This window comes from Dinoponera quadriceps, unplaced genomic scaffold (genome assembly GCF_001313825.1).
Source record: "Dinoponera quadriceps isolate SergipeBrazil2010 unplaced genomic scaffold, ASM131382v1 scaffold397, whole genome shotgun sequence".
In the NCBI taxonomy this organism is placed as follows: domain Eukaryota; kingdom Metazoa; phylum Arthropoda; class Insecta; order Hymenoptera; family Formicidae; genus Dinoponera; species Dinoponera quadriceps.
This window is the reverse complement of record NW_014554705.1, coordinates 914,795-1,203,152: the sequence shown is the minus strand read 5'-3', so window position 1 is coordinate 1,203,152 and position 288,358 is coordinate 914,795. Positions and strand designations below refer to the sequence as shown.

At 40.8% G+C, this 288,358-nt stretch overlaps 13 protein-coding genes across 26 annotated transcripts; 11 read left to right on the top strand and 2 right to left on the bottom strand.

The window, feature by feature from the left end:
• Positions 1-225: 225 nt before the first annotated feature.
• Positions 226-8,712, top strand: LOC106740898. The gene is made up of 3 exons (XM_014612363.1): positions 226-307; positions 3,130-3,212; positions 4,609-8,712. Exons 1-3 carry the CDS (start codon positions 226-228, stop codon positions 8,710-8,712), a joined length of 4,269 nt encoding a protein of 1,422 aa, XP_014467849.1.
• A 2,190-nt stretch (positions 8,713-10,902) lies between these two features.
• On the top strand, positions 10,903-14,170 carry LOC106740897. Its single transcript, XM_014612362.1, has 4 exons — positions 10,903-10,908; positions 11,296-12,616; positions 12,890-13,357; positions 13,548-14,170. The coding sequence occupies exons 1-4, from the start codon at positions 10,903-10,905 to the stop codon at positions 14,168-14,170; spliced, it is 2,418 nt and encodes an 805-aa protein (XP_014467848.1).
• Positions 14,171-15,249: 1,079 nt separating this feature from the next.
• Positions 15,250-16,858, top strand: LOC106740937 (nuclease SbcCD subunit C-like). The gene is made up of 5 exons (XM_014612422.1): positions 15,250-15,267; positions 15,611-15,853; positions 15,968-16,164; positions 16,293-16,530; positions 16,766-16,858. The coding sequence occupies exons 1-5, from the start codon at positions 15,250-15,252 to the stop codon at positions 16,856-16,858; spliced, it is 789 nt and encodes a 262-aa protein (XP_014467908.1).
• Positions 16,859-21,636: 4,778 nt separating this feature from the next.
• Positions 21,637-23,879, top strand: LOC106740896 (zinc finger protein 512B-like). Its single transcript, XM_014612361.1, has 4 exons — positions 21,637-21,654; positions 22,449-22,522; positions 22,628-22,848; positions 23,560-23,879. Exons 1-4 carry the CDS (start codon positions 21,637-21,639, stop codon positions 23,877-23,879), a joined length of 633 nt encoding a protein of 210 aa, XP_014467847.1.
• Positions 23,880-26,881: 3,002 nt separating this feature from the next.
• On the top strand, positions 26,882-28,745 carry LOC106740912 (pupal cuticle protein 20-like). Its single transcript, XM_014612377.1, has 3 exons — positions 26,882-26,893; positions 27,419-27,890; positions 28,444-28,745. Exons 1-3 carry the CDS (start codon positions 26,882-26,884, stop codon positions 28,743-28,745), a joined length of 786 nt encoding a protein of 261 aa, XP_014467863.1.
• Positions 28,746-31,076: 2,331 nt separating this feature from the next.
• LOC106740913 lies at positions 31,077-32,541 on the top strand. Its single transcript, XM_014612378.1, has 5 exons — positions 31,077-31,117; positions 31,325-31,460; positions 31,656-31,775; positions 32,160-32,269; positions 32,350-32,541. Exons 1-5 carry the CDS (start codon positions 31,106-31,108, stop codon positions 32,539-32,541), a joined length of 570 nt encoding a protein of 189 aa, XP_014467864.1. The 5' UTR covers positions 31,077-31,105.
• Positions 32,542-37,303: 4,762 nt separating this feature from the next.
• LOC106740916 (proline-rich protein 4-like) lies at positions 37,304-38,528 on the top strand. The gene is made up of 4 exons (XM_014612380.1): positions 37,304-37,315; positions 37,700-37,823; positions 38,048-38,217; positions 38,388-38,528. The coding sequence occupies exons 1-4, from the start codon at positions 37,304-37,306 to the stop codon at positions 38,526-38,528; spliced, it is 447 nt and encodes a 148-aa protein (XP_014467866.1).
• A 3,089-nt stretch (positions 38,529-41,617) lies between these two features.
• Positions 41,618-42,977, top strand: LOC106740915 (MAGE-like protein 2). Its single transcript, XM_014612379.1, has 3 exons — positions 41,618-41,700; positions 42,278-42,559; positions 42,724-42,977. The coding sequence occupies exons 1-3, from the start codon at positions 41,689-41,691 to the stop codon at positions 42,865-42,867; spliced, it is 438 nt and encodes a 145-aa protein (XP_014467865.1). The 5' UTR covers positions 41,618-41,688; the 3' UTR covers positions 42,868-42,977.
• Positions 42,978-43,760: 783 nt separating this feature from the next.
• Positions 43,761-45,087, top strand: LOC106740895 (early nodulin-75-like). The gene is made up of 2 exons (XM_014612359.1): positions 43,761-43,775; positions 44,395-45,087. Exons 1-2 carry the CDS (start codon positions 43,761-43,763, stop codon positions 45,085-45,087), a joined length of 708 nt encoding a protein of 235 aa, XP_014467845.1.
• Positions 45,088-46,595: 1,508 nt separating this feature from the next.
• On the top strand, positions 46,596-48,089 carry LOC106740894. Its single transcript, XM_014612358.1, has 3 exons — positions 46,596-46,607; positions 46,991-47,315; positions 47,723-48,089. Exons 1-3 carry the CDS (start codon positions 46,596-46,598, stop codon positions 47,833-47,835), a joined length of 450 nt encoding a protein of 149 aa, XP_014467844.1. The 3' UTR covers positions 47,836-48,089.
• A 148-nt stretch (positions 48,090-48,237) lies between these two features.
• Positions 48,238-67,261, bottom strand: LOC106740960 (1-phosphatidylinositol 4,5-bisphosphate phosphodiesterase-like). Of its 7 annotated transcripts, none has more exons than XM_014612472.1 (21): positions 67,005-67,261; positions 65,771-65,977; positions 58,124-58,178; positions 56,883-57,113; positions 56,710-56,769; positions 56,456-56,593; positions 55,471-55,550; positions 54,715-54,850; positions 54,534-54,634; positions 54,281-54,447; positions 53,791-54,001; positions 53,149-53,407; positions 52,676-52,876; positions 52,358-52,565; positions 52,090-52,247; positions 51,806-52,012; positions 51,186-51,558; positions 50,739-50,891; positions 50,492-50,669; positions 49,843-50,293; positions 48,238-49,097 (listed from the first exon to the last, which is right to left on the bottom strand). In XM_014612472.1, the coding sequence occupies exons 4-21, from the start codon at positions 57,051-57,053 to the stop codon at positions 49,035-49,037; spliced, it is 3,315 nt and encodes a 1,104-aa protein (XP_014467958.1). In that variant the 5' UTR covers positions 57,054-57,113; positions 58,124-58,178; positions 65,771-65,977; positions 67,005-67,261; the 3' UTR covers positions 48,238-49,034. The 7 variants fall into 7 exon arrangements, with proteins under 7 accessions (XP_014467958.1, XP_014467959.1, XP_014467960.1 ...); XM_014612473.1 differs by having other exon boundaries at positions 65,771-65,948; XM_014612474.1 differs by having other exon boundaries at positions 65,771-65,920.
• Positions 64,468-89,700, top strand: LOC106740961. 2 transcript variants are annotated; one of them, XM_014612480.1, is made up of 10 exons: positions 64,468-64,943; positions 65,041-65,753; positions 78,413-78,508; positions 81,881-82,595; positions 82,879-83,126; positions 83,486-83,655; positions 84,055-84,578; positions 85,063-85,290; positions 85,963-86,111; positions 89,361-89,700. In XM_014612480.1, the coding sequence occupies exons 2-10, from the start codon at positions 65,670-65,672 to the stop codon at positions 89,382-89,384; spliced, it is 2,238 nt and encodes a 745-aa protein (XP_014467966.1). In that variant the 5' UTR covers positions 64,468-64,943; positions 65,041-65,669; the 3' UTR covers positions 89,385-89,700. The 2 variants fall into 2 exon arrangements, with proteins under 2 accessions (XP_014467966.1, XP_014467967.1); XM_014612481.1 differs by lacking the exon at positions 78,413-78,508 and having other exon boundaries at positions 64,468-65,753.
• Positions 89,701-91,185: 1,485 nt separating this feature from the next.
• Positions 91,186-275,159, bottom strand: LOC106740953 (dopamine D2-like receptor). 7 transcript variants are annotated; one of them, XR_001374144.1, is made up of 8 exons: positions 274,291-275,159; positions 111,803-111,912; positions 109,806-110,058; positions 107,367-107,467; positions 103,025-103,219; positions 99,214-99,683; positions 98,013-98,342; positions 91,186-95,744 (listed from the first exon to the last, which is right to left on the bottom strand). XR_001374144.1 is itself a non-coding variant. In XM_014612451.1 (7 exons), the coding sequence occupies exons 1-7, from the start codon at positions 275,005-275,007 to the stop codon at positions 98,134-98,136; spliced, it is 2,055 nt and encodes a 684-aa protein (XP_014467937.1). In that variant the 5' UTR covers positions 275,008-275,159; the 3' UTR covers positions 96,489-98,133. The 7 variants fall into 7 exon arrangements, 6 of the variants coding, with proteins under 6 accessions (XP_014467937.1, XP_014467938.1, XP_014467939.1 ...); XM_014612451.1 differs by lacking the exon at positions 91,186-95,744 and having other exon boundaries at positions 96,489-98,342; XM_014612452.1 differs by lacking the exon at positions 91,186-95,744 and having other exon boundaries at positions 96,489-98,342; positions 99,214-99,671.
• Positions 275,160-288,358: the final 13,199 nt, after the last annotated feature.

Genomic DNA, 288,358 nt, shown 5'->3' with positions numbered 1-288,358 from the left:
GAAAGAAGAGAATTGCTGGTTGAAAAATTAATAATCACGTTGTCAGTAGACGTTAATATTGTGATTGCAATGAAAACAGACGCGAATTCTATAAGACGTGGGAGATTTTTTGTTTTAATTTTTTTCTTTTTTTTTTTTAAGAAACTGATACTACATGCGTTAATTTAGAAAAATACATACGCATGAATAACCGATAACACGATGGAACATGAAAGTTGAGTCGGAATGACTGATCTATGTAACAATACGACATTGGCTACCAACACTGATGTTACCGATGATACTTGGAATATGGACGCTTTTAAGAGTATCTTTTCTTTTGTGCACTATTATCGAATATGCGAGCCCTATTAAGTATTAGATAATTATCATCTACATTCTATTTGGCACATCACTTTTTTTCAGTCTCGCTATGAGACACATCGTGCCATGAAACAAGTTAAGAAAATGAAAGGTGACGATCGATAATTAGCGATGCGAAATAGTATTTAATGTGGGATTGTGCAATGTATTATAATAATTTACAATATGTACCTGCGCTACTGATTTGCTGAAAACTCGCGGATAAGCCGTTCAGATTAATAACACCCGTCGTTTTTGGGAAAGCAGTAGTAACCGAAGTAGATTTGTTGCTCGGTGAACGTACCTATTAAAAATTAGCCAAATTTCCACACTTCAGAAAGGTACCTTATAAATCCTAGCGCTTAAGAGAGTTAAGGTAATCGTAAATTGTATACTGCATATTATAAGCAAATAAAAAACGCCAATGAGAAAGAGTTTTATATATAAATTAGATTGCCGTGTTATTTGTGCCTGAAATTTGTAATGAAACTTACATTTATTTTTAGGAAGACATGATTCTTCTTTTTTCATTTATTACAAAATTTTGCACTTCATATCTTGCATACGTTTTCGAGAAATCGCCTCACCAAATTTTAATCTGTAAAATATAGTAATTATATCGTAAGAACAAGTCTCATTCTTTTAGGTGTATATGACTATATTCTACTAAATGAAGTTAGCTGCAAGTATTGGGCGGTACAGAAAGCTGTAGTAGCGGTTACACATGCAGGCAGAAACTCGGCATAATTGCATAAATTTTCGTGAAATATCAACCTGCACAGAGCTGCTAATATATAATTTTCTCTCTTGATTTCTTTTCCCGGTCTCTCATGGTTCGACAGTGTTACGTCGTTTTCTTAAAAAAAGATACGTTTTCCAACATCACCCTTCAAATTAACCAAAGAAGCCGAGATTAATAGAAACGCAGGACGTTACACCGGCGACGTACGCATCATCGATATTAGGAAAAGTTGGTAAACGTACTTTCTGTTAAAGCGCGCTTTTCCCAATAATAATATGATATATATCTACACACAAGCGAAGTAAAAGTTTCCGTCTTAGTAGAAATTATTATCGATCCGCGGGTTGCACATCAGCGACCATCGAGCGCAATTTACTCGATGCTGGGAACGCTCTCTTGCGGGCGCCGGTGCGTATGTGTGCGTGTATGCGCGCATCAGAATATAATGTACGAATTAATAAAAAAGACGCAAGAGCGGTGCGCGTGTCCGCGCGTGTCTGGAGATATATATCGATGTGACCGGTGCCGTTGAACCGGGCAATTAGCGTTAATTGCTCGGCGATAGCGTGAAGAGAGAGAGATAGAAAAGGAGAAAGAAAAAGAAATGTGAGGGAATGGTTTAGCCTGCTATAGTCATATCGCGCGGTGTTAATGCCATGTTTTCACAACGAGAAGTTCCGATGATATCTGCGTTGCATCTGCAGCGGCACGGCAATTAGACTCGAGGCATTAAACTGAACGCTCGGGCACGAGCGCGCGGCGAGCGACTACACGCAGGGAAAAGACTCGCGCGTTCTCGCTGCACACGGACGTGCACCTTCGTTTCCACGCTACGGCGCGGACTACAGATCGGGAGGAGTAGGCACACCGGGCATAATGCGTGTGTTCTAGAGCGCATAAAGCCCCGGCGGAAAAAGTACTGGCCGAATTCGTGGCATTCCGGTCGGAGGAGACACTCGAGAGAGCCCGGAGGCTGCACCGGCGAACCACCGGAAGCGTAATTCACGATCGATGCGGTCGTAACGCGAATGGGACGGCACGTCGTACTCCGGGCGCGCGTCTCCCCGGGTGCGTTTAGTTTTGCCGCTTGGGAAATGCCAGGCGATGCGTCTCGCGAGATTGAAATTGCCCCCCCGGTTTTACGATACGCGCGCGTCCCCGTCGCGCATTCGCACGAACGCGAAATAAGCGGTTTAATAAGGGGAAACGAACGTTTTACGGGAGCCGAACTGTGGCGAGATGTAGTATCTCTGTTTCCGTACATGGTGGCTCCGACCGCTTGCTCGAGTTCCATAGTAATGACGAGCGGGACGCACATCCCGCGATACGGCCGGACAATATTTTTCCAGGCGCGTTCGCGTGTCACGAATGAAAGTATCCAGGCGGCTGTGTGGTCTATAGGATAATATTTAGAACGATATTTTTCACTTGGGCACCAGACTGTATAAAGAAAATCGCGTATCTACTATGTGGCTCAGTCCTCGCGTGGAAGCTCGCCACGCAGGGTCCTTCGGTTTACTCGAGGCGAGGATACGAGGAGCGGATGATCGCAACCAATGTGTACGTGGACTGTAGTGTGACGTACCCGGTCTTTCTGATTGTGTTTGATTTCCGAACGAAGAGTCAACGCATTTTCGGCGAAAATGATTTATTCTTATGTAAGTACCCGGGATCGGTGCGAGATGTATTGTGATAGTGTGAAGTTTTCTGTGTGGTGTGGCCAAATCGTTTTGTCGTTTCACTCCTGCGCGGAGAGATGGAAAGGAAGGGATATGTAAATTAAAACAAATTCATGTTGATTCATTAACACAAGATGCAACGAATGCAATTTAACGTTGTGAGAATTTTAATTAATAATAACGTATTTCATGTGGCACGGTGCCAAATAATTTTACATACGCACATATATCATATGATATAAAAGTAAAAGAAACAAAACACATTGATATTTCCTCGATCGCTTAATTATATATGTAAAATAACTTTCTATATTTGCGTTATTTTTATTAATATTATTTTTATTAATTTTATTTGTGTCAATACAGGAATTTTATTGATTCATAGATATTGCCAGCAGTTCAATGCCGCGGTTAATGATTTCAATAATAGAATTAACCAGAAGTTACTTGTAAGTTTGTAACTAATAGATTGATTTTAAAAATTATACTTATTTAAGTTTAAAATACGCGAAAATTTTATTCAAGTCGACATCGCAATATTATTTTAAATAAAATTAATTTAGAATAATCCACCTGAAAAGATCCACCTGAAACAATAATTTTAATAAAATTATCTTCAATCAAAATTTATTATTTATATTTTAATAAAAATATTTCGTTAAAAATCATTTTTCCTATACGGAAAAAGAAATCTGATTGCATTAACCAGAAGTGCACAACCAAATTTTGGTTAAAAGAAACAGAATTTCTGGTTTTCACGACCCAAAATGTGGTTCTTATAATCAGAAACTTTGTTCTCTTCAACCAAAACGCAACTAAATCTTTGTTCTATATAACATTGCACGGAAATTATATTATTATAATTATCGATATTCCTAATTGGAGAAATTAGTTTCTTAACTATGAGATAATAAAATATATGCAAAATCATGTTGGAATCGCTACATTACAAATTACGGAAAAATTGCTGTGTATCCTGGTGCATTGGATCTTCCGGTACCATTAAACGCTTTCGAAGTCTGATCGATAAAACTGCTCCCAACTAGGTAAAGCGTATACTTTAACGGTCTTCATTCCAATCGACAACTTCGACCGACTTTTTTAACGGTAGACACGAAGAATTACATAGTTCAAATTGGCTGTGTTTTCTCTCCAATTACTTTTCACCGACACTCTCTAAACGGTCGAAGCTTTGTGTTATGTGCTTGTATTCCCGCGCATTACGAAGAAACTGTCATTCATAATACAATTATATACAATTATATTTTATGTTTTGCAAATAACTTTTGTTCCTTAAAATGGTCAAATTAACGATACGCTTGTATAAAGACCCATTACTGTCAAACGGACTCGAATGCTCATGAATCAGTGAGAAAGTCTACGAAGATTTGCTTCCGTGCACATCCAGTCCTTATTTCCACCTCACACGCTCGCATTTTACTTTTCTAGTCTGCTTTTCTTTTCTAGGTCATCTCCTTGACGAAACAGCAATTATCACCACTTACTATCATGCATCGCCTATCCAAACTTTGCAATGTATATGTTGCTTTCTTCTCTTAATACTTACGATATTCGAGAGATGTTTCTAAAAATCTCGCATGTTTACGGTAATTTTTGTGTCGTACGTTTATTAATGCTGAGTACATAATAGCTACATATTAATATTAGTTAAACAACATTGCACGTATCATTTTCACAATTTCTTAAAAAATAAATATATATATAATTTCTATATTAAAGTGTAAATTCTACATAAAGAGGAAGATTTCTCGTCTTTTACATTTACATTTTATTCTATACATTTATTCCGCGATTATTGTAATTCACTTTCTCCAATCTTTGTAGGTGATATTGCTATTTCTTAGCTGGCCACAAACGAGATGCGCGGAGGACGTCGACGCGAAAGGGGAAGAGATCTTCGATCAGCTCGCGATCGCGTCGGAAAACGTGATGTATACTCTGAGACATTCGAATGCGACTTCGAAGAATCTCAGAGCGCACCTGCCAAGCGTCCCGTCGTTTATAGACGCGACGGTGCGCTATGAAAATTCCAACGGTTTCATACCCATCGCACCGCCTACGACTGACACTCCGTCGTACGACGAAGACAGCAACACGACGAACGCCGTAAGTGCTCGAGAGAGCTCCAGCACGGATCGGAAAAAATTCGAAGACGACTTAGCGTACTCCTCGGAAGCGAGGATCTTCCTGAATCTCCCTGGACCGCTGACGAATCGCAGGTCTTTCGATTTGCAGGAGAGTCCGAGTGAGTTTGAGCTGCTGAAGGTCAACAACGACACCCCCGCAGTAGCCAATTACCGGGAATTCTATGAGAACCTGCGCGGCACCGTGAACGGAGAAACCGACGGCGAGCCGGACGCCGGGGGTGCTTCGGCGCACGTAAACGGAGAAAGGGGGAAGAGAGTCGAGAGCTACATGCGCAATTATAGTCGACAGTCGCACCAGGCGAAAAATCAAGATCCGTACGTTCGGTACTACTCGTACAGCGACGGGCAAGATGCGAAGAAACTTACTTACGAACCGGAGAAAGTCCCCGGCAATCATCGCCAGCAGGATGCCGCGAACTACGACGGTCACGGGCAGAGCGCTGTCAGACAGAATGTCGCAACGGTCTCGTCCTCATCAAGGACGAATTACGGGGTGAACGGACTCACGCACAGCGGCACCCAAGACGGAACTTATGACAATGTGGCGGAGTCGTCCCGGGCGCGTAACAAATTCTCCAGGCCGGTCGTGGTCGCCGAGCCGAGCGACTACAAGGTGGAGGCAAAGTTCAGCGGCGAAGCGGAGAACGATTTTAAAACTTCGCGGAACTTGGAGTCCTCCAGCTCGGAGACGTCGAGTCACTACGACGCTTACAACGACAACAGACAGCGTAGTTACCATCGCACGGAGGACTCGAGGAATTTCTCGGACGAGAGCTCGGATTACCCCGATTACCTCGAGCGGCCCAGAAGACTGCAAAATACTCGAAGACGACCGGATTCCACGAGAAAGCTGCCGAAGGAACACCGAGGCACGCTGGCCAACAGCGAGGAACAGCACGGCTACGACGCCTTTAAACTGAGATCCCAGCGGTACCGGGCGAAAGTGAATCCATGGGGCAATGACGCCGGCATGAATCATCAAGATGAGAGCGTGGAAGACGTCAGACACGATACCAGATACGACGCCAGAGTCAGCGGCACAGAGGCCAAGATCACCAAGGTGCATCACTTGTCCAGGCCGAAGAACAGCAACACGTGGAGTCAGCTATCGCCGAATCTCGAGATCTCTCATTCCAACGGCATTGAGCTCGATCAGATGGAGAAGCCGAAGTACGTCCTTCCCGTGAAGGTGAATTTCCTGCCTGTGGCGAACTTCGACCATGCGACCGCGCTGGGCAACAGTCAAGGCTTCGACGTCTCGAACGCCCTCCTGCAGAGCATGGTGACCGCCTCGCCGATCGGCGCGTACACCACGAGCGCTCCTCTCCTGAGCACAGCGTCCTCCATCCTCGGTCAGAACCTGGCAATGTCCACGTCGGTGCCCGACATCATCGTCGGGCAGAACTCTTTGCAGAATCCCGTGCACGCTGTCGTGCTTTCGCAGACGAACGGGCAGAACAAAATCGCGGACACGGCGACCTACCTGCCGAGCACCGTGGCGCCGGTGTTCGCCCTCACGCCCAGCCTCACGCCGACGTTGCAGAGCGTGCGGCTGCAGAATAACGTGACTCCTCGAACTGCCTTCGCCGTAACGCCCACTCCCACCGCGGTCGTTCAGCACCTGCCGATCAGCGGAATGCACGCCGGTGTGCAACAGCTGATAGTGCCGCAGCCGACCGTCCAGACGTTCCCGGGTTTCCTGCAGACGCCGGTCCACGCGAGCACGGAGTACCAGATCCACGTGAACCCTCACGGATTGCAGGGTCAGAGCTTGATGAGCCAGGGTAACCTGCAAAGCGTACCGACAACATCCACGCTGCTGTCCAATCAGCCGGAGCACAGAATCATATCGCCCGCTGAGGCGCACGGTAAGAAAAACGTGTACGCCACTTCCGGCGGGTCCGTGCTGGCCACCGCGAGTCTGGCCGTCGGCCAGAACGAGCAGAAGCAGCCGAGCAACGTGAATTCGTATTATCTGCACAACCACAACGCTCAGCAAGTGGCGAGGCCTCAGGAGGAGGTGTATCACGTGATGAAGGGCATCGACCTTCAGCCGAAAGCGAAGACGTTCTTCCAAGCGACTCAGGTGGTACCGACTGTACTGCAACCGAACCCAACTCTGAGCAGCCTGGCGGTGAGCACTCCGCATTACGTCAAGCTGCAAGGCACCGACGAGGCTGTACAACAGTTGCAGTTCCAAATAAACAGGGCGCAACTGTTGAAGAACGGCAGACTGCCCGGCGACAACATGGTCGGCCACTCGAACAACGCGAACAGCGTGAACGCGCATCTGCCGAACGTGGGTACTAAGAACGTCGAGATTGTAAACCCGAACATCAAGCCAAGTCCGGTCGACACGACAGTGAATGCTTTCAACGCGATGCAGTATCCGGCGGCTGTTTTGACGACGCCTATCCCGATCTTCAGCACGATCGGCCCCGTCACGCCGCAAACCGTCAATCTTCAGAATTACGTGGACTCCTTGGCGGAAACCGGCGTCAAAGCCAAGCCGTTAGGCACGGTGGACCTGAAAACGTCGCAGAATCAGGAACGGCCGGTGTTCAATCCGATCAACTTCGTCCCGAACGTCGATATCATAAAGAATCAGAACTCTCTGAACAATAAGTTACCGTCCAGCGAACCCGTCCAACAAGGCCTGAATCTGGTACCCGTAATGCCCGGCGGGAACTTTTTCAGGCCGTCGTATTCGGCGCAGAACGAACTGATATTGAAACCGAAATTGGCTTCGGACTTGCAGCAGTATGCCGAGGAGATGTTCAAGGAGTCCCTGAAGACGATGTACAACTCCCAAAAGTGGAACAACGACAGAAAGCCGGCCGGGAACAGTTCGAGTAACTCCGAGTCGAGCGACTTGGCGAAACTTACGCTCGAACTGCAGAAGCTGAAAGCCTCGCTCTCGGAATCGAAATACAAGGATCAGCTGGTAGCGCATCAAAGCGAGAATAACATACGCACGACAGACCCGCCTAAATCTTCCGGCGACAAAAAGAAATCGGACGCGCTGATGGCGACTCTGGAGCAACTGCTGAAGAACCGACCCTCCGGACCAATACATATTTACCACGGCGCCGGCAGACCGGGTAATCACAAACAAAAGCCTTCGGGAGACTCGAGTTTCGCTTTCCACGACGAATTCCACGATGACACTCACGTGCGGGAATTCCTCACGCCGCCGAGACCGAACCGTTTCCGCACGAAAGGCGTCTTCCAGGAAAAACCGATGAAGAACAAACGGCCGGCAGCTATGAGGTTCAAGAATGGACCGAGGAAATCATCAGGAAGGGGACACTCGTCGGCCAGACCGACCGGACTGGAAGCGTCCGCCAGTAACATAAACATACATCTGGACGGATCGCATTATCACAGGTTACCCTTCGACGACAACGTGGACTTTGAGACTCGGCGTCAGCCGTCCTTCGACGCGTACCCGACGATAACCACGTCGTCGCCGGAAGCCTTCAGCAATATACTGAGCGAGCTCAGAGCGTCGAGTAACAAGGATTACGACATCAATCATCCCAGGATACATAATCTTCTCGGGTTATTAATGAAAAACAAGCAACTGCCGAGCAGAGGCGCGCCGAACAATTTTCGCGACAGGGACCACTTCCGGCAGTTCTTCGACCGAGAGAGGCGTCGGCTGCAGCAACAGTTTTACGACGACACCCTGAAGGATTACATCTTGGACAAGTTCGAGGGTGCGTCACAGTCCGGTTCGATCGTCGACAGGAAAGTCTATTCGGGGAACGGCGCCGCATAAATTCGTAATCAAAAGTACAGGCGAAACGGTCGATCACGCGATGTACTCGCCGGGTCCGCGAATGACTCGCAAATCCGCTCGCGGAAGGACTAGTAGAATTAGGTAATAAGCGTTTATCCTGCCCGATAACGGACGATTTCTTCTCGTTCGCTTTTCGCGTTAATGAAAGCTGCATCGCGCCAGCATCGTTCGCGCCGCTCGTACTGAGAGAATGTGTTTAATTCTAGCAAGTAATGTTTTACGCGGAAGTTGTAAAAGCAATCGTTAATGTCGAACGCATTCGTACGGAACGCTCGACCGACGGGGGAAGGCAATTCATCGGTCATTTATAAGACGCTAGTATTGTACATATTAACTTATATGGAAATATACGTGTCGTGTTATTTGTACGGCGTTTGTCGCGCCCGCCTGTTTTCTCTTTTTCCGTCAATATTTTCTCCCTCACCCGTTCGTCCAAGGAGATAATAAACAGAATCTCAAACTAGGTAATCACTTTCCGCAACGAGAAGAAGTGGAGAAAATCCGGATGGAAAAGAGATGCGTATTAGTAAAATTTCACTCTATTTGTGGGACAATTTTGTCTGAACATTTTGTAAATCTTTATATTTCGTTTTTATCTAAACATACCGAAGATATTTTTTTATATAGTGACACACACACACATACATATACAATGATTATATTATGACAAATATATATTAAATTTTGAATAAAAATATAGATTCTATATATGTAAGTGTTATATTAAAAAAGAAAATAAAAAAATTTATATATTTTCAATAATTCTGCAAAAAGAATCTTTCTTCAGAATCATATTTTTCATAAAAATAAAATCAATATGAAATTTTCACATCCGTATTCTCAAGACATTTTAGATTGCACTAACATTCATAGCACTCCTTTCATACCTCTCCGTGACAAAATCGGATAAAGATTTCAATCTCCATCATGAAGCTAAGCTAATAAAAACATTCGACGTACTACCGTGAGGAAAGCTCCCATTTCCAAAACTGGATCTTTGTTTTGTTCCGACCTGTTTTCATTTAATTTGGCAATAAGGTAAATATATACGTATGATCTCATCTATTCATTGATATTCACGCGGAGAAATATTGCACCTTGTTTTATATGTCGGTGAAATCTTAATACAACTCTCTTCTAATAAAATGCCTGTGTTTTTGTTACAATTAATTATTTGAAAAACGGCAACCAGTTTTTATTAAAAAAAACTTAAATCGATGAGAATACGACCGCACTGTTTCCGTTTGACTGCAGTAATCATTCATCCGTGAAGGAAGAGACGTTCACCTCGTAAGGCATGTATGTAACAATCATTAACTTCTGAACTTACTCGATGAAGCGCACTCGCATTAATCCATTGGAGCATTTTTATTGCGCAACGTTCTCACTTTCTCGGAAAATAACCTGAAAATTAGATAGAAATTAGTTTAAGAGCTCCAAGCTAACTCACAAAATTATTACGGCGGGTATGGTCGCGCAAGTATTCTTGGAACAACAGCCAATAATGCCGTGAAGAAAACGATCATTCTTGTGGCAAACGATGCGTTAATTATTATCTCGAAAAGAGTACTCAATAAACTTCAGAAACATGAATAATTATGCAGCAACTTGAACGGATTTGTTTCTGTTGCGAAAAGCAAAATCCCATCTCACCCTTTTTCTTTCCAATTTATTTTATAAACATTTTGTACAGCATAATTATATATATTTTAATGACGCATACACACACCAGCCAATTAGTTTCATTTTTATTAATCAACCGTGCAGGGACCGCATTTAGTGGATATTTATTAACTTTGACAAAACAAATATCAAATTAATTATTTTTACAATGATGAGTGATAAACACAGTACGATAACACTCTTTTAATATAGATGGTGCACGTAATTAGGTCGCAGAAAATAAGAGAAATATATCAATAAATAAAAAGAAATAAATTAATAAGAAAAAGATAGATCAATGGCACGTTGTGACGGCTTCACTGATCAGGGAGAAGTGAGGTGATTTGACTCGGTTTTTCTCGATACGCTTTTTACCAAGTTTAGAAAAGACCAGCCCATTCTGCTGTCTCGCATCAGTAAACGTCGAATATAAAAGATGAGAGAATGTCGGTCGCAGTCAGTTAACGTCAAACTTTGGTGTCTGCTCGTACTGACTAGGCGAGTATCATGTTGGTACGTTTCTCCAGTTTCTCAATAACTTGAAATAATCGATACTTGATTTATCGTATAATGCGCGAACGTCTATATATATCATAATATTATAAAAATATCAACCTGTAATTTGTTCAATACGCTAAATTGTGTGATGTGATACATTCGTGATTTATAATACCGCTGACGTATGTTTGTGTTGAAAGCTGTAAAAGATATTTTAACGCGCAGCGCGTTTACACAACATGTAACGTGTTATTTACGCATTTATTAAGAACATCAATCTGAATTTGATCAAATTGTCACCTCGGTAGTGGATTGATGTCCTTGATAAATATTTATTTTTCATCTTTTTCATAAACACTTTGAAAATAATCTAATTTCTAACGCGTGTGATACATTTTCCAGGTGGTAAACATCATTCCCTTTATATTTGCGGTATGTTCCGCCACGAACATTATAATCTCGAGCGGCACCTCCACTTCACCGTCTGCTAAATTGAAACGCGGCATCGTAGACCCCGGGCCCGGTGCTCTTGACACCCAGGAGCAATTCAGAGGAACTCAAAGCACACCGAAGATCTCACCGTCTAAAGATATCAATTCGAAGTCATTGCCTTATTATGGAAAGGCCAAAGCGTCGGATATCCAGAAAATTTCCTATGCCAGCCCGAATCAGAGATCTGGTTCTCACGCGTACGGCAGTGTGCCAAAGTTTTCTTACGTTTCCTCTCCTACTCATCAGGCCGAATCGCATCAGAACAGCCCGCTCGCTTCGTATTTCAATCTATTGAATAATCCGAATACGTACAAGGCTGCAACGAGCGCAGAGAAGCCGGTGGAGGCGTCGAAATCAATCGTGTCGCAGTCGCTGCAAAAACTGCAAGAAGCATATTCGCCCAACCACAATGCGTTCCATCCGGACAAATCGATCGAAATGTCCAGTTTCTCCGACTTTGAATATCCTTCTTATTCCAGCGTCAACAAAATTATCTCTCAAGGCTTCCAGAACGGCGTTTCGTCCCCTACCATGCAAATACCGGTGTACAAAAGCAGTTATCCTCTGTCGAAAGCTACCGAATACGCGAATATTTACGCGTCGAGCTTTCCAACGATGTCAAGTGCCACTCCGCTGTTTCAATCGTCGGACGAAACGAAACAGGCTACCAAGCAGAACGACGAGGCGAGCGTGGATGTGAACGGTAAGAAGGTCTCTCTTCCGATCATTCAACTTCAGAGCGATCCCGGGCTTTCCGGTGCTTTCCCCGCCTTCGAGAGTCAGCCGTTTCTTTCAAATGCGAACTATCCGGCCGAATCGAACTTCGGATTTAATTTTGGAGGCATGCCAAAGCCCAACGTGGCACTTCAATTGACAAACGCTTCACCATTTTTGTCGCCCCTGTCGAGTTTCCAAGGTCAAATCGTGCCGATTCAGACAGCCGGCAGTACCCCGCAGTTTCCGCAGTACAAAGGAGCCAGCATACGAGTTCATCCCGTTCCAAATGTTCCCAAAGTGCAAGGTAATTACGAGTCGCTTTACGGTCAACCACAATTACACTTTGGCAAGGAACATGCTAACCAACTTGTTAATGCTCAACTAAATGTCATCCCGTCTTCCATTTCGACGGAGGATATTCTGGACGACGTAGAGATAATTAATAAGAAACATCCAGAACCTCATCCCGCACAAACTGACGACGACGACGACGATGAAGAGGAGAAAGATATGAGTTTGTATTACGATATAATCTACACATTTGCCGTTAAAAATAAATACCTCTCGAGCAGAACATTTCAATTCATATTTTGAATTTATTTGATCCGTCTATAATTTCCAAGTCATTAATAAAGAAAATAAAAAAAACAATATTTCAGGAATAAACATATATTTTTTTATATCTGTAAAAAAAAATACTGCAGGAATACAAATGAATACGTTAAATTCCAGGCTAGACGATAAAATAAATCTGAAGAATGAATGTAAATAAAAGAAATGATTTCAGGATATGAAAATTCCGAGAAGGAAATTGAAGATAATTTTGACGAGGAGGACGAACATGATTCGGAAAAGCGTTTCAAGGAACCGCCGATGACGGAGGGCGACTTTAAGCCGTCGACATCTTTCCCTTTTAAAGAATACGACGAGACATTTGGAAAGTATACAAAGGAAACCGATGAGGAGGATTCCGAGGATAAACCATATCCCGGCTACAAGAATCCTTCATCGAACGATGACGCGGAGGAGGAAGACCCGTCTTCATCGGAACGTCGCGCTGAATACGCTGAATCCCCAAAATCGCGCGGGTCGTACGAAGAGGAGGATGAAGAAGAACAAGAGACTCGCAAATATGAGAAACGCGGGGAAACCGATGAGGATCCTTACGAGGTGGAACCTAAGCAATCGAAATATTACGGGAAAGACTTCGAGCAGGAGTTTGAAGAATCGTACAGGGAAGAACTACCGAAACAGAGTACGTAGAATTTATGATACACTAATGTTAGATGCGCGCAAAATGTTTTGTTGTTTTTCACAAAGATTATTTTTGTACGTTCAAAAGACCGAAACTTTGGTACACATCTAATAAATGACGCAACTAATATGCTTATTTTATGATTAGAACGGCCATTCTCTATGTCGATATTTAATGTTTCCATTTGTAGGATATGTTCATGTGAAAGAAGTACCGGATATAGATAGTTACAACAATCCGAAACCTTCTAAACGGCAGCCGGAAAATAATGGCCGATCTCGTGTAAATCAAGAAGTACCCGAAGAATCCATGTTTCAAGAATCCCGTGTGTCTCATAAAAATCGGAAAATACCAAAGACCGGTTACAAAGACAACGCTGCTTACGGCTCAGACATTTCCGCTAAAAAGGCGAGCAAAGTGGTTTACGAAGAATTCTATGGATACAAAAACCCGAAAAGTGGAAAGTATTCTAAGCGCGCGAGAACCGAGTCTGCGGTCGAGAAATATCCGTCCGCTAAGAAATCGACCGCACACAAGGAAGATAGTTATCTTCGTGCCGCCAAGTATTACAAATTTAAAAGTCCCAAGGTAGGTGGCGGACTCGTCCCGAAGAATAAATATCCGCATTCGTATTCCTCCGCGAGCAATTGGAAATCGGGCAAAATCTCCACCGCAGAAACGGGACTTGGATCGAATGCGAGACAATTGGCAGATTCGGGCGACAGAGCTCCTTTATATAGACAGAGTTCAGTGAACGGGCAGGTGCGTTCTCTCACGAACGAAGAAATCCTTCGTGATTTGACGGGAATTTAATCGACGAAATAACCAAACGCTAGGTTACGAAATAATGTGTACTTTTAGATCGAAATTATTTAGCAACGTTTGGAGATATCGTGTGAGAAAATCTGCTCATTTCCAAATGCGGCTTAAAGAAACATCCCGTAGATATTCGTTCGTTGACGTATTGTAGTTGACGTAGTTGTAGATGACCGTTACGTTATTGTTTTTACAATGTTACTAACTATTTATAATCTTCTAGAAGATAATAACAAAGTATGTATGTTTGTTAACAACGAAAAATATACACATGTATATATGTATATTGCTTGAGAATTCAATATATTTCTTTCCGTTAATTAAATCGTTATGAATTTATTCAAGTTATGTGATATGTCATAACATTATGAACATGGATTTATTTTTTATAGTAATATAATAATTTTTCAATAAATATTAGTAATTTTTCTCGGAAATATAACCATTGTGTTTTACGAGAAATCTCAAATATATACATCATCTCATCATCCTTTATTATTTGATATTATAATTCCATTACAGTTTTATTATTACCGCATGTGGTATATAAAAAAATATATTACTGTTTTACGCGTTTAATTGTTTCCACGTACAAATATTTTTTTAGAAATGAACATTAAACGATGCAGTGTTGCAAATAATGTTTACCAAAAAATCGAAAGTCCTTAATTATTACGTACATATAAAATGTACGTGAATTAAATTTATCTGATATTTACGTTGAAGATAGTGCATCGTCGATAAGGTGCCGGAAGTATTCGCCACATACTCACTACTGAACAACTACTTCCTGAGTTCAGAGACGAGATATGATCTTTGTCCATCGGCTTCCAGGACGTAAACAGTCTCGTGTGCGGTGATTGTATAGTATACGCCCTGCAGAAAATCATCATTAGACAATGAAGACCTATAATTCTACCTTCGATACGTGGATTCTTACGTACACCTATAATAGTTTTAATTAATTCCGTGATTATCCCGGAGTCGATCGAGCATTCTCCGTCGTATCACAAGTTGTATATATATCGGGGATCCACAGTGGAAAATTCAGTATCATCAGCAACATCCCCTGCAAGATGAAGATCTTCGTAACGGTAACCGAAAGCTTCGGCAATTCTAGTTTTATATAGATAATATTTTACATCTTATTTCCATATTATTGCTTATTTTATTACCTATTTCATATTATAGTTCTAGTTTTATATAGATGATATTTTACATCTTATTTCCATATTATTGCTCATTTTATTACCTATTTTATATCATAGCGATTGAAATACTTGATTTTTAAAACTTCGTAACGCAAGCTTCGTGTGTGCGAGAAAAGGTTTCTTATTTCGGAATTTATCAAGTTATTTCGAGCAGCTTTCTGAATCTTCTGAATCTACTTCTGAATCTACTTCAATCTAAGAAATGTAATGGGAGATTTATTGTTAGATCGTGCTTTTCTCTGCCCTCGCGTCTTTGGTGGAATTGAGGAAGTCGGAGTCGAGGAAACATAAACGGGGAGTGGCATTTTTCGGGTCGCCTGGCTATGACTTCTTCGGCATTGTGCCAGCTTTCAGTCCTTCCTCGTGGGGTCCTACGAGTGTTGCGGCTTCTGCTTGGAACCCACCGAGCTCTCCTGACATAGCACTCACTCAGGTTCAAGTTCAAGCCACGCACAATGTGGCGCTTCAAGTACGCACATTTATTTACTAATATTTTATCATTTACTAATATGTTATGTTATTACGTCGTATATGTATGGCAAGAAATTCGGAAAAGGATATTCACTATTAACTTGTACCACAGGCCTTGAAGGACCCGTCATCAGGTACGCCCACTATTGCATACCCGCCCGAAGTCCTGAGGGCGATTCAACAAGCGAAAGAGGCGAATAATAATGTTGCCGTAGCTCAGCACAAAGTTGCGGAAGCGAAGCAAGCCGCGCTGATTCAACAGAAAATTGCGTTAGCGAAGGAGGCAGCGGCGAGGGAAGCTGCCGCGAGGTATGAGTAATTAATTTACTCAGTTCCCCATCATTAAGCCTCGTGTATTCCTACAAACTGTGACGTTTCGACTACGCTTGTTTTACGCGACGTCGTTACGTTTCCGTAATGATTTTCTTTCTCCGCAGGTCTCAAGAAATTTCGCAGCACGCTGAAGCCGAGGCTCGAGATAGCGCTCGTCAACTCGTAGCGCTGCAACAGAGATTAGCAACCCTGAAGGACTCGGTAGCAGCTGCTCAACGAGTGGCCGCGGCCAGGGAAGCCGCTGCGGCCGCAGCGATCCAAAGGAACGCGGCTGAAACCGCCGCCGAACTGCAAAAGCAGGACGTTGACAAGCAGATTAACCAGAGCGAGCAAGAAGCCAAGGCAAGCACCCTCGGAAATATTTTCTATAAATATTATCGTTCGCAAAGTTTCGTTATTTAATTTTTTAATCGAGTACCGTGACAAACGTACTTTATACGTGAACACGAAGCTTGCATCTTTCACAAGACAGACAAATCTATTTGTCAGAGATCAAATATTTTATACTACTGCACGCTGTATGTTACAAAATACTGCCCAATTATTTCCGATGTCATCATGTTTATTGTACAAACAGGAAAAGGACATACTAGCCGCGAAGGAGAATGCAGTGGCAGCCGCGATTCAGCAAACGAGCTTACAGAAACCTACTCATCACCCTTGGGGTTGAAAAGCATATCACTAAACGAGAGAATTTATTATATATTCTAGGTGACGGTATACAAAAGGGCATCTTATAGTCTTACGATCTTTACTTGATACTTTTGTAATTGTTATACGTAAGAATTGTTTCAGCAATAAAAGTTATACACAGTTTATTCTACGTTTTTCTGACCAATAACTCCAATAATTTACCTTTTAAGCAATGAAATATATCTAAAAAAGTGTCCTATAAATATTATAAGAGACTAATAAAAAGGTAATTTTATAATTTTTGTTATAAAATATATTTTATATAATCATTGAGTTTTATAGTTATGTTACATTAAAAAGAATTTATTTTTATAGATTTAATTCTCAAATTAATATATAGGAACAAAATCCATTTAGTTCATTATCCGCGTGTCATTAATAATTTTGTAGATAAGAACCATGTTTCGAACGCTGTCTTTACCAGTGGATGATAATTTACTTACCTCGACAATATACCAACGACCGGCAAAAAGTTGTATTAATTCATAAGAAAAACGCGGTACAGTTTTTTGCTAATATTGTGCAAGATAAAATATGTAAAATATTACATTACTGAATTGGCAAGATTATTTATAATATTCTTCTAACAAAGTTGCAAAAGAAAATTCTATTAAAATCCGCTGAAATGTCAGTAAAGAATATAATTTTTGTTGTCTATTTGCATAACTCCTTATTGGAGACAAACCTTTTATTTCCAATCCTTGATTACGTAAATATTATTAGTTTTTTAACTTTAACTTCCACTTTCATTAGAAAAATTTTACTAAAGATTTGTCACAAAGGATTTATAAACGAAGAATATTTAGTAATTTTTTATATTCTTCGTGCAGATGTACTCAGACAATTTCCTTGGCCACTTTTTTATAATTGCAATTATTGTTTCCAATTTTTACACAAACGATAAAACACACTTGAAGCATGTATCGCATACAGTGTTTGTATAAATATTTTAATAAAGCAACGATTGTAACTCGAACGAAAGAATACGTCAATTTGCACCTATGATTCTTGGACATTATTTTACAAAAGATATCAACAAAAGAAAATATTAATTATATAGTACATAACGAAACCATATCGAGTCATTAAGCCTTGCGAAGTATATCCATTATCGCTCTCCTGGTAGAAACTATATACTTAGCGCGTTCGTTAATTACCCAAGTATGCCGTTCCTTTACAGAAAACCCGAAGAACGTAGTTCTGCTAACAATACTTCATGATAAACAAGTGCAACAGTGGGGGAAATACTACGAGTCTCACGATGAAAACGTGTCCTTAACCTTTATTGGCGTAAACCATCGGCGTAAAATCTGTTATCTAATACTCGTGTCATACTCATAGAACGGTCATTATACCAAACCAATCGGCGCCGTCTTGGTTGGTTGCTGTTGCGTATTAGCACGAGACCTCTCCACAGATATATATATATATATATATATATCCACATATTTCCACATATATGTGGAAATTGCCGGGATGTGGAAACAATAATATTGCACTGTGAGTTCAGATTACAGTCTGGATCACAATCTGAACGTGTAATCAGCTAGATTTTATACTATAAACGGTCAAACGTGCGACAGCTGAGTATCACTGGTATTATCCTACAAGCAGCGCATATTGACAAAATAAATATATTCTAATGGAAAATGTATGCTAATAACATGCACACAGGCGCTAAATGAATGACAAAAGTAATGATCGAAATTTGTGATGATCAAATATTTGAAAATGTCATAAGATTGAATTACGATCAGTGAGAAATGAATTAATGCTCGATAACGTATCGAACGTTCGTTCGGTCGCTCCTCGAGAAATTTCACCATCTCCAGATCTACCTTTCAAATTTCTAGTATCCTTGCAGCGTATCGAGAGTGTTCTCCTATAGGAAGCGGACAGTGAAAGCTCCGGTATCCTTTCCGGCGAGAAGACGGGATCGACGGACAATGGAGGTAAGGTCAGTGTCCAGTTACGTGGAACGTGATGCCGGGATCAAGTGGCTACAACTTGTATGGCTCCACCGATTAGCTGGGCGTAGTCATTGGTGCTAAATCTGTGAGTATACACACACCCGGCGTACCGGAACCCTTTCACTCACCTCTTCACTTTCTTAGTCATCCGTAGTTTCCTCTGTCTCCCTCACGCATCGCCCGTCACCCTTACGGCGCCGCCACGAGTTCTATGAACCAGATGCAATTACGACAGAAGAAAGTCGTTCGATCAAAGTCACTCTTTCCGTGCCCCTTCCTTTTCCCAGGTTGCTGCGCCCTCGGCCATTTGTAAGGACAATGAGCCACTCTTTCGAGGTTCCGGCGCGACAAAAAAGAAGCGCACGGGTCAATTCCCGCCGGTGCGAATACCTCTCGGTGGTATTAATGATAGTTCGGGAAAGTAGGGAGAAGAGCACGCAAACGTGGTGAATGAACGGACGAAACACGACGGATGTCACGTAAGTATCTAGACTTTAGAATGTTTAAACTGTTTTCTACTTAGCCGGTTTTCGGACGGAGCGCTCCATTCATTAGGGAGAACAACGGGTTATGAGAGCGAATAGATCGTCTCGATTCAACGCGTCACACGATATTTACAATGTTTCCGATAACCGTGTATAAACTGTACACGTAGCATAACGGCGATCCGAATCCTTGATGCTTGCATTGTGGTCTAGATTATTTCATGCGAAGCGGCGCGCGAAAGGCGATGTGGGAATACTGGCGTTCCACGCATTCCTTGTCGTTTATTTTGGAAACCTCTGCAAGCCGCATCTCGAATTAACTCTATACAGAATATTATCTTGCGACAATATATAAATAACTGTGAAATAGAGGTGCAAGTCATGCGCAAGAAATATCACGCGAGCAGCTGTACGTTTGTTTCGTTTATTTCGAACGAGAGCCTGAACCGAATTAGAAGCGGAGAAAACGCAACCCGAACCCACGTGATCTTCGAGCCGCGTTAATGCTTAACGAAGCGCTCGTTAAACTGATCGTGATTGCGCACGATCGATCATTTATCACCCGTCGTCGCTATCGGCACGGTGGACGCGCTCGTAGGAGACGCTGTCGTTGCAGCGATCGAGAGCTCCACCTTTCACACCGCGAACCGGATGATACTTTCATTGGTTGCGCCTTTTCCCGCCGTTCTTCGTGCTCTTTTTGCTAGCTTCTCCTTCACCCAGTTTTATTTGCTTTCCTTTCTTATTGCGTGCGCGAGCCGCTCTCACTCGTCTCCAGCTTTAGCTTGCTTTTTTAATAACGTATATTAGCGCAAAGCCAGGCGATACTTTGGTGCGTGGTTATTAATACCGCCGAGTGAATGACAAGAAACCCCGCCGCCGTTTTACACGTTGCGTATCTAAAAGACGTGGAATTCCGTTCGTATTTTTTTTTTGCACGCGGATAATGACGCTAATGATTTCGCATGGGAAACGCCCGCTTGTACTTTATCGCAAAAAATTCGCGCGCAAGTCTTTTCATTTCACCGTGTGTTACGCTGTATTTACGCTGGAATGGAATAAGTAGACACGTTTAGGGAAAAGGTGGTGATTTATGTACGTGCGTCTCGGTGCATTATAAGGTGATGACCACTCGTGCGGTTCACTAAGTTCATAAGTTATCGTTTCATTTACACGTTATCATTCGCGTGGCATCCTAGTAATATTTGCACCGGACCAGTTGAGCTTTATCGCGTTTCCTGGTCGGAAAGTTGATAGCAATCCGCGGGGGTGGGCCAGAAAGGTCGTTTGCAGGGAGGTCGTAAAGGTCCTGTTGAACGCTTCGATTACTGCAGAGTGAAGCGATTTATCTCGTGGATGTTTTGCGCTTTTCGGTCGAGTAACATTTCAATGAGCTCCGTCCGGACGATTTATGATTTACCGTTGCATTTCATTGCATCGAATTTATGTAAAGTCGTGATCATCGGTTGAATCATCCGACTCTACCTCCACGCAAATTGAGCTTTCTGATGTGCAGGGTGTTGCGTCGGTATATAAAGTAGTGTGTCGGACTGCTATTGCAAGGGTACGCGTGAGAGAAGCGCGAGCCGATGCGAGTAAATTCGCGCGCTCTCACTCTCTCATGTGCCCTTTTAATCCGACATATTACTTTATATGCTGATGCAACATTTTGTATATATATGCACAATAAAAAATGTTATGTAAATAACGGTCCACTGAACTTGTTACTTTAACATGGGATTACGTTAAAAAAATACATAAATATATGTAAAATTGACACATTAATCTGATTGAAATGTTACTTTTCAACATATCCACCTTATTAAGGTGATACAAAAATGTTCAGTATGCCATTATTTATACAAAATTCTTTACCGTGTATGCTGCTAAATATTAAATGATCGTTTAGTAGCGCGAACTGTCCATGTGATCTGGTCCGAATGACCTTTGTCTCAGGCCAGACATTGTCAGGCACTCCGATTGAGAATCGCTAGTGATGCCATGTAGCATCCGTTGCAACAGTGTTTCACGGCCGAAACAAAAGCACGTTCTTATCTCAGCTGGCTAGTCTTACGGTCTCACTTTGCAGTCGAGTAGATTCTAGAAGACCCGTTTTTGATTTACTAATCAAATATAGAGATGCAGGCATGCAAGTCTGGTTTCCATGAGAGATATCCAGATGGGTAGGGGAGAGAGAGAAAGCGTCATCTATAAAAACGAACGGTCCATTGGAACGAATCCGCAGTATCCTCTTCGTAGTCCCGTACACGCTCGTATCTCATCACGACATATTCTGAAAAATGCTCCTTCTACCCTCAGTAAGTAAGAAATAAAGAGAGAAAAAACGCGACGGATAGGACCCAAGCAAGACGGGGTGCGCGTGGGAGTCGCGAAAGCGGAGATTCATGGTGCCCGATATCTGCGCGCGTGAGTTCCGCCTTTACGCCGAACAATAGCGATGGAAAGTGACTGTCGATATTTCCATACTTCCCGCGATGTGTAACACTTTGTAGATGCCGAATATCTTGCGGGGGTGAGTGATGATACGAATCCGACGCGTCGCCAGCAGTACTCTCTTCGCAGGGAAGAAAGAACACCTCGACGACAAATGTTTCCTAAGTGTTCGCACGCGAATAAAGACGTTTGTCAGGGATTTTTCTACCTCGCTCGCACATTCATCGTAAAACTAAGTATAGAAGAGTTGAGACGTTACGGAACAGTGCTGCGTGCTTTAATTGAAATTCATCAGATCTTGAGCAACTCGTCAACACCATTCAACTGTCGCGCTACTTTCATAAAGATATCGCATTGCTTTCATAAAACTGTTATACGTGGCAGTAAATAACGTTAACAAAGAATTGCGTGGGAGAACATTTTATTTCTTTAAACTTTGTTTCCTTGTTTTCCGTTTATTTTGATTGTATGGTTTTAAAAGTTATAACTGTGTCACAAAGGTAAGAAAAAGACACGCGGTATTAAGGAATAAAAACTTTTGTGCGACTTGTTTTATATCAAACGTGCGTTTGTTACTTGCTTATCCTTCTCGATACGTTATACTGGAAAATTCAGATTAATTGAAGTAAAAGGACAATCGTTAATTTAGTTATTCCAGATACTGGTTGCATGTACGTTAACGAAGACAACACTCGCTGGTTTCATAGAAGGAAGTGACTCTGGATGGCACGGGTGAGTAGACACGATGAGAAAAATTTGCTCGTTGTACTTATCACTTCCTCTCTTAGCGTATCTCATTGTCTCGCCACTAATCACCATATTTTAATAAACGTATAGCACCACTAATTACGGAGTCACGAGTTACGGTCCCAGCGACAAGGATGTAAATGTTCATCAGGATCTCTCCTCTTACGGGCCGTTTTCTTCTTACGGAAGTGACGGTGATTTTCACATCAGCCATGAATTTAATCCCGAACATACATTCGTGCATTCAGTGCCGATTAGCAAGCACGTGGAAATCACGAAGCCAGTAGCGGTGCCAGTCATAACGAATATCGGTAAGATCTCGCGAGCTGTGTTAGTAAATGTCGAAATTGCGGATGATAGCTGGTTGATTTACGTAAAGTGTATAACTCATCTGCATTAAGGATAGAACAAGGAAATGTATTCATTAGATACTTAACGTCGCATTTTGAATCGTCTGTGAAAGTGGAATTCATGAGAAACATTCTCATTTATTTGGTCGACACGCGAGCCTCGGGGAGAAGTTGCATTTCCATTCGAATGCTAAAGTTGCAAAACTTCGTGGCTATAACAAGTAAAGTTACGTACTTCATACCGCTCTTCCTATTTTCTCAAATTAAACGCATGTCGGTCCTTTCCGAAACAAGCATTTCCACAATTTTATTTCCCTATTTGTCGATAAAGATAGATAAAATATATGACTGCTAAATTGGACAATACTATATCATCATTACGAGCATGTTTGCGTTATTCAATGAAAAACATTTCGTAAAATTGTCAATTAATATTGTATCACAAGAGATACCGTAACTTTTCGTTTTGTATATATTATTCAACATGACAGAGACCGAAAAACCGTCTCATTCCATCGTATCCGTATTGACAGAAAAAAATAATTTTTATAGAATTAGAAACTCCCCGTTGTTACAAGAGCAATTATTTGAGCTACCTGAAATTCGGTTTTTCTTTCATATATTTGATGAAATTTCGAGTTTGAGCTCTTATGTCGCATGGAAATAATACAGGTGTTCCAGTGGCGCAACCCGTGGCGATTCCCGTGCCCCATCCTGTGGCCGTAGCCGTTCCTCAACCTTACCCTATTCACGTACCAGTCGCTCAGCCGATCGCCGTACCGGTCGTGAGGACCGTCGCGATTCCAGTGGAAAAGAAGGTGCCGTATCCAGTGGAGAAGATTGTACCGGTGCCCGTGGAAAAGGCAGTACCGATAACAGTGGAGAAACACATAGCCGTGCCGGTGGAGAAACCGTACCCGATCCACATACCAGTTTACAAACATGTTTTCTATCGGAAAACGAAAAATCACAACCATGGCCACCATGGTTGAGTATATCGAAGAAAGTGTTGTGAGATGACTAAATGAGATTCTAGCAGCAATAGGAATGACGACTCGTGAAGTGTCGTCCTTCGTGAAGTCAAACGTCGCCACGTGGTTTCGCGGTAAACTCGCCATGATTACTTTTATTGAGTTACAAGCGCTGCGATACACGCGACTTGTCGTTATAGGGCCGTTGACCGAGCATGATGCGAGATAATAGTACGCTCCTCTTCCTATATATAGGTTATATTTGTACTTATGTTGGTGCGTTCATCTGTTGCCAAATAATAATCTTATTTAATAAAAATGTTGTTTTCTATTTGCGTGTGATGTTGTTTACCTGTCGTTATTAACCTGTTATTAACCTATTATTATTTACTTGTTGCGCATTTCAGGAAATATCTATAATGAAATATTTTTAAAGAAAACACGAACAGTTTGTTTTATTTGCATATATATATAGCCATTGAAATTTTCTAAGTTTCTCTCTCCAATGTCACATAGCAGAATTCTCTTCCTTCCTGTTTTATACGAAAATACTTGTCCCTTTTGTCATAAAATAATAAATCATGAAAGTTATTGTTACACAATAGTATACATAATAATATTTATGCAGAAGCTACTGGAGTATATTTGCACTTCGGAAGTATATATTAAAAATATCATGCATTTTTCGCGCTTTCTTTATCAACGCGATCTTTTATAGTTTCTAGATTAAAAAACAGATGCACGATCAATGTTGATTGAAAGTCTACTTTTATTTTATGACTTGGATATTTGCAGTGATTTCTGCAAAAAAACATTATCCGTGTATAAATTGAGACTTATAATGCGATTTGCATTATGTACGTTACGTGAACATTCACTTCCTTTCATTTCCGTGATTTTCACAAACACGTTATATGAGATCATAATGTATAATTTTTATTAGTGATTAATTAAAGAGACTGTTTGAATATCTCTTTCCGGTCTTTCTTGATAATGTGTCCTTATCTGTAAATAGCGTGATTAATTGTTATACGGGACGCAATTTACTTCGGATTCTTCGGAAGTAGTCACACTTCAGTAAGCCGGCAATTTCATTTCTCTTCCGAGCTCAAACTAGTCGAGGCGTGAAAGTATTTATTATTCCGTATTCATTCCGTTTTATTGAATTCATTTTAACAAAATTACATATTTATGCGATAAGTTCTTTTAATATTTTTTGTCATAAAGTCCTTGAAAATATAATTCATTTATAACTTTTGTCATTTAAATATTTTCTCAAAATGACAATTTAATCATTACTTTGCGTAAAAATGTGTAACATGATAATCATTATGTTTCAAACAACTTTGTTAGAAAGAATATTAATTTTTCTTATTTTTTCCTCTAAAGGAAAATTAAGAATGGAAATCCCAGCGGCCTTCTAAAAGTTTCGGAGAAATTCGTAGCGCGTGGCAACTCTTGAGGGCTATCCTTTCTTGTTAATTACTATAATAATAAAAGACAGGGGCATCGTGCACTTGGATGCTTCATACACGGTTTCGTTATGCTCTCTTCACACGTGCGATTATAAAAGTTTGCATGCGTATGTATATGCGTGCGTTAAAATGAGTCTATCGCGTTTTGCGATTAAATCGCTATTTGTCACATAACGCGGTTAATAGTTTCATGGCTGAAAGTAATGAGATATGTCGACATGCAAAACGAGGGTACGTTAACATCTTCATTAATGCAAATATTCTTTACTTTGTGATAATTATCGCGATAAAAGTAATAAAAGAACACGGAAAATTAAATTTTACATAAGCCTTACATAGAAAAAATATTAGATCCATAAACAATACACTCACATGATACTAGATTCATGAAAATTAGTATTTATTTGATACATAAGTAAAAGGAATATTTAATTAATCCAAGTAAAAATATGCTAAGGAGTATTAAAGTAATTATTTATTTAAATCTAGCACTTTTTTCTGTGTAAGGAAAGAGGTTCAATGATTAACATATTTTATAATACGTTTATGTACATATTTACCAATTAACATTGGTATATTTAAACGCAAAAAAGTCTAACTACTATCATAGAATGTGCAGCCGTTGATGATAAGGAAGAAGTGGCCTATCGAAAAACAATCGGTTAAGTTGCAATGTTGATTAATTCATTAGGTTGCACTCAGAGGCTTTCGATATACTGGTGTGTATAGACGATGAATTTATTTAATAAATCGTTTATCAGCGCGACTTAAATATTGAATTTCGATCATTGACGAGTTCTAAATTGTGACATATTTGTAATGCGTACTAATTATTGTGATAGTATATTAATTATTACGAGATAAGTACCAATTACTATAATTTTTTTAATTTCAATTCGATATTTTATTTTAAGTAGGATATACAGAATTTTTCCAACATAACTATGTATTCTTGGAGCGTAGAATCTTGACTAATTTTTACAAAAAGAAAACAAATTCTACAAGGGTCAATTTTGCGTCAAGAGACAGCTTAAAATAGAAACGAATATCCTAAAACTGCTGATCACCTCTTCTCCTACCTTTTGAGTAACTTTTATCCAACTTCCATTTGGTTGAAATCGGTCGATTTAAGCCGTGAAATTAGAATAACTAAACGAAGCGTGGAGAGCGGCGTTCTTGGAACGAATGATGTGCGAATTTAACGACGTTCGGGAATAATATGTCGGAGTGACGGCGTGGTGAGCTGCGGTAAGGCGAACGTGGAAATCCGCGCATGGACACTCACTGTGTGGAACCGAATAGAAAATGTCTAATTTGCTGTCAATGTGAAGGCCGCGGGGACATGGTCAATTATTTTCACGTGCGCGGCGAGCCGACCACGGTGAAACAATTGCGCCGGGCGGGTGTAATTCGCCGCAGTGCGAAGCGAGACGAAATTACATCGTCTACAGTGAAAGGCCCCACAGTATATTAAGACGCGAAATGGCCAAAGATGTATCAGTCGCAGAACAGACTTAGCAGAGGTGTACCAGCCGAAACACGTGCGCCATGAATAAAATCGTAAGTACATCATATATTCTTCGCGGAAACAAATGAGACACTTAAAAGTACGATTCGTCTAATCAGACTTTGCTTCGCGCTTGGTATTCCTCGACCAAGACTCACAGCCTGAACTATTCCTATAATTTCAGTAATTTTTTTTGTGAAATTGCACTTGACGCTTAACTAGCAACACGTGGACGCGAGGAGAATAAGAAATCATTAATAAAGGAAAAATGACAAGACAAATATAAAGCTTTCGATATTTGTTTTATTATTACTATTACTATACGACACGAACTATCTCGGCTAATTATTTTCATATTTTTTGCAAATGAAACAATATTATTATACTTTATTATTTATTTTAAGAGAAAATTCCATTAAGAAAAGAAGGATACAAATGTCAAGATTAAATCAGGCGACGAATCTACGAAATAAATAAAACAAAAAGTTAAAAATTATAAACTGATATTTTATATTTTCCATATCTGTCATCTTCTCGTCTCTACTGTTTTTCCATATTTACTTTGTCACTGTACATAGGTGCTGTTTTCTCTGGTGTCCTTGGCCGCAGCCAAGCCGGTGATCGTGAACCAAGATTCCGGAAGTTACATGATACCAACATTTGCCGCTTTACATCCATATCCGATTGATCGATCCGATCAAGAAAGCTTGGGCACTTCCGGCGGCGGTGGTTACGGGGGTGGCTACGGCGGTGGTTACGGAGGTGGAGATTTCGGCGGCGGTCATGGGGGTGGAGACTTCGGCGGCGGTCACGGAGGAGGTTTCGACGGTGGGCACTTAGAATCCTCGGGCGGTCAATTCGACGGAGGTCATCAGGATTTCTCGTCAATCGGTGGCGGTCACGGTGGTGGATTCGACGGTGGTTACGGTGGTGATGATGGTGGTCACGGAATTTCCCTGGACGGTGGGCACAATCACGTTCACAGTGTTCCCGTCTCCGAGCACATCGAAGTGACGAAGCCTATAGCCGTGCCAGTCTACAAACACGTCGGTAACGTATCCTCTTATTGTTTTCCCGTGAATCGCGGAAGATCATATAAGAAACCAAAAGTTGCAACGCAGTAGATGTCGTGTCTCTTTATTGATAACGACTGTGGGAAACGGATTTGTTATTTCCATTTATTTGTATCGTCAAAGTAAACGGCATAGCTTCTTGAAATATGCACATAAAATATTTAGTACGAAGGCTCTATTAATGTTGGCCCATTTCCTAAGCATAATGCCGTCGGAAATTTTCAATTAGAGGCATTATGCATGAATATTCGTGCATTATAACAATTGATAATCCGATGAATCGGCAACGATATTTCAAAGCAGCAGTCATGATATATAAATATTCGAAAACATCGCGCCTAATTGGAAATTTCCGATGTCACTATGCTTAGCAAACGGGACAGAATTAATAGAGCCTTCTGTACATAGACGCTTTTTGATACAGCACTTATTATTTCTTTGAACGAATCGAAATACCTCGTATACTTCCGCTTGATTCATTGCGCGCATGTTGGAGACATCTTCTTATTGTCCGAATGAATTCTTTTCAGGTGTTCCGGTACCGAAATCAGTGCCGATTGCCGTGCCACATCCGATTGCGGTTGGCGTTCCGCAACCTTACCCCGTGCACGTACCCGTACCGAAGCACATTCCCATACAGGTCGTGAAGACGGTGGCTGTTCCGGTGGAGAAGAAGGTCCCTTATCCCGTGGAGAAGCATATACCGGTACCCGTCGAGAAGCCGGTTCCCATCACGATCGAGAAACACATCCCCGTTCCGGTTGTGAAGCCGTACCCCATTAAAATTCCCGTTTACAAAACCATTTACCATCACGCGAAGAAGGGTCATTAGGGGCATGCCCGAGGAGCGAGTCTGTGGATTCTCATGACGAGGAAGAGAGGAAAACACGATATCTTAATTTAAAAGAGACCCTTAGCAACCAGCGTTTATCCACTTAGTGAATTTCGTAGATCGAGCTTAGGTATGTTCGATAATTTGCGTATATCGGATAGATAATTTATTAGCTTGCGGTAAGCATGCATTTTCGCCGTGAAACATTTCGAAAAATGTCTCGAACTAAATTACCCGAAACTTAGAAAATTTTGAAAACTAACTGCGCACGTTTAAATATTTTATTGAGACGCCAGGATTGCTTCGGGGTCAGTCTAATTGTACGCACTACAGCCTTATTCAATGTTACGCGATAATATGTTACCACCGTGGTAGAAGTCGATGTGTGAGAACCGATCAACTCGAATCGAAATGACACTTTTGATCATTCTAATACTTGTGCGCAGTGCTTTCTCGCTGCCGATAGGGAGAAAGTTCACGAAAAACGGTTCAGGTTTGTTCTGTTGATCGAGCGCTCGTCGACTGCGATTTGTTTTATATTTTTTGTATATAATATATAATCGCATTAAGCGCGCCGGTGCGACCGACGCATTGTTGAACTACATTTTTTTAAACGTTGTTGTTTTCGTTTTTTGAATAAAATACTTACAAAACCACACGCTTCTTTCTCTTTCTTGTTCGTCTTGTCCAGTGAAAGTTCACTGACGATACACTTTTTTCCATGTTCGTAAGTACATCAGAAAGCGCCAGAGTAATTTAATAAATTAAAGTAACGAGCTTCGTGCGCGCTTAAGTGCAATTAAGGATCACGCTCATTATTTATGGTAATAACGAACGATCGGAATTAAATTCGAAATATTGTAACAGCTACGTATAATATACATGAACGTCGTAAACCTTTTTTCTTAATTAATTAGAGAACAATCGTTTAAATTCGTCCATTGTTTCCACATATTAAATATTTCTGAACGGCAGAAAATTATTATATATTCTTCTTTTGTTTTCAAATTATGTATGAATTTGTTATTCATCATGTTTCCGAAATTATTGATAAAAAGGCTAAATGTCTTTTCCTAGTTTCTTAATTATATATTCATTGCCACATATATAAATAGTACTTTGTTATTTATAAGAAACACCTTTAAAATATTAAAAATGGTCAAATTTGATATTTTAACTAATTTGTGAATTTGCTTTCGTATATAATTAATCAAGTAAGTATCGATTATAATCCACCATGCGTTCCGTTATAGGTCATAGAACTAACAGCAGCTTTCACTACGATTTTCGATAAAAGCACCGGGAATTCTCTGGAAAGTGGACGTTAGACATTGATTCACTCAAGATGGACAAGATCATCGTGATCGCATGCAGCAAATCATCCGTGACGTCGAAGAGCATTATTGCGCGACGAGATTCAAGGAATTTTACGATCCCCGCACTTCACAATAAGAAATGACCGACAAAGAAACCAGAAATAATTTATATAGTACAAATCAATACGATTTTCTAACAGACGATAAAGTCAAGAAAGTTTCCACACAGTAATAAGAAATCGATTAATGTGAAATCGGAGATTGCAATACTTATTTATTTTTATTTATTTATTTATTTATTTATTTATTTATACAGTAATCATCCCTTTAATATAAGCTAAGTTCATAATTTACTAGGAATAACCTTAAATATACATTATTAATAATAATACGTAGAAAAAAAAAAAGGAAAAAAGCTTAGTGTAAAAATTGCCTGGGAAAGAAAGAAATAATTCACATTTAACAGTTTTACTGCTGATAATATCTAATTGTAATTAAAAAGGACGAATTTGATCGCACTACGTAAGATTTTTATTCTAATTAGTGTGTTATGTCATTATGGTATACACAATATTATAAAATTTTTCCATATCTAAAAAATATACATAACAAAAGAGAAATAAGATTGCAGTCTTTATATAAAAAAATTAAGTTTTTTTCTATCCTATAATATTAACATATTAAATAAAAACACATATAACTATAAGCGAAATAATTCATATAAATCGGTAATGTTATAAGTATAAATCAAAAATTTATATAAGAATAAACAGATGAAAACGAGTTGACTGACCGTAAGTACGTCATTATTGACGGTTAGGCATTAGATGTTACGCAAGATTGGTAATGGTGACTGTGAACGATTAGTTCCACAATCGAGCCATCGATGGCATTCCGTACAGTGAAGGTGTGGGGTATCATATCAAAGAATAGTGGGGTTACTTGTTTCTCTCTGTGCAGACGGTATATAAGTTGAGGACGAAAAGAATTTGTCTCGAGTAGACCACTTATTCATGGACGATAAAGTCATATCTTAGCTAAACGATGAAAAAAATTGTACGTAAAGACCCGTTCCGATTAGGCAATAAAATGCAAATCAAACTTGCATTTAACCAAAATAATCTCAACATGATCTTTAATCGTTTGGATTTCAAGTGAATCGACCAAATGCGTTTTGTGCGATTTGTGCAACGAATATTTATTTCCCAATTCTTGAATTACGTTTCTGGCAATTTCGGTGATGTTTAATGTTTGTTGTTTAAGATTGTGCTATTTGGAGTTATCGCCTGCTCTTGCTGTTCCAATTGGAATTTCGAAAGCCATGGCGGACATGGAATTACTTTGGGAGAGATTTCTATAGACCATCATGACATGGGTGTTTTCAGTCTTGGAAAAACAGGTTTGGCTATGTATATTGAGCTATTAATTATCGTTTTATCTCGCTTTATCTCTTTCCCATTTATTTCCTACGCATGTATTCATGATAACAGTATCGCCAGATGTCAATTGTATTAATAATAACGTGTGATTGGAACTTTGTAGACTGTTACACAGGCTTGATAAATGGATGCTGATACATGGCTTTAATTTTTAGACGGTCACTCTTTAAATTTCTTGGATGATCATTCGTCATTTTTAAGTAATATTAATGGATGGCATTCGGATATCAGCAGCTCTCACGGAGGCCATGTAATTCCTGTTGTTAAGCATATCGGTAATGTAAATGGCATTCATTTTCACAACGTGTGCTAATGTTTTTATATTCGCAACTTAGTAACGTACGCTATTAAAAGTTCACTTCGACAAAAAAGAAGGTGAGATATTTATCAAAGGATCCGAAGAGTTTGAAGAAATTGAGCTCTATAGATAATAATTACCTTTCTATGAAAGAAATTGATAACGCAATCTAACATACTATCATAACATAGTATGTTACTAATTAGTATTATATTATATATTAACATTTACACTAAATAATAAGATTGAATTAACATTACTTTATCACTCATTCCTTCACCGTCACTATTTTGAAATAGTTAATTACTTGTCGTAAGATATTTTCGAACTGTTTCTTATCGTTTTTATATATGTACGATAGGAATACCGACGATCAAAAAAATTCCATTGAATGTTCCACACCCAGTGGTACAAACGGTCATACAGCCGTATCCTGTTGCTGTGGTGATACCGAAGCCTGTACCATTTGAGGTGACTGGGCGATAATTAACGCAATTTCAGTAAAATTGCTCGCCATTATCTTTAGCTGACATGGGCCGCTCTCTTTTCAGGTGGAGAAGCAAGTAATTAAGACAGTCGAGAAAAAAGTGCCGACGCCTGTCGAGAAAATAATTCCGGTTAAGATCGAGAAGTTAGTGCCTTTTCACGTGGTGAAACACGTGCCCATACCAGTCGAAAAACCGTTCCCAGTCAAGATACCGATCTACAAGACCATCGTCCACAAAGTCCACAAAGGCCATTGATAATCTGCTTAATCTTACAGAAGTATGACTGTCGTTATTGTTAATATCCTTTTTACGTTGTGTATATGTCTAATCAAAGATCGCGCACATGATGCGTAAACTTAAGTTTGTTAGTACTACAACACACGTTATTTATTGAAGAGTTCGCAGCAGCATAGACGTAGATTCTTTCCGCTTATTTTTCCATCGAAAAATTGATTATTAGGTTATTTCGATCTAAAGAAATTCTTTCGACGTTTACACGTGTGTATTCCTATATAACCACCGATGTTATATAATTATGTATCTAACTGTCCTTATATTAAAGTATATAACAGATGCCTAGATCTTGCATTACTAAATCCCAATCTTCATCGGATATAAATCGGGTAAATACGTTTGGAAATATTTCTGCAATTAAATGCTTATTTAATTATTCATTTTGCTCGATATTAAATTCCAATATCACACGCGATCAAGCTACGTTGTAAGCTACGCTTTATTGGATTTCCAGTCAAAATATGAATCGCTTCGTGAAAAGTGAAACTGACAAGCAGAAAACTGTCGTATTATAATTTAAATGATAACGCTACGGTAATTTAACTCGCTAGTTTGAAAGCTCGTAGTAAATTAAAGCGGGATGTTAACGACGGCAAACATTGCACTCGTTATTTTTACGATAGTATATCGCCGTCATGAATTCATCAGAATCACACATCAGGATATAGGGATTATAAAAACGCTAATTTTCTAAGTGGTTCGGCGCATGCTAACGAGCACTGTGGCGATTAGTCTGGTCGGAGTATAATAAGCGAAGTTTCACCGTTCAAATGACTCCCGGGATGGGTGTTGGATTTGCATGGTCAACGAACGCGTACGGTCGTCTGATTCGCGTTCCACCTAACTTGGAAATATACGAAACGGTGTAAGACGACTGTGCACGCGGAACTCGAGGCGACAGTCGTTCCTGTACAACAAGCAATATATTTTGCCAAGTCCGCGACGTTCGCTGTTACATGCGAACAGTTCTGAAGTAATTTATGATACGGTCTGAAAATACCCGCGTGGAAATCCCCTGTCTTTTCTGGTATATTAATTTACATACGTACAATAGTGTTAAAATGACACTTCTTATGCACTGTTTAATGTCTTAAGTGTTTTTTTATATATTTTTTTATCTGTGGGCACGATTTTTCCCATACTCTTGCATATTAATCTTTCTACGTATTGATAATCATAAAATCTGCATACTCCTCCGCCCACACATACTTCACTTTCTATCAATATCTTAAATAATATCGTAGATAGTATCGCAAGTAGCAGAACTTGCACGTGCTACATTGCCAAAGGTAGAAAAAACGAAGAATTTCACGCGGAAAGATCAACATCGAAAGTGAAGTGTAAATTCCATTCTCTTTCTCTTTCTCTCTCTCCCCTTGATATTGTCGAAAGTGAAAAGGATCTCATCGTGAGAATTTACATTTCAATTACCACCTCAATATCGGCGAGCGTCGAATCGAAAAAAGGTAGATGCTTTTGGTTTGCAAAAATTACGCAACAATAATATCTTCCTATATACTTGAAAAAGGGAAAAAAGAAAACAATTACGGAAAGCATTGAATGTACGGTAGCGATAAAAAGCTAGCAGCGAAAGGTAAATCTATAGATATATATATATAAGATTGTTTCTTCCTCCAATCGCGATAGTTTCGATCGTTGTAAAAGGAGGAAGAATGATCTTTCGCGACGTAATGATTCGACGTAAGAAAAGAAAAAAGAAAAAGACGTTATAACGCTTTAGTGTCTGTAAAGCAGATTTCGAAATGGCTGCGGTCGCATACTTTATTCTTTCATTTCCGAGTATTACATCCCACGTTAAGCCGTCATATCGCCCATTAAGCATCCTTAATCTTCGTACTTTAATGTCACGCGAAAAAACGGGAACTAGCTGTACAAGCGATTTCAGTTGATGCGATTTCAGTTGATTTTATTTGATTTGTACTCTAATCGTTCAATGAATACAGTTTATAGTGCGCTCATTTACATAAGCTTAACACGCAATCGTGAACAATTTCTAACGTCATCGTTTTATGTTTTCGGGCTCGAGGGGAAATAGACACTCTTCAATTACGGGAAAGCCGATCGATCGAGCAAATTTGTCGATGCGTCGAGTACAGATAATTAACGTTGAGCGGCTTGAATCAGGAAGGCGCACGTTAATACTTAATACACAATCACCATCGGTCGGCTTTTTCCTTTTGCGGCACGATCGCCGTGATTGTCGGTAGAGCAAATCGACTTTGAACTTTACTTTCGCCGTGGGCTTTTTCCCACAGCAAACTCCTTCCTTCCTTAGCTTCCTTTTTCCACATTACCGACGAATTCGTTGACTTACGCTCGTTATTTTGATGCTTCCGCTGAAGGAGAATTATGAGTTCACGGCGAGGTTCTATTATCGTGATTATTATGAGAAATCTTCTAGCACATTACCTCATCTCTCTCGGAGGAATTTTATCTTACACGAGACCGAAGAAGTTTATATATCTGAATCCAACGTACCTCGATTTCTGCTACCAGAAATTAGTAATATCAGAATATTGTCTCTCTCTTGTAAGCTTTTATAACTTACGTTTGAATTATAATATATAATGCAATTGTTGGGTCAACAAGCTATATCGTTTCGCAATTTTTATTCCCACTAATGCATGGTGCATCGCACGGTTTTCCAAAGAATATAGACTTTACCGTTTCTTTATTTTACGTAGGAGGTTTTAAGTTAAGGTGTCAATATGAAATATTAGATTTACAAAAATTCTTTAAAATTGCAATATACAATAGTAATAAATAATAAAAGGTACGTGTATTGATTGAATAGAACAGGGAGACGTCTGTCAATGTCAAGGAACACGACCGTATAAATTAACACTTTCTCTAATGCCGAGGTGGTAGGTCAGGGCTCGGTCGTAGTTGTTGCGCCATTAGTACACACCGAGAACAATTGAGATCACACCGAGACCTGGGCCTGAACTTTCCTGAATGACAGATCGTGAGTATCTGCGACGACGGCGACCGTAGGTTCGTCCAATTTTCCACAAAAGCAAATTAGCGATATCGCTCCACCATCGGCGTTAATTGAGATGGTCTCTGTTCCAGAGTAGTCCTGGAGTTTCTCCACGCATTAGAAACGGTATATTTACTTCCACGAACGACGAACTTGCCGTGCGAATAATTGACTGGCGAAGCCTGAGGAGCTCGTGGTTATTTAAAGAATTTGTTTATCGTTTAATGTCATACTCTGGATGAAATTGAACGACACAATGCGCGCGCGTGATGTTGATCGTTTTTTAAGTAATTTTATTTTTCGCGCTCTCGCTGTGTAACTCGTAAAATTTAAGCTAACTGTGTAAAATTTAAGCAAATTCTACACTTCCACATTTACTCGTGTATACACTTATAAACATTGATTTTTCTTTACTTCTTTCCGGGTAAGATTTCCTTTTTGGGGTGATCACGGGTGTATATATAGTTATTATTTTGATTATTAATGGATATTGTGCACTTTACGTTAATAATCCATTTTTAAGCTTATTTCACGCCGCCTTTCACAGTTGTCTTTCTATCTATGTGTAATATTCCATCCGGAACCCTTTCACGGAACGTTGTGTATCGTACTTTCATTCTGATGTATCGAAAAATGTATCGTCTTTTAACGTTTTCTCCCTGCTGCCGTATACTCCACGTTCACTTCCTGATGAGTCCAAAAGCCCCGGCAAAGCGGGAATTGCCTCGCCGCATGTCTATCGGGCGAGTTATGTATTCATGTAAGTGAGCGGAAGTCGAATTCGTATATCCGTTGGGCGCACCTTTCTTGTTCACCGAACCGGATCGACGTAGCGAAAAAATCCTCGACGAGTCACGGTATATTTTGTCTCGAGAAAATCAATAGTCACTTCAGGTAACGACCGAATCATCTCGCCGTTCGCTCGCAAATTTGTACCTACGGCGGTATATAATTTAATTTGCGATCACTTTACCGGAATTATATCAAAGTATCTTTGAGATAGTATATGCACGAAGGTACATTTACCTTCACTTCCGGCAAACGGAGGACTCATGCGCGTTTGCGGTTGCTCGAATGTACCTTTACAATTTTCGTTCGCCGCAGAGTATCTTGCTGTTCGCACAATGTTCGCCTTTCTCGAGTAATACAACAAAACCCGGAAAACCGATGAGATATTTGTTTAATTATATTAATCGTATTGCCTTGCGGTACGTGTTATATAAACAAAATTAGACACAAAAGTAACCGTGCAGATTTTATTGCGCTTGTTTCTTAATTCGACAATAAGAAACATAGGTATTGCACGATAGCGCAATTAAATCACAGATTGCTATTACTTGCGCTTTTCCTGTCCTTAACGTTTTATAATATGCATAATCATATATCTACTTCCGCGTAAAAATTACACCGTGTTCCGTAAATCTCAGAGGAAGAAGAGAATTTAATGTATGTGTGTGTGTGTGTGTGTGTGTGTAAAGTGGTGCGTGAGTATAATACAATTTTCCCACGACAATATATAGAGTCCTTCTCAGGATGGCGTATATTGTTGCACGATCTGAATTGTAGCACGATATATCCTGGAAAGATCCGGAACTCTATCTCAGGATATATTAGTGAAAGGTGGTGGAATCGAAGTATATAAGCCGGATCTTTAAGCTACTTGGTCACTCAACGCTCGATTCTACGTGTTTGCACTATCATTGCCTTCTGCAGAGCATCGACATGAATCAAATTGTAAGATTTAGGCGTTCATTTGCATGTCGTGCGACTTATGTGTTCACTGTGTTAAATAGTGTTACTTAATTTAATGAAAGAAAAAGTGCAAGTTTGAATAGAAAATGACGAAAATAAATTAAATTCATCGGAATTGACTAAATAACATGATGTGTGCTTAAATATTTTGAGAATTGCAATTATTTTTAGAAATTGGAAACATACATATATATTTATATTTATTATATGAAAGTTATTCGAGCAATATTGTTACATAACCTTTTCTGGTGCTTTCGTAATAATAAGAATTTCCAAATATTTTCAAGTTACGATGTTATATCGTTTGGATATCAGAAAGATAAGGATTTTTCACGCCAAAAAGTGATAAGTAATTTGAAATTGCAGATTTTGTTGTTGAGTCTCGCGTCGTTTAGCGGCGTAGTGTTCGCTGGCTACGAGGAGGACCATGGTGGTTCAACATACGAAGAGAAAACGAAGCATGTGGAGATACCGATAATCAAGAAATACGGTGAGTTAATATTCCGTGAAACTTTAATTTGAATTTATCCAGTTCGTTATAAAGTCTATTTTCACATATTTGAAAATTCTCTTGCATTTATATGCCCGAGTTTAAGAATCGTTGAAACATAAATAACTACCGGAATTCTCATACGGTATTTGCGGCAAAGTACGTTATATTACTATCTAAAAGCCTTATCTGTAGAAGATATGTAATTAATCTCTTTGTTTCAGCCATACCTATTCCGCACCCTGTGCCGGTCGAAGTGCCCAAGGAAATTAAAATACCAGTGCCTCAACCCTATAAAGTACCAATCGAAATTCCTCATCCGTATCCGGTCGAGGTGGTCAAACACGTTGAGATTCCCATCGAGAAGCCTGAGCCTGTCATTGTAGAGAAACATGTAAGTTTAATCGTAACGTCGACTTTCGATATCTTTACGCGCGGTACAACTTTCGTTTAGTACAGAAGTAGAGTAAGTTTTGCTTTTACGAGGCATAATCATAAGTAATATCAACAAATATCACACAGTTCTATTTTTAGTTTACATATTCACTTATTTGTATTTTACAGGTGCCTTATGTCGTCGAGAAGCCGTATCCCGTCTACGTAGAAAAGAAATTCCCCGTGCCGGTGGCGAAACCGTATCCCGTCCACGTCCCGATATACAAACACGTGGTTCACTACACGTCTAAGGGTAAAGGATGGCATTAAAACTTTCTAATTATTAGGTATTATCAAAATCGTCCGCGCGCCGAGGGAAATTCATCTTGGGGGACTTCTCGATTTCGGCCGGAACGATTGCATACTAACACGAATTTCTCGCGAAGGGTATCATTAGGGAATCCCCTCGTAAAAACCATTTAAACAATTATATGAACGCCTCTCTCAAAGATTTATTGTCGATCGAAATAGGGGTGTGTTTTAATAGCATGCGCTAGAGAGCTTGACTTCGAGGTTGAACCTGCCGAGTCGCCATGTAGATAATTTGTTATGCGTTTCCTTCACCGTTGTTAAGTTTTGATAGACTCCATGTGAAATGCGTACTCGTTTTTAAGTATTTGTTAATAAACGATTTCCACTGAAAGTCTCGTCTCACTCGCTGATCCAAGTCTTAAGTTAAGTTTGATGGAGCGGGTCAGGGAAGACCGCAATGATACATTAAATATAATGACATTATCGAGCGAGCCGTCAAGCATGACGCGTCGCTCTTTGCATCTGGTTACTTGTGTAAAAGGCGGAAGCTCGAGGAATCTGGCTGACGTGTCAGATCGCCCGATAACGCGAGATTCTCGCATCGATTCCGTGTGATTCCTTCCGGCGCAAAGAGACCGTACGAAAAAGCGCGCGTGTGTAACCTACTGTTTCGTTTCCTCGTCGAGGACACGATTACGATCGGCTAGAAAGAAACTGGCTACAGCCGGGGGAGCGTTGCGCGCTCTGATCTCGATTCGCCATAATGAGCACGCGCGTTCTTACACACCGACGTGTGAAACCACTTTTACTTGCGATGCACTTTCACTGTTCCGCTCGGCGATACGGATAGCACCGTGCACGATTTAAATCTCGAGATCGCGATCCTACCCCCTCCCGCTGTCGCGCAACCACACCCTCGGTGCGCCTTTCATAAATCAATATCGCTCCGCGCACATCCGCGCCGATCCGCAAAAGTCGCGGCAATGCTTTTCCCGATCGTCGATCGCGATGCCTGCGACCGATTTTTTGCACGCGGTAGAGAGAGGTGCTCTGTTCCTAGAGATTTGCGGCAAATGTCCGCTTGTTCATCGTCCGTGAAAATTACCTTGCCTCTCGGCGTTGTTTGCGGTGAGACGCAAAATGCTTCAGGAAGAAATCCACGTTGCACCGTTCTGTTATTGATTACTTCAAGTCACATATTATTACTTATGCAAGGAATTATGTTGTTAATTTATCAATATCAAGTTCTCTTCGTTGCCGTCGATGTTAATACAATAGCGGGCCCGTGAAAGGAAATTTCATTAATTGTACATGAGCGTCGGTATTTCGACGAACAGCAATCATACAACGTTTATTAACAGATTGTTGAACAAACAAACTAGACCATGACATTACCACATTTATGCCGATCGCTTATCTTTGTCTCTCGCACCGATACATGCAACTGGCCGTGATCATGAGAGAACGATGTCGGAAAAACGATTGCGTGCACCAGCGCCGGAGACTCTCTCTTGAAATCTCAGAACCGTTTTATCACCCGACTCATCAGAGGAAGAATAACAGGCTGAGTGATACATTGGTGGTACTAAATGAAAAAGTAGAATACCACTGCACCGCGCGGGTTATATTTTTCCGTTTTATTTTTCAATAACGATAACTACTCAAGTTTATCATAACAACTTTTGCTACATCTTAATTTCTTCAGCTATTAGGACTCTATCTAGATTTTCCTTTTTCTATGAAGGTTTCCGGTATATATTATAATACCATAATTTTAATGACCATAATTTTAATGAAAAGTCATTAAACGACGAACACAAACCTACGTGCATTGAACATGTGCATAGTATTTTCACTAATAACTATTCCCGATGATTAATGGTGTCATTAAATATTTCCATAAGGTTGTACATCGAAATGTAATTTAAAATATAAATATAATATATAATATTTAATTTAAAATATAAAATTACGTAAAAAAAGGAAAAATTGCAAAAACAAGTGAAATAATTAAATTAATGTAGAATTTATGAGTTTTCTATTTAAATTAAATTTATTATAATTCTATAATTNTTTCTATATTTAAAAATATTCATAACAAATTAAAAGTTTTAAGTTATGTATTCAAAGTTACGTTACATCACTTTCCACATATTGATACGTCTAATAAACTCTCATAATAGGTTATTATATGTTACATCTAACTTTTAAATCAAATTCAATGTAGTTATGTTTCATGATGCGTACTCATGATAAAATTCCTGTTCAATTTTCATGTTAGTCAGAAGCCAGATCTAATTTAATGTCCGTGAATGAAATAAATCTAATTTAATGTCTGTCAATGAAATAAATAAAGAAAGAAAAAGGAAACGTGTATAATTTTTTTGTATATTTAAGCAGGTTTTTTTATTTATTGTTCATTTATAATTTGCTAATAAGAACCTAATTTTTAATTTTAATGAAGAATTCGATATTTTTAAATATTTACGCAATATTTCTTTAGTTTGATATATTACAATTGAATTGATGTACGTTTAACATTTTATACTGCACAATCTACATTTGAATGTGACACGTGGATAGTTATTATGCTTAATTAACGTATACAATTACTTTCTGAGAAGATTTATGCTCACGAAATCTAATTTTGTTATAGTACCAGGACTAGACGATGTTGCTAATTAGGAACGATTACTTCGTCGTTACCACTGTGTTCTGCGATGTATGCCACTGTTGTAACACGTTCGTCTGCGTGCATGATAGCCAGGAGCATGACGGGAATAATTAATAAGCAGTGGATAGCTTGTTATCTACCCAGGAATCCTAGGTGCAAGTGTACCGCAATTCATCCACCCCAACATAGAGTTTTGATAATTTAGTTTGCGCATTCTAAAGTTAGTGAACGTCAGGAAGATTGGAGACTGAACCGCTCTCGGAGGCTGTCGTTATAGTCGTGCAGACTTACGTAGCCGGCACTTGTACGTGCAAGCGTGCACTTATACACCGAGACCAGTTAAAATCAATGTAATGAAGAGAAGGGAGAAAGTAGCGTCGGTATATAAAGAGTTGGCCGTGACTTTGAAAGCATCGTAGAGTCTGTAGTGCGCTCCACGGACAGGCATATCGCAATAACCGATTGTCACGGCAAGTGTACCTTCATCGCGCGAGCACCAAGATTATGAGACTATTTGTAAGTACTTTTCAAAAGAAACTTTGTGTGCTAAATCGCTCGGTGTAACTTTGTGCGTTTTTTAATCTCCGCCGTAATACGTCATTACGCGAATTAACTTTCGCAGAGATGAGAAAAAGAAAGAGAGAGAGATAATAATTATATACATTCATTTAGACAAAAGCGGGTGTTTCCTTTAATAAGATGGCAATCATACGCTTGAATTTAACCAATTAAGTTTTCATAATTATAGGTCGAATTACGTCGAATTGCGATCGTTGATCTCGTGAAAAAGAGAAAAGCAGATCTCATTTTTCTCATGAAAGGCAATGTTACAATTAAGCCGGCGTAAATAAGGCAAGGCTGCAATTAGTTATTTATTACGAAATTGCTTGCGCTTTGCGTGACACTATTCCGAATATGGTTCGCTAAGACGGCTAGACGAGCGAGTTGTCTGCGCATTGGGCCGGATAGCTGTATCGTGAAACTATTGCCAGAAGAAGAGTACCGGAGTCGCGGAGAAAGCGATTAGTATTGCTCATGCTGACGGGGCTTTCATTTTGGAACGCTCGATCTAACGACTCGCTTGTTTTTGTAGATGCTAGCCATCATGGTGGCCATGGTTTGGGCCTCCTACGAGGAGGAGCACGGCGGAAGCACGTACCATGAAACCTCGAAGCCGGTGGAGATTCCGATTTATAAAAAGTACGCGATACCGATTCCGCATCCGGTCCCAGTTCCGGTGCCTCAGGAAATCAAGGTTCCGATACCTCAGCCGTATGAGGTTCAAGTCGCAATTCCGCATCCGGTTCCCGTCGAGGTGGTCAAACACGTCGAAATCCCTGTGGAGAAGCCGGAACCGTACATCGTGGAGAAGAAGGTCCTTATTAATAACATTTATTAACGAATCATAACTGTAAGACATACTGTAATTTGAAAGAGAGCGATTCTACGCTCGAAGATAAATCGGGAAAGTATGTAAGACGTCATTTGTCCTGATACTGTTAAATATCGTTATTTTTACCACCGCCTTTACCGTCGCAGGTACCGTACGTCGTTGAGAAGCCGTATCCAGTGACAGTGGAGAAGCATTTTCCAGTGCCGATACCTAAACCATACCCAGTTCACGTGCCGGTGTACAAACATGTTTTCCATCATCAGAGCTCGGGGCACGGCTGGAAACATTGATTCAAGCCAGCCCGAACAACTCCCTGCAGTATCTTTATGCCAAAAATAGTAACGAAGCTATACGAGAGCAACGGTAGATCGTAAGCGTTATGATATCTGTACATAGTTCGTTGTTGTACATGTAATGTTGTGTTTGTGGAAATAAATCGTCCGTTTTCGTAAACGTCAATCACTCATCGTCGCTTTTCCTCCGAGCGATTAGAGCAGGGCTAATCTACGCGTCAGCGGCGTGTTAGGATGAATTAAAATACAAGACATTTAGGCGGATGTTTGCAAGGAGATTTTTAATTGCCCGGACAGACTTTTATTTCGCTCGATTACACGTCTATCAGTTGGATTTGCTGAGAATTACCAAATCAAGCCGGCGATTTACGATCTCGAGCGATTTTACGCCCTACCAGCGATTATACGCGCGCGCTTGCGACAAGCACGCGGTAAATACATCAGGCGTGTCCGACTTTTTCCGTGAATGCATCCATAACCACCGTAAATTACGGTACACCAGTGTTCCCACGGGCGACGCCTCGGGCGATCTGTCGCGTTATGGGATCCCGGTTCTGTCGCCGACCTGGCGTGTCCACCTCGTGGTAAATGACGACGAATAATGTCAACGACGCAATGCGTCGCGCCATGCCCAAGGTGCGGTCTCCTGCGCCGCTGCAGAATTTATTCAGGAAATACCGGGGCGCGAGCAATTGCATCATAGGCCTGGCGACCACTTTTTCCACCGCTTAAGGGAATCACATTCGACTTTGGCTCGGCAGAAACTTGCCCTCTCTAAGTGGAGCAAAAGTTTATAAAACCGAGGACCGCGAGCGACGCGCCTCTAGTTTCGTCCAGGACTCCCGCTCCTATCGGTCATCAAACGCGATCCCAGAAATAGGAAGGAAATCATGTTCAGGATATTGGTAAGCCGACATCGCGCAGCTGATGCCCTGCATTGAAAGGAAAAAGTGCTGCATTCATAAATATTTGTTAAAAGGATGTTGTAGTAATTACTTAAGTAATGATTTCATTTGAAATAATAAGTAAATATCACTCGAACGTAGCACACTGAAGGAAAAGTGTTATATTTATGTGATATTTACTTGATCCAAATGAAATAACGATTCCGATCCCTCTCAGCAAATATTTACTCGAATTGTAGCACTTTTTTTCAGTGTATGAATTAGGGCTGTTAATATTCTTTCCATTTTAAAACGTATCGCTAGACACGTAGAAAATATCATAACATGCTCAGCCTTAAACAGTTTCAACTAAATTTATCGATTAACTGTGATTCTTCGCTTATACCATATGTTACTGTTCAATGTTAAATAGAAGAAGATTATCGCAGAGACGCGGGTGATACGTTCCACAAGATTGCGAGAAAAGAACGACCCTTCGTTTCTCGCATGATCGCGACGTATTTACACTCCCCAACATAAATGTCCTGTTTAATCCCGCGTCATCGACAATGTAGCGAGTCCCTTTTCTGCGACATTCATCGGCCCTTCACGTAACAATCGAACCTTTACGTCTCCCCAGCTACCATGCTTGATATGGCTGTCTACGGTGCGTTCGGAGACCGGGCTGCACATGGACATGCCGAACGAATCGCTGATGGACAAAGTATCGGACACCTCGATACTGAAGCTGAAAAGAGAATCCTACCATCAACCTTGCGGACCGGTCTACCCGCATGTTCCCGCCTACGCACCGCCGCCCGTTTACGTTAAGCCCTACGTCCAGCCGACCTATTTGAAGAAGGAGCTGGGCGTCCAGCCCTTGGCTCACTTCCAATATCCCCAGCAGCCCTCTTACACCTCTGTGGTGTCGAAGCCGGTCGTCTCGTACGTAAAACCGCTGACACCTGTGGTGAATTACCAAACGGTGCATCAGTCGGCGCAGTATATCAAACCTGCGATACCAATCTACCAGAAACCCGCCATGTCCTACGCGCCGACCTATCAGAAACCGTTGTACTACGCATCCGCGTATCAAAGTTCTATGTACCACCACGACATGCCGAACATATTCGTGAAGAAATACGAAGCCCCAGTCGCACCGATAGTCTACCAGAAGCCGGTGATTCACGCGCCCATCCAGTACGCCGCGCCGAAGGTGTTGCAGCTGCCAACGCCGCACGTGTCCTATGTAAAGCCCGTGGTTCATGCGCCGCCCGCATATGCCCCGCCGTCCGTACATAATTCCGTTATAGTTAAGCCTCATTGTGTGTAAATCGATCGCACGTTAACGCGGATATCGACGCACGAAGGGCTTCCCTGAGCACGGCTCCTGAAACGCGTTAAAGGTAAATGATTGGCACACCGACGGCTTTCCATCGATCCGCATTTTGTAATCTAAAAGTTAAATGAACACTCGAAGCATCGAAAACTAAAGCATTGAAACAAGCATTGACAACAAAGAATGTAAAACTGCAAAATTGTACGTAAAATCGTGTGAAATAACGTGATGGTTTGTACTGCGACATACATCGTCCCGAGAATGCCATTTATATCAATATTAGTTATTACCGAATTAGGAAGAAGAACGTATTGTCAAATTTGATAGAAAATTGATGTGAAGCGTGTAATAAAATCGGCTCCTTTTTCAATCCATCGTTTAATTGACTCCTTATAAATCATGTTTTACAATCGATTTTGCTTAAAGTTACGATTCGCCGAAGATCCTTCAGCTTGTACATACGTAGAACATACATCGAGCATCGCCAATTTGGATTCATGTATGCGAACGAATCAGTCATGATGTTATTTTTTGTACGTTTTATAATTTCAAAATAAAGCAGGTTTAAAATGTGAGTATGTGGATATATTACGCTTTAATCATGATGATAACGAAGATTTCTCTAATTATTACGATAAAACTGTAATCATATCACTTCTCGAGTTTCATATCATATCACTCTTTTTACGGTCTGTTAGTTATTACTTACACATTATTTTTCTACTTTTACTCTAGCGAATTTTCCCATGCACTGTGGAGCGTGTAACATATGTGGTTTATGAAACTGTCTTGAAACGTTGTAATTCAAGTAAAAGCTATGACGGCACAAGGAACGATTTCTTAAAGGTAGGCTTATTATTATCGAAATAATACCATATATATGTGTGCTCTAACGTTACGTTAAGCAAAATACTTTTACATTAAATAATTACATAATTTTTTTACTCTCTTTTGTCGACTGGTTTTCCCTATGAGTTAAATATACATATAATTATAAACGATTTTTTAAATTTAATTATAAAAACTTTATACATACGCGCATATATATATATATATATATTTTTTTTTTTTTTTTAATGAAATCAGGTTACATTAAGTCCATGAGAACTGGAACTGGAATGAATTATAGATTCGACGTCAGTGAGCTTAACAACCTATTCTCGAGGATTTCGAAGAATTACAGTTTCGCCATACACATGTAATACCACTCGACCAATTGCATAACTCGACAATGAAATGGCGAAGTATCTCGCCGTTTTGAAATAGCACACACGTGCACGCTTGCGGGCGTAACCAGCTGATTTTCCCATACCCACGTACAAGCGCGCCGTATCGCGTCCACGCGAGAATCCACACCATAAAGCACGATTGTAAACATCCGTCCATGATGCATAATATTCACATGAACTTGCGTAACGTTCTGCGGCTACCGCTGTATAAAATAGGGGACCATGAGAAGAAGACCTCAGTGGGACCGACCGAGTGTTTGAAGTGGATTCATTATGAGATACTGCGTGAGTGAATGTTAGAATTTTAAAAAGTGGAACTTCAATTAATGAAACGATCCTTTAATTCAAGTCAATTGCATTCTCGAAAGGATAAAACGTTACTCAAGTCAAATGATTTTTTTTTCACATTTACGATCAATTGATTCGCGAATGAAGGGGATTCAAATATAAAATTTAAGCCGTATTTGATTTTTTCTGCCGCGAATCGCAACGAACGAACATAAAAGCAAATTAACTTGAGTAAAGAGGTTCCGCTTTACAAATGCGTTTGCACATTACTTTCATCGTTAAGACAATTAAATGGAATGAATGTAATGGAAAAAGAATAAAGCGAAGTAAAAATTATTATTTCCCACGTTAATAACGTGAAAAGTTCAATAAACAATTAGCGAAGTTTCTTCTTGACGGCTCGATATGACGAATTCCAATTTGTTACGTTCCAGTTGTATTTATTGGTAGCCGCCGTCTGCGAGGCGAAAAGAATATCGAGAGAAGTGGATTATGTACATTTTCCAAATTTCCGGACGGTTTACCACGGCCGTGGTGCTACCAGTTATCAAAACGTGCAGGTTGATAATCACGATAGTATACAAGTGCCCACGAATTATATAGATCAAGCGGAGATTCAGGATTTGGGACACACACATCACCAGGCAGTGATCGTTCCGATCGAAGAGCCTCACAATGACGTACATTTCGATGTAGCTGATTCAGGTAAATCGAAAGACAGATGTATGATAAATCGAGTCGGAATATAAAATTAATTCATTGAATGCATATAAAATATTATCATAATTTCTTTCTTCTCGCGTTATAACTACACGGAAGAAAAATATTAGCTCCCACAGCTAAAATTTAGTTTCTACAGCTAAAAACTAACTCTCATAGGTAATAATTAGTCGTCCATATGGTACAATTGAAGTTGAGTTAATTTAGCTAATTTCTTTTTGTCTCTATATCTAGTTTTTAACTCCCGTAGCTACCTTTCTTTCCGTGCGCGTTAAGAATACTTGAGGACACACAATACACACTAAGCACATAACTGCATGGCGCTAACTGAATGTTTGATAATTGTTTGAATTTTACGTGTTAACAGAAGATGATTTAATATGTTTTTTCAGAGCCTTACGAGGAATTTACCGTCGCTGATGTTGAGCTCAAATCCGACGTGCTGGAGCACTATTTCAATCACTACGACGATGAACATGACTACGATTTTCATTTGCAAAAATGATTTACAAACCATCATGCTCAGAAAAGCATTATTATTTTTCCTTCCGTTATTTCTATTAGTTAATAGGTATTAAAATCTATAATAATGAAAATCTCAGGTATTATTTAGATTTGCCGTGTATTACCAAGTAATCGATAGAAATTCAATGTAGAATATGTTTCCATGTCGTCATTAATTGCTGCGAAATTGATTATCCGTAAGCCAAAAATATAAGAAAAGAGAACTACGAAGTGATTTGCAATCTTTTTATTTCGTCTTGCTCTCTTATATTCAATATATATATATGTATATATGTATATATATATATATATATATATATATGTGTGTGTGTGTATATGTATATGTATAGGGTGATATATAATAATTTATGTAAATAACATTATTATAATGAAAACAACAACGTGGTAATCATTGTGCTAGGCTCTCGTTTAATCTTTATTTACAACCCTATGTGACCATTCGTGCGAGAGCTTCGCCCCGCCAAAGGGCGCTCCTTACGATCATGGTTGAAAATTGTACGATCTCGAGATTCTAATTCTCTAATATTCTAATCATTATCAGCAGTCACGAGAATTATCGGTTAAGTCCGACCGTGAGAGCGTCTCTCAACTCAAGGTATGTATGGTCTAGGAATCGTCACGGTAACAGCGAAAAGTTTCCTCTCGGAATTAGGCATCGACTCACAAACACAGACGACAGTTTCACACACGCACGCATATACACATTCTCCTCTTCGATAGACTTCGACAATAGTGTTAACAATCGAAAAATATTTACTTCGACGTTTATCGGGCGGTGAATGTCTCTCACCGCTTAATCAATCCCGCGATCGTTATATATACATATATATTTTATATACGAATATATACCTAATACTTGACTAGAGATCACTTTTTTAAATTTTATTGACTCCCTTAATAGTCTAGGTACTCGGACAGTATGGAGACACGAGATGTCTGTTTATATAAAAAAATACTCGGCTGAATGAATTAGAAACATTAGTGTGGTTGCTTCTGTTTGTCTCTGCTTCTCACAACGCGCGACATGCGTCGGCAGATACGAGAACGATAGCTAACGAAGCTTGATCCCAATTCCAAGTATAATTAACGATAATAGTAAATCGTCTGAAAACAGTCCTCATTGTCGTAGCACATTACTTGCTACGGAGGAGAATCGCGGAGAAACTCGGCTGACACTCGTTACACGTAGAATTCAGTCTTAGGTTCCAGTTCCATCTCCTCGTCCTTGTACATATCCATAATCTGAAACAATTGTTTGTATATATAATTAGAGCAATCATCTTGAAAAGTTATTTTATTGTTGTAACAAAGTAAATGGATGGTAACAGATGATTTCTTAAATTGATTTCTTATATCGATCAATTCTTTTTCCAACTAATTATTAAAGAGACTGACAGATAAAAATAAAAAATTACATCAGTTTAATATGATTTTAATATAACATTATCTATGCTTGATTTATTTTCAAATATATAATAAATTATAGGAAAAATAGAAGAAAAAATAATTCTTTAGAAAAAAGTTTATTAAGAAAATATATATAAATTATAATTGTTGTATAAATAAGAGAAACATAATAAATAAAATTAGTTTTATATACTTAATTAAAAAACATTAAGTTTGCTTTCACACGTAAAACAAGAAACATACCATAAATTAAATTAAATTCTTTCAATATAATTTCATATAATATCATAAATTTATTAGTTAATACATTAATTCGAGATTCTAAACTTTTATTATCGAGATAAAGCTTTGTAACGTTTCAACTTTTTAGAATCTTTTAGCGACTGACTTAATAATAACAATATAAGTGTTGTGTGCCATATATCAGTCTTGATATATAAAGGAAGTTTTTATGATTAATGTTAGATCGCAAGTTATATGTATGATTAAAACCTATGTTAATGCGATGTCTGTCTACGCAAATGCCACAAAATTACACTATCGGGAAAAATCTTAGCCTAGCGAGGGTCTGCTGCCTTACCGCGTTCATATCTTTCTGCAGCTCTTCCAACTGCTTCTCATGGATCACCTTGAGTTTCTCTTTCTCCCTATTTTGAATCATCTGAGCGACTTTACGCTCCTCCATGAACTTCTTCGTGTTGTTCTGTTGCTTTTCTCGAAGCCTGCCCTCCTTGATCCCTCGCGATTTCAGAGTCTTATCGTTCATCACCTCCCTCATGCTCTCCACCGACAATCTCGCTTGCCGTGCGTTCATGTCCTTGATCTCGCGCTCGTGCCGCGCGGTCAATTGCTTCTGCTGTGCCAACTGCGCAGTTCCACACAATTTGCACACTTGCGCCCGTCGCTCCTCCAGGTGTCCACGTACCAGATCGCGTTCTTCTCGCCGTTGTCTGTCAGCCAAACGAGACCATTGAGCGGTCTGTTCGGTAACGGCGCGACGAACGATAGAGTCCCTTGAAATCTCCGCTTTGCTGCAACAATTTTGCATTCGTCGTCAAAATTAGAGTATAGGTAGCTCTATATTTACAAGTTTGTTTTAGAAATTCTATCAAATATCAATTCTAACACACATTAGCTGTTTATTTTGATATAGACTGTTAGACAAATGTTTTTTTTTTTTACAAATGTAATAAAGAACTCGAGTTAAACGGATTGTAGAAATTACTAACTTCTTTCCTTTAATAATTTTCTCTATAGCAACGCAATGTTGCTTTTGGACCGTGAGCTTCTCCTTGTGGTGCCTCTTTCTCAACGACTCCAATTCTTTTTGTTGTTTTCGTAATACTTTTTGATAACCCTTCTCGTGTCTCAGAGTATCCAAGGTAATCGGATCGAACTTCATCTCCTCTGCAGAAACAAAATGATGTAAGTACGAATCCACCGCTCAACTGGCAATTCCCGCATCTTGCAATTTACCTCTCGGTTTAGCCGCTTCGTGATGATGAGGCGCTACAGCGTCCATATTATTCTTGCTATCGCTCTCTTCGATTCCCAAGCCGCGCATTTTATTCTGCGACATACTTTCGGTCTTCCTAAATGCTCGCGGCGCTGTCAAGGCGTCCATAAATTCTGAAAGAAATTTTAACAGCTTTGAATATAGCATTTGAATTAATGCAATTAATACGTCATTTAAGATTTTACGATAATATTGCAAATACATGTATGTATTAAGTTGAAAATAAAAAGAGTTGTAAGAATGAAGAGTTAAATTCAAGCGTGTAAAGGATGTTTTGGTAAAAAGCTTTTCTGAAATCGTACGATAATATGTATTCCGTGAGATATCCAAGCGCAATATATCTAGATATAAATCGCACTTATCTTCTTCATCGTACGATTAAAACATAACTGAGATACTGGCCGTACCTTGGAAACCGTCCGGCACGTAAATTTTAATGTCGATGTTACAAAACAGCATAGGCAGAGACATGGGAAAATTAGCTTCGGTTCGCAACGCGATGTGTCGATATCCGGCTTGCAAACCGTCCAAAGGAACGATTCTTTGCCCCAGCAGTTTGCCGTTTGACTCATCGTATACTGCGAATCTCAAAGCAGCCAAATCTGGCAGGACGACTTTCCTGAAGAGGAAAGGCTCTTCATTATAGACGGGGTTCAATCCGTTGGCAGGAACCACTCTGGTGCGAAATTCCTTACGTATCGTATCGGTTGGTAAACCGTACATTTCGACTTCCACATAAGTTCCAACTTTCTTGTCAGATAAGAACTGGCCTGCTATAACCTGTTGCAATATTGGGGTAAAAACGCATGAATAAATAAATCGTAAGTAAAGTAGACTTTTCACATAAATTCTTATTTAAATTTTCAAAAATTCGATTTATATACGACATCTAGTTTAATGGTATTGTTGAAAAACAAAATTATCTTGCATGATGTATTGAGTTTTTTTAAACGTAGATGAGAAAATGTTAAGGCATGATATCAAGTCTATCGAAACGTCTGGATTGTCGTCGAGAGGAGAAACGTACTTGAACACTGCATTGTGTGGCGATTACTCCGTCCACGGGGCTCTCAGCGAAAGGATCGAAGCTCCTGTCGGCGCGTCTCATGAAATCCGGCTTTAACAAATAGCCCGAAGAGCCGTTGTACTCGAACTTGCCTTGATTCAGTTGCATGGGTAAATCCGCGGTCTGGAAGTTCAGCGACACCATTTGGCAGCCAGCGTTCCAGAAGACCTGTTTCGCGACGATCGATTATTCAGAAACTTTCCATTCGTTACAACGCAAATTGCAGCCTCTACGAGCTTGTTTACCTGCGGCATGTAATTGGAAGAGTCAGCTCGGGTACCTTTCGGATAAATTCGGCTCATCTGCCGTTTGTTGTAATTTACGAACTCGATGGCCGACGTTTTTAAGTAGTTCAGACCAGCCGTTTCCGCGAAGGAAGACATATTGTGGTGAAGATTCTTCTCTGAAATGGCGATTCGCTTTCGTTGCATTTTCGATCGTGTGTCTCAGTTGGGTACGATGGATACGCGCGATGCTGCATTTTACTTAGAGCCGTGTGAAAATGTCGCTTACGTTCGGCAACGTCGAAGCCGGCGAATTTGACAGGTTGTGCGTAGTTGACCATGGAGGACAGCCACGGATGTACGTTGGTTGTGCTTCCAGTGTAAGGCAAAGCCGCCGCTAGCTCTATACTTTCGCCGAGACCTGGGCCGCTGCCAGACTGTTGCTGCTGAATGCCGGCCACCGCAGACGTTACCGAATCGACACCGGAATTGTCTTCCTGAGAACGAGAGGACATCGCCGTTTTACCGGAGGAGCCGCGGCCATCCAGTCTGATTGAAAGTGAAGGGGCACTACCGTCTCGAATCTGAGGACCGTAATGAAAGTTACCTTTACCGGTTGCTGTTCTACGACGGCGGCGACGGACGGCGGCGCGCTCGAGTCTTCCTTGACCTCGTCCTCGATCACGAATTGACCTTGCTTAAAGAGCTCCAATTCCTGCTTCTCGACCTCGGGCTTTAGGCGCTTGTTCTTAATGAGAATCTTGCGTTTCAGCATGCTGGGCGGCGGCAGCGGCACTCCTAGCTCCAGCTGTTTTAGTGATATCCGTGAGTGCACTTAAAACCATACGCTTGAAAGAGCCATACGATTTTGCATGATCGACTTATCGCAAGCGCAAGCGTGGGTGAACGCGGAGAAAATTATCCACGAGCACCGCGAATATTTACATCCGTTACATCGACTCGATACGTTTGGCAGGCCGAAAAGCAAGGAAACATCTAATAATTGCTCGAATGCGCGAATCGTGCTTTACAGAAACTAACATCATCGGGTGTTTTGCGATATTCGCGGCGTTAACTTACCGGATATTCCTTCAGTGGTTCCTTCAACAGTAAGTCGCCCAGTATCTCGTCACAGTACTTGGCCAATTTGTATTGCTGTTTTTTACTGCAGTGATTTTCGAAGCTAAGAATCACCGGGTATTCCGACGTGACGAAGGCCGTGTCTCTTACCGCGTATATGACGTCTTTGAATAGAATATCGGTGCACATAGCTTTGCCGTGAGTGATTATCGGCTCCTCGTCTTCCCCTTTGCCGTCCCAGCAGTCCAATTCGACGCATCTTTTAATTCGGATCGCAAGCAAAAAATAGACATATTAATCACGCTAGAAATCGTCGGTTAACAACAATAGCGCAGACGCTGTTTGCGAAAATACAAATTGCGTTAATTTCAAACTATATTGCGGTCTACTAGAAACACCGTTTTTGTCCCTCCGCGTTAGTATTAGGATATAAGAACTAATCGATAATCCGATGAGGAAGTCGACGATCGATTTGATGTCCAGATATAATATCACGCGTATTCAAATATAGACGCTGACAATCTGGCGCAATCGCCTTGGCTATCAATATTCATCAGCTATCGGCGAAATCGCCAGAACATATGCATCGGAGATCGGTTATGATCATTGTTTCAATGTCCTGCGCGCAAGAGCACACTTTACCTGCATCCGGCGAGTAGAACCTGTCTGTACATTTCGACGCTGCTCTTCCCGCCAAATTGTCGTCCGCTCAGGTACGTGTTGTGACTCGAATTGATATAGTAGTGCGCCAAGGATTGGTCCATATCCATATAAACGTCCAGTCTGTCGAGAAAAACCGGTGCGTTCTCGTCGGACATCAGGTACCTTATGAAGCCGTCTTTCGTCATTGTTCCTGAAATCGTGATCACTTCTGAAGGGAACCATCTTACATTTATATATTCGTTCCAAATTTTCTTGTCTTTCTTTTATGTTTCTGATATTTACGTAGTTTTATTATGGACGCACGAGGGCGAACTGATATACATAGAAAAGAATCTATATAGAACGTATATATATAAGAAGGAATGTATATAGAAAAGAATCCTTTCACGTATGTACACGAGGAAGGAAAAGACAAACAAGGCTAAGAAACGTTTCACCGAAGATGATTTATTTAAAATAAAGCTCTTACTTTCATTGCGAGCAACCTCGTTCTGTTCGTAATCATTGATGATCTCCATCGCCCGTTTCTCATCATAGAGGGGATAGAGAATTTCGTTCAGGGTCGGATCTCTCTGCTTCTCGTTGAGAAAAGTAATCAGTTGCTCCAGATTAATCGTGTCAGCTTTACCCTGTGTTCTGCAATGTTTAGGAGAGATACACGTGCTTGCCTTACAGCCCTTCAAAAGTTTCGTATCTCCAATACGAGGACGCAGTGTACTCACATAGATTGAAACAATTCTTCTATGTCGTTCCTTGGACATATTTTGTGATATAGCGCGTAGAAAGCGTCGAAAGTGAAGTCGTCGGGTTCTATCACGTCGTTCTGAGCATAGGAAAAGTATGTGTATTCAGTGTTTTCCTAATGGATAAAAGTGTCATCTATTTTGTCAATTGTCAAAATACCTTTCCGCTAGGTAGGCCTAAATCAGAGAGACATTGGTAAACTAGCTTTTCTGTTTTACCGGATGCGAAAGTTCTCGCGACCACTTTCACCGGAACTTTTCCATTGGGGTCCACTAACATTCTCAGTCGCATCCAGCTAAAATAGTACGAAGACACCTCTTTTATTCACCGATTCATTTTCCGAATTAATTTAAGCAATTTATTTTAACATACAAATAAGTGCGAATATACCGGCAACATATATTTTCGTCCATCTTAATCCACCGAAGCGTCATAAACTTTGTCAAGTTATTGATACAACGAAGTCTATATTAAGATCCCTTTTAAAAATAGATCCATTCAAGTTGACAGGCAAAGAATGACTTTTAATAACTTTAGTTTTACAGAGGCAAAATCTTATTTCTTTCATATTTAACTACGAATAATTAATGGTGACATTTATTACAACTAATTATCGATGGCTAGTGTAATTATCATTAACTATTAATTATTAATAATCAGTAGTTATTAATAATATCGTGGATCTTCTAAAGCACTTAGTGACACGTGTTAAAGGTTAAACTGAACAGGTCAGAAAATATCTTTTGCGTCAGACCTTAAGAAAAAGCGAAATTACATCGATATATATACACATATATCGGTCATGAAACATTAAAGGCTAATTATTCCACAGAAGTACATATTGCTAATATTTACAAACGTTAGTGCAAGCGTATATAAACACAGATGTATATATATATGCATTGGTAAACTCACTGTTTCTTCAGACACGTGAGCGGGCAAACGTTGTTCGCTTTGACGTTGTGCGTAATCGATCGAACGCCATCTAACCATACCTATGATGACATACAGAAGTGACATAATATAGTTAGTTCTTTTTGCAGGACACGCGAGAAGATGCACTAAACTATGTCACGAGAGATATATATAGTATTAAGTCAGCAATAAATATTGCCAGTCGTCGCATTGTAGCGTTGTAACTATAGTTTTCAAGTTTCAGAAAAAACCTGTTTTGCCCCATTTTTTCTGTCCCAAGGGTACAAAAATTCGTTTAGAAAAATTCATGCGTGTTCGGTTAAAATCTGTTACATTTACTTTTTTCCGTAGAAAAAGATAAAAAACCCCCCCAAAAAATTGCGAATAAAACAGACTTTTCACGAAACTTTAAAACCATAGTTGTAATTTAATTATTGATAAATAATAAGATTATTTTATAAAATCAAGAACTTGCAAATTAGAAAAATATTAAACCCTGTTAATAGTTTCAATTATTACAAAATATTATTAATATTACATAATATTACAAATTATTACCAAATAAATAATAAACGATAAGGATATTGGTAGGTAATTCTATAGTACTGGTAATAAACTAAAACACATTAAACCTATTTCCTTGCTAATGTAACAACCGATAATAAAATGTCTTTGAGAACGATAAGCGTAAGAAGCTAACGTAGCAAAACGGATATATATTAATAACGTAAACGGGGCGTTATTAGCGATAATAACCGTAAAGTTTCGTGCACAGCATAATCGCGATTACGTTCACGTGATTACGTCGGAGTCACGACAAGCGTGGCTACGCGGCATTCACTTCACTAACACCAACAATGGTGGTAATCCTAAATGTTACATCGTTATCGTATCAGACAGCCGATACTTTACTTGATCGATAAGTCTAATGACATGTGAACGGCACGTTTCCTCTATTATCGAGATTAGCGTTCGCGTGTGTTACCTTGGCTGTGGCAGAATCCGGACACACGACGTGCTGATAATTGATGTTAGTGTAATCGACACCGGAACAGATGGTGAGACTTTTTTCGTCTAACTGTTCGCCGTGCTTGCTGAACAGCTTGTCGTATAACTTCGGGTCCTGTTTGAAACACGTCCATTAATACGACGGTAAGAATGAAAAAGAGTATATGAGACTGGCTTCGATAAGTTCCAATACTATCGTCTCATTTTCGCGCAATCAAACAATTCCTTTACCTTGGGGATCCCTCCGGCCCTAATGTCGCTCACTTGACACAACTCCACAACATCGCCGTCCTGCGGAGAGGAGAAATAAGAAGAGAACAAAAACGTCCATTTTAGAATTCATGGGCACCTCGCTCCATTGTCCGAATGAACAAAAGGGCGGATGCAGCAGAAGGAAAGCTCACCTTCCCCTCGCTCTGCCAATAGATAAAGAAGCCATATTCGTCGACCTTGAACAGACAATTCAACTCGATTTCCGTGTTGTCCTTTTCCTCGGTCCAGCGATCGAACACGCAACCGCTGCGGAGCACTTCCGGCACCTCGATCTGCCAGTTGAACTCGAACTTCTTCGTCATCTCCGCGGCGTTCCGCCGACTTCCGGCAAAGTCTCAGCCCAGATACGGCGTTTCCCGGTTCTGTCAACAGGAATCGCGTTGAAAGCCTCAAAGCTCCCTTCAATGTCTTCTTTATGCTCTCTTCGATAGCATCAAATGTCTCGAAAAGGTATCTTCTGCTTCGTGTATCAAAGGCATAGAAGATCGACGTTTATGCTTCGTATATTCGTCAAGTAAATCGTAAATCGCGCGCCGATGAATTAGAATTGCTTATTCGGCCGGACTACCTTGTACGCAATGTCGTAAATGTTCAAGCTTACACATCGATGTTTATTCAACCCCTATTTATAAGTCTTACTCACACCGCGATCCTGATTAGGAAGTAAGCCGGATTTTCATAAATAACTGTCACGAACAAATGCTGAATCAATGCAAATTGGATTAAAATAAATGCTGCTTTAAGATTTGCTAAGTATGCTTATTGGAACTACCTGTTCTTCGATAAAAAAGAAAAAAAGCGGCTATGTTTAATGAATGAAACGACGGAATCTCTTCTTTACAGCGCTGCGACGTGAAATACCTCCTGATGTTAAAAATAAAAGACCTTAAAATAAAACACCTTTAGTGCAGATTAAAACGTGTAGTGTTCGTTATAGTAATTACACGGAAATTCTGAATGGCTGACGCTATATTGAATATATCGCAGCTCGAGTGCCTGGCGTTGTAAACCAAAATTTGACCATCTGGTGTGTGATGTACGTATTATTTCCGATAAGATCGTACCCGCTTATGAGTCAAGTATTCGTAAAAGAACGTTTTGTTTCAATCATCGGCTTTTCCTCTTAATAGCGGATGTCACAGATTTTGGATAATCGATAGTTCGTCACGCTACAAAGAACCTTCTAGCATCGTTGCACCGATTAACCTTTGTAGCAAACTTGCGCCAATGTAGGACGAAGCACGCGAAAAGTTGTCGAACGAAGCTAGTCATATCCAGGGAAATTTCGTTGCATCTGCACAATGTCGTAACGCTGTGGCATGACATTACAACTGGAGATATTTATCGACAATGACAGCATCGTAATACTTACAATGTTAAGAACGTCTCTTCCGGGTTGATTTGCTCATTTTAATTCGCGGCTGCGCCTGCAACGTAAAAGATTGGATTGGAAAGATTGGATTAACTTTCGAACAATTTTTAATTAAAACTTGCTGTCGCTCGTGTGTTTTCGATGACGCGAAGCTTGTTTGAAAAATGGACGCTGTCGACGATTTTATTACGGAAATATCATTACAACGAAGAGAAATCTCCCGGCGCATTTGCCGATACTTTTTAATAAAAGCTCTTGGTTGTACGTTCAAATAAATCTGCAGCCGTCGATTTTATTAACAGCAAAACGGGAGAAGCACGTGCATCTTTCTATTAAGATCATTTGTGAAATAAGTTATGATCGTGATTAAAATAACGCGAGGTCTGCATCTATGTATACGATCAATGACGTACATCCGCTACGCAAGAATTAAATATTTTAATAAATATCTATAAGTAGAATGCAATATGCCAATAACTTTATAGATGTTAGATAATCGATGAAAAATTATCGTATACGACAACTCATGTTTCGCAAATTGGTAAGTTGGATTTCGAATAAATCACAAATATTATAAACATTTTTTTTATCAGTGAGATATAAGGAAAATATAATTGTATGTAAGAAAACATAGTATTCGGACAATATATAAGTTGATAGAGATTCTTTGAAGACTATTCTATTTGAAATCTATTTCTCCCGCGTGCAAGTCTTTCTCCGAGTATGATATAGAAGTTAGAAGATATCCAGTTGTTAGTAATCGAGATAGCGCCCCTTTTCCGCATAGTTATTCCTCTCACGCCACTCCATTCTATTAACTAACGTGTTAATTATTTTTACGAGCAGATATTCCGCTTCTCTCTCAGGAATAGGTTTCGCTTCTTGATTAAATGGCTTGAACAATATATTCGTATAATCACATAACGACTTATTACGTATTACGTAATATTTAAGAAAGAGTGATGCATTAAATTCAGATAATGACTTTTTCACATTAAGTCTATTCAACTTGATGCATTTTAATTGTAACGCATATACGCTTCTCGTCATCATCGCTACTCATAACTTAAAAAGGGAAAGATAATATTATTATATAATAATCTTCTAAATATCCCTTCGTTGAGACATGTATATAAGTTAATTAAAATAGTGTAATAATCCGATTATTTCGTTGTTTATTAAAAATGTCGTGACATTATTCAAATTGAAAATGCATTAAAGTGATTGCAAAAAGCGGGGAGAAACACCGTATGACGCACCGTTCCTAAGATCTTTATTAATAAGTGACACGACATTTCGTTGTTTACGTAAAGGCCATCTAGTATGTCTTTTAACAGCCTCGATAATTTACGTAAATATCGTAACCTACGACATCTTTTAAATTAATTAAAAGTGAATCGATAAATTGTGAAGTATTGGGGAGAATGTTTTTAATACATATAAAAAGCGCAGTATATAATTTAATATACTCTCTTTTTACACGGTCATAGGTAAAAATAAGTTTTTCATATTACTTCATTTTAATAGATATCTAACATAACTGACCGGATACCCTATATTCATCCGTTGTATAACATGATACTTCGTAATTGTGCATTATTTTATCAAGAACTTTTATCACAAATGTTATTGGTATCAATATGTATATCGCCAACGGATGTGACCTGAGCTTTATCATAATTTATCTTAATTGGTACAATAGGAAATGGAAGCTGCCATATATACGTCATATTTCACACATACATATTATATACCAACACGAGAAGGCACTCACGATTAAGTACACATTTCTAAACACGGCCATAAAAATATTTGCAAAAAGCTAGACTAAAAATATTTGCAAAAAGTTAGCTCTTGTCAGCTTGCAGAAAATAACGTTGTTTACTCGACACCAAATTGCTTTCAACTAAAATTTTTCATGATGAAGAACTGACGCGATAAATAAAATATTATTTAACATATATCTGTAATGATAATATTATCATATTGACTTGTTCGATTTATCCAATGATAATATTATTAACTTGTTCTGCCACTATTTCAGTGATTATATTTTTACCGGTAGCAAAATATATATTTATATATTTTTAAGTAAGTTTGAATCTTTGCATAAAATTAATTTGAATTGCACACTTCATTATATTCACATTTCCTGTGCTGGCTATTATTATCATTGGAATGCAGTATCTACATGTATCTGGCGGTGTATCTTGAATTACACGTCAAAATAGAAGTACACGTGTATTTTTAAAAAATTTTGGCAATGTTGTTAAATCTTCTTCTGCTTCAGTAAGTTTCCATTATATTGTTTGAATTTAGAAATAAAACAGTCTTGAGTTTTAAACTATTGATAAATAGTGATCTGTGAATCTTGTCTTAATCTACGGATTTGGAGATATCTCAACCTTGGCGTTCAAGATATTTTGATTCTCTGAGAATCGAGGCTTCCGGATTTCAAATGAAGTTTATAATTGAAAATGACTTAAGTATAGAAAGATGTGGAGGAAAGCTATAAATTCTACCTCGCTGTACCTGGCAATAACGCGACACATGTAGTAACAGATCGTAAAGTTATCAGGGAGACTAAATATCACGATTGAAAAGTAAAAAACTCGGAAATAAAAAGAGGATCACATACGTTTTGGTAATAAATCACCTACTTTATTATCAAACTCGACCAAACAAAGACCAACATAAAAATTGTTTACTTAAATACACATGAAAAATTATATTCCGATACGAAAAAAAATATTCGAATTTAATCCACAACTCTGATCTACAACCTATTGAGAAAACAAATAATAGAGGAAAATATGATAGGATATGTTACGTTACTATTTCACACACGTTAGGATAGACAGATGTGCAAATATTCTGTAAGCGAATGCGCAATCTTGCTAAACCGTCCATTTGCGACATTAACCGCAACTTCCGAGAATTAACCGCATCCTCGCAGTTGCTTTTTGCTCTTGATGACGCATTTATCGTTGCCATTAGTTGCACAGGGGAAGAATTCGATTACTGTCACAGAGTAGCTTCTATAAATGATCAGCTGATCGTCGCGGTTTTGTCTCTGAAGCTTCGCATGCCGATCATTAATGATATTAGAACGTGCTTGCATTCAGCGAAATGTAATGTCCATAGAGATTCTTCAACTCCTTCTATCTCTCATAAGCGTAATGTTTACAGTTGAAATTGAATCGCGCAATTAACTACATAAACAAGAAGACACGTATCTCCAATATTACAGAGAAACTGGTCAGGAAAGTTTTAGCATAATATTCAAGCGTGTACCCAGCGTGACCGTCATTAACGAACTCTATAATCAAGCGCTGCATGTCTCGATCATTTTATTACCCTACAAAAGACGAAGGGGAATTGTTAAGTCGTCGTGTCGTGAAATTTCTTCGCGAGCTCAAGAACACGGGGATATCGTAATGCAGCCGTTATCATCGCAGAGCGCGCGTTATCGGCCACCGATATGAACAACGCAGGTACGTAAGGCATACAGAAAGCGTCTATGTAAACGTCGTGTATACACAGGTAGCATAAACAGACAGACGCTTCGAAAATATAATGTGACTCGTGCCTCTTCGGCACGATGAAGACATTTCTGGCGCCTGCCAGGCCGGGTATTCCCAAGAACCGACCGCGTTAACGGCACGTTATAACTATCGCGACTGTCCATCGTATTCCACCGGCTCGTTAACGAGGCATTGAGAGCACCGAGATGGTGAGCGAGAATGAAAACACCGTGGATAAGAAATCGGCCTGATTTTAATGGCATTCGCATCATTATAATCAGGCGTTGATAAAGGTCGCCAGCGAAATTAGTCGTCTCAAAGCTACGGTGAATTGCTGTTTAATAAAATTTACTTAATTTAATGGCAACGATCGCGAAAGCAACGACTGTAAAAGTAACAGTGAATATTCGACATAGAAATGCTAATTTGCTTATAAATCTTAGGTTTACACTTGTGGAAGTTACTAACACGTGAACGCGTATATAAACGGTTTACCAATAGATTGTGTAGTTCTTCGGGCTAGAAAATGATTTATTAGAATCGCTGTGGGGGAATTATGCCGCGTGGTCTCATCGTGTAGAACAAGAAACTTATGATTCACCGTCGCTTGCCAAACCACGGAAATATTTGTGTTTCATCTCGTGTTTCCTCCTATTTTATTATACGATTTTTCCATGCCAAGCGCGTTGCATTGTGAGTATGTTCACACAAGCGTGTATTCATATATTACCCGACACACGTTTCGTATATGTTTCTGTAAATGTTTTTAACCTTTGTACCCATAGCCTTAGGAAATTTTCAGGGATATCTGATGCTGAATTACCTATAATTATTGAATGTAATAATTTCAGATTCCAGGAGTTCAGTGCAATAACAAAGGCTGATCCGCAGTTAACGACTCGCGCATGTAAAGATGTAAATTTACATGTATATTAATATACACGTAATATAATGTGCGTATAAATTTGCTATAGAATATTAATCTTGGCTTTTAGTAGATAAATACATTTTTGTTATACGTAACACATATCGCACACGTATACGTACACATTGCTGTAATTATATATTATGTTACCATCGTGTATGACGATATTATTTCTTCTGACGCCTTCTTTTGTTTAATAATATTTATTTATGCAACGTGAATTTTTTAATATAGAAATAAAAGCTGCTCTATAATATTCGTAATTGCAACGAAAATGAGAGAATTTATTGCTATTTTCGATTGAGACGATGATAAGTTTAATATTAATTGAAGAAGCTTAACCCCTTCACTACCATTTTCTCAGCTGATCCTAAAATACCAAAAACAAGAAGTTCTCGAAAATTAATGAAAGTTTATAAAGAGGGGTTTTGATGATGTTGATAAATTTCAAGTTAAATTAAAAAAATTTTGGTCATAAATCCAAAATAGCGGCTAATGTATTAAATTTTTATCGAAATTTAATATTAGTTTGTGATAAACGTAGAAGTTTCTTTAAACTATCGAAGTATTATATTTAATTCAATTTAAAACTTTAACAAAACAAAAGATCTCGTGACAAAAATATTCGAAAATTTGGAAAAATTCTCATTAAAAGGGAAAGATCTTTATTTATTTGATATAATATCTTTTTCCATACTCACAGCTGTTATTCAAGCATAGAAAATTTCAACGCAAGAAAGAAAGCTAATCGAGCCAGGATCCACGTAATCGGTAGAAAGGCGTAAAGATATTAAGCCGCATTTGCTACGTGAGATAACTGACAGTAATTCAATTACCTAATATTATCAATAATTACACAATTTCCGGTGTTTAAGAGATTGAATTACACTGCCGCGACATTGACCGTTCAATCACTTAATACATCTAATGCCCACTTTAGAAAGAATGGAAGCAAATGAGGGTTATGACCCGACGATATGTTTATGCTACACATATACGTGTGAGCCTCGGTGTTCTAACACACATAAACATATTTTCATTGTCTTCACATTTATTTCAAATAGAATGGTCATTTCTACTTCTACACAGAAAAAAATGCTAGATTCAAGTAAATAATTATTCCGATACTTCATAGAAAAGGATCCCACATCAAATACGTGTGATTTTGGCTTTCGGTGAGATCGTTCGAAATTCTTGGATTTAATTGATATTGACCTCCTGGGCCGAAGTTTAAATGGGATCAAAGTCCGCTACAAGCTTCTATCAGAGCTACAGTTGCTGGATAACCATGAATCCTAATGACAACAGATTGTACACGTGTGCATATTTAACAAAAATGTGCAAAAATTTAATGAAACATTTAACAAAAATGTAATCAACTGTTGCGTATGAATATGTTTGTATGTGTGTGTGCGCGCGCGCGCGTGCATGCGTGCGTGTGTGTGTATATGCATGTGTCACAACACAGATAAAGACCCCACGCATACGCGCGTGCACACATACACATACACAACATATTCATATGCAACAGTTAGTATATCATTTACATACTTCTATGCGCACATGTACAATAAGTTGTCACGAGGATTCACAGCCTTCCAGAGCGAACTTCGATCCCACTTGGACTTCGGTTCAGATTAATATCTATTAAATCTCAGTAAATAAATTTTACTTGGATCAAGTAAATGTTTGACTTGGATAATTTACTTGAAGAATATTTTCCTTGGATCAAATAAATATTATTTGAACCAAGTAAAAATTTGTTAAGAGATATTGAAGTAATTATTTACTTTAATCTAGCACGTACTTTTTGTATACACTTTCTTTGTATTGTTTACAAACATTTTTGTTAGATATATAACGTAATGGAATAATGAAGTGATACTATAGCCTTTATAATTTGCACATAAAATTCATGAAGATGATAAAACGGTTCATCGTTACTAAGAGATAAGATAGTAAAATCGATGACTTCACTGGCAGGAGATAATGATATTTTAACTTTAAGGTAGCTGATAAACTAAAGCAGCACATTTTTACAATTTCTTATTGCTTCACAAACAAACAGTACCACGTGGTTACGTTATTATTAGCTGCGAATATGTTGTGACGCTCATCGATATCATCCGCACGGTGATTCCGACACAACAAATCGCCCCTGATAAAAGTTACATTATGCAATATGTTCACGGCCGTAATGCGCACAACAATACGGCGTCCGCTCGTGTGTCGTATTTGCATTCCAAGTGATTAACGGAAGAGAAATTGATTGGAAATTTGTATTATCGTGAAGATTTACGTGCACGTATCTTTTCAAAATTCAGCTAGCCGAAAGACATGGAATATTTCGAGCTAAGCCGCATAAGCTTATGTACTTATAAATATATGTATATACTTTGCAACTGGAGTACGACATGTTTAGTTATCTTTCTCACTGCGTGAATCGACAATTTTATATTTTCTTTTAGAAAAAACAACCGTTTTGTGATGCAACATTGTGCGAAATCACCGTCTAATTGGACAATCGCATTGAAGTTACCTCCGAGGAATTATTACTGCGCTTTTTGTGGTGGAAATATTCCGAGGAATACGTCGCGTTTCCACGGTAATTTTGAGAGGCAACGCTGACTCTTTTCGCGAACTCAACAAGGATACTGCGAAGAAAACAAAATACCGGGTACGATCATTTAATCATAAGCCTTGAAAGAAACTGATGAGTCCTCATGTATCAATGCTGAAACTTGCGTGCGCATACAAATCGAAGAAGCTGTTATTAATATTTATAATATTATATAAAGCTGTTATAAAAGAAATCCGGCATTCTCGGATCGATGTCTATGCCGTGTGAAAAATGGTTTATGTTAACAATGATATGTAGTTATCACCGGGAAAAAAATGTCCTTGGCTCTATCAAGTTTTTGTTTTGCTTCGCTTGTAAAATGTGTCAGTAATATCGGAGATGCAGAGGCACACACTGTAATATTCCTTAAGCGAGTCGAGTTTTATTTTGGTTGTCGCGTCAGGATTACGCGAAACGCGAGGGGCCAGGGTGACCGGCTCCGGTACTCTCGGCGAATACGGCGCAAACGGAGTGCGGATGATGGAAGACGGGATCAGGTGTCAGGGACTGATGATCGACCCGACCTGGCCACGGGAGCGAGCGAGCGAGCAAGCGAATGTCGTAAGAGAGTATGACACCTTTTCCTTCATTCTCCCTCCATCTCGCTTCGCCTCACCGAGAGCGGCGCCTCCGGGTTCCCTTGACCTCGAAAATCCCTCGGGAAGTCTGCAGTCAGGGTCGTGTCCCCCCTCCTCCTCGCACCTGTCTTATATACGCCTTATCCGCAGCTTATCTCGCGGTGATAGTAAGGCGTTGCTAATTAGCAAGTCGTCGCCTCGTAACGCCTGTCGCTTCAGCTCGCGTGTACGTGTGTCGCCGAACACGGGGACGCGTAATGTGCGTATGTTACGCGTAGTAGCACGCGTGAGCGTACGCACACGTGAACGCAGCCGTACATGTGCACGCACACGCGAACCGGTGGTTACCGGGAGAAGCGAGGGAAGTTGAAAAGGCGTAGAAAGAGAGAAAGGAAGGGGAGAAGGAAAGAGAGAGGAAGAACGCGCGCGAGCGAACGCCGCGTGATGCCTGCGAAGGTGTGCGTGTACAGTGGGTCTAGTTAATGCTCACCGAACGATCGACTTGTTCTTTTATCAAGCGTCTCTCCGCGCGCTAGATTTCGTTCCTACTATCGTAAACCACCACCACGGTGGCACGGATCGCTTTCATCTAGTTTGAGTAGTGGAAGAGAGAAAGGGGAGAGTGTTTCGTGTATAAATTACAGCTGCGGTCATCCTCGCAACGCTCCGGGTAATTAGTGCGCTAATGCAATGCTGCGCAAGGAAGAAACGATAACGCGTTCGGTACATGGCGTCCAGCTCATTCACGTTGGTACACCCTGTATGCGAAGCAGGTAGACACACGGGTGAAGCGAATTGGACGGCGCCTGCCGTCCCGATAGTCGGAGGTAGCGCTAAATACAAACGTCCTCTCGCTTCATCGATTCAAGCGGGGGGAAATTGGAGGGAAGCAAACGACGGACGTTGATATCCGTCATCACCGGGGCTGACAGTTGCGAGACGCCGCGAGTTTGAATCTTCAGCGGGAGGGCCCGCGATCGTAATTTCGCAGCGCAGGTGACATCGCTCGGTTACTCGGCGGAATCGCGAGGGAGCAGCTGTCCGGAAGTCCGACGGCAACCCGGAAGGAAGGAAGGATCGAAGGATGTCGCGCCGGTGCGCGTGTGCGTGTGACGCGTCTCGTGACCGCGCGAAGCGAGCGTCTATGACGTCGACTGTACGAGCGCGTGCGAGCGCGCTCGCACCGTCCCTCGTATGTCCGCCCGAACTCGCGCTGATGCGAAATCGGTCTTACGGCTCGATCGGTCCCCTGCCTGCCTGCGTGGAGAATTATCCGTCGGACGGCGGAGCGTCGGCCAGTGATCTCATCCTCCGCCGACGAGGCTTCGCCCACACATCAGACGAGCACACGCGCCGAACTCTCCACTCCGGGAAGGAAACGGGAAGAGCAACACCGGATACGGAGGTCTACGCGTGCGGTCTCGCGCTCCGGTGCCGGACGCCTTCCAGGAGCGGTGGAAGAAACTGACGGTGCCGCACCGTCTGTTGACAGGCAAACCAGCCGCCTGGCTCGATACCGTCTTTTTCCCCTGAGCGCATGTGCCGCCCGTTCTTCCGCCTCCACCGCGTCGGTAAGAACGGCACCTGCCGGCACCGCCGCCTCCGAGGCTGTTGCATCACGCGCGTGGAATGCACCGTCGAGAGCCGTCGTGCGGCTTCGCGCGGTTATCTAAGAATACACCTGATCCGCGCGTTTTATCACGCCGAGAGCAAACGCTGCGGTTGAACGCTTCGATATTCCGCTGGAATTTCGGCGAGCTCTGCCGCGACTGATATATAGCAGCGCTTGCGCCCAGGTAATTTCTATCGCCCGTCGAAGTTTTATAGTCGCGGATTCGAGGAGCGAGGTAGAAATGTTCTCCGCGATAATTATTATCGTGTGTCGCAATATCCGTGATAAATAGTACTATCGTTTATCAGGCTCTTTCCGAGAGAGAGAGAGAGAGGGAGGCAGATACGTGAAAGAAGAAAAGATTAATCGCTTCTCTCCAATTATCGAGGGAAAATGTGTCATTTGCGGAGATGCGAAGTTTAGAGTCGATGTGAGCCTCCGCACATCGTAAAAGTATCGTACGATTGATAACGTACTTCTCTTTAGTTCGTATTCAATCGACGAGCAAACCATTTTACCTACTTCGTAGATACCTAGTAGAAATAGGATACAGTTTCGCGATATTAAGGTAAATTGCTGAAGAAATAGAGAAATTACACAATGTCGGATGATTGTCGGTCTGACTTTCCAACTCATGTTGCTACTGTATTAATAAATATGAATTTCGTATCAAATGTTGCGCGATACGCGTAGACACGGAGATAAGTGACTACACGTGTAGTTCGGAGCGAGCACATCTCAATCGCGTTCCGATGTAGAAACATGAACCCGTGAGTCACCGGATATAAATATCTCACTTTACACAGTTACGTGCGGACAAGTCGTATGTAAATGAACATGCAATTCTGATAGTCTAAAGTCGCGCTAATGAAAATAATAGCAGCAACGTGCGATTGAAACGCAGCCAACTGCCGCGAAACGAGCGCGAAAATCGGAAATGGTTACGACATGATGTTTTCAATGAAGCTTTTCGACCAGAAAGCTATTTACTCCTTCGAGGCTCCTTTAAGACTGACCATACCGCATTCATGAATATATTTGCAACTACCTCTCATCTGTAGGCGGATGGAAGGAGAATTAGAAATTGGTGATTTGGAAATAGACTAGGTCCGCGATTACGTCACTTAGATTTTCTCTGAATTCTTTTGTCTTTTTTACTCAAGAAGAAGAAAATATGTGTTATAATTATGACAGTAAGATTATATAGTGTTATAATTATGATAGTAAGATTATATCTGAGAGAGAGAATAGATATTTCTCAAATTTTAAATAGATAAAAATAAAAATGTATAGCATTTTTTATTAATTTGAGAATCACAATTTGGGAATCACAATGTTGAATGTACTGACTGTTATATTATGTTATATTATACTGTTATATTACAACAATTATATTTGTACAAAAATGACAGGCTAATTATGTTTGTATTAGTTGGCATAATAATGAAAATTAGAGATGGAAGATATCAATTTTGGTGCTCGGAGAGCAATATTAAACATCTCTTCTTTATCTACAAAGCAGCCACGGAAACTTATCGGAATATTATGATGAAATAACATATCTGTTATCATCTGAGTTGCTGAATGGAAAACAGTAACATATCGACAGATCTATCGAGTCGGTAACAAAGCGTGTTTCAGTTTAAACGGAAAGTTTGCATTCGGTAATTTATCATCAGTCTATACAACTAAACGTTTTGTATTAACTTCAAATATTTGTTTAAAAAATCCTATCTTCTTTTACATAAAAGTTATCAAATTTACAAAATTATCGATCACGTATGATATTTTACTTATACTTGGTTGGGAGCAAAATTCAAAATATTATTATATATCTATCGAATAATATCGATTAGCTGGTCTCGTCCTATAGCTATTAAAGATGCATCGCTTCATTATCGAGTAGTAATACACAAATTAGAGTGCTGTTTTATTTTATTTTACAATATAATATGAATAGTATCATATTTCATAAAATTTCATCTTTATCTCCATGTATTTCCCTATAGATTAAACTAATGTAAATAAACGAACGTTTTGTTTTAAGATATTTTTTTCAAAAGGGTGACTTTTCTTGCGGGCAGTCCATGTTAGAATATACGGTAGAAATGATCCCGTGGGATTGTCGCCAGTCGACAAACCTGAGGTTAGCTTCTCTCTCATGATACGCAGTGAAAAGTTAATTTCATCTTCATATTTCTATATTACTTCCCTGCATAAAGACCAAAGACAGAGCGCAACTCTTTGCACGAAGCTTATTACGTCAGCAGCAACACGAAAGCACAACGATATTAATTTCTACTATAGCGCTTATTTGCATATATTAGTCAAAGTCTTTTATTGGATAGGTAGCATTTTTTTCCAAACCCGTTGCTTTTATGTTGAAAATATTCTGCTGTAATATTCTTTGTAATGATAATGGCACAATATTTCCTGAGTCACGAAATTATTTGCAAAACTTTTACATTACTTTCTCGAATCGTATTGATTTTTGAATAAGGTAATCTTCCGAACTTTAAGTGTAAGAACGCAAACATTATTTCTTATTTCGAATGAACAATTTTTGTTTTCGCCTTTTTTATTTGTAAAAAAATAAATGCGTAAAGCGTGCTTACGGAACGAGAGATGTTTCGATCGATCTGATGCAAACATTTTCGTAATTTTACGTTCATATTTAGGATTATCTAACCCTAACAAATTCAAGAGGTAGCACATGTCGTGTATAACTCGACTCGTATACTAGTCAACGCAAGTGTATCCAAGCGAACATATGCTTTGAGCCTGGCAATCGTGTTCAATATGTGTTACATCGGTAACTACGTATTTACGCACCGGTTCCACGTGAAATCAATGAAACCTATGTGTGCAATTGATTTCCTTCAATATTATTTTAACGAACTTTAAGCGAAATTAATCGGTTTGTTGTAGTCGTGCGTGATTACGCTTAGTATAATGTACCGTTTCATAGTTTATACATTGGCTTTGTAACAGAAGCATGAGCTGTAATGTCGAGCTACAGTGTATCACGGAAAATGACCAAATTTACCTTTCTCGAAATCACATCGATAACGTCGAAATATTAATCCAACCATTGCAAATATTTATCATTAATATTTAATTTCATGCGGTTTAGTAAAGAATCAGAATTGCTTCAGGCTATGTAACGTGCCTTGCCTATATTGTAAAATATGCGATTAATATATGTGACATGCGATTTTATTTATCTTCGGTGTTTATTATAGTTGTATCACGTATAACTTTCCCTATACTTATGAAACGTATGATCGCAGTCAATATTGTTATATGCGATCGCATTCATCACGGATTGACTGGTATTGTATCGTTCCGCGGCATTTATCGCTTTCATGGTATTTCTAACTGCTGTTGGAAATAATTCGTCAAATAATTGGGATAATTCGACAAATAGAAGAAGTTTCCTCCAAATATTTGTCGATCGATATGTGCAATGGTTTGATAAAGTTGCGATCGTTATTTCCGCGATTTCTCTACCATAGATACTTCGTAAAGTTATAATTATAAACTTATCCTCTATTTGATCATAATTCCGTCAAAACTTGGCGGAGATCGCGTATCATCGATTTTGTGCGATTTCCTTGTTATAGTGAAACCACTTTAAGTTTCACCGGCAGCATAATGCGATTTTGGAAATTCTGATAGCTTCCACAGATGCTTTACTCTTACATCGCAATAATGAGATTAGGGTTTACAGAATAACATTTCATGTTAATTAGGCAAAAACATCTTTGTTCCTTTATCTCTATAATTAATATTAAACGTAACTTGTCGAGCAATTCGTACAATTTAATATCAATTTTTAATAAATTTTTATTTAATATCAATTTTTTTATATGTCTATATTATTCCATTATGATGTTTAGTATGTCTAGCATTGTTTTAATATCTTGCATGCCCTAAGTATAAAATCTATTTTTTTCACCATTCCCTCTCTCTCTCTCTCCCTCTAAATACTTTCTGTGTGATTTTTCAATTTATTATACAATGGAATATCCGCATCATTATAGTAGAAGACGATTTCTGCTCAAATACAATACGGGGATTCCGTTAGGAAAGTCATGTATCGGAATGTATTAAAAGAAAAATTTCAATTTGGACGCGTAACTCGAAAATACTCTTGTAAATGAAAATACTCCTGCCGAAATATATTTGGTCTCATATTATGCCAAATGCTTGCACATTTGTGGGCGTGCTTTTTGTATTCTCGGAGACTGGGATTTCGTCTGCGATCCGCGTGCCTCACATGTTAAATCGTCCAAGATTCGAATATCATAAACATATAGTACACCGCAAACTTTCTCGTACCTCTGGGTTTATTCGCATAGAAAAGCGCATCGTGAAGGATACGGTGCATACATTTGCCAGCCGAGTTACAAGAAAAACTGAGGTATGCAGCTACAACGACTATTATTACATTCCTCGTATCTAAGCAGAAATGACGCTAGTAGCTAACGAAGTAATATTACATTGTTCCAAGGAAAATGTTCCTTTCTTGCAACATTCCTCACCATAAAATTGTATTTTCTGCCAGTTTGCACCGCGTTGCGAATAGACAGAAATAGAAATCTTCTATTTCGGAAAAGTATCCCAAGTAATTTTGGTATTTATGCAAATGTTGAAATAAACTAACCGAATTTAAGAGACGTGAAATGTAAAATTCGAAAATATAAACGTCATTGGTTATCCTCTAGGCAGTTTTCAGAATTCATAAATGAGAGAGGCGTTTAAAATTCATTATAATCGTAACTTCTGTAAAATGTGTATATATATACGCGTATATATCGAATAATATCGTTAGCTAGCCGATGGATAGATCTGAAACGATCGTAACGGTTTTGTCAATAACAATTCACGTTAACACGTGATTGAAATGTAACTGTGTCGCTCAAGGCGATATCGGAAAATAAAGGCGAGGTGACTGCGGTCAACGCCGAACGCCATGTAAATTGTTGTGAGAATCAACAATCAACAAACTAATTGATATGCAATCGTTCTACATATTAATAACTACAAAAACCCAGGGTACAGCATCTGTAAAAATCGGTAAGCGGTAAACGTGTGGAAGCGTATCCGGGAAAAAAAAGGAAACGCAATCAAAATTGCGTAAACGAAAAAACCGGGCATTCATATGCGTTTCCGTGTAAACACGCAAGTTGCGTCGCGTTTTATTGCTTCATAGAGAAATTAAAAAAAAAATACATCGCGCGCATATCCTTTGCGCAAACTGCAGCAGCGTTTCTTTATTTACACGAACTTTGTAAAACTGTCCGCCAATTTTCAAGCAAAAGTTCATTTCTTTTAGCCTTAATTTCTTTTATACACGGAACAACGAACCAATCAGCAGCAAACATTCGATGTCCAACTAAGCTGGACTAACTAACGGTTGGCCGTAAGATTTTTATACCTCCTAATCCTGATACGCGTTTACTGTTTACTGTAATTACCATTACGCACGGTGTATCGTCGGGCGCGAAAGAAACGTGGATGGAGACACGATTATAAATAGCACCCGATCTCAGGATGCTCAACGTGCTCTCCGTGAGACATATGACTCTACTTCGTGGAGTGTCATAAAGCCAGTAGCGTTATATCTACCGCGATATGGTTAATATAACGCGTGTACAAGAGTATGTGGAGTGTGCGACGGCGCCCGGTAAGGAGAAGCACGCCACTTTGGTATAAACTTCCAGCTTTGACAGCCTTTTCAACGGTGGAATTGCGACCTATCAGACAGCTGGGCAAATAACGCGTCACCTGAATTATATCTTTCACGAGGAATACAGCTGCACGTGTTTCCGTGACGTTTCCGTAAATAAATGATCAGTGTCGGTGCAAAATTTAATCAAGCTTCTCCTTTCATCAATTGTAATTCGTTAGCAAGGGGAATATTTTTTATAATAACCACGAGTACGTCATACACGGAGAATTTTTATATTCGGGACATTTGTCAACAAACACCGTCGGATCTCACATGATCAGCATTCTGTATTTTCGAGCGGCTATAACAGCCTGGCAGGATGAGATAAAACCGTCACTGTGTACCGACTCCCCGAGACAATTTGCAGTGTTGTTGTTATTGTTACTATCGAGTAGTTCGTTGAAATTGTTATGTTGCAACCAGAATGACCGGTGCTAAAGCTTTAATAGGACGTAGCGTCTCCGGGATAGCGTTTTCACTACTCTCCACTGGATACTACGCGCGTGAAACGTCTCGTAAAAGACATGAAGGAAGAGACGGTCTCGATTGAAAAGCGAAATAACGGGCTTTTTCGTCATACCGCCGTGTGCGCGCACGTTGGATTCTCATCGGGCAAGTTCAAGATCGCTCGAGATCGAACGACTTTCCAAAGCAGGACGTAACCCACGCGACTGTTCGTAAACTCGTTCATAACTCGATATGTATATGCACGAAATGCTGACGCTGCTATTTCGCCCCACCGCCGTCGCCGTCCTTGATGCTAATCTATTTTATTGAAGCGTGTTCGCAGAGACGAGCATAACATAAATCTGTATGCTCGTGCAATTTTCACATAACTCACGAACGAGAGTTATTCTTATCAAATTTTTCATCAAACTTTAGAAATGAAATTAATAATCGCGGCGTCCTGGTAGATCCGTCGAATTTCAAACATAAAATTTACGGACGACGTTTTCATTATTATCTACCGCTTATTGCGCTTAATAAGGATGTATTGCCCATCAATGTCATATAGGAGGAATAACTTTCGATCCAGACTCTGAATCTGTAAAATGTTTGATATCGCTTTGAAATGCAGTACAGATAAAATGTAGATTAATTTATAATTTTTTTCCGTTATTTTGAGTTATGGGCAACACATACTTAAACAAGTCGTAATTTTGTTAGATATATTGAATATTACGCAAATGAAATATGCACGAACTATCGTGCAAACCATAAATTATAAACTGTCGCTTAAGCTATTTTAAACGAGAAAACACAAGGTGCGCTTTTCTTGCTGAACGAAGGAGGCATCTTTTTACTCAAAATAACGTTCGGTAGGATTGTATTTATTTCTCGCTAGTCCCGCGCGAGATATTTTTCCAAAAATAATTTATTATCAAAGACCGAAAGTGACGATAGTGTAGCTCCAGCAGGCACGTTCGTCTCCTAACGTTGTTTTACTTTATATTCGCCGTGGCAAGTGTTTATAACAGCGGAACGGAGGATAAACGCCTTTGTCGCGTTGTTTGGAAAGGCGTTCTTTGTTCTTGTTGCGCTATATCGTTTTCACAGCGGACGCCATATGCGCCGCCCACGTGCATTCTGCAACATTAATTAGAAGATACGGCACAGATTGCATCCGCGGTGGAACATCGGCTTACGGCATGGACAATGACGCAGCCGCCTAGCCAATTTTGCCCGTGGCCAAAACGTTCAATTAAACGGTTCGTAAATCACTATTGTCGCCCGGCGTAGGCCCGGACCCGTGATAAAATTTGCAATTTCCACCATCCGTAATGCAAGTGGAGACTTGCGCGAGCTTATTTGGCGTGAAAGTGCCGGTAACGAGATCGGCCTCGTTTTTACTCGGTACGATGAGCGCGGAATGTCAAGTTCTGAGTATGCCAAGCATCGAACGCTGTGCACCGGGTGATAAACCGATTCATTTCTACCGCGTAGCTTATACCAAAAATCTTGAAACAGTCGTTTTTACACTCAAGATTACTCAACGTGCGTACGCAAAAACAAAAACTCTTATATTTCTTTCAGACTCGAGGATGTGAAAAATGTGCCAAGTACACGAAATATGTACAAAAATAGATATATATGTTTATATTTAGTGATATTTAATTCGCATATTTGAGATCAAGTTGAATTTATAGTCGTGTACTATAAATTTTAAGTTTATAAATACAAAAGGTGGAAATATATAGTTTTATTGAAAGAAATATTCTTGATATTTTTGATTTGCATATTTCTTCATTTTAAATTCAAACGGAATATCTAAATGTTTTGTTTCTATAATGACACACTTTATGTATAAACTAGAATTATGCTACATTGTAAACTTATTAGAGTAGAGCTCATTAGATATCTGGTACTTTCGTATAGTTACAAGGTAAGTGGAGAATTTATATAATAATATATATAATTATAAATACAAAAATTCTGTATTTTTAAATAATCGAACCGGAATTATTCTAATTGGCTGGATATAACACGTCTGGGGCAATTTATCGAATAAAAGGAGAAGTGCGGTTTTTAATTAACATGTAACTTATTAATGTGCACGATAACTAAAATCAATTGCAGTTATTTAATTTAATACGTGGCTTGTTATACAACGTCACGTAATATACATGTAAATTTCTTTGGAAATTTTCCTCGCATGAATGGCACAACTGATCAATTCCGACCGAGCGAATTAATCATCGATAATTCACTTCGACTTTCCTGTCGTCAATTGATTCCGGCGGGTTTTGACGTCGTGGAACTAAATTAAATTTTCCGCCGACGAAATATCGGAATATGATGAATTAAACAAAAACGTGCCAACGTCCGTTAAATACTCGTAATGATACAAGTTGCGATTTCTACATTAATTGCGGAGAAATTTCCGAGTGGCGTATTATAAAACTCGATTCGAAAACAAAATATGCATTATAGGTACATTTTAAATAACATTAAGCGTAAAATACTAATTTATTTGCGCGCATATTAAAACAACGTTGTGCTACATTCGTGGCAAAAATATTATATCAATTAAAATGTAACATGCACAAACATCCGTGTGATCAAATTATTCGTTGTCGATGAATTATTCTTTACGACGTGATGATTCTTCGTTAATAAATCCCGAAATACATGACCAAAGATTCGTTTCTGGAACACATTGCATATATCTTAAATATTCCAGCATATTTATCGCGCGCAAAAAGAATCTCCATAAATGACAAATCGACGATATACTTGGAAACAAATGAAAAGGTTTACCCCTTTCTGCGATCTCGCGGAATAATTCGATCGTTCCTGAGATTCGGCTATAAAGATTGGCTCTCACAATATCGCGAGGCAATGAAGAACCGCGCATCGGCCGTCAGATGCACTTTTATGAGAAATTCATTCTGCAAGTGCGGTTAGCGGCAGTTAGCATGCCGCAGCCGGCATTTTCCGGGCGTTTTCAAAAGGTTGCCCGCCACCGCCAAATGTACGCGTAACCCCTTGAAATATTCATACTCTCGCCTCGTGCCACTGCCGTAAGTTGCCGCGGAGGCCTTTTTGCGCCGCTCTTATGCACGCCTTTCTTTCCCCGTGTGCACGTAAACATCGTCGTGATAACAATAATTTACATCGCGCACACGAGGCGCGTGGAATTGCGAAGGAATCTTTCGTCCCCGGCTGAGAGGGGAGGTTTCTCCTTAAAAGAGTGATGTTCTCGACGCGATGCACCGCTCGAGGAATACGGCTGGATAGAAGATCAGCTGCTTTCGGCGAACCCACATTGCGTTGCATTATTGACGAATATCCCTCCTGAAAAGTGCGTCTCTTTACTGATATTTCCCGGAGGCGTGGATTCAGTATACACCGGAATGTTGATTCAAAGCGTGAATCATCCCACCCGTACTACCATTTCTACAATCGTATTAGGCGTCTCCTGCATAGATTCATCGACTACCATATAAAGAAACGTGATATCCGCAGTAATGGTATGTACATAAAACGTGAGTGGATATGTATAAGAGGAACTCAATTATAGGACTCGGCGATACGCAAGATGTGCATTTTAAGCAAACATATGGTTACGTGGCCGGAGATTCACAGCTTAAGCCGTGATGACCAACGCGTATGCATCCGTGCGCAGTGTTGCAGTTTAGGTTCAGGTTGAGAGATTCAGAGCGACCCGAAGCGCTGAAATTGTACATCACCCACGAATCGGTCACTAAATCTTCGTTTATTACATACGTGGCAACAAAGTTAACGTACTGTATATGCCAACGGCAAATGGCGGTTTTCGTAGTGAAATTTGTCACAGTCCACGAACGATATTTGAAAATGCAAAACGTTTGACTGAAATGCAGTTCGACTATAATAAAATGTCGAAAAACGAGTATTTCTTTATACAGAAACTTCTTCTTAACCCTGATATTCAGGTTTATTCCGCCAGAAATGAATTTACGCGCGTTCTCACAAGTTGGTGCTATTGTTGTCAATTACAAAAAAAATATATAATTTTCGTTGAATTTTTTAAATAGCAATTTAATTTTTCAATTTTTTTATTAATAAGCATTTCAAGAAATTAATTTTATTTTCTTGTACAAAACGATAGGTCGGGTCATATCGATCCGAATACAATTGTATAATAAATCTGGACAGTATAGTAGAGTTAAACTCGCACAATGACCTAAATGACCGTATCACGAATAAATACAATTTAAAGACAAATCCCGATAAGCCAATGAGATTCACCGGAGTCATTCGCGAGTAAAGATGTAAACTGAATTCACACGGATCGAAAAGATTCATGTTTCTCAAAAGTTTCCAAAAATTTGGCTGATTTATATCCCTTTCACTGCAGATCCCACATCTTGCAGATGAGAATTTGACGGTACTTTCGGTCCGTTTTTCAGGAACGCACTATAAATCAATTCGCTCATCACCGCGCCCACGTGACAATTAGCAAATATTACATGGATGATTCCCCACGTGATCCCCTTCCCGACGAATTCCCGTATCGTCCTACTAACGAACCCCTACATTTATCTGCGAATTAAGCGCCGGATAACAAATTGCTTCAAGCACCTAAGTAAATACCCGTTTCACGAAACTAAAGTTGAAGTTGAAGTTGAAAGCTTCGGGTCTATATCGGCGAGTTAGAGCGTTTCCAGCAAAGAAAAGTTCGCGGAAATCCTCTAGACGGGGATTGGAATTGTTATTCGTTCGGGTTTTGTCGGGTGTAAGTTGGCGTAGTCTCGGTAAGTTGGGAGGAGAACAGGGGAATTTTTAATATCGCGTTTCATATATTTTAATATAGGATTTCCCAAGCCTGTGTGCCCGCGACTCACTTTTTAGAATGGCAACATCCACGACTCACCTAGTTTTGACGGATATGAAAAAGCGGGAAGAAAGGGTAAGTTGATTATTTATTTACACCATTTTGTGATACGTTGATACGTTACGAGGATGCTCAACAAGTCTGTATCCGGCTTAAGTTTGCCCTTCCTTCATTATTTAGCTTTTCGAGGTGATGTATCAACAAGGCTCGAAGCACTGCAAAACGATATCATCGGTGACGTTTTGCTTCGCATATGAAAGCAATAATACTAGAAACCCACTACCTTATTTCGTCTTGCAGCCATATATTCCGCAAACGACCCAAACGAACGGCTCGGAGCCGCAGTTCCAATTCGCTTGAAAGCCTCCATGGTAAACTATCGTGTTGACTGTCAGTTCGATTGCGGGCAAAACCCACAAAACACCTGCCTAGAAAATGTACGCGCTATAGAATACATTTGTCAGTGTGATCTACGACCATTTATAATTATCTGCAAGTGCGGGAATACGGTGTGATTGATCAACGATTCGACGCAACCATGCGGTAACATTTATAGGTAATTAAATATAGTTGTTTGCACGGTACGCGCGCGTGTCATAAGGAGATTAAAAACCCGCGTCTGCAACTAGAATGGAAATGGAAACGTTTTCCCCGTTATCTATCAATATTTCATACGAACCATTTGACATTTCCAGTTGCATTGTGATTTTTCCGCCGTATGTAAATTCACCGTACGCGTATACGCGATGTTTCGTAAAATTTAATACCGGCTCTTTCATAGTATAAATATTAACTTACCTGCGATATCAATAAAGCCGTCATCTCACATTGACAGTCGTACATAACGCGATGCGCTGTTCCGAACAGCCCGAAGCCTTTCAACATGTGCGCTGATATTTCCGTACTTTGAGTAAACCAAAACCGTAATGCAGTCGGATTAATTTTCAGCTCGAAACGTTTATTGGAGTAACGACGTCTTTCATTTGACTCTTTTTGTTGTTATCTTTATATAGTTACCTTTTGACCCCGATATCGGTGATATTTATTTCTCTTCGTCTCAATTTTATACTTTGTATATTTTATATACAAAGCGGCGTTAAGTATTTAAATTTGTGCGACGCCCGGCGATAATCATTTAAATAATAAATATTTTCATCAAAAGTCGAATTATCCGCAATTCATTTACTATGGTGCGTTCAAGTTCGAAACTTCGTCGTTCAAAGGTGCTTTTACATGCATGGACGGATGAATGCGCTGAATTCACATGCGGCTTAATAAATATTTCGCGCGTTTGGCGCTGCAGAGACTCATTAGCGTGCTGCAGCTGCTCGATTCATGCTGTGTATGCGTAATTTTGTACGCGTACTATGAATCGGTTATTTTCGATCGTTCACTGTTCAGCAACTACTAATGATAAACGCGTTTCTTCCGCCGCTTTTTCCGACGCACACGAGTAACAACGCGAAAAAATTGGCATCGAGAGACGAGACCCGTGATATTTTACATGGCTATTCGCTCTTAACCCAGTCGACCTTCGATAAATGATAATGTTTTAGTAGCCCCCGAACAGCAGCCCTCATGAGCGTATGAAATACGGTTACCTTAAAGCTTCCGCGCGGCGTAAAATTTCCGTCGGTTGAGTTTTAAAGAGGCGACAATAAGGAAGTAATAAAAATTACACCGTCGGCTTAGTTTCCGGCCTTGGTACACAGGCGGATATCACACAAAACGGCGCCTTTCAAATAAAATAAATGACCCGTTAAAAAAGTTCGATAACACGATTTTGTGCTTTTAGTTCAAGCATTTCCAGCATAATGTGTCCTAAAGCGTAAAGGGGATGTTACAGAGTGAACCTTTCGATCGATATAGCCGTATAACTGAAATCTTTTCACGCTCTTCATCTTTTCATCACTCCTAAATAACCATCTTCCTTAAACTCAGTCAATTATCATCGTCGCTTTTACTTCACAATTCCGCAATTGTTTATTATTCCTAATTATTTCAGAGAACGATAGAAATTGTCTTTTACTTTTCCGATAATGCATTTTAAGTACGTAAGTGCCGCTCATTATATATGTATTTTATCGCCATTTACGTAAAATAATCTGAAAGCAATCCAAAACCTGGCCAACTTTAACCATATACAATATAAGGTCGGGATATATAAATGGCAAGTTTATCTTTTCGAAAAGAGGCACAGGAAGGAACGGGTAGAAGAACGTCTATCTCGTTTCTTTAGCTTGCCAATTATCGCCACGCCGACTTACCACGAGAGAAGCACCAATCCGCATCTATATGGCGCGAAGTAAACTTTGCACGAGCGTTGAAATGCAAATAACTTTTTCGCCGCTCGGAAGACGCACTCGGAAGACTTTTTTCTCCCGTTTCTTCCCCGTTTCGCGGACTTCGAGCCTCGCGAACTTTCGCACACTCCGCCCTTCTCGCCACCCCCGATTTGTCTCCCAGGTGAGAGCCAAAAGAGCTAGTGGAAAACGAGTTCCTTTGAAATTATATTCTTCGTGCCGTAATTCATTCATCTGTGCGTAAAGGGCAACCTCTGCAATTGGCTTCCTCCATTGCAAGCAATTTTCCTCGAAGGACGCCGGAGAAGGCTCCGTTCCTTCTTGCATCTGCATTTAAGACGCAGCGTAGCGAGCGCAGTTTCTCTTTTACTGTGCTTCCGCTTCTCTTGCGAGCGCACACAACGGAGAAGTCTCTCGTGAAGCTATTTTGAAATTTTATATTATTAAAGATACATTTGATATAATGTCAATCAAGAAGAAAGTATAGTTGAAAAACATCAATTAACATATATTTGTTTTTCGTAGTGTCTAAGTAATTGTAATATGTATATAACACACATAAATATCCCAAACGTATTAACTTTAACAATAAATAATTTGACGTGTGTATTTATAGCGTAGTTCTTTGTAAAATTCAAATTTAGAAATTGTAAATATATGTGTAAAGATAAAATAATACATTATTAAATTAAAAATATTTTTCTATCATACGTTGAGTCTTTTAATGAAGATACTTTAATACATTGTAATGATATTGTAAGAAAGTAATAATACATGCGTACTCTGTATAAGAAAAAGAGAAAGGTAACAAGTACATGTTTTACCAGTCTAGTCTGATATCAGTAATGGAAAGGAGTAAAACTGGAAGTAGGATCATCGATCCTATATAAGATCGTTGATCGGAATCATTCACACTTGCTGTAGTAGCTACGCCGAGTCATTATCGTCGTTTAGACTTGTATAAGAATCGCAATTATCATCGCAGTTATCATTGAACCTTTAATTTTAAGAACACAGCGGACATTAGTTTGCAATTACGACGATCATCCATGACGTGCCATCTGCGATTCTCGGTGAGCCTTCCGTAAAAATTCCTCTTGTAATCATGATATTTCTAAACGTCAGTGTGTTCCTCTTTCCTCAGGTTATCATCATCGTGATAACAGTGGTAATTGCCGATGCATACAGAAATAAGAGAGATGTCGTTTCTTTAAATACGGACGTCATATCATATTACAAACCTCGTCCACGAGATCTCTTTCTCGATCGATCATTTATCGACAAGATAATTGGTCAGCAAACACTGCTTGATGGCCCAGTGAGAGACCAAACCATCGGCCAACAAACCTTCCTCGATACATCTTTAAGAGAACGAAGTGCATATCCGTCCGGTGTGCCAATATTTCACAAACAACCGTTCAAGAAGAATTTATTTCACACGGTAACAGCGTTCAGAGACGAACCATTGTTCAGAGACGCACTGCTGAAGGATCACGAATTGCGCGGGGAACGAGCAGTCTTCAGAAACAGCCCCTTCGAAGGACAAAGCGCGTCGCTTGCGTCGGAAGAGATCTTCGGGGAACAAGCGTCGGTGTACAGAAGTCAAGCACCATTCAAGAAACAATTGTTAACGCTTGAAACGCCGTTGAAAAACTTATTTCACGGACAGCCACCCCCAGATGAACAAGCACCGTTTCGGAAGCAAAGGACTTACGTCGATTTCCCGACCATTTCTAACTCAATCAAGTTCTATCGAGATGATTCTTACAGTAAACCGATCGATTCGTACGGACGACAGAAAGACGCGCAAGCCACATCCTATGGACATTGCGGAGGACCCGCAATGTACACGGAGTACGGTAGGCTTATAAATGTTGTATAATTTGGGGAAAATAAAATTTTAAGTAGAACTGAGAAATAGAATTGAGAAATAGAATTGAGATGGGATGTCGATATTCTCTGTTTTAAACCTCAGGGCGTATCTCTACGTTAATTATTTCGCGCGTAAATCGATATCGCAGTTTCGACGAAAATATAAATAGTTCGTTAAAACAGCAACATTAATGCTGCTTATTGTCTGTGTATTGAGAAACTTTTAATTTGTGACAATCCGAAGATATTGACTTATACTTTGCGCCGCAGGTAATCACGCACTCGAACTGTCTTCGATACCGATGGTCCCGTTCTCTGAACATCTTTCCGCATTGAATGTCGATGTTCCCGTAACGCTGCCGTCAACGCCCGTTGCTAACCACGGATCTGCTTCTTCTTTGTTTCCTGCATCGTTCGGTATAAGTGGAGTGCATTCATCAGATGCTTCCAGGATGAAACTTGACTTGGCATCGACGTCGCAGTCGGCTATTTCACCGTTAAGCGGCAAGTACAACACGGTGAGCAGATTCCTTATCCTTGATATTTTTGCCGTCTAAAATATGGTACGGCCAAAATTTCATTTCATCCGCTGAATTTGATATTCGATAATCGAGGGCAAAATGTATTTCATGGAAATTTCAAGATATTTGTTTCGCAGCGCGTAATTACAATCGAAATAAAAACTGCTACAAATTTGTTATCTTTATCAAGTTTATCCTACGTATATTTAATTATAATTTTACAATTTAGAAATCCGATCTTGTACATGTTTGTTTTTATGGGATATAATTCTCTCTCTTTCTCTCTCTCTCTCTCTCTCTCGTACTGTCCTAGAAAAATATTTTTAAAATAAATCTAACGTTCTATGTATTTTTAGCTAGTTGACAACTCGTCAACTATGTCCAGCAACGCAGTTACAACTGTGCCGTCAATCTTTGTTAACACAAACCGATCCTCGATTATAGACCATATGTTAACGAGATTAACAACCAAACCCAGTTCATCTGTCATGGCTACACTAACTTCAATAATGCCGTTCAGCGGAAAGTACGTAATACCTGCTATTAAGCTTTATTATTTGTCGATTAGTTACGACATTATATAACTATAGGTGTAAATACGCCAAACTATTTAATTAGCAAACAAGAACGTCATTCAAATGGCGTTATATCGCAGTTCGTTATATCGTACTTCATGCAAAATTAACGTAATTAATATTATTCTGAGACCCAGCTGTTTAAGAATTTATTAATTTTTTGTATAATTAATTTCGCAATGTTCGACAAAATTTCTAGTTACATCGTGACTTCCCAGATTGAAACGCTTATAAAACACTAATTATTTGTGAATAAAGAATACGAAAAGAGGAGATTTACTAACAAATTAATTTGCAAAATAATATTTTAAGACATTTCCGCGTATCTAAATTTGATTTCTTTCATATAGCACTCTTGAACCGATTCATTTCCATGCTACTAAATATGGAGCTGTTGTGGCGCCTTCTTTCATCTCCCAAAATGAGTTGAAGAACAACGTGCATACCTATCCGCTTCCGGAGACACCAAACAGTAACTTGAAGATCGATGAGCACAACTTGAAATATCTAATGCCAGAAGTGTCGAAGAACAACATCAAGCCCGATAACCAAAACCCGATGTTGAACTACATTCTCTCCGAAGAGCAGAAGAGCATGCTGAAAGGCGACATTCCGAACTCCCTCGCAAACAACGCGTTGCCCGAAGTACTTAAACACGGCTGGTCTTTCCAGCAATTCTCGCAGCCGGAAGCATCGTCCAGCTATGCTCCGTTGTCTCCCAATGGAAAGATGAAACTCATTTTGCCGAATACATCGGCCGCATCTGCCTCGGCTGTTTCTTGGCCAATGCTGATTAAACATGATGTTCCCGTAAAGTTACCAGGAAAATCCGCAATAGCGTCCGACGGCTCGACAAATAACTATGTGCCGCTAGGTACGATATTGCTATAGCTCGTTATTATCCCGGACAATCAGTAGGCAGAATTCGAGTCGATTAAATGTTACTTTCCTCTTCCCACGTCACATCGCTCTGAGTAAAAAGTTACATGAGACGGAATAACACTTGTCTATACGTATTACCGCAAATGCTACGTTTCAATAATATTTTACGAGTTTTCCTAATTTTTTAGTTCACATATGCTTCACGCTAGAACATCCATAAGAATTATCAATAATCGCGGCGTCACAAACATGCATTTTTGTTTGTTCGTACATGAAGAGAGAATATTAACAAGATAAGATTGCAAGGTCTGAATTTTCTAATATTTGAATGCAGCGGATAAAATCGTATCATGGTTCATCAGCAATCATATAGTGTCAATGCCGAAGGGTTCAGTATTGTTCGATCAGAGGAGTGTTTCGATAATGTCAATGATGATGTCAATTCGCCGCTCAACATTTGATTATACCTTGTACAGAAGTGAATTTACCTTTGGACTTCATGACAAGCATGCCAAGCAGTCTGACTGCAAGTATACCCGATAGTATATCTGGAAGCATAACTGGTGGCATATCAACGAGCATACCTGGTGGCATGACGACGGACATGCCTGCGGGCATACCAACTTTGAACCTGGGGCAAAGTTTACATCGTGCAGAACAATTACGACAAACTCAAGAGGCAAGAAATCCTTGGCACCCCACAGGTATCTTAGCTACACTCTCAGCTGTGCGCTAAGCAAGTTTTACATCTTTAGTTCCGGCGTGATGCCGTAACACAGCCACATTTAGCGCAACGTGAATTTCGTTGAGGATAAATAATGTAATTTCGTCGAAAGCGTATTGAAGTTTCGCTGACTTGCGGAATGATTTAATTTGTCTCTCATTTTTTACCTCTGAATTCCCTTTTTCAAATCCGCATGGTGAAAATTGCTTGATGTGCGGATTGAAGGAGATATTTTACTTATAATATTTATGCGATCTATCAAGAAGCTATCACTGATTTGGATTGAGATTCAATTCTGTGTACGACTTGTGAAATGTCATAAAACCCGATTATCTACTTTCGAATAACGCGAAGAATACTAAAAAAGTGCGTTTGTATGTTTCATAATCTATCGTGTTAAATTTGCACGAGAAATTACGTTTTACTTTTACGTATGGTCTATGAAATAGTTTCGTAATTTCACGCAGATGAATAAATCTCGATTGGAATCATCTCAAATAGCATCGATATGTACTTTTACATTCAACCCTCTACGCGACCTTCGGTGCAAATCTTTCTGGCAGTCTATCTGCTGATTGCGTTTAAGGTTCTGTTTGTTTAACAATTCTTTCCCGCGCAGCTCGTAGCGTAACGCAATTAACGTACTTTGCAGGTTTGCAGCTGCAGCTAGGCGGTTTCGGCGGGATAAATTACACGTTACATGCAAGTAATCCTGCCGTAAGGCCGATGGAGCTTGGGATCGCGAAAGCGGGCTTAACTCTGCCGAAATTACCACAACCACACGTTCCCGCATTTGCAAAAGTGAGTTCTCAAGGCGTGATCGCGAGTTTCGCGGCGTCGCTACTCGCTCAAAAGCTTCCTTAATAGCATGTAATATTACTTCGGCCGCTTTTATTAGATCCATGCCTGCAAGTTGCGAACATCTTTCATTCTTTTCTGCTCTCTTATCCTCTCCATACGTCCTCAGGCAGTTTGTGCACGTTGTATTATTGTCTACTTTACCACTTATAAATAAAGCAAGGAAAATGATGAGAAATGAAAAGTTTGCACAAATCACATCTTAATTAATTGAAACCAAATAATTTCTTTTTAACCGTTTGAGTGCCACGCGTCTCTGCTGTTTCCCCGTTCAAACGTGCCAAGGAGCGCTTTTTCGCTTGTCTTATTCTCCATCCAGAAATGCCAAACGGCGCGATAGCGCTCGTCTTATTCTCCGATGATTGCGTTCAAATGTTAGATTGCAATTAAAATTCGTTCTTTTATCAGTTGTCTCATTATTTTATTTTTACCTAAAACGGAAATGGTAGCCGTAAAGTTGCGCATCGACAGAAGCCGAGCGTGTGCCGGTTATTGGCTTCGCAGCCTAGAACGCTGGTATTTTTCGAGCGAAACAGAAGAAGCGCAAAATCGCTTCTTGGCACTTAAACGGTTAATTCCAAAGTAAAATCGGAGTAATTTTTATAATTAATAGATGCCCGATAATTTATCGGAATCCATGATGTGGTAGAACAGGTAGAACAGGTGATACAGAACAGAAAAATCATGTATCATTTTGCAAATTTCGCAGTAATTAATGAGAGATTAATCAATCTGTATGAGATAATAAGCGCACGAGAAACGTTAGGTTAGACTTGTGTGAAAAAAATGGCTTATTTCTCTTAACAACGATGAGTATCAACTGATTTGCCATTTTTTTTTATACTGGGACCAGCTTACCGCTTCCTGTGCATTCATTAGTTCACGCAGGTTAATTAACTCCTCATTAAGTGCAAACATTGTAAATTTTGCAAAATAGTACATGACTTTCCTGTTCAGTTTAATCTATTCTACCTGCACACCGAGAAAATGACCGGACACCGTACGTGTACTAAAAATTACGATTTTTTAATATTTTAATTAAAACAGTTTATGAACATAATATTTATTTTATATTTAATATTGGCTACATCGCAAGATTAACAGAACTTTATAAATATAACTCTCGATATTCTGCTGTATAGTAAATTTCTAATTACTATCTACAAGCACGTCCATTCACTTCGGTAAATGCTGTCGAACGATGAAAGTTCGTTGGCAGAATCTTATGAATATGGAACACGTATTCGAGAGGTATTAATTAGTAAACCAATTTTGTTAATCATACGCGTTGGTGCCTGACAATTCTGTTAGTCCGTCCACATACGTAAATTCCGGTCATTCGGTTGAAAGGGTAGCACGAGACCAATTTATCGCACTATTACATTAGAATGATCTTCATCTCACATAAATTCTGCGTCCCCTATTGCATTGATATATAAATCAGCTGTCCAATACGAAAGCTCTTCAATCTTTTTTCCATTTCTATCCATCCGTCGATCATCGTTATCGCATTCAATCCGAATCCGAACGTAATGGAAATTTACAGTAAAATGGAAAAAAATACAAAACAACAAACTTAGCGAATATTTTATCGCAGAACATTATTGACAAATATTTCTGTCATCTACAAAGATCTTCTATCTGAAATATTATAGCACGATATGAAGCAAAAGTGAAAAAGAGAAATAGAAAATTTCATTAAAAGAAGCATGGAAATGTTACAATTTATTAAGGACTTCAATGCGAACTAAAATATTTACTGCGAAAGAGATGCACGTTTAAATAGCGTTGTATTCCTTTGTTGTTAGCGTATTTTTGCAAAAGAATGACCGCACTATACTTTTTTAATGGTGAGTACGTTGAGATGTGTGTCTCGCCAAGAAGAAAAGTTTCTCGCCTTGCGCATGAGAAAGCAAACATCTTGAGTACTTTTCGTTCGGACACAATACCGCTCGTAAATTCTTCAAAATTTTACCACGGAATACGGCAGTTGCTATTTCTGCACACCAAGTGACGCAGGTGCCGGTAGTCTCTCTGCAGGAGCGTAATGTAGAAAGGACGAGGGTAGAAATACGAAGAGAGGAATGAAGCGTCTCGACCGTACAGTCGCCTAAGTTTCTTATTTACATTAATTATAGCAGGAGAGGGTTTCTGTCTCGGCTGAGAGAGAGAGAGAGAGAGATAGGAAGAAGCACCTAGTGCGAACCGTTACTTGTTTTGCAGCGGCGGCAATTATTTTCACAGCCCTAAAGATGATTAATCGTGATAGATTAAAGATGAAACAGGACTCGACGACGTAACTTAACGACACATTCGCTAAAAGAAATTATGTCCGCGGGAATATCGATCCACGCATTCACATGTATTATTTATACACTTCTGCAGAATATTCCGAGTAACTAACTGGAGAGAATTTATTAAATTAATTACAATCTCTTGTGAAATAGGATGTGTGTGCATGAATATGTTCCAATTCATATGTTTGAAGTGCGCATGTAAATTGAATTACATTACGTTAAATATAATTTTATCAAATTTCGGAGATATCTAGTGCCTATTAAATTGAATTGGGACTTAATTGAAGTTAACTTTACCGAAAGTTATTTATCTATATTATATTCAATGTGATTTCAGATCAAATATGATATAAAAATGCAGGTTAAAATTCAGAGATGTAATTATCGTATTATTAACGTAATTAGAGCGAAAACAATTTTATTATCAGGTTAGAAAATATTCTGCTGGGTGAATTTGTCCTTAGGACAAATTAATTTGTTGTTAGAATAAAATAATGTTTTCCTAAATTTACTAATTTGTTCTTGCAATAAAATAATTTGTAGATTCAGCAAAATATATCCAGCAAATGGCAATTAGTTGTTATCTCTTTTAACAAGTCGTTTTTCTGTCCATATAGAAACTGACTTTGCTGCGACGGCATAAAATTCGCTGTGCCAGCAAATTATCTTCCTCCGTATGGAGCATATGATATTCGAACTTTCTTGTTATTGTACAAATACTCACAGTCCATCATTTTTAATATATATTGTGCAATTTTCCCTATTTGTCAAGATATTCTGATATGTCAATATTTCCCGTATAATTGAGATGATTATTCTTCTTATAGTACACATTAAGTTTATTAAGTTCATTACAATATTCAAGCGTAAAAACATTAAAATAAAATTATTTCAGATTGGAGTTGGATATCAGCTGTGAAAACTATGCGCAATCACCTTCGCAATACGTATCCACATTGCAATGTGACGCACATGCGTATATATCCGAAGTATTATGTAGTACAAATACTGCAGCTAGCTGGAGAAGAGTTACCAAAGCAGATCACGTCTCTCTGGATTTAAGAATTTATTTCTGATTAGAACACACTGATGTTTCCAAATTTATTGTCGAAGATATTCAGTAAATAAGAATTAAATTGCTTCGAACACATACAAAGCATAGAGAATTTATTTTTAATCCGTCCTTCTCGGATGAAACGCCCCCTCTTCTTTCTCTCGTTCTGCACTCGCTTTTGTCTGGCTATTTATGTGTCTATTCGCGTTCACTCCCCTCTTCCTTTTGTTCATCACAAGTACCTCGATGCTCACACGAGTAAACGGTCGGTTCTTTGCGAAATCTCGTGATACCTTTTATTCCTCGAACGTCCGTAAAAGTTGGCACCGAACGATTTTGCCGCAGATTGAATTTCGCTGGCGGCCGTAGTAGTTGCTCGCGACCATTGTCACTGCAGATTGCGTTGAATCGAACAAATGTAGTCGCACATATGTGTAGTGAACTGGAAACTGCGACACCTCTGAAAAAATCTTCCCAAACCCAACAACGGAAATGATTAAGAATTTTTCTGACTTTCACGAGAGAAATTATACTTAACCTTATGTTTCCAACATACATTTACAATTGTAAGATAAATGTAATCGAATATATCGACCGTTAAATTTTACGACATTTCCTTTATTAATTTGTAAATGATTAATTAAAAGCAACATAAAAATTGTATTATCTCATCAATGCTGTTTAATAACTTACCCATTGAGTTCTAATTAAATACAATTTCATACAAATATCAAGCAGAAATATATTGTATTATTTATATAAAATTTTTAACAAATTAAATTTAAAAATGATATGGCGAGCTCGATACAGGTATGTGCACTTCATTATTGCACCGCCTCGTCCATTCGATTCGTCGAGCTGTTACGCAAAATAATTCCGTGTCCTATATTGTTGTTACTTTACGACTTGCGATTTAGGTCAGTAGATTGCACATTTATCCGCAACTTTCATTACTTTTTGCAGTCGGCTGACTGACTGGGAGTCGTCGTAAGTTTCACACTTAATTACGGCCTGGCGAGAATAATATAGGTTTATCTCGTTTTCCTTCCTGCTAGAATCTCTCCGCGCGGTAGAGTGAATAATCTACCGTCGGCTTACGTTAGATTACTTCATTCGTGCATTTTATGGAGATAGCATGAGCGATTTAATTGCAAATTGGATCCGTTTATGCTTTCGTATTTTTCATTGTTTTAGCCGTAATTGAAACTTGCGTTCATACGAAGCCTCTTTATCATGCATTTTCAGCATAGGATCGAAGCTAATTTTAATACACATGCCATGCCAAAATTCATTAGTGATATCATTTTGCTCTATATTCAGAAATTGATAATCCTGATCTATTACAGAAACAAAATATTCGCATGTGTGAATCGAGGACCAAATCATTGTGCGATATTTTAATAATGTATTCTAGAGTTTAATTGGAAACTAAAATCTTCATACGAAAATGTCGAGGTCACAGTATTTTTCGACGTATTTCTTTCGCATTATGAATTCCCGTTAGTTTATCTGTCGCGCACACGCGTCTGCTTTCCTCTCTTTCTCCCCCTTTATCTTAAAACGCGTATAATTATAATTAAGACAAAACTAAATTTAGAGGTGTGAAGGTAAAATTATAAGACGATGTTTAATTTATACTATAATTTATTACTTTTAACAAGTGTTTCTGTGTATGTATGTTCATGTCACGTGTGAATGTATATTTCTCGCGCTCTCGTAGGTATGTATAGGTATTGCCTTCAGTACATACAGCATTATTTTCTTTTTATCTCGTTTGTCGCGGCTTAATTTCAGCAAATTAAAGATCTTTCCTCTTATATCTATGCCCTGTATAGACCATTGGTGATAATAAATAAGAAATTCATAGGAAAACAGCATCCGACCACACGCACTGAAATAACACGCGCGCACGTTACTTCGTGTAATATATACTATATATATATATTTTTCTTTTTTTTTTCAACATTACAGCATTCCAACACTTTCATCCACGAAAGACAACGTGTCAATATGATCGCTTTGGGCAAACAGGAAGTTTCCGTGATTCGGGCTCAGTTGAGAATCCTCAGAAACTCCGGTCGCATCTTCCATACATACACACGCGCGCACAAACGCAATCATGCTTCCCCAATTAGTATCCTATATTTACATAGATATACAGCGCTACGTTAACTTGCTCTCGCAAATTGTGATATCGTGTCACGCACGTATATCATATATATGTGTCGCATATGTACAGAGGGGAAAGTATCAGGTTAGAAAAATACAGCCATCTTACTCAGGATTGTAAGAAACTTTCTAACATCTTTCGAAATGTCACGCTATAACAGAAGACTAGGCTCACTTCTCTCTCACCCTTTTCCTCTCCCTCTCTCTCTCTCTCTCTCTCTCTTTCTCTCTCACATTGCTCGAAAGCATTTGTTGGCTACATTTTATACCTTCGTTCGGGATCATTAAGCCTCACGCTTGTTTATCGTTTCTCTCGACCAATTGAATCCATAATCTCACCGTGCGTTTAGCGCTAATTCCAACTGTCTGGCACTCGTCTCTATTTCATCAATTGACCCGCGACAGAGTAAGACTTGCATTTATATGACCATGTTCAGCGCTAAAGGCGTCGCTAAGTAGCGGTGAGAATACGGATCGAACGCAAGATCAGTTGCGATCGCGAGGATCCCGCGGACTGTCCACTGCGTTTCGTCGCTGACACGAAAAGCAAAGCGTGAGAACCTCGCTAATTGAGAAGCGATCGACTTCCACCGGAGATCTCTTTATCTTACGACGACGTCGAGCGGTACGTGGCGCGATCCGCGAAGCGGGACGGGGAGCGCGATCGTCGCGGGGCAGCGAGTCGCGAAAGGTCGAAAAGCGAGAGGGTCGGCGAACTTTTCGACGAAGTTACGAAAGGGCTTAAACTTCAGCCGGTTCGCACGGATTTATTGCGACCGAAGCGACTTAAGTAGACCTCACCTCCGGAGGTTTACATAAATTAAAAGATTTATCAGAATTTGAAAGCCGCAGCTTTGTGCCGGGAGACTTCGCATCCGGCGCGAAGCAAATTTCACCTCACTACAGAGCCGCGTTCTATCCCGAGAGACTTGAGACCTCGCCGTTCGTAACACGGATATTGTCTTGCACATTACCGAAGTAATGTTACCTCGTCTCGCAGGGAGGAAAGTTAAAAGTGACCAATGAAGCTAAGCATGACAAAGTAGAGTGTGAAATTGTAGAAAGATCGCTCGCGACAATTTTGTCTTCATAATGTCGCTTTGCGAAAACATTCTGCGTATTTATTTGTTCGATCGTTAATCGCAGCTTGTCGTAAATCAAATGAACAAATATATATAGGGCGTCTCGAGATTAACGCGAGCGAAAACGTAAACAAAGCCACAAAAATGATCGTTCGTGAAATATTTAGCGTTTTATTTTATATAAACCACGTTCTCTATTTTATTGCGATTACACTTATCGCGAAACGGTCGGTATTTCAGAGAATTCAAAGTGCCAATAAAAGTAACAGCTGATTTAAAAGCACACTAATCTTATAGGGCCATTCAACAATTACGTCACGCGAAATTTGAATGCTTTTACCTCTCTCTTTTCGTCACATTTTATTACCAAGTATTCGGACTACCTTCCAATATCACGTGACATATCACGTGTCATCACGTAACTTCCTCCCCCTTTCTCACAGCTTCTTAATCTTAAACATTATGTTACTAGATTTCTTTATTCTATCCTGGCCCTTATCCTCCCTCCTATCACGCAAGCTAATCGACCCCTCCCCCCCTCTCGTGACGTGACGTATCGTCGAATGACCCTTTATTTATATTTTCAGCGCTATCTGAACTCATTAATTGCTCACTTCAAATAATCATCGTATTTTACTGAGCGACCGAGGCAATTTCTCGTTTCCCATCGTTCACTGCTATCATCCTCTGGATTGATATTAAAAGCCAAGGAGATTGCGGCCGATTTTTGCGTCGTATCTCTCGCGTAGATTCGTTCAAGAATTACGGTCCTCTAAACTTCTGGTATCAACGAATGTCGGAGTGATGTATACCACGCGCGAGAGAGAGATGAAGGACGCGGCGGTCGGCCGGCCAGCTGACACGGGCATTGGAGTAGGGGAAAGTCCACGTTCCGACGGCGTTACGTAACGGCGTTACGCGATTGGAACGCGTATGTCAGCTGGCCGCTCGACCGCACGGTCATTGACCCAGCTGACGTGGGCGCAATACACAGCGCGCCAGCACTCGCTAATACCGAACGTGCCGAAACAGCGAGCAAGTCCGCATTAGCCGGGGAAATTGTCACCTGCAATCCTGAAACACCCTGTATCGCGAAAGGTGGAACGGTGAAAAACATCATTGCGAATTGCCGAAGGGGGGGGTGAGCGAGGAAGGTGAAAAAGGGAACGTCGTGGGCGCTGTTTTCGAACTGGCGATTCGTTTGACGTCAGAGCGCGAAGAATTCGGAAAAGCAATTTCCCCGTTTTTCACGAAATATATATACACGTGCCGCGCGCACAGGAAGCTGACCGATCGCGACGAGCGGCTCGGACCCGCGTTTCTCGTTTATCGCACGGCGACCCACTCGTCCCGGGCTTACGGGCGTGCGAATCGTCACCTAAATCAAGCGGATCCCCGTCGTTAACCGCGCCACGTGTAACGCGAAGCCGTACGATAGGACTGGCGGCGCCGCTCGTGAAACTCGTAGAATATTTACAAATGTACATTGGAAAGCTTAGAACTACGTCGTACAGCGCTCGAAAAAACCGATGGGATAAAAAGCTTTGATTGTTAGACGTTATTGCAACAGCACAGGACGCGCGTAAACGTATATCGAACCCAACGATCGCGATTGGTAGTGATTTGCTCGCAACGGCTCCGCCGGTCTCTGCCGGTAATCCGGACTCCGATTTGATCCTGCACCGCGTGCATTCAGCGCGAGATAACTCTAATATAATCTAATACCATCGCCGGTAATTTAATATTAGGGGAACTGTGAAACGCTACCGTCAGATTACTCACGCCACACTCGGATCTATGCTTGTTCACGTTCGGAAACCCGAGGCGATCTGCGCATTCTCGGCTTACACGGGCTTCGAGATGCTCGGCCATTACGTCGGCCAAATATTAGTCGTTGAAATGCGGACCTAACGATCAAGATTGAGATTGTTCAACTCGACGCGATCTAATTAACGATCAAACGATGTGGTAACACTCGATGCCGGTGACATCGCCGCTGCCGCTACATGTTTGCTTTCTACCGCCTCTTCGTCATATCTGGAAGGATTAAGCGATCAAGATCAGCCGAGTGCTGCGAAACGAAACTCCCGTATCTCTTCTAACACCGAGTAACACGTCACGGCTGAATCTAATGACTACAACGGGCGAACGTCCGTCTCCGGAAACGTTTCACAGTTCGATGAGAAAGTCTTGGCTGGAACACGGCCGATCGCTCCGAGAGAAAAACATAGCACAGTGTTCGGGTTAATTCGTTCGATAATATGCCAGTTAGCGTCTCGGTAGTCCGCCGTCATGCGTGAAAGCGCATCCTCGAAGGAAGTTGACGCCCGAACAGCTTATCGCGCTGCATACTCGTACTGATATGTTTGGAAATTCGGTCGTGGCGAGCTCCATGCTTGACCGCAAACAGAGGACGGTGAAGGATCGTCGAAACTTGGGACATGCTTCCAGAATGTCTCGAGAAACCGCTCTCTCGGCCGCGCAACTCTCAGCTTGCGAAGCAGAAGCTCTTCGTCGGTGCGAAACTCGATAATGAACCACGCGCTCGCGCTTACCCTCTCAGAGTTCTTCGCTCGTTTCCTACGCTCTCGATTAATTCAAGGTACCTTTTTCCTTTTACCGTCGATCCTTTGCGCGGACTTTATCCTCGCGGAATAACCCCCCAACCGTATTCCGCCTTACAAAGGGTTGATACGACGACGCAGCGTGTAATTTAGATGTAAAACCGTGAATCGTGATACTGCGAATGAAATACCCTCGCACTCGAGCGAACCGTGGAAACCGAGAGTTGTGTTTCCGATATTCGCGTACACCGTTGTCATTGTCCCAAGTCCGCCTGATTATTCATACGATTCGTAGCCTCGTACCGTCGGAATACGCGGCAAATCCTACGGTATCGGAGCACCGAAGCGGTCGGAACGAGTCCCGGTATTTCGTCGTTCGATCGAGCCCGTACCATGCTCGCGAGTCAAACCTGCAAGTGTAAGAGTGAATGTAAAATCGTCAAATAATGTATGTCAGGGTTTCTCAATCCCCGCGTCCCGTCCGTTTTATTTATTCGCATGCTCGTTGCCCGGTACAGGAATATCCGACATTGCGCAGTCGAGTAACATGGTTTTACACAGTCTGTCTAAAAAAACGGAACGTAATCTGGGACGAATGTGCCGGCATTTATGATACACTGAATTGATATAGAATTGATAGTAGAAATGGAAACGAATATTATTAGAATTAAGCGTTGCGTGTTATTGTAAACTTGTCTGCCTATTGTCCTTCTACACATAAACTACCCCTTAACAGACATGATATATATCCACTTCCACTATGGTTTTGAATCTCAATTTAAAATATGTAATTTAATTATTGTCTATTTGTAAGAGAGAAAAACTTATAATATCTAAACGTACAAATATGTTATTGTGTTAAAAATAAATATGAGGCAGAGAAAGAATTGCAATAATATTGTTCACGTGCGTTGATGTAATATTTATTTTTACGATGACAAAGATATGGTAGAAGAGGAATGCGGAATTGAGAAGCCCTGAAATACTCGTGTGTGTGAGTGTCGATTAAGTATCCCGAATTTGTCATGATACGAAAAACTTTCGAAAGGCGATTGGATGATGTGAATTCCTATTTATTCCTTTGTAAGTGTATTCACAAAAATAATGAGAGATCACAAGTTGAATTAACCGTCTTTCTCCTTAGTATTCAGGTGTTCAGAAAAATAGCTTATATTTTTGATTAATGCACGGGTCTCGCTAAACACCTCCCCTCCGCTGTAACTCAGAAGTAATTACATTTTGGTATTTGATAATAACTTATTAAATAGAGCGTTCAAGCTAGTGTTTACAAGGTACACTGTTTCCAAAAATCAATCTTCGTGTTGTCCTAAAGCTTCTACCCCGCGCTTGACATCACCCTGTATATCGTGGAAGGAACGGCGCGTAAATTCATTTATGTATGTATGTATATGTATAATCTCTCTCTTTCTCTCTCTCTCTCTCTCTCTCTCTCTCTCTCTCTCTCCCTCTTTCTGTCTCTCCATACGTGTACCGAAATATAAATACATACAGTTACACTGCGACGCGCGAGTATGTATAGCGTGTTTCTACGTATCGTCGTACAAACGGCGGTCTCAGTTGCTTTTTGCTTTGAGCGAAAAAATATTGCTATATCTTACACGCTACGTTAATACTGTCATGGCGTACTTAATTATCCACGGAGACGTATAGTGTGTACGTGTAATATATGCTCGCATAATAAATACACCTCTAACAACTTTAACCCTCCGCCATCACGAGTCTCTCGATTATAAACTACTTTTCGCGAACTTAAATTATTTCCGAGGGATGTCCGTCCTTTGCGCGATTATTATACCTTAACAGCTAGCTAGCCAGCCTCTCTAATGAAGTCCTTTGGACGCCAAAAACGCATGTCGCACGCGATTTGTACAGATTATCTAAACTCTTTGCGAATCCGCGGCAATACGACGGCACCGCGCGGCTCATCGGCTCGCGGCGTTCTGTTGCGCGAAGCTTCACTTAGCAATTATTTGAGCTACTCGTGCGGGAATTCAGTTCCATCGTCGGTGCACGTATGTCCTGGCGTGTCCTCGTAGCGCGACACGCTACGTCCGCTCGATATCATAATGCACGCATTCACGTATCGACGTAGACGCGGTGAATCGTTGCTGTGTTCGATAGCAACAATTACCGCCGGCTAATTACCTCCCTCCTATCTCATCGCGTGCCAATCTTGACCAAGTGGAGTGAAACTTTTATCCTCCGTCAGGTACGCGTGCGAGATACCAATGAAAAATGATTCTTCCCAATAACGCGCATTTTCTCAGTGCCGCGGGGACTTTTTAATAGAAAAATGAAGGAAAGAAAATCGTGTTACAAATAATAAATGATTGCTTTCGAAGCGCGTATACGCGCATAAAGAATTCATAAAACGCAAACGGAGACAGAGTTTCCTATTCGTGCGATCCGCGTTGCGTTTTTCCAGTGGCCTGCATAAATAATTCTCGCGAAACGTACGATTCAAAGGACACTCGTTGAAAATAACGTCCCCGTTCCTTTCTACGCTGCGGGAAATGTTTCCCGAGTTTCGGAGAATGGAAAATGTCGCGCGAGATGCAACTTTCCTCTTACACTTGGTAACGATTGACGCGCGACGGAACGCGAAAACCGATACGCAAACGCAGCTGTTGCGATTCCAAATACGAGGACAACAGTACCTGTTGCGAGCTTGTTGCGAGAGCCTAGAGCCTCGTTGTTACATCACAAATACGACGATTCACCGAGAGAGAGTCACGTTTGTCGGCCCGTGGCTCTTCTTTAGGAGGACGAATCGCTCGCTTACACGCTGATCAACTTGCGGAAGGCCTTGCGGAATTCGGGGTTGAACACAGTGTATATTACGGGATTCACGAAGCTGTTCATATAACCCAACCAGGAGGTAACGATGAAAGCTGTAACACCAGGCTGACAGGCCTTCGTCAGTTTCGTGCAGATCGCATCCATGATGTTGCAGGTGAAGAAGGGTACCCAGCATATCAGAAAGACCCCTGTCGGGTATTAATTACGATAATGTTTATTTATTTAATACTTCAAAAAATACGTTTCATTCCCACATGGCGATTATTTTATGCGCCTCGTTAATTTAAAACGAATCGAAACAGCTTCCGAACAAAGCGCTAGTTGGTAATGAGATTTTATCCATTTAGTAACTCGACGTATTTACTGCTGAAAATGGTGCAATTGCAATCAGTGTCTACGCTGTAAATGACGAATTAACTGTTATTGCTTTCTCCAGAGCTGCGATGTTCCAGCGCTTTGTTTAGTACGCGAAGTATATTACGTTACCGGCTTTAACGCATCGAATATACGGCGGGGACTTCCCAGCGACGCCTGCTATTAACTCCTCCTTTGATGTCTTATATGTCAAAGGACTGCTGCGAGACACAAACTGTCTGCTTAATCCCACTTCCGTACGCTGACGTTGTGTTCAGGCGAGAGGAGGCTTTCCGATTCTTAATGTCAAGATTCCCAGCCGGCGCGCCGAGGGGACGAGCGAGCGCTCATTCCCGGCCTCCATTCCGCGATGACACGTTCCCCGCGTTATCCGCCTCGGGCGAATCAATTTCACCGTCCGACCGCGAACTCGCGAAACGGCAATAAGCGCTCGCATCGAAACGTATTAGCGCCGATTTATTACCGGCAAAAAGTAGTTACGGCTGCGAGATATCGCCCGGTCCGATCAAATCGCCGTGTAACTAATCTCTCGACCTCTCGGCTTTTAAACCACTCCCCCCCCCTTACCCGTGCTTCGGACTCTCACATGCGTGATCTATTTCCGCTACCTCCGCTATTTCTCGTCCGAGCGCATCGATAACGGATGCAGAGGCGGTGCGGCTTATCAACACGCGAGTAACCCACCTAGCACAATCGCCAGAGTCTTGGTGGCCTTGCGCTCCTTCTTGGCCGAACTCTTCTCCCTCTTCTTCTTGCTGGCCTTGTTGGCCTTGTATATGGTGAACCTTGACCCGGCCGAGGCGTTCTTGCGGTCCTTCTTGCCGGCGGACGACAGCACGCTGGGCGTCCTCGCGAGCTGCAGCGGCAACAACGAGCCGGCGCTCCTCAGCCTCTTGAGCTCCTGCTTGTTCGCGCTGCCGTTGCCGTTCTTCTTCGTCTGCGACGAGACGCTGGTGGGACCCCTCGTCGGCGGCGGCGAGGACGAGGTCGACGAGGACGGCGCCGAGGTGATCCGCGGGTTCGGGCTCGGGCTGGAGTTCGTCTCGAGCGGCTCGTGGATCATCGTGCTGCTCGCCGCGCCATCGTAGCCGGAGTCCTTCCGCACGTGGGGCGTCCCGGTCAGCTGGGCCTGCGCCACCGCACTGAAACGACAACTGCGATTCGAGTGTCAGGAAGACTCGACCACTCATCACGCTTCAAGTGTATTCATATCTAGTCGCAGATTGTGGCGCGTAAAAAGTTGCCGGCCCCACCGAGCGCACTAGTCTCTCTTAGGACGTCTGTTCTTTATCGCCGAACTGCGCGCTTTCGGAACTTGAAAAGAAACAGATGTATAGGCTTCGCATAAAAAAAAGGGGGAAATAGAACTGGTACCGGCTAGTGCAGTCAGTTCAACTATAGAGAACAGACCAAGGGTTGTGCCGTAGATTTTACGATTACGTCTACGTGAAGAATTTATATATTGTCTACGTAATGTTTTTACACGGACCTCTTCCACGCAGACAATGTAAACTGTGTAAAATATAAATTACATAAGAAAGAATAAGTTGTCAGTTTAAATTCTGGTTTAAACTATAAAATAGTTTATATATTGGATTTTGTTGTTAATTATGAAGGTATGTATAATATTGAAAATTGAAAAGTGTGTGTGTATGTGTGTCACGTACAAATAACACAGAAATTTTATCATTTAGATTCATGCGGGCTTTTAAACGGGAGAAGGCAATGTTCCTTATAATTTATTGTCACAATAGACACAATATGTATAATACTTATTTTCCTTTTTTATCAGTGTGAAATCATGTTTGTCAAATCCAATATTGGTTTTTCGTTTAATTAAATTTGCGCCGTTGTGTTTAAACTAAATCATTTTATCAAGTTATGATAGATTAGGTTAAGTAAAGTTAAATATGATTCATTTTACGCATATTTAAGAGATTTCTATAGATATAAAAATGGTGATATACATGGTATTAATATACAAATGTTATAATTCAAGTTTATCTGTGAGTTTTGTCACAAGTAAAATATAGAAATAAGATTCACGAAATGTGAGAAGAAGATGAGCCATTCCCTGACGGTTCGTTGATTGCTTATTGTGAACGACACAGTATACATAGTTTATATTGTCTACACGCAGACGCAAACTTTTGCATTTTATGGGTAAACGCCCATACAACCCTGGTCTCTCAAGCTCGAGGTAAACACGATGGTAAACGAGATGCCGCGCGAAAGTATACACTAATTAATAACTGTGAAATGCCCGTCGGCGTTTGATTGGCCGGCTCTCAAAGGTAACACGAACAGCTATATGCAAATTGCTCGCGCACGCCAGTACAAAGGAACCGTCTGTTGCGATTAGCCCGCAAACTTCCGGATTACTATCGGAGCGACGAGTTTCCATCAAACAAGTATTGTGCGCGAGCTTTGCACGGGCCATGGAAATCGGAGGAAAGCTCACCGGCCAGCCGCCGGCCTACCATTGTGCCTGGGTCGCCGAGAGAAAACGAACGAACCGCGAAATCACCGGCGTTTCATCACCTGCCCCATTGTGCTCTTCCACGCTCGCGAATACTTTCGATTCGTTCGATCACCGACGCGCGCTTGAACGTTCAACTTGTTAGCCGTGCCGCGCCGTAAAGTTGGTAAAATTGGATATAAGCGGGATAAATTGCAAATCACAGAATATCTTTGAAATTAGTATCGATATAACGATGTATCGGAAAAATATATATTATTGATAAATTATCGGTATTGATCCACGATATATCAACATTTTGATATTATCAAATTATCATTGCATCCTTAATTCAAAACAGCTCGCATATAAAATTACAATCGTTTTGAATTGGCGAAGAGAAAATCGCGAACTAATTCGCTTGGTGTATTTTTGCATTCTATATTATTCATTCGAATTACGTTACGTACATTTAACCAGTTTCTATGCATTTGCAGTTTATGCATTTATGTATCGTGACTACATGCTTTATTACTGCAGATATTCTATTCGGAAAAAAGATCAAGAAAATTCGAAATAGTGATCGTCCCTAGCTAGGAATAAAATAACAATTATTCTCACGTTACAAGTAACCCGAAGACATCGCGCAATAGAACGGTGTATGGCGACGCAAACATTGCGGCACGCGAAGCGGAGGTAATATTCCTTTTAATTGGAGGCCTCCAATTGGCCAATTAAACAGTAGGCTTGAACTTTTGATTGACTCGAAACCTTCTCGATTAGCCCGGAATTCTTTGGACAGAGTAAGGAAACAATTATTGCTTGCCACCGCTACACCTGATCGTATCGTTGTGTTCGTTTACGGTTGTTTAGCACACAGTCCACCTTCTCGTACCGCCTGCCGACTGGCCGATCGAAAAATTTCGCAAATCCCATTTGCCGCACGACATCGCATAGGAATCATATAATTCCCCGGAAAGTTCACGCGGTCGTTCGATGAAATACTTTTTAGTTTGTAGGTCAAGTTGCGCAAGGGTCGCGAGTCTAATTTGACATTAATAAGCTCTTCTAAGCTTTATTTTAATTTCGCGTTTCGTGATTCTTTTAAATTGATGTCACAATCAAAGAAAATTAAAAAAATAAGCTGTGGCACGATAACAATGTAAATTAAATCATTTTCACGACGTTTAATAAAAATTGAAAGAATGGAAAACGATTATTAGTCAAGGTAAATGCGAACGGTTTTCTTTCTTTATATTTTACATGTAAATGGAATATTACACACGTCGCCTTCTGGAAAATCGCGAATTTAAACAGTTCTTTTATTTCTGGAAGCTTAACTACAGTTAAAAGATGAATCTTTTGTATTTCAGTTAAATCATGATTTTTATTATGCACTCGACATATAAACCATTTCATAGAAGTTATTTTGCGCATTCCCCGGCAAAAGGAAAGTTTACGAAAGTATTCAAAGTAAAGTTAAGCTGTTTTGATACGGTGCTTCTTTGTTAATAGTATTGAAAAGAAAAAAAATCAAAAATTTCATGCCATGTGAAACAAGAATTGTTACAAGAGAGAGTGCAATCTTTCTATTTATTAAATGAAAGATAAGAGCTCTTATTGCGCATCATTATTGAATCCAGGAACTCTTATAATAATCGGGACAAAAGAAAAGTTACGGCATTTTCATCGTCGTTCAACGCGATGCATTTGTCGACGGTAAATATTGGACATCGCTAACAAATAGGAGAGTCCTCTTTCCGGCTTTGTAATCCACTTTGGTCGCGACTCATGCTGTGCTGCCGCCGCAGAGCGGCACACATTTCAAACGAAGTATTAACCTCAAAGACAGTAACCGTGTCTCAGAGATGACGTATTCGTACGACTTTTCGCGCTGGCGCGCAACGAGTTACGTCGCGCAGCTGGTATGACAATGCGTGAGATTCGATATCGCTGAAAGGGAATTCCGACATCCAGCTTTCGCTCGCGGAAGCACTATACGCGGATACGAGTGATAAGATATGATGAAATTCTTACGCTGCTTCCTCGACGACCGTAGCTAGAAAGAATTCCGTGCTCTTGTCGTTGGAGATGACGACGACGGGATCGAGGGGCGTCTCGTCCTCGTCCTCATTGCTGCCGGAAGCGGTGTTCGTCGGTTCCTCGATCCCAGGAGCCACCAGGGCGGCCGCCCCCAACGCCGTCTCCGCGAACCTTGCCACAGAATACCCACTACGTGATCTTAGTCAAAAGCCTCTAGAAAAGCTTCTACACCTATCATGCACTTCCTTCTTTCCCGGCAGCTTCCAGCATTAATCCGCCAAGTAGCATATCTACCATGCACAAAGCGACGTCGCGCTTTTTAACAGCACCTGTAAGTTCCTGAGTGACAGAGCGTAGCGGTTTTCTCTCACGACGAGTCTCGAATAATTGATTCTTTCCTCGCTTCGCTCGCGAGATAGATAATTAGTTCGCAAGATCATAATAAATATCGTAATCTTGTTATTAAATTGGATTACGTTTTATGGGTGGGATTCATAGTGATTTATAAAAAGATTTTAGGAAACAGATCGCAAGTTATAAAACTCAAAACCGCCAGCCGTATCGATTGAGAATTTTTTGATCGACTTGCATTCAAATATGCATGTATCATTAAATTGTTTATACCATTAAATATATCGTTAGAATTTAACACGAAGGGTGGTTGCGTTATTGATAAATTTCTGTAGTCTTGATTAAAATCGAAATTTTCCTTTATCTCGATTTAATAGCGAGCCAACGGAAGCATGGTTTCGATTTTATATGCGTCATCGCTCACGGGATAATTATTAATTATGGTACCGGGGTGAACGTAATAAAAGCCCCACGTGTGCACACGTAAATAGCACGGGGGTAAGATACACGTGCCGCGCAACAGGATTCGTGCATTAGATTGTCAGCGTAAATATCAAAATTTCAGTGGTCTCTACCGAATTTCGGTCTACGTGATCAACAAAGTCGATAAATGGACAATGCGCCCAGCGTAGGTGCATGTGGAGGATTAACCCGGGATGCCAGATTATGTCGGATATATTTTACCCGGGAGAGATACCAAAACGCGCTACGAAGTTACCAAATTACGACCGCGACTGTAAACACCTAAGTCTAATTTATCGATGGCGGCTGAACGTCACACCATCGCGAATGCGATCACAGCTGGAATGAAGCTAAGAGGGCCGTTAATTCCCCTAGAGGAGCGTTATCACTGGTCGTTTGTTAAAAGCGAACAACTAAGCGAGACAACAAAAAGACAACACGTGCTGTAAACATCACAACTAAAGCTAATTGCGGATTATACGCTTTGACGTAAAATAACTATTAAATTAAATGAAGTTTCATCAAGCGTCATTTACCACAAATCGTCTCTGTCTGACTAAATTAAGTGGTCTATTTATCTTCGTGTTATTGGCAGAACTATTATTCGGTAGGAGAGACAAAAATCGATTAAATTATTATCATTATGCAACATCATCGAAATTAATTATAACTGCAGTAAAACGAGATCTTTTATTTTCTATGATGTAAGCATTACCGAGGCCTTTGAATATTTTATACTACGAGAGTACACGAGAGACGAAAAAGCTTTTATTTGGGTCAAAAATTTCGATGAGATTTAGAAATTCAAAAGAGTTGAAAAGGTAGTTGTAAACCTCATCGTCAGCTACCGCCACATCTTGCTACATTCTATATCTCGTCCTGGGGAATCAGCTTTGCTCGTTATCGTGATCAAGCATTCAATAGTCCCATGCGAAAACACGATTCGACCGGAAACGCAACTTTAACTAACGATCGTATATTAACTGACGACTATCGTCGAATACTACGGGATACTATACGAAATTTTCGATACGTACCATTCTGACAACATTGATGACACTTCGAAAGTTCGGAATGTTTTTGAGCGTGTTGATTGTAACGATTTCTCGATCACCGAATATACGCGTCACTAACGGACGACAACGTTTGACGATTGGCAGGACTTTGCCCTTTTTACCGATTGTTTTGGTATCCTAGAATATCGTATTTTTTTCCGTAGGCGAGTTATTATTTTCGGGCCGACGAACAACATACACACTGCGAGTACCGCGAAATACGTATACCGGAACGTTAGTTGTTATTTTATCTTAAAATATTTAATTGAGCTCTCATATCGACATATCGATTAAAATTTGGCTTATGAAAATTAAAGAATAAAAATTAATGCAAGTAGAATATGGGGAAAATTGAGAGATGATTTTTTCATATCGGAAAAATGGGAGTAAGTAATCATTGGTAGCATCAATGTGGGGAAGTAGAATGTACAGTGTTATATCACGATATTTTTCTTCAGTTCTTCAAGTTCAATAGAATTTGCAGGATTAATATAAAATCGAAATTTCGACTTGGGTCTGCCTTAATCTAAGATACATTCTTCCACGTTCTGTTTTACTGCGGCAGTCTTGCTCTTCGGTTGCTTTCCCAAGTACGTGCTTTCTCCGCGTTTAAGCGCTTAAATACTTAAAGATTTTCTGCACTCTTCGATGGAAGGAAAGTAAACAAAAGTTTGTTAGAAAGTTTTGTTTACCTTCGTCGCACTCTCATCACGTGGTCTCAACTACTTAACGAAGGACCTTCGTATTTTTCGAAAATCTTTTTAGTTAACTAAAGATATTGACGAGAGAGCACACATGTCTATTGAGCTATAATATTTCTTTTCCTGAAGATTTTCCTGAAAACCTTAACACTCTGTATTTCGGAAACTAAACCATTTAGGACACATGTTTATGTGAACTTATGGTTATGTGAACATTTTTATTTAAAATAAAGAAGAATCGCCCCCTTGAATATGGCTGAGTACTTAAAGATCACCCTGTATATTTGCAGAAAATTTTAAATATCCATGAAGCACACCTTTCACAATAATATTCATCTTACAAAAGCTTTGACGTCAATTACATCGCGAAGCATGAACGAGTAAAATGTAACGAGACGTATACTCGAGCAGATGCGAGCGAAAAGACCGACGATTAAGCTGCGTTGAAGTAGTTGGATATTCAAGACGAGGCTGACCTCGTCAGCAAGGCGGAAATGAAAGCACGTGCGAGAGCGTGCGAGAAAAGCGAATTATCCGGGGATGCTCGGGACTTAACCCTCGGTCACACCATCTTTCAGTTCGCTCCAGCTGGCACCAATCTCCACGAGAGATTGTCTCGTTGGAATGCAAGCCTTACGCGGTCGCGAAAATTGAAAAGAATTGTCGGGCACATCGGGCGTGCAACACGCTCCAAATGAAAGCGGCTTGTTCTCGCGCTTAACACGACTGCAAGAAGGCCGGATAATGCCGCATAAGAAAACAACACATGAATAAATTTCCCCGCGAGGCGATTTCCAGTGGAACGATTCGCCGCGGATCAATTCGTAAATCCGCCGTGGTGGTATACGCGAGAGAAAAATCTATCACACATTTATATATTAAGTAAGAAATAGTAGACATAACTTTGCGTGAGCGATTATTCATGTTAAAACTGAAACGCTGAGATTCCATGATTTAATGGATTATTCTGAGAGTAAAGTCTACTCGCGCAGTTACGTATTCAACAACCCGAGAAATAGTACCGAGAGACACGAAGAGTTAAAAATCCAAGAATTTATAGACCTGCAGGCACAAGGGTCGAGAACGCAGCGGTTCAAAGATGCATGGCAGAACATTTATACAAAAGGTTTATAAATCGTACTTCGCTCGATTTTTTACGGCATCGCTTGTATTCTGAGAAACAATGGTTGAATGAGAATACACACCCATGGGGTAAGAATGTTCGTTCAATTCGGTTTGTTTACGCAAGATATTAATGAATTGTTATCTATCAGATTTTAATCTATGTTAAACATATGTCCGCTTCTTTGCGAAAACTCACTTAGATATGTAATTAGAGCAAGCCAGAGCAAGGAAACAGACGTTGATACATGTATTTGCATGCGTTACGTGCTAAGCAGTATCGATAAAAGGTACAGCATGATTCGATCGTCAATATAGTTTTTTTCATCTACTGTGTATCCCGTAATAAACAAAAATGTTGTTTAAAAATGTCTCGTAACGTTACCAACGAGATTGCTTTTGTTCGTGCTTCGAAATTATTAATATTGCTGATGAGGCAACATTGGTTGACAAGAGTTTTCAATTAAATTTTCGAATTCTCCTGTTAAACTAAAGACGACCGGAAAATCGAATATGCGCATAAGTTAATGAAAGAACACCTTTGGAAGCAAAACTACAGATATCGATCGTATTCGCTGTAACTTTTATAGCGTAAGAAAACTGATTGCTAAATATGTAACAAGCGATCTATAGTCAAGTACTCACCTTCGCGTGTGAGCGATATTCTCGATGATGCTTCCCGGTTTTATATCGCCTAAATTCGGTTTTTTGCTGGCACGAGCCCTTTTCGCTCTATTTCGCAGAGCCTGAAACGGCCAATTGAAACATTGTGACATAAATTAGTTGAGAGGTTGTAAACGTAAGATATAAACGTATAATATAAATCTTTACGTGAAATTCCTGCGGATAACGCCTGAAATGTATTATCGAACACCTATACAGCGGAATATAACAAAATTTATCTAGATGGTTTTACGTAGGAAAATCTGTGCACCGATAAGCATTATAATATTTCGCTGTCGATTTAGCTGTATTGAAAAGAGTTTCGTTTCTCTTGTAAGTTTAGAAGAAAGTCTATGTGTTTTCCGATATTCACACTTTACGATAACGCCCTTGGAAAGTACATTTTCATGCTGTCATTTTTATAGGAAAAACGAATCTTTCATAATATATTGTTACACCCGAAAAATAAATATTACAAACTTTTTCTTTTTGCAAATTTGAGAATTTTTTAATGTCAATAACAAGATCATGAGTAAGTATAGTGAATTCCTACGTCAACTAACAAGTAATTTTTTTGCTCATGCTTTAGATGAATTTATACTTACGTTTACTTACAAGATTTCTGAAAAATATTTAGATGATTAAAACAAAATTTATTATAAATTTAGAAGTTGTAATAAAATATAAAACATTTAGTAAAATTTTGCGTTCTTCACTAAAATGCTGAAAAATCAAATTTGTTGGAGTTATTTTTATTTTTTTTTATTTTTCTCTACGTTTCATTTAAATTTTGCAAAATTTAAAAATGTTAGTCGACAATGAATTCTTAATGATGCATAGTCGGTTTTGTGAAGAGTGTGAACTCATGATACTACACAGAAACATAACATGGTAACATTATATTGAAAACAAAGGCCGTGTATCAATATTATTACGATATTTCACAGGTATTATCCGCGCTCAACTGCCACAAGTATGAAATTAACAGTCCAATTGAAATATTCCACATACTGCACACAGCGGAAATTGTCAGACTAGTCGTATTTATGATCAACCGCAATATAATTACAACCGCGGCGTCAACCGCAATGCATTTGTTCCATCTCTAAGCCCACAATTAATCCCTATAAAATGTCAACAATTTTATCAGCAATAGCATTAATTAGAATATGTAACATCTAATATCTAAAGCCCATTGAGATCATCCGTTACATCGTGTTGCTGAAAACGTCCGAATTTCAATCTCTATTCCATTTTAAAACTATACGAGTTTATTCGACTATGTTATAGTCTTATGATTTCGGCTGTAACATACTTGTTATGTTATATCAACTTTTGTATTACAACTATTTTATTCTTTCTTTCCGCGAAACCTCTTTTAATTCTAAAGAGAGAGGTAGCTTCAAAAGTAGTTTCAAAAAATTGCACCACTCGTAACAAAGACAAGAATTTATTCCAGCGGCATCGTGTCATACGAGTACACGTGACAATTAAATTACGAAGACAGCGGATTTGCCCTCACAAGGGTTGCCTTTCATGGTGCGGCCAATTTCGCGATCAGTTCACGTTTCTGAATTAATCACCGAGATAAAAGAGGCGCGAATAAATTTTTGCGCTTTTGCAACGGAGCAGGAGATAATTCCCTTTGCGTCTTGTCATCGCGCGTGCACGCGTCAATTCAACTACAAAGACAACTATCGATTTTCCTTGCGATGAATTACAAATCGCTTTTTTTTGTACAATTGCTATGCAACGTATTGTATAACTTTTTAAAATTCAGTGCAAATATAATTTTAACAATTCGGTTTAAGGTTTCATTTTATCGGGAAAAGAATCGATCCCTAGGATTGCAATATCTATCTATCACAATTACACTTAGGCGCGTAATTATTAAATCGCAACTTTTCAATGGTCGCTTTAAAATTTCTATAGTTTTGAAATTTGCACCAACGACGGAGTGCGATGACAATTTGTTTAATCTATATATTTGTTTGACGCGCAATTTCGATTAACCGTATGATCTTATATTTTCCGCTAGACGGCCTGACCTATTAATATCAGCGTTTCTCAACCTACCTGAAAGAACATTTTTTCCCCTCGTATACTATATTTTAGATGTACGTATAAAAAGGTCGCGTAATCTTGTGATAAAAACTTCGACTTAAACAAAAAGATAAATTTCCTCGAGTTTCATGACATAGAAGCCGGAGGACAAGTATGACCGCTACGTGCGATAACGCGCCGATCATGAAATGCTGACATCCTGAGCTGTGCCACATGAATACACAGTGCTGTGCGAGATTTTTAAACAACGATTTTCACACATCCCCCAGCTCTTTTTTGTGAGAAACACGGAAAAACATAGGATCATACGGATGTCGAGTTCGGGCGCGAAGAATTATGCCGTTTTCTGCCTCTCACCTTGAATATATTATAGTAGAGGAATACCATGATGATGCAGGGTATGTAGAAGCTGGAGAGGCTCGAGTAGATGATAAAATCCGTATTGTAGAACAGACATTGGTCCGGTATCCGGTTAGGGGTGTTATTCAAGCCTAGGACAATCGGGCTGCCGATCGCGGCCGATATCGCCCAGACCAACAATATCGTCAGCCAAACTCTTCTATTGTTCTTGTGCTTCGCGTACTTTATCGGCTGGGTCACCGCTATGTATCTGTAATTCAAATCCGTTTCGCATGCGTTGCAACTCCCCACGCACGCGGCGGGCATTAAATCGCCGTAAAACCGTCCGCGGGCAAATCCGGCGACGCTCCGGTCTCATCCACCCTGCCGAATCCGTGTATCTCGTGCGATTAGCAGCTATATTTAACGTTGTTGGTTCAGTTGATTATTATCTTTAACGATCTTTAACGATATATCTTTCTGAGCGAAACAGGACCATCGAATAAGTCCTAAACATAGTAGAATCTGAACGAAACTCCAAATTTCAATATTTGAACGTGATAAATAAATATAAGGATAATTTTCAATACGGATCACTTTCAAGCATATCTTGGATGCTCTGCAGTTCACGTAACCTATAATACACTATATTTATTTATTGGATCGATTTTTCGTAGATCAGCTTTAAAATTAATATCTTAGTTACACGAATATTAAACATATATTTTTGTTGTTTATGAGCAAAATTGTGGTTTATTTTATACGAGTTTTCTCTTCTTTTTGTTTTATATGGAAAAGGAAAGTCGAGGAAATAGAACATAAACGTTAAACTATTTTCAAGCCATTCTGGTCGATCGTTTCCGAAGTTCGGGAGCGATCGTGCAAAACAGTCTTAAAGTCGAAAGCTTCTTTGCTGAGTCGCCTAAAATGTTTTCAGCCAGCTTGGCATCGCTCACGACAATCTCTTATTGTGTATGGCAGATTTCTTCAAGCGGAAAATTGCTTGAATTGAATGAGTAATTTGTCTATCTACCTACTTTTACCTAACAACAACGTAATCTTGTAGAATCGAATCATTGATACAACGCATAGCGCTTATCGCATCGCTGAGCAATTGTTCAATCTTGTTTATCCATTTATCAATTTATTAACCAACCTTTTGGCGATTGTATTTGAAAGGAAAAAAACCACAATGTAGGCGTTACAGCTATTCTTATCCATAATTCAACAATACGAAACCACGTAAACGTTATCGGATGAATATCGCTCAGAACGCAATTTATATATACTTTTCCGGCTTATGTACTTTCTCGAACACAATACCAGTAACTTCTTTTATTGATTGTGATCGTTTTCTCTATGACGTAAATGATTCTCCATTTACTAAAAAAAAAACTGTAGCGGCAAATTAGAACATTCCTTCTCGTCCTTCTACGACCAGTATATAACTGATTCTTTTATCAGCGAACCGCATTCTAAGTATCTGGGAGGCACGGGAGCTTCTGTCTTATTCGAAGCACGTAAACCAGTAAAATCAGCCTATCCCACTTTTTCTGATTTTCGAACTTTTCCGATAATCATCGCGTCCCCTCTGCGACAAGAATGGCAGAAAGCCAAACGCGCACACTCAAACTCCCAACTGTCAGAATTTAACGAAGAACGTGGAAAATCGTGCTGAATTTCTATCAAGGCAGTTTATTTATTTAGACATACACAAAAAATTGAGCGAAATCTTACAATTTTAAAAAATTGATCCATGATACATTTTTATATTCCGCACGTTTCCCACAAGTGTACATTAGGTATAAAATAATATTTTTAAATCGTCCGTATATAGTTTTATAAGTAATATGTTAAATGGTTTCGACAAGCTGCATTTAATAAATTACATTTTGAAGGTGTAATGATAAAAAATATTAAATATTAAATATAAAAATATTTATTGAATATAGCAATATTCGAAACCTCGAGATTGCAATTTTCGATTTTTGTATGAACAAACAAAAAATATTTACCTGTCTATGGAAATAGCGACGAGGTTGAATATAGAGCTAGTGCTGCAGGTCACATCCATCGCGATGTAAAAGTCACAAACAAATCCAGGTAAACTCCAAGACCCGTTCACCTATAGAAACACGAATAAAATGAAATTAATTTCAAAATGGAGGTATCTTGATTAATATTCGCCCATCTCTCGCACTAATAAGAATTTGCTATCGTTAGTTACTAAATCAATCTTTGTTTAATACAAATCATTATGTTCTCAACGTAATCGTTAAACTATTTTACTAGTAAATAAGAAGAAAGTTGCTATTTATCAGAGAGTTAAAGATATTAATTCTCTCCGTAGTGAGACATTTTTCTCTTTCATTTTAAATATTATTATTCATTCAGAATATGTTTGTATTCTCTAAGTACACCATAACCATAATTTGAAAATTATTTAAAATATATAAATATGTTAATATATCAAAATTCAATTATAAAACATATAGTATATATTGAAATATATTATATATAATAAATTACTGTTTCACCGTGGCATATTAACACTAAAATGACCGACAATTAGCGTGTACCTTTCTACCGGAGCAGTTTAAATAAGATTTTTGAAAAAATACGTAATGCAAAAGAGAAAATATTTATTCATTTACACATTGCGATCAAAGTTACGTTTGATTTCAAAGAATGTACCATTAAAAATTGGAGTAACTTTTATAAGAAAACCGGTCATTTTAATCACTTCGGTAGTTTTAGTGTTAAATAATAAAGAAAGTATATTGTGTACGTTATTTAACGATATGTAATATATTATGTGTTAAATGTGTTTAATTTCAATTAACGTAAATAGGTAACGTAAATACGGTAAATTTCCATGAAACAATGTGCAATATTAATAACTAACTTAAAAGCGAGCAGCGAAGCGGATAAACTGCAACAAATCACCGGTTTAATACCGGTCGATTACACACTTTCAAAGTCAGTATCATTGTAGGAATTTTAATATGCTGCCAATAATGCCTTGTACGGCCGATTCGGTGCATTCGCGTGTTTCTCGAAAGCGCTCACGTCCTATTCATATTTCCTCGCAGATATGGAAATAATCTCGGCCAAAAATCGCGCGCGCGCGAGACAATCGTATGTCGCACGCGATTTTGCACATCACCGGACAAGCATTGTCCGCGGTCGCCGGCGAATTCAAACGGGGACGGGGTGCATTTTTCAAGCGGACATTCCGACGCATTCCGATTACATCGCCAGCCTCTACAATATGCAATATATTTTATCGTTACGGTATGCATTACGACGTTGATTATTTATTTTCGTTGTTTCCGTCGGAAATGTAACGCGCACCTCGAGCGGTAAGACGGTTCGATATTTCTGCCCGGAGTTTCTCACGTTGCTTGCAGACTTCCGGCCGGCTGTGCACACGGCAGCGAGGGCAAATCTACTTTCAAAGTGGCGTAAAGCGATAGGTGAGATGCATATTTGTGCCTGTATGCTTCGAACCTGTTGACGGATAAGGTGCCGACGCGAAGGTAACTTACGACTGAAGATACGTCGTCACGAGTCATGCTATTTTGCGCGACGGATACATTTGTTTCCTTTTCTTGTAAAATAATTCGGACAATTTTGCGCGCGGGAACTGCAAATTCCATTTGTACTCCCGAAACATTGTATCGGCTATGTCTATCTCTTTCTACATGATCCCCCTTGGTCTAGGTTTCCTTTGACAAGATCACCGTTAGATTGCGTTGGGAATTCGTATAATCCCCCCTTAGTCTTTCCTTTCCACGGTATCGCACGTACGGAAATCGACGAGTTCGTGCCAGAAGCACGTGCGGAGAAAATTATATCTTGGCAATCTCGCAGTCTTGATATTTGGCGTGCAAGAAATATCTAAAAGATGCGCGCTTCTGACATTTATTACCGTAAGGAGTTACGTCCCCTGTCTTTCTATCTTGTTAATAAACTATATTTACATTGCTCAATATATTTTTTATCGTTACTGTAAGTAATTTTTCTACGTTACCACGTTTCTGCTTACAGTAGTTCTCAATGCAACGTTCGTGAGAGGAAGTGCAAGTTTCCCAAAATGCAATTGCATTCAGAGTCACCTTTGAAACGTACAGCTATCCCGGTTTCATATTTTTAACGTGTCCGTGGAAAGAGTATATGTAAAAGATCAAGAACTCAAGTTTTAAGAGGAGAATAGAAGGATATAATTCAGACTATTTAAGTACGTGCAATCTGTATCCACGATGTCATCTCTTGTAATTCCTCCCTTTTCCTCTTTCTCTCTCCTTCTCCTCTTTCTCTCTTATCGCCGGAAAAAGGGGTAGAAAAATGGTACGGGCATGTTAAGCTTCCACGGTGTACACGAAGCGGGAAATTTTCACTTCTGTAACTCTTGGTTATATATGCGGCGCACAGGCTGTGCGCCGTGCACACACGGTAAACACATACGTGCATGTGAATACGAAATAATATTCCGCGGCGAGGCGTACACGGCGTTATACATTAGTTCAGGGTCTAATATAGGCATTCCCCCATACGCCATAACACACGCATGAATCGCAGTTATTACATAGTCTAAGCAGCTTATTAGCTTCGTTTTCATCGGTTTCCCCTTCGATAAATTTGAATAATCTACTCGCGCGCTATATATTTTACGACACCGCTAACTTCGCTTTTCCAGCATCTGATCGCAGCACCTCCACGACGTTTATCAGTTCTCACGTTAAACAAATTGATATTGATTAATAGTAAGTCGTAATTATATATTACGCAGCCTGACACATTTAACATTTAAACTTATTATACCTGTTTCACCTCGTGCGTCACAAAATATCTATACAGAAAAACACAAATTCTTTATACATGAGATGTGTGTATATGTATGTATGTGTGTGTGTGTGTGTAATTATTCGTAAATTGTAAACTATGGAAATAAAATATAGTCATTTATTTATCGGCGGGCGACACTATTAATAAAGTATGATGTTTACAGCATCGCTCTTAAATACGATCCAATATACTCTACGGTAACGAAATTAACTCAAACAATAATTTCATCATGGGCGGTGTGATGCTATTTTCTATTATATTGTTATCGACAATGTTTGCACATTATTGTTTATGTAATTAGTTTATGTAATTTACGCGTCATTGTTCCTGTTGCATTTAAATTATTAATTGCACTTAATTATCAGTTATTCGTTATTATTTCGCTCGATATAATTAATTGTACATTTAGAAGATTGAAAATAACAGGGGTGGCGGAATTATATCGACTATTGTTTAATGGTTTAATATGTACAAAATGTGCGACGACTCGGTATGCTCAACGTGCGTAATTCATCTCGAAAGCGTGTCGCAAATTATCGACAATCTGTGCCGCGCTACTTTGCGTTTAAAACTAGCGCGAACTAAATTTCCAATAACGTTCGCGGCGACGTACAACGAAGTAATTATTATCGTCCTTCGCCGTAACTTCGCTTGTTACACGCCCTATCGGAGCGTTACACCGGTTTACAGTGGCTTTCATGATAAAAGCGTATGCGCACGCGCACATTTCCATCTAAGATCGACGGGTTTCTGCGTTTTTAAGCGAACGCGGCTTCGCGTTTCATTACAATTGGAACCCATAATTGGCTTCTAACGAGTCGACGCGATAAGCGAACGGTGTTTATGAACGAATGACGCTTGTGTTTATGAGCGTGTCAGAGTTTCAATGACAAAAGGGCCGGCCGCATGCGATGCCGTGCCGCGAATTACGTGCGAGCCTAATGAAACTTGCTCATCCACATATCGCCGCGTTATGCCATTTACCATGATCAATTATTTAATTATATAAATAATTTTTAATCTCGTATGGATCGCCTTTGGCTCCATATTAATAAAGCTCCCAACCTCTTTATTTTTAGCACACATGTTCATATAAAGCATAAATCTATATTTAAATTCATAGAGCGGTACACCTAGGAATTGATAATAATTGTCTTAACCATTAGTATTATAAATTATCATTCAGGTATGTATAAACTTTACTAGGTTAATAATTATAAAGAAAAGTTCTTTCTTTTTGAATATTATATATGTCGAGGATTTTACACACACACATATATATATACTGTACTAATTTTTAGTAATAATAAATTAAATAAAAACACGACTAAACCTACTCGTAATACGAATAAATAATATTCCGATTGGAGAAAATAGACGAGATATCTCTATCACCAGGAAACTTTCTTCTCAAGACGCAATGTGTCAAGTGTATCTTTTTAACCGCAGAATGCAGCTATGTATGAGAATCGGCGATAATGGTGTCTCGGGAGATCTTTCATATTTCTCATTACCGCATTTGATCAAAACAAACTTTACTCAGCTCTGTTATATGCGTAGAATATGTCAGTCTGTATCCCTTGTGGTATCATTAACTTCTACAAATTCCAACGAGACACCCGGAAGTGTAGTTAAAAAAGTGCAAATAGACGTAGAAGCTAAAAATTCAGCTGGGGAACATCGCAGCGCGCGCCAGCAAGATTGTATCTATTTGGAACGCGCAATTTTCTTCTTAATATATATCAGTAATAATAGCAGTAGCACACACACACACACTAAACACAGAACAGCGGGATTGTTAGTTATACATGTACTTTCTGATTTCGCAGGAAGATTCTTACGTACTTTTCGTACATTGCGAATAAGTCGAGTAAAGTTCAAAGTAATTACAAGTAAAACCTAATTACAAGTAAGACCGCCAGGTAAATATACGGCACTGGACTCACATGAAAATTGCAGGTTCCAGTAAAAGGATTCTTTAGGAAACTCGAGAAATTTCGTCACACCAACGATGTGTGTCAGGTTTTGCGCAAGTCGCGATAAAAAAGATACGGAGATCTAATGCAGCTCCTTCTCGCTCCAGTGAAAACTTTTCAACCGCCTCGAATTTTGTTTCAGTGAGCTCGCGAAGTTGAAATCTCCTTCTTTTTTTTTTTTCATTACACATTTACCAAAGTATTTGCGGCTTCGTCAGCGCCAAGTTTTAGCAGTTTGTAACTTTGTCCACCGTCGACGCCGCATCTACTTCAGTATTTGAAATGCGAGAGTCTCCGTATAGCCGCTTTTGTCGACGGAGGTTGGTTGAACTTGTCAACGATGCAGCCGTTACGAGGGAGCGTGCTTCTTTGAAATGTAGCCGGTTGACATAATAAATTTCCGATGGCACGCTATTAATTAGGCCTGCCACCATTTAAATCCCAAACATGGCCAGACTGCCGGATGTCGCAATGTGTCCTCGTCCAAAGTTGAATCGCGGCCAAGATGTCAATGGAGCATCTAGGCCAATTTAAATGCATTTCGTCTGTTTGGTATGTCAAAATCGCTCGCCTACGTTTCCGCTATCAAATTTATGCGAAATTCATCACTTTTTGTGTCACATCAAATATAATAAGAGTTAATACGTTATCATATTCAATAATATTTTACTATCAATAATATGTTATTACGGATTCAATATTAATTTGTTATCAATAATATGTTATTATGGAGATCATTTATTTATCATTGATTGCAAATTTTTTTCATATATTTAACTATTATCACAATCGACCGTGATAAATTATACCATACAATTCTGTCGCGTAAAACGCGTAAAATTTGCATCTTTTGGGATGCGTATTTTTATACTTTTTGCTGCAAACGTTGTTACGAACGTAATAGGATAGACTTACCGAATAAATCGTTTTCATGTTATGCAAACGAGTTACTCGATGTTTCCCAAATAAATTGTTTTCTCGTGTAAAACAAATTGGTCGTATTAGCCACTTAAAACGAATATATTTTCTAAACTTCATGAATATTCACTCCTAATGCTTATTGATTTACGTTACTTTTTGCATATTTCGTATTTTTGCATTTTCGCATGATGTAGTTATTATTATATTTATACACTATGTAGAAACAACTTGATATATAACAAGTGGCAACAACTTTATGTGAAAATCAAGCAAATTGCCGCAATCAAACCGCATTTCGTACGACGATTATTGTAATGTTAAAACGCCAGCAGTCTCTTGAGTCGCGGCGGCGAAGCAGATGCGTGCGTCACGTTAATTGCGCTGCTTGTCGGGCGTAATCGTTAACCAAGTGTCTGTTTAGGAAGCACGTAGCTAGTGTGAATTGCTTCTTGACAAGGAGAGATACGCAACCGGTTCTCGCTCAGCGAGATGATACTTCGTTTAACATATTGTCAGAAACTCCAGGAAGGAATAAAGCCCAAGAAGTCATAATTACTATGCTCATTAGAAATTATATAAGATGTTTGTGCGCTGACGCCTCGGCCAACCAGGAAAATATTGTGCTGAGGCAAATATATCAACATTTTAATTGATTCAATGAGGTATTAAACGTAACAACGTAAGGAGTTACTTCCGTCCGAGATGTCAACGATAACCTTAATCGTTTAAGGAAGTAGTGTACAATATTATGTTATAATTCGATATCGTAATCATCTGATCGAACACATTGTGTCATTGTTAATAGAGAAATTGTTACAGAATTTCATTGGGGCCCTTCATTGTGGGGCCTGTACGTTATAGTAATCGTGTATGATGAGCTATCTGTCGCAAGAGCGAATGTTATAGGCGCTGTACAAAGTAGAATAGTGGACAATAATAGATGGTTCGCAATGGCGCACGGCGAACAATAGAACATTAAGCCACACAGGACGCTCGTGATGAGTACAACAGACGGCAATCCGCACTCGCGAGTCGGGTATCAATTTGGCAGATATTAATTAACGACATCCTTAGTGTGTTTCCAGCTGGATGCCGGTAATCGCGAGCAAGGTGTCGCGGCCGGAATGGAAATTGCGGCAGGATCTTGCTAGAAAGAGAGAGGCGGATTCATTACGCGTCGTATCGTCGTATATTCGCTTTAATGCACTCGATATAATATACTCGATCGTCGTACATATCAGGATCGACCGACAGAATATATACAGAGCACTCACCATACGGAATGCATGGGACATGAAGGATACGGGCAAGGTACTCAACTAAAGTTGAGCACCAATGTCGAGAATTTAGCGGACAATGCTCCTGTTAATTTTCCACGAGCTACGTGCGCGAAGAACTGCGCGAAGAACTGCGCGAGCGTCCCAGGTTTCGATTTTATTTGGGTACACGTATATCGAAAAATCGATCTTCCATTCCTTCGTTTTGCGATATATACTAGAGTAATAATTTTTATTAGATTCTAATCAAGTTTTATCGTACGTTGGTATCTAGATTATATATGAACGAACGGTTTGCTCTTCCTTTCTCAAGTTCCAAGCGATTCAATTAACTTGCGTGGATTTTCGACAGGCAACCGTGTGTCCACTGCGGCGTGACCTTCTCGTTTCCCAAGTGACGCGAGTTCGTTAGGTTTTTGATAAAAGAGCTTCACATAATTCTCCTGGATAGTCAGTGTCCGTGTAGCAGGATTCACGGGTGATATGATATGTAGGAAGTGCGCGAATTATTATATGTATACCAGCAATATGTCGTGGATGCGCATTGTGCGTAGACGCGAGTGATTGATTTCAACCGATATATGGAGTCGACTACTAAATTAGTTTGCATTGATCCTACGTACGTTGATGAATGCTACGATGGCTTATCGTGATTTGACGGATTATTCCGAAAATGCAATTAATTTTAGCGGGGAGGTTTTGCAATTTCGAATGCCTAAAATCTACCACTGAAAGACCCGCACCGGAAAAATCAATACAACGCTTTCTACCAAATTGGATCCGGCGAATTTTACGTTTTGATTTTCAGTTTTATTAACAAGTCTTTCGAAATATTTTGAACTGAAAATGGAAGAATTGCCGCATAAGAGGAAACGATTTTAACAATTTTAATAATATACTCGAGATGATTTTTAATTAAAACAAACGTGCCGAATTAGAAGCCCATTTTCGTTGTGGCGCAAAAATACCACCGGAATAGAAAACACGCAATATTAAAGAGAGCATACGTTTTATGTTATTCGCGAAAGAACTGACCCGACGCTGCGACAGAACGCTGTCATCTGGGAAATAATAACAAACGTTAATACGACAAGATAGATGACGCGATGCGCGCCAAAGGTAGTATAGTTTTTCAGTGACCGTATTTTCCATCGATGTCGGCTATCATATCGAGCGCTTAAATGGGTAACGGCGTTCCCATTAATTCCCGTATCGAGCGGCTGCAGTATTCGGAGCGATTCACCTCTTGTAATTCAATGATGTGGCGGCAATGGGTGGGGCAAGAGGGAGGGAGGGAGGGAAAAGGATGCGGTACGGAGGCTGTCGGCAAAATTGATTTGGGATTGATATAATCACCAAAGTTAGACTGATGGATAGAGGTGTCAAGAGGGGTGCGTTAAGCGAGGCCGATGGAAGCGAAGAGGAAAAGCGGAACAAGCGAAAGAGAAGTCTCGAATGAAACGCGAAAAGCGAAAGGGGATGCGAGAATCTGTCTTAGGTGGATGGGACTTCTTCGTGGAGCATTTTAGGAACGGCATCGCTAAGGCTAAACTGGTCGTTAGCGCGAACGGATGATCGATCGAGGACAGGTCGAAGTAACGCTTTGGCTTCTCGATTCTGCCGCTCGGTAAATTAATTGCGCTCGGATCTGCCAGCGCTGACAGGTGTTTCTAAAGGGACGCTGTTTGCTTCCTCTTTCTCGTCACTCGTTCCTCGCTCGTTGTCGGTCTTAAAGTTCGCCGACGTGTTTTACTCGGATGATACGCTTTAAACCGTCCGAGGATACTTTCGCGAGATCTAACAAGGTAGTTTTTCAGTTGAATGAGAAATGTGCTTATCCGTCGGAAACGAGGAAAAAGCACCGATACGACTGCACTTCAAACGCGACATTCATTGTATTAGTAGAAAAATGTAGGGATGCGCTCTGATACAATGTGAATAATGCATCTCGCGTAATTTCGCACAATATAACGAGATATTCTCTAAAAAAAAAGTTAAAATAAACAAACAGGATCTCAACTCCAATATTGTAGCTGCGATATGGCAATGTTAAAATCGGTTCTCTATATACATAGCTTTATTCTATGTTGAAATTTTTACAAAGTAAATAAATAAAATCTGTCCCTAATTTATATGAAATAAGTAGACCACACACACGTACACATACAGGGATGATTGCAGATTGCTTTTTATCTTGTCTTGGGAACGTGTCTCAAGTCAAGTGGATCTCCTTTATTTTACATCCCTGGTCTTGTATATCGGTACGAGGATCAATATGAACATCCCAGGCATAATTTATGATAATCCCACTCTCGTTTGCTCGTATTGAAGTAAATGTCAAAAGATATTTTTCATGTAACCCGTGTTATTTAATCGGAATTCGCCAAAATAGATGTCCGCGGCTAAAACTTAATTAATATGTCTCGCTAGCATACTGGTCCAAAAATAATGGAAACTTATTAAAAAATATTACAAAAGAATTGCAGTTCTTACGATATTACGGAAGCAATCAACAGTCCGCCGGCGTGATCGTTATTACAGCCAGAAACTCTGAGGCCAACATTAAAAATCCATTAAGCGGAATGGCAGTGAATTTTTTACCCACAATTCGGTGACCTTTCGCGGTGACAGGCGCCGAAAGCTGTGTGAAACGAGGCTTCGAGATTAAAGTAATTTTTGCCAACGATTCTTATTGTGAACGAATAGGATGAGCCGGATTTCTCGTCTGTTGCGCGACTCCTTATTTCTCCGTAGACGACTATCCGACGTTCGATACCTTTCAAACTAGAGAGAGAGAGGGAGTTCGGAAGCAGTTTACCAAGGTACTCGTAAATTAAATTGCCGACCCGATAACAGCTGAACGACTGGATGTACTAGCGACTTTCGTGTCGCCGAAAGTGATACCAGTCGGAAGGCTAGGAGGAGGATTCCACGAAATTATCAAACCACTAGATACATTCTCAATTTTATTTAATCAAAATTGCGTTTTCACGGAAGTCTTGAGAAATATTACGTCGTGAACAGAATACAAAAAGGTAGTGAAAGGAATAAATTTAACAAAATATTACACAAAAAGTCCAAAAAAAAATATATAAATAAGAAAACAGATTTTTTTTAAAAAGTCCAAAGAAATAAAATACTAATCACAAGCTTAAACGTGTTTAAATACATTAAATTCATTTCACGATCCTTACATTCCGTCCCGACCGCGATTAATCCTGTTCAATGCTGTTTTGTCGATTGTTCGGCGCAATCGCGGCTTAATTTGGTTTTGACATCAAGTTTATCAGGCGAAGAGTTCTACGCGAAACGACTCTTTCGATTCTGAGCGTGCTCGACGAATGGAAACTTTGCCAAGAGCTGACTGCAGGTACAGTAAAATATGCAGAGTGCTTAAAGATACTTCCCGTCGGAAGATGTTTCGAGTACACACACCGGCCCACGGAAGCGTACGTGGGAGCGTAAATATCGCTTCTATTGAAAATTGCACGATGCAAACGGGCGAGACAGGCTCAAAACGATGGCGGCCGTTAAACTCGCCGCGGTTAAAGCTGTCAAGAGCACCGCTAATTTCGACGACGTTGAATCGCCCACGTGTGTCGCAGAAATCATGCGGGCGCAACGCTGCAAGGATCAGTTGCCGGCCATCGATGTTAATTATGCGAAACCGCTCCGCCGAGCCAAGTTAATATCTCGAGATTATACTTGAATCGAATTTATTTGGTTAACGTATTACCTGGATATTTTATAGGAGCAGAAACGTCCTTTAAGTGCCCTTACAAAAGATACGATATTACTACTTATAATACGGCCCGCTTCAAATACAATTCTCACCCTTCGGTCCTTCTCGATATCGCATTATAAAACGTAGTCCTGTTTTATATCATGTCTTGCGTCTACCATGTCGTAATTTCCGCGTGAAAGCGGCCGTCGAACCCTTCGATTTTCACAGTAATGAATGCGATAACCCCGGAGAGTAATTCGAATAATTGGCTGACGCGGCCCTTTCTGCGGGCATCCTGGAACACGGGTGACGGATCGGACCAACTCCGAGATTCGGACACGTAGTTAGGACTTAGACGGGATCAGATTAAATTTACCTATCCACCTAGCAGCACGTGGTAAGGTGAGAAGAGTGGGCGGCAGTAGTTCGTGCTGTAGGCGACTGGAAACGTCGAGACCCTGAGGTTAACTTGGCGCAAATTTAGACAGTCACGAAGCTCTCGCATAGTTCAGCAGCGCTGCTGGACTGGCATTATTACCGACCACGGAAATTCGTGCCGGTCCGTTCGGTATAGATTGCCGATATCACTGGGACTTGATAAGCCATCGTGGTGGAGATAGCGCGTAATCGCGATCGGAAGCGCAGAATTTTGCCGATCACTCTATGGGTAGCCAGATACTTGGAAGTTTCACCATGGTAGTTAACGCGACGAGGCTGTTGCCGCTTTCGTGCCAAACTATGCGCATCGTAAGTTGCCGTTATCGAATTCTTTTCTTCTTCCAAAGCAACAGCACCGGCGATGTAACTGTGCGCACACCGTCCGATGCGTGATTAAACTATGGCCAGAATTTAATTACAGAACCGCCGATTATTTTTTCCAAAAAGTAACCGTTCCCGCAACGAAAGTATAAACTGCAGACTAATTTCTTTCCTGCCGGATATGCGTAATTAGATGATAATATGTCGCGTTCATTATACTTACAAAATTCATATTGTATTATTAATTATTATTAATAGATGCATTAATGTCATGCTTTGAATTATTAATAAAACAATGCTAATATAATATCATATAAAATATAATATATACATATACATTATATTAATTAATAATGATAAATGTATTTACACGAGTAGGTGTTTAGTTCGTCTTTCTCGTTCATATTTTCGTAAGAGATATGTAAATATCGAGTAAGACCGATTTGCGACGAGTCCCGCGAACTTTGCCTTTCGATTTTACACCCGGATGATGAGTTTCGCAATCAAATCGGTCGAAAGTTGATATTGGAGTAGCTTATTAGAGTTCGCGAGCTGTAGACTTTCGTATCCCGAATTGTGTTTTTTTGACCGGTAAATAAAAGTATATGCTGAACTAAAATCCTCTACCTTGGCGCCATAGAAAGCGCAAAATTAAGGTAATCTCCGTACGTACTAGCAGTTTGTGCCGAACGTGCGCTTTAGTTGCGAAAGCTGCCAGCTGGCAACCGCCAGTTTAATGTATACAATTTTCAGGCTCCTCCCGTTGTTCAAACTCCTACCGCTTCTCTTCCTCTCTCCTCTCTCCACGTCTAACCTTTTTTAATTTCTCTTTTCCTGCTATCCGATTAATCCGGAGCTCACATTTGATTACACCGCTGCAAAGATGGGGCTCTCCGTTTCCTCGATAATTTGAGTTTCACCTTCTGTGGTAAACTGTGCATTCAAAACGCGGAACAATGAGGCCGCGCAGTGGCAAAAATTTCTCTCTCAGCTAGCTAGTTAATCCAACGTTAACTTTTCGCGCCGTCTTTATACTACAATTTTGTATACGATACAAAGTATAATGTAATATATATAATAAGTGAGAATTCAAAAGAAATTTTATGCCTTCTGAATATTATAATTCTTGATTAGAGAAAAAGAGAGAGAGAGAGAGAGAGAGAGAGAGAGAGAGAGAGAGAGAGAGAGAGAGAGACGAAAAAATTAAAACTTGAGAGTATAGTCTTAAATAAAAGTTATAATCTCGTACGAACGTACACGCACATATATCAGGATAAAATTTTCGTTCAGAGAAGTTTCATTTTGCAAAAGTTTACTTCAACTTTCCCGTATTTACGAGCACGAAAGTTGCAAAATTAGATCGAAGTTCCAAGATCTAAAACTCTCGACACCTTCGACGACATTATTTTAGATAATACGCTCAGCTATATATATGTATAACCGTAATCCTATAGTAGAAGAATTTTAATTTAAACTTTACGTCGGACATATAAATATGCAAAATACAATTCTTTCATTTTTATAAAATTATCGTCACTGTGCTCCTCGTTGTTTCTTTTTCACTTCAAGCAAGCAATTTCCAATAGCACGCAGCCGTTCGCCGCATCGTATTCAGTATGTGGGGTTAATTTAAGGTTTTAATAACATCTTTTCTCCGTTCCCTTCGACAAACTTGAATTTTGTTCCCTTTTTATATAAAGACCGGCCGACGCCATTAGATGTATTATTACACCGAGAAACTGCAAAAGGAAGGCACAAATTGATCGTTCACCGTAGTTCGCGACGAATCTGTCAATACATTTTGTTTCTAGGTTGCGGAGCATGATACACTCATAACATCATAAGGGCGACGTGCAGCTAAATAATACGAGACACGCTCGGTGACAATCGTTAGCGATAGAGACCTTCGTCACGCGGAACGACAGCTCGGAGATCCTCATTTGTCTGTGCCAGGTCGGGCCGTGCCGGACATCCGCTACGTTACTACGATGTGCATTCGCATTCGGGGTCGAAGAATATCGAACAGTCGCAATCCCTTTTGACATGCCGGGAACATTACTCGTGAATAATTTGAAAATTATGCCACGCCCCCTTCCGCGTTCATATATCTTCAGTTGCGCCTTCCGTTCGCCACAACGAAGAATTCCGATGCCGGCGTCGGAACGGGAACGAGCGTGAAAACGGCGACTACTTAAGAATTCTCTTCAACACGCGCGAAAGGATCGCTTTGATATACCACGTATTCCACTTTCCGCGAGGCTACGTAAGATACTTAGGTCTGATTAGGAGTTCTCGGCGTACTGAAATTTGATGCGCATGTTGAAGGCGTTGGTGCATGTTTTCCGGTGCGGCACTTGTTTGCCACGAAGCAAACTTCCTTAAGAGTCGGCTGTTGAGTTTCTTAACGAGGCCACACAATTAGCTGCGAGGTTTTTGCAACGTACCAGAGCGTTAGAATCTAAATAAGTCACTCGAATGTTAAGTTTCCGCTGGACGTGTTAATCAACGTTGGCTTAAGATCTTTCCTGAACAGCTGTGACGGATATTTTTATTATGAGTCCCGTAACGTCAATCTGTATCAGTCGTTAGAAAAATATTTCACGACAGATCATAAGAAGAATATACAACGGATATAAAAGTCACGAATGATTACTGACAATATTTACGAGCGAATGGATCGGTGATTTGTATTACGGAAGTAGAGTTATTCGCTGCATGCTCAACACATTTTACAAAGATGCGGTAAGATGGAGTTGCTCGCTTCCAAAGTGATTATCGAGAACATCGTATAAACGATACGACGTAGCGTCCCCTTAACTCGAAACAGGTTATGAGAAACTGTCCCCCAGGGATTCCTCGATCCAGCGTAATCAGTGGATTCAAATCAAACACTGTACAAGGTAACCAGTGAACAGAGTATATTCGCTTCGCCGGACATGCAATACACAATCGTGCGATACGATGCAATCTGTCGCTTGTTTACATAGCACCAGTTATTTAGACAAAACACGTCGAGTATTGACAATGTGTTTGAGTAAACAATTATATACAGCGCGAAATACCGATAATAACACATGTATCAAATATTGACGTTAGTTACCGCGCAGGTTTGAACATTTGGTTGAACTTTTTTATAATAAAATCTAACGAAAATGTTCCGCTCACTTAAGAGATGCATAGTACGTGCAATAAGTAAATAAAATAAGTATGTTAAGCCCGTAATGCATTAATTTTGTGATTACTGGATGCAACAAAGTGAAATGAGCTTTATATAATCTTTTCTAAAATTTTCTCAAATTAAGGCAAAATTTTAGAACAGAACTTTTTCGTACGTATAACTTCTAAAGAATTAAGCTTAAACACGTAACGTAAATTTAAACATGTAATTCGTGACTTTTACGTAGAATATCTTACAATCTTGCTTTACGATTATCAGTATATATTCATTAAATATAAAATACAATATTTACTAATTTTTCACGACAGAGATTAAAATGAATTCCAAACGTATTTTATATTGTCGTAGCCTCTAGTGGAGAAAGTTCGCCCATGAAATTAATCCGACAGACTTAATAGAATATATTCGATTTCGGTATTAGTAATACTCGTAAATCGGACAAATCGATAAACTGAATAGGGTTCAATGTGAATGCCCGACTTCACTACAAAGATCATCTAAGCTTTGTATGACGCATCAATTTCCACTCTCATCAAACTAGTTCCGTTCGAACTTCCTTCAATGATTCGACCGATCGACACGGCGAACGTTGGAACGTAGGATTCTTAGCTCCCCCGTTGGTATTCCATTACGAAATGCCGACGTATCTCTTCAAAGGACTCCTAAACAACATCTTCTGGGTATTCTCGTAAATTAAGACACACCAGTGAATTCGCTATTAGCATCAATGCGAGTGTTGTACTCGTTTCACGGTAAATAGGTGGATAATACTACGGGAACTAAAACACATGCATCCATAGCTACACAAAACAAACTGCGTAACTATATGCTGCGAATATGCTGTGAAGCACGTATGCAGGTATCTAGACCCCGGTGTAACGTAAACTCATTCCCGAAGGAGTGTGAATTTAATAACAGGATAATATAGTAATAAGCTTATAGAAACGGAAATCGCACACTCGTCAAAGAGTAATTAAGTCGCAATGCATATGCACGATATTGGATACAACTACAGCGGCGAGAAGTTCGGTTGAAATTGAAACGAATGCAGCGGCAGTTTCTTATACAGCGGAACCTTAATGACCCGAAGAACGAGGTCCTAACGACCTATTTATCCGAAAGTTTCAGATAGACGACGGATGAGATTTCTTCTGGGACTCGTAGAATCGAGTCATTAAGAGTGGTTCGAGCGGAAGAAGTTTTCTCAAATAGTAATATAGCGAGTGAGAAATGCAAAACTTATATAAGATATTTATTAAAATGTTTGGCTCTCAACTTAGGATTCCCCCTAGTGACCGTGACTTGTTCTTTTATCGAAATGCAAAGAAAACGTCGGTATAATCAGTATGCAGAAAAAGATTGCTACTAGAGGGAGAAGGACAACTGATAAAATGCGTCTAATAATAAAAGAGAATAAGTATTTCAACAGGCTCATTTTACACTGATCTGACTTTTATCGAGGAAGAATTACCTCGTTCACGGAACGATCCACTTATGCGCTTTTTTACATGAAGATCACCGCAGCGGACGCTGTCGCCGATGACCGAAATCGACGATTGACGTACAACCTCGTCGTGTAATTTTTTCATTTTGCAATCGCGCTTTCTAGCGGCAATCCAGTATTAGCAAGACAATGCCGCGTACACCATCACGCTGTTTATCATGTACGACACGCCGCAATGAACGTACCCCCTAGATCCCATAATCTCCGATTGTCGTGGCTACTATTGTGCAGATTATGCATGATCTTCCATCAGGTAGGAGAATTTCGGAAACATGGCTTACGGAAACCCGCGAAATGACGTACGAGCGCTATCGATGTCGGCGTTGCGCTCGAATCTCTCCCGTGACGCGCTCGAGAAAAGCCCTTCACGAATTTTACGAATTTTCACGCGAATTTTCCTGCATTCTCGCAACGAAGCTTCTGCTGCGAGTGATTCGGCGATGATGTTCCGTGAAACATCTCAAACGGAATGACATTTTGACGAATGAGATAAATTGGACGTAAGCTGTAAAAAGTATGTTGAAAGCACTGTAAACATTGAAGTAAAACGCACAAGATGCGACGTTACATTCTGTAACATTTTATTTCAAGGAATATTTCAGTTCGAGTCAAATTTTGCGAAAATTTTGGTAGAATCGTGTATCTCGCTTTTTTATATGCAGATTATATTAGCCATAACTCTTCGCGAACGTGCACACACAAATGTTGTTTATGGTCGCTATCCTAAAACAAATATTCTAGTAAATCTTTAGCAACACGTATGCAAAGAATTACGTGACGTACAATTGCCTGTATGTTTGATTGAGATTCTTCCCGTGTTTATAAAGATAATTTTAGATCGGATTTTTATACAGACAAAAACTCCCGGTATACAAATTTTTTCGACGAAAGCAAACATTTGGAGAAATATTTACATGAAACATTTATTTTTGTACGACGGGTGGATTTTAATTAAATATTACATAACATCTTTTTTTAGATAAAGGAATACGCGTTGTCCACCTTCTAAATCGGTAAAAACGTCGACGTGCAGCTTTTGTTATAACTACAACCACTATCAATCCTTTGTTTTAAAATATAATTAATTTTCTCGTTAGTCGAAATGTTATATAGATCGAGGATCTCTTTATTTATTTTGCGGCGTCCAGACGTGCGGTGAGTATAGCCGATACTCAGGAATGGAGTGTCGAGATAACGACTGACGACACAATATGAAATTTATTGGTTGCGTATGCAGATTTTTCAAAGAGAAACGTGTTGGATATAAAATTTGCCCATAAAAGATCCCCAAAGATACTTGAGCAGTTCCCCATTTTCACCTTATTAAAATATGTTTTCCAGTATATCACAGAAAGAATGGCAATTTCTATGAATAATGGCCTAATAATTAATTATTTTTTCGTTAAATGACGAAGAAGTAAGTAAAGCTCTTTCTATTATGCTATACGATGTTTACAAAATATATAAACATGGTTTCTTTTTATTATCGTATCATATTTATCTCATATCGTAATAATCTCTGTTACACTGTTAATAGTCAAACATTAAGAAGTTAAATTAAACATTTAGTGAAATATTTCAGAGATTAAAGCCATTAATGTTTACTATAATGGCACCTCTCATTGCAACGGGTTCGAAGCATATTCATAACGAAGATACCAATGTATGTACATTTGCCATATTTGATTACTGATGTTCAGTTTTCCCGTTATTTTCACTTTCTCTTATCGTTAATAAAATGGCGCATGACAACACTTTGGATCGAGTCTCTATCTATCTGATGTCTAACGATCTTTCTTCTATCGTGATTCTAACTTTACCAATCGCGTTCGAGAGAGAAAGAGACATTGCAACGAAACTCGTAACTTAGTTTGCGCGCTTTAATCGTAAAACTTTTGGAATTGTTTATCTTCTGTTATCTTCAGTTCATTTCATTACTCGATCATGTTGAAGAACGTTGCTGACGCAGTACAGTACTGCCACGGTAAAATGCAACAAAGTGAACAAACAGATTAAAATGCAATGGGTAAATTATGTATCGTGCTCGTCTAAATATATAAATTTTACTTACATAATACTTGAAAAACATCGAATGAATCTAGGAGATTTTAAAATTTTAATCCATACCTGATCCAGCCAATCGTCCAGCCAATTATTGCGATAGCTATCACAGCTACTTAGACGAAATAAATCGGATTAATGAATAATAACGAGTCACTGTATTAGCGGTAGTAATTAGTTGAACTATCGCTAGAGGAATTATTATCATAATTGGCCAGAGAGAGTAATATCTCACGGCACGTTTGTCGGCACGACAATTGTTATCGAATACTGACGACTAATCGTAAACCGATATCAATGTACGTACGGCAGGGCGCGCGACTCGCAATCGATGACCAATTGAGCAACGCGCACACTGCATTAAAATGAACGCATTGTTCGGCGAAATGGTTTCGAATTCGCGTATTGGGTAAATGCGCGATTCATAAAGCGTTATACCTTCAATAAGAGTGCATCTCTCTCTTTCTCCACGGGTAGAAACGTCTTCGTTCGAATAAGTTCCAGGTAATTTTCGACCTTTTCGTCGCGCGATCGGGATATAAGCGCGCCCAAATCGAGAAGGCAGAAAGGTCGATTATTATGAAGTAAAGACGCTTTATGCTTGGCGATGGAGAACCTATTTTATGCTCGCTGATTATCGTAGAAAGGCAATTTCAGTCTCAGACAAGACTGCAAGAATAAACGTGCAATTTCGATGACAGCGTACTCGAAGTTTGTTCCGATTTATGCTCTCGCTCGACTTCGTCTCAGCGACGAACGAAACGAAGGCGTATTTTCCGTGTTTCATATTAAATTGGAAACTATTACTGACAACTCGGAAGGGATCTCAAAGTGCAACTACTTGAAGTCGTAGATATTCCAGCTACAGACATTTGTTTTATAGGTCAGTCTTGATTTTTACGTTACCTGGTCAAGTGAATATTTATATTCACATCCGTGCTGTATGGTATCATTTCCCCGCAAAATCATAACTTTGAAAATTAATTACTCTCTTTTAGTGGTAGATGTTGATTATCTCGGTTCACCGTTCAATCTTGAAAAGATCGTACCGTATCGTATTTCGAGAAGCTTTCTAAAAGAGTTTGCGGTTTTTTGAATCGTTGTTAACGTAAGCGTTTTATTTAGAGAGGTAGAAGGCAACTGCCGAGTAGAAAAAGGGAAAGAAAAAAAAAAGAAGCGACCTCTCGCAGGCTCATTCAGTGGGTCATGAACGAAGTACGTGCTAGCAAAAAACGTGAGCAGTTACCTCTCTCTCTTTCGGTTCTGAGATCGATCGGGTCGGATAATTCATTTGCCCGTCGTGGGATTTCCCGCGGCAAGAAAAGTAGCTCTGTTTCCTCGTAACGGAAATAGAGCGACGAGTCGAGGAGAGGGGAGAGAGAGAGAAAGAGAGGGAGAGAGAACAGAGCGGGATATAATCGAGCACGGACGAATGCTGGAAGTTATGACGCAAGAGTTAAAAACCGGCATGTTAAACACGACGACTGCCTCGAACAGATTGTGATGACGCACGATAAACGTAAATGTTTAAAGATAAATGCAATACTAGGATTTACCGCGGGCGGTTTAATTAACGAGTCTTGTTGATCGCGCATTGCCTGTTTAATTAAATTCGCGTGCATCGTTCCCTCGTAGTGAAAATAACGTAAACCCCGAGGCGGCCAGATATTTTTATATTCATTTCTCTGCACCTTCTAATCAATTCTTGTCGCATCGACTTGTGCTTTAATTAATTTTTTTCCCCGTGCTCGGGGCCACACTCTGACGAGATAAAAACGAACGACACATGCAGAATTTATTTCCCGTCTTGTCACTCCATTTATCAATAAATATATCGGACAAAAGGGAGAGTCACGACCTGTCACGTATTTAACGAATAAATATTGCGAGAATATATCGCGGAAAATTCGACCGGTCGACGCATGAGTGCTCGTCAGTTGTGAGAATAATTCAAAATACTTTCTATGCGATATATTATTATTGTATCATTATTTATCATTTATTTTAATATTGATTTATAGACAAGAGTTCCATATACATATATATATATATATATATATATATATATATGTTGAGACACACATATATATATATATATATGTGTCTCATTATATCCTTTTTTTTCAAGCGTTGTCGATTAGTTCGACATCGCAATCAGAAATCGAAAAGGTGAGAAGTAACAATCTATTATCCGGTGTGTGTTATCCGTTTACATCGTTGGCTTTATTACCTTAGGATGACTTTGCTCACATTTATGCAGGCAACAGGGAAACCAGCGGTACTGACTACGTACGTGTCTAATGGGCTTTAATCCTCCGATGTTATATATCGCTGTCGTCCCAAGTCCACAGAACAGTCACGTTCAACGTCCGGCAAACAAACCCACTGGACTCCGGGACGGCGGCCAATTCCATTTGACTCGCAAATTGACCGGGCGTAGATAGGTAGGTGGATAGATATCGCTCTCCTTGAACGTGCGTATTACACGACGCGTCGTTCGGATATTCGGCGGGGATTCGCTGTATCGCCCGGGCGCCTCGGTGAGGTTAAGCGCCGATCTTGTGTCGATATCGAGGTGCCCCGAAGTGGTCAGACGAGCTCTCATATTTGTGAGATAAATCGGGACGAGCTCGTCTTCCGTCTTGCACTCGATTTATATGACAAAATAGATTCGAGCGCTCGTACGTGGCTGGGTATTGCGCTCAAATTGGAGGTTCCTTCCTCCCCGAGGAACATTATGCGCGCAACTGCGACGCAAAGCGAGCAGATTTTTCTCCTACGTAGCCGGCATTCCCTCTCGAGGGGACGGGTCTAACGGCCGCACCAGCTCGATAGCGCTCACGAATCGTTCGATTTCTTCGAAGGGGCATAAGTACATCGTAGACTTCTCTCTCGTTGACTTAAAATCCTAGTTGGAAACCTACGGCGGCCCTTGAACGCGCCCTCGTTGAATAATTGAAAATGCTGCAGACTATATTGCATTATATATAATACGGTACGGAACGTTACGAGAGTTAATCTCCATCGGTGCTCTTCGTGGGTTTTAAAAGCCGGCTTGATGTAACGAGCAAAACGGGGCAAAAACTTAATCCTTCTAACGCTCAAGTGTCGTATATTCGTAAAATAAAGGGATTAAAATGCGCGCGTCACGAATGTATCGCATTTTAACTGCTAATCGCGGATCGCGGGCTAATTCTCTGTGTTCTTGTCGAGACGGGAATTGTCACTACGACGCAACGTATTGATATTAATACCGGCGACATCGCTATTACGATGTTGTGCCGACAATACTCAGAATCACGACGCAAAATAAAATGCATAAAAATAAAGTCCGGAAACTTCAGGACTTTGACCATAAAAAAGCAACGTATCTCTTGTTCTTTCTTCGACTTTGATCCGCTAACTTCTTGTTTTCTAGATACTCAGAGAAACAACATGTATCACGACGTTAACGATTTTTTCAATGGCCAGGTCTAAAGTTTTCCGGGTTTCCACCCACCACCTTCCCGTGATACGAGAAATATATTTCAATTTAGTTCCCCGGAGCTCACCGCGCGTTAGAAATTCATTAATATCGTCGCTTGAGTTCCGCAGGAACTCTACAGTCTACTGACTGATTCCTCGAGCTTTTCTCGCATGGTTTCCGAATAGTCTGACTAGTCAATTTACTCGGGAGAGTCCCGCAGGCGTTTTCTAGATATCGGCTTACAGTCCCACGGGATACATGTGCGCGAAATCGATTGATTTTATTTTTCCTAGCGGGCAAGTTTGAGGCTCAGCTGCGCTCAACGGCGGTAAGCATTAACCATTAGCGAGCAACTACTCTCTCATCGCCCTCTGAGAAATCCTTGCCGCTATTTGAAATCAGTTCTAACGAAATTGAAACAAACTTTAGCGGAATTGACATAACTGTAATGTAAATCATTTTCGCGGGATGCAAATCCTTATATTTTGCGTAGTCATCCAAAAGCATCATCGATCGCGGTAACGTCACTTCTGCCTCTTTTAACATACGCCGGACCCTCCCCGGCCCTCAGAGGATCAAAGTAGCTAATTGACATGGCGCACCTCAGAATTACGTATTCCAGTACTGTACACTGCGGTGAATAATGTTAGCGCGTTCGGAGACTACCCGCTCTGCTATGAGCTACTTATGAAATCGTGTCTGATGCAAAGAGGATTTGTAATCCCGTCCGCCATCGTCAACAAAAGCCTGTTACGCCACCCGTTGGGATCCCATTCGTCCGTTCTGGCTCCACATAGATCTATAATACATATGCGCATCTATATGGATCACCGAATCCGCGCGCATTACATTAGGAGAGTCGAAAGATCGTCCTGCGGTTCCTTGTACTCGCACGATAATTAACAGCCGGCGGCAACTCGGAACTCGCAGCCGCCACCAGCCCACTGCTCTCCCTGCCGTGAGACCACTTCGGGATTTGACGCACCTTGCGAACTCCGTTTAGCGTTCATTCGATTCCGCAAATCGCGGAAGTTGCATAAGTTCCCGCGGCAGTCGGTGGGTTCAAACCGGCGTTGAATCAGCCAGCCGATGAATGGACGAAAACTTTCATGCGAGCCGTTCTTATTCGCTCGGCGTGTTCGCTTAATTAAATTGGTCAACAGATCGATGTCGCGAAATATGTTGGGATGCCGATAAAGCGACACGCATTTGCAATATTACGGAGACTTTATTTGCATGGGATCAGAATCAGAACGAATGAATATTTGTACAGGCCGATTCACGGCTGACATTACGTGGCCCCAAATATTTTGGTTAATACTGCCTTGAAGCTTTAGCTTAAGTGCGCGCGCTAAAAAATCAAATGGATGCAAATAAAAATGGTGCATTATCATAAAAACCTCTGAAAATTATACAACGAAGACATTTTTTTGCGAACACGTACTTTGCGTAAGGAAATATCGCAGGAAATAATACACACTTGCATTAGACGTGTCACTTTGCGTGTTGAATATAATCATAGTGATATGGCAAATATATATATATGGATAAACTTGAATTAAAGATGAACTTAATATGTACTTATTCAATTTACTTATATTTATAAATACTTATTTAAAGTAGAAGTACCAATGCTTGGTACCTAATTGTAAACATTCTTGTTATTTCGGTTTTTAAATACGAATGTTTAATCTTTAAATATAAAATATTTGAATATATTCAATATATGTATATATATATTCTGTATTGAAAGTTTAAATATTTGTATTTAAAGACTAAAACGACTAGAATGTTCAGAGTTAGGTATGTGTCTATACATTGGTACTTTTACCTTAGACTTATTTTATTAATATTACATGCTTGTTTGCCATGTGATGTCTCAAAAGTAAAAAAATTATATTGAATTAAATTTGGTATAATTTAGATGAACAACAAATTGGTATCCCTTAATTAATTTTCTCGGAGATTAAAGTTTAATTAATTTCTTTGTTTGTTATCGAAATAATCTGTATATTAATCAAATTGATCGAAGAGTAAAACTTTATTGGAATCAGCATGCGTGAGAGGCGTAATTATGTCGACGTTGTTAGAGAAGATAACAGAGTCATTTATAACAGTATTTGCGGAGAATTGTGTCCAATAAAATTTCATTATCTCGGCTAATTACGGTCAAAGAAAATTTATAGGTGTACCCATCAGTACGTTCAGAATCTACTTATTCCTATAAATACTTCTCCTTCGCAGCACATCGCTTACTTTTTCTTATATTTGCTTCGCAAGTTATTGCTTGAAATTCTTATTTTTCCATCATGCACGTGAAACATTTTAAATTTTGTGTCAAATTATTTCCACATAATATACTAATTGTTGTAATTTTTATTATTCTTTTCCGTGAAAAATCAAAGAAATTAAATATGTTATGTCGAGTAATTCCTGTGGTTTCTAACTAATTTAATTATTTCATTATTATCATTATTTCTGATTTTCTATAGTTAATTTTAAAAGTTCAAAGCGTAAAAAATATTGAAATTTAAACTGTTATAAAATTGATCTTCCGCTTTGGGCAAATTGCGAACCTTTTTATCTTCATATTTTATGCTTAATATCGCGAATGTTATACATAGTAGAAGCATATATTAATCAAACTCAATGTTACCTGGCGCAATATGTATCCACCATCAGTAACTCTAAGCGGAAAGTGTCCGTTGGGGAACTATTTTCGAGAGATACGCAAAGAAGCGCCGGAATGAGCGCATTTTATCATCTAACCGAGCGTCTGGTTACGAATAATAAAAATACGGTCATACGATAAAAAACTTTATTCCCTAGCAACAGGGAAGTATAAATCTTGGATTAAACTTGTGGCACAAAACTGGATCGCTTTCGCGCCGTAATTTATACGGCTCGCGGCAGTTATGGCAACGGCTGTGTACTCTGATTAGATTATTCGATAGGGCGAAAATACGTGTACCTGCGCGTACCGAGCGAGTTAACGTCGATTACTCGTCATTCGACCTCATGCTAGCGTTACAACGCGATTCGAAGTAGCCGGACACAACGTTGATCACGAATACTGTTAGAATACGCGATATTCGATGCGATATTCTCAATTTATTCGCCCTCTCATACATGAGATTCCGATACACATCAAGAATGCCGGAGTGTACTAAAACAGTTTTTTGCGAATCGATCCAGTCCCGTGTCGCTCTATCATGCGCGAATCGCACTCGTTTATTCCTGTTTTTATTTTCGCGAAAATTGGTCTCGTTAATCTGAAAAATTCGTTTTCGCCAAATATTGTATGGTAACAGATATTTTTGCTGTTATTTATTAAATTCTAACTGAGCTTTCAACAAACGCGCGAACGTACGATGAAATCTGTAAGCGACATAATTAATAAATCCTTATAGTTGCGTTGAACGATATCGTAATATGAAAGGTAAAAAATTGAATATACGTTGCGCACTTGTGATAGAAGCAATTCCTACGTTTTAAAATTAAGAAAAAATTGTAATCAATCAAAATGGATTTTATCGTACCTTATTAGAATTTTATTATACATAATGACTGTTGATAATTTGACAAATCAGTCATCATATATGCATCATAGCATGCATTTGTAAAATTTTCGCTTGTGAAATACAACTACTTGAATTAAAGCACGTGCATTACGCTGTAGAATTTGCGAATGATTTGGATAATGCACATGCGATTCAATTAGAAGTCAGTCAATTAGAAATTCGATTAGAGATCAGCCAAGAGTGTTCGAAGGCGTCTCGGTGCGTGTGCTCTTGGAAATGGAAATCACTTCGGGCGTAAAATAATGCAATAATTTCAAGTAGTCGCATCTCCGAGATCCGGCATAATTTCAATACGGCATCTCCTCGCATATAGATGCAATGAAAAAAATAACAGCCGCTCGGAATAACGATCGACTGATTCCTAAATTATATAATCCCCGATAATGGTGGGGGCGTTACTATAAGCAGCGGCAGCGACTGCCACCACAGAGTGGCCCAATTCGGACAAAAACCATAACTCGCATGCGGGTTGCCGATTACCGGCGAATCCAAAAGAGAAATTGCGGAAATTTGTCGGACCTGCGAAGTATCGTATTTTATGCTGAACTGTCGTGTCGCCACGACAAATTTATACCGTCCTGCTGTAGTTTCCGCATCGGTCGTGTTCGTCGATGCGCCGAGTCCTGGAGTAACTTCCGAACGCCTGGCGCATATTTCCCGACCACAAAATCTCCGGGCGTTATAAGTCTCACGCTTCCGCCGTAACGCTAACGTCGTTTCCACGGCGCTCGTCTAGCTACCTTTAACGCCACCCGCGTATACCCTTATCCTCATTTAATCCTTCGCGAAAAGAGGGAAGAGATGGTTCCTCCGGGCTCATCGTCAGAGCATCCGGATTTCATCGATCATGTGACTACGGAGATTATCGAGCCGGATTTCCGCGTCGCACTACGCTGCGCTTCGAGCAGTTTAGTATAAAAGGCTTGTAATTCAAAATATACTGGTTTTTCAGAATTGTCCAAAGCTTTCAAATTTGCCGCTATAAATCCAGTGCATTCGTGACGTTACCAGCTTCTCGGACGCTCCAATTACAACGCGGAAAGAGAGCTATATTAATGAAACATCTCTCTATTTTCATTTGTCCTTACTTGATATTAATTTAATCTGTAATCTTTAACATTTTATTTAAAACAAGTTATATATTTTTGTTATTTATTTAAAGTCGTTTTAATAATATTATTCATAAATCTCAAATAAGATACTTAAATCAAAAGATTTACATATATGTAATCTTCGCTCGTAAAAATGATTGGAGTTTTAAAAGTATTACACCTATACATATGCCTGTTATTTGTTGTGTTTATCTGTTACTTGCAAATGGGACACATCAAATAACTCAGTTCGACTTCATTTGCGCAGTGTAATACTCGCAAAACTTTATCCATTTGCTAATCTTGAAGATCTTTCTGCTTAGACCGGCTTATTGCTACAACGCGATGCCACTGTAGGTCTCAAATAAATTTGGAACTTGACATAAGGATTTAAGTAAAGTCATAAACATGAATATTTCGACTAATCACTTTGAGACTCTCACTGTAAGCTTTGCAGAACAATGTGGTAACTTACTATTAACCAAACTTTCATTAGCATTATTTGCGAATATTTTTATGCTAAATATAGCATAATATATCACGTTAAACGTTGCAACAAAACCACATAATAAATTTTCCAAAATCATTAACATTTTTAGAAATATAGTTACAAAGATGATTGGAATGATAGAGTTTAACCAAGAAATAGCAATAATTTGTACATTTCTCATGAATATTTTATGATATCTTATTATGATATCTTATTACAATTACTAACATTTGTTCAATCGTTTTCAATTGTTAAAATTTATGTAAGGAAGTACGCGAAAATAGGGTATTGTCAGCTTCTTGAATTTGAATACAATTACAGGCTTTATAACTACAAGCTAGGATGCTTTGAGAAAAAAAGGTATGGTAGGAAAGATCTTGCTAGATGGAAGCATGAAACATTTATTATCTTTACTTAAGCGTTAAAAATGTTAAGCGACTATTTTTAGCTGGTAAGTCACAGCATATCTCAGGTGTGAAATTTATCACGACCATGAAGGTAAGTGCACCACGACAATATCACTTGCAACAGTAGCTCAAAATTCACTCGAAATTATTGAAATAAATTTTGACAACGTGTGTCTAGTGCACGATATTAAATTTTAACAGGGGGTCATATGAGAATATTTTTGCGATATTTGACTTCGACTCAATTCTAAAAGAAGTTTAAATAGATCAATTAAAGTGTGTGTAGACTCTAGCGATACGTGTGTGAGTAACAGACATGCAGACAGTAGGTCAACTTGTTGCCACGGAGCGTCGGTGAACTTTGTAAGAGCGACACGCTCGGTCACTGAGTTTATTATCAATTTTTTACACCCCATTTTGTTCGCTCCGCGCGAATAATCGTCCTCATTAGCGCGCGTCGGAATATCGGCGGTCACGTATTCGGACCAGACCGGCGCAAAAAGGACATCCGACATTCCGACAAATTGGACATTGCCACAGTTGCTTCAACGAAGGGAATCCCTTCGAAAGTATTCACTCGCATAAAGACAGTCTCTTTTAATAAATTGCTCGACATAAAAAGAACTCGCTCGCGGCGATCCAGCTCGCATTCAGCTTAGTTATTAGAAAAGTGCGGATAGTATCATTGAGTGCACTGGAAATAGTCGCTTATACTTTCGAGCGTTTTAGCTTGCCAATAAAATTTCATATACAGCACTGTATTTTCTATGTTTAATTCATGATTTAATTTATGATCGTAGAAACTTTATTGACATTTTTATCAAGTATTGAGAATTATAATGTGTACTGGGTACCATGTGGAATTTTAAATTAATATACTTTATCATAATCAAAATTTCAATTAATCTACTGAAAAAAAGTCTGGAAACTTGACGCCTTTTTCTACGATATTAATTAGCTATCTTGACGTGAGCCGTTGCTTACATTTCGGCGTTGCAAGTTATCATCGCGGTGATTGTGCATTATGACATTTTAAATGTCAAAAAGAGGATTAAATACTATTAAGTAGTATATATAATATTAATATTACGATATATATTCTAGATATTAGAATATTAGTAATATTAGAATTTATCGCGTATTTTTTGTTAAATCGTTAATCGTCGGAAAATATCGTCGCGGTCGCGAGTGCGTGCAATGAAGTGAATGAAAAGCGATCGACATGGGGCGACGGCTGGACGCTACGGAAACTGAATGCTGAGAAGGATGGACGGATGCAAAGCGACGTAGTCGGGATGCATCGGTGGACCTGGACAGCTGGATGTCGCTGGATATCAACGCGAAATGGTGAGTGTGCAATTTGAACGCTCACAAAGCGTCATATTCTGTAGTACATGTTTAGATGTAAATCACATTGATTTCTGATGAGAAAAATTAATTAATAGCACGCAATAGCACAAGCTTGCAATATCTAGTATTTCAATAAAATATAAAACCGGTATTTCTTAACATTGTAAAATGGAGCATATACGATTACGAAATATTTTTATGCAGCAATTCGTGTTTAAAATTGTTTGTAACTTTACATACGCACTGCAATTCTGGGATTACAAATAGTTGAAACTTTCCGTAAACGCAGATTAAAAGTTCTAACTCAACTGTTGGCATAATACAGCAAATATGTGTACGAAATACGTTTTCATGCCACAATTTTCCGATCTTTATCGCCGCCGCAGCTAAAAGTTTATCTTATTTAAATAAATAAACAGAGACCGGATGACAAATGTGATATACAAAGCAATATGTGAATGATATTAATATTTGTTACAGCGTGCTTTATGTTGTGAAATCCTGTTCGACAGTCGGGCGGAAAACGGGTATAACAAAAAAGTCCCGACCGTTATTCGTCGCGTGTTATGTTGCGTATTTTCTCGTGTTGTGCAGCAACGTAAACCATGCAAATGTGTACTTAAAATGAATAAATATGCAACCCATTTATGTACTTTTCATATTGCAAAACTGAATGCAATATGCGTTTTCTATATTTACATGTTTCACAAACAGTGAAATGAAAGTTTAATCAACAAACTTTTCCATAACTATCTGTGACGTGATACGAGACATTCGACGGGAAATAGGATCTGACACGGTCGCTTTGAAAGACATATTCGATTTGTATAACTGCGCCAATGAATATCATTTTATATGAAATGTAAAATTGTATTACATTAAATGTAGTAATTTATACTTTCACTATATTAATCTGCGTTCAAATATTGCGTCAAACATCGGAAATCGTCACACCGTTTCTAACAAACACGATCGGAAAAATGCTGTGCAGATTAACAAAGCACAACCTCGTAAAACTAGATAGATATCGGACGCGCGAGCGTCCGTGTACGTAATAATTTATTTTTCCCATACAATTAAATCCGTTTGTCTTTTTTGTGTAAAATCACTACACGCCGGATCATGGGCTTATAAAATTTCGCGGTTCGCATTGGGAATATTCGAATGCAATGCAAATGCTCGGGCATTAGCTTGCGTCCGGTGCACAGTGAAAGCAATTCGTACAATGTATCGCGAAAAGCCTCGTTACGTGCATTTGAATGTCAAACGCATTAGCGTCTGGAAATGCCATTATGTAAAAAACAGTGGTGTGGTTTATTCTACGGGTTCAACTATTGAGCGAGCGTGTGTCAATCCTCTGAATTTTAACTTCAAACCGAGAGCTTAAACGAAAAATACACTTTGTCCAACAGTTAAATCCAACTTGACTTCGTGTAATGACTAAAGTTAATACGCACAAAGTTTCTGTGTGTATGAAATTCATATTTGAGATCCCTCAAATGTGCAACGAGTCCGATAAATTAAACGTGGAGAATCTCGCGCCGAATTTTTCTACTCGTTCTCTAAAATTTTAGTTCTACATTAATCCTACATATTTCATTAATCCCCAAGACTGATGCTAACCTATAATACCAATGTGCATAGTTCACAGTTCATAGTTTATTGTAAAATATTTATAATCCTTGATTGAGAATATAATTAATTGAATACTGGTTCGTATTCATGACTCGTTATTTGGTTGTTTAGACCAATTTTTCTTATTGTACGAAAAAATATTTATACACAGATTTCGACTGTGTGATGAATAATCAGATTCATCAAATTATTTGTCAAATAATGACGAACTGTCAATAGGTTAGAATTTCAACGCCAATATCTTCTTATTCTCAGTATCTTTGTAAAATATTCGTTAAAATCAGAAACCTACCATATAATAAATGATTGCACACACCTAGAAATATATGATGTATCGCTGTATCCGCTTCTTGTATTCTCCGTTCTGAATTCTCAGTCCAGTAACCTGGCCTCCCGGCTGCTCCATCATGGTATTTCGAATATTTATCACACTAACACTAAAACTAGTATTGGCACTAACATAGATACGATTTGAACGCGGAAAGTCATGTTAATTAACACGATACCCTCATTACGACGATAGCTTTGTTACTTTGCGCGGGACGCACAATTCTGAGCGAAGTATCGTAGCAACAAAATGGCCGTTGCAGTTTGCTCTTTTTAGCTGCACTTTTTTCTACACCTTGCCATACTTGCTACACTTAAAATAAAGCTGATATATATTATGCACATAGAATTGTAAGGTATGATCGGGAGAGAATAATCTTGGCTAACTTTACAGAGATGTATATTTAACCCTATTCGAGAGCCTCTGCTGATAAAATGAATAATTGAATAACTGAGTAAGTGTATCCCCTCCCCAGAGGCGCGCTCGACCATGTAGCAGTCGGTAATGTGTCGGTAAAGATAGGCCAGAATATCCAACTACAGAATCAAGTACAAATATGTGTTCTACATACTATATAATTAAATAGATACATATTCACAATCTGATGAGAAATGGGAGAAAGGCAAAAGTTGCAAAAGAATATAGGCTGGTATTCACAGTCAGATCTTATATTTAAGACCGTCTTAAGTTTATCTTCAGATGCTTCATGGCCAATGAAATGAGTCGTAGAGCATCTGACCAATGAAATGAGTCGTAGAGCATCTGGCCAATGAAATGAGCCGTGGAGCAACTAATAAACTTCACCGTCTTAAATATAAGATTTGTCTATGAATACCGGCTACAGAAAGTGCAACTGAAAAATAGAGATCGTAGTTCTACCGTTTACCGCGTTCAGTGAGGACGACGTCCAGTGAGCGATGTGTTTAAATATATGAAATATTTGAATCGACCGGCCGTGATTGGCAAAAGGATAATAATAATAAACGTGCCGATACGTGTACTTGGTAGTATACGCGTATTTTTCGACTCGAGAGATAACAACACTCGCTCGTGGTAGGCGACGCTCTAGCGAGTCAAAAAAGCCGTGGAGAAGAGCGAAGTCAGTTGCCAACCGTCATTCTCTGACAACAAACGACGTTCGTGTTCAGCATCCCAGGGAAGACAAGAATCAACATTCTCGGAGCATTGTGGACTTTCAAGGCGGTAAGAACTATCAAAGCTCCTGCGTCGCGTACTGCTCGATTCTAATTTGCAATGTAATCGAGTTCTCGTCGGTAGCGTGTCGGTTAACGCGCATTAACCTCAATCTCCGACCGAGTCATACCTACGTGATTTCCGGTCGTAGTATCAATACCATTGTCAATAACAATACCAGTGTACTGTCAGTGTCAGTGTCAGTGCCACATGTGAATATTCGGAGTGATACGATGAGGCAACTAGGAGTCAAGTTGCCGGAACGAGAAAGCAAAACGAAGAACGCCGAGACGCGCAGTGATACATCACGTAACCCGTGGCAAGAGGGGCAGAATGGTATGTCACTCGTATTATTTATTATATTGGCTACATTCCTCGAAAATAAATGCTGAAAGTACCGACAGTACTGAAAATTCATGGTATACATAACGTGGCTGTAGATTTTCAGTCGTGTCAACGACGTTTCGGAATACTGACAGAGAGATAATCCGCGGGCGAACTATTTCTTCCTAGCGTAGGAAAGACGTTTTCGCCAATTTGAAAAATACGTTGCCGCGACGTCCTCACTGACGTTGAAACTTTCTGCTCGTTCGAATGCTGTTGATATTGTCACTTAGTATCAGCGCTGACATGCCCCCTGGCTTCGTTGCGTCAAGGTAGGAGTTACCTCGAGCAGATCTCGAGAGACAAGCGTGTGCATCGTGCGATTAAAAAGGCAGCGAACGGAGTCCACTGTGTACGGCGCGGCATTTTCTACAATTTACGCGATATCATACCGTCGTTCGCGCGAACCATTCGCAGTCGCGAAACACATTAATACCGGAAACAGGCGTTATCTCACCCGTTACTGCCGCGATATCAATCGTGATGCAATCTGCAGCGCGCGCAACTGCGGCGAGTCAGCGCGAAATGCTCCTTTTCGCGGATAACGTTGTCAGCGTGGAGGGCGAGAGAAATGCGCCGGAAACTCGCGGGTCGATTGCTTCCTACTCTCCCCATTGAGAGTTCGCGAAATCATTTTCGCTGTCCATTCGTTCGCTCCTTCGTTCAATCCAGCGGGTCGATCGATCGAACGAACGGTACGTACGATCGATCGATCGCGAATCGCAACGCGCCGTACGCCCGTTCGCGCGACGAGGTGCGAAGACGTGCCGAGGACGATTTATGAGAGCGGCTCGTGACTTCTGCCGTTTTCTACGGCGCTCGCGGCTCCTTCCGCCGCCGGGATAATCGCCGGATGAATGGAAAGTGGGTTAAGTCTGTTTCTGGGAAAATTAAGCCGTTCAGGAAACTTCGGACGATAGCCGGCATTAGCGACGACAATGGGGACGACCGAATGCGGGGGGATCTTCGCAAAGAAAGTTCCTCTTTCATTCTTGCGCGTTTATATGTAACCGTGTTCCGCGGGAGAGATCGTAAGAATATTTGCCTTAAAATGTTAATTAACGCCCCACTGTAAAATCGGCCGGAATACCGGCGGTTAGGAGAAGACTTGGCTTGAAAACACTGCTCGCGGCTGAGCCTCCCGATTGTTACTTCGCCTCGACGCGATTCAAATTCCTGCCGTTATTCCTCCGTCTTTTTCCCTTCTCTGGGACGTTTCGTTCTGTTTATTTGCCGATCGCGCTGACGTCTCTGGCTTCCCGGCGATTCCGTCCGCGAAGACACCGCGAATTCCGGCGCGTATCTGTCACATAGGTACGTTTATGTTTTCGCCTTTGTCTCCCGTTCCCTTGCGCAGATTATATACCTCGGCGAGCGCGGATCGCCGGTATTTCAAAGAGGACGCTACGTCGAGCGGCGTTTACGTAAGATACTCTCCGCAGAAAGCTGCGTTCTAATGGCGAAACTTGGAGCCGGATGACAGGGAGAGAGGTAGGGAAGAAAGGTAGTCGCGGAGGGTGGTAGGGAAGCGGGAACATAACAGTGCGCGGGATGGGTACAGGGGCAATTTCTGACGGCGCACTGAATAGACCGAGTAGGACTTCAATGGCAAATATTATGTTAAATCTCTCGTGAATGGGACAATGCCGGCAGCGCCCTATTATCGGGGTCTTAAACGCGCCTATAAGGTATCATATTAGAGCCATATTGTTATATCGTGCGCCGGTAGGCTCACCGTAAAAGGAACCGAGGGAACCCCCACGGGAAATATGTAGGTGGCTCTTGCAAGTTCGTCGGATGAAAAATTTATCCGTGAGCGCACGCGCGCCGCGGTTTAAAAGCCGGAAGACGAGATGAGAGCCGAAGACTGGGAGCATCTAACTTCACTATCGTAAGGGGAAACTCCCGACGATTCAGACACCTGTTAACTTCGCTGTGTACATAAATATTCACGCGGCAAATATCCCGCGAGAGTGCGATCCTATCGAGCAGACGCGGTGATTCCTTACAAAATCGAGAAGAGAAATAGGAAAAGAAATCTGAGCTGTATAATACGGTCTGTGCGAGTCTCAAGTCTGAATCGCGTTCAACCGCCTTATGTATCGTTGAATTCGTCCTATTTTTATGAGAAATTTTTGTATACAGAGAGAAAAATTGTCTTTGGATTTAACATAATTTGCTTCATTGGAACAAATTTGTCTTATGGAATGGAGCGAATAAACGAATGTTTGATTCAACAAATAGGATTGTTCGGTTTCTCAAACAGTAAATATCTTTACGTCGAATAACATATTTCTTCTGTATTTTCATTTAAGCATTATAAAGGTTGTCACAAGCAATAAATTATTTGAAAGAAGTAACGCTATGTTAAAAAAATATTAAAGAACATTTTTATATATGTTTCAGTGAAACAGTAATTAATACATAATAAAATAAATTTGTTTAATTGGAAACTAAATATTATTTTCTCTATATAATATTGCTTTATCTATCAAACAACGTGGTTTACATTAGTAAAATAACATTTTCATTCAGGCAAAATGATATTTCATATTAAATTATATTGTTTATATTAAAGAAACCCAAGTCAAACAAACATGTATACTAAATCAAAGAAACCTCTTCTCTATGTACTATCAAGCATTATATTTTTTCTTGCGACTTTTCTTTTTGAGAATCATATATTCGAAATAAGTTGCATCCGTTTGCTGATATTTTCAACTGAAGGTTGAAATATATAATTTGACGACGTGGTGAGTAATTAAATAATATGAGAGAAATTGGAACACACGTTACATTTATGAACGTTTCATTCGGCAGGACACGACGGATCTCTATCGAAATAATTATTCGGCATCGCGCCCGATGTCTCCCTGTGAAAGTGCATGTATTCTCGATCAGAGTGCAAATTCGTACAAGCTATAATGGCGCGAATTCCCCGGACGTGTAGTTTCGTAGTAGCACCTGATGCTACAGATGAAATAATAATAAGGCCGATGTGCAATTCGTGTACGCGTCACGTTGACGCGGATTATTCCACACAACAAAGTTCACCTTATTTCCAACTTTGGAAGTAGAAACGGATAAGTTGTATGGGTGGAAGAAAGAACATGCTTCAAGTACAGGAGTGTCAGAAACAATTCACGAGAAGAACCATTCGTTGCTTCGTGCACAATGACAATTCAATAATAATCGTACGCTCGCCAGATATTTTCACGGCAACGGAATCAAGAACATTCAAATCGTTGGCGAGAAAATCCCGGTGAAAAATGTTTACTGAATTTTAAATTCTTTACGTGTGACAATTGCTTTCAAACGATTCTCCTTTCCGATAAATATTCGTTTAAAATTCGAGACACGCAAACGGATGTTTTTAGGTCTCTTTAACGGAACGTAGGAGAAAAGAATTCTCGATATCTCAAGCCTACTCGGCAAAAACTCAAGGAAGGTTGGGAGAAAGCGATCGTTTATTAACAATGGCTGTCTCGCACAGTCGACTCGACTGAGAGGGAGGGGGAGGAAAGCCTTTCCATTTCAGAAGAGTTCGCACTTTCAGATATCTTCAAATCCATATTGTATAGACGAGAGTTCCTCGAGTAGCGTTGGAACTGAGCAGCTTACAGGCGCGAGAATCCTTGTATCAGTCACGAATCGTTTTCTCCTAAGCCACCTACGTACGTGCCCGTGCCAATACTTGTTACTTGTAAGCCTCGTTCTCTTTGCGAGTTGAAGATAAATCCGACTGATAAAGTTAGTTTCATAGTCACTAATATCTTGCAAAATGGAGAGAGAGGTTAAAGACAAAGAGAGCAGGGGGAAAACGCGAAAAATAGTTCAAACAGACCGTATACAAAGAGCTTGCTGAGTGTAACGTTCGCTGTGTAATTTGCAAGTCGAAGAAACTGACGGCCTGTTCGCTCGCATGTTCCTTAATGAGCACACAGTAATAGCTTGTGATCGAATAACGAGCAATACCTCGCGGAAAAATTTGACTAAACTAATTAACAGCGCTCATACACATATAGTACAAACGATATTTTTATTTTTCACGTAAAAAAGTTTGAATAAATATTACAAAATTGTAAGCGCGTGTCACGTTGCTATTAATTGATAAAGTTTTAGTGGTTGCATTCTAAATAATTTAGAGCGGCGGGATGAGGCCGGCGTGTCTCTCAAAGGTGAGATAATTAGGTAGGCAGGTGAGACCCGCTATGCCTCAAGATATATCATTTTCTCACTTTGAATCGAAATTGGCTGAAACTTTGTTATCAGATGTAAATACCCTCGAGAAGTTATTCCGTATTTTATTGTATTTCGATTATTTAATTTCGATTAACATTTTGTTTTTAATTTTACAACCTGTATATAAAACGCGTCTTTCGTAAAGCGATGTAAATTCAAACTGATGAAACTTGTTTAATTAAGACATCGCAGAATTCTCATTTAAGCGCGATAAACATTTTAACGTGCTCTAAAAGTACGTCTATTAAATCTGTTTACTCGAAGTACAACTGTTGTTGGGAATAACGAGCAACACCTGATAGCGAAGAATACAAACTAAGTATAACTCCGAAATAACTTGGCAGTAGAATTATATCAAATTGATTTACTACGCTTTAGAATATGATCCTCTAAGTGCAGCGTAAACCATATAAACCAGGCCAAAGTGGTAAAATGCAGGCTTAACATCGTAAAGTCATGGTATATCGTATATCGTATCTTTGAGCGTAACGAAAAACCAGAATATTAAACCATATTCGATTTTACAAACGATCCATAAATATTTTGTTACTTTTTTTCATAACCGTAACAAGTGTTAATAGCATTTGCTCAATGATCTTCCGGACGCTATATATTATGGTTTATTATCTATTCGCTAAACGATTTTATTTTACGGAATATTTATTATATGACACTCAATATCGTACACATACACGCACGCACATACATGCACGAATAATATATAAGTAAATAACTACATTAATATATGAAATAATTTCTAGAGATAGATAATTTTCTACCGAATTGCCTTCTCCTGATATAAAATTGTAATCTTTTCTCTTCTACATTTTAAATTAACAATGACAACGTGTGTTAACATACGCACTTTGTGCTTCGACACTACACTGTCGCGTTAAACTTTTGATTTCGTTCGAGCATCGCAACATTTTTAATCGAAGCTTTCCTGCTGTGTTCTTTCCGCACTCGCTCCTTCTCGAAAAGCGTTTGGAAAATATTACACAAAGTTAATCCGTTCAAATCCAGTTGCCAAGTTCACGGAGTAGCCGACTAGCGGGCTAGGAAACTTGTTTAACTGCTGGTACAGGAGCTCGCAAGAAAACAAGTCAGAAGTATCGTTTCGTTTACGTCGGCTTTGCGCGCGACGTTCGAAGTAGTAATAGACTTTACGTACGCGGCCGTCCGCAGTAGAAACAGGTCACGCTAGTCAAACGTAACGGCTCTCAAATGCGCGTACTGATAATGCAGTACGCACTCAGCCCGCGTAAAACGCGTATAAACCTTCACACATATTTCATAACTGCGGTAATAATGAAAGCGGAAAATGGCTGTTCACGGACCGACACGCTCGTTTGAGCGTGATTTACGCGTGCAAAAATACAGCGCGACAACACCTCGCCCCGTGCACGTCGCATGAATAATACCTGTTTTCCATAGTTCGAGAACGCATCCTGGCCGATATAATGTCTTGCTGTTTAATATTAATTTTATCAAATGCGTCGCGATAAATTGTATTTACGCACGCGCACGGAACAAAGTACGGACCGTCCGCGTGGCGCAGTTGGAAATATTACTTTGTGTACGTACACAACAGAGGCGATATATTTATTTTATTCGCAGTCACGTATTATTTGCATTAAAATTGTGCCGGTGCGATCCTTAATTTCGTCACAGCCGTTTGTAAGCGCGACAAATATCGCATTCGAATTAATTAATTCGATCGATGCGAGCCTCCTCATTTTCCGTGAAACATTGTCCGCCGCTTCCGTGAAAAATCGCTTCTTCCCGACGAGTCTCTCTCGCACGCAATTTCACGTCGCGCCCGCCGTGAATCGCGACCGCTGCGAAATGATTAATTCCGCCGAACTTTCGTAATGAGAAGCGTTGGGAGGTGTGCGCGCCTTCCGCTTGAAATTGCCGCAGAGCCGACTGCTTTCGATCGCGGAAGCCGTGGGATCTGCATCCGCAGGCTGTGTCGCAGTCCCAATGCGGCCTCATGCAGGTGTTGGCCGAAACCAATTCGGACTTCTTCATGGAGAGAGAGTGCGACGCGGTATGAAAGTGCTACGATCAGACGCGGGCGTGAAAGGTCGCGCAGAACGACCTGGAATAATTCCAGCTTTAATTGCCTTTGACGGCGTAAATATAACACGGCCGGCGCGTGCTGGGAAAGAGAAGCCGGAAAAAGAGCCGCAGTCCGAGCCGGACGGTGGCATGAAACGACGGGGAAATGGGATGTCGCTATTAACGTTCACGCGGTATGTGAAACGAGCGTGAAGCAACGGGACGGTTGGTAAGGCGGTGCGCTTTCGTCGCGGAACGCGATCGCGGTAGAGCGACTCCGCTTTCCAACGCTGACCGGTAAAGTAGCAGCTTATTAAGTGCTCCGCGCGTTTCAGTTTCCGTTTGCCGCGTCTAATTGGGAGAATCGCGTACATCCGACGGGTAAGAGACACTCAGCGAGCCTCCGGGGGTACTTTGTGCGCGTCGGCGGTACTCGAATTACAGTGGAGTTAAGGAGAGAACTCGCGAATTCGGCTTTCCCGCGATGAGGAAACCTCCAGAGTTCCGACAATCAGAGGGAACAAGTTTTAATTAAAGCTAACGTGTTTTTTTTTTTTTTTTCGTAACTTCAAAGAAAAGGGCGGCTCTCTATTCTCGCGTGCACCGCTGCGCTTTAAATCCGTCGGAGAAGCGGCCAATCAACTGTGACATTAAATTTCTCAACTGCGCGTGCCGCTTGCGCGATCGGAATCAAGATCTCATCGCTTTTCACCGGATGATTTCAACTTGGCTGTAACTTCGAATTAAGCAGCGCAAAGCGGGACCGATGAATCTCGCTATTAGCTACTCTCGTCTTCGTTACACTCGACTAACTAGAATGAAATCGCGCGAGAACTCCGAATCTTCCAGTCGCGCGGACTCTTCTTTTTTTGCGTGCTTTTTGATGGAATTAAATCCAGCTATCAGTGCGTGTGCGTCTGTACGCGCGACATCACTTGCAAATTGCACCGGACGACAGCCTGGGGGGGGAGGGGGGAGGGATGCAACGTAGGGAAGAAGGAGAAGGGAAAAAGCCGCGGCGGTGACGGAAAATGGAAATGCGATTTGCCATCGGGCCATGTAATTTTTTCAATTTAAATCTAATTCTCTCATTGTGACGCGTTATAGCGATATGCCGAGCCCAGTCGAATCGGTACGCGCATGTAGTAGAAAATGTGTTACGACCTGCGGTAGGGAAAACGCACTGAACTTTTACAAAGCTCTTTTTGTTGCTCGCGAACCGACGCGTTTGAAATTAAGTTGCACGTGCTATTTACGTTGCAGCCCGGCGACGTAACGCCGTGAATGCTCTAGCATGTGTTTCAGGCAACGGATCGCCATCTCTCTTGCCTTCCTTTCTCCCTTTTTTAGGTACACATCATGTCGTTCCACATCGTTAAACGTTAATCGGCTTGAAAACGGTGTATCTTTGCGATAAAGTTGAAGCACCGATATTATTCTTGCTAATTTCGAATTTTCAATGCAAATAACTATACATAGCCTTTTATTATGTTACGGATAACATGAAATATCAAAAGCAAACATACTAGCCAGACTCATTGTACGACCAGTTTCCAAAGAATTTCAAGTTACGCCAAAATTTGCATTCAACACACTGGCACATTTATTTCCGAATATCATTTTGCGAGAAGCCATAGCTGTAATTTTCTCGTTTCGGAATTATAAATGATAATGAAATTAATCCCTTTTGTTCCTCGAGTTATATATTTTTTTTAATAGCTCCTGCTCTAGTTCTCTCCAGAGTATTGACGTATCTGTATTGTCGCATTAAACGTCAGTAAATCGCAATATGGACTCTCATACGATGAATCAACCATGAGATCAATTACGTTGAATTACGCGGTGTTAAAGTAGCGCTTTTGTTCGCGGAAGTAACGATTAATGATCATTCTGCGAGGAATTGCGGTCACGATCTTCAATAACGGTGAAGTCCATTCTATTAAACTATAATGACTATTTTATGCATTATGTGTGGACGCATGAAGAGAGCATTTCAGCAAATGGCAAATCTCTAGCATGCATCATACCTAAATAATTTTCGCGCAAGCGTGTTAATAGAATAGTGTATTTGTCAGTGTATTAGTTTAACGCAGCTTTTGCTTCGTGAATGTTAAATTTCGCGACCTTATAATCGACACGTCCCGTGATAAAATGAAAGCGTTCCCGTGTAATTATTACGGGTTTAATAAAAAAAGTCTAAGAAAAGATAACATAGATGTACACAGAAGTATTATAATAGAATACAATTTCACAATACAATATTCTTGCAAATCCGCGTCGCTAATGTCACGGTCATTAAGATGCTTACGTTCGCGTATAAATTACAGCCACTCCCTGAGGCGCTGCTCTATCTCTCTGCTGTACTTCACACTTAATCCTCTTGAAGTATATATATAAGTGGTCTTATTATTATCTGTAGCGCAGGGAGCGCTGAAAGCGCAGCGCGATATTACATTCTATCGTCCGCAAGAAAATATAATACCAGTAATATAGTATTGTTAATTGCGTATATATCAATTTTATACATTTCGCGGGGGAAAAAATGGGTTTTCTGTCAGGTGATAATAAAAAAGAAATAAAATACATGTTGATGGTATCGCGTGCTAAAATAATGATATTGCAATATCTTTCGATTTATAAATCCTTGCGATTAATTTATATAATTTATGTGATTAAATGCATTTGATGTTTTTTTATTAACGCGTAATTTAATGCAAAAATAATCGCATCTGACGTGATAATTGTAACGGTATTTGCGAGGAATATTACTTATCGAACTTATCTAATTGATATAATTAATAATTTTATTGAATTGTGGAACACTTTTACCTGCGCTTACGTACCAAAATGAACCGGTTAATTACTACTGCAAGTATCTGAAATATTTACAAATTGACTTTGCCAAGATGTCAAGATGTTTTAATGATGTTTACTTAGAGATTACCCGGGTTACTAATTTCGCTTTACGGGTTACAACTTCCGCTATAACACCAAGGACGTTGTGGAACTAGCGTATTTCTTTCAAAGCCAGAGACTGTTTAATGAACTTGATGAATTTTTTAGCGAAACTTTGATTGAAAGTCGTTATTAGTAAAACTTGTTAGTATTCAATATTCAACATCGGTAATGAATCCATAAGTTAAATTTCCTTTAAAGTAAAGAAATTATTTGAAAAACAGTTTCCCTATCCATTTACACTGTCGACCCTCGACTCGCCCCGGGGCGTATTAATTACTTATGTTAAATAATTGTAAAGAAGCGAACCTCTCGTTGAAGTTCTCTTAAGTTAATATCGATCCGAGAGTCGAAGGAAGCGTAGACGAAGACAGTCGCGATGAATCTGAAACACTTCGCACAATTGTAGCCCGAATTCTAATCCGCACGGTCATCCACCATTGACGGCTACACGATCTCGTGCGTTCTTCGGATACGTGAGATCTCAGAAAAAGAGCACGGTGTTCTTCGATAAACGTCGTAAACTCGCGACACTCGCCACCATTGTACGCGTCGATGTAACAACCGTTCGCCATTTCGGACCCCACCGTGGCGTTGTCGGCAATCGATAACGGCGTTACGACAAATATAGACTCTGCACTCGTGCACCCTGCGCACAATATTTCTCTGGGAAATCGGTACGGACAAACAAGACGCGGAGGATTTTCTGGATGACGACAGACAGCGGCATCGCGAGGACGCAACTCGCCCCGCCGACATGTAGGAGGTCGGCCAGAACGAATCCCGGTTAAATTGGTTTTCGATGACCAGCTCACGAGAAAAAGAGAGAGAACGTAGAAGGGTATGTGTATCTGTATGCGAGCGCATCGCGCGAACGCCGGAACTGAGCGAGCATTATCGCGCGCAGAACACGAGGAACGGGAAAGCAGCGGGAAAAAGGAAGAGACAACGGCCGCGCGTGTTGGAATTGTCGGGAAAATGAAAACAACCGGCGGTCGACGCTGTCGTAGGAGAAGGATGAGTACGTTAGCGGTCCGAGATAGAAAAATAAAGCACGCCCAGATAGGAAGAGAGGAGCGAGTCGAAGAATATCGAGAGGAGTCCGATAGTCGTCCTGAGAGCTTCGTCGGTACACGGGCAAATACGAGCCCACGGAATTCGGCTGAATCCGCGCTTTCCACGTCCTTGAGACGCGGAGATTTACGAGAGGGATTCAACTTTGACCTGGATGTTATTCTTTCGTTTAAGCGTATGATTAATACGTGGGAATTACGTCAAGGTTTCGAGAACGCGCCGCTTTCCCAGGAGAGGGAATTTATCAGGAGACGTCAACTTTGTGTCTCGCGACACGGTATTTATTTTTAGCGAGTGGAACTACGAGATTACCTCGCAACCATTTTGCGTGCTTAGCGAACATCCACGGAAATGCGTTCCTGAAGAATCCGGCCGCTGTTCCTCTTGTCGATCTGAAATTAAATCATCGCTGCGATGTATCGCTGCGTTACTCTCGTCGCTCGTCATAATATTCGTTTCTTCTTACACGCTATAAGTTATTTGCACTTTTGACTCCAGATTGCCGATTAATTCTTCAGCGGTTGAGACGACGGAATCACGGCCATGTAATTTTCGGAATAAGTAGTGAGGAATGAGTACAACTGCGATATTTTAATTGTTATATTGTCGATAATCGTTGCGAGAATACCTGCGAATGACTCATATATACAATAAAAAATTTGGTGTTAAATTTAATACATTTCACATGTCCCGAACGGTCCACTCAAATTTTTGTTAATTTAATACAAAGTGAATATGTTGGAAAAGTTTCACAAATATTATGTCAAAAATTAATACAAAAAATTAATCCATTAATCGACACTGAAAATGAATTATTTTAACATTAACATGTGTTGAATATCGACACAATAGAAAATGTTGAGATAACATAAACGCACTATGTTAAATTAACACGCGAGTATATTAAAAATTTAACAGGAAAATTTTAACACCGATCGATTTTAACACAAGCGCAAAATGTTTTTTTACTGTATATACTTTTACGACAAGGTGAAGCAATCAATATATAGTCGGCCGCTTCTTGTCGCGTCGGCAGACAATACTTCGCGAAGAAAGTGCACGACAAGTTTATGGAAAGATTCCAAGAGTTGTCGTTGTAATCTCGGTGGTGGACTTCGACAACGTTCGATAGATCACGCGTACTATGTCATTTCAGGAGTTTTATTTCTCGCAGTTTCTCGAATACTACACTGTCATCGGATTCGCATTGCCGATTCGAAATTTCAGCACCTACGATTGCTGTGATTTTCATCACATTTATATCACAGGAAAAGCGGAAATGTCCAAGTTCCGTTAGCACGAGAGCGCGTTACGTGAGATTAAATATTAAGATTCGCGCATAATTCTCTTCGCTTTTCTCTAAACCTATTGAATTTGTTCGCCAGTCGATTTCATAAACTCACTCTCCCCCTCCCCCTATTTTTCTCACTCTAGTTCGTAACCATCTCGAAACGAGCATTTTCTCGCGTCCTCGAGAAGATGATGACTACGCTAAAAGTAACTAGTGCGTCCACTCGCTCGATTTAAGCGTTTTTTCTGCCGGCTAGAAAATGTCGTTATCCAGCCGAGAGAAATTGCCATTTGCGCGAGGCTCCCGCCCCCGCGCGGCTTCTTAATTAAAATTCTACCTCACCACGTTGTGCTTCCGTCGCGCTTCATAGGGCGAGAGCAAATACGTTATTTCGTTAAGAAAAAATATGCGACATCGGTGAAATTAATTTATGTAAAATTTGCGACAAGTGGTGTGACTCTAGGTCCATCGATAAAGTACGCCGTTTTAACAATCTCATCGTGTCGGAGTCGTACCAACTTCAATTATATTACGGCAAAGTCGAATGTGTAATGCTTGGGAAGGTATTTCGTAATATTGGAAAGAAAATGCGACCAGTTCGCAGCTTGCAGTCGTAATACAAGGTCAACTTAGTCATGTGATTGTAGCGTAGCTCGATCTCCTATATATTTCTATGGTACACAAGTCGCAATAATACTTTTACCTGGTTCCACCACTCACTGTGGCGCGATAAAGTAGCCTGTATAACATGACCTTGTAACTTTTCTGACGATTCAATTTCTTCATGCGGCGCAATTCTTTCCTGTTTGTTGCGACAGCGAGCAATGAGAAGCAAGGTTGATGTTGCTATCCTTGGAATATTTACGAAATCTATGTAAACGTAAGATTTTTGAATTTAGAATATGTAACGATTGCTATAACGCAATTTAATGTTGCATATCGTTCCGTGAATCAACTTCGCTATAAACGCTATTATATTGCTAAATTAATATAATATACGATACAAAATGAGGAAAAATTCATTTAATGTACTTGAACTTTGACCAGAATTTGATATATCTCTTTCATATAAGTTTTTGCTGTCTCATGATGAGATTCAATTTCCCGAGTAAGAATCACAAGGTTGAAATGCGGAGGAAATGCGGAGGAAAAATTGCGACGCCATTTCTCAAGCGGATCGACCGTGTCGTATTATTCGACCATTCGTCACGCTGGCCCATTACAGTCGTCATACGGCGATTTTATCGGAGATGCTAATTGGCCATCCAGCGAGTAATTTTTGGGGTCTTCCCTGGAACTGTGCTCGACCCACCTCGAAGTTTCCCGGCTACGATAACAACCGGCGCACGTCCGACAGCTTGTCGTACAACGTGTCGTAATAGTATCCCTGTAATAGTATGCCTTCACGCTCGTATATTACGCGCCACGAAGCTCCAAGTGTTTCCGCGTCTAATCGAATGTGCGTTTTCATCGCGCACGCACTAATCTCCCTTTAAAACCACCCTAATGGTTGAGCGCGCCTGAGTCTCGCAACGGCACGCCTTGTTTCTAAAGAGCGACACGTTCTCATCCCCCTTGTCCCTGCGTGCGGTCGCACACGTGCAGGTTCGTACATGCTGGTAAATATGTACCTATCCTGCGGAGCAAAGCGACCGCGTAAATAACGTCGAAGAGGGGTTGACGATATTGTCGCTATCGTGCGCTGCAAATAACTAAGGACAAGAGACACGATTTGCGGAAGCGACCGCCCTACATGTTTCAGCGTTTAGGGAGCTGCACACTCGATCTAGGGATACGGAATATCAGATACAATCAACATAAGAAGTGCCTGCTTTGTTGCGCACATAGACGCTCGCGTCTGTGCGTACGTGTGGATGTGTGTATGCGTGTGTATCTGTGCATGGTACATATGTGCATCTGTGTGTTGCGTGATTGTAGGTCGAACTTGTTGCAGTTAGCACGTACGCGTCTGTTTTAAGCTTATTGCTGGCGAAACGTGTTCCGCGCTTCGCTGCGGTTTAGAATGGAAGGTGTGGACAGCGTATGTCGCGGAAGATAAACGTGTCGATTGTTCGGACAGCGAGAATGCGCGCGAGAAAATTACTCGTTCTACAGCATCGCCGTCTACAGCATCAAGTATATAAATGAATGCATTAACCTTTCCTAAATAACAGAATCAAAATGAGAGAGCTTATAGACGAGTTGCCGACAGAAAGAGAGGTAAACGAGTTATTCGCAATAATTTGGTAAAATGAGATTTTTCATCGCTTCGAATAGAATCGATAATTTATAATGCATTTTAATTATTTACTGTGCCTTTCCGTATATCTCTTTTCGCCGTTTAATGTCGTGCTTAAAAGTTGACATGGACAACGTCGCAAAATAACAGTACATTCCCAACGATGGCTCAAACATTTTCCTGCTTATTCCGTTTACTCGCTAAGTCCACGTACATCGTAAATTCCAATTGTACATAAAGAAACGCGCAAGTCACTGCCGTGGAAATATGCTGCATCGCTGTTACGTCGGCTAAAATCTGTTGGCAGAAGCTAATCGCTTTACAATACATCACGCGGAGCTAACGAATGCATATCCATCATGGGCAGCGGAATCTAATTTAGGAAACGCGAATCGCAATAGAAGGAACATTACCGATTCAGGCGAAACGATATAAAACAGCGATTCGGAGATGCGGGCTGATTTAAACGGAAAGAATATCAATTCACGAATCCTCGGCGTGTAGCCATTTCGGAAGACCCGGGGTGCTATAAAAATCTTTAAACGGGCGTATATTACGCGATTGGTGCCGGCGGGCAGGCTTTAGATGCAGCGACCATTTTTCACGATGAACGGCGCTCGCAACCAAGATTATTGTGATACCGGTTTTATTTCGCGAGCGTGCATCAAGCACGTGGAAAATTTAATGCCGTCTGCTCGGAGAACAAAAGACGACGCTGCGGCGTCGTTCCAATGAAATCGCTCTTTAAAGCCCCTGTCAAATCCACATTCCACACGTCTATTATATTTACGTTATCGCCAGTTGTATCGTTTATCCTCGGGTATTGCTTAACGTCGTCTATTTAATTACGCGATATGAAAAGCGGAGCGCGCGCGGTTATGAACCTTAAATGATGGCTAAATGCTAAAACTAAGATTGAACGGCTTAAATTGCGCTAGATAAAGAAGAGATACATGAAGACAATATTGAATCTCTCTCTACGTATTAGATGGATTTTCAATAATTGCAGGGAAATTTACAAAAAATGTGTAATCAAAGGATATATCGTAGTCTACAAAAAGAGTCATACCGAAAGCAATTCGGAACACGAAGACATCAGTACTGATAGAGTGTTCGTAATGACAGTGTTGTCACATAATCTAATAACCACGGATATTCGACGTATCATCCGTCATTGTGCTTTCTCGCGCAGTAATGAGAAAGAAAAAAAATCCGACGGGGCAAAGCACGGTTGAATTTAATATTAACGGCCCTTCTGTGCCGCACGTAGCGGACTCGAAATTGCCACAGGATATTTTAGACAAAACTCGATTAGTAGGTGGAAGTTCTCTGCAGCGGCGTCTGCACCATTATTGTGAAAGCCACGGCGGGAAAGTACCTGCGACGACAAGAGCCACCTCCGCGTTTAATTAACATGCATTCGAAGTGGCGCGTCAGGGTTACTTTACAACCGGCCATTCATGCACTTGCTTATGGGGGGGGGGGGGGGGGNGGGGGGGGGGGGGGGGAGCAGAACGGAGAGGAAGAAAGAGAAAGACAGAGAGAGAAGTCGTGCGATAAAATTATATTTTGTTTGCAACGCCGCACCGCGCCGCGTGTCGCGGCTTCGGGTAAATATTACAGCGGCGCCATGAATAATCCACGCACGGCACAAGTGGTATTGCGAGACGAACATAATCACCGCGCGTAAAACGAGCAGGTAACTCGACGAAAATGAATTTTTATCTCATAGCGAGATAATCCACTACCGTTTAACGTTCGCCTATCTTCCTCGTTACGTTGGTCTTATCGTTTCCTGTAAGTCGCCGTAAACTGGACATTTATCGCGCGCTAACTCGGCGCAAGCTAATAATGTTAAACCGTGCGCTAATAAAAATTCAAAGGGACGCAGGGCCGCTAGGTATTTATTACTCTTTCAATTTGTCCGTAGATTTCATCTGCGCTACGTTTTTTCGGTTTAATGCAGAGCCCGCGATTGCGCCGGTGCTATCGGAAATTACGAATTTACACGAGCGTATCTTCCTCCGAGTCAATAAGTTAACTATTATTAAAATATTTCTGAAGCCACATGTTCAGAAAAATCACACGTGCGGAATATCCTTTCGCGGTAGAGTTCACCGTTTCGCGATACGTATATGGCGAACAGTTGAGTCTTTTGAATATTTTTTCTCGGAACGCGAATAATTTTCGCTTACCATTTAAAATTTGATTTCTTCGAATATCGTTTCCTATGAGTTTTTCTTTTATTGTTTTCCGTCTTGCTCGTTACACATGTTCGTTTTACTATCGTGAGGACAATGAGTTAATGAAAGATATATCTAAGGAATGTTAGCAGTTAGCAGAATGTAATAAGGATTTATACAACACTCACTAGCAATCACTTCTCGACTGAGACAGTTTCCAATTAATGCGCTCATAATGAAAGTTGAATACGTATACGTACGCTTTATTGGAAACGCGAAGCTCGACTGGAGGATCAGATAGGTATGCTTTTGGCTTAAGCGTTAATTACCGTTCATCAAATATCACAGAAACCTGAGATTCCAGGATACCAGCATGCATGCCCTGAACTCATTGCCCTGACATTTCACCCAACATACGGAATTCTAGCACAGTCTTATGTCGTTATTAAATCTGATATTAGTGAATAGCATTTGTAATTTAACTTCATTTTGTTGTATTGAAAGGATCTTGCACGAGATATTTTAAGGTGTAACTTTGAGTGTAACTTTTTAATAATTTTAAATTACTAATCTATTTTTTCTTTCCCTCTCCTTTTCTTTTCATATCAAAAAGGAGTTAGTTCTTTTAATACCAAAAAGGAGTTAGTTCTTTTAAATTTAATATATACATATTTGATGTGAGTTGTGAGCAGAATTATTTGAATTCTGAGTGTTTAAACTAACACGTAAAGTTCTTCGCATATTGGTTCACAAAGAATCCGCAGCGTTCTCATTTATCGACACTATGCGGTTTCCATCAGGGCCATCGGCGACATTTGAGGTCAGTTGTCGACCTGTTGTCGATAATGCAATATCAGTCTCTACAGGCTCTGGTTGCGAAGTCTTCTCTCACGGACCCGCGCAAAAACCTTTTGGCGAAGAAAGGAAGGTTGGAAGGTAAGGTGACGCAACGTTCTTTCGATGCTCAGTGGCTTGGGAAACGTAGGAAATTGAAGGAGGGAGCTCGTAGAGAGGAGAAAAATTCCATCTTGTACATCGTATGAATTGTACATGCTATCGTGCGTATATGCCGAAGGGAAGATGAAGGAAGTCCGGGAAAGAAAAAAGAGGAGTTTCGCAACAGAGCTTGCGAATAATTCGCACGCTTGAGAAACACCTTTGAAACTATGAGAAAAGTCGCGATTGATATTGTGATTCGTTGCCGAACGGAAATTACGGCTGTTCGATATACTGCGCGCATACACGCCCTCGTTATTATGCATTAAAGAAATCTTATTAATTCATCACCATTGTAACCTTGAGTGACAAAACTCTCAAAACATCTTGACTATCATTAATCATTAATTGCGATTAAAACTACTGTTTATTATAAATATTTCGATTCTATGAAAATAATTTTAAGCTGCATTCAATGCAAAACTAGCTTGGTCGATTCGAATCAAATAAAAGCTTTCATAAAATTTATAAAAAGGGTTAGGTAAAAAGCAATAAGCTTAAATTTTTTTCACAATTCTTATAGCAAATTAATAAATAAGCTGTAGCGTAAATTAGAAAAGCAAATTATGTTTCGTGGGATAGCCTGAACGAAATTAAATTTAAAATTGTCGATTTCTATTTAGAGATAACGATGCATTTAAAGATAACATCAACTAAGCTGGATAATACGTGGAACTTATTATTGGTATGCTCGCATGAGCTACGTGATCCTATTTTGTTTAAATCAGAATTAATAAATCTGCAGAATGCAGATTAGCATCTAAATGATCATCGAAACAAATGAAACTGATGAGTCGAAAATACAAACTAATCCGTTTTAAAATTAATTTCAACTCGTGATTGAAATACGTCCTTGGTCGACTTCGCGTCCGGTGTAGCATTTATCAAATTCACAAATAGGCCCCATGACGAAGCATTCCGCACTATATCGACTGTTTGTGGTAACGAACGCGTAGCCGGTCCGAATGGCCGAATTTAATTAAAAAAAAGTTAACAAACGACGGAAAACACGAGTATTCTCCACGTAGCTTTGTGAAGAATCCTTGGACGTGAATTTCTAAAGAATGTTTTCATTGGCTACAGGTACATACTTGATATATCACCGCCGCTATGAAAAATATAACGACGATACAAAGGAGTTAAAATTACCAGCCGACTTTATCTTTTCTTCTTTAACGCGCTAGGGACGCGATAAAATTACGTTACTTATTATATAAGTTGTCTTATATGGGAGGATGCACAAACTTTACAGTACAAAGACGAAGTTTTGAACAAACAGATGCGTAGAAAAGGTGATCGAACTGTACGATGTCGAATAAGAGACCGCATGCATCCTTTGATGACGAAAATTCTTGTTAGTCTTTTTGAAAAAAACATAATCGTTCCATTATACAGGAGAATCGATTATCCAAACATTGTTAACCTCCAATTGACACGAACAATCGCGTGCTTCAGCTAATATTCCGTTTCTATGTGGTTTGAGAAAATAAATAATACGAGAGCTTATCTCGCAGTACCTGCCAAATATATTCCACGTTGGAATTGCGCGCGCAAAATCTGCTGATACAACATCGGTAGCTTCTTACTCATGTAATGTCGCTTCAACATTACGATCGTTTATACAAAGATTATAGCTGCGTTTACACAGCACATGGTTAATATGTGCACACGTTTATTGGACATAGGATCTGCGCACGTACGCGAAATTGACTGTGTAAACGGTGGAAAAATAATTTGCGACATTTTCCAAAGAAAGACAGCCGCGGCTGTCCTTAGATACCGACTTGGTTGGCAGTTACCGCGACTGTATTTACAACGTAACAAGTTCGTTGCACCTGCGAATGGCGGCGAGGATACCGCAGAGGACACCTCGAGGTTTCCCTCGGGATTGCGATAGCCAGACAGACACCGCGTGCGGATAAATTGCTTCGGGTCGTATTATGCGAGGCGTCCGCGAAAAAGTCGAAAAAGATCGTAAGATATCTTTGTCGTACTTTTTATACTGTCTTTCCCCGAGAGGATGATTTAACAAAAGTTTAATTAAGAAGCAATTGAACTGCGAATTATCAACGAGATATATCTACTTTAAAGCGACCGAACTGACTATCTTTATTTGCACCGTGTTGCATACTTAACCCTTTGTGGTCCATGCCGCCACAGTGGCGGCATTCGCAAGTCATCGTAGACGTCAATGCCGCTCGCCAGGCGATCATGATGTCATTCATGATCGCCTGGCGAGCGGCACGGCGAACGAGGCTAGCGGAAAAGTAACTGCGAAACGCTAAATTTGCTCGAACCTGCTGGTACTCCCATCGAAATCTGCACTCCTAGCGAAATCTGCGGACCGTAAAGGGTTAATATACAAAATTAGTATATCAAATTGTGTGTACGTATATGAAATATGTAAAGCTGACGTAACACTAAACATTTAGCATCGTTTAACCAGGCTAATTGAGGCCGGTTGAGTTTAATAGGTTAGTGCAGGATCAATGTTTCTGAGCGACCGGCCACGAGAGATTGTTAATCGCATCTCGGTAATACAGAGATGAAATGTCGATGCCATGAATGGTATCCGCGGCGAAGTATCGATACTTTGATACCATTGTAGCAACTTGCGCGCAGTCATGCGCTCGAGAATCGCGCCAAATGCAGGTCGCATGTCTGTTCGCGTTACTCTATGACTCGCGGTTTCGACAAACCGCACGTTGGGACACCTATGTCACACACCTGCCGTGGTATTCGTGACGTGTTTCGTACCGCATGCGGCGCGTGATTATATAATATTCCTCGTAGCTCACGCCGCGGTAACATCGGCGAGGTGGACGAAAGTGTGAAAAGTGGTGGGAATTGCGCGCAAAATGCAACACGGGTCTCGGGTCCATTTGTGCGTTCGAATTCCCAGCATTGAGCCACGCAGAAAATAATGCTGGTATCGCACGTGCGCGCGTGTAATATTGCGAGTAAACTGACGCTCCGTTAATTATAACCTCTCTTTACGCGAGATTAATACGCATATTGCAATTATTCAATATATCCGTGTAATCGCGCGCGCTCCTCGTACTTCTCACATAATCCCGATATTCACGAAGCTGGATTAAGTTGATCGATTTAATGTAATTGAAACGATAAAGAGAGCAAAGACGTAATTTGAATACATTTCTTTCCGAACCAGACGAGAAAATACAACTGGATATCGAGATAGTATTTAAACTTGGATTAACCGTCAACTTTAAATTTGTCTCAAAGTATTTGTTAAAAGACGCTGACGTTTTAAAAGGATCAAGAATTTCGCGCCGGCATTGGATATTAAGCGGTGGCCGCGTATTTTGCGCGAGATATAACACAGCAAAATCAACAGACAGATTCGCCAAAGCAAAGCAATGAAAAGTTGATTTGTTCATTCTCTCGTTCGTCAGTGAAATCAGGTTCCGCAGCTGCGAAACGGTGCGCATCCACCTAAAAAGAGCAGTCTGGAAAAAAGCCTTTGAAAACGTAATATGAGCTTTCGTTCGTTATTTCGATGCGTAGGCTCCACCTGTTAATTTTGACGCTTTGGGGAAAACTATTCCAAGGAAATAGTATACGATCCTCGATATCCCGATATATCGAAACCCAATAGCGAACACGCTCATGAACGAAAAAATTGAGATAGTTTTGCTCTAGCCACGAGACAGCCGACGAGATTTTCGATTCAATTGTCTCGCTCTCTGTGACGAGTTTCGCTAGGAGGATTTGCAGAACGCTCTATTCTCTCTCTCTCTCTCTCTCTCCCTACCTCCCTCCCCCTCTCTCTCACTCTCTCTCTCTCTCTCTTCCCTCTTCCTCCTCCTCCTCCTCTTTCTCCTCTTGTCGATGCGTAGATACTCCTTTTTCCTCGTTTTTGCTCCGCTGCCTTTCTACGGAGAACAGGAACGGGTCGATGGGTGCATACTGTTAACAAGGTTTGTCGAATTTAATTACATCACTTACTTCAGAGCTGGATGATTCTTTACCCCGTTCTTTCCTCGCTCGCCTTCGTTACGATATCATCGGTCTCGTTTACATTCTTCGGACATGAAACATCCCTCTCTTCTTCCCGTTTTTCTAGGCCCCACATAACGTGGATGTCGCCCCTCTCTTATACAACAATGTCATTATGTTTCCGTAATGCGTTTTATCAATTTGTGACGATGAAACTAATGTCTCCACAGAATATTTGAACTACAAATCCTTTTATGACGGAAAGTGGGGATTATTATCGCGATTAGAACAGGCGAATATGAATTTGATACGTCGGTTACTTAGGTCAAGCAGGTGCGATAATTATGATGGTTAATGTGGATTTAATATAAGTTACATAGAAACATGTATTATTACGTGTATTATTGCCTGCACGTAAACTGACTTTTCAGGATGAGAACCGGAGTTTGAGAAAATTGTGCAAAATTGACTAATTGTTGAGTAAATGGTTCTACAAACTTTCGTGAACGTTCCCGATTTTCGTCGGGATATCTAATTAAAATTAATGCAATTGAAATATCATACGTACCTTCTCTATTTCTCTCTCTCTCTTTCTAGCGCTTGGTAGCTCATAAACTTCTCTTTCGAATATCCGTCACTCCTAGGACAATTGCGTCGTAAAATTATGTGACATTCACCGTGCATGCATTATCAAGCGCTATGGAAAAGCGCAATGTATGTAAACTCGATTACCGAGGCGTTACACATACAATCAATTTTCAAGTGCGTATACAGCTACGACGTGTTAATGTTAACTCTTAAGTAATCGATTACATCATCACTCTCGACGTCTCGTTAACCCTTTTACCATGTTCCTCTCTACCCTCGTCTGACCTTTTATCCCCTTTGTCTTACTATCGTGAAAATTACCTTCTTATTTGTCTGGCAAAAAGTTTGTCGAGAGAACGATGCAACGGAGCACGTAAAAATCTCGAGCTTGCTCCGTCCTAAATTCCTTCGCGATATTCCGCGCCGTCATTTCAAATACCGTGCGCCATTGAAATTTATGTCTTATCAGATTACCATCGATCAACTTTATATCCTTTGATCCTTATCCCACTCTCCACCCCTCCCCCTTCTCTCTCTCTCTCTCTCTCTCTCTCTCTCTCTCTCTCTCTTTCTTTCTTTCTCTCTGTTTTTTTGTTTTTTTGTTTTCTTTAGTCACAATAAAACCATAATTCAATATTAAGAATTTGTACTATTTTTCAAATAAATATCTACACATTTATTATTTATTTGCTGTAGCGAGTAAGGTGACGAGAAAATCTAATGTTCCTATTTGCAATTGATTTTGCAAATATTCAAAATATAAGCAGAGAATCTCTATTTTTCATTTTAAAAGGAGTTTTGACATGAATTTTGTACAAAAGGTCTCAGTTTTAACATAAGCTTTTTTATCTATGCATTTGTTACCAATTCGAGCTGAATTCTTTCTATAATTTCATTGAGCATACTCTTCATTCGCGCTGCGTTTATTCACAGCTTTTTCATATTCCACATTAAGTATCTCGAACCTCGAATTAAAATCTTGATGAGGTGCAATTCAACCGAAATTAATAAATCCTGAATTTCTATGCAATTTTTATGGAATTGCTTCATTTGGCAAGCTTCAAAAGCAAGCTAATACGAAAAGTTGATATCGCTTTAATTTTTCCTACGGAGAGAAGTCCATAATATACGGAGTCATTTCGTAGTTTTATATCTGAAATATGAAATGAATATGAGATGAAATATTACAGAGTAATTTCATTTCCAATGAAAAAAATTCGACATATATACGTCGTTTTATATAATAAGTATTTTATTCGCGACATACACTCCGGTATTTTAGCGAACCGTTGGATAATATAACAAGATATTTTCGGAGTGCTATGGCAAAAGCATGGTAAAGCGTTGCGCGATGCTCGTGAGACAAATATTTTCACGCGACGTTCGCCTGCTTGCCGTTCCGATTTTGCACGACCTGAAGGATTTATGCATCGGTCGATTATCACCTTCTGAATTCATTCTGAATTCACCCTGGAACGCAACGCCATTGCAGCGGCCAGAAATTTATGCAGCCGCAGATTATCGTTGATCCTGCTAGACCCGACGAAACGCGCAAAACATCAGTATGTGTCTGGGATGGTGAAAGCTGGAGGATTAATCAGATATTTCATCGTTAGATAATACATTAGATGTCGTAAGTGCCACTCGGCAAATGCGTTTCTTTCTCTCGAGGCTATTTAACCGAGCTTCAATTTCTTTTTTCACGAGATTCTTTACGATCGATTTGAGCGGAGGAAAGAGGGAGGATCGTAACGTCGCCACGTATTTCGTAATAAGAATAACCCAAAAGTAATGGCGCTAGTAATTTACCGAACACGTTTCTTAGAGCCTTCGTAAGCTCGGATTAACGTACCGAGACTTCCGGTAGAGTAGCTGCTGGTAGGATCAGCGAACGGCAGTAACGCTTATTACTATTAGAGAGGTTCGTTCGCGAATTTCCGGACGGCGCCGCAAGCGGTAATTTCCGGTGGCGGAAGCAGGCCAGATTAGAGCTATACATGTATGAACCGTGTGATGAAAATGAAACAGAAAAAAGTTGCGTGGCAATTTGTTTCTCCCATATAAAAGTGTTACCGTTAAAATTTTTTTTCACTCTTCCGTTATAGGCGATAAATTAAATTTGAAGATAATGCTTTCGAATCCAAATTCAAAACTGAATAACGCGAGTTTATGTCGATAAGAGCATCAAATAATATGAGAGTTCTTCTGCAATAATGATGAAAAACTGATGAGTAAATAATGAGGATAACGAGCGAAATATTAATATATATTTGCAGTAATTGTTCAGTTCAAATATTGAAAGATTTTAACACACTTGCAACGAAATTCCATGGAAAGAGTAATTAAAGAAAAAACGACTAAAAATAATTAAATAATAAGGCAGAAATACTAATGCTTGGACACGTATCTAATTCTGGACATTCTTATTTTTTTATTTTTAAACATGAATATTTAAACTTTCAACATAGAATATATGTACATATATTGAATATATATTCTACGTCGAAAGTTTAGTATTCGTATTTAAAGAATAAAATAATAAGAATGTTCAGAATTAGATACGTGCTCAAGCATTGATACTTTTATCTTAATTATTAAAGCTATATATTTCACTTTTACGTTACATCAATAAGAGAGGAATTAAGCACTTCTGTTGCATTATCTTAGTCTGCTTCCAACGAAGAAAGCAAATACTCATATACAAGTGAATCCAATTTTTTTCTCAACTTTCGCACACGATCGGGTTTGCTCTAAAAGTCTTTATTGAAACGTCGAAGTTCTTACGCTTTAATTTATCCAATCTCCTCTACGGACGCGAACGGTTGAATTTTTAAGCTAATTTATGTCCCGCAAGCGCATTCTGCTGCTCCTGCGCCACGTTCATTCTCTTGTGAATAAGAATAGTTTAACAAGCTAATGGAAAGACCACTGAAAAAACGGCGACAGCTCCACCTTTTCCGCAAACATGAAGTAAAGAGTTATTCCGGTTACGTTACGCAGCTTGTGTCTCGGTGTAATTGCTCTTACATCGTGGCCGTTTATTTAATCGCAGGAATTCCATCTCGCACTCCAGTAATACGAAGGTGCGAATCACGGCAACCGTACGAAACAAATTAAAATAATGTAATCCATTTTACTCGCGCCCCGAACTTTAACCCGCGGACAATACCGCTTATGTGAAACAAAACAGAAGGAGGGAGAGGGAAAGAGAAAGAGAGAATTACGTTTTTCTCATTTATCTTTTTTTACGTTCGTTTCCTTATCGGCTTACTCAAACGTGATTCGTAAATTAAAACGGTCAGAATCAATATATATTAGCCTCCTACGTTTGATACAATACAATGTTTAATGCAGGGAAGAATATTATTAATTACGGTGGAAAGTGTATCTTTGTAAATCAGCAACGCATTTCGCGTTAACGCGTCGCATATGTCTCAAAAAGAAGAAATCGAGGATCACACCATTATTATCCGGCGTTAATCATGCTCGTTTTAAAACGTAGCTAAATTTCACAGCTCGGAAAAGTTGTAACACTTCGGGTGGACGTAATTGCGAGAACGACGAAATACGTCAGTTGACGAGACGCAATTCTCTCTCCTTCTTTATTGTACCGTGTTTTATCGGGACGTTCTTCTTTTTCAAGACGCCCAACAAGAAAGTAAGGAGCGCGAGGGGCGCTGTTTTAATGGATAATCCGTTTCTACAACATCTAAGGTGATAGACGGCGTATTTAATTAAAAGAAGAACTGCGACAATAGCTACCGACGTTGTCGTCGTCGTCGTTGTCGTCGTCGACTATACGGATCCAACAATTACGTAGTATTGTCACCGAGACGAGAACTTTCGTGTCTCAAGAACTCTGGCGCGTTATCAACCTCAAAGAAAGTAATTTTCCGGCTTAGCCAGCCGTTTAACGATCCGAAGATTAAACGTCTCTCCCCGGCACTTTGTTTTGGCGATTATCGCAAATCGCCAATAAATACCCGTAAGGCGATCGCCGTAGATACCGTTGCCCTATCTGTTGAGAAGGAACTACTTTATTTCTTCCGTCTCGCATCATTTCCCCGAACGTAACAAGAACGATGGCGCCCGTACCAGTCCTTTCTACAAACGAGCATTCCTCTGTGTGGAGCAACGACGAAATAAATAGTTTCAGTCCGACGTTTTTGTTGCGCGGATTGTCACGCTCGGAGTGTCGCTATAGGAAAGATACGTTTTAAGGAAGAAAAATGAACATAGTTTTGACGTGATTTTTCATGGAAATGTGTCGATCGTCAAAGCTGACGAGAAATTGACGCTGCAAAATCAAACTAAGAGAGAAAGTGCAAGATTCAACGGAAAATGTTGAGGATTTTATTCATAGTGGGAATCATACAGAAAATAAAAATTACGAGAAATATTTGTATGCATGTATGCGAAGTTAACGAAACGTAAATGTTATACAATCAAATGATAACCTTCCAATGACGCGCAACCTCGATGCAACCTAATCAAGGACTACAATTAACAATCGCGTTTACAATTACCAGTCACGTTATGTGTTCGTATATCTGCTAGAATCTATATTGTGAAAATACAACGATTCTATGAAATCTCATTACAATATTTAATTAAATGATCTGACATCCCGCCGTATGTTTCACACCCGAGCGATATTTATGAGCGTTGCGAATTCGCACAAACGTTTCTAATTGTTGCGGGCGAGTAATCCTAAACAGCTGGTTTGCGGCCAAAGTTTCAACACGATATCGATCGATTCCGCAAAGTAATGTAAATGTGATGAGTTCCCACCTACCCCGTGCGAAAGTCGTATCGCTGTCGAAACTTTCGTGGCGATCGGTCATGAACGTGGGATCGTAGGGAATGCTTTGCGCTGAGTTTCACGATTTAACTTTATTCTAACTTCGGTGTTGATTAATTACACCAGACAAGCTTATATATGTGTATACATACATAGAAAAAATATCCGCGCGATGAAATATATGAAGTAATCAACGCCGACTGACGATTGCATCTCAATTTCCCTACAAATATCCGTTCGTGATTGCATAATACAATTTTGTTATTTAATCAATTTATATCATTCTGTCACGCATGGTGTGCCGAACAATGATATATAATTTTGTACAATTTTGCAAAAAACAATTACAACAACTTCTATGAAATTCACCCAAAACGTTACTGACGCGAAATGCGTATAAGGAGAAAAACGATTTATCAAAGACATGAATCTCTATTCACGTTTAACTCGTAGTAACACTCGAAATAATAAATTCGCTCGGTAACAGCTCGTCTCGCGCTCGTCACGCAAGAAATCCCCGTACGACGCGTTTCCAACGCGACTAATGAATCGTTAATAATCAACGCGGTTGCGCATTTAATGCAAATAGAATGTGAAATTAGAGGTAGCTGCGGAATACAGATGAATGCACGTTTAAATTCGCGCCTGTCCGTCGCTCGGCAGCCGGTCTCGATTTCCTATGACGAAAAACTCTGCGGTGGTGCGACGGGCTAATGAGATTTACGGATGAGAGCAATAGGCGGTCGCGGCACAGCGGCAAAACCGTAGCTTTTGATATCACGTGCGCTCGCACGGTTCCAAATTATCTCGCCGTTAACGAGACTGTACGTGCCACTGTTAATGTTAGCAGTGCGTGAAATTACGTTTGTACTCGGTACAAAGAGGTGCGAGCTCAGAAGCCCGCGGCCGTAATGATGCGGGAGCGCAATTTCTTCTGTCGGCGCAAAGGACGTGTCCAGATTCCGGTGCGCGTAATATACACACGCGTAACATCTATTGAAAACTGCTTTTGCTGCACCGACGCTAAGATTTTCAAACAGATTTTTCAATTCGGCTCTCTTCAACTCGACAAATACGTTGAGACACACACTGGGGGGTAAAGTTACGCAATAATGAGGACTGTCGCGGGAAACGATGACCTCCTTCGAGTCTTACCGCACAAGAGTCAACTCGAAATTTATGATCCGTTATGTAACTATAGCCTGATAACAGCGTCGATGCGGCGACACGGTGCGATGTTTCGTATTATAATGCGGTATACTTTGCTTAATAATTCGGCGATCGCGTCCATGTGCATGCGCGGCTTTGTGAGCGAGCAATTAACGTTTGCAGCGCGTGAAATTGCTTTCACACCGTGGCTACAAGGAAGAGGGCTTTACAACTCGTGTTGCCTCGGCGACACGACATCGTGTATCTTCAATCCCGACAGTATCCTCGAAACGATACCGCGCTTAAGACGAGGGTGCTTTCGAAGAATTGAGCTCAAATGAAACTTACGTCTTCCAGCGGGCGCAAGTAATGTCCGCGTAAGGACCTTTTCACGCTTTATCGAGTGCAGAGTCAACTGAAATCGTAAAATCGGATGCTTTCGACTAACGTAATGGCTTCAGTAAACCGCATTCAAGAAATTTTCTTTTTTTTTCCGTAAAGGACGCTCGCGTGTAAAGTCGACGCCAATGTACAAAAAGCGCACAGTACTTGGGAGAGAAAGCTCACCAATGGAAAGATTATTGTTACAACAGTAGCAATCCGGCGCTCCTTTCGCGAAAGGTTAATTACGAAAAAATTTAATTTAGCGGAAAGTTGCTGGCGAGGCTTGTTAATTACGAAAGTGTTGACGACAAAGTTTTGACCGGCAAACTTCACGCGGGTGAGCATAAGTAAGCTTAATTTGACTTTAATTAATTTGCGGCCGCTCTCGATCTACAGAAAGTATAATTTATAGCGGCTGATTTATGGCGGTGTTTAAAGCAACGTCTCAGAAATGGACAAGTATGTTCAATGCAACGAACAGACCGACAGTATTCCAATGTTCACACATCACGTCGATCTTTAAAATCGCGTTCATATTTCTTCGCAATGTACGTTGCATTTCAATATTAACCAGTTTTGCGTAAGACCGCAACCTTCCGGTGTACAATGCCGTGCTGGAAGAACTAATTTCCCGGCAGCGTGAAAAACTAGTTAGTAAACTAATTAGTGAAATACCTGTGTAATTATCTTAGCTTTCGCGGCGCCCGTGAAATTATTACCGACTGCAGACATCGAGAAAATGAAATTCAGGAGCCGATAGCGCGTTCTCGCTCTCTCTCTCTCTCTCTCTCGTTCACTGTATGATCACTGAGATAAGTTCGCCTGGAAAAAATGGCTCATCCGCGAGATTTACGTTCGTGCGATAAATACGCGGTAAGTATGTTGAGCGGACGATTGCGCGGCCCCTAATTTACCGGAGATATTGCGGCTGCCTCGGCGCGTAGCTGCTGCGCTATGTATCGCGCGGAAAGCTGCAGCCTCATAAAACAGGTTTGCGCTGCAGGTTCCGGGGTAAAAAGGGACGGCTGTGGGCACACAAGCTCGAAGGGGGATAATAGGAATCAGAGAGAAAATCGATGATATACGGCCGCGCGACTTAACCCAATTTTTTCGCCACCCGCTATCTACGAAATTTATCGGCGAGATAAAACCACCGCGCCCGCCGTTCATCCTGTCCCTTCTCGTGAACGAGGACCGCCGTTCTGCGGGCGGCTGCTCTGAGAGGACGATCGAAGCCGAGGGACAGCTCGGCACCGACCTAATGAGAGGAAATCTGGTCTGGCTAACCTTTGAGTGCTTGCGGCCTCGTCCGCTGGACGTTTTACTGCGCGATACATTAACGGTTGGCTTTCCCAGTGTCGTTCAATTTCGACTCTAGTTTAACTAATGCATTTGTCTGTTTCTGACATCAGCTCTACGGAGGAGAGCACGCAGATGAAGGTGACCGATGTACCGTCGATTGAAAAGGCAATAGTTGATCGGCTTAGAGTAAAATGATCAGTGGAGCAAAATTAATTAACTTTGATGATACATGACTCTTGGAACGGAGATTGACAAAGGATAGTGTTTTCTTGATTTTTAATTGTTCTTTGTAATTATATAGATAATATGAACATTTTCTCGACGAAGATGTGGGCGTTTCTTCCAAATTTTGATTTATACCAGCCATTACTTGTAATAAAACACTGTGAGACAACATTTGACAACGTGTGTGGTTTTCGAGTGGTAATAGATACACAGTGCGGAAGATCGCATGCATTGTTATGACACGCACAGAGAGAGAGAGAGAGAGAGAGAGACAACCGGAATCTTTTCATATGTAGATGACAATCTTCTTGTTAGCAGGTCCGTTGTTTTAACTTCCGGTACAAGCGTTAGTACTTTCTCGTTTATCCACTTCTCCCACTTCGTTCTACGGATTTTCGGGGCTTTCCGACTGTCGTCCTCTGCTTACGTAGAGCTTATCGTGCCAGTGTTCTCAACGAAGAGGATTTTTCTCAGAGATACGCTCTCGCGATCAGATCTTTGCAACAAACTCAGCCGCACACATTCCGTTCTATTTTCTCTGGATCATTTCTTCCTTGTGGTTGTTTCGACTTTTTTCGATCTCCGGCTGGTATAACGTACGAAAGAGGTAGTTCTTCAAGTAATTTATTATTGACCACATCCACTTTTTTCTTTACACATATATGATATGACACATACGATAATATATGTAATAAATAACATATATGTAAGACAATATTTTTCAATATATATGTATAATTAATTTATAATTTAATTAACTAACAATATTGGTAATTGCTAATCAAATTTGAGTAATGTCAACTTCAAAATATTTCTTGTATTAAACTTGAAATTTTTATTAACTCTTAGATATTGCTAGTATCCGAGCACTTTCGTCTTAATTACTTGTCCGTTTTAATTTGAGCCCAATGTATCTGTTTTTCATTTCTCTTACAAATCATTTTATGCCAATAACTCTGCCATTTTTTTAGTACATTTTGTTCGCATCTTCAAATAAAATAGGACGATAGATTATCTTGTTATGGACTGCCATTTTCCACCGACTTTACATTTGATTCGTTTATTCCCAATAGGTCTTGTCGTGTTATACAATAAGAACAAAATCCATTAAATATGTTCGGATACACGGCCAAATTCAACATGAAACATCGATATCGCACAGCACAGACGTATAGTCGCACGGTAGCGATCGTTACAAAATGAACGATTACTACGTGACAAATAACATCGTAACTCTGCATTGTTAACGGATCGAAGCAAAACTGAAGGATTTTCATATATAGATACCGCGAATCTCGTAAATGATTTTTTTCCTTTACGGAACGGTCACAAAATAAGAAGAAATATATGATGTCATTGCATAGGAGGATGACCACATAAAAAAAGGGAAAGAAATACGAACCAACCCGCCTGCCATGGAATGTCGGCAGACTTTATGATAGTTCGGTGATATAATGCGTTCAGCATTGGCGAATAAACCATATTTTGACCTATCGATATTTAGCACATAAACCAGAAATAAGGTTCCTATTTATCGACCGTTATATTTATAGGTTCACGTAAAAAGTGCTATTCAATAAATGAAATAATTCTATAACCTTTCATAAATACATTTTGTGCTAAAAAATACATATAATTGGTTAAAACAGTTCTGAAAATTACATATATTTTTCGAACTATATTTATTTCTTGTTTACGAATTATAATGATCGTACACGAAGAACCTTCGATGTCCCGAGCGTAATCTTTCTAAGAAATACTCTCTCGTTCATTCGCGATACAATTTTCTCTCAGAGAATCACCTTACGCCATAAGGACATATTAGCAACGAAATCGAACTACTACAATTTCTGTTGTGACACCTCTCTGTTCCGTAAGCGACTGGACCGCGAAGCGACCACCTCTTTCACGGAAGATCGAATGACTCCGGTGATCTCGTTCTCTTGTTCTGTCCCTCGAAAGCGCGAAATTAGCTCTCGAGAAGAAAGGATTCGGTGTCACTCCGATCCGCTTGGCTCGCCAGAGGAAATGTCACGCAATGAACGGATCACGGTAACGCTCGGTACCGAGGACGACAGAATTCCTTTGCTTGCCGGCCATCGGGTCGCACCGTCGGACCACCGCACCGAAACTGACAGCGTAAAATAGTCAGGGGATCGCGGTAGTTTCGGAGAAACCCCAACGGGAGGAGCTACGGTTGATCGCATCGCGTATTCCCGCCGTGCGCGTCCAGCTCGTACGATTATAAAAATGCAATGAGAAGGCTGGAAGCAGCCCTCCATGCGGCAGCTTTAATTCGATTTCTGTGTTCGCACATTCGCCCGGAAAACCATAAGCTTGCAGTAAATGAGCCAACTGGGACGCAATAAAATTCTCAATGGCACTCGATGTGGCTGGGCGACCTTAAAGTTCGACGCCAACATAGAAAGAGAAAGGGAGCACGCACGAGAGAGAGAGAAAGAGGGAGAGAAAGAGAGAGGAAGAAAGAAAGAGAGCGAGAGGAAAAGAGAATAGGAGAGAGCCTGGCGGATAAATACAGTAATTAATAAAGTTGTGGCTCTCTATTCTTGCGCACTGATGACGTATGAGAGACGCTACCACACCATCCTCTCGGCTACATAAAATGAGGAAAACGCCGTCTCCTTCGGCGTGGCTAAGCTCGATATTCTACGGTAAATCTTGTCGGGATTTCTGAGGACTTCTCGAAAGATTGGAGACGGGAAATAGGATTAAGGAAGGAGTTCACTAATTGACTCGTTGCCCGTAAAGTCCCGAGATCTCCAGGAAAAAGGACAAGCTTGTGCAACGATCGCCCCGTTTCATTTCGTCGAGTTTTACAGCGATATAAAGAGTCGCCAGAAGCACGTTCGTTTTGCTTCGATCCGTTAACAATGCAGAGTTACGATGTTATTTGTCACGTAGTAATCGTTCATTTTATAACGATCGCTACCGTGCGACTATGCGTCTGTGCTGTGCGATATCGATGTTTTGTGTCGAATTTGGCCGTGTATCCGAACATATTTAATGCACTTTGGACACGTCAATTCAATCCAACGCAAACGAAATCAAATTGCCATTACTACTCGCGTAAATCTTCGCGCTCGTGTGTATCATAGTAGAATTCTCTGTAAAAAAATAATTGGCATTTATATGTGAAAGAGCATTTACGAAGATAAATTGTTTATGATACGTTGTATATCGTCAAGAGTTACAATCATCGCTTCTTCTGTTATAAATTATTGCACATAAACCTATAAATAGATGGATGAAAGAGAATTACAGAAACGTTACCTAAATTTTTCCTAATTGCGAGTCCTTTTTTCAATCAATAGAGATGCTATTACACGTGAAATGACATACAATAAAAGTCAAAGTGCTTGTCTGTGCCTTTTGCAACGACGAGCGACTATTCTCGAGGTTTTCGTGTTAAGAGCAGCGAAGCGCCGGATTTTACTACCAACGGTTCCTTTCAGAAGTTTTTATGAGGACCGACCGTATGTTCGTAACCCCCGGTATCTTACGTACTCCGATCGAGGATCAGTGACAGTCGCAGTATCGAGATCTGAGAGAGTACAAGAAGGTACGAGAAAGTCGAGAAAGCCCCTAGAATCAAAGCTATAAAAATATAATTTATCTGACAAGGGAAGATAGATCGAGTAAAAAAAAAAGAAGACGATGCGGGAAATAAAATCAAAATTAGCAAACAAATGCATAAAATATGGAGAAGATGTTATGATCAGCGATCGTTAAAGTACCGAGATCATTTTCCGCGGTATATTATTCCTTAGTTAATAGCGATTTATTGGTGCATGCATCTTTCGTTCGCATTATATATACTATGCATATATAATGAAGTAATTACTCTATTATTGAAGCGCGCATATTAATATGTCAAAAATATAAACATCGGAGAAATAAGCTGCGGTGACGGGGAATAAAGCAATTACTTCAATAATAAATTCTCTCTCTATAATAACATTGATAAATTCTGACGAAATTATATTCTTATAATATAGATTTCGTCCATACCGTAATGAACGGATGCGGAAAACATTTTTCAGTTACTGTAGCCGAATAGAAACTAGCTGAAAACTCGATGATAAGAAACGAAAACTCAATTACAAGAAATGATATCTCTGTAGCCGCAACTGAAAATACACGTGTGAACATTTAGCTGCATTAAAACTCAGTTGAGATAACTGGAAAAAATTAACTGAGTAAAAACCTCCTACAGGGAAATCTTTTTGTTCCTACAATCAAATTTTCTTCTGGTCCCCAGACAACGAAAAATTCAGTTACACTAACGGAGTTATTTTTCCCGCGTGTAGCGTACTAGTTATTATTTTTCTTTTTATTATATCGTGTGGGATGTACAATTATTCGTGCAACATCGCACGTTACGTGTTATGAAACAACAACACACGATCCTTTTACACAATCCTTTTACATGATTTAAAAATTACCAAAATGTACACGAGAACGTAAGAATGTCATTAAAATGGATTGATTCGATGTACATTGTACTCCCTACTTCATTTAGCTTTGTGTAATTACATTCCGCTTACAATAATGCTAATCTAATTTTCTGTATAATCACGCATGCGAATATAAATAATTGAAAAAGTCGTTCAATATATATATATCTAAAAGATAAACTTCTTATCGAATATCTACATTAAAACAGCCTGGTCGAATTTCCGATGCTTCTTCCGCGCGTTTTCTTTCCTTCCGACCTCCGTCTAAGTGTCTGCGTCAGTGTGATGGTTCTCGGTATCGAACAAGGGAACCGGAAATTCGTAGATCCACGAAGGACGAAGCGCGACGCGCTATGAACAACGTTTGCTTTCTCCCGCTCTCGCGCGCGTTTCCACCCTAAAGTGGCTCCTTTATCCACGTTTCTCCGATTCGAGGAACCCGGGCTGGGAAATTCAATCTAGTGATAGATTCGCGTGCACGTGGTTGCAGGTCAACGACGAGGCAACGGATGGAATGGGAGATATCAAGGATGACGCAGCATGTACAGTTAACTGTCGTATTTTGTGCTTCCCAATTTATATTCGATTAAACAAACTGGGCAGAGCTTATTAATATTTTCTGAGAATTACTTATCTAAACTACCTTTATATTTATTGACGTAAAATATCTCTTCTGCCGGCATATATAAGTATTTGCGTCGAGAAAAAGTATATACAGGAAGTGTCAAAACATTCGTACAAATATACTAATTCGTCAGATTTGTCAGGCAACATTATACTAAAAGACATAGGCCGGGCGACTGCAGAAACTAAAAATGCGGCATGGCGCGCGTCGCAACGGATTGGAGTGACGGCACGTTACCCTTCTGTATTTTTACTCGGGACTGAGCATGCATTATCGAACGTTCCTCGTGAAACGCCTCCGCGACCGCGGCAAATCGATAGCCTTCCTTTTCGTTCGATCCGAACTGTACCGCGGCAACGACGACTGCTTGTACATAGCTCGAACGTGAAGGGAAGCTAAAGCATGGTAGTGTAGAAAATGTGGTGCGAGTCTCGAAAGAAGTTTTCCATTGAACGTGTACCGTGAACATAGCATCACTTCTCGATCTATGTTGTTACAGTCCTTTAAACCCGATGAGGAGTGTCTAGAACATCAATTTAATATACAGAATGTGTCAAACCCATTGGATGTCTTCTCGGCTACAAATGCCGGAGTGATGTAACGGCGAGAGATCCCGCGATATCCGATGGACTACGAAAGAGTAATATTGTGAGAAATGATACTTTCTTCGATGCCAGGGTATCGATAGTTATAAATAACAAGGGAGAAGGACGATGTAGATGTTATCAGACTAAAGGTATATAACGTCATGCTGGTTATACATAGAACTAATAGTCCGCGCATGGATCTATCTCTCCTGGACACACTACGTTTCTTCTTTCACGTAAATCTAATTCGATTATCCCTAATATTTTTCCGCGTGAAACGCGTCTACACCGAAATAGCGCACTTCTCGCGCTCAAACTTTTATAATGTTCCTTTAATCCGACACGAACGTTCATCGACACGCACGAACCGGGCGACATGGATCGATGAAGATTTCGGTCGAGCGCGGAATCCGTGAAAGCGATCGAGTGCGATTCATAGCGAACCCTCAAAGCTCCTCCATGCTTGACCGACTCGCGAATTTCCGGTTCCCTTGTTCGACCTCGAAGATCACCATATCTTCACGGATATTGAGATGGATCGGACGTACGGCGCAATGGGGAGAGAGATCGCGACGCTGCAATATCCGTTGCACTATCAAGGATAAGAATAAGAGAGAGAGAGAGAGAGAGAGAGAGAATTTCCCGCTGTAAATTCAATACCTAGTGAGCTTTGTTTCGACGGTCAGTATAAATTAGCAGCCGCACACAACAGGGCGGGATGAACTTGTTCGCGGACAACTTCCCTCTCGCTTAACGAAGTGTGGGGACTACGTCTCAGTTGCGACGGGTTCACCAAGTAGTCGGGAACCCCGGTGCGCGGCAATGGGATGCAGGTTTACAGTTGCCGGAACTATCGGGAAATCTTGGCTGGTTTATCCCTCTGATACTACGTGAGAACGCGAGTGACAGCTCCGTTATGTCGAGGAGGACAACGGGAGCCCAGTTTGATAACTTGTTCCGATCAGCCTCACAGGGAAGTTCAGAAGCACTATTGCTATTGGTGATTTATCATCTAACTTGATGCTCGCATACTCAACGCTTAAGACGATTATAATGTTGACATAATGAAGGACGTAATGAGATGCCGTGACTTTAATAGCATTCTGTCTGAAAGCTATCCGAGAAGGTACCATATGACGTCTCGAGCGGAACATTTAGAACTTTGAACGTACAATTAATTCTACTTCACACGTTATTTACATTCCGGCTGTCTTAACGTGCACGAATTCGCGCCGATTCGTCCGCATCGGACGAAATCTCGTCGAGGAACTTCGAAGGATTACGAAGATATTATCTTCTGGATCAAACATTTCGTCAGGTCCGCCACTGTGACCTGACAAATTAGAAGCCATGCGCAGCTGAACTTGTGTATTGGCAACTTCGTTTGCGACCAGTAAGGTGAACTCGAGAAACATCGGGTTTTCAAAGTAGACACGGAAACGGATGCACTGACGTACCTCAGGGTACACTGCGGAGTAACTTCGGCTGAAGTTTCAGTCGAAGCACATATGTGCTCCAAATTGAAAAGATATTCACGTTTGCGATTAGCGCGTGAATAACTGCACTTGACGATTGAACGTTAACCGCAGTTAACCGAAGAGAAAATATCAGGATCGTTTGAAATGTAGGAAGATGTAAAAAAATCCATCCACCTTTACCTAAACCTTTGGTACCTTGCGCGAGAGAAAAGAGAGCCTTCATCGCTTTGATTATTCCAGCGGTGTAGTAGTACGTAAGAAGTCGCGGCGCTCGCAACACCGTCCTTTTGAGCGGCAGAATACATTCACGACAACGCGCTGTGCACTCTTCCAGCATGCGCCAAAGTGCGCCGCACTTTGCATTCTCGCCAGTTTAAGCGCGCGCGCGCCAACCACAAGCTGAGCCACGACGTTTCAGATAATTCCAGATAATTCCGTCGATAATTTCAGCGTGTAATTAATTTTTTTTTTTAACTAATAAAGCGCTTTGAGAAGATAGGAGCCTCGTTAAGAGAGGGAAGGCTGGAAACGGAGACGGGAAATGGCGTGACCTCGTCACGCGGCTTACTCGTACGCGACTGCGTGCGAGAAAGAACAACGCGGCCGAAATTCCTATAGCCCTTTTAGAAGCATTATGTCGTAAAACGAACGGGACGCAGACTCGTGACTCGCATTTCTCTGTTGCGCTACAAAGCGTCGGAGTTCTGTAGGTATGACGCGTCCTCCCGACCGCTCCAAAAACCTGCGCGAACAATGCGAGCGTTCGTTCTTATGCACGCCGAGTCGACTAACATTATTTGGAGCGAAATAAGTTGCCTCAGAAACGAATCAAGGCTGCGACGAGGTAGAGCCTGGCGGGAATAAAAATAAAATCAGGACTGCAATTTCGTTAAGGAACTCCGTTCTCATACCCATCCCTCAAGTCTGTCACAAGGACTTGTTGCTTGCCCTTTAATTAATCATCGCCCCGAGCTCGCTAGAATTACTCGAAAGTGAGCGCACGTCCGCTTGCGAGAGATATCAGTTCTTATTTACGCGTTATTTGATATTTACCGTGCGATAATAAATGACTTTTAATTATATATTCCGTAAATATATATAATATATATTTTACTATAAATTGCATTTACTTTTCATCCGTTTTAACTGTAGAGTATTATTTTGCATTAACGGTATAATGATAATAATTACATTTAAGTTCTTAATTAATAATATAAAGTTATATAAAAAGTTATAGAAACGTATGGAATAAATAGCAGTGCAAAATTGCATTAATCAGAGTGCATCGAATAAACGTTCATTATTTCGTAAGATATTCCGTTGTATCTAGGATTCTCTATTCCGCTGTATCTAGGATCTCTTCGTAATCCTTCTATCTAAGTTATAGAAATGTATCGAATAAATAGCAGTGCAAAATTGCATAAATCAGAGTGCATCGAATAAACGTTCATTATTTCGTAAGATATTCCGTTGTATCATATGCACATGTATTTCTACGATTACTACGATACTTTTACGTCGCATAACATTTGCACTATAAATTTGTAAATTCTAATGTAAAGCATATATTATGGTATTAATTATAAAATACAACGTGTTGCACTGAACTTTTAAACAAGTATTTCATATGCGTTACTAATTGGAATATGTATTTATCCCACGATAACAATATTCACAAAATTTAGTCGTTAATAAAACAAGTTTATTTTTTAACAATTTATATCAACTTCGTTTATTTATGAGAGATATCTTCCATGAAAAAATATAACATACATATTAAAAACGCGAATTAATAATTCCTGGATTTTTATCTATAAAATAAAAATTGTAACAGGAATATATAATATAAAATTAAACCATTTCAGGATCGTTAGAATTATTCCACGTTGAAATGAATAATGAATATTAACTAATCTCAATTAATTGACGTAAATTCGGAAATTTTAGTATTTTCATCATGATTGCGCATCGGGCAAATAACCTTTCCCTTCATGCATTTTACGAGTGAAAAGTTTCGGAAAGGCTTTCAGATTTATTCGAGAAGAAGGAATTTCTCTGTGCTCTCTAGTTACTACGGCGATTTTTCCTGCCTGGAAATTTAATGTCCTTGAGTCGATTACTTATAAGGCTGTCACTTCGAAGCACCTTTCTGCTCCCAGGTGAACTATCGAGTTAATTAAGAGGTTCTGTAATTTAAGAAATAAAATATCTCACCTGTGGCGTAAAATTGCCGATGAGTCGCACGATCTCCCGTTGAGTTTGGCGTTCCGAACATAAATCGTGTACTGTTTTAGTTCGGTCGCTATCTTCGCGGTAATATCTCGCATTTGATTATTTCATTTTATTTTTTGAAGTTTCATAATCGATATGTGTACGTTGCTATCGCACCAAACATTAATGAAAAATAAAAGAAAACACCACCGTCCAATCGTCTGAAAGTAAGTTTCTGAAAATTTCGCGAAAATTCTCTCGCGTTGCAGAATCGCCACGTAGTCGCGACCGAATGGAGGCGAAAAAGTTACTTCCACGACTTTATAGCGAAAGACGAGTCGAACGTAACTCGATATGTCATTCTTCTTGATTTAAGAGATTGAAGGATTTTCAGTCAACTTACTGCATGGAACGTTCTGGCGTCATCACCCGATATTTCGATCGATTTGCATTTTGAGATTGATTGCCAATTTCTCGAAGATATCAAGATGATATGATGCAAAAAAGGCTCTACTAAAATCTATCTTCAAAAATCGTAAAAACAGAACTTTTCGCGATTTTTACGGATTAAATATCGCAAAAGTGTACATAAGTATATATTCACATATATTCAATAATTTTTTTTACGTTGTATCATTGTGATATCCTATATGATATATATATATATATATATATATATATATATATATATATATACAACATATATATAAAAAAAAATATATATATATTTTTTATTAAAGAAAAAATAATTAAAGAATTATCGTATGTCTGTAAGCGTTTTACATCAATTAGTATCGCAAGAGCAATATCGACCGAGCTAAAGATTAAAGGGATTATTTGATTACGCACTTTGACCTTTCAGCATTTCACCCATTTCCTTCGCAATAAAATATTCCTTATTATCTCCTCTCAGTCGTACTACCTCAAGTAAAAAAGAATAGATTCGAATATCATCATTTATTAAAGACCAATCAGACAACGTATATTGGATGCGCTCGTTACAGTATTATTATACAAACGCGCACAATTATCCGCGATTATATTCACAAAGTAAACTTTCACGCCTTGTCAGGCGCGAATTAGGAAATTAACCGGAAATACAGCCGGGGGAAGTGAAACTTATGGTGTATGTGCGACTACGCGTGCAGAACGATGAACCGGGTAATGGCGGTGGCAGGTGTAAACGGTGGAGCACAGGAAAATTGAATTATTAAGTTCTCAGTGAGGGATCCCTTTCACGGTATTGAGTTAGCAGACTTCAGGAAGTCACCCGGTTCGGATGAGAGGAACGAACGAAAAAGCAATAAAGACAGCGAAACAAAGGGATAATGGGTAGCAACCTGCTGGTAGGAGCGTTAACTGAGGCTCGTGTCGCGCGGATGAAAGCGGAGCGCATGCGGTGACAAGTCTGACGGAATACGTTATATCATTGTGCGCGATAAGATCCTCCAACCCGTTACAAACGCGAATATTCCGGCATCAGCGAACCGTGACTACAATTTGTCTTATCTCTTTTCACGCGGATCCGCAGACTTCAGTCTCGGATGCTCGCGAGACGTTTACGGCGATCGTGCATCCCGAAACTTGTGAAGATTTCATTTGAATAAATAACTACAGTTTTCGGGTGATTCCCGGCTCCTAAACACGAAGTCGACACGTCGCATCGTATATCAATGTACGGACTTATATATTCTATGTGAAACGAGCGAGATCAGCTATGTATTAACATAGCAAGTGTGGATTTGAACTACGCTTGCAGATGCCTGCGTAGAGATGCGTCTGAATTTATCATGCAGCCACGTGCAATTTCATCTTGCGCTACAACTTATACACACGTATACAGCGCACGCATTTTCCCAAGCCGTATTCCATTGCGATTCGGATGCCGGGAACGCCGTCGTACCATCGAGAATCGATGGCCGAAAGCTCGATACCATAAACACGCTTTCGCATGAATATTCGAGCGCGCTCAATCTAACAGCCCTCCGGAGTTTCGTATAAGTAAAACGCAAACGATATGATCGTATAAGTAAAACGAAAACGATATGACATAGGGTTCTTTGAAATCCGTTAATTTTGGAGAACTTCCTAGCGAACTAATTCTTACATAAGAAACTTAATTTTCCAGTTTACTGTAAGGTTACAGTCACTTCGTTTGGTTGCGGAAAGTAATTGGGAGGAACTTGTTAAAGCTTGTTCTATGGGAAAGCTGATTCTCTCTAAAGTAAAAATCCTAGATATAGAAAACGAAAGGAAGGAGAAAAAAAAGGGAAGGAGGAAAGGAGAGATTCATGGTTGCCTCTTGGCACCGTTGAGACAATTTCAGGAACTAGTACGATGATTACGAAACTCTTGCGGTGTTAAATATTGAAATGCATCTTACCATATATCGTTTAAGATTAAAATTTCAATACCGAAATTTATTCATGAGCAGTGCCAACATGTACTCCGAAACAGATTAAAGCCGAGGTAGTAGTTTAACGGATGTTTAACGGTTGAACGTTATGGCATCACCGAAATTCACGATGAATATTATATCACGATGTGAGCCGAGATAAAATCTGCAGTAAAGAACCTTTATGCCTTTATTGCAAATTTAAGTAATTGTGAAACTCCGCTAATATTATTTTCCGTTAAGCGTCAAAGACTGCACCTATTGTTTAAATTTCGACTATCTCATTATATTTCGATGGCGATATTCAATATTAAAACGCGCTCCGATAGACTTTTATTTCTCTTGCTTTTGTTTCAGCAGTAATACGCGAGTATTTTCCATTCCTACGTTAATGAAGCGCTTTCAGTAATACGCTCGAAATAACAATTTTACGAAAGTGTTTTTAATCTAAAGAAAAAATTGTTGAAAGTATCTTACCATCAACTTGTATCTTTTGGAACATTCTCTATATAAAATCGATACGTACGTGTATCTATCTATATATACATGTATATCTTTCAAGGAAGTAATAAAAGGAAAATATAACCGCCAGCAAAGTAGGTAAGTCGTGCCAAACTACCGCAATAAAAAAGATTTGGCGCGTATCTCGTATAAGCCTCGTTTTAATATACTGTTACATTGACAAAGATCTATACATCGGTTTTTTTTTTCAGTTATATATACATGCTTACCTAAAGGTTAACCGTTCAAGAAATATTGTGAGTTTAAGGCGCACTTGAAGCTATATTGTTATAAATATCTCAGAATTTCTTTAGAAATTTTTTGAATAGTTTTAGAAATTTTTTGAATAGATACATAGATCCGACTGTACCAGAAGTTTAACAAAAGTTAGAGTACCCACTGAGGGTTACCTGTGATGATTCCCTTTAAATAGTTACTTTTACTTTGCAGTCAAAGTCAGAGGCTTTTTACCCGACATAATTCATGACTTCATAATATAAGGTCGCACACACATATACACACATGGAATGATGGCCGAAAGGAGGACAAAATCCAGATAAAAGTTATAAAGTTTGCGGCTACTATGTTCGAGTAATATCAATATAAAAATTATTTTTAAGAATCAATCTTAATATCTAAAAAACTAAATTCCCTTATCTCACAGGAGTTTAACTTGAGATTAACTAATTATCTCAAATTTCAACTGTGCGTGTGAATTCCGTTTGATTGTGTACGTACATACCAAGACTGCAATAAAATCGAAAGGAATTCGTGGACGAAAATAGTACCAAATTACCATAATCGAAAGAAACGATCTCGTGCATCTGTAAGTATCACACAATGCCATTAAGCCGGAAACGAAATGTGCTTTAGAGACATTCACGATCGTAAATCGTCGTAATGCTGAATCGACGGGTGCCTTAGCGAAATACTCATCAGTAGGTTGTGTCTTGCACGATAACCCGCATATTGTCGGAGACGAGGAAGTCTGTTAGTTGGATGGCTGACGGCAGCAAAAGTCCTTTGATATTTTATTCATAGACAAACTTATGATAACTTATCATAAAAGCAATCTCTGTGTCCCCGCTCACTATTCTTCTTTTCCTGGTTTCGTCGCCCTTTCTTATTTCTCATCTCTCTATTAACATTAAACTTAATATGCAACAGGATATATTAGTAAGCGAGATAAATTGCTCTGTTAAGCCCTTAGTTCATAATTCAAGTCATATATCGTATAACTATGCGTTATTATCGGTAGGAAATAAAACGAGACATCTGCACTGAAATAAGACGTAATACACATAAGACATAATTACACGGCTATAAACATTACGAAGATAAAATATCTGCAGATGTTGGTAACTTTTGCCGTAATAGGAAAATATACCGGATAAAATAAAGAATTACGATGGAGATACGCGTCACTATTTCTAAGTAACTGAGAGACCCTGAAAACGCGCGCAGAATACGTGTCGAAATACAGTTGAGTTAGTAATAACCACAAATAAATTATCTAACCCATAAATGTACCGAAAGATCGTGATATCCGTCGTGTAGCTTAATACGTGAAATGGGCGACCACGGACCAGTGGCGCATCCCATTGACCTGTTCGTCAGCTCGCTATGTAAAATATCAGCCGGCATCGGAACTATCGATGCTCCCATTACGAACGATTTAACCGAGAACTACCCCGTTATGCTGGTTTTAAACTGCATTATGTATTACATTAAAATATGACGTATTATACATATACGATGTATATATAATTCGAAGGGAAATACTGAGGAGAGATGGAAAAAGAATTCAATGCTAATCGTATACAAGCGTTCCGCGATTTGTGGTAAATTCCTGTTCGCTCACAGTCGTATTATATTAATCAGTTGTACATATTGCTGAAAGAATATGAATTTCATTAAAAAATGGACATTTTACATTTTGATATGATTTCAATGATAAGAACATACATGTACAAGTTTTTGACGATTTTTCGAATTTGTCGATTCATTATTAATATTGCTAGTAATATTGTCAAGTTTTTGTAAAACTACTAAAAATGTTTAATATCGTTAATATGATGTCTATACGTGCTTTGCAAAAAATATTCCTAACGTCGGCTTAATACAATTTTCACTTTTTCCTAAATACGTAATTGCATTAGATGAATAGCGTAGCTAACGCGGTTGTTAGATTATAGCAACCCAGCGTCTACTGCGAACAATGTAAAATTGAGACAGTTTCCATTTTCAAGAGGATCTACCGAACTAGGTCGAGCCGTTTACGATTTGAATCCTGCGTATTCCTAATGGAACCTGAGTTAACGTCATGATTTTATATAATACAGCTTTCGCGGCGTTTGCTCCGTAACAATAGCTATACAAATATTTAGTTTATTTAATGAGATTACCGCGAAGCGTGTACGTAAGCGTCCATAATACGCATTTACAGAAGCAATTTCTAACAGTAGCCATGTGGAAAGTATAAGCTGAAAATGTATTCAAGCAATGCGTATATACAAAAGGAATCTTAAAAATTGCTATTATTTTGTTATCAACGTAAATATATGAATCAATTTCCTAAGTGGAGCGTGAGACATACGTAAGCGTAATTGAATATATCCAATCTCCCTAGTGTGCGATTATCTTCTGGGCATCCAAATGCTAAAAAGATGATATTGGAAAAAATTAGTCGGGTCGTGTGATAGTGTAAAATTCAAAGAAAATGGCGCGTGCTGGGAACACCCAACTATTCGATATTACAGGGAGCTCCACATTAGTTTCACTGTAATTATGAGGAGATCACGTACCATTGTGCCTGTTTTTCCATCTTCGTCGACAATAGCGGCGAAACTAGGTAGAAGTAGCTTTACTGCCGATGCAGGATTAACAGCATACACAGGAGGATGCGCAGGCAGCTGCGTGTGACGCGTGATTGATCGAGAATGTGTCAACTTCACGTTACAGTACGACGCGTCAACACCTCAGCCCTACTATTACGAGCCCGACATAATAGAATTATAGGCGACATCCGAGCGAGGCAACGACGCTCAAGCGACGATAGTTGCGAGAGCTTCGATTTAAGGAGGTTCAATGACTCCAACCTGACGCGATGACACGCCGAAGTGGCTGACCCTACATTCCGCTGTCGGCAGACAGACATGCTTGGTGAATATCAAACGGTAGATTATAGATTTCCCACATTATTAAAGGGGGCATATATTACCGAAGGAAATGTGCGTTAAAACGAGATACCGAGCGTCAATTTGAGAGAGAAAGGCGCTTTTCTATGTATCTTTCTTTATTACGCAACACTGAAACAATGAACATTTGGAAGTCCATCTAATACAGGCACATGAGCGACTTACTTTTCCTCATTTATTTAGAAACACCTCGCTTTTTCTCATTTTCGATTTGAGCCTGATCTGGACGCACGTACCCACATACACGCACAGAATTCAAGCGTGTCACGCGGTGCTTGGAGTCACGTCCCTCTCGTTTTCGGTCCGACCGCTGGAAGTTTCGTACTCTTCGGGACCGATTTGTGGAAGTTTATCAGAGAAGGATCGGCTCGGTACTCCCATAATGGGATTTACGTGAGTGCACGCCAACGATACGCCTACCAGAGATATTCCTGATCTAATCGCCATTTATCACAGCGGCGACCTGGGTGCGCGCCCGGTGTGCGGTCGATGCGATGCGAGCATAGTTTCGTTGCATCGAGTTTCGGATGCACCTGAGCGTCCGCCGCCGCACTACCTGGCTCCGCTCCGTTAAACGGCGTGCCGCAATTGTGATTGCGTGTCGGTGAATGGGTTGCATAGCGCAATCGGCCGTCCCGCCGGCGGTGCCTAACGATTCATGCGCCTCGTTAATTAGCGAACGCACTCCGAGTGGACGGTGAAGATATGCGCGGCCGACGAGTGCGAAATTAGAATTTCCGGCTTTTAGCGTCCATCTCAACGCGACGTGACGCCTCTGGCGCGACGTCCGCGCTTTTTAACCTCGTTCGCCGTCGGAGCTAATTTGCGAGAAGAGTTCGCGTTACGCGAGCCCAATGAACTCGCGCGCACAAATTGGAAAAAGGAATGAACGTAACGCGATTCGCGAGCTTGATTCTCGTGTTGCGCACGTGACCCTGAGAAGCGAGTGCTATCTTCTCGTGTGCGTGCATGTGCACACGCGAGGTCATTTTTCCCAACTTTTCAAGCAAGCGCAACAATTTTTCGTCTCTTCCTTTGAATCGTAAACATGACAAATCGGAGAACTGAAAGACCCGAGGAATTTCTGAATGAGCTGCAAGAATGTACAAACGATACTTTAAGTATCGGTGTATTGCGGATAAATCCGATTGTCCGGATAGCCAAGCCTGGCCTTTTGTAGTAACATATTGCTTACTACACGACGCTATTCGTATTATATAAGAGGATGCCGCATTATCTTCGGAAACAACAACCCTCCCTGATTTTCCACCAAGCGAGCAAATTTTATTCGCATAGCGTCGCGAAAGCAGCAGGGAAAATCCGGTTAGACCTCGTATCGTTTTAAATTTCACCGCAGTAATTATATCGGAACATATATATTGCACAGGACATTATTATCCGGATAATAGTTGGAGAAATTAACATTCCAGATAATAAGGTTTTCGATTTGTTAAATCACAGTAATATAGAAAATCAAGGAACCCTTCAGTTTAATTGTAATTACGTAACGTATTTTAACGAAGAACGTCGTTTAATGTAATAAATAAAATACGTCGCGTCAATCAGAAGTATGTGAAATTACATTTCCGTAAGAAAAATTCGGTGTACCTTAAGGATACAGAATTGTCGCTCGTAAATGCGTTTCTTCCCGGGCAGTTTGTATATCCGACCGATTCTATCAGCGCGATACGCTCACTTACGTGTGATAAGCCAGCATCTTGCGACCATCTTTACTGGAGGGCACGGCAATAGAGAGATTATAGGCGAATACGTGTAAACTCGTTTCGCGCGTGTGCGAGCGATTGCCGCGCGTTGCCGTACGATAAAGCACACGCGCGCCTGAATAGAGGTACGGTTATCGAGATATTTTGACGACAACGACCTATCTAAATAAATTACTATCTAACTACTTAACGTCCGCATTTGTCCGAATTTCAACGGTTTGGGACCGATTCTCATCGAGAAAAAAAAAGAAAATCGATGTTGCTCGCATTACATTCCCACCGTGACGTTTTTAACCTGTGTGTTTATTTTTCTATAACATTTGTTATAAATACGGTGATTCCAAGAATACAGCTATGCTAACGTGAGAGGAATGTGCAAGTATATATTCGAGTGCACGATGTAGGTATGCGATAACATTTATCATCATTTATTACAGTGTGAAGGATAATTAACGCGGAATTTATAATATTATATCCGTCATCCTTCATTTAAAACGAGGATGCCGGTATCATTATAAAGTATGAAGAAAATTGCGTATCGATCGACGCCCCCCGTTATTAGCGCCCCTCGATACATTAACCAGCTAATGCGATTTACATCATCGCCGTTCTCGTTAGCGTAATCATTTCTTCCCGAGACACGTTCTCGCCGATCTCGTCGCGCGTTAGTCAATCGTCTCCATCGTTAACAGTATTGAATAATAATATAATTACATAAAATATAAAAATATACAATTGCAAATATATACATATATAATATAAATATATACAAAAGTAATATAAGTGATATAAAAATATGTAATATAAAAAGTAAGTAAACGTAAATATGTACGAAAGTTGTAACTTATTATTAGAACTTATTCATTAAATTGTATTTGTCTTCTTGCAAATATCTTCTCTTCAATCGCTATCATAGTCAAAATAACAACTGAGGGCCTTTGGAGCCTGTTGTACATCTCCAGTCTCAACAACGCTTAATATTTCATATTGACCGAGCCGCTCGGTTCATTATACAATGTCGTCTAAATTCAAGGCGTTTCAATCACCGCAAAACATATCAATCGTCTTTAACGAATAATTAAAGAAGCACAACTTCGAGCGACGTCGTCATAGTCACGAAACTCGGCTCACATTGGCGGAAGTTTGATGGCTTATCGTTAATTTCCCTGGAGAGGTGCACCCTGACCGAATTCCTTACCAATTACTCTTGGCACTCCCGCAGCTCGCAGGAAGGTAAGCACTGCGGACCGCGTTTGCCGACGATTACCGACGTTTCTTGCCAACTCGGTTATCTTGCTCGAAAGTCACACCACGTACCTCCGATTAATCTGAATATTTGCCAGCTTCACATATGTTACGTTGTGCGGACCGCCGATGAATAAAATTCTTCTCTCGTTACGCGAAACATCGAATCATAAAGAATGTCTTCCGAATCTAACAAACACACCCATTATTTTCTATAATCTCTCGAAACTCGTGAAGCAGACTCGAGATTGTCATGAAAACTTTTCAACATCCTCTCAACATCCCAGCCAAGAATTGGTCGAAATGGTTCTCTACACAGTGCGTGGAGAAAAGTCGTGTCCTTACGTGGCGAGAGAAGGCTGACGAGATAATACTCTTTATTATACCGCTAACCTCGTTACACCTTTATTACGTGCGAGCTTTAAACGAATATTCCACTGCAAGGGGAAATTAAATATGCGCCGTTGTAAAAGTGAATCAAATAAACGTGATAGTCGAACATACGCGTGCTTAATTAAATGCAAAAGCGAGCCTCTTCTATTAATCACCGTGACCCCCGCACTCGTTTATCAAATAAGATCAGATGTATATTGGAATTTTATAGCATGTGCCGCAAATTACACGATTCGCTGTGTGTAGCCTACAAATTAAATTGAACACTCCCGTTTCATATCCCTCCGCCGGAAAATCCAATTGGAAATAATCTTCGGGGACTGCATTAATAACCTCAGTAATTAAACCTCAATTCGTACACTCGTTAATGAAACGACCTTGCCTCGGGATAACTGAAAGCGCGAGGTTGTTATTTCAAGTAATTCTACGAAGACACGGTTTGACTACTGTCGCCCTTTCTACGGCTTCGTGATCCAAGGCTTTTTAACCCGGCTCGCTCCTTCCGGCGACCCTTCGCGCATCAAAAGGGAGAAAGGGGCGGGAACCTTAACGCGATACTCCGACGCGATGAGTCAGGTAGGCAATATGTCGGGAGTGGTTTGTTCAATATTCTGTGATAGTTGCATCTGAAAGTTTCATAGGATTAGAAACGTGGGTTGTTCCGGCGTATCTTTTCCGGGATATCGTCCGTGTATCCTCTGCTGGAGAAAGTAAACCGGATTTCCCCGGAAATAATTGGCTATACCTTTTAATCCCTGCCGCAGGCGTCGCCTGCGCGTGTTCCGAAAATCCTTAATGCGGAATTTCTGAGGCCAGTTTTGGCTTCGCGCCGCTGCTGCGGCGGGGTTTAACGACAACGACGTCGGCCAGTAAATTCCTCTCCGCCGCACTTTAATGCAGCGCAACAGGGTCGACGGCGCGTAGCCGTAAATCGCAATCAGTTTAATGCGGCTTGCATGTTGCAGTTACGAAACGAGTCCGCAAAGTGGGACGGCTGGTGGAACGAAGCGCAGCGCGGCCCGACGCGGCGCTTTACGCGCAAGTATGCTCGAGCGAAGGAATACGACAATAAGGGTGGCTTCGCTATGCGAAAGGGCGGCGAGAGTTGAGAGGAAGAGAGAGAGAGAGAGATAATGGGGCGAGGGGAAAGAAGGGAATTGGACGCGCCGATCGATTAGTTCTCGACTCCGCTTCTAGTCGCTGGAGCTGCTCGTGAACGCAATTATGACTTACTCCGATCTCTCTCTCTCTCTCTCTTTCTCTCTCCATCTTCTTTCTCTTGCACTGTTGCAACACATCTCTTCGTTCGCCCTCTTCCTCGTTACCTATTTTTCCTGCGTCTTCTCAGGTCTTCGTCAGGGGTCATAACGAGTATCCTTGGTCCTTTCGATGCTCGGTCTATTTTGTTTTGCTTGTCTGCTCGTTTCTCGTTACTTTCGCCCTCTTTCTCTCATTCTCTTCGCTTTCGTTCGTGTTCGTGCGCGAAAGCTCTCGCGAATTCCTCGTCTCTTTCTTCTTCTATACTTCCGGCTACGACGTCCTTATCATTCTCCAGCTCAGATTTCGCCAGCAATTATTTTAGCCGCGCCGATGGCGCGGAAATTAAAGCGAGGGCTTTTTTGCGTTTCTTGTGTTTCTCACCGCGCGAAAATAGCCGTGAGAAGATATTAGGAGAGATGGAGAGCAGGGTATCTTGATGGAGAAATCCAGATTTTTCTTTCGCCTCTATGTCTTTTTCAAACTAAAGTATCTCAAACTAAAGTACACCCTTCTCAAACTAAAGTAGCCTTTTCGGCTAAAGTGACGTAGACCATTATTCTTTATATTCTTTGTATCATTTAATGCTTTGCCGTTTTCCAGAAATTGTACACGCGTGAATTCATATAAAATTATTCTTCTTATGATCCTTTTAAATCGAAACCCGAGAGAAGTATATTATCACTGCACGGAAAAAATAATTCCGTTGGTGTAACTGAATTTTCCGTTGTCTGAGGACCAGACGAAAATTTGATTGTGGAAACAGTGAGATTTCTATAGGACGTTTCTGCTCAGTCAATGGTTTTCAGTTGTCTCAAGCCAGTTTTAACGCAGCTGAATGTTCGCACGAATATTCTCAGTCACGGTAACAGAGATATCATTTTTCGTCGTCGAGTTATCATTTCTCAACACCGAGTTTTCCTCTCTTGCAAGAACTGAGTTCTTTTTTCTGTGTGAATGCAGTATCACACATGATTCGACCGAGTGGCCGATGTTTCCTCCTGTGGGATATGCGACGTAAGAATGCAACAAGTTGAAGTCACGGCATATTTCTGTCGCGACCCTAGAAACCTGGCTTAATGTTTCGTACGGGGCGCGACAGTTTTGATCGAATCGCCGTCATAGTGAGAATACCAATTTATCGACAAATCCACTTTAACGTGTGCTAATATTTTCGTATTCATTGCTCGGGCAGACTCGCCATACGTACGAATCGTTATTCACCGTTCGTTATTCAGAGATTCGTTCGCGGACCGAATTGCGAACATTAACTCCCTCTTATATGTTCGCGCACGGATCGGTATCGCCGATTACAGTGGAAATCGGAACCGGAGATCTCCCGCTCATCTGCCGGTGAACTTTAATTGCCTCCCCGTTTAAGTGGCCATTAGCGTAACCAATTTACTTAAAAATGCGCACACATCGCGTCGTCTTTCTGCATCTTCCACGTCGATTCCTCTATGGTGGACATTGCTATTCAGTTCACGCGACGATAATGGAGTTTTCAGCCGCGAGTTGCCGCCCGCCTTAAACTCCTCGCTCGTATTTTTCGCGGCACCCAACCAAGGCCGCAGTTTTCTCCCGAAGCTCACCGCTTTCTCTCGCCCGGCGTCCATTTCCCCGACATTCTCCGTCCCTTCGCAAATCACACTTACAGATGCTCCCTTTCGCCTTTTACCATCACTCCCTACGTCGTGACTGAATGGTACGAAATTATACCTTTTCGGAAAATTACTGTTAGCGAATACGATCACGACAATTGTAACATTCAGCTTTCAACGCTGCACGAGACTCGATGTACTCGTCTTTACGCGGTATAATGTTTCTCATGTAGTAAAGATGTCAAGTCAACTTCTCTTTGACAACGAATTTCCTTTAATATCAGTCTATTTTATATTATCGTCCTTATATTATCATCCTTATATCTCTTCTCTCGAAAATAATTCTCTTTGTTCAGCGCGTCGTGTGCTTTTTCATGATTAAATTTATTACCTTATCATTTTCGACGTTTTTTATTTCGCTTATTATCACGTTTCATGCTTTTCTCTATCGTATTCTCTACGTAACTTTGGATTTATCTTTTACATCAAATGTTACATTTTCCGTTTACTGTAAGTCCAATAATACTCGAAAATACTCGTTTCTCTCGAGGTTGATAACGATACACGTATTCCTTCTCCTATCTTTCGCGCAGTAGGTTATCTTCGCCGACGATTAAGAATTTCTACCTGATCCGCCGTTAAGCCGATTCTCCGTACCCACCTACGATAAAAGGGTCATACGATTCGATCAGATCCCAGTCTCCTATCTCCCGATGTTCCAACCGTCTGTTCCATTTTTAATTGCGTAGATTATCTAAATCCCACACGGTATATAGAACTTTATATATAGCCGTCGTGCAGAATGCCACAGGATTCGAGTTTCTGTCGGATTTTATTTCTGTCGTATTAAATCTATATCCTGCGTTATACAGGATTGCTTTCATCGCCAATCTTATTTAACGAACGAACTGTTTTTCCGTCACGATTTTATTTATATTAAATTATTTTTACTTCGGCCATATTAATGATTATAAATTTAATTTTTTCGGGAATTCTACTAGCACAGTTTCATCTTTCCAGTTTTTATCTGCGAATAAAAAATCCTGATGAAATATGATAATACGCAACGTACGTTATTATGATGTACTTATAAAAATACTACGAAATAACAAGAATCTTATTTAATACGTTAGGATCTTATTTAATACGTTACAAAGAGGTTGATGATAATAAAAAACGTAGTGAGCGGAAATTCGCATACTTCACTTTTCGCTTGCTGGTATATTTCGCGATCAGTCATTCCACTGACAGCGAACGGCGCCAAAGCACTTAAGCTCATACAGATCGGTAAAATAATCTGTCATCCTGCGTTTCGCTGATAACTTTTGGTTTTAATGCGAAATCATATAACGTTGCACATATAACGTATCATACTCCAAAACTATCGTTACTCAAGCACTATTGTGACCTTGATATTTTTATATAGTAAAATGTTTTACTCTAATTAATCAACATAATATGCCAATACCAATTCAACACTCAGCATACACGTATACTGCGCGCAGCACGGGAGCCACCTTCTCTATTTCCTATCGCATGCTGGTTCTTGACATCACTGCTAAAGCCTGTTTTACAATACGCCGTATGTCGAAATCGAATGTCGGAACGCAACCGATGATCCAATGGGGAGTTCTCAAAAAATAAATTCTCTCATTGGACCATCGGCTGCGTCCCGACATCCGATTCCGACATACGGCATATTGTAGAACAAGCCTAAGGCCTGTTCTACAGTACGTCGTGCGTCGGAGTAAAACAAGGAAATTTCTTCTCTCATAATTCTTTATTATTTTTTATCAATATTAATAATTTCGATAAGATTTGGGAATTTAAAAGAGATAAACACGCAAGAAAAAGTTAAGCCTCTATATCCGCTTCCTGCGTTCAGCTCCTGATCATCATTGTATTCAGTTGTTTAATAGTGCCACATGAAAATAAGTACGAATCGGAAACGCGGCGTTAATTAATCATCGTTAATTGATGATAATCATCAAATGTTACTAACGACACTTTCGATGAGTGATAAATGTGCGCGCAATCGTTCTGATAATTTAATAATTTTGACTCTTTACGAAAAAGAATTTAATAATTGGATATTTTTTTATTATCTCTTGAAATATTTTGGGAGCGTTGATTGTCGTAATTCTTTGATCATCGAATATACTCGTTGATTGGCGAGCGACAATAGTTGACGACTGGTGGGAATTTACGTTGCTTCTTTCGAATGTGTCGATTGTTTTGATATTTTCGCGCGACGTGTATTTTTTCGTGACTGAGTCATTACGTCTCGAGCCGACTAGCAACGCGCCGTATATCGATATGTTATTCACATAGTTCCCGTCGGGCAATTAAAATATTTCATCAGCTCTTGAGATATTTAATCGAGTTTGCGTATCTCTCTCTCTCTCTCTCTCTCTCTCTCTTTCAACACCACGTTAATTAACGTGCATTTCTCCGATCGAATCGTATCTACGCAAGTGTCAGTATCAATGAATATCCGAAACCACACAGCAACCAGAAACAGGATGCTGGATTGGGAAACCAGAACAAAGGACGCCGGGCGCCCGGGACCCGAGCAGCAATATATCATTTATTTCCAAGTGTGTAAAATCATTTATTACAACGCATGCTTTCGATTTTAATGGATATTTAACGGACTCACAAAAATAAGGAAATATCCCGAATTAAAATTTAAAGCCGGCTACTATAAAGCCGATGTGTATTTTCATTATTTTATAAATAATTATAATTTTATGAATCTTTGATTATTCACTGATTTGTAATAATTATGTTTCGTGTAACGAGAAATATCGGTCTAAGTCGAAATTAAAAACAAGAGATAATCGAATATTAATAATTCTTAAATAAATGCTTTTCCAAGCCTCAACATGCAAAAATTAATAATAAATAACCACTTTTAGCATCAAAGTAAGATAATAGTATATTTAATCTTATATTTCGAGATTTTCTGTTGATTCTATAAATTTGTTAGTATTTGCAAGATTAATATGGAGATTAAGAAAATTTTGACTAGAATCTTTGTATTCTAATTATCTCTGTAACGTTAATATAATTCATAATCTCAAGATTTTGATAATCAATAATTATGTGTGTATGTGTGTACAATGTGCGATGTGATGAACGCGATTAGAGGACGTACATATTAAATAATGAAATATTATAATATAAAATATTAAGAGTGTAGAATATTAATATTATAATGCAGAATATATTCTACAAATATATAAGTCATATATATATAATATTTTCAAATTCGAGGGAGAAATGCAAATTTAATCTAATTTTACTCCTATGATACCTATTCTTGATACCTATGTGCCGAATAACTACACGCTCTCGACTTACCCAAGTCGAGAGCAACTCTTCTACCGTTATAACTAATTAGAGAAATGATTTTCTCTTGCAGATCTAGCAGAGTTTGCGGCCATATCGTGGAGGCAGCTGCAATTCCAGTGGATGCGGATGCTGTGCCGAAGGATCCGGTTCGGGTCGAGCAGGGTCGGCTCGAAGGTAAGATCACAGGGTCATTAAGCTTCCCTCCTTAGCCCTTTGCTCTCGAAATCCGAGATGTAACCATCAGAGTGACTCGAATTACGACAGCAAAGGACTAATTCACTCATATCTCTATGTGGAGTTCGTCAAACGAAATTCTTAGATATCTTACTAACGTAATTATATTTTTTCTGCTTCAGATTTTGGTGTGGCAGAACGTGGTCGACCTTGAGCTTCAGATGGTTCGGTGAGTGATGAATACAAAGGAAAAAGTACACAAATTTAAAGAGATAGATTTATATACGTAATAAGTTTCCGTAATTTCGTTGGGATCAATGCGATTTATTTTAGATTGTCGCTCTTGTGAGAGCAAACTTTACAAAATAACTACGGAGTGATCTGCGCAAGAATATTGCGGAGTTGCCTTCGCATGAGTATTGCGGAGCTGTCTTCGCAAACATATTGCCGAGCTATTGTGCGTGAAAATTTCACGCCAGCGTCAATTACTTCGTCCGCGCACGGCGTTTGATTGATTTCGCGATCGATGCGATTGGTCTTCAGTTTGCAATTTTTTATACGCGATTCGCGAGTGCGTTTCAGATTTGACATTTCCCGTACAGCAGTGTATTTCGTAGTGTGTCAAAATTGGTCGTACCACGATAGATATTCATCGAGTAAATTCGCTCATTCCGATTCCGTCTGTCGTCAATCGAATGCATAGAATCCGCTTCGTGATAGATCGAAAGTTTTTCATTCCGATTCGGTCCAGGATACCCGTAAAATACCGTGAAATATTAATCGCGTCGCGAGTACGAAGTGAAGTGCAATCAACATGGGACGACGTGGGACGGAAGTTGGACACCATGGACTTCCGGATGCGGAGCAACGCAGTTTGAGGTGTAGCGACGTTTTCCGTCGATGCCACCTGGCAGGATGGATTTTATCGTGAAATGGCGTTCAATTTTAACGCTTACAGAGTGAGTGTCGTATAATGTAATTGCATTGATAAATTGCTAAATTGCATTGATTTCCAACGATAAGTGTACACTGATAGAAAATTATTGTTATTTTCAGCGTCAAATATACCTTCTTTCTTATTTTAACCACAAAAACAATCAGAGCAACCCTTTTTCTAGTAAGTGCCACTATAGTGTCAGCGATAATAATTTTACATGCATGTTGCTATTATTATAAAATATGTTTGACGCCAAAAATAATCATAATTTTCTATTAGTGTGAGTGTGTTACAATTACACACTCTGCTGTTTTGTAAAACTGCAAACATTCTATATACAATATGCAACGTAGCATATATTTCTCGAAAGGTCAGCAAAACGGTAACGCATAGATGCGTGAGTGCGTGAATATGTAACGCGTATAAGCAGATTTGAATATTTTGTTAATTAGGTTGTTGCGTTTACACGCTCATTGATTTGCGATTACCGATCGCCAGTAATAGCGACGGGACATAATACGGGTATGGTGATCTATTAAGAGCGAATACAATTTGGATATACGTATCGGATCGAGTTGATAAAAAACCGTCAGATTCCGTTCCTTCGAACGAGCTTCTGAGTCCTATAGGAGAGTACGAAAGAAAATAGAGTAGGATAAGGATTTATTTCATATCCTAGGACATAAGCTCCCCCAGGAGCACATAAAGAAAGCAAGTAAAAAATAAAACGGATAACATGTAACGGGACGAAGTAACCCCCGAGAAAAAGAGAGAAAGCATACGAGGAAGGAGGGAGAACTAAATTTATTATTATTCAAAGAGAAAGTAGCCTCGCTCACGGAAAGGGGAGTATTTCACAGGGTTGAAATGAGGGACAAGATATGAATAAGAAGGGGAGGGAAAGAGAGAGACAAGTGGCGCACATTCGTGTACACGCATCTTAATAGCGTAGGAGATCCAATTTGCATAAAATTATGCCGACGCGGCATCAACTCGTTATCAAATTAGCAGATACTTGGCGTACGCTATCTTCGTGGCATTCGCCACCCTCGCACTTTCCTCGTGCTGGCGAATGGTCCGTCAGCACGACTTGAGACTTTCGCGAATGGCCAGCCGTCGGCGGGATTAGATTTGGCGCAGCCTGGTCTCTTTCGAAGACGCGGCGCGGAGGAAGTTTTACGCCCGCTGGTAATCGATACGGCGGAAACTGTTTTATGGCGATTCCGGTGCGTTAGAACGAAACGGTCGGACGAGTTTAATGGACGTGCGACCTCTCACGAGCTTCTAAAGGACTAGACGAGAAAATCGAGGCGTCTCGATGGGCCGTCGTTGAAAGATTAATAAAACGTTATCACCGCGCCGAATGGAGATGTTTCTTTATTAAGCTACACCGGTGTACGTAATAAGCGAAACTGTTTTGCTTTGAGACGCCTCTCTGCTTATATTGTTATACGTAAATGGAATTCTTAAGTATGATTCCTGAGCCAAGTAATTAATCAATGTGAAATGGAAAACGGGATTATGGAGAAATTTACATTATTCAGAACTGGCTAGTATCGCGTTATATTTTTCAACTTTAATTTCCCCCGACTTGCCATCGAGACGCCTCGATCGAATAGAATGTAATATAAAGTATGATGAATGAGAAAGTTATGCAAAGCTGGCGACTATTAACAGACGAAATTGCTGAAGAGATAAAAAATAAACGCAGGTTTATATCGGAGGGGAGGATTGTACGGCAAAGTCGTACAAGAGAAGCGAAGAGATTGGGAAAGCTCTTTCGCATTCGTATCCGCGGGAAACCCATTTTATAGGGAGGTAAAAGGGGAAAAATAACGTACTAACGGTGAGTTTATCTTGCGAGAAACTGAGGGGAAGGATACAGAATATATATATTCAATTCCAACATTAGTTGTAAATATCGTCTCATAAGTAATCGAATTTTAATGATAGCGTTCTCGAATTGTATAAAGATGTTTTATACAACGAGAATTGCAAATATCCGAAAAATGTTAAGTATAATTGATAGGTACTCATAATGTACGAAAGTTTCTAGAATTTAAATTACGGAACATTTTACGCGTACACAATTGATAAGAGGTGTCAGCATGCATAATGAATTTACTTTTTATTTATTAAAATTATGATTAAAATTTTATCGAGCTCATTAAAATTCGCATAATTGAAGAAATTACGTAAGTGAATATTATCCAAGCTTTAAGCTGAGCTATTAATAATATTATAATATTTATAATATTGTAATATTATTAATAGCTCAGTTTAAATATCGAATTAATTATTAAATCCGATAAAATATGTTAATTAATTCTGTTTATGTTCTAAATACATGGAATATTCCTGAACACCACTGACAAATTTACGCTCACATTCTTTATTCGCGCTATAAATTCGCGATATTTTTTTTTTAGCAAAAATATCGAATCAGTTCTGACAGGTTGGTCAAAATAATTCGCAAGAATCAGACAAATTGTCGGTATGTAGAAACGACTCCGCGACATCGTGTGTCATGTGGTCGCTCTCGGTTGTCCAAAACCTCACTAATAGAAACCAATGTTATTTGCATTATTTTCGCTTCTACAAACCGGACGTTTCGGTGTTGTTTTTGTACCGACAAGTGACATTTCTGTACGAGGTATGGTACACATGTACCAACAGTCGCTAGAGGATGTACGGTCGCTGCGAGAGAGCATTTGAACGATGTGAATTTCCGTCATGACTGGCTAGCGAGAGAACGGGCGAAAGAATTCGAGGAAACCCATTGAAATATCGCAGGAGGATGTCGGCGGGAACTTGCGGGGTCACATAATTTATAGAACCTGACGTACGGCGGTGACAGCGAAGAAAACTTCCGTTATCTCCTCGCCGTTTTCCTCCGCGTTCTACCGCACGACGATACAATCTTCGAGCGTAAAAACGATTTTCTCGTCGTCCGTTACGGCAGAGGCCCGGCTAATATTTCGCAAAAATGTTCGAGAATACGGAGAATTATGACGTTCTCCTCGTAAGAACTTCCACGATTTTCCGTCGGCGCGCGCGCACAAACCAAGTTCCGCGTAATCGTCGTGAACGTCTGTCCTATGATAAATGAAATTACTCGCTGGGGTACCTTTGTACCATCGTGGAACGATGAACTCTCTTTGAGAGTTCTTGGTGCGGGAGTGTAGGTCAACCGGTGGGAAATTTGTCCCGGTAACGTATCGCTTCTCGGCGTCTCCGTTGAAACATCTTCGCGTGGAAGTGACCGTAGTGACTCGTAGACACTCGCAGTCGTGAGACTGGAATCCCGCTAAATCTGCTTCGCTCAATAATGTACACTTTGGTTCGTAATCCCATCGCGCGTTTAGTGTTAAACGCGTCCGTTCGATTCACGTCGTCCCGTGTCGACGGCAAATACAATTTTCGTATTAGGCAAATCAAAAGCGGATTCGAGCGGGAACGTTTAATGGTAATTACAGCAATAAATAGAGGCGAGACCGCAGGTCCTTATTGAGTATTCCTTCCGTCGGGACGATACTGCTTTTGAATATTCCATTGTCGCTGAAACTCGAAAATTGACAACAGCGTAATGATTCCGGAACTGTCTGGGAATTTAATCGCGGAGATTGAGTTACAGGAATCGAAAAGGAGCGATGAATAATCGAATATATGAACCGAAACTATCGCGATGCATATGCATGAATGTATTGTCTCGTCGAACTTCCGCGTGTTCCTTACATTGCTCGTTTTAGGATACAAGATCTTCTTTCGTCTATATATCGCTACCAACTTTCGAGATTATTTTAACGTACGTTTCAATGTGTCACATATATCTTACTATTCCCTAGATCGAAAATCATACGGTTTTCAGCCTTACTATTCCCTAGATATCGAATTGCATCGAAGCTTCGAATATATCGAATAGTGCTACCCCTATTTTGATCTTATTTGTATACGTAAGGCTGAAAAGATGATTTTCGATCTACGGAATAATAAGACACACGTAACGTAGTGTATATATTTTCAACAAATACCGAGTGCAAAAATCATTTTTTCATCAAATGTAAGATGCAAAGGGAGGTGTAAGTTTTTCCTGCGGTAAAAAGTCACACCCCGTTTTATCCGGTGCTGAAACTTTTCTTCTTTCCTTCGACAATTACTTTTCGTATAAATTTAATATAAATTCGAGCGTTCACCGGTCGTCTACATTCCTGCGCGTTCTTTTCAGCCAGCTTCCAAACATCGTCCGATTTTATAGACACTTATCTCTCGCTCAATTGTTCGCCATTTCAGACTCCGTTCCTATGTTCCTTCTACGACAGCAGATACCAGGATATACTGGGATTGCGCTATCTAACCGTCTTTCCTCGATCTCCTTTCCGTCGCTGTAATTTTACGCCGTAACTCGTCTCCTGCCGGGCGTTGGACGGCGCATTAGCTTCTGTGTATCCCGCGTTATGTTCGTTTTCTGTGAAACTAATCTGTCAGAGCAGCTCCCCCCTTAATTGAAAACAGGGAATTCCGCGGTACACTTTAAATTCCGGGGGAGGTCCGTCGCTTTGCGAGCGCAGTCGAATGGCATACGGTGAAAATTGGTAACGCGATACCGCGACGCGTTTCGCGCCATCGTCGAATGAAATAACGTAAACGATGATGTAACACGATAGAGCACACCACTTCGTTGTCATACATTCCCGAGAGAAAAAAAAACTGATACTTTGCAACGCGTGAAATTCGCGCCTGTTTTAATTGCCGTTACGGTGCGAGTTCGATCGCTCTTCGGCAGTGTCACCTGTATATCAATAAAAACCGATTTCGTTAAGCCAACGTATCCGCGAAATTTTCGTGCCCCGGAGATTATGCGTCATATTGAATGTTTTAATAAACGCAATTTCGATAAATTCGCTCTGTAGCGGCGCGACTCTGGCGAACGCGATATTTAAAAGCGGCGTTCGCGACTTTCAATTAGGATCGATGTAGTGTGTTCATCGGCGATCTTCATTACCGCCGCTATTAATCGTGCCTATAATCCGCCCTTGAGACAGCGGCGTTTTCAGAGGCGATCGTTTTTCGGATGATCGACGACCTAACGAAAATGACTGCAGCCCTTAATGGATTTCCTATAACTCATCGTTTGAGCCGGGCTTCGTCCCGAAAATCTCCCCCTGGAAGATCGAGACCGGATACTTCCCCGTTGAGCTTACGCAAGATAGCCGCCCATGAAGAAGTTTGAAGCCAACTGGGCCAAAACTTTATGGACGTTGGGGAGAAGTTAGCCCCAATATCGTTCCACGCATGGCTCCGGGTCTTGGGTAAAGAATACGATAATGCATCCCCGCAGCGGAAAGTCGCTGCACGCTCCGCTTCGCCAGCACGGATCAACGGATCTCGACTCTTCACTCCCCGAAGGGGTGAAGGAACGCTGTGGCCAGACAAAGCGTGATACTATACGTGTCGGCGGTAGGAATCGATAATGGTCGAGATCAAAAGCTTAGTCACTTTCCTTGAGCACACTCTAATAAAGATTAACTACTCAATCACGATCACTTTCACGGGTTATTCGCGGTATCGCTAATAGGAGCACGCTACTCGAGAATATGGATTTTTCTTGCCTGTAGGTGCTGCAAATACACATTGCACCTATATATGTCTCAGGGAGAACCAATTACTGTAATATAGGGGCTCCCTTCGCGAGGAATGTTTGCAGCTACGTAACAGCATCGATTCCTAAGATTTACGTGGACTCCGTGATGGTCGAGATTCAAGACCCACTCGCCAAAATACACCCTTGCTTCGAGATAACTTTCTCAATCTCCGTGTTCTGAAAATTTTTACGGTCGCGAGGGAACGTTTTAGCGAAATGAAATTTGCATTGGACGTAAGGCAAGAGCACGCTCATCGGCGCATTTCTCAATGCCAAAGTCACGACATAGGTCGGGAATCGAGTTCAAATAGTATTGTTTCGGACACCGGCGAAGCATTTTGACCAATTTCGCAGTATTAACTGGCAAACTATGGGCCGCCGACCGTGACAAATCGATCGAAATCGGGCAACGACATCGGACGCGCGTGTATCATTCGGAGGAACGCAATTTCGCGTACTGCTAACGAAGTACGGGCAATCCGACCCCGCTGCCAATACACGCGCCCGGCCGAAAGTCGCTGAGTAACGAGATTTTACGCGAGACACATTGATGGTGTTTACGTGAAGCACCGAATTCGCCGCTTCTCGTTCGAGATGTAACGCGAATGCGATGGCACGTTATACGTTTGTCATTTTACCGCGATAATCTGGTTCGACTGTGCAGGTTCGCCTCTGTGCGTGTATATACGATACAGGAATAGCGTGGCATTATCATCAATTCGGTTATTATTTTGGTAAATAAGCGTCGCAAATGCAGTCGTTTCAGCCTGATAAAAAACGAACTGGCAGTATCATAACGAATAATACGTTTTTACACGGTGCTAACGCTGCAAAGCCGTTCGATGCTGGTCAGAAACGGCTGTGTGCACTGAGAAGTCTCAATTTACTTTTTATATCAAAAGTACTGCAAACCAGACGAGATTTGTAATGCGTCCAATTTTGAAAAACCGGAGGAAGGAAACCGAATGACCGATCAACAGCGTCTTCTATAATGTTCAAGCTCGAGCGGAATAATAGTTTATTATCGTAATTTTCAAAGCTCTATTTATGAAACGATCGGATTATATTTTCTATCTTGTAATTAACTACATTGTGTTACTACCGTTTAAACATCTCGCAAACGCGAGATGTGCGAAGAATTACCGCGAGAGAGCGAGTTGAATTGCTTCGTTCGGACTAAAAACTAGTTTCGTCAAGCCAATCAGTCTTTCAACTTGTCGATCATAATTAACTAACTTTCATTGCAAATTTCGAAATTACGGATTCAGGAAAACGACGTTTGAATACTAAGTGAATCTGTAGAAACGCTCGAAGACTTACAAAATGAATTCTAGTCGCGTTTTCTCGTCGATTCGGAGGTTTCCTTGTACTCAATGAAATTTACCAATAAAATTATTGGATACACGCGCAAAATTGTTTGAATACCGATAAAATGCCATGGTAATCGGGTTTTCAGATCGTGTGAAAAAATACAAATTTCTTTAATATATTGTAAGGTTTTGCACTGTCGGAAAATTTCGACTGACGTGTCATTACCGAATATATATATATATATATATATATTCGAATCGGATTCTATTCAACTCGCCTAGATTCACATCGAATATCGAATATCGGAAAATATTCGCATTCCTACACCACTAGCAGTATAATTCATATACGTTATCCTCAATGAAATCATCCGTCCTGTTATTTCAACAAATTCTGTTATTCGGTATCATGAATGAACGTACGTAGAAAATACGTTTAAACCGGGTAGGCAGCAGCTTTTTCAAGTAAAAATAGTATTAGTGCAAATAGTACTAGCAAAAAAGGTGAAAACAATGAAAATTGATTGCATTTGACTCGTTCTTTCTCTCTCTCTCTCTCTCTCTCTCTCTCTCTCTCTTTCTATGCGATATGCGATTTGCGATATTGGTACATCAAACGAGCGAAAAATTCGGCCCGTTATTTATCTTATTGCTAGAGTCATGAGTCTGTCATTGGGTACTATCGAGCGCGAAGACTGAATATTTCGCAACAAACGAGCGAAACAAACAAGAAAAAGTCCAATAAAGCATTTGTCAAATGTTTGTTCTGGAATACTGTGTGTCAGAAAATAGCTTTTACAAAATAAGTAACGGTGTTCTGTCACAGAGATAGGCGGAAACTTTATTTTTCCAAAAATACACGCTCGATGAATGTGCTGTTTGCAACGCGCTGAGTTTTCCTCGCGTATTATCATAATCCGACTGTTTCAAAAGTAGAGGTAGGAAATATCAATAACCTACCAGCAACATTTAGGCTGGTCGCTGTGAGAAAACAGCAACCTCGTCGCGCTTGATATCACAGTGAAGAGTCATTTTAGTACGATGCAGTGTCGAAAAATCGAGCAATGTGACTCGAATGAGTATTGGAACTACAGCTTATTGCCTTTGGCAATAATTGATACTACCGTACTTGGCCCTCTAAATTATTTCTAGTAGTTATTCCTGTATTGTAAAAAAAACGCTTATCAAGTTCGAAATTAAAAGTTCATCTTCGTGTTTCTAGTTGTGATTCTTTAATAATGAAATACATATTTTTTTTCTTATTTTGTCATCCATCGCTAAACTATTTTTTCCTAGATATTTTAGTGATGAGATAATATTTCGCAGTTTACTTTACATTCAGGGATATTCTTCGCGCGAATCGTCTCGCCCATTTTTATTCCGCAAATTTCATTGAATTTTCCAAAAGGAATCGCTCTCTTTTGAAAGTACTGTCCGCATATTCCCGACACGGCGGACACGTGAAATTGTAACCAATTTGACGAACAACGAATCGACAAGACGTGAAAACTAATACTACCGGATGCCCGGCAACAGAATGAAGCGAGCGAAAATCAGTTCGCGTCTCGCGATGAATGGCGGCCTAACTAGGACCGATTGTAGCTGCCTAATACTGTAATTAAAACCGATTAAACGAACGGCATACGGAAACGCGACGCGACGCGAAATTGAAAACCAGCAATCAACGGAAGTCGGTGGGAAAATCACGCGCGAACGCGTATTACCCGGTGGTGGAAGATGGAAGAAGAGACCGGGAGGATTAGGAATAGAGGAGGAAAAATCAATATGTGTTGCGGGCGACGCTTGGCGTTCGATCTCGACGCCAGCTGATGAGGTTCGTAAAACACTTCTTGTTGGGAAATAGCCGAGCTCACTATCGAGACAGTGGTTGTCAAATTTTCTCTCTTCACATCTGAAGACCGACGTGTCTCACTGCGATTTTCCCACGTGAGATGTACTCGCTTCCATTACCGAGTCGGTTGGAAAATTCGTGCGTATTTTCGCGGAACTTTTGCACAAAGTAAATAAAATACGATTTACATTCTCCTATACTATTAAAATGTGTCTTCTTAGTAATTGATTACGGCAAATATATACTTACACGAGTTCGTTAGCAACGTTAAGTGTAAACGGATACAATTTATAGTGGCTAATATCTCACCACAGAAGATGGAGCCGTCGGGTTTAACGAAAGTACATATGCGATCTCTCGTCTTGTACGTACCTGAAAAATGAATAAACGAGTTCAAACAATAAATAATATATCTAAGTTGCGCATGTGCCATACGATCGTAAATATATCGTAATAGCAGAAACATATGAATATTTTTCCGTATTGTTTAATTCAACGTATCCAACAATCTAATGATACGAACGTAGTTAAGAAGGTCGAAATGAAGGATATTCAGGCGAAATTTTTATTTGGTAGACACGAGAAAGAAAAGAACGAGCGCAAGTCCAGGCAGACAAACTGAGAGAGAGAGAGAGAGAGAGAAAGAGAGATATCACCAGCGCCAATAGCGTTTAAGCCTCTTAAGCACACCGGATATCGATGTAGATCCGTTTGCTCGAACATACCTCGGGCAGGTACATGCACGCGAGCGTATGTACGTAAACATGCCTATTCCCAGCGAACCTCTTTGATCCAATCCGGCGCCATTGAGGCAGCCGGCGGGAGACACGATGGCTTTCGATCGTACCCGCTTCAAAGCCCCGAAGATCGCGCCGTCGAGGGTCGCACATCCCGTCACCGACCTTCCACTGGCAACCGGCTTACCGTCAATGCTGCGTCAGATCAAATCCCCGCCGTTTTCCCCGCGTACGCGGCTTCGCGTAACATTCTTCGAGCACGTCGCGCAACGTATATTTTCATTACTCTCGCAGAGAAGATCGAACGACGGAAATCGTTGTTATCGCCTTCAGATCGCGTTCGCTTCCTTTAAACTTGACGCGATTACAAGGCGGCATAGTACTGACACTTCATTACAGCATATCCCTATCTGTCGTTCGGTACACGCGAATGCTCTAACTTCCGAACGAAATTACGCGGAGTTGAACGATTAAAAGATTGAAATTTAGTCTCTTCTGATTTCCCCGAACGCGTGGCAAGTTTTCATTGAGTTATGGCTTTGTAATAACCTAAGGCACGGAAGTTATTTTCATATTTTATGACGGCGAATTCCGAGCATGCATTTGCATTTTAATTATTTCTTTACGGAAGTAAACATCTCCCTCATTATGAAGTTCCGTTGCCGTTCGCAAAGTAATACACAGTCTGGTTATTAATTATTAATTTACGCGCCACAGAAGGCCATAAAATGTGACCGCGCATTATTAATTGTAGAAGGAATATAGTATATCTTTTTCTGTAAAAGATATGAAATGAAGAGGGAAATTAATATGTTATATTACATAAAATGAAAATCAAGTTGATCGGTGACGCAAACGAAATTGCTCAACGGTTACGAGATAATTAACATTTCAATAGAATAGTGTGATATTAATATTGCCCGTTAAATATCTGATACAATTCGTTTAATTTATCGCATATTCAGCAAACGTGTTCGCAAATTTTATCTTATTTCAGTTATTACCTCATAGGGGAAAATGCAGCACGCGTCGTTCTATTCGCATGCATTACTCCGTCGTGTAAACTTTGAAACTTTGAAAGGTTGCTATGTCGCGGATATTCGGATAGAGGGAAAAAGTTCTTGCGATTCAAAATCGTCGAATTGCGATCAAATCTGAGAAACAGTTCGCGCGAGCGACACAAAAAACATATCGTGCAAGAAATCTGCGCTAACTGCAGCGATCATGGGGGGAGCAGAAAGTTTCGGAGAATCTATTACACCCGATAATGGCACGATGTTCTCGTGGAAATAAGCCACCAATCGTACGTGAGCACGTGATACTGTTCTTCGCCTTCCTCGCCGTTCTCGCACGGTGTTAAAGCGCGAGCCGTAATCGTTAACTGCTTTCGCGAATTACGTCGTCTAGAAACAAACATCGCATCATGACTACGGTAATATCGCGCGGAAACACGCGAAAACAAGTTACCGGATTCAAAAATATTAAAATATTCGAGGATTGTTCACGTGGTCCACGCACACAAAAGCACAAATACACACGTGAATTATCGCGTCTATCTTGATTCGCAATTCGAATAATGCGGCTTTAGCGAGGAAATGTCTAATGGCTCGTGTATGCGCCACGATGATCAAGCTGTGCCAACAGACCGAATTACCAATAAGTTGTTGGGTTTTGGACGCAGATAGTGTACGGATAGTGAATTGTTTCGCGTGTGCACACTTCGCACCGGACAATACAAACGTATATAAACACTCGTGAATACATAATCATCTGTTTAACACTACGTTGACGAAGATCTATGTGCAGCGATGCCGTTTCAAATTAACATTTGTTAAATAGCGAAATAAATATACAGGAACATCATTTTACTTGGCAAATACGAAATTTGTAAGTGGTCACCTTGATGCGCCACTGAAAATACCGCACCAATGGATAGTACATTCTTAAACCGGGAATAATCACATTATTTCTACGTAAATTACAACGTGATTACAAACACTTGATGTGCTTATTCCGTTCCTTAAATCTTTTTTTTTTTTCATTTTTTCAAAAAATAGCCAGTAAATCTATATCTATAAAGTAATAATAAATCATAGGGCAGTCGATAATATATTATATTTGGTTAATAACAGCGACTTTTAATTATAGCTGGGATTCATATTCGTGTATGCGTTCGCGAAAACTTCTGAAAATATACAATTTCGCCGTCTTAATTCGGAAGGTGTAAATGCCCGCGATCATTTTCTCTCGGGTTTGTGTAGCTTTTTTATTCATTCGCTCAAAATGCCCGTGAATTTATAGGCTCCCCGCTTTCCCACGTGGCTTTCTCGTCACATGGCATCATTTTACGTCCCTCCCTCCCTTTTTCCATAAATTCCCGACATACTATCGCACCAAGTGTCGCGCTCGCTATTTTTTCTCTCAATCTCCCGCCGATTCCTTTCGATAGCTTTCACGATACTCCTCTTCATCTTTCCACGCTCACCCGGATTTCATTTCTCGCAATGATCCTACTCCTCGCTCGCTCCTCTTCCTCGATTTCCCTCACGCCATTATTTTCTCGCCATATCACATCTCCTCTCTCTCCCTCTCTTTCTCCCGCTCTCCCTGTTCTGCTCTTTACCCCTTTCTCCCATCCCCTCGTCTTTTGCACCATTTTCGCGCGCTGCAACATCGTCCGATCTCTCGCTATCCTCTTACGTGTCGCCGATTCTTTACCCACGATACCTTTCCCAGCCCCCGACCGTGCGCCTTTCTTACTGTCCGAAGGACACTGGAATCGCATAAAGCTTTACGCAGGATTTTCCATGCCGCCATTTCCGCCAGTCGCGATGAAAGGCGGCATTCGTCACAGTGGCCGATCCGGCCGGAGAAATGGCAAGATCTCATTTGAACGAGGTCAGACGAAATTTCCTTGGCCTCTTATCAGACGTTCAGATATCAGCATGTCGACAGAGAAGAGGCGACCAGCCCTTCCGGAAGGTTGCAGCGAACCCGATAGACAGAGGTGAGAAAGAGCGATTCAGTGGAAAAAGAGCGCGAGCCACTGGTTGTCTCCTTCGCCCGCGTTTATCCGGAAAGATAAATGTCTCCAGACTATACTTCTTCCGAGGCTGCTTCTTGCTTCATCTATACCGACGCGGCTTCCAACGAGCGCGCATAAGTTGCAAGAAGCCAGGAGCTTCTTTTGTTTGCGGCGAAAAGGACAAATAACGCGTGTTCATCCTCCGAAAAGACAAACCCCTCTTTCTCATCGACCGGCCGATTCTATCGTGATCTGCAAGAGACCACGCGCGCTCTTGCGGCCGAAGATGCCTGTTCACGTTGAAATCGAACTGTATTTTCATGGGCATTCGGGTTGTATTCTGTTAGATAATGTACTTTTGCCCGGGCAAAGACGCACGACGCTGAAGAGCTCCAAGAGAAACACGATATACAATTTTAATGATATAAAATGCTGTTCTCCGTGTTTTTCTAAATGACGTCATTACCCAGTTTGCGGGTGAGTGACGTCAACCGGGTCGTACTGGTGCTGCAAAGTCCTGGGGTGTTCAAAGAAATCTCGTGAGTCAGAGGAAACGCAATGCGGTGTTGCCGGACAAGATTAACTTGACTGGAATATGTCTTTTGCACTAGAAACCGTCTTCGTCGTGGCAGAAATCGCGATAAATTCAGAAAAAATTCTGAACAAATTTAATCGCTAGAAACGTGTAGAACAACACGTGAACAACACGTAGAATAAATCGTGACTGTTCTGTATATATTTTGTATATATAATATAAAATTCTATACTTTGATAAGATTCTGTAATCTGAACGCAATGGTACCTTTTATATTTCTCTGTGTAGAGAGCACGTTGTGTAAAAAAGTTTACGAGAAATTTTTGCAAATATATTTCGCGCAAAAAAAAATAGTACTTTAAATGCAGCTAACTAGGGAAATGTAATGTGAGGGAAATTGTACGTAGTTTTATATCTCTTTATTCTTCTTGAATATATTAAGAAATATATTACAGGAAGTTATATAATACGTGCCTGCGTACGTGCCTACGTACTGTGTGAGCTTACGCGCGCGCGCGTGTGTGTCTGTGTGTATCGCTGAATATATAATTATATAGCCGCATTAAGAATGAAGCGAGTTGAACGCGAGGAGAGTAGAAGAACCCGTATTAATTTCGCATGGCAGAGCACTTAATGTCCGTGTAAGAGCCGTAAAATTTGTGATTCTCGATTGCCTTGCTGCTTTTCTATTCAATAGCACATTGTCACACTCGCGCTGCAGGGGATTCTCGTCTCCCTTTGGAGGGCTGGCTCACTGACACAAGTGCTCGTGCGATCAAACGGTAGATTCACGATCGCGGGATCAAAGTTCACCGACAGAGCATTAGTACGAAATTACCGCAAGATCTTCTTGCGGCCCACGGAAACGGCTATCGGTTTAATTACATCTCCGGGGTGTAATTACACGGGCCAATTTGGAGGGCAATTTGAAACGTAATTGTCAGTCAAACCAAATGCCACCAGATTCACCCTTGGACGGGCAGCAGTCGCTTCTCTTCGCTTGGCGCTTCAAAGCATTTAGACTCTGGGATAACTGTTATATCTTGTTTATCGGTGAGTGGAAAGTGTACCGCGGCGTAATCGACGCGCAGCTTAATTAATTCTGTTTACTCGCTGGCGAATGTTTCTGTGTGTATATTGTATGTGATATCTATTAATCGGTAGCGCTTGGGAGGAAATTGTAGCGTCTGTGCTTGTAACGCCGAATGTTCTCTGAGGAAGCAGCACGGACGAATCTCACATACTACCGAAATCCGATATCAAACGTATTATCAATCGTAATTTCACTAGCCGATTAACCGAACGGATTAAGGGAACGGTGGAGTGATTTTCCCGAACTTCGACGGGAAAGCATCCTCACTTGAGTGGAACTAAAATGTCGGTAAATTTTTGACATTTTAAATATGATATGGGAACAAGCATGTTTAAATGAGCATGCGAGAGGAAGTATGCAGGAAAGTGCAATACAAGAGAGAGAAAGAGACAACTTTTATATTAAGCAAATGTTTCCATGACTTGACAGCTGTACGTTTCTAACAGTGCAAAACTGTACACGTTTTGAATTTTACTCCATTTATAATCTTCAGTTCACCATCCCGCATTATAAGTGTATATACTTTACTCGTGTGAAAAGATTTTAAATTTTGCACAACCTTTTCGGAAAATGATGGGACCTGTGATGTCGGTAATCACGGATCACTCCAGCATCCCCTTAAGATCGTTTTTAATTCAACCCGCAAGAAGTAGGTCCTGCGTCGAAAGCTTACACACGAAGATTCGGAAGTAGCTCATTTATCACGGCTCCGAGCGTGTGCCTCGTCGTGTGTCTTCCTCTAACGGTCGAAATCCGCCTTTGCTTGAACGACGTTCAATGGTCCCGCGGAACACTCGCGCTCGGCAAACTCGATAGCTAACATAATATTCTTGTCACACGTGGGCGCAACGTGCGCGCAGATGCGAGGGATGATCGTCCCAACAGGTACTAGTTCAACGAACGATGCATCGGTCGGGTGAGTTTATTTCTCCAAGACTATTGTTCAGGTCGTATATAATGGCGCATGATTCATGGACACTGACGTACGAGCCTTTGCCCGAAGAAAGGGACCGAAATAAATCAGAACGGCAAAAGTAATACCGGGGCACAGCGTTGCATAAATCATAGCACGCGGAGTCGCACGTGTTGCATATACCGCCTAGTGGACGGGTATTAATGACTTCTGGTGACAGCCCGGAAGGTCCGTTAAAGTAGTTTCGCCCGGGGCTCGCGTTTTTAAACGAAAACCTCCGGCTCGGTATTATCCCGGATAATATGTTGATTAGAATTTCTTTCGGGGAAGTCCCGCGCAGTTCGCGTCGAACTGTCGCGCTTGTCGCTTCGGTTATACCCTTGTATCTGTTTATGCTCTTCAAATTAGACGTCTTCCGAATTTTTCGCGTGAATGAACGGGAAGAAAAACCGACGAGCGAAACTCGCAATTTGCGTTTTTTAAGATAAGGTGAATATCCCAGTTAGTGACAAAGTAACTTCATCTTGAAAGTAAATTTATAAATTATTATAATGATGCACACATGTCAAGTACACAATATTTATTTTGTTTGAAAGTTTAAACATTTGAGATTCTGACTGTATTAGATTTTTTTAATCCATGATAAAATTCTAATTAATTTATAATATGTTTTAAAAAATAACGGAAGTACTATTTAGTGACATATAATTGATTTACCTCAATTTATGACATATGTATGCCTATATTACTGATACATGATAAACATATGTACGAACGGTCCTATTATTGTCATCATTAATAATATTGTAATCATTGATCGAATATCATAAATTGATATAAAATCACATACATACAGAACGTCTCTATTATTGACTTAAACATGATAGTTTATAGGCTAAGAGCTCATATTTGTATTATTTGCTCAATTTTGGAGGAGTAAGTTATAATCTTAATATTATTCCTTAACTTTATAATAAATAAAATTTGCAACTCACATTTTCTCTTGAGAAATAGGAACGTTTATATCATTTTATATCATGTTTATATAGTAGTCAGTGATAAAGACAAATAAATGTTTCAATACGATTAGTGACATATATATTAAATATAAAAAATACGTATATTATTGTATTTTTTTCGCCTGAAAAATATTCTTTCATCTTTTCCCTCGACTTTGATAATAAGATTTCAATTGCTTGAATGTAAAAAATAACTATAAATAAATGTCAAAAAGACCTTATACTAACGGCCAAAGATGTCGGCGAATAATTGTTCTAATTGTCACCGTTAACAGCATGCTTATAATTATAATATTTTAGCATTCAGCTATTAATCTTATTCAAAACTTGTTGCAACAAGTTGATATATAAAACAAGATAACATATAAAATTTTAAGCATATTTTAATTTTTATAACATATAAAATTTTAAGTAAAACCACATTTTTTGGTCAAATATGGAGCTATACTATTTGATTTATTATTATTGAAACAATAATATGAATACGATTGTCATTAATTGGGACATTCGCCGTACAGTTGAACACGGCGCGCGAGTTATATAATTTCGAGTGAAACATTTTCGACGAATATTCTCAGTTCAATTTGCTTGGAGTAGCTTAAAATGAATTTTAAGGTCTACGCCTTGTCGAGAGAGTCGGTTTGAAATTTGCGCGAGTACGCGTGGTAAACGTAGCCGTTCATTACGGCACGCAACAGTTACACACAGTGTGCGTAATGTATGTATATGTAAACGACACGTAAGGAAGTCTTGTAGCGCTCGAGGAAGCGACAACTGCCGGCGGTCCGTTTTTTGCTCCTGAGTTTCCGCATTATCGGGCAAAGTTATTAACGCATACGTTGCGCTATGTACCGAGTGCCTCGTTTACAAGCGCCATCTTAAAAAGCTCTCAAGCTTAAAATTCCCGTGCCGGCACTCGGATGCGCGGGCTCTGCGCAAACACTTGTTTTATTCAAGACGGCACCGTTCATCGCCGTGTTAATATGCGACGTGCGGTAGTCCGTCGTGTCGCGATAAGTGAATAAATCGAGGGAAAGTCGATGCGCGAACGTGCCAGATCGTGGAAGCGCGTTCAGTTCGATGGATCCGTGAGAACGTCACAGCGATATCCGACCGCTGAATAACATACCCACACACATTCACGCATATACATACACATGGGCACATGGGCGCACACGGGCGCGTACAATGGCATGCTGATACCACAAAGCTAGCGTGCAGAATAACGAGAAAATTGCGCGAATCACGCGAATTGATGAGTGGCAAACCCCTATTGAAACCGAGCCAATTTTATCAATCGATCATTATCGGTAATGGGTCGCTTCTCGAACTGCAAAATAGTTCCAGGACATTAAAAAAAAGGAAATTTCAATGCGAATGCTTTCCGCGGTATTTATTTTTTTTTTCAAAAATCGGCACTCTGCTCGGCTTCCTGTTCCGTTAATTACGCCTTCCGCCGGCATTCTCGCGACTCCTTTTCTTCTTTCCACAAATATCCCGACTCCGAAATCGACTGGCCGATCTCTCCCGAGTATTCCTGACATATTTCATTCTGACGTGTGTTATTTGCAGAATTTTCTATGCTAATGCAACGCATCAATAACTGAAAAGCCATTTAAAGCGCAAATGTCTTCGCTGCGGGAGAGACTGTGGCGCGGGAATTTCAATGCGGCTATAGCTGTTTTATTCATGACGAAACATACGTCATTAGATATGCGTTCGCAACGTGCATCGCGACGCGGAGCTTTGCACAATACCGTCGCGGCGGATAATGCGTTTTCTCGCAGGGTGAACGCGCGCGCGTCGCGCGTCGATTGACGGAAAATTGCTATTCAATTGCGTCGCAAATAGAATCCGACGTGTATCATGTTGCAGAGAGGATAGCCGTAACGTCGACAGTCCAGGGAGGACGGCGGATTTTACACGTCGACGTAGCTAGAGGCTTCCGGCCCTCGGGAAATCTTTGCGAGATGGACCGGCGATGTCATTATACCATAATAAATGCATCGGACGCCTCGACTTCGCGAGTGGCTTCTGCGAAATTAATTGCTGGCGTTAATTCGCGGGCTCGCACGTTGCGCGCGTTCAATATACATGCCCGTGGCCGCGCGTTAATACTTTATATTGAATAAATATAATGTATAAGGGCAAATATTTAGCCTGCGGTGAAATAGTGACACAAGTTGTTCGCGGGATAAGGGACGGAGGTCAATGTGTCACCGATACTGCACATGTGTGCACTAACAAAGCGGCAGCGCGATAATTGTGCATGTTTCGTGGCGCGGAAATTCATAGCGTTGTGCGATCTTGATAATTGTTATAGAATACATCGGATAATTTATGGACAGCGCTAACACGGCCGACGGTACGCATACGATGTGAGGTACGATTTCGCTGTTCTCGCGTTTTCGCGCGACGTAAGAAACGGAGTTGACACCCATCGTCGGATTATCGCCGTGTCGCAACGGACAATTAACGTAATCGAGGAGCAAGTGCCGTAAAACCGTCGTCCCCGCGGCCGGTTTGCTTGTCAATAAATAGATAAATTGCAAAGAAGTGGTATACGCGTGGCAGCTGCAAACGTTACTCAAGCATCGTCAAAGTTAATTCGCTTGAACGGCACTGGCGGAGCTGTAATTTTCTATTTAGAAGCTGCCAGTAACTTTAGAGGTTATCGCTGGATTTATGGTAGGTGCACCGGCTCCAACGGAATCGCAAAAGGTCCTTTTCGCTTATTGTGTCCGTCCATGTAAGATAAGAAGAGCGCAGCTTTGTCGCAGATTTACACCGCGATTTTCCTCTTTCGCGTATTAACTGAACCATTTAGTACCGCGCGAATGATCTCGAACAGGATTCCCGCCGTGTTGTGGATTTTTCTTTAACGAAGGGCTTGCCGCCCTTTTCATCATTTTCAAGATATACTACTACATACACTCGCTGTTTCTCAAAACACGAAAGATTTGTTTTAATCACATTAGCAGAGGTCGTGCGCGTGTATTATTTTTCTTTATCAATTAAATTCATTCAAATTTCTTTATCAGCTAAATTCAAAATCGAGGCTAGAAAATTCCTATTACCGATTCTTTTTTATTTTATATACATATAAAATTCAATGCGCAGATTAGTGGAATCGCGCCCAACGTTACTTCACTTCGACGATCGAACGAGTTAACGCACGTTCGTGTATTAAGTAATCGTGTATTAATTAATTTGTATATTAACTAGTTTTTTAACACAGCACATATTTTTACCTAACATTTTTCGTAAGGAATCGAATATATTAATAAACTTATGAATATGTTAAAAATAATAAATAATGTATATTTTCCCTCTATATATTTCTCTATTATTTATCATCTCTATGCCGGATTTCATAGAAATAGGGGAGACATTTTTGTACGGTGATTAAGTCCTCGACGAGTCCCCTCGCAGGATCTTTACAATTAACGATGGGTATCTGCGAGACTGTCGCGCATTAATCTTCCTTTTAGCACGAGCTGCGTTTCACGCACCGTTAACACCGGGGCAGGTACCCGGGGCGTCTCGCCTACGGAATATCGAGAGATCGATCGCGGGTCAGACGGGCGCGAAACCGTCCGAGAAATGCCACGTAACTCCCTAAGATGGCAGAGCAAATAACGACATCGCGGAAAATCGGGAGTCTTCGTTGTTTGGATATCGCTCGAGAACTTTCCCGAAAAGAAGAAAGTTTATCTCCCCCTTTTCTTCATCTCCCATCACTGAAACTTGACGGGAAAGCCGTGCGCCGGGACCGAATGAAAAAGCGAAAGGGTGCTTGGGAATTATTTGGCGAGAGAGCGCAAACCAACGAGTTTACGTTGGCCCGGTATCGAGCGGCACCATCGTCGAGCGTTTTGCTCTTCTTGCGCATTTAAGTTCCGCGCCGATAATACCGTAGTTTTACAACTTCGTGATACTGGATGCGCTTGGATACAGAAATAGTCCTTCCGCGTGCCCGGCCTTCGCAAACTTGCGATAGAGGCCACGATATCGTTGTAACTGCTGTAACAAAGATTCGCGGTGCTTATAACAGTATTTCTGAAATTAGATAAGGTCGGTATTGGATAGAATGATATCCTCCGAGAGGGAAAATTATTTAACAAATACAAATTATATATTTTATGTGAACTTAACCAATTTAAAGAGAATTTACCGGTAATTCTTTTCCATCAATTTTTAATTAAAATAAGATCAAAATTTCAGGAAAACGACATAATTGTCTACATTTCAAGGAATAACATTGAATCGTAAATATTCCTGCGTGTATCCAATTCTAATATTCTTTAGAAAAAAAAGTTCCACCGACCCACATTTGTTCTCAACTATACAGTCGTTCATTTTTTAATGTGAAACTTCGAGCCAAACGATGTATCAGCTAGCAACAATAAGGGGGGAAAGAAGAGCACAACAGCAGGGAGCGTTTCAAAGGCAGGCACAAAAGCAAGAAGCGTATTTGAATTTCACTGTTCACCACTGTTCAATTGAATTTATTGTCCCCATCATTCAATGACCGACGTCTCTCATTTAATACCGCAGAAAACAGGAGCTAGCAACGTCTGTGACTGCAGTCATTCGCTCGCTGAGCCGCTTTACTTATTGTTAGCCGAGGGACTCATTGCATTGCACCAATTACTAAAGGAACGAGAAATAAAAAAATGAGAGAGCGAAGCAAGCAGAGCGACAAGAGGAGAGAAACGCAACAATGGACGAGGGAATAAGAAGAGAACGAAAAAGGGGGAACAACGGCGCTTAACGAATTCTGTTTCTCAGCTTCAGCCGTGCGATTTCTGACCGGCCTACCGCATTAGACATCCGCGGAGATTCACCCGCGCATGATTTAATTAGCGTTTCCGGCACGACCTCGCAGAGTTATATTCCGATCGCGCGTTCGACCGGGGCCGGTGAAGCGATTCATCGTCGCGCAGCGTCGTTCATTGGACACCACGAACAAACTGCTATCATAGTGTATTCGACCATTAATCATTCGGGAGCAGCTGCGGGGAGAAGCGAGGTCGGATTTAGCAACGGCTGCTACCGTTGTGGTTTCGATAAGACAGCCTCGACTTGCCCGGTCTCGAAACGTCGAGAATTCTCACTGTTTCGCGTCACTGAATTGCTGCATAAATCTCGGAAAACTCGACTGCGTAATCGTCGGCGGTTTCTTGCAGCGAGCATTTTGCACATGATATGAATAATTCGCGAATATCAATATTTTCGGACATCCCGAGCATCCTGAAACTCCTTTTTAAGTTGTGCTGTTACGAGCGGAAAATGCTGTATTGATTACACCCTGATTTAATAATATATCGCGAAAATTACGCATATAAATATACATGGGACATTTTATTATCAATTAACGTTGACAAGAGTCTGACAATGTAATTGAATATAAACGCCTCATCGCGAATTTTATTATGCGTGCTAACATATGAATCGCTTGTTGTTTCCGTGAAACAATGCACCGGAAAATCGACGGGCGGCATATTCACTGCAATTTGCAAAATTGTTAAACGAGTAAATCAAATAAAGCCGCGCACAATCAATTTCAACGATCGATCATTGGGAAACTTTCACGTACGCGGGAGCCGTTTGGTGACAACCTCTTCTTATCGATCACGAAAATTCAATTGTCATTTCGGGAAAAATACCATCGCGTAAAATAAATGTCTTAAGATGTAGAGCCTCACTGGCGAAGCATGAGCATTGAAAGTCACTGTTGTCTCGTTTTTCCTGACTCGCGAGATTCGCAAGATCAGCCCAAACTTGGAGAAAAACGTCATACACCAAATAGAACAAGCCAATAGATCTCTCAATTATCCAGCGAGCAGTTTTAATGATTCTCACGAGATAATTCCTATTTGTTACGATTTAAGATCTTTCGTCTGGATAATAAATTTTTATCGGATGATATTAATTATTAGGATTATTAATTATTAGGACAAAATTGCAGGCCGCTTCCGTGAGAAATATTCGATGAGATGCGGCCATGATTTACCGTGCGAACTTCGTAAGTTAATCACGAGATTGCTCCTCAAAAAGTCCGGAAGATGTTATTTTATCACATCGATCTGCACTCGCGTCCTCGCCAGGAAGGAAGTAGCGTGCTCGATGTGCACGCTATTTGATTTCCGCAACGCCTCTCCCTCCGCACGAGTGACTCCTTTGTCATCGAGGATCCCTCCCGAGAGTCGCAATGAGAATTCATCGTTTATTATGTCACTCTGTGTCCCACTTCTGCGCGAACGAAATATTTCTCCCAGGTTTCGCCAGACGTCTCGAAGGAGCCGAAGATCAAACGGCTTCGCTCTTTATGCAGTCATCTTCGTCGCTCGTCAAAATCATTCTGGTTTATTAAATCACCATTTCCGCCGTCGTCGACATGCAAATTCTTCCGGGCATTCGCACGAGTTTCCCACCGTTCCCTCGAGAAAATAAGAAGACGATAACCGCAAGATCGCGAGCATAATACATCGCGTTGCGTTGCGAATAAAAAATTGCGAGTATCATCGCGCGAGTCTCGCTTTTTCGCTCTTTGCGGAGCAGCTTGCGATTATTATCGTCGTAATAAAACATATTACCGCGAACGAAGAAATCAATTCTCGATTATTCGCTCGGTTGTTTAAAACGTTTAAATTTCAACATGATTTCAATGATCGTGTGCGGCAAGTTATATTCTCCTCAAAAGCATCTTCTCGCCTCGCGCGTTTCACGATTTCGCGGTCTCCCGATGCAGTGGTCGAAATTCGTTTACGGCGAGACTACGAAAAAACCGACCGTCGACGAATAAAGAAGTACGACGACATGGGGAAAAAAGAATTCGACAGCATAGGGAGAAACAGATAGAGAGAGAGAGAAAGAGAGAGAGAGAGAGAGAGAGAGAGGGAATCGCGCCTGAATGTTTTTCTCGGTGTTTTTTTTTCCTCGAGCCTTTGCTCCCTTGACGGTACACGTACGGATGGACAATTCTTGTGTAAACGAATGCCGGACCCGGCGATTCCCCGCGATAAAACGGCGCCGGCATATGTAAAACAGGACGAACTCAATTTCTGGTCCTTCATGCGCGCGTTTCCCGCGCTCTCCGTATCTTGCCCGCCGCTTCGTCCTCCGCCGCAAAGAAATTTTTTTTCCACCGTTGCTTTATATCATTGCGATGCCGTTTGAAGACACATTGTCGCCGACGCACGCGTCGTCCCGCATGTATCTCACATCGAACGTTACATTACGTACACGCCCGAGACATCGATTGTTCCAACGCACGATGCAGATTAATTTTCTCAATTGACTTCAACTCCCCTCGTTTACGCATTGAAATTCCTCCTCTAAAGCACTGTGACATAAAATAAACATGACGGGTAAAGTGGAATAGATACGGTTAAGTTACTAGATCCGTATCTCTTGTGACAACATTATTTATGAGCTAGTCTCTCTCCGTATATAATGAAAAATATGATACATCGAATCAGACAGTTCGAGTTATACGAATGCATGCAAGGTTACGTATATTTGCTCAGACGAGACGGGTATCTATGCGCGTCACATTTGTTTGACACAGGAAAAGGCGAGAGAGAGAGAGAGAGAGAGAAAGAGAGGGGAAAAATACACAGTCGCATGTAGCAAAACTATTTTTGTAGGAAACTCCTCGCCGTGCTACAAAGCTTTTATTCATACGAAACGCGGCACGTATATCGATTTTGTATGCACGCCTATCACAGTTATCAGCGAGCTTCTAACTTACTAACGCCTTGCGTGAGTGAACTTGAGAGACCGTATACGGATAACGCGAGTCGGTTTGATAAATGGGAGACACGCGAAAAGTTCGCGCAAGCTACCGAAAAACTCTCCGTCAAAGAAATGACGACTCCAACTTGCTACAAGAATAGTGATAGGATCCTGTTAGCAGCATAGAGAACTTTCAGGGACATCTCACGCGTAATATACGACATTAGGCAACTTTTTATTCGTTTTCTCCCTTACAGTTTTATTTCTATCGTAGGTCATTTTTATTTCCGGGTTTCTGAAGTACATGAAATAAAAGAAAGTAACTTTTTTTAACCGAACAGTAATTAATTATTTAGTTAAACAATAAGTAATAATTTATTGTTTATATTTTGTATGCTGTTATAGTTTGATTAATTTTGCAATACCGATAAGGTGAATTTGACAAAATCGCTTTACATGAAATCCCCGATGTGTCGATAATTCTCGAAATTTTGCAGACGTCATTTTTGTCTTATTGAGAATTACGGCTAGCTTTGGTGGGGAGGTTAAAAAAGAAGGAAGATTGCGGACGGAACGTGGAACGTGTGTTTCACGTTCGCGGGATAAAGTCGGCGGAGAAAGTAATTTCGATAGGCACCACAAACTCGATCGGAGTAAAGATGAGTTCACAACAAAGGAGCCGTCTCTGGTGATTCTACGGCAAGTAGCATTCGTAGCAAATTACTTGCGAATACTGTTTGCGGATGTTAGTGAAAAAGTGAGAAAGAAGCCAGTAGTAAAACGATTGGAGTGCGCAGTAATTTTGAAAGGGAGAAACGTTGAAAGAAACGACCGGCTAAAGGCTGGGGGAATTCGGACGGCGTTCTCTTCCCGATTTTCACCTAGAGGAAAGCACGAAACGTGCTATACATGCGCACGAAATGATGCCTCAAAACCCCGATATCGTCTATCGATATTCGCGCGGAATTCTCGCCGATAGAATTCCGATAATTGGAATTACACGTCTTCTTACAGCGATGTATCGGGATTGTAAATAAACTAGAACGAGGACGAATAAAGTAATAACGTAGAGACCTCTGAAGCGAAAAAAAAGTCGAAATTGTTCTCTGACTGTATGCTGCTTGTTTTCAAATATATTTCATGATACATTTGTGATAAGCAAATAGAGCACTAATTACGTTCGCACTCGCCACGGCATATGATCGGTATCGAAATGAATTATGCACTTTTCAATTAGCTGGTGATCCCTACAAAATTTAGCGCCTACATACGATGAATCAAAGGTGATAATAACAATTATTGTTACGATGTTAAATTACGTATTCGCCAAAATAGGTGTATCAGATCGCATCAACAATTATCGATATTACATTCGAAACAAAGGTGCTTCGATCGTTCTAATATAAAGCGTACATCAAGCGTATGTACATCACTCAAACTCCATTGGCAAACATTCGCATTTGCTGTTCGTTTGTTGTTCGTTCACTCACTGAATACGCACCTTTACAGGTGCGTAACGTAGGTGTTATGCAAATCGAGTTCGATCTGTGGACTTAGCAAACTCGATAACGAGCTGCAATTGTGGGTGATAGCGCGAACTGGTCAAGGTATTGTTCTTTCCAATTTTATTGTAACAATCGTACTTATATTTTCTTTGCAATTACATAATTTAAAAATATACATTAAATATGTATATTTTCCTCGCATATTTCGGAAAGATACAGTTAGTACACATATATCGTGTTATGTGTAAAAAGAATATAATAAAAAAGAAAATAATTTTTTTAAGGCTAAAGCAAAGAAGGAAGAAACATTTTCCGAGATATTGGACGCATAATACGTGACTAAATAAATATTTTAACATTAATATGTGAAAATCTATCGAATTTCGCTGACCGTAACGACTATTTCACTTTCACACTATCGTCGAGGCGAAATTTCTGGCCTTTCAAAGATAAATATTTTTTTTTCGACCCGCACGTCACAGCATGTTCACCCGTTCCAAATTTTCTTGCAGATCCGACGTGACGTTTGCTGAACTAATCTATCTCTCGCGCGTATTGTATTTCGAGCTTTTAACGAAACCCGTAGTACCGCCGTGTGTTTAAATCAAATCCTGAAATATCTGGAAAACTTTCGGCCACGAGAAGGCAATCGGTCGGCTGCGAAATGCAAATTCGTACGAGCGCTACCCCTTTTTTTCGCTCTCTCTCTCTCTCTCTCTCTGCAGCGCGCTAAAACTTGAATCGAATATCCGTCGTTTCCAAATTTTTCTATTTTTTTTTTGTTATTGTTTCTCCCGATCGAAGCGTGACGCTTCATTGCGTCTCTACCTCCGTGCGAGCATCCTGCAATTGCTCCAACCTGACGCACGACGGATTTGCACGTCGACATATGGATCAGTCTATATAAAGCGTCGAGGTGGTTGGTCGACAACCCGATGCAGTTTGTGACTCCACCTCATCGATCTTACCACATCAAACTATCACAAATACCATAGACATAATAACGCGAAGCAATGATTCAGAATTCAAAAGAATTTTGGATTTTGATAATAATAAAATCACTGTCTTACTGTTATTATTTAGAGATTCGTTATATGAATTTGTCGTGACTGAAAATTATATTGCAATTACACAAATTATAGAGTTGAAGAGGAGGAAACGTTCTTTGGTAATACTTCTTCCAATCAAATTAAATTGATATCACGAAATAAACTTCCTCTAATCTTTCTTCAAAGATCAATATTAGCATTATACGTGAAATAATATCTATGATCTTAAGAATTTGAAGCACAGAAAAATGCCAACGACAAGCGATAAGCGCAACAAGTGCAGCACTTTGCTCGGCGAAGCGGTTAAGGGCGGCTGCCTTTACTCGGAACGAATCTTTTGTCCTCTTGTGCTTTGTGTAAAAATGAGGGTATTTTGTCTTAGACGTGTCTTTGATCGCTATAAATGACGCTATGAAGCTATAAAGCTCTGTCTCAGTCAATTGGAGACTATCCCGCGGAGATCGTGAATAAATTTCATATCAAAAAAGCTGGCAAACGATCCGCTGCGTAACACAAGGCAGAATGTATCGCGACGGATGAAACGTGCTTTGATGCTTAATTTTTTAAATACTTTGCGCAGAACGCGAAATTGGACGAAACTTGTGAGACAAAACGAGTTTCTCCAAAATATATACGTATGTATAAATTGTTCCCTCGTTATTCCCTAATCAGCCCTACGGATAAATGACTTCTTTGTGTTATCTTTGTATATATGATCGTATCCATTTTCTAATTATGTGCAATTTAGTAAATAGCGCCCGTTAATTTTATGCAACCTATTAAATTGTACAGAGAGAAAGTGGACATGGTCAGATCTAGAGATAACGAAGTTATTCGTCCAAGGGCCGGATTACACACATCCTTGTTAACGAAGCTACCTGTGTATCACCTGTGTATCACCAGCAATTTGCGCCGACGTTGTTTTGTTCCTTGCTTGGCGCATCGTGACGTTACAGAGCGCGTTTTCTGCATCATCGTGGCCATAACGAGCTTTCACGGTTGAATATTCTCGCTATACGCGGCCTCGGGACGCGATTTGGGAGGATCTCGACGGCCGACGATTACCATTTCGTCGCGGGGTAAGGAGGATTTGAGCGATATACGCGAGAATCTCGGTCGGCGAGTGAGTCGGGCGAAAGCAGGAGAGAGCGAGAGGGAAAGGCGCCTCTCTTCGTACCGCGAGCAAGGGGAACCGCGAACTTAACCATTGACAACTTACCTCGAGAGGAGTGCTCGGATAATAGAGATAAGCGCGAGAATCGTCGGCGAAATCGGGTGCCAGGAGATAATCTCGGTAAATGTTCAGTTACAAACGCTCAGGCGTCGCGTACTTGCGACGACATTTTCCGGGAAGTGTTACCTTTCCAATTCCGTTAAGAGAGAAGAAGTCGGCCGAAGAGATGTAATTGGGTTAAACGTGGCTCTTGAGAGCTTGATTCACGCGGCCACTTCCGTTCTCCGCTTTTTCGATTATCTTCATCATTTTTCGTACGCTTTCCTCCCACACATCGGGCGTCATTTTTTATATTCGCCTTGGTAAGGATCACTTTTGCAAATAAATACTGTGAAGTAAGTAACTTGTCGGGAAATTGTCCGATCGCCCATAGGACACATTCCAACTTCATAGTTTCGTAGTTTTACTTTAGAGTTTTTCGCTTCTATCCGCTACCTCTCGCTGAAAGTACTTACCTCGTTTTTATCCGCGTATGACCTATTTTACAGGTAAGCTCATTCGTCGATTTGCATTTGTTTTCCTTTTCTTTTTACGCGTCGGTAAGCTTCTTCTTCGTCAGAAGCTATATCGCCGATGAACCTTCCATATGATTATCGATCACGCGGTCGCGCTTGTGAACGTCACTGATTATTATTAATTAACAATCCAACACGGTCGGTGCCTCAGGCGCGTCATTAATCGAGGAAAAATGTCGAATTTTGATAAACGCTCGACACCGTAAAGCGAATGGGCGGTGAATATTCGTCATTGGAACGGTTCGACGCGTCTACACGTTTTACGACCCAGCGAACATTTCGGTCGCGCGGCTATTCCGGACGTGTCGGAGGCGAGGGGGGAAATTTACACGGGGTCGATTTAATATCTCTTCATTAGTAAGCGTTTATTTTTCCTCGTTGGCCTTATCTAAACGCACGGTTCGATTAGACGCGAGTATTACGCTGTTTCGTTCGCGTAATATTTGGCGTCGACAGCCTTCCCAAAGTGCGTAAACAAACACTTGACTTTTTCGTACGAGATCGATGATCGAATTGACACGCGTATCTTAAAGTTGCTGTTAATTACACGTGTCTATCCGCTCTTCTTTTCTTTTTACAAAGAAGAGAAGAAACAAAAGCTGTTACCGATATGACCAAGTTTCCATCACTAACGTAAGTTGTGGATACGCTTTATCGGCCGGCGCAGTGCGAGAATTGTAACAATAAAAATGTTATGTGCGTCAGTGTAAACAGCCGCTCCGGAGAAAATGCTATTATTCGAAAGAACTAATAACACCAGTGAGCATCAAAGCGGGTTATAGGTACGTTGCGCGTGAATAAAAAAGCGAATTATATTATACGGGAATGGTCGGTCATAACCCGACTTTATAATTTAAATTCCCCCGAGTGTGAACATCTCGCGAGGAAGGGGGATGGGGTTGTAGCGGCGATAAACGACGGGAATAAACGTAATGTAAAACACACCGTCTACGCAACCGTGACGGGCACGAAAGTGGAAATGTATCGTGATGGATACAATTCCATATCTAACGCTCGAGCGCATAGCAATTACACATTATATAATTGACATCGACTGAAACGTGGGTCTCTTGACTTCTCCCCGGGACTTTAACGTGACACTTTAGTCGATCGTTGTTTATTAAAACCAGCAAACTCTCGTTTCAATTTCGTTTTCACAAAGGAGTTTTGTAAAATTATCGACAAGAGCGTGCGAAAAATTCCACGGTCTATCAAAATATTTGTTCAACGAAATGTGAATTTTGTCCAATCTCGTTTCCATTCTCTTTTCGTTTCCTTCGCCGTAGCAAAATCGGCGGGACGTCTTTGCGAGCGAGCTGAGTGTGTCTCTCTGCAATCTCGCGTGTTTACTGACTGTGAGATATTCGATATACCGTTGGGACGTATGATACGGTATGAGGGTGTTGCCTCGAGTATATACACATTCGCTTATCCGTCATCCAAACTTTATGTAATAACTGTTGCACGATCTGAGATACTCTCGAAGATTTTCCCATCGACTTCCATATCCGAAGAGGCGCGCGCATGCCTAAGAAAGTGATATTTTTACAGTACGATGGAAATTATATGTCATCCATTTGCCAAAGATGAATATAAAATATGTGCCAGTCTAACGTGTAATCTTACAAGCGCTTGATTAACGCGAACGACGAGTAACGCCGATAATGCGAAAGCTAGAAATTATTGACTGCTCGATGCATAAATTACGGATGTTCCTAATGGCCGGCCGTTCAATAACGACGATAAATTACTTGGAGAATGCATCAAGTCTTTTAGTCACAAGTTCGATTTCAACGGTGAAGAAAAGCGATTAAGTAAGGCTGTAGGCAGACAGACAGACGAGTCTGATGCGAAAGAATTCGTTCGTGAAGCTCGTTTCATTCTGTCGCCGAATAAAAAAGGAAAAGAAAACCCCGACCCTTGCCGTTCGTTTAGAAAAGTCTAAACTCCTTGACAGAGCGATAAAAAGGACGACGAGCGAAAACTTTGGCGGCGTATTAGCATTTTTTACACGTCCCTCGATGGTGCGGTTCTGCATTTTTTCTTTAACAAAGAGAAAGGAAAGGAAAAAAAGGAGAAGAGAGAGAAAATTCCACGTCTCTCTATATTCACCAGTTTTCTCGAACACGTCGCGAGCGTTATTTTCCGTGCTATATCCGCATATAAATACTCCTTGGGACGTGCCTTACGAGTATTTACAACTAGCGAAGCGAAAATTTAGCTTTTCCATTTCGCGGTTATTTTCAGATTCCGAGATGAAGAATCGTTCGGAATTGTTAAGATAATTACTTTTAATCGCCATTTAACTAATTTAACATAGCAAAGGCACTTGAAACTTTGTAGTGAATTCGATGAAAGGAGTTAAGAGGCAATGTCAGTCAGGCATTCGCATGGTCGCTGTATTAATTTGTTGCGGATAAAATTGTGGATATAAAATAATTGGAAAGGATTTTCCTTACGCGTACGAAGTTAAACCTTAATTCTCGGTTATTCCTATAATTGACCGCTTAAAAGCGAGACAGAACTAATTAAATTAACATAACTTTATTGTGTAGATCGCACGAAGCTCCACAAATGTGTAATTAAAAATTTATACGGCGTTTAATTTCTGTCAGCAAATTGTCTTGGCTGTCTAGAATTTCGAAAACCTGGGAACTACGTGCAAGTTTGACGCGTGATTCAGAATTTTGTCTTAAATTGCGCAATTTCTTGAGAATTTCAATCAGTACATGACAAAATAGATAACATTTTCCGTCTCTAGAGAAGCGTCGGAACTCCGTCAAACGCTTTAAGGCAAATAGCTGCCATAGCTCCTAATCTCCCAGTTGCATCTCTTTATTTCACTTTTAACTCCGAGACTGCTGTGCCGGGAGAATGGAAACTGCGCTATTCAACTCCAGCATGATACGTGCGTTAAATATTCCTGAAGACGAGAGCGGCACTTCTCTACTTCGCTGCAACGAAATGAGACTAACAAAGCGGCATGTACGTTTGCGGCGCGTGTGTTACACACATGTACACAAGTCAGACGGGAATCTCTTGCATGCAATAAGTCGATTGATTCACGTTGGAATTACAATAGTCGCGAGACAAAGCGATTTCTAAAGTCAATCGAAAGTACGGAATAGCCGTAACACATGCGGTGTAATTAGGTTTTAGTAGGCATTTTATAAATATACAACTTTGTTTCTCGACGTTAACACAAAACTATCGCAGAAACTGATTACTGTTTAGATGCGTTTGAAGCGTTCCCGCTTCTTTGAATGATCGATTGAAATATCGATAATCGATAGCGCAAATTCTATCAATATCTATCAAACTCAGCTCATTTTACAACTCCCTTTAAAATGTGACCACTTTTAATCTAGGCTCTGAATTACTGTCACATTTTTAATATCACTTTTAAATGCAATGCAGATCAATTTGTAATATTTTCCTAATTTTTTCATTATTTCGAGTTATGGGCAAATATATCTTTAAATCAGTAATGCGCACAGTTAGGTAGTCCTAAATAATTTAGTTGCATCGCGCTCGAGTTATTCTGCCGGTTAATGCACATCGATGCTGCATCGTTCAGATTACACCGCCCGCGGCGCCATTTTTAACGATACTATTACTTAGTCGCGGGAGAATGGAGCGCAAATCTACCGGGGAATTAAACCGCCCTAGTCGATATCGGAATGGAACTTGCGAAACTCACGCCACTTAAAAGTATCTGTTGATTCATAATGAATGAAACCTTTAATGTCAGTACGAAAAGAAGGATACAATATCGAGGATGAATAAAATGCAGTGGGAGATTAAAAGATCCCTTATCGACCGACGAGGTCGGCCACGCAGGAACTTTTTAATCAAGTTTGCTCGATATTACCTTTCGGCAGGATTGGCTCACGTGAAGTCGTGCATAGCTGAGCGAGTTATATGATTTGCCATCAAACTGTCTCCCTCACGATTTCTCGACTCGTCCCGCACTCGCGCGACGATTCCCCAATTTTGAGAGATTTCAAAACTTCGATGTACTAATATGCAGTTTGACATTTTTTAACGTAAAACTAATTGGATCGATTTTGTACGATTAACGCGCGTGAACAATTACGCAAACTTTCTGGACCTTTGCGGTTTCCCATTTTTCAAGCTTTGCAGTCTCGAGAAGTCGGATTTCTAAAGCGTTAATTTCTTTAATTCCTGGATCCCTGACTATTATCTCCGAAAAATTGTCACACTTTATATTATTGAAAGTGAGAAGTAATTGGGCGCAGAAAATGGACGTGTACAAACCACCGGGACGAGGCATCGTATGCGCGATAGGTTGGTCTTCTCGTAAAGAAGGTCTAAAAGCACGACCGTAATTACCGAACGTTTTGTCTCGAGGTCACGGCCGAAATCCCGGGTGTTTAAAAACAGAATCGTAAATTTAACTACTAATCCCGTAATATTCTAACGAAAGAACCCGTAAAACTGCACAATTTAAAGGTGAAAATGTCGGACGGACTCACCTACAGAAAATACAGGTAATATAATTAAAAGTAATCACTATGTATGCGAAGTTAAAAGTGTTTGAAAAAGAATGCAAATTTGTACCGTGTCATCACAGAGAAGGTACATTGTTCTACATCACTAATAGTATTTGCATACATCCGATTAATTTTTCATCAAAACTCCGAATTCGCATTGTCAATAAATAGTATCAGTTTCGAATCAGTTTCGAGTACCGCCCGGGTACGCGAATGTCCTGTTTTATTTATTCTTATTATCATTTCTTATCAATTCCGCAAGTCATTCTATGCATGAAAGCATCAAGAATAGGTCAACGGAAAGTAGACAATTTATGAAAAATTTAGTTTCTAAACGACGATATGTCAAAATAAAATATAAAGCATCTGACAAAATATTTATTTCTTATTTACTTTATCTTTCTATACCGTAGATTGAGGAGAATATATTTATGTAAAGAAAATATGTTCCCGTTGAAAAATATTTTTGTTTGATTCCGCTTACCCGGTACCCATGTAGTACCCATGAGTTCAGAGGTATAGAAATAGCGGGTTTATACTGACAGTACTAGTCTGAATAACGCGAAAAATTCGGGGACTTCGGGACAATCCACTTTTTAGCGTCGAGTTCAATTTAATATAATGGCGTATTGAATCTTATTTAACGCGACGTTAATCCTAGAATTAGCTTTGTAATACCGTTATTGATATTTCGACGGGGATTTATCTACATTATGTATGGAGACTGAAAGAATCGGATTATTTCCATTCCTGTTTCTTGCCACCATACCATTCCCCTATACTTGGCATGCAATGCTGATAACATTGACCGTTGCTTTCCTCGATTTTACATTTACGGACGGTGAGAAAGCCTTGTAGTCACGTGGAGGATGGAAATCGAGCCGTCGGGATATTATGCCGCCGGTGGCTCCGGATTGATCTTTTTTTTCCTCGGGGAGGATTTCCGTAGAAATATATTGCAAGCTCCGTTTGTATTCGATTCGAATATCGAAGCGTGATATTCCTGCATGTATGCATGCATGCATGCGTAATTTTCGCTTCGAGCCGCGAATCGAGATTGCTTACATTGTTCCTACTCAATTTCAATGTTCTTAGCATTTGCATCCTGAGTTCCACAATTTCTCGTACGTTTGCGAGCGCGTACGCGGCGTGCATTCGCGACTTCGAGCAAGAGCGGTGCAATTATAATAACGATACAATCGATTACGATTGATTACGTCGTCGGTGACAGTTAGAATACAAATGTCAACATTTCATCTATTAATTTAGAATCCGTCTTCAATATAGATTAGACATTAATTTCATACCTTACAGTTGAAGTATTTTATTATTAAGTATTATATTATGAAGTATTAAATTCGATTGTAAGACGAAATGTTCGAGCGTAGCGACGATAACTTCTACCAGAAATTCAGACTACTTTTGCAAAAAACATTCCCGGAATGTACTGTTAACTCGATACGAACGTGCCTCGAATTTTCGAACTCGCTGCAATACGGATCTCCGCCTTGGACGCATACGTGATTTTCGTAGAAAAGAGGCTCGAGCTGAGTTCATTTGTATCGCGCCGCATCCGCAGCCACATTTCTCGAAGGGATCGACGAGATTTACGTATTCGACGGTGGTAAATTTCACAGACGCGAGGCAACGGTCGAACGCGATAAGGAGGCGAAAAGCAAGCAAAATATAAAAACAAGAAGAAAACCGGAACGGTAATTGGATCGATGAAGTTCAGCCTCAAACAATTACTCTCGGCAAACAAAGTTTTGTACACGGCCCTCGTGAAGCGTTAAGAAAGCAAGAAAGATTAAAGTGGTGGGATGGTCCCTCGAGCGTGCTAAACGGTGCCTCAGACAGCGGGTAACTTACGCTGGCGTCGCTCAACTCGCCATGCTTGTTGGTAGAGAGAGATGAAGATCGTTATTAATGCACGCGTTCAGTTCCCAAGAAAGTCCCGCGAACTATCGAGCTGCGGACGAGCGTGGCAGCTAACAAAGCAAATCTCGTATAAACTTCAATCTCATTAGCATAACGTACCGTTAACCGCTTTCCGTACGAGCGTGTGCCGTTAAATCCATCGCTATTGTTAACGAGAGTCCGTTTCGACACTTGTCAGTGCAAATTGCCGCGTTATGTAAATTCGGCGACAAGCGATAGCGGCCTGAAATTACGCACGCTCGACGATATTCTGCCGCGCGTTAGCACGGTATTAACGCAAGGCGATATTAAGTTTTATTTCTGAGAAATGTAACTGCTTAACGCGATACAGGGTTCTCATTACGAGCTGCTACTTCCACGCTAATCACCATACTCGTCACCTTTCCTCGGGATTTATTAGCTATTTCAATTTTTATCGCCAAACTCGAAGTATTATTAAATATATTTATATTATGAGTTATATAGGACGGGTTATATAGGACTGTGCAGTTTGCCGCCATTTTCATCTCGCATCATTTTTACTGCAAACAGGAACTTGTAAATAAACAGCTTCGTTTGTTGAAAGTTTCACTCCGTAACTTTCCGATGGATTTAACAAGCTTCTTCAGCTAACCGTTAAAAGCGGACATTAAAGGCATAGATCGTGGTTAAATTCATCGGGGAATTATGAAGTGTCAGCACTGAGATTAGTAACAAGAGGCGAATAAATAAGAAATTATAGTTTCACGGTAATGTCACTGATATTCTTCGCACACAACGTAAACAGGTTTCGGCAGAGCGGTCAAATGACTTTAACATGTTTGTCAAAATTTATGTTCGCGTGACGCTTCGTGGGACGCTTCATATTATTAAGTATCCTTCTAAAAACTTAATTAAACCCTTCCTTATCAAGTAAATGAAGAGACCATATCTGGGTGACGCGGCAGTCAACGTGTTAAAATGCTACCAACTTTTCTTTATTATATCGGCTTATTATTTCCATATTTTATAATATTTCCATAATTTCGAGCATATGGAGTCAACAGGGAATGAAAAAAACTGTTCGCCGTTAAATATAGCGCAGATTGCCGGTTTATTGCTCTAGATTACAATCGGATATCATTCAATTTCTGCTGTTAAGTAGATATACCCCGCATATAGTCAGCCATTGACCACCGGTCACGTCTATCGTGCATTGAAACGCATAATGCCGCTGTGCGTTAGAGCTTTGCGAATTATTTGCCCACTATTAATGTAACGCCAATAATTGCTCTGCAAGCACCAGGTACATTATTATACATACACTCGCAATGGAATGGACAAATTTTACACACGCATAGTGTGAACGCATTGTCGAAGGCAATGAAAGATTAAAGAACGCCCCGTTTTAATTAAAGAAAATATATAGAATATGCATGTTTATATTACATATTCTAAAACAGTAAGATTTTATAACCGTTTATAAAAAATAGGAATATCTTAGAGCGAGTGTTTAAAATTCTCCTTCGACGTGGGATCGACAAACGTGGTAAAAACGCGCGCCGATAAAATTCTCTCAACCTTGACGGAACGCATTCCAATATCTGAAACGTCTCGTCCAACGTTTTACAGGTGGTTTTACGGTGCTGCGCCGCGATGTAGCAATTTAAAGACACGCGACGGAATTATCCTCCGTGAATGACGCCGCGGCTCTTGTTCTCAGTTCAGCGCGCGAAAAGGAGCGCGCATCGGCCGGCGTGTGAAGAAACGAACGAAAATCCTTGGAGCGGAAGGTTTCCGCGGCGTCCATAAATTCTGCCGGTCGGGCCCTTCTTATTGGTTCTCGCGGTTTCAACCGCGTGGACGATATATATCCTGGTGCGGGCCAAATGGAAAAACAAACGTTTCTCGTCGTTCGCTCCCAAGAAACGACACGTAACCGCGTTTAAACTTTTTGGAAACGAAAGAGATAGGGCCCTACGTGAATTCATGGGCACGTACCATCCACCTTGGGAGTTGCGCCCATATCTTCGTGTAATGCCGGCGATGTTTCTGTCAGTTGTGTCCGGAAACTCGGGATTTCAGAAGAGTGAAGTAGAGAGTAAAGCTTGGTAGGGTACTTTCTAAAATTTGAAAGGCCGACCGCCGGCAAAAATGGACCTACCCGAGGAAATTCTTATTCTTCAATCTCACATTATGAAATTTATTGTCAAACTGCAACTTATGACGATATATCACATTTGCCATTTATTTTTATTTCTTTCTTTCCGAGAAATCAATTTCTGAAACTTGGAAATTTTATTCGATATTTTTCCTATGGAAAACCGACTCTCCATATTAATTCCAACACGAAAGCCTTTTAAATAAAATTCTGTAGAAAAGTCGATTTTACTGCTTTAAAGAATACGAATTCAGATATTTTCGCACTTTGTAATAGTATATTTTCGCACGTGCGTGTAATTGGAGTATGAGGAATCGTTTGAGTAACCAGAGTTGTCGCCTTTCCTTTAACGAAGTACAGAAACAAAGAAGGAAAATATTATTAAAACTCAAGGCTACAGAGATTTTTTACTTCATTTTCACTGGCGGGGTCTTCATTTGTATCTCGATGAAATTTCGTTTCACATTTCATCGATTTATATTGTAAAATATAGCTAGCCTCGTTGAAAGTGATCGAATAGTTCTGCACATAAAACCATTTTGCGACAGCGTTCTCGCACCCGCGTAATAATACGCTTCGCCGGTATTTATATCCTCTCATCAATCTCTGTCCAAAGAGAAATCCCGTCACACCAGCCGAAATATGGCCGTAACGACCGGCAGACTCTATTCTATCTATTCTGATCTAGGTATTTACATATATATATATCTTAAGAATATTAATCATACAAAAATGAGTATTAATAATATTGAAGTAGAACATTGTCTTTGCTTGCAGTATAAAAAATATATATTAACGTTGAAATTATTTTGTTGAAATATAACATTTATTATCGTACTCGTTATAAATACAATATAACAGAACATTAACGTTTAATTTAATTGAGGATTTCATTTAATTTAATATTATTTTATATTTCTACGGCTGACCATAGAAGTTGATTTTTCTCGGGAAAAGTATGATTATACGTCATCTGTTTTCGCTTTATCTTCATCACTAATAATACCACTTCTTTGCGCGCGAAGAAACGCGCGCAGAGGACGACTGAGTGAAAATGAATGTAACAAGAACAGTGATGAAAATTCGAATAGTACGATTTCACTTGGATTTATGACCTCATTTAAGTCGAGAAAGATGCTAAGCGCGATTGATTACTGAAGTGTGGGCAAGACTCGATATAGAAAAATCCCCCGAGGAAAGACCACCCGAGAACTTTTAACTGCTTTCTCAAGAAGGAAAAGGCATTGGAACTTTCGTTTCTTTCACGCTGGAAATATATTTTAGTATCTCTGAGTCTTATTTCAATTAATTGCAATAATTCTAAAGAAACGGTTAATAAGATTATTGAATTCCGTTGAATCGCGATGAAAGGCAATATCAATTCTTACGCTGATATTTTACTGTTATGCAATTTTGGAGTAATAATCAGTTGGTCAGAAGTGGATTATTTATTTCATAAACGCTCGTAAACGATTGTTTTGTTTTTTTGTATTCTTTCACGATGAGAAATAGCTCGAGAATGTTGCACCGAGTAGGTAACGTCATTTTTCTTCCACGAATCTGGTTTTTATCTCCGTTGGAATTAACGTTACTTTTACGTAGGCAAAAGTAAGGGAAAGAAAGGAACCGGCCAAATTAATTGCGTATACATGCGGCACACGTAGGAACATTCGCGTGACTTGATCCAGAAACCGCAGGAAATTCAGTCACGTTGTCAGATATCATCGGGGTGGTATTAGCCGGTATTAGATTTCAGTCTCGTCTAATCCGTGACTGATGGATCATGGGTTTGCGCTTTGGGAACTTTGTGGTAACGTGAGGCACCAGAATGTTCAATGAGCCCGCATATATCGCGCAAAAATAGCTCGAGCGTGAAGCGGTACGTCGCCGAATCGTCCGTTACGCAGCCGCAAATGATAATCAGGGTGTTAAATACGCCCGATCGTGAAACAATCGGACGTCACGGTGCTCGGATTCCCCGACGCATTTCCTAAATTCCCCGAGAGATTAATTGAGAAATTTCATCGCGCCGTGTAAGAAATCAATTAGGGTAAATGCGGCGCCGAGGAATTGTCATGAACCTTCTGTCCGCCGTTACTTCATCCCGATCCTTTCTTTTTCCACTTTAACCGCGTCCATTGCAAAAAAGCTTTTCGTTTACTTCACCGAAACGAGAATGTCATTGAACTGTTACTACTGGTGACCTTTCGACTTCCTCCCCGGTATTATCCTTCGCTTCCTTTCGGTTCGCTTATCCACGTGCGGGTTGAATAAAAGCCTCACCGAGTTAGCGTCTCTTTCGGCGGGCAATATCTTGCAAGAAGAAAGAAAACAACGGAATACAGATGATCTCATTCCGAGGGACGATCGGGCGATTTTGGCCGTTACCATCGGCTCCGCCGATATTCGCCACCGAGTTCGCTGCGGTAAACTTTTCACTATTTCGGTTCCAGGGAGTTCTTCTGAAAAATGTCTCATTTCGCGTCGGGCCGCCGGGATCGCGTCTACAGCTGTTTGAATTATGTTGGGGTATCGCGCGCGAATAGCGTAGGCGTTGCCAGACGGTAGCCGAACGAAATTAATGTTTCAGTCTGCACAAATATTTCGGGCCGAAATTCGTGCACGCCCGTTGCGTTACTGCAGAATTACCGCGCGGCATATAATAATGTTTTCTGCGACAAAGCAGGAGCGGTTACCACCTTGTCACAGTGAAATCTCCCTTAAGCAACTGCTTAATCGCTCGGATTGGTATTCCCCTTTGTCACGGCGCATTGGAGGAAACCGCGAACTACGGCGAACTATCCGAACGTATCACCCGATTACGTGTATTTCGCAATTAAGTTAGATATTTTAATCCACCAAAGCGCGTTGTAATCCACTTAACGCTGTCGCGCCGGAAGCACACGGTGCGTCCCGAGCAACCCAATCCGAAATTCAGACACACCGGAGTCGTGTCGGCACGTCGTCCAGCTCTCTCTCTCTCTCTCTTCCTCTCTCTGATATTTAAATCCCCGAGATGTTATTTAGCCGACATTCCGCGAGGCGCGCGTTCACGTCGCCGGGTGCTAACAAGATTCCTCAGTCGCTCGAATTTTCAAGCAAGGCGGCCAGCCTTTGAGCGAAGGAGCGCACAACCGCCTTGCTATTCGTAGGAGCTCCCCTCCTTCGCCGCCCCCCTCCCCCTCCGGCAGCCTATTTCGGCGGCAATGGAATCTCTTTGATCCTGTAGGCGGAACGTCCATCAACAGGTGTACGAGTCAGTCGGCGACGAGATATAGAAGGTGCTCGCTCGTTTTCACTCTCTCGCTCGCGCCTTCCCTTTGCCGCCCCCCGTCCCGCCCGAACAGGGGGAAATTCACACAGGAACTGCACGCCGGGGTAACGTGCTATTTTTAACGCCGCCGTGTGAAAACAATGGATGTATCTAACAACGGGCAGCGAGAACGGTCCCGAGCGGTGGTAGCCGACCTGCCGGTTACGGCGTGGTTTCCCCTTTGCCCTCCGAAATGCGATGCCTTTGACGATGGTCGCAGGGTGCCACCGTGTATCGATTCCCGTGGGACATCGTTTCGGGAAGCTGGACAGACGACGCGCATTAACTATGCCCGCTCGCGCATGGCCAGATGGACCAACCCTTTAACTCTTAATAGCGCCGATTACTCCGCGAAATTCGATATAATTGCCCCGGCCGAAAGATCCATTTTTCAGATTCACCGTGAAAATAACCGCCTCCGGCCATCGGCTGGAAGCTCGTCCGGAGTAAATATCGCGAGAAGCGAAAGTATGCGATTACATTTGACCGTTTCTACAAGTGCTTCCAGGAATCGATATATGTTTGATCGCACTTACGAAGATGAATTTTCTACAAGGAGTTATTTCCTCGGACCAAAGTGTCATCGGGGACATTTCTTGGGAAATGCGAGGACACCTTCGTGAGAAGCGCACTCAAGGCGCCAGATCAAATTCAAGTTGCAGTATCGCGACTTCGTCGCAGCCGCCACCTTGTTCCGCGACTGTATAATTAATCATACGACCAAAACTGTGCACAGTCAGTCGTTTATAACTGTCACGTTAAGTGGCGGCGGTGTCGTGACATTTCGCGAAACGCTCCTAGGCATTTCACGGCGTTAGGATCCCGAAGTCGCATCATTATTTTATCTCGCGAGCTTAGCCGATTATCTCGCCGGCGAAGTTTCGGAATTCTAATGACGTGATTGCGGTCGAACGCTTCTCTCGTGTATCGTAACTTATGGTATTATTACGCTTTAACGTTATCCCGGTGTAGTCGTGTACGACGCGTTAGGCGATATTGCAGTGCTATTACTCTTAATTGCGGGGAAGTAGGTTGTTACGATGCATTCTGCCGGCGCGCTTTCGAAATGCGATCCTCGCCGCGCCTTTGACGACATCTGATGGGATATCGATTTTCACGGGATATAAAAGACGAACTAATGTACACTGTAAATGCCTCGTCTCAAACTTTACACGTAAACCGGAGGTCTCACGTGTCTGGAAAGCCTTGAAGTAACTATGCGATCCACGCGTAAAACTGATCGAAAGAATCCCATCGAAAAAGAGGCGGCGAGAAAACGTGGAGGTATTCAAGTTCTCTCCGAAGTATCGAAGTTTATCGTTGCTCCTTTTCCGCGATGCCGTTCGGTTGTTTTTTCTTATCGTTGTCCTTGCTTCGGAAGGTGAGCAGTTGTCGTCGCGGAGATTGCGCATTTTAACGGTTCGTGCTTGTTTCAGAAATACTTATTTTTATATCGATGAGAAGAGTTTTAAATGTCGAGTCGCACTTGCGCGTGTGTTCTTTCAGCTGTTTGATCATATATGGCAGCAAAGATAACAGCGATCGATGGCATTCGCTTGTCTTGTTTCTTATTGAAATCAAAAACATAGATGATGGACTTGACATAATTAAATATGCATGTAACAAATTCGAATCGCATTTTTACGATTTCTCGCTTGTTAATACATATCTGAAGGTGTAATATTTAATATACATCAATATCCGAATTTACAGTCTCATTGAGCATTGAGCAACAGAATTTTCTAGCACCAGCACGCAATTACCACGATTGCGCGGAAATGCATTTTACTTTCGGCTACGCTCTAAGTGGCTTATTAAACGTACCGCCAACGTTAGTGTAAGGGATCAATTCAGTCTTTCATAACGCGTATTGAATTCGCACGATCCTCCGGTTCCCCTAGAATCTTCAACTCTCCTCTTGAAAGAACCCTTGTTGCGAGCAAAGCGTTCCAGCATAGCGGGATTTATGGAATAGAAGTGATTTTTCCTGAAACCCTTCGAAACATAAATGACGTACGTGTCTTTCACTTATAAGGTCAATTCAAATCTCACAATCGACCTGTTTCTTGATTATGTTTTCTCTTATCTCATATTCTGCAAATTTTTCGATGTACATTAATATTTTTTTTATCTCACTTTCATGTTTAAAGGCGTTAACGGTGTATCTATTGCTTCTTTTCTTTGAAATTATATATCTGTACCTACTTTGGTATGTATCAAAAAGCCGCCTTTCTCGCGTAAAAATGCTTATTCGCGGAGTCACCGGCGGATTATACGTATACTCAACAAAAGAACAAAATATCGTTTACGATATCGGCGAATAGTGTCTATCTGTTCAGTTATGGGTAAAAGAAACATCCGCCGGAGGTAATTCTCGCTATCACATAGGCCGTTTGATCAGCAATTTCGCGATATAATTTGTAAGGCGAAGTCAGAGACTGCGAGTCGCGCACCGAAAATCCGCGTAGGGTACATTTATTCTTCCATTTCAATGTATCAGCAGCCGGGAATCTAGATCTCGAGGCGGGGGAAACCTGATCGATCCCCAGAGGCATTCCTTTCTCACAAAATCTGCGATCTGGCAAGTTCATTTCCTGGGCTTAGCTTGCAGCGTGGATGATTGATTAAGTTCAGATTACAGTTTAATAGTAGACCGCCGGATTGATATATCGCGGCTAGAGGATATAATGAGCAGGTATCGATAACGTCTGCCTATTTAGACGTTCAATATACCAATTTGCAAGTGAGAATAAACTGGCTTCTTCTTTTACTAATAACAGGACAGATCGTTGCTATTCGTATCGCAAACGATACTTTACTTCTTTTTCCTGACGCGATATTTTGATCTCAGCCGTAGCTCCACAAACATTCATGTTTTTATGAAAAAACATAAATGTGCTTATATAAATGTCCGATGAGTGATGATATCCAGAAAAATATAAGAAGTTTCCTCGTACATCCGGCTCGCAGTCGAACTAATCTTCGAGATAGATTTTCATACGTCCAGCAAATATTCGATCGATAATGCAACCGATAATTTCGACTTTACTTCAAACATAGGAGATGATGCCGACGGGTAATAAACCGATGGTGTAACCTTTGATAACGGGCTCTATATATCACTGTCCGCCTATACGATTTTCTGCCGCTTTTTGAGAAGCAATCTCATGACCCTTCCGAATCTCAATAGCAAAGGTTTCCCTTCCGTGGCGCGCAATCGTGATCTGGCGTCCAGAACGCGGAAATGTCTCTGATTAGATCAGTCCCCGAGATTTTTCTCTTGCACGTGTATGCTAACTTCCGGATACCATATCCTGATACACTCGTCAGAATGAATAATCGCGCCGCGTCCGCGCCCGAGATTCGTTGACCGTCCCGAATCTCGTGCAAGCGAGTGTGAAATGTGGAATAAACGTGAACCCGGGTTGAAATTTATGGATACACTCGGATGGAATTAATTCGAATAAGAATGTGTACGTAATGAGGGAGGTTCATGAAATATTCCTTCATTTGCCGTCTGTTACCTGCGTACGTCGGGTACGCTATCGGAATATATTATATTATACACACTTCGCAAATGGAATTTTTCATGCGTTTTCAGTAGATTGCGGAATTTTCCCAAGCCATTTGAATTCGCGTTACATCGTGTTGCTGGCTTGCGCCGTTCGACGCTCAAAGGGAACACTCCGAACGGCCAAAGTTTATTATTAACGGTAATTATGAAAAAAGGCTTTTTTTCAACGACCGTATAAAATGGGTCGGGCATGCGACCTGTTCGTATCTCTTACGCCGGACTTCGTCGACGATAATGCTGAATAAGCGTCATTTTCCAGAGTAATCGAAGCAAAGGTGGTCCACTGCGGCAGGCTTTTATTTATTTTATATTTTCACGTGCAGTTGTTCGCAGTGAGCGCGATCGAACGCGGGCAATGATCGACCTAATAGAGTATTTGCACGGCTGTTAGCTTAAGCTGTCGCCCTTACGCGTGTCCTTTGTCCCTCGAGGGTCAAAAGTTTCCTGAACCATGGACAATCTCTCTCTTGGTTCTATTTAGGTCTCCATTCATCACCCGAGGCGAAATTAGGGAGGGAACGCGATGGGCAGATGTAACCTCCATCTAAATGCGTAAACTTCTCTCGAAAGACAATGGGGCGGTATTTATCACTATGCAAAATCGTTCTCCACTAATAGACTACATCAGCGAAGAAAATTGAAACTGTAAAGTAAATCGACCACGCTTAATGTGGAGTGTGATACATATTCTTCTCTCTTTATTATAAAAATAACGTGTCTAAACATATTCTGGCTATTCACTTGCGAACATGATAAAATCGTTCAACGTGAAGTAATGATCTATAAATAATAAAATATAGAGTACAGAGGAAGAGAAATTACGAGAAATGTCACAATACAGAAACATTTCCGATTCTTAATGAAAATCTCTCAAAATGAAACTAAATCTGTTTTTCATAAGTATATTAAATTATATGCGGAATTATAATTCACGGGGAGACATTTTTATTTAAGTACTATATAAAACGAGATAAATGCGAACGCGCGAAATGGTGACATCGAATAGATGGAAACAGCTGAAACGAATCGGCCGTTACGGGACGTGTTTCGCTAAATCCTTCACTTAAAGCGCAACGCGATTTTTCCGCTCGATGAGACCACAATGATCGAAATTCTGTTGCGCAAAGTTACGCCAATTGTCGTACATTCGCCGGGGAGATTCGCAATGCCCTCGTGGCGATTTATCATTCGCCAAATAGCGTCCGGCAAAAATCTATGTTCGGGGTGGACGTGTTTCATGGATGTTTCGTGCATCATATTCTAGCGTATTGTACCTCCTGGGATCGCGCGCGGGAGCTCCGTTTAATGAAAATTATTTGTTCCGCGATAATGCATTTCAGAAATTTACGATTCGAGTTGAGAGCGCTAAACTTGTATTCGGACATCATGAATTGCGGTGTACTAAATGATACCACGCGAAAGCGCTTGTTACGTGAAGCGTTATATTGGCTGTCTGTGGAAAATACGTTTTTTTACCATTATTATTACATGAGTATATCGTGAAAATATAATACAATCCGCCAGTACGTCACGGGAAAAATGTTAATATATTCTTGTATAACGAACGGTGATATTTCACAGGTCATCGGTGCGATAATATTTATATTGGAGTGATTTAAAATTAATTTTGACGTCTAACGGAAGTTTCCGCTTTCCTTCGGCACATGATGACATTATTCTATGTTGCGATAACCCTCGAAGCGACGTAGACGCTTAATCACGTTCACCGGAACGGGGAATTGTTCCGAGCAATACCGTCTTTGCGTGGGAGCACCGTAGAATTTAATATATAGCAGATACGCAACATGTGCCTTATGTTTCGCCCTAACAATAGGTGTTTCGACGTCGATACTCGTGCGGCTGCTTTCAACCAACCGCAACGTGGAAACTATGGGATCTCAAAATTACTTCGGACCCTCCCTTCTTACGGCGAACCAATGATTAAATCAAAAGTCGGTAGTGGACACCATCGGGGCACCATCAGAGCTACGAAGGGTCCCGGTCCGATTCCTCACCGGCTAAAGAAAAAGAAAGGAAGAGAATTAAAGGGAAAGAAAGAGAGAGGAGACGAATCGAAACGAAAGTCTAGGACTGTTTGCGGTCAAAAGGTCAAAGAGACAATCAGAAGGGAAGGAAAGGCAGACGCGGAGAGAGCAAACAGCAGTTTGGAAGTAGGACGCACATTTTTACGGGAATATTGTCTCGACTTCAGCGAAAATTCTCAACCGGAAAGCACCAAACAGTCGGTTTCTTGAGGCGGCGGCACGTAGCGAGCTTAAAAAGCATGCCTTTATTAACTGCGATTCGGTCGCGACTATCGATTGACCATATCTACTGTCTAGGTGTGAAACTTGGAAATAATATCGTAATTGAATATCACTATATATTATTATCGATTATATCTGGCTCCATACATAAATATACGCGCACACAGTAAAAATGCTGGATTCAGGTAAATTACTCCAATATTCCTTAACAAATTTTTATTTCAATCAAGCAATATTTGGTTGACCCAAGTGGGATATTTTCGAAGTGAATCGTCCAAATAAAATATTTCTTTCATTCAAGTAAACATTTTATTCGAACGATTTATACTTGAAAAATATTTTACACTTAGTTTTGATTCAAGCGAAATTTACTTTAATCCAAGTAAAAATTAAAAGAGCGTTGAAGTAATTATGTACTCGAATCTAGCGCTTTTTTCTGCGTGGCAATGAATGCCGCGTTAAATTTACATTTAAATTTATCAATCGAATGAATATCTTAATATACGTATACAATTTTATCTCTGCCTTTCCTTCCTTCATATACCTCGTGAATAAGTAACGACTGTGTGCGTATGTGTCTGCTTGCAAATGATCGATTCATACGCTCCCCCATATTCGTCCTACCTGTTCCAATTTATTTAACATCTGCGAAAAAACCCGTGATAAAAATTGCACCTCCTATTCTAAGCGAAAAAGAGAGAAAGAGTCGATGATTTCTCCGTCGTCGTGGTTATTATCAGCGGGCGGAATTATTCATACCGATACGGGCATACGTATGTATGAGGTGCCTCCGTCGTCATTACAATTCCGAAGGAACTACTGATCCCGAAAGCGAGCCTGATTGCGTTAGATAAGCGAATTGCCGGTCCTTTCATTTCGAACCTTTTCACATAACACCGCGGTGGTGAGCGCAAGATACAACAAGATACGGCTCGTTGTTAATTTCGGTGATATGCGTACAAAGCGCAGGCAGCTGCACTTCGTTCCCCATAGACGTTTCCACTTCGTTAACGAGTTACTCATCGCCGGTCTCTCGCGAGCACAGACCGCGTGCAGATTATGCCCAGGCCGTCGTAATCTAACGGACTGTGCGTTACCGCGGAAACGTCGATATTTACAGCGGCGACTGTAATTCAAGTACGCGTGGAGAAGCGAGGGATTACGATGTATCATGATCGTGTGTGGAAGCGCCTCTCTCTCTCTCTCGCGGTAGATTCGATCGCTTCAAGCAAGCCCATCGTGTGCACGTGCAAGTCGAGATAACGTTATATCGGCCCGGACACTGCGCATGAGTTTTCCGAGTGTCTCGGCTGGATATTTTGGCTATTCTCCAGATTCCGGTAATGACGAGTCGGCCGTCGCCGCTACTGCGCGTTCCCTAACTGGGTCAGAGTATGCGAGACGAAATATATCATCGGCGTAACTAATTTCACTTCCTCTGCTCCTCCTCTGCCAGCGACCGGTCGCACTTATCGCTCGTTTTCCGATACATCGGATCGCGTCCGCAATGCTTACGAGTCAATTTGCAGTTGAGCTGAATTAATAAACGGTGCGACCGCGCGCGGATAAACCGCGAACCCGGTGGAAAAGGCGTTTCAGCGACCGGAGGGACGATTGCAACGGTTGAGAAGAAATATTTGCCAAATGTAGGGGCAGTCGCGGCAGTGGAGTTACTTGGAGTAAAGAAATAAACCTTCGCGAAAAGTTGGGTAAACATTAAGAAGATGTTCAATGCGACTCTCCCGTGGACAGTGAAACCTCGGAGAGCCGCGAATACATAAACGCACGCACATACGCGCACGCACACACACATGTTTAATATTTCATCAAAGTTTTCTCACTGTACGTCCAACAGCTCGGACGGAATTTAAAGTAATCGCACTACGGTGTTACGGTATATTGGCAGGTGTTCTCTCTAATAACAAGCATATGTAGCATGCACGACGCGTATATATTCGTTCATACAATGTTTACACGGTCGTATCCAATAATAGAGCTAGGAAAAATTTCGACTATCCCCGAGAAAAACGTACACGCCAGTGTCCGTACGTGTTTACGAGTTATTTATAGCGACGCGAATAGGATATATTCAACTCAGCTATGCACCAGACCAAGCGTTTGGCCGACCGGCATTTGTAGAAAATTCGCTCTCATTCTCCTCGCTGTAATTAATCTCGTGCGTTTTATGTACGCAATTCAATTAATTCTTCTTTCTCCGGCACTACCGGAGAAAACCCCGAGATTTGTGTCCTGGCGCTCGGTCAAACTTAGAAAATGGAACAATTGCAAAATCGCGCGGCAGAGGAAATATATAATAAAAAGCACATGTGCGTGTATGTTCCAATAAAACATACAACGGGAGAAATGCAATAAGGTCGAGTTACGCGAGTAAATTGAACAGTTCCAGTCCACGCGCGATATGAGAGTCCAGTCATATATAAACGATATGAAAGATACACAAGACAGTTGCGGGAGAAAGCCAGGAGAGGGGAAAAGGGGGAAGAAGTAGAGAGAATAAAACGCTCCGTTGCGTTCTATTTAAAAATAATCTAATCTCTCGCAGCGACGTAATATTTTTCGGGGTCAACCTAATGAAAGCGTGTCTGCGAACGTTCAATGTTGTCGTTTGCAAGTATAGTTGCTCCAGCCAGTGGTATAGTGTGACCTATTTGCTCTCTTCCATCGCGGTATCGTTCTACCGGGCGCTGATCGAAGTCCCTGTGTAAGAAAGATCCCGGGCTGAGAAATTCGATTCTGTAACGTGACTTTCTGCCACTTAAGAAACATATCAGGACGAAGTCGCTCTCTCGCTGAAAGGCACCGCGGCAAAACGGGCAAATCTTTACCGTGTCATTTCTTCTTTCTTTTTTTTCCCCTTACTTTCGGCGTTTCTCTCGGCTGTCGCAGACGAACGCGCGCTGGTGAGTGTCGGAGGAAACCTCGGCATTTTCCACGATTTTCCCATTTCAGTATTCCCGTGCCATCGACCGGCCGTGCGATTCTCAAGTCCTTTGATCCTGCCTCAGCTCGACACGGTTTCCGGGTTGCTTCTGCGTCGCGCCTCGCTCTTTTCGTGAGTTCTCTCCGGTCAGAACACCAACGCGTCGCTCGCAGAGCCCCGGCGTTTTGCGGAGCAGCGATCTAATCTCCTTTTCTCGCTCTATCCATCTTCCCCTCCGGAAGTACACAGCGCAAGCACTCCCTCGTAATTGCAGCGTTATCAGATTTCAAATACGACGGGCCGTGAAACTGCCGCAATTTTTTAATTGTACGTCTCAAAGATCGTGGTAAAGTTAAACCTTCCAGTGGGATTCCGCTTTGAAGATTTCTAGTCACGCGAGAAACGTTATTCACTCGTCCGTTAAAGTTTAATCTACATAATTCCGTATTATGCTCATGAATTAATGCTTTCACATTTACAACGTTTACTTTTTGCCGTGAGCGACCGAGCAAACGATACAACTTATCCAGATTGCTTCATAATCTGTACGTAATTCAAAGAAATCTTCGTATTCACGTGCGTATAAATTATGCTTGTAAATTATTCCGAAATAAACAGCCAACATCAAAGCCGAGCAATATTTCAATATAGTATTTATAGGTTTTCCATCCCGCATATCACACGAGTGCACTATACGAAATATTAATTTTCTCTTATTGCCTAATTATACTTCGTTTTGTTTTCAAACAGTTTATGCCGGTATGAAAGTGAATAAATTTTCCAATAATTATCACTGATCATATATTGATGTAATTTGGCAAAACGAAAATGTTCATTGATAATCGCACACACGCAAACTCGATGCCTGTATAATAAAGATGTGAAATATCTACGGACATTTCTACATTAAAGTTCGTGCTTTGCGACATCGCGTTAAATGTACGCAAACGACATTTTTGCGAACGAAACGACAACGGTAAGGTAAAATACAAATTTATAATTGATATGACACGCGTTAAACTTTAATTTATGTAACGAATTAATAACGGAAATAATAATTTAAACACAAAATTATATGACATATCAGGACTTTTAACGAAGGGCGTGAGGATTTTTTGTTCTCTTTCCTTTAACAAAATTCCAAACCAAACATCAAGTGAATTTATTTTAATGATTAAATTTAATGCACGCTTTAATAAGGAAGATTAAATTTAAAATATATAAATAGGAAATTTGCGGTTTTGAGATAAACTTAATAGGAAGCTCTTAACAGGGATATAATTTTTACTACATTTTACAGGATTGTTTATTATTTTACTATATCAGACAACATATTTTGTATTTAACACATAATTTCTAAGGCTAATAATTTAAAGGTTATTACGTTGTTAAGTCTATTCTCTCGATTACTACGCAACGTTACTATGCAACGCAACTTACGATATTGGCATCGCTTTTCTGCCCCATAAAATAGTAATGACTATGAACCTTGATTATGTTATTATTTTACAATTATAAATTTGTAGTTATTATTCGTTGATTTGCTGCATTTATTACAATTCGCCCAAATAGCAAGCACTTTGCTTCAATGTTCGACAGGACATTAATTTAATCTGTGTTAATCACGCAGAAAAATATATACATTGAAGAAATATTTAATTTAATAAAACTAGAACATTTTTAAATCATCTCGTGGTAATCGTGACTATAACAAATGTCTCTACGCGTTATACCATGAAAAAATCGCAATGCGTTCTCATGCGAAGCCATTTTGATTTTATTGTTATATTTTACAAAAATACTATGTAAAAGAAATTATAGTCTGTAAAACTATGCATCATAACCGAAACATATCTCGAGATTATCTTCTTATCTCACGACTGTGATGAACGTTGCGTGGTGTGATTTAAGGTCTACGCCGTGCGAAAGCTATAGCACGTATGTTCGTAATCAGCAGTAGAAGACAAATTCTTTATTCTTGTTTTTTGTCGACCTAATTACCAGATTTGCTCAAAAGCTCTATCGTCGCGGTTGAAGTGGAGAATGCATCGGACGTACCTCCGATATCGTAATAGGAAGGAGATAAGTTGTATGAAAGCCGCGGTCGGTTAATTAAGTATCCGTTATTACTTAATATTCGCTGCGTAAAGTGGAGAGATGGAGGATTGAGAAGAAGATTTAATAACCCTGCGGGGCGGCCGACGCGTTCAAAGCGCTAGAGAGTGCCTGCGCGTATCTTCCCAGCGGATTTGTCTATTGCAGTGTACAATGCGGGCGCAATAAAAGATATTACGTTCTGTCAGAAGAGACGGAAGATCCGAACCCTGCATTCCGCGCGAATAACGTGGCCTCGAATCGCACAGGGTTGCAATATATGCTTAATCCTTTTATACATTTGTTTCATGCACGACGAAATGAAACACCTCAAATTCCGAATTATGTAGGGTGTCGTTCTACAAGTGGTCATCCTCTATTATTTTCTAAACTAAAAAAGAGAGAAAGAGATAGATGGACCGTAATACATATACGTAAAATTATATACAAGTGATTTTAACTAAACTATCGTGAGCACAGCGGTTATCTATAAAACTTGTCTAAGTTAAAGAAAAAAGAGGTATGCGTGCAATTTTTTTATGGTAATACGGATATTTCGATGTAATAAAAGTTATATATAGCGTTATTTCTAGCAAGTATAATAATAAATAATGTATCGAAATTATTTTATTAATTCTACAAGTTTTTTCGATGTAAGGTTCATGGTTGGCTGCTTTTGCATTTTTGATCTTGCCGTATGTATAACTAACTTCCGATTCCTGCATTAGCGGTTGATATATCTGACGTCTACTCGGACGTTAAATTAATGTATATTTAGCATTATCTGTCAACTGGTAATGTGCAGGAATCGGAAGTTATCTACATGGTAGGACCGAGAATATGAAGATAATAGCCACCTGTAAAACTTTATATCGGAGAAACTCTCTCTCTCTCTCTCTCTCTCTCTCTCGTAGAATTCATAAAATAATTCCATTACATCATGCATCGTTGTATTTGTTAAAACAGCGCCACAACTTCCATTATATCGAAATATATATTACCGTAAAAAATTATGTGAAAATACCTCTTTGTTTTCTAACTTGGATGAATTTTATGGACAACTACTGTACGCGCTCACAATGGAGTTTAGTTAACATCGTTTGGTTGAATATATGTTTATTATGGTCTATTTCTTTTAGTTTGGGAAATGAAGGGCCACTTACAGCAGAATGCTTTATGTATTTACATCGGCTCTGTAAGTTACAAATCAAGAAAAGACAGAACGAACTCTAACAGTCTAATTACGGCTGTTGTAGTGATGCAATATCTTTCACTTCAAATTTCAGGTATTATCTCTAAATATGTTTCGCGTAAGTTTCAAAACTCATGAAAGTCTTCGTTTGAAGTTTTCTTCGGATTTTGAGGAAAAGGATGTCTTTTAATGGCAGTATGTTCTTCTCGTACGATTAACATAGAAACAATTGACAAACGTTGGCAATAGAACGACAGACAGAACGATATATTCACGGAGACTTTGTGCAAAAATTGCTTCTTCGCGTCTACGACTGAATCTAGAAACATTAACATCCTCCGCGGGTCGCGAAGTCTGATGCGAGCAAGAGTTTAAGACGAAGAACCCAATTGTTAATTTGTCAAACTCAAACTCCTGGTCGGACTTACGCGACTGAAGTCGAGCTGAGCGAAGGGACCAACTACCGTTGCTCATCTTACGGAAACTCTATGAAGAGGTTTATGCGCGGAAACTGATTCTACGGTTGAAATGTGAGGACGTATTTAATACCTATTTTCCGAAGTTTCTGCTCCGATGTTCAAATGACTGCTGCAATAATGTAATAATAGTGACTGCGACTTCATCGATATATTTTAATTCGGTGTATTTAAACATCGGTATATTGAAATTCAATTATGCCGTTTGTAAATAATAAAACGCGCATTAGACACGTAGGGCCTCCGTGGTGGGAGTAGTCATTTTTCAGAAATGCACATTTTTATTTATCGTAAAACATATGTTCACCGTGTGATGTTGTCTTATACGATAAAAAAGGACTATGAAAGTTCATGCGACATCTTAATCGAGTGGAATTAAATAGAAACTTCTCATAAACGTGGACATCATCTGTCTGTATCGAAAACGTGCTCAGCTTATAAAATGCTGAGTACATGCCAGTAGCGAACGTAAATGACATGGAATAAATAAGAGCTTACAGTGATGACTCTTTCGTCCCTCCTCCCTCTCCTCCTCCTCCTTTTTCTCCTTCTCTCTCTTCCCTTTCTTATATTCTAAAGTTTATAACGACGCGCTTTGGAAAATATCGTCAAGTCAAAGGGACCGTGCGATAACGGCTATATATCAAACCGTTATTCACGCCGAGCTACCTTCGAGACGTGGAAACGGTTCATTTCCATACTGGCTGTCACGGACAACGAAGAAACCGAGCGAGCGAGGCTCCTGGCGCAGCAAAAAATACAAACTCCCATGAGGAGGAATAAAACGCCTATCGGGGCTTCGCTTCGTTTAAAACGAGACCTTTCCTTACCTGGCGGTATTCCCGTCGCCGCAGAAACGTCGGCGGCCGGAGTCGCAAAGAAGCGAATCTGCGATTGCAACGGCTCGAATACGAGCGAACGAACGTACGATCGACCAACCGTTCTCTGAGATTTCGTAGCTGTTTAGTCCGCCCACGTTTCGCGCGAATAGACGAATCCATATTTCGTGAGAGGCTTTCGCATCCACCTTGAACAGATTGGCTATTCATCAAAAATGATGCCGCTCATGGCTGCACCCCAGCCTTGCGCGCCCAACTTATCGACGTAGCCCTACTTTAAAATGCAATGTCTGAAAACCAATACCGAGCTTCTATCTTCTCGAGCCAAAGATACGTCGGCCCTAAAATAAAAATCGTCCTAGGGGGAATACCACGACATTTGAATACTTGCGCGCGTTACGTCTAAAATTATGCCGCTGGAAAACCGCCTAGTCTGCTGAATATCGATCGCTGCGTATCGCGCGACATGAAAGTGACGTTAAAGAATTTCCGACGTGTGTCTGCAAATTAAAATAAATACCACGCCAGACAAATCGATATCGAATTGATCACAATCGAGTGAATCAATATATCTTCGTTGAAAAATAACTTGAACTTTATTAGTTGCTAAGGTGGGTGTTCTGAACTCTCTTGTGTCAATAAAATGCCTTCAATGTGGCCACACGAAAAATGTGTAAAACATTTTTATTAATAAAAGAGAACACGAGCCTAAATCTTCGTCAGATCATTGAATCGTTGGAAATTTCATTGATATGAAAAATGAAACCGTGAAAATGAAATGAAAAAATGAACCGTTTCATCGACGTGAAATCAGATAATTATCTGAAAGGTAGCAAAAAAAGTGACGAATAATGATGGAAGACACTTTGATTGAACATAATACATACTGTTTCATTACTACTAATGAAAGAAATACGGCTAAGAATCCGACAACTTTTGCAGGTTCCTAATATTGTATCTCCTTGCGTGTCGTTTCTGAAAATGAATTTTGACTTAATGCTCCATGTCACGCACCGAGCGAGTTTAGCTTAACATTCCGTCTTTCCCAATTACAATCTCGCATACGTACGAAGTCTTTCGTTATTGACCTTAGCTCGCGTAATGCGGTGCGGATGTAACGTAATGAAATGACAGATGTCGTCGCGCCGTACGGTAGAAATTCATTCATGTCGGCGCTGAATCTAAGCAAGTTTAAGTACGTACTCGAAGGCTCGACTGGTCGAACTATGATTGCAGTCACATCTGCGAGTTATTGCACATGCCGTCAGCGCAGATTAGAACCGCAAGCAATAACACGATATATAATTTTACGGCAGTAAAGGGTAAAAAGAGTTATGCGATGTGAAATTGTGCGCCAGTGTGCGTACATGCGCGCACTCGCTCGCACGTATATCCATGGAGGAATGATTCTTTTAATAGAAAAAAATTTCCGTTTGCTTCATGGCGTATCGCTTTTTGACGCGACCCACATTTCTGCGATGCATGCGTTAACCGTTTGCGGGCGCACGTTTATCGCACGCAGTTGCGAGAGAAATGTGTTTACGCGGTGAAAAAAAAAAGGAAAACCCAGCGAAATTCTCACCAGTCCTGCGCGCGCGCGCGTTTTTCTGTCGGCAAATCGAGCCGCAAAATTTTAACGGCACATAAATAATTCTCCATCGATATTAACAGCCATCGCGAATGTTTCATCATTAACATAGTAGTAAACCGCTTTTCAGGAATGTCGTCGAAAAATAAAACTTCGCTCCGAATTCGCGAATTAAATTACGTTGCAAGCGTTTACTGCAGTGTACTGTTTAAACAATTGCGGCTCTCGTTCAGTTTATAAAAGGGAGAGGAATTGTTGAAAAAGTAATTATTCGCTCTGTCTATTTGTAGTGAATTATTTTTGCCGGTATGAATGACTTTTGTCGTATATTTTAAAAGATTTAGAAGTATATTTTACTAGATTCTCGTGTGTTGCGTTGGTAGAAAAAAAATATTTCTCATCACTGAGCAAGCACAAATTAAACTGTTTATTTAATACGCTTATGTTAATTACACTGGCGGCTTTCCCGTTACATATTAATCGAATGCAGAAAACAAAGGGTAATTCTAAAAACAATCTCTCTTCTTTGCGTCGTTTTAATTTCACTCGCCGCTCTTTTGCTCTGTCATTGTTTACACTCGCGTAAAGTCCATACGGCCGCGATATTACTTGTGTACTACCGCATTCCATTTCTCAAGGCAATATCCGTGAGCGTTCCGTTACCATACGATCATTTTGCAATTCTTTATAAACCAGGCCGCAGACCGTGCTCTGGAAATGGGGAATTTTCGAGAAAATAGGAAGGTAGAATGAGAGATCGCGAAACGCGTTGCGAGTTACGGTACACGAATATAAATTACGTTCTCCGATATCCGTAACGATATTTCGCGTAGCCACGCACCAATTAAGCCTGTAACTCTTGCGAGCTAGAACGCAATTTCTGATTTATGTCGCATAGAGGGTGGAATTAAATTCCCGCGCTTTAATATAAATCAGAGTCAAAAATGGGATCGGCCTGACAAACCAAGAGAGCTTCTCCATCAACGTCAGCGCGCATAAAGGTCCGTACCGTCGGTATGTACGAGTCCGCAGCGGGAAAGTGTCGGCAGTAAACGGTGGATTATCGGCGTCGAAAAAAAGAAATTCCGAGCACTCACTTATGATCGTCCGTAGGCCGACTCGAGCGTCACTTCCAACTGTATCGTTTGCTTTAACGATTATGGCGGTTACACAATTGAATAATGACGCCGTCCTCTCGAATCCGTCGGGCGCGAATAGCGCGGCGGATAAGTGCGATCCAATTTATTCCGTCAACTATTTAGAAAGTGCGATAAACCGCGCGTCGGTTGTCTCGAATCGATTTTGCCGAGGGAAAATGAGGGGAACGCCAATTTATACACCGTTGAGAGGCTTTTCCTTAGTTTCACGAGCATCAAAGATAAATATTAATCCCGACGAATAGACTCGTCCGCTAGAAAACAATGCCGGAACTCGGCGTCCGTTATACGGCGTGATTGCGCGTTTTCATCGGAAATTACGGGGCGAAGATCGAGATCCCTCCTAACGCGGGTAACGAGCGGCTCGATAATATCGTTTCCGCGATAAATCAATGTATCGCGGTGCATGTTGTCCGATCGTGCTGCGTTGAATTTCTCATTCGTATTGCAATTCCTCCTTTCCATTTCCACAACGCGCCGTCCGAACGTAAGCAAGCGTATTACGGCCGTTCCAATTTCGTCAATATCACTCGGAGAAGGAGGACAATGCGAAGATCGAAACACAGCGGTAACACCGTCGCGCTGAATACGCGCGCGCAGCACATGCGCGCGGTAACGCGCTCCGATGTAAATCCGACGAAGTTTCGTATTAGCATTAACAACGTCGGTGGAGATTACAGGTTGCCGGCTGCTTTTTTCCTCATCTCTCTCTCTCTCTCTCTCTCTCTCTCTCCTATTTGTTTCGCACGAGCAAAGTTCGGAGAGTCTTGTGCAACTTAATACTATGCCTTGTTATTAAATACGAGCAACACAACTACGTTAAATCAAAAGCCTCCGCCTTTTTAATGACTAGTTTCACAACTATGTAGCAACCACTATACTACCATATTTACGAAATTTAATGAAATCGAAACTTCCATCATAAGCAACTTCCGCGTTCGCAGCACGGAACATCGCATTTTACTCTTTCCCTTCTTTTATCTTTTATATTAAACTCGCTTTGATTTACTTCGCTGGTTCTCCTTAGTAATCAGCGAGCTGCTAACCTCGTACCAATTAAAACCGGTTTACGTAGGAATCGATAATACGGCGAATGTTTAAAATTTAAAACTCGATTAAAACAACGTTTCGATCAATTTGTATGACAAATTGGAAATTGGATGTCGCCGATATTACGAATAACGCACGTAGTACGTTAAATCGGAAGTTCGCGAGAAGAACTTGATCGTAAATACGATGAACAAGTTTCCCGAGAAATTATAACTCCCTGCCCCTCTCGCACTCTCTTATACTAACTTCCTACGGGAGCTTCGTCAATGGAGAGAGATGGTTGGGACTGACAAATGGCCCCCGTCCATAATTGTGCGAACAAAAATACTCGGAATAGAAACTTCTCTTCGTGACCTACTTTCCCTTACTTTGCTCTTACTCCCCTGCCCCGTGCGAGTACATTCGATTTGAATAAAACGGTTTAATTTTGCAAAACCGTGCCCGCTCCGCCGCGAAAACTCTTAACTGCCGTCGCAAACAACGTGTATTCAGATCCGCGCTGTGACGCTCCTTCCGTAATCATCGTGCTGCTACGTAGTGCAACTGCGTAAAAAGAAAGAAACAATAACGCGTCATCGCACCCTCAATTACGCGACGACCTGTAAACGCCATCATCTCGAATGGAAAATTGACGAATAATTGTCTCGCAAACTGGCGGCAAGCGTTCTTGCACGCTTTCGCTTGTGACAGGATTTGGCATTACCAAACTCGCGTAACTCGATGTAATCCGACGAAGGAAGTTGTAATCGCATCTCGTTGCTATTTATTTATAATAATCTCATAGCTCTCGTCGTGTCACGATTGTTGTGAAACTAAAACTCTCTGTTGACCCAGTTATACACCCCATGTTTGAGAATGAGCACAATAATATAATTTAACAGAGGCGTAATGCATCGTGCGATCATAAGATAAAATTTTGAAATATTTCGAATATATTTATTTAGATCGTATTTCCATCAAGCGTCAAGATCGCGTGTGTACCGCTACTCGTAACTTTGTATACGATCAATCTGTAATTTCATCGTAATTTTCCGGATACATTTTATAATGTTAACGAAATTTCTGCAAGAAATACCAGTTATAGGTGTCTGCGCACAATTTCGCATAAATAGTGGATTAAAAATGGAATTTTTCTTCGGAAATTGGAGTAGACTTTAGTCGCACGCGCGTTTGTTCTGCACAACATCATGTTATATAACAATTGCGACATTTTCTATCCGTATTGCCGGCGGGGGAAGAAACAAGCCAGATCTCGCGTAGACCAGATGAGTAGATGAGTAATCGCATTACGGCTAAACACTAATCACGCGACACGAATAGAAGTTATGCCACATTGGTTTAATTCTAATAACGGAAGGTAGAATTATGCCGTAGACAATTAGTTATCTCGCCAGCACTAATGACTAATAATAATGTCGCAAAAACGTCCTCTTATTGGTAACGTAAGCTAAGGGAAAGTGAACCGTGTGGCGGGCAGGAAAAAGTGCAATCTCGTGGAGCGTTAATCTTACTCTCGACGCCATGCGCCGGCACAGTCCGACTGAAAAAAAGGGACAATAATGAACGCCCGGCGTACGAGCAGATTCCTTTTAGGGCAGAGTAGTGTGGGATAATTAATGTGGGCAGGGATGGATCGCAAACATAAAGAGCGGGCGTGGAAACTCGCACGTCCGCAAAGGTGGACGCAACGAGGAATGAGTGTATCGCCGATAAAATATTCCTAGAGCGCGGACGTCACCGGATAAACGTAGGAACTGCTGTCGCGCTTCGGTAGCGCCGACGACGTTTCAAAGAGCTATCGTAAACTTTGCATCGGACCAAAGCTCAGGACACAGCAAGAGAAATGTCAGGTATGTGCTGTACGAACGCACGAGAAATATAATATCCTTCCGCACACTGGTGGTTCGCAAATCCCTTGTGGTTCGCAAAGGTGCCCCGGGAAGTTTTATACGGATGGATTTTGTAGCGGCGATTTTGTATTATTAAGAATTTCGTAATCGTGCAAAGTTCTTGATTTGTAAATATTTTCTACTCGTACAGCAAACGTAGTGCAAAAATATCTCCATGAATTCATGAAGTTGAAATTTTGATGCTATTCTAACGTTCTTAAAGATAGCTTGCGTCCACTTGTATCCATTAAATTCTTACAATGAATGCGGAAACAAAAAGTAAATAAATTTAACTTTAATATTTTAGAATCTTATATAACATAGTTGCGAAAATTTAACATTCCGATGTGATAACACTTGTGCTAAAATTGGAATTGCAAATTTTCGCGTGAAAAAAATGTCCAAACAATTTTGATTCGAATAACATACATAACTGCGTTGTGGAATATACGCCACGTCGATTAATTAGGATATAGTCCAATATCAGCTGAATAACTAACGCCCGAATGTCCCGTTGACATTCTTGTTCTCCATTACGAAATTCTTGTCGTACCTCAATTAATTTACGTTTAGATATAGCAAAGTTGATATTAGATAAGAGGAAACGGCGCACATAGTGTGTGTCGCGCGCGTGGTCATATGTCGCTCTTTAAGAACGCTTATCAAAAACAAGATCGTCAAGTCCAGAGATAAGTTATGCAGGAATTTAGGACTGTTCTCACACTATGCCGTAATTTCCGTCGGACATGTCGTCGAAACCCCTCGGGATCGATATGGTCGTAGGTGACATAGTTTGAAATCCAGATAGAACGAACTCATTGCGAGGTCCAATTTTACAAATGAATTAACAGCCAGCGACGTCGTATCAGCTTTAAAAAAACATATGATCTTATATTTCGCAAGTTTTTCGCAATTTCTCGGCAAATGAATTGAAACTAACCTTTCCGCGATAAATGTTATCTATTCAGTTAGTATTTTAATCATTTAGTGACTTGCTCTCGCATCGACGTACGTGAAACTTTGCTGCACTGCGCCACGTTACACACGTACACACACATACCAGAGGCTTTATTTTTTCGGGCACATACCATTCGACTTCGTGAACTTGACTAATGTATACCTGCACTGCCACTGCAGTGGTACATATCTGCGTCCGTCCTCGCTCTTTTTCGCTCTATGCCCGGTGTAAAGATTAGATATCGGGCACTAGTATGCTTACGCTTTATGGTATCGCGGAAATTGTTATGTTCCGCATAAATCCATGGCGAGTAGATGGCATTACATTACGATTTAATTTTATAAGCAAGCTAAATGATTACTGAAATATTTTTTCTTCCCCAGAGAAATTGCAAAAAAATTGATCGATTCAGTGATTTTTGCACATGTCATATATAATTACATTTTTATCGAATCTTTCACGTCAAAGAATATCTTCTATTCAATTTACCATTTGAGAAATAGGTGTCACACGTAACAAACGACTTATTAATTTCTTCGGCAATCAGCAGGCGTGCAAGTTCGCATTTTTTAAAAGATATTTACGTAAAATATTTACGCTTAAATACGCTTTAATATGTTCAAATATGAGGTACACTTGCTTAGATTATACATAAGATTCAATAATCGAATGCGCAACTTCTTATTCGAAGTCTCAGAAATGTTCGGTCGGGTTTCTAGAAATCCGCTATAGAGAAGTGATGGTGCCTATCGCTTACAATCTGCACGCAAATGCGAAATATACGCTCGCATTCCATCCAACCGAGGCAGGAGCTTTTAGTTTGCACTCTATAGCACGAGTCTTCGATAGCACATCGAGCGGAAAGCAAGGAGGGTGAGTGCGCAGTATGCATTTTATAAGGATCGCAGAGGTGACATAGATAAATAAGGGATCTAACCGTGACACTTCGCTGTAGGCCGATCCTTCACCTAGAATATCGATATAAAATGCAAATTTTAATAAGACAATTTCGTTTCACATATTTATTGGTTTATTTACTCGTTACGAACTGACTGACGGATAAACATTGAGATTCTCATATTGAAAAGCGATTAACGTATGGAATATTTTACAGCTAACTAATAAATCTACCCTCCTTTAAGAAAACGCGATAAATTATGCGCAGCCTTAGGTCGTACAAAATGGAGTAATCAAGTTGAACGTTACGAATCTACGTGTATATAATATAATAAATAATAATTAGTAACTATAAAATTAAAGCCGGGAAAAACTTGGACAAAAGAAGAATGGCTAAAATAATAGACGAGGTGTGCCTAACAAATTAGGAGCGAAACCGGGGCTGAAGGGTCATTACGTGTCCCCCTCGACGATCCCCGCCCTAACGTAGCAACTGAACAATAAGGACCTGAGGGTTGCAAGTAAGGTAACCTAGGCTAGGTGTCCGAAACGGATGAATACGCTCGTTTGACTCGCGTCAAAATTACGCTTGTTATCGCTAAGGAGAATTACGCTCGATGGCGAGAAGTTATGGAATCCGCATGGCTGGCTTCGTGTGGCTGAATGATCAGTATCGCCTCATCATTCGCGATAAATGGATAACGGAAATTGCTCGAGAGAACGCTGCAAGTAAGTTTCAATTGCCTTCCGTTACTTAGCACTTATTACAAATTACATCTCGATACTACTCTAATGAATTCAATTGTAAAGGAAATTACACGGTAACGTCACGCACATACACGCACTGGATTAACCCTAGGCTCGTCACATTTCAGTCCAATGGGCCGCTGAACGTTTTTCGGTTTTTTAGTTTTCCCACTACTTTTATCTTAAACTATCAGACGCCCGCTACAACGAACGAGCATTAATTTTTCTGAGACCATATTTGCAGAACCATTCTTGAAATTTGAAATTTTTTTTCCGAAAACACTCAAATCATTTTTTTTATCTGATATAAGCATTTTATTCAGACACTATATTCCCAATTCCCACATTGCAAGCTTCAAAATATTAATTAGAATGACAAGGCGACAAAGTCGGGCGGACTCACAGACCAAAATGGTAGCGAGTTAAAAACCGGAAGATAAGTGTCGCTGGCTAGAGCGAAATAAACTTATCGTACTTACGTTTATAAGTTAACTTACAGCCCGCGGTATATAATTTCTCCACTTACGTCGCGTTCGCAAGTTTTTCGCGACAAAACCCGCTGCACCGGCGTCTCTCGTTTCGTGCCGCGTCAAGGCGGACTTAACATTGATTTCGCTACTCCGAGATGCACCGAACACACGTGCACGGGGCATATAACTACAACGCATGTTATCATTCGTGTAACCGCCGCACAAAACCACCCATTACCTCTGGCGTCCAGCATTTGGATGCATATCCCGCAATACGGTAGCTCCGCCTCACTTAGCCCATCACAAAATTCTACGCAGCCAATTACCAGGCGGGCCGAAATTCCAGTTAGTCTCAAATTCGCTCTCGCCCTCAGGAATTGCATCTATAACCGGAATTCATCGATACCGCGCGTATAACGCGCACGTATACACGCTCGCGCGGCATACGCCCGCAAACACATGGAGCAATGCCGGTCCGCGGCTACGGCGGGGATCGCTCGTAGCAACGGCCGGGGATCAATTTTAGCGCGCGATATTTGTTTAAACGCGCCCTACGGTCCCGTTTAAAGCAACGGCCAGGTAACGCGCGCGACGTTCGCGAGTTTCACGCTCGGTCGAGCTATCGCACGGCGGTCGCGTTACGCTCCATCGCGCGATGCATTGTACGCGACAACGCTTCCCGCGTGCATGCAGGTGCCCGCAAGGGAGCGGACAAGCGCGTGCACCGACCGTTGACGTAGATGCAGACACGTAGACATTCCCGCGCCCCGTCGCGTCGGGATGTTTCCGCTCAAGCCGGACGTGAAAACATCAATTCGCAAGCCCGATAATTGACGGATTCAGCCCCGAGAAATGCGCGACGGTAAGACGCGAATATTCTCCGGTATCTTCGCGGAGCGGGCGACGATACGCGATGATACACGTAGGAGGAATAAAGTCTCGGTTGACGTGATCGCTATTATTCAGCCGGTCGCGCCTTTCATGTATATATATGTCGCGATTTTGTCCCTTCTTCCCTTCCTTTTGCGAATATTTCGCCCCGATGCTCGGAGCCGGTGAAGACCGAGGCACGTGTTGGGAAAACTATTACCGCGTTGACGGGGACAGCGGAGCAGTTTGAAGTCACGGAGGTCGTGGAACGAGAGAGGTTGAAAATTATGACGGGTACGTGCGACGTGGAAGGACGTATCTTCGTCATTATAGAGCGCGAGGTGCCGTGGGGACGTAGCTGCGGGCGAAAGAGGCGGACGCGTCGGGCTCGATGGGGTTGCACAGCTTGTGCGAGCGACGTCGAGGGCTTCGTCGTCGTCGTCGCCCTCGTCGTCGTCGGGTCGCTCGCAGCACCGGCTGATTTATGGCGAGATGCTGCGCGTCATGAGTCCCTTTTTCCACGCTGCTCTCTTTCTCTCTCTCTCGCGCGTGCGTCTGCTCGCAGTGAGACGCTGACGAATTTTACACTTCTCGTCCTCCACCTTGTTACTTACGTCCGAGCACCTCGTTCAACGAACCCGTGATTTATCCCAACGCCCGCGCGCATGAGAGACGAGCGACGAACGACGTTATTTGCGCGGTCGCCCCAAACATCGACTTGTATCACTGTGAGGCGAATTGTGTTTTCAAGCCGTGTGAATCTTGCGAGAAGATTAGCCACTGTATACGATCGGTCAACTTTGATCTCAACTCCGCTAACTCCTCGTTCCTTTCGAAAAGTCGAGCCCGAGGAAAAGTAAGTCGAAAGTAAGTTAAACGGTTAACTGACGCCGGCGAAGTCGCTCTCAAGGCTGTCCTAAATAAATGATTTACCTCAAATAGAGATCGAGTTGCAGAAGCCCGGCATCGATTTCCGATGAGAATGTAAAGAATCGTCGTTCGTTTAATACGCGTTGCGTGTCATTGTTGGTATCACGGAATGGGTGAGCGGGACATTGTTGGGCAATTATAAATTTGAAGGATCCAGTAGATATGTATATGTACATGATTCTTTAAATAGGAAAACGTCGAGTTCGATGTTTCCTTTCCCTCTGATAACTAATCATGCGTACACAGAGATCTTGAACTTGATTGAAAGTTTGCTCGATATTTCCTCGGTCTCTCTCTCTCTCTCTCTCTCTATCCGTTTGACTTCTCGCTACGTAAGTTCACTTCGTGAGCTTATTTCATCATAAGTGGTGAGATTAATGGGACTTTGATGACAAGTAAGGGTAACTAATCGAAGCTGTCACGCGAACCATTTTGATATTAATATATACGACCTGAAACGGCATTTGAATGCCGCTAATTAAGGCCGCTTTGACGCTTATATTTAATCGACAAAGCTTTAAGTCAACGTTATCTGCTAGTTTAATCGAGTAAGTTAACCCTTAACACTTTTATTGTTATACACGATAACCAGCACAGCACATACCGAAGTGACACAGCAGAAGTTCCTTCTGTACTAACATATTGAGCGACGAGCGGATAGGTTTCCAACTTCAATATTATTAATTACACATTTATACGAATAAGTTGTTTACAAATTATGGACATTTCTCGGTGTATTTTGACGACCGCGGCTGTCGATGCATGCTCACTAATGCACGTGACGAGTTCTCGCGTGCAGGATCTTCGTACGCAACGCGAAGAGTCGGATTCTTCAGACGATGTACGTCATTGCACGATGTGTGCTTGCATTCGCGTGTCGCCGGGAAAAGGCTTTTCTCTCATTTATAAACGCTAGTCAATAATACTCGACACAAAAGCAGACCCGAAATTCCCAGATTCGAGTAAAACACATCTCGAAATATCGAAACGTTTTGGGCTCTTTCGTTGATGGACGTTTCCGGAAATTGTCGTAGAGTGACATCCGTAACCATGAAATTATATATCCCTGACAAAGCAGCTCTCGGGCCCTCGGGAAGATAAGCAGAGGAATCGCCCTTAAGAGCGTAATTCGCTGCAAGAGCTTTCGGCTTGATACTCGCGCTCGTGAGAAATGCTCGCGCAGGAAAATCGTACAACCGCGCGTTCTCTCAATCTCGCGAATGCTCTCCCCCGCGGGCAAGCTGCCGTGAGACGTCGAAACGTACGCTTCGTCGAATTTCACGGCACTCATTCTAAGTCGTTACTTATGTGCACGTCGTTCAACGAGTCAGTGATTTATTTCCGCGCCGCGGCAAGACGGAGGAGGAACATTATGCGCTCGCGCGGCTGATTTTCGCGACAACAGCGACGCGCGAATGCGAACACACGTAACGCGCAACGAGAACGACGTCGCGCCCGAAGAACCTTTGCGCGCGAGAATTCGCTACGTAGCATCGGGGACGATGCGGTAACAGTCGCTGTTTCCAGATCACAACGCGAAGGGTTGTTTTTATAATTTACAAAACGATAAGAGGGAAGTTTTCATGTTGTTCGAGCCTTTTCATTTTGCGCACGTATTTACGAGACGCGAAAAATATAGACGTCGTTTGTGCACGGTATAATAAAGTTGCTAATTATTCAAGCGACGCTGGGTGCTTCTTTAAGGCGAAGTCCTGTTTTTTATGGGTGTACCTTATGAATATAAATTCCGATATCAATCTTAGTGCGGCAGGGGGTCGCTTGAAATTCATTTAGTTTGCGACGAAAGCTTCGGCGGTGCCTATGCAGATTTTTAACAATCCGATGAGCGTTTTATTGTACGTAAAAAAATCTTATAAGGACGGGAAAGGCGAAAGGAAAGGTTTGCACTGAATAATTTTTCATAGGGTGAAGCGAATCGCAAAATTCCGAACGCTACTGGACGAAACACGCATCTTTTTTCTTCTATTCGGTCGTGTTATCGTTGAAAATGTTGATTAAAGTTTTACGAATAATACAAATGTGAAAAAAACGCAACACAGGTTTCGCTACCTTTCGAAATCCCGCGAGTATCGAACATAATAAAGAGTAAATAAAAGCGATTGCGAGCAGCTTTGTTGCAATATATAACGATAACGATGAAAAATGTACCGTAAATCACGGAAAGCAGTATGTTTAATCGATCGCGGGCCGCTTTACGAAGGAAAGTTAATAAAGTTGTAAAAACGGAAATCTACGTTTAAATCTAAATAAACACGCAACCATCCACTTCTCAATATCAATGTGCGCGGCTCGCAAATCACGTACGTCAAGCGTGTCAGGGAAAAGTCGCGAGCAATTTTGCCGTCCAGCTAATTTATGATTCTCACGAGTCGACCTAAGAATTTCAGTTTCCCGCGAAGGAAGGGGCTCGAGCTAACGAGAGAAAAATCACGTTGACAAGTTAACGGATCGAGCGGAAAAATACGGCGGCCAATAAACAATGCACCACGAAGCACAATGTATTCTCTGAAGAGAACGGCTGGACAAAAATCGAGCATTTTCCTGCGGTAGATCGTATCGGGTGTTACCCGTTTAAGGGTGAACGATGAAACGATTAGTTTCCTTCTCAAAACCGCGTATTATCCGCAATTTCCGCGGACGCTCCTTCCAATTTCGCGTGCAAATCGTAGATACGATCAGTTGCCGTTGAATCCACAACGCGCAATCACGGGCCGATCAACAGCGTCGACGAATCGAATCGAGCACACGCCCTTACGGCAGGGACGAGAGTCAAGGTCGAGTCGGCCAGTGGAGAGACAATCGAGGACCGCGTCAAGGACGAGCGTTCTTCCGGCAGGCTGGTCCCACGTAAGCCTCCCCGGCTTATTTTCCGAAGGAAAGTGACCATTCCGTGCGGCGGACATTAATATTCATGTTCGCGACGTTCGTCGACGTTGTTACCGGGCCGGTGTGTGCAGCCAGCACGAATCAAAAACTGGGCTGGCTCGGCTAAGTAATAAGCATGCATGCGATGAAGTGATCTGTGTTATTAACATAGACCTTGCCCCCGGCGATCTACCGTGTTGTTCCACTCGGCGAGACAGCCGGGTACTGAGGCCACCCTCGATTCAGTACTGAAGGGCGCTGCAGGAGGGAAAGGGGAGAGAACGTCGCTCGAAATTACTCGCGGTCACGCCAGCACCCCTCAACAAAAGCCTCCACCCCTCGCGCGCGCCCCTTCTGCTCGTCCCGAATAGCACGCACGTGTTACGCCGAAATTGCAATACCCCGCCGCGGTCTCCGCTTCGATCCACGGTCTTTCGACGAGTATGTCTTCGCGCTCTGCCGACGCCTCCGTGCGTTCATGGAGGGGGTGGAACGCGCACGGTGATGTTACTTTCGGGGTCGCTTCGATTTCCGAGGAACGGCCGGTAACATCGTCAGCGCGTGGAAACATTTGGGATTCTAATTCTCGCGTAGAACATTTTTAACTGGGACCCAGTCCGATTTCCCAAAATAATTGTAGATTCTGTTTGGAAAATTGGGGATTGGATTTGTTCCACTTGGATTTGCTTAATGTAAGCAACATAATAAAATATCAAATATCATTTTACTTGATTGAGAACGTTATTGTTTCACTAGAGTAAACTCCATGCCGTTTGATAGGAAAAACAGTATGGTAGTGGGATAACCTATTTTGGAAGTACTTTCGGTTCTCTAAACAGAATCCGCACTGAATATCGGAAAACCTGGAAAAGCTTCGGTGCAGATTGTTCACGCAATATCGAAAAAATCGGTAATTCGCAAGAATTTACCGCACCAATTATTCCGAATAATCCGGATATCTTGTTTCATTCTCGGAGCGGCGGGGAACGCAATGAAGTGGTATCGAATTCCCGACACCCTTTCGTAAGTAATCGGCACTCGCAAATCACATCTTGATCCGGACCGTCTTTCGTCCGACGCGTAAAAACTCTTAATGGAGCTTTGTGCAGTGGAAAGCAACGTATTACATCCGCGCAGTTTATTACTTTTGCCGTCTTTTGCGCCATCGCGAATGCAAAGTAACCGGATTAGCGAAACGAATCGGTTCGTGCCGCGGCAAAGGAAGCGTTCTTCGCTCTTTTCTGCACTCGAATGCGATCGAAACGCTGCGCAGGAATGCACGATGAACTAAGTTTGCGTGCTCAAGCACTTGTAAATGAATGGCCGGACGGGAATGAATGGCACCTCATCACCCTAAGATATTTATACACACTAAGTACTCCATGAAATTCTAACAACAATGGAGAACAGTTTAGCAGCCGGTGAGAGATTTTTCCTCTCGAAATGGAAGAGAATGAGTGCTCACTTTGCCCCGTATTTCGTTTGAGAACCGTGAAAATTTTTCTGCTGAAATATACGGAGCTTTAAATTTCGTGCGCTTAAATGCCTAAAAGCAAGCGAGCGAGAATGAATGAATACTGAACCGTATAAATTCTTGCGGAGGTATAGAGTTACGTGTCTGTCGTGAAAAATCTGATTTTATCCACCCGTGACGTTCGCGATATCAAATATATGAAACGTGACCAACGCATCTATGTGTGAAATTACAATGACGTCACAGCTACGTTACCCGTGACCGATATTTGCGAGTGAAAATACACAGTGTTGATATATACATGCGTATTTTCAGCGTTGATGTATACATTGTTTGGCGTATGAGATAATAAACATTTTTCGCTGCGAATAATGTCAAAATTACTAGTGCCATTGAATTCATCAATATTCTAATTATTTGTTATGAAAAAGTAACGAAAAACAGAGAAGTAGAAATCAGTTGTTTGATATAATATTTAATGAAAAAATAGGTAATTTTAATGGCAATTAACATTAGTACTTAATTTACCTCTCAATTACTCATTTCCGTTTTCAACGTAAAATAACAAACGGCAAAGTCTTCCGGGGATGTCCGTAATCGCGCAACAGAATAACTCGTGAAAAATTTAAAGTCTCTTCAGTGCGAAAGGTACGAAATAGTACATTCGAGCCGCAATTTTGGCCACGATAATAATATTTCGCGATACATTGAAATACATAAATATGCGCCGGTGGTGCCAAGTGCATTTGCATACGCGATGCGCGTGCACCTCTTTCACGGCATTCGATATTTCACGGTATGCAAGTAGAATACCGCACTCTTATGCCCGTTTGCGCTAACTTCTTTGCATCGGAACAGTCGCTGGTAGCGAACTAACTAAGAGATTCGAATCGCTGCTGCACCCGAAAGGAAGATGGTTGTAAAAACGCGTGGCGTGGCGGCGCTATAAAATTGGATCCAGCGCGCTCGAATGCGAAACAGAAATAAGACGAAGGACTTTACGTTGACAGAGGATGCTCGCGGTGTTTCGTCGGTCCCGTAACAATGGCGAGAACGCGAGTTCCGGCGTCATCGGCTGGAAACTGCAAGGACGGGGGACGCTCGCGAAGAACGCGAGTATCCTGCGGAATTTGAGACATAAACGCGCGCCAACATCGCCATTTTTCACTTTACGTCACAGCGGAGGCTCGCGACGAAAGTCGTAAAAAAATGGAGGGAAAAAAATAACCGGTAAGGAAGATAAGGGCAGGAGAGAAACTGCGAAATATTATTGAAGGCATGGACTTAACGCGTTTTGCATACTTACAAAAGTTCGTCTCGGTTTTTAGTGGCGATAAATGCAGCTGAGTCTTATCGTAATTGTGGAAATGATCCTAAAACTCAGTTCGCTCGAACAACTTTCGTACATTTTACATTTCATTCTTTAAGTATCACTCTTTAAGTATATTTAATTTTATATTAGGTATGATATATGAAACCTTCGAATTTCCTTGGAATTGCCTGATCAATTAAGAAATAATAAATTCGATGTATTTCTGCCGGATTAAATTAGTCATTAATAAAGTGGAATTACGTGAAATCTCCCTGGATAGGTAAGAATAATTCATGGTCCTTTATATTCTCACAGAGTTACCCTTCCCCTAATAATAACTTTCACGTACAAATCCTTTAAAACCGGTCCTTTCGGATAAGAAACATTTAATCCTTCCCTGGCACGTTTTCTTCACTGGAAGGTGCATGAGAAGATCGCGCGAGAGGTAACTGTAACTTTGATCGCTACTTTCGGCTCAGCTGCCGTTCATTCGCTCGGCTACCGCAAGCTTGCGGAATTTCGTCGCGGAAGCATAGCTGAAGGAATTCGAGGTACAAACGCGTGAAGAGCAGCCATTTTTCACTCGTCGTTAAAAGGAGGATGACGTTACCGCCGTCACCGTCGCCGCCGTACCGAATATACTGTGAAGAGAGTAAAGTGCTCTAACACAACGGTGACGCTTTCGTCGCGGCGCATACATGCCACGCTAGTAAATCGTTTAATGTGAAACTCCGAAACGACCGTTTAAGCGGACGGGGGACGATCTCGGCACGTTCTGCCGTGTTTGCACTTAGACATCGTAGATGCACACCTCCGATTTTATCATGGCAGATGTTATCTGGAGCGGCGCTGGTCGCCAGCTGCCTTGGCAGAATGTCAAGGATGCTAGCGGGAGGATCATTTAAGATGCAATTAAAACGAGACACTCATCTCCGCCCCGTTGCAGAGTTAAAGGAAAACCGCACAGTCACGATGTGAATACGTCTCCGCGAACGACGCGGAATCGATCGGTTTGAAATTTTCTCGCGAGATATACAGCGACGTCCGATTATTATAAGCGTCCATATTACGTGCAACGAAGGTAGTAATTATAGTTATTACGTGCGTAAAGTTCAAATTTATTTCAAGTGAATTGAATTGTTTTCGAAAATTCTGTTTGTACTCGAACGGCTGAAATATTAGTAAATTCTTATATACGGGACCATTCAACAATTACGTCACACCACGAGGAGGAGGAAGTCTATTAACTTGCGTGACAGTCTACGATGGTAAGAAGGAGTGGAGAGTGAAAGAGGAATAATAAACAATAGAACGTTATATTAGGTTGCTTAACTTGTAAATATGGATGCGCACAGTTATTCACTTGTTTGCACTCGCAATACATTTCATTACATTTGGTGAACATTTTTAAAATTTATTCTTCAAAAAAGAACATTTAAATAACATTAATAACATTTACTAATCAAAATTATAAGATGAAGTCATTAATTTGATATTATATGTTTAAAAATTACTTGTATTGTAGAAAAAGATAGTGGCGTGCAGTCTAGTAATTATTACCCGATATAGTTATAAGCAAATTTTTTATTCTGTTTTTCTTTTTGATTTTCTTTTTATTCTACATGTTACATGTAATATTGAAAAAGAGCAAATACTTTATGACGAGAAGGGAGAAAAATATTCCAATTTAACGTAATTGTTGAATGATTGTTGATTAATAATTTCACAACTCCTATTTTTCTTTCTTCACCGTTAGAAGATATGATAAAAATGCCGGAATCTACTTATATATTCCTGGCTGTGATTACCGAGGCAATCTAGGAATACGCCGTGTATTCCGCGGTACGCAGTAGGAAAACAAATTTCATCTCGGGTTTTTTTCGCAATCTGTCTTCGTCGACAATTCCGTCACCCACACAACCACGATGAAGTTGCGTATCGCGGAAAATGTGGGACGCATCCAGACATGGGCGAAAACTACATTGACGGCCGCTCGCACGTGGAATTACGGACGTAGCCTTAATTGACCGATCGTACTTTTTGTCTAGTTCGATCCGCATGTGTATAGCCGAAACCGAGGTCGTGAACCGCCGCGGGTCGAATGACGGGTTACAGCGACCGCGTCGGTTCTATTTCGAGAAAATTGCGGTACGTTACGGATTTTCCGCGAACCCGCATCCCGCTCTTTTCTTTCTCTGTGCTGTCGCATTTACAAAGATGCACGTCGGGAATGAAACGTGTCGCCCAACTCTTTCGGCGTAGCCGGCGATTTTAAAACAAGATCACGTGCGGACGATGCGACGTAATCTACAATGGAACGTGCCAGGGTAAGCAGATGATCCGCTAACGATGAAAACAAAAATCCAGCGTGAAAAGTTTTCCCTCGGGAATAAAATACTAACGCAGCTCTGCGAAAGTGTTTGCACTGTTCGACCTATAAACAGCTGCTTTCCATGAATCGCACATTTTATTTTTGTTATTTTGATAGTCTCTGGTTTTTTTATCGATTATCGCAGCGCTACCATCCTGTCATTTAAGTCGCCTTCTGTCATTTTTCTCGACAAGTCACTGAAAAATTCACTGTCGTCTAAAGTGGGTTACCATAGTCACTTTATTTTTCCCGAACTCTGCCATTAAATTTGTAAAATATAGGCGTTCTGCATGCCGTTTCTTTTTATAAAACTGCCCGGAAAGTGTACTTGTATTGTATCGTTCATACCCTTTGGTCTTCTTCCTTGTTGTGAACTATCGAGCCATATATGGAAAGAATTCGCTATATAAATTAAGTTATCCAAAGATAAATCTGAGGAGGTAAGTGTTACTTATTTGCTTAAATGGCCTCTCGGAAAGTTACTCTCAGAATTTGACAAAAATGTCACTGTTAACTATTTGATACCTGAGAGGTCATTTCTTGCCACCTTTTCTACCAAGAAGCTATTCCCTTTTTTTTTGTCCCGGTGACTGAATGGCAGCGCTGATATCGCGTTGCGCGCGCACGTCTTTCTCTCTTCTCTTGAATATATTAATCAACTTCTTTCACCTGGTTCTCTGCGCGCGCGCGCTCGTTATAATATCAGAAGAGTAATAAAAAATTGACAAAGAGGTCGACAGGCTTCTGCTGCATACGCGCGACGACAAAATCAGTCAAGGCTGTTCCCCATCTCCAGGGCGCTTTGCAAAAGCGGCTAAATATCCAGTATCGACATCATCTTCGTAATTACGGGCTATGCCCGAGCCGTGACACATAAAGCGCGCGTTTAATTGGTGATTAAACCGACTGTATGAAAGTCTTCCTGGGTAAATTAACGTTCAATGCGGGCGGTTCACAGTGTTGCATTGTTCTTGTACTCAGCGCCTCGGCGATTATAAATAACCCTCTTTTTTCGTCGCGTCCTGCGTTATCGTCACGCGACATCGTTACCAGCGGCCTCTCACGTGACTGAAATTTCATTCCACGCGTTACACCTTGCAATATACGGCCCGTGGAATATTTTACAATTTATTTACGCGTCTTTTATTTATGCACTCAGACATTCAGTCTTTTGTATTTTTACAACATCGTGATTTATTTGCCACGAACGAAAACGCGTGTTATCGGAGATGTTCTCACTTGAAAATCTTTGTAAAAGTGATCATTCTTTATCCCCATTTTGTACACAACGATTTTACGCGTCGTCCCATGGTACACGGTATTTAATGGATATATAAAATAGACACATGATGAGAAAGATAGCCTTTCATAGACACAGGAGCTGCGGAAGAAGCCAATTTGTAGGGAATTTTTCCGGACAAAGCGCGCGACACCGACGTTTTCAACGATAGCGACGGCACATTCGAAAACAATTGTGCTCGCCAACACATCTCTCTGACAACGGGCCGGCCCACGCCGTTGGCCGTCATCTGCAGAATTACCCGAATGGCTTTAATTAACTAATCTTGTTTTCATTCGATTCACCTACGTGTGCGACCTGGCCCTCGCGCTAAAGCGAGTTACCTTAACAAAACTGTCTCCTCGTTTGTTCAATGCCCGCTCTGTAAACAATTGCCAAGCCACTCTCGAGGTACTCGCGCATTGCCAGACAGCTTCCCACTTGTACGACGCGCGCAAGGATGTTGGTAAACCGCCGTGCAAAAATTCAAAGGGCATTTTCTTGTGCCAAATTAACGTTAGTTCCTCGTTCCGAGGAACATCGAGGCAACGTTTCAATTTACAAAGATTCGTTCGGTTTTTCTCTAATTAATGAGAAACTGCCGCGCCGTTCTTTAATCAATATGCCAGTTAGCGAGGGCAAAGCTTTCGAGAGAGCGAGTGCCAATCAATTTCTTCTTCTGGCGTTCTTTGATAGTGTCGGTGGCAATCGAGTGCGCGCAAACGCCGTGTGTGGTGCTTAATTAACAGTTAAACTCGCGATCGATGTGAAACTCCACCTCTGGAATTTTCAACTTATTTACAAATTATATAACGGTGTACAGTTTACGGGAGTACCCTTCGCCGACTGTATCGGCATCGTTGAATTCCGAACAGCTCGAGCCTCTACGAATGATAAATTGGCGAAGACGCGTCGCTCCTGAATTTTCACACGAGCCCTTCCAAACACTCGGTAAGATACGTTAATAAAATCAAAAACATAAGATACGGACTATATACGTGCGTTATGTACATCTCTGAAGCTATCTACGTGTCTCACCTCGTGTTCGCTTACGGAATTGGAGCGTGATGATCGACAAGCGGGATATTTTCTAGTTGTGTAGCGATTAGATAAGCGTTCACTTAATATTTAACGTTGTATTTCTCTCCGATATCTCCCAGGTGTATCTAAAATGTGTATCAAAATTCTGTTGAAAACGCGAAGAAGATAAGAACACGACGAGACGCTTCGAGGTATATTTGGAGAAAGGAGGACACTCGCGGTTATGGAATAATACAGAGAATGATAGAAGTTACGGGGGATATTTTTGCGAATATATACGCGTCGGGTACTTTTGACGTCGCCACGCGATCACGTAGAATCCAAATTGACGAGACACGCGCGGTAGTATGGTACCACGAAGAGTGACTTACCAGCACGTAGACTGCGAACGGCATAACAAGCACCGCTACGAGGAGATCGGCGACCGCTAAGCTGACGATGAAGTAGTTCGTGACGGTTTGCAGGGTACGCTCCCTCACCACCGCCAAGATAACGAGCACGTTACCGAAGAGCGTCAAACACGGCACGATCACGAGTATCAGGGCCCACCAGCTGTTCGCGTTCGACTTCTCGTCGACGCCGGCCGTCCCGCCGCACTCGCCTGCCCTGACGACGTCCCCGGCACCTCCGGTGACTATCGACGACGTGCAATTGACGCTGCTGAGGTTCAGCCCCGCACCGCCGTCATAGGCCGTGAGATTCACGAAGACGCTGTAGTTGAGCCGGTTGATGTAGTCGTTCAGATCGTCGAAGACGAAGAGATCGGATATGCCGGTGTAGTTGTCCACGCTCGGGGTGGAGTACGACGAGGACTCCGCGAAGGACGAAGAGGCCAGCATGGTCGAGTCGGTCGAGTCGCTCGCCGTCGAGTCGTTGAACCAACTCGACTCGCTGCTGCCGACGCCGCTGTCGTTCGTCGACAGGGCATCGCCCAATAGCTCCACCATCTTCTCCTCCTGCAGGGTTGTAGAAACGACATCGATAGGGTCGGTCGTTCCGGGCGGCTCGTCCAGGTGCCGATGCTCGCGGGTCAGCGAGAGGTTGCGGAGGATCGACCTGACGAACGAATCGCTCGTTCCCACTTCCATCACGGCCGATCTTCCGTGGTCGACCTTATCTCCTGTCAGCCACGCGGTGACACCAATCACGAGATCTTGGAACGTCTAGCCCGGGATTCCATCTTTTCGCCTGCGCCCGACATCTTTAGCTTCTTCCTTATCTTCCCGATGCGTTTCTGCTTGCTCTCTCTTATATTCCCCCTCCCTCTCTCTCCCTCCCTCCCACCTCTCCCTCTCTTTTTCTCTCACTCAATCTCTCTGTCTTTCGCTCTGTCTCTCCCTCTCCCTCTCTCTCTTTCTCTCTCTGTCTGTCTTGCTTCTCTCTCTCCCTCGCCCTCTGTTCTTCTAGTTCTTTTTCTTCGACCAGGTAGTAAGTACGATAAGGCTTCTTGATCCTCTTTGCGAGCAAGAAGAGAGGTACTGTTTCCAGCCGGCCCTTTGGCCGGTCACACAGTTTCTAGGATCCCCGGCTTAGACGCGTATCAGTTGAATCCTTCCTCCTCCAGGATTTCTGTAATGGAGAAAAAGTTAGTGGTCACTACTAACGTTCGCTTTTAAGGACAAAATTCGCGAGTGCCGAAAGTTTGTTTGGAAATTTCGACTGAGTAAATGGTCGTGCGGAAATTTCCCGCCCGTAAAATATCCTCCTAGAAACGATGCGTCTAACCGTATCGTGTATGTATACGTGTATGTGCTCGCAACTTTAAACTATGTGTCCCTAACTTTTCGGTTTAACTTTTTACGAAGGTTACTAGCGAGCGAAATGTGATAAAATGGTAATTTTAGTCACACCGAGGTGAGACGGTCGTTTGATTATTCGTCGCCCAACTGATAGGATATTTCGGCGATACACCTGATGACAATTTGCGCGACGAATTTGATATCAATTTTTATTCAGCAGCAATTTGAACAAGTGCCATTATTTATTGCGTCACTTCAGCTGTTACCATTATTTATTTCAACAGTTATACCCTTGAAATCAGGTTCTCCACGAAGGCACGGCGCGTTGAAATTTATGCGAAACAACTGTTCGCGAGCGAAATGCAAGCGCGCGCGCCATTCTTTCCCCGCGATCGCACGGTGATTTTAATCGCGATCAAACTTTCTAAGCGAAACGATAAATTCACGCAAGAAAGCCATCCGGGCTATTGAATGTCTTCTCCCTAATGAAACGTGGAAGTAAAAACTCGCGGGGTCCCATCTGCGCACGTCACCGTTCGAGACGAGTGCCTTCTGGCGCAATCTCGGAATTAAACAAAAACTCACGGGCTCCTCTACCCACTCACCCGTGGATCGCTTGAAATGGAACGCTTTCGTCCCCGGTAGGCAAAAGATCGAAGGTACACACGGGGGGAAGTCGGATTGACAGATGGACAGGCATTATAGTGTTTCTCCTCCGGTGCTGTGGCGTGAGCGCGACGAGGGTGTGTAAAAGACGTAGAGAGTGAGAGAGAGAGAGAGAGAGAAAGAGAGAAGTAGACAGAGAAAAGGTAGACAGAGAAAAGGAGTGGGATAGGCTTCGGAACGTTTCAACGCAACCTCGTAGACCCTCTTAAGGACAGAAATCATCTCCTTATCCCACGAGACCTTCCATCTCCGCCGATTCCCTGTTCTACATAGAGCTCCGAAGGGCGGGGTGGCGCCGCGGCGATATATATCGCCCGGCGGTATCTTTCAGACTGTAAATTTCTCCGAGTATCGCAGTGTCTACTGACTGTAAAGTTCACGGAATATATATATATATATATATAGCACATAATAGCATCCGGTATCCGCTATCTAAACTCCCAACTATGGAATTTGCGATGTTTCGCCTAGACAGTAGGAGTTGCACATGAAAGAGAAGACCGAAGGGGGGAAGAGGACAACGGCCGAAACCGGGTGTACTCGTCGAGAACCATTCGTCTGTTTCCTTTATCCGGACGGACGGAATTATCGTAAACCTGTAACTATTCTCTAATGAGAGTGTTCAGTATGTTCTATATATTTTTGACTATTCCTTGTCGGCGGCCATTCGTGTCTACGATTGCGAAAATTGAATTCTGTTGTGCATGGCCACGAGTTGACCGTTTAATACACTAAGCACTGTGTGGGTTTGCGAATACGCGAACCAACGTATCAGCTTGTACTGTTTTGGCTTGCAAATGTGCGCGCGATGCGCGCGTAGTTCTTCCTTTTTTTTATTTATTTTTTACGCACGGACGTATGTAACCGATACATTTATTTTCCGCGGATTCTTGTTGCCAATAGGGGCCGATATTGCGAGGGCGCATGATTTATTTCGTTATTCACGTTCTATGTAAGTTATGCGAGAAGATATAGGAAGACGAAATGGCGATTATACCACAAGCACGAAGGAATTTACTTGCCATGACATAATATAGATATTTGTGTTCTCACAGTGCCTTTATACGCATACCAAAAATTATTGCTCAGAAACGGGTATAAGAAAGTTTGTACAAAGTATTAATAGTTGATGTGCGTTTTTGAATTACCTCGGGCTCATATAAACGTGTAAAAATGATAATGTGAAAATTAAATGAAAACCTTAAGCAGAAACTAAAATAATCCAATGGAAACAATAGTGTCGCGGAAATTGCATTCTTTTATAAAAAGTTACGTGTATTTGGCTAAATTTATATTTATGAAAACTTTTATTACGTATTCCTTTAAGATGCTACGAACAAGAAAAATGGAGAGACAGAGAGGGGATGAAAGAGAAGGTATGTTTTAAAAGATAACCATCTACCGCATGCATATTTATGAAAAGATCCATGGGGAATATCTATTTAAAAGAAATGTATCGAAAAGATAATCTTTTATAAAATTTAATATTATCGACATGCTGAAACTATTTCTATATATTTGCAAATAATTCCAGTTGATGTGTATAAAAATTCATAAATACGCTGCTTATTTTCCTTCTGAAAACCAATTGCGACTTGCAATATCTAAAAATATTAAAAAGATTATACAATCTTTGTATGTATGCAATGGATTTCTTTTTTACACAAACATGGAAAACTTTTAATTGTGATCACATAAATTTAATAACGCGTGTTTGTTGATAATTATAATTTGTTTAATCTCTCTGACGTACTAATATACTCATCAGTTTTGTAAAATTGCTGCAATCAATAGCATACAAAAAGAGCAGATGCGTACCATATCCGGCTTTTACAAAATACATATAGAATGCAATATCTGAGCTTGTAAAAGCTATCTAGGGGAAAAATGCGGAACGAAGACGACCAAGAAGGAAACAGCACGCATCCTGTAATTCACCCCATATTCTCTTCTCTCTTTCCCCCTTCCTTCCTCGGTACTTTCCTTCCCCATTTGTTCTTCTTCTTGCCTCGCGTGTTGCAACCTTCATTCCGTTCGTGCCTCCGGCAGTGAATACGGCGGAAGTGTAACACTTGAAGGACTTGAAGGTGACTGAATTTCATCAGAAGGAATGTGTGTGTGTGTGTGTGTGTGTGTGTGTGTGTGTGTGTGTGTGCACTGCGTACATCAGAACTTAAACGTCGTTCCGAGGCCGCCGACATTTTAAACCATCTCTTCGATATCGACATTCTAGAAATATCCGCGACTGTCATTTCTGGTTCTCTTCTTCCATGAATTTGAAGAAAACATACGAAACGCCACATATAACAAATATTTTGTATGTATCAGGAAATAGTGCCACTTTGTTTGTTAATTTTATTTTATTTGTTAATTGTTCCGAAAATAAAAGTTTGTAAAATTACTTCGTTGATGCTATACGTTACTCCTGCGATTATGATCCGATATAAATAATTAATTCCATTTACAAACCACAAGGACTGTCGCGATGAAACGACACGCACGATTATGACATTAGCCATTATCGTCAATCCGAATAATAAGTGCATATAATAAGAATATTCTTTCCGCTTCTCCGACAAGAAACGTGGCATCACTTGAATATGCAAACATGCAAAGCGACATTAATCCTGATGAAGAACGCAGTGTTGAAATTTTGTTCTCGACATTGGGCGTCGTCGTTGCTCCCCGCTTTTCTTTTCGCGAAACTTCATGTATTATTCCGTGCTTATGAGCAGAAAAGAAAATATCAAATTTTGATATTTCATTTCCTTCGAAACCAACGTGCGCGTGTCAGAAAAAAATAAATGTCGCTTGGTGAAACGACTAGCACACACAACAGTGCTAAATCTAATTATATGATATTATATTTAAAGAGTTTTTATATATACAAAAAAATTATCTGCTAGCGTCCATTTTCCTACTTTTAATTCTCTACTTGTAATTACATTACCGCATAAAAGTAATTTATTTTTTAATTTCGCCGTATTCCAAACATTTTGTTAAAAAAGAGATAAAATTCCTGATTTGACTTGGAGTTGGTGTGAGTTACGAAAATAGATTTTAATATCATTTATATGAAAAAATTCATATTTGTGGTATGATTAATGTTATAATATCAATAACAAAATAATAACAACAATAACATTTTTAAGTCGGGATATTTGAATTATGCGTGGTACATTTCTGGTATTCAGAGAAAATAATCAGGAAAATACGCTAGAGCCATGTATATACACAACTTCCCTCGAAAAGAATTTGATGTCCTGTGCTGACATAACCAATTGGAAGAAATGTTATTCGCTTGTACCCAACGTACGCTGCTAAAATTGCATCTTAGAACAAATTGCCCGAGAAACGTCCTGATGAACCTTAAATCCTCGTTGTTTATTTTCTCAATTTAACGTATTTAGAGATTGCCGCAATTCTGTTACTTTGTATCAACTTGATGATATTTTCCTTTTTTAAGAGAAGTTCTAAGTACCGTATATAATCTTATCATGTGTGCTTTTGAAGTTAACGTGGTATTAAGATTTGTATTTCTTTTTATTCCTTGAGAGGAGGATACAATAATTCTCTTCTTATTCTATAATTGATTATATAGTAATTTCTAACAATCGACAAGTGACCTATTATAGAATTAGTAACAGTTATTATATAATCAAAAATATGGAAATATAAATATATAAAAATATATACTGCAGCAACTAAAAATATATATTAAAGTTAGAATTAACTCGCTTCATTATCCAATATAATTAATTTACCAATATCACACGTATCTTAGTAATTTCACAGTATTATTCCACATTTATAACTATCAAGAAAGCCAGTACGGCCCACTGATACCGCATCAATGGTTTTATGGAAGTCAATTAACCCTGCCTTTTCAGTGGCGATAGCTTTTCGATATTTTCCTCTTTAACTCGGAGATCAATCATTAATCATTCGAAAATGGGCCATTTTGCTTTCGCCCATTAGCCTAGGATATAGTTAAAAACTTTAGCGATGATTCTTAAAAATTATATTATCTTAGAATTAATTAAGACTTTGACTGCCACGCCGAAATCACATGTTTCGCTCAGGACGCCACGTGCCCACCGCCAATGATCATCGTGAACACCGCCAATGACCACCGTGGCGTCAGAAGAGAAACCGTGGCCGGTCATATATGACCAACGTGGCAGTCAAAGTGTTAATATAATTTTCCACATATTTTTTGAAAAGGATATTAAGTAATTCCACGACATAAATTTGCCTGAAATCTTTCCCGTTGAAATTTGCAAATGCATAGCGGACACCTACTCTTTGGTTAACATTGCATTAAAAATGCATTCAACCAGAAAGCATTGGATGACAACGCGAGACAAAAAAAGAAAAAAAAGTTCTAACCACGAAAAGCACACGTATACGTTCGGTAAAAAATGATCCAGTTCTGAAGTAAATACTGCACGAAGAATATAATGAATATAAAAAAGTACCTATACGCAGGATTCCTCGCAAACGAGAGTAACGTGAGTTCGCCTACTCTCACGTAGTCTCAAAGAATTGTGTTGTCGGCCAGCTAACTTTCGCGAGCATGCAAACATGCCTTCGGTATAACTTCGCTGATTCGTTCGTCTATGAGAACTGCGCGTAAGAACGTTGTTATTCTTGTTGATGAGAAACGTTATGCTTGTTGCACCATTGTAGTGTGATAATTACGCGAATGCAAGCACGTGTTATAAATGTCGATAATCGATACGCGTCGATACGGTGAATGCCGTTTTATTCCACAGCAGAGAAAAATATGGTAGAAACAATAATGTCCGTTACAAAGTATGTATAATATCGTGAAGCACGTCTGTTAGAACTCAAGAGTTTTTTTCAAATCCATGACAATGGAGAGAAGGTGACAGCGTGTCCGCGATTTGTGCAGCAAATATTTAAATTCAATAAGAAGCAGCAATAGTTGCTCCGCAATCTTGCGACGCATCGTCGAATCGTCTGCACAATAAAAAAGGAATGTGTTAAAGAGTACACAGGTATAATGTTGAATTAGCACATTAACCTTGCCAACATTGTCAACATGTTGAATGTGTCGATTTGGCATTATGTTTGTGTGCTTCTTAACACATATTTGTGCATGTTTTATGATATTCTTCATATAAAGCAACACGAAATTTCAGTGAACCGTTTTACTGTGCAGCACAACCTTTAACACAAACCTTTTTACTGTGTGTATTTTTACAAGAGTCAATCGTTTCAATTAACCGAGTACCAGGTAATTTCCGCTATCTATCCCGGCGATTTGATCTTCTTCCCCATAAATTCGATGTGCTCGCACACGTCATATCGAAAGATATGGAATCGTGTATGTGTGTAATAGCAGAACTCGACTATTATATTAAATAAAAAATGAACATCTCTATCCGCAGTGTGACAGGGCAGTCATCAATCTCTTACATGACCGCATCTGTAATTCGACTTCGCGGGGAACTAAGACTATAGGTGTGTTCGATGTAGCAGCTCATAAATTTTCAGCACGCTGTCTTCGGTTCCGGGTTTTTCAGGCCGCGCTTCCTGGGATATATTCGACGCGCGAGTACGGTAAAAAGTTTCAGGATTGTTTTCAAATATTAAATCGTCGTGTGTAACAGTTTCTCTTCCGCGAAGCGAAGCCAGAAAATATTCCAGCGATATATTCTTAGCAATTTTCATCCCGCCGGAAAGGCAACGTCTTTTTCCTCCTTTGTATGTAACGTCGTTTCCTGTCTTTCGAAAAATGAAATCGCACCACTCTAGATTGATCGTTCTTGTGCAGCAGTTGCGCGGACGAAGAATACCCCGCGCATTGCAAGGAAAAATATGATCTCCGACAACATCGCAGTCGCGAGCGCGACTTAGATTAATCGGTGAAATAATGATATAATTAATTGCGTGCAATTAGCACGCGAAACTTGGCTAACGCGCACTCCGTCCCGCCCGCTGTTTCGTTAGGCATTCGGCGCGCCATTCCGATGAGAAATGATCCTGAGGCATTATCTCTAGTGCTGCAATATGTATCCGAAGCGGCTCTCTAATATTTGGTTTTCATTTAAAAACGACAAACAGCCACACCGCAGTTTAACAACCGTTCGGAGTTACCCAAAAGCGTTGCGCGGCTTTAGCAGTGTTTTTCGTATGAAAAGATTTCATTTCCAAATTTACGAGATATGAATGCACTTATATGCAATTCGACAGCGCGAGCTGCGGAAAAATGAAGTTCCAACGAACGAATTATAATATACACGTGTTTTTACGCGGAGATGAGTACGTCAGTGATAAAGGGCGAAATTGAATCGAAACAAATGTATGCGCCACGTTGATATACGATTGCCTACGATAGAAATTTCGATATTAATGCGCGGTCACATAAAAGACTGTTGCATTAACTTGCTACACGCCGATAGATTCTTCCCCGATCCGATAATTAACGGCCCATTTAGCGAAATAATATATGATAATCAGCAACTTCCTATGCGCCATAGGGCGAATATTCGTTAGACATGTGTCGACCTATTATTGTACGCGTACAACTGAATAAATGAATCGAAAAGCAAAATCCCCTCTCCCTCCGCAAGTTATTCTAACAATTTTAAATATCAATGTCAATGTGCATTAATTGCGGCCGACTATTGTACCGACAAAAACATATCTCGCAGCCGCACAGATCAGCAATACGTGTTAAGTATTTAACGAGACTAATTCGTTGAACACCTAATTAATTTGTCCTATAATTACTAAACTGTGTAACATGCGTTACTTCTATATTTAAAGGTAACTGCATTAATATCTATAATAACAATGCCGTACATTGTGATACATCATATATTTATATACGATCATTCAGTGGAATGATATTAAGTTCATTAATCTCGATTAGAGCTCTGCTATAAACTAAAACAGGCGGCACGCACGATCAAACGACTCGTCCTGAAAAGTCTGTTTCCTCTATCGTAGATTTACGATCGTAATCACATAAAGCGAAGGGTATAGGCGTAACGACATGAAAGTGAATAAGAAATGCCTATCTCCGGATGACGCAGTCGTCATTTTTCTTCGTCGACGTCACGCCAGCATACGTAATAACGGCGAACGCAACAGGTAATGGCGCGGGAGAACGTGTCCTATTAAATTAACTGAAAAAGATTCCCCCGCCGCACTCAATCGATTATTTAAAGATGCGGCGGTATCGCGTACATATCCGACGTTCCCGGTAATTTCCCTTCTGTCTTGTGAGAGTGATTTTTCATTTCCGCACCTTATAAACGCACGAGCTTCGATAAGGAGGAAACTAGATGATTTTTGATCGATTTGTTTCGCGCAACGTGTGATCACTTTCTCCTTCGCGGAAAATTATATTATTGCGGACTATAAATTTCATTTCGACTATCGCCAGTTATGCACTTTCTCGTCCTTGTCGAATTTTCTTAGGATTTTGTCAGGATGGAACGGCACCGTCGATAAATTCCCCAGCGACGTTTAATGTACATTAACGTCGTTTCCGAGGAATGCACAAATTTCTTCGGAGAGTTTTACGTACAGCACGATTTTTTCGTAGATATTGCTCGTGGGTGTAGTGGTATTCTGTTTTTAAAATGATATTTAATAATAGCCATTGTAAAAATGCATTTGCTTTTTATTTTTTATTTCAGGGAATTATAACAAAATCTCCTAGAGATATAAGTAGAATTCTCTTTAGCAGCCTGCTTTCGGCAACTTTCATTTCCACTTTGGGAAGGTTAAAATATTCCGTGGAAAAAATTCACTTTAAGTTTTTCATTTATCTACTGTAGTGTGATTATTTAATTAAAAATATGTTGATCTTTTAATTTTATAAATGATTTAAGAGATCTAATTTGCTTCCTACTGTTGTACTGATTAAACAATAACATAGCGATCTTATCTTTCGCACGCCGTCTAACTGATTATTATTCGCGTCTTTCTCTATTTCAATTTACGAAATGTAGATTCTTTTGATACCATCCAATCAAAAATAAAAGCTCCCGTTGCGTCTATATCGCAACTTATCGCGCACGAACTGTCGATAATAACCGTTAGGACGTTATAAATATTATATTAACATTTTCGATTCGTTGAAACGGACGTGAAAATCACAAAATAATCTTTACCGGATCCGCGGTTATCGGTTACGCATTCGATAACCACCGTGGAACAAAACGGAGCTTTTCGTGGCAATTACTCAAAACCGCAGATTGCAAGTACGCAAAAATCTGTAAAATACCAAACATTCCTGGAATTACTGGAATTACCTTGTCAACTATTGAACTCGAGGACTGCCGTGAGCACCGGCAAATTCAATTGCGCCTGAAAAAGCATAGTGGCCTGCCGAGAGCGCATTTGCACGAAATCCAGCGATTGCTACTTCCACGGCTTATGCTACCGTGTAATATCGAAACATCGCAGGCACTTTAAACGCTCTTATCTCATGATATCGCTGAACGCCACATTCAACGTTATGTGTGTATCACGCGGTAACGTTGCCCTTGCAAATTAAATTGTCGATATGATTACGAGATAGTGCCCTTGAGAGTTTTATGGAGGTGCACATTTTACAAATTTATTTATACGTGGATATATATTTTTTTAATATCCGCTACAAATCACATCTACCTGGTTTGAGAGTGAATAAAAAAAAATGAAAAGTGAAAAATGAATTTTTACTCACAAATGTAACTGAATTCACTTTGCTACAAACATCATGCAATTACACTACGCGAAATGCAATCTAAACTATTTACATGCATTTATGTGTAATTTGTATTCGTCACAATTCGCTGTTTACTTGTTAAAAGCCAATTTGGATGGAAAAGCTCCGGCCAAAAAACCACCATTAACAACCGTCGAGATTAATTTTATATTCGATGAGCATTTCAGCGGAAACGCCCGTTGCCCGTGAAATTTCCCAAGTTATAATGCTAAATAAGGCTGTGGTATTCGTGTTGTGCATAAATTCAATAAAAATAATGCGATCCTGCAGGCGAGGCCGAAAAAGGGCCGACGACACACCGGCGACGGAATACACACGATTCCTCTGCTCGCAATCCACTTTACCTTACGCTCTCCGTGCAGAAAGGCTTATCAACCGCGTGCATTCCGGGAGAGGACGGTAATGAAAATGCCTCCGGAATATTTCACGTGCCCCTTTAATACATCACGGGGATAGAGCGTGAGAGAGGGGAACGAGAACGAGGGAGGAGGGGACGAAGGAAAAGCTGCTGTAGAGCCGATGCCGGAACGGGCAAGGTAAAAGGGCCATAAAAGAATCCCTTTTCCATTCCTGCGTGGTACCCTTTACCGGCCGCGGTCTTCTCATTTATAGCCCTTAATTCGAGCGACGCGACTAGCCTCGGGCACCTTTCTATCTCGCTTCATCTTCATTGTAGTGAAATTGCCTCGTCGTTGTGACTTCGCGTCAAAACGTAAAAAAATTCCAGGGCCTCCGCGGCACAAAAAGTAAATAAACGCAGCTCTCCAACCGTGTACTCTGCATTTATCGTGCAACTATGTGCGATGCGTTTTACTTCAAATGCACGACTTCGTGTTTCCGGCAGGAAACTTTTATTTGCGCAGCCATGCAGGATTATAAAATATATACAAAATGTAAACACACTATATTATATATATATATGTGTGTGTGTGTGTTGTATATAAACGAAATAATAAAATGATATCGAAAAAATCGCGGTTTACAGAATGCGAATACGTCGTTATTCTTTCTACGCGCGCAGCCGGTATATCGGACGCGGACTACAGGCTTTTCTGAAAATGGAGATGCGCGATACATCAAACGCCGCGGGTAACTCTTTTTAACGAGCAATCGCTTTCGGTACGTCCTCGCGGCGCAGGTACACGGCTGGCGCACAGGACCAACTTTACGCTTGTCTCGCGCGTTTCCCTCGACGACGATAAATCCCCGTCTCTCCTACATCGTATTTTAATTATCAGTGATCCAGGTCTGCTTAGCAATTCAAATCGCACACGTGACTACACCCTTGACACCGCACTTGCGGCCGCACGTGGAAGACCTTGGGCCAACGAAATTGGCGTGCTGGCACGCGACCGCGTCCCCGCGCTGTGACGTTTCGCCGTGATGACTTACCGTCCATCCCGACAGCAACGGTCGCTCGCCGATCGCCGATTATCCGCGACGGGAGGTCCCGGGATCGCGAGCGATCTTGCGCGCGATCGATCCATCGGAGCGCGACGTCGTTAGAACGCGGCCTACGGGATCTTGCGTCCGCGTTGACGTGGACCCGCTGGATCGGAGTCTCGATCTATCGACACCCATTGACGCGCCGCCTCTTTCGACGTAGCCGCGAGCCGACGTGTCACGCACAGACCTCGGCATGATGTCACGCGTCCATGGCGAAGCGCTCCTCGTGTCGCATATTCGCTATGGGAAAAATCCGACCGAGAGGGTGACAGCGAGAGGGAGAGAGAGAGAGAGAGAGAGGGGTGGAGAAAAAAAGTTGAACCACGGGGGAGTCTTCGAGCTCTTCAGTCTACCGTCGTTTGGATTATCCACGCCGCGTGCATATACGGAAAGCCGTCTTAAGCCGCGCCATTCAATACCGGCGGACCGACTGGAATATTTCGCAAGGGCATCGGGGAGCACGGCGAATGCGATCGGTGAGGCGGCATTTCGACGGAAGTTTATTAAATTCGCCCGAAAACGGCGCTTATACTCTTTCCCTCGGCTTCGTGCCGGCTGATCGTTTCTTAACCGATCCACCCTTGTCCTCCTCCTCAGAGGCTTCCTCCTTCGCTCGTATGTGCTCGATCGGACCTCCCTTCCGCGCTATCCGCTCAGCCCGAGACCAGTTCTCTCTTTCTGCGGCTTATCCGCCTTTTAGCCTCGCTTATACGATTGATTCGCTGCCAGCCACCCTTTGATCCTCCGGCGGACTCACAGATCCGGGCGAGGAGCAGCGAGTCGCGCGACGACGACGCCGGACGGCGCGTTAATCCGATCCGCCGGCACTTCCGGCTAATTTCGTCGCGCCGCTGCCCCGTCGATCGACGTCGAATTTCCTGCCCGGAAATTTGGCCCCGCGGCGGCGGACGAAACGCGTGCACGCCCCACGCGCTGCTCCATACGGGTGTCACCGATCGGCGGAAGCGGCTGATTATCGTGCACTGCTCTCGGTCAATTATCGTTTCGCCCTCATGTCCGAGACCAGTCGATCTCGCGGGCTCCCACCCTAAACTTCGCAATCCTCCGCTGGCACAACACGCATGTCACAGGACGACGAACTTTCGCGGAAACTGTGCCGACGGTCTTTGCGGGAAGGCCGATTCTCGATCCCGGTCGATTCGCGCCCCGATCCCGATCGTCCGTCGCGCGAACGCGGTACCTCCCCGACGCGCTGAAGGTACCTGTGGATTCCGGCGAGCGGCGATCGACGATCGAGTAATGGCTAGGCGCGACCGCGCCAACAATCAAGTATTTATCGACGTTCCCGTGCGACGAGCAATCTCGACGTTGACCGAATGGCGTCGTCGGCGAAGGGTGGCATCATCGCCGTCGTCATCGTCGTCCTCGCTTATCTCGATCGGCCAGACAACACTTTCGAGCCACGTCGTGGAGCGTACGGCGAGCGACTGGCTGTCTGCTCGAGTTTCCACACCGCCTCGAATCCCGAATGCTCGCGCGCGCTCGAGGGGGGTTGGTGGTAAGCGAGGGAGAGAGAGAGAGAGCGAGAGGACGCGCGAGAGGGGACTCCACCCTCTCCCTCCCTGGTGAAACCCTCTCGCGCGCACGCTGCCTGCGACCAACCCCCTAATTCTCGGCTCTCCTCCACCTCAGCCACCTTCTACTCCTCCTCTGTGTCGCTCTGGCTCTCCTTCTTCCCTTTATCCTTCCCGCTCTATCTAGCTATCTTTTTCTCCTCCCCTTCCCTCTTTCTCTCTCCCGCTCTTCCCGTAGCGTCCCTTTCGCAATTCTTTCTCGCCCTACTCGGAGAGGGCTGCCGAGTATCGTCAAATTCGTTGG

Coding starts and splice junctions, on each gene's coding strand:
- LOC106740898 (XM_014612363.1), top strand. CDS start 226: ATGACTGATCTATGTAACAATACGACATTGGCTACCAACACTGATGTT. Junction 308..3,129: donor GAATATGGACGCTTTTAAGA/GTATCTTTTCTT, acceptor GTGTCAATACAG/GAATTTTATTGATTCATAGA. Junction 3,213..4,608: donor GAATTAACCAGAAGTTACTT/GTAAGTTTGTAA, acceptor CAATCTTTGTAG/GTGATATTGCTATTTCTTAG.
- LOC106740897 (XM_014612362.1), top strand. Junction 12,617..12,889: donor TGAAGAGGAGAAAGATATGA/GTTTGTATTACG, acceptor AAATGATTTCAG/GATATGAAAATTCCGAGAAG. Junction 13,358..13,547: donor GGAAGAACTACCGAAACAGA/GTACGTAGAATT, acceptor TTCCATTTGTAG/GATATGTTCATGTGAAAGAA.
- LOC106740937 (XM_014612422.1), top strand. Junction 16,165..16,292: donor GCGAGGGAAGCTGCCGCGAG/GTATGAGTAATT, acceptor CTTTCTCCGCAG/GTCTCAAGAAATTTCGCAGC. Junction 16,531..16,765: donor AGAGCGAGCAAGAAGCCAAG/GCAAGCACCCTC, acceptor TTGTACAAACAG/GAAAAGGACATACTAGCCGC.
- LOC106740896 (XM_014612361.1), top strand. Junction 22,523..22,627: donor AGTGACTCTGGATGGCACGG/GTGAGTAGACAC, acceptor ATAAACGTATAG/CACCACTAATTACGGAGTCA. Junction 22,849..23,559: donor GCCAGTCATAACGAATATCG/GTAAGATCTCGC, acceptor GAAATAATACAG/GTGTTCCAGTGGCGCAACCC.
- LOC106740912 (XM_014612377.1), top strand. Junction 27,891..28,443: donor GCCAGTCTACAAACACGTCG/GTAACGTATCCT, acceptor AATTCTTTTCAG/GTGTTCCGGTACCGAAATCA.
- LOC106740913 (XM_014612378.1), top strand. Junction 31,776..32,159: donor TCCTGTTGTTAAGCATATCG/GTAATGTAAATG, acceptor TATGTACGATAG/GAATACCGACGATCAAAAAA. Junction 32,270..32,349: donor CGAAGCCTGTACCATTTGAG/GTGACTGGGCGA, acceptor CTCTCTTTTCAG/GTGGAGAAGCAAGTAATTAA.
- LOC106740916 (XM_014612380.1), top strand. Junction 37,824..38,047: donor ACCGATAATCAAGAAATACG/GTGAGTTAATAT, acceptor TCTTTGTTTCAG/CCATACCTATTCCGCACCCT. Junction 38,218..38,387: donor CTGTCATTGTAGAGAAACAT/GTAAGTTTAATC, acceptor TGTATTTTACAG/GTGCCTTATGTCGTCGAGAA.
- LOC106740915 (XM_014612379.1), top strand. Junction 42,560..42,723: donor CGTACATCGTGGAGAAGAAG/GTCCTTATTAAT, acceptor TTACCGTCGCAG/GTACCGTACGTCGTTGAGAA.
- LOC106740894 (XM_014612358.1), top strand. Junction 47,316..47,722: donor TTTCGATGTAGCTGATTCAG/GTAAATCGAAAG, acceptor ATGTTTTTTCAG/AGCCTTACGAGGAATTTACC.
- LOC106740960 (XM_014612476.1), bottom strand. CDS start 57,053: ATGACGAAGAAGTTCGAGTTCAACTGGCAGATCGAGGTGCCGGAAGTG. Junction 53,408..53,790: donor GTTCTACTCGCCGGATGCAG/GTAAAGTGTGCT, acceptor CCGAATTAAAAG/ATGCGTCGAATTGGACTGCT. Junction 52,877..53,148: donor AACCACTGAAGGAATATCCG/GTAAGTTAACGC, acceptor TCACTAAAACAG/CTGGAGCTAGGAGTGCCGCT.
- LOC106740961 (XM_014612480.1), top strand. CDS start 65,670: ATGATGGAAGACGGGATCAGGTGTCAGGGACTGATGATCGACCCGACC. Junction 78,509..81,880: donor TGAAAAAGCGGGAAGAAAGG/GTAAGTTGATTA, acceptor CTCTTTCCTCAG/GTTATCATCATCGTGATAAC. Junction 85,291..85,962: donor AAATCCTTGGCACCCCACAG/GTATCTTAGCTA, acceptor CGTACTTTGCAG/GTTTGCAGCTGCAGCTAGGC.
- LOC106740953 (XM_014612451.1), bottom strand. CDS start 275,007: ATGGAAGTGGGAACGAGCGATTCGTTCGTCAGGTCGATCCTCCGCAAC. Junction 110,059..111,802: donor GTCGCTATTTCCATAGACAG/GTAAATATTTTT, acceptor TTTGAATTACAG/ATACATAGCGGTGACCCAGC. Junction 107,468..109,805: donor TCTACTATAATATATTCAAG/GTGAGAGGCAGA, acceptor TGGCCGTTTCAG/GCTCTGCGAAATAGAGCGAA.